Genomic DNA, 288,358 nt, shown 5'->3' on the forward strand with positions numbered 1-288,358 from the left:
GGCTGTGATAATCCTTGTGTGGGTGCAGGGAACCAAGCTGAGATCCTTGGCCAGAACAGAAAGCACTCTTTTTTATTGGTTTTATTGAGCTCTACATTTTTCTCTGCTCCCCTCCCATTCTCTCCCCTCCCCTTCAGTCCTCCCCCATGGTCCCCATGCTCCCAATTTACTCAGGAGATCTTGTCTTTTTCTACTTCCCATGTAGATTAGATCTATGTATGTTTCTCTTAAGGTCCTCATTGTTGTCTAGGTTCTCTGGGATTGTGGTTGGTAGGCTGGTTTTCTTTGCTTTATGTTTAAAGACTACTTATGAGTGAGTACATGTGATAATTGTCTTTCTGGGTCTGGGTTACCTCACTCAATATGATGTTTTCTAGCTCCACCCATTAGCCTGCAAATTTCAAGATGCCATTTTTTTTCTGCTGTGTGGTACTCCACTGTGTAAATGTACCACATTTTTCTTATCCATTTTTTAGTCAAGGGGCATTTAGGTTGTTTCCAGGTTCTGGCTATGATAAACAAAGCTGCTATGAACATAGTTGAACACATGTCCTTGTGGCATGATTGAGCATCCTTTGGGTATATACCCAAAAGTAGTATTGCTGGATCTTGAGGAAGTCTGTTTCCTAATTTTCTGAGAAATCGCCATACTGATATCCAAAGGGGCTGTACCAGCTTGCGCTCCCACCAGCAATGCAGGAGTGTTCCCTTTACCCCACAACCTCTCCAGTGTAAGTTGTCATTTTTTTTTATCTTGGCCATTCTTACAGGTGTAAGATGGAATCTCAGAGTTGTTTTGATTTGCATTTCTCTGATGGCTAAGGATTTTGAGCATTTCCTTAAGTGTCTTTCAGCCATTTTAGATTCCTCTGTTGAAAGTTCTCTGTTTAGGTCTGTACTCAATTTTTTTATTGGATTATTTGTTCTTTTGATGACCAATTTCTTGAGTTCTATGTATATTTTGGAGATTAGACCTCTGTCCAATGTGGGATTGGCGAAGATCTTTTCCCATTCTGTAGGCTGTCATTTTGTGTTGTTGATCATGTCCTTTGCTTTACAGAAGCTCTTCAGTTTCAGGAAGTCCCATTTGTTAATTGTTTCTCCCAGTGTCTGTGCTGCTGGGGTTATATTTAGGAAGTGGTCTCCTGTGCCAATGCATTCAAGTGTACTTTTTCTTCTAAGAGGTACAGTGTGACTAGCTTTATGTTGAGGTCTTTGACCCATTTGGACTTGAGTTTTGTGCATGGCAATAGATATGGATCTATTTTCATTCTTCTACATGTTGATATCCAGTTATGCCAACACCACTCGTTAAATATGCTTTCTTTTTTCCATTTGATATTTTTTGCTTCTTTTTCAAAAATCAGGTGTTCTTAGGTGTATGGATTAATATCTGGGTCTTCAATTCAGTTCCACTGGTCCTCCTGTCTGTTTTATGCCAATACCAGGCTGTTCTCAGTACTGTAGCTCTGTAGTAGAGTTTGAAGTCAGGGATTGTGATGCCTCCAGATGTTCTTTTATTGTACAGGATATAATCTTAATATATCAATTGTATATATATCATACATATGTATTTGAAAGACAGGGTCTCATGCCATGTAGCTTAGGTTGGTCTGAACTAAGAATCTCCTGCCTCAACTTCTTCAGCGCTGGGATGGTAGGAGTGGGCCATCACATCTGGCTGCTATGCATATTTAATAGACAATTTCCAAGTAGCTTTATGTTTGTAGAAATATTGAGTGCACAACGCAGCGACGAATCTCATCCCTCCTACACAGTTCCCTTGTCATTACCCTCACATTAATGCCATGCATCCACACAACTGAATATTACCAAGCATTAAAAAGACATGAGCTGTTACGAGATGAGTCAACACTGGCACGTCGTTATGAACCGTATTGCTTACAAGTGGGTTCATTCTGTGTGTTGTGAGTTCTATGTGTTTTTCACACATGTAGTGATGGTTTCACTTAGCAGGGTTCCACTGCCCGGAAGATCTGGACTGTGTGCAGGTGCATGTGTACATGTATGTTGTATACATGTGTGGGTGAAGGGCTGAAGCTGATGTTAGGAATCTTCCTTATTCATTAAGGCAAGGTTTCTCAAATGAGCGTGAAGCTTGCCCATACGGCTAGTCTAGCCAGCTTGCTCTAGACAGCCCTGTCTCTTTCTCAGTTCACACGGCAGGCCATCCACATCATGTATCTGGATGCTGAGAATCCAAGCCTGGTCCTCAAGTTTGAGTGGCATGTGTTTTATTCAGGGAGCCATCTCCCAGCCTCTACTTTAAGCACTAAATAAAATTCCACTGTGTGGCTGTATGACAGTTTATTTAGCTATCTACTTATTAAAGGACATTCCCATTGCTTCTAATTTGGGGCGATTATGAAGACAGCTGTATTAAGCATTCATGTGCAGATTTCACCCCCAGCTCATGTGGGCAAATGTTATGATATGACAAGGAACAGTGGCCAGACCCTATGGTAAGCATAGGTTTAAATTTTTATCTTTATTCTTAAAATTAGATTTTACTTTATTTCACATGTGAACGTTTTGCTGGCATGTCTGTGTACCACATGAGAGGTCAGAAGTTCCAGAGAGTCGGAGCCACTGTGACTGGACTGAGGGATGGATGTTAACCACCGTGTGAGTGCTGGTAATTGGACCCAGGTCTTTTGAAAGAGCAATTGGTGCTCTTATGCCTGGACCCATCTTTTTTTTTCTCAAAGGAACCAATCAAACCTGCGTCCAGAGTTGGTGTACCACCTTGCATTTCCACCAGCAACGGATAAGATGTCCAGCTGCCTTCTCACCTCCCTTTGACGCTGTTGGGGCGTTAGCCATCTTGTAGGTATAACTGTGGGACCTCAGTATTCTGGGATTTGCAGTCCACTAATATCATGCCTGCTCTCTACATGTTTTCCATCTGTATGTCTTCCTTGGTGAGACGTCTCTTCAGACATTTTTAACCATTTTAAAATCTGAATTGTGTCCTGCTCTTGTTCTTCAGGAGTCTGAACTCTCTAGGATCTCTTTATACATTTGGAGAGTTGGTTTCTCGTCTGCAGTTTGTTTTTCGCATTGTCTTGTCTTTCACAACATTCCAGCTTATTAATTTCTTTCATGGATCATGCGATGTATATTTGAATATGGGATGTCAATGCCAAATCCAAGGTCATCAAGATATTTCTCCCATTGACCCAAACACCTCCCACTAGGCTCTACCTGCCAATGTTGAACAATCATAAGCTTCAATGTGACTTTCCATGAGGACAAACCGCATTCATGCTATAGCAGACATTAGCCCCTATCGGTGAGGTAATCTCCATTCAAAGGGCCCACCTCCCAACATCGCCATAGTGGTGGTCAAAGATCAATGTGAACTTTGGTGGGGCAGACCATATCCAAATGGCTACAGGAACCAGCCCCGTGACAGCACCTACAACAGCTGGAAGGATGCACAGCTTCCTGAGAAAGCTGTGGGCTTTCACAGACAGCAAGTCCAGTGATTGAGACAGTAAGGACTTAGCCAATGAGCCTCTCAGTCCTTCAGGATCCTGTTCTGGTGAGGTCCGAGGTTAGAGCCCTTCCCCCACCACTGTCCATTTCCTCTTCCCTTGTTTACAGTCCTTTGTTAGGTTTCCTAGGGCATGTGCTCTCTCTCTCTCTCTCTCTCTCTCTCTCTCTCTTCCTTCTTCTCCCTCCCCACTTCCCCCCTGTCTTGTTCCAGCTCTATCTTAGACTAGAATGTTAAGATTACAGCCTCAAAATTCAAAATTGTTCTTGGAATTCCCTGCCATATTGTAGGAACTAAGCACATCTCTTTATAAGATTTACTTCTAGGAACTAAACACATCTCTTTATAAGATTTACTTCTAAGAACAGAGAATAGTTCTCTGGATGTGTGACTATAGACCATGCTGAGATTCTCTCTCTCTCTCTCTCTCTCTCTCTCTCTATATATATATATATATATATATATGTGTGTGTGTGTGTGTGTGTGTGTGTGTGTGTGTGTATTTGCTGTTTATTATATCCATCTATATTATTTCTTATCTATCATTTATATCCATCTATCTCTGCTTACCAACTATCTATCTATCTATCTATCTATCTATCTATCTATCATCTATCATCTATCTGTCTATCTATCTATCTCTATCTATCTATCTATCATCTATCTATCTATCTATCTATCTATCTATCTATCTATCTATCTATCTATCTATCTATCATCTATCTACTATCTTCTATGCCTGTCTATCTATCATCTATCTATCTATTCATCAATCTGTTATCTATATCCATCTGTCTCTATTAATCACTTGTCACCTGTGTGTCATCTATGTAATTAGGAGTATTACTCTTTTCTATGTATCTTCAGATTCTAGAACCATCCCTCATCATGGTATCTGTGTCGTCTGTCTGAGAAGCAGGTGGACAATGGTGCCAGGAGAAGGTTTAGCCCCTATCGATGAGGTAATCCCCATTCAAAGGGCCCACCTTCCAGCATCACCATAGTGGTGGTCAAAGGATCCTTCCTGTCTCCCTCTTACGTTGGAGTATAACTTACAAACATCTCTATAGTCCTACCACTTTTAATATTAACTTTTGAGGTTTCTAAATCCATATTTCATTAGGATGAAGGTTTTCTACGATAAGCTTCTCACAAGTGAGATGACATGTTTTATAATTCTCCATCAATCAGTCAGCAGACATGCTGGGGTTTCATTCTCTGTTCCTAAGCACTCTTGGTCATGGGTTTCACACCGACACCACTTTAGCTGAATTAGTCACGTGACCGGCACTTGACGCTTTGGTTTTAATTGCTACTTAGAATGTTCTCAAAAAATTATGTTATGATATGATTTCCCATTCTCTGCATGAACCAGGCAGTGGTGGTGTGTGCCTTTAATCCCAGCTCTCGGGAGGCAGAGGCAGGCAGATCTCTGTGAGTTCGAGGCCAGCCTGGTCTACAACAGCGAGTTCCGGGACAGGCACTAAAGCTACAGAGAAACTCAGTCTCAAGAAAACCAACCAACCAAACAAACAAAAACAAAGCAAAAAGGCAAGTCTCTGTGTATCCACAGAGGCTCCCAAACGGAGCAAGGACAGATATGTGGCATCAGGGAAGCAAAATGTTATTTTGGGAGAATGACTCTGGTTTCCTTTTTTTCTTTCTTACAGAGCAACGAACAAATCTTTGCTGAACCCCCAAAATGGAAGCAACCACAAGCAGATGAAGCTGTGCTATATTTTGTCATAGTGATATGTGTAAAAGAATTTCGTCTGCATTTGTGTATGAGGATATGTGCGCATGCGCGCTGCGCACATGGCAATCAGAGGTCGACTTTGGAACCCTCAGAAACTGCCAACTATCTCAAGTCATGGAGCTTGTCAGAGAGGCTAGACTGGGGCCAGTGAGCCCAGGGGTTGCCTCTCTGCCTCCATGGTGTTAGGATTACAGGCATGGATGACCACAGTTGGCCTTTTCTGTGGGTGCTGGGGGTCAGCGTGGGTCCTCATGTTTGCACGGTAAGCCCTGTACCAATGGACTCAACTCCTTCTCCGTTAAAACAATTTCTTGTTCTACTGTAGACCAGGCTTTGGGCAGAGGAGATGAGAGGAACTGCCAGATTCTCTAGAACATATAGAAGACTCTCACTCACATGGGGTTTGCTGAGGCTCTCGCAGGAAGGATGCTGAGTCTGACTGGGGTACTGCACAGGGCTGCTGAGGCAGTGTGACATCAGAAGAGGTTTTGCTTTTTCCCCTTCTTAATTTCACCTCAAACAATGGTGCACCTTAAAATCCATTGTTTTACATTAGATAAAATACCATTGAATTCAAGCTAATGAAATAGGCTCTACAATTCCAATTTAATGATCAATTAGCTCTCCTGGTATAATGATAATGAGTTCTATTTATTTAAATTTCTGTGTTTTATCTATCTCCCTAAAGATGTTTTCTGGACAGAGAAAAGGGAAGAGAGAAAAAAACCCTCCATTTTGAGAGTAAGGTATATGACTAAGCCGTAATACCAACAAAACTGTGTGCATGCATTAACTCAAAAATGCTACTTCTAGGAAAGAAAGTATGAACGAGTGTAGATGCTTAGCTCCCAGGACACTTATTTATGTCAGCTTCGTCCATGAGACCAAAGCGAGGAGCAGCCGAAGCATGTAACAATGTAACAGCGGGACAGCTCCTAAATCGATGGAGTGTCCATTTGACCTGATCGAACAGTAGGCAGACATTTCAAAAGGAACCCTGTGTTTGGGGAGTGGAAAGATGCTCATTGTACACTGTGCACAAAGGGGAGGATGCAAACTGGGCCCCTATCATTTTGGTAAGCCGATAATCACAATCATCATCACAAGATGCTGGTAGGGGACCAACAACGAGATTCACAGTTGGCTCTCTCCTCTGAACGGGGGAGGGGTGTTGGCGTTTATTTTTCTTCTAAATTTTCTCATTTTGCTGCATAAAATGTTTTATGAAGTTAAAAGATAATGCGATTTAAGGGCGGGAGAGTAAATTAATGTAGTCCCCGCCGCCAGAGAAGCGAGAGGAAGCCGTCGGCTTAAGCTACTCTGAGGTATTTCTTTGGATGGCCACAGGCTCGTGCTCCAGTAATGACTTTGCTGCAAGAAAAGCATCTAATCATTCTACTAATAAAAGAATTCCAGTGGCAAATAGTTTTAGTTCAATAATCTGAGAAGACAGTAGTGGAAGCTCCAGTCTGTTTGCATTTGCGGAGGACGTCAGGGAGGAATCTACCGAGTCGGTAAATATTTGCTGCTTGGTTGAATATTTTCGCCTTTTTGTTTTTCTGTCCCTTCGCTTTCGCCATGAGCAGCGTCTCCGCCAGTAGGGTGTGCGGAGTGGAATCCAGATGAGGGAAGTAGAAAAACTGGGAGAGGATCTGCCGGAGACTGAATGTTTCTGTTCTCGAGGTCCACACACAGCTCGGGACCGGAGAGGTGGCGAGGTGGTGAGGAGCACTTGCTGCTTTTGGACATTCTGAGCTCAGTTCCTAGGGCTCGCATCCAGCTCCAGGGGCCCGATGCTGTCTTCTGGCCTTCACTGGAAACCACGTACACACATTTAAAAATCTGTGCCTTGAGGCCCTCAGCCCCAGTGTGGCTTTGTTTGAAGATTATTACAGTTTGAACTGGCCTGTGCCCATACAGACTCAGGTGTTGGACAGTGTTTTTTGATCTCTGGAAATATGGGGTGGTAGGGGCCTGGCTTGCAGAAGCAGGTCACTGCAGCCTCTGAAGGCTGGCATCTCCTCTGGCCCAGGTTCTTGGCTAAGATCAGAGGCAGCCCAGCAGCCTGCTGTCCCTGCCTTAACCAACCCTATGAAACCACAAGACAACATAATCCGATTTTCTCCTGTTTCTCTCGGGTCACAGCAATGTGAACATAACTAACAGCAATGGAGACGCTATGGAAGTAACCATACTTAAGTGAGTCATAAAGGCGGGGCCCCGATTCCATGGTCAGTGACCTCACAAAGAGACACAGGAGGAATCTCTCCCTTGTGTCTCCTCATTGTCTCTGGATGGCATGGAGGTGGCCATGTTCAACTGCAGAGAACAGTCCTTATGAAAACCCAGATTGGCCTGTACCTGGATCTTGAACTTCCAACTGGAGAACTGAGAGGCAATAAATACCTGTGTGTAAGCCATGTGGCCAGACGTCTCTGTGGCGACAGGCTCTCGGCTCCATGCCTGCACTACAACAATGAGAAGCTTTGTGCATGTGTTGTCTGGAAGGGAAAGAAACCATGTGGACCTGAATTCAAATTCCATTTCTCCACTGCTTGACTGTGTGACCTTGGGCCATCTTCTCCGCCTCTGTGTGTTTCTATGCGCTCATCTGCCCAGTGGAAATAATGGATGCCTACTTGCCGGCCTGGTTGCGGTGAGCACTGGAGGCGCTAACATCTGTCATACCCTACTCACGTCATCTCCCACTGAAAATCCATAGCGGATAAGTGGATGAAGAAAAAATGGTCTGTACGCTTATGGCTTGGAAGAATTAATACTGTGGAAATGGCTATTTAACAAAAGTGACATGCAGTCAATACAAGTCCCATCAAAATTATAACATCATTCTTTATAGAAACAGAAAAACATCTCAAAATTCATTTGGAAACACAAGACCTTGGATGATAGTTCAGTCTTAATGGGGAAAAATACTATTAGAGATACCACCATTATATTACACGTTATTATATTACAAGTTATATTACACGGCCACAGGGGAAAAAAAAAAAAACCAACAGCAACAAAACAGCATTGTGCTGGCACAAAGGCAGAAGCAGAGATCAGTTAAGAAGACAGATCATCCAGATAAAACCTGCACAGCCTCAGCCTCCTGGTCTTTGATAAAGACACACAAAAAAAATGCATACTGGAGAAAGGGGAATGTTGTGTGCAAAATGTTCAATGTGCCCATTGCAGGTTTATTCCTCTCAGTTTTACAACAGACATTTAAAGGGCAGTTGCTGTATCAGGCTCTTTCTATGGTGCTGGGATGTAGTGGGCTGGAGGGGGCACTGATGAAGCCCGCCCGCTCCGCTGGGTTTGGAGCATACCCTAGCATCAAGGGGGAAGGTGAATGGAGAATCAGGGTAAGGGCATAAACACAAGGCAGGTGAGGGTGCAGAAGTCTCAAACACTGGCTAGGGGCTGACGACCTCTGAGCCCCCGGGCCAGAGGAGAAACTGCCCTGTCTGCACACACTGAGCACTATATATAAACCTTAAGTTTTCCATGCCCGTCTCACCTCCCAGAGCTGCTCTATATGAGCTGCCGTTTTTTTTTTAAATGTTGAAACAGTCAAGTATACAATCTAGGAAACACAAGGGAAGACATATGTTATATTGATTTACTTACTATGATTATCGTCACAAGCATTTTCCTGCAGATGAACAAATGAACCAAGAGATTATCCTCAAAAGATAAAGCACAAATGTGCAGTAAACATTTGATAAATCTTCAGCTTCATTAACCATAGGGGCGTGAAGATCAAAGCTACAGTGAGCCCATCTTACCCCAGCCAGGATGTCAGTCACTAAGAAAAGAAGAAGCAACAAATCCTGGAGAGGTTATGATGTGGACGAAATGGGAGGTTAGCCAGTCCGGACCTTACAGAAAATGCATTGAAGTTCCTCAGAAAATGAACAGACCTACCATGTGACCCATATATATCACTCCTGGGTGTTTACACAAAGACTCCACCCAACACGACACATTAACCCACCAATGCGTACTACAGCGCTATGCACAACAGCTAAGTTATGGAACCAGTCTGGGCTTCCAAGAGTAGAGGAAAGGATAAAGGAAATGTGACATAGATGCATGTATGTGTGTGTGAGAGAGAGAGAAAGAGAGAGAGAGAGAGAGACAGAGACAGAGACACAGAGAGAGAGCACATGTTATCATTTTATCAGTCATAAGAACGAAGTGAGGTACGGCGGCACACACCTTTAATCCCAGCACTCAGGAGGCAGACCCAGGGTAGATCCAGGGACAAATGGATTTCTGTGAGTTCAAGGCCAACCTGGTATATGTAGGGAATTTTAGGGCAGCTAAGACATCATAGTGAGGTCCTGTCAACAAAACAAAGACCACGTTAGATTAGTCCCTGTAAAATATTCTAATTTGATCAGCCATTTTCAAATTTCCTGATCTCTAGATACCTTTCCCTCTTAGACATTCCTGGCTACTGCAAAGACAGTGTTGTGCAGGCAAAGCCATGTTCTCAGGGACTACACCAGAAATTTGAAGGACACAGTTTAAAATACTCATATAAATTTATTAAAAACAGTAGGAGACCCATGCAACACAAACAAAAGTCTTATTTTTATGAAAATATTTCCTCAAATCAAAATATAAGTGAAGGAGACCATTGCTTTGTATCTTTACAAGTCATTTAACTGAAAAAAGATAGAAAGAAAGAAGGAGAGAGAGAGAGAGAGAGAGAGAGAGAGAGAGAGAGAGAGAGAGAGAGAGAAAACCTGGCAGTGGTGGCTCATGCCTTTAATCTTAGCACTTGGGAGGCAGGGGCAGGCAGATCTCTGTGAGTTCGAGGCCAGCCTGGCATACAGAGGAGGTTCCAGGACAGACTCCAAAGCTACACAGAAAAACCATCTCAAAAACCAAAACCAAAACAACAAACAAACAAGCAGCAGCAATAACAAAAACCCACGCCATTGGAGTGTCAGCAGAAGGAATGCCAGGGCTGTCCTGACTGTGTCACCTCCCTCTGCTGTGGGTCACATGGGTCAGACGCTCTCTGGAAACTTCCTCTGTAAGACAATGACAAGAGCAAGAAGAGGGGAACAGTACCTTAGCCATGTTATGAAAGTTTGATCTTGTAGTAGGCACCCTTGGGGATCCCTGCAGATCTCTCTGAGAGCATGGAAGGATCTAAAAAGACGACATCCATTTAGCATTTTATGGCCATGAGATGAAGAGCTGGAGACGTGAAGGGTCTTTCCTACAACCAGAGGAGAATTCCTCAGACAATAATAGCCGAATGGTGACACAGAGTACCAGGCACAGAGTTCTTCCTGTGTCCTAGCACTTCATGGAGCCTTTGACACAGAAGGCCTCATTTGAACTCTCTCTCTCTTTTAAAGCTCAGAGAGGTGGTGCCAGTGTTCCTGATCACACCGCTGATCGAAGCTGTTAATTAGGATGCAAACTCAGAGCTGTATGCTTGAGTTCTGGCTTCATATATCGTGTGTACATCTGTGTCAGAAAATCGTGTTGCATGTGTTGAAAAACCTGAAGAGTGAGATCCCTTTAAAATGTGAGTGATTGTCCTCGGGCACTGAAGAAGGTGGGGTGTTTCGAAGGGCTGCAACAGCACTGACAGGTCCAGCTCTCACCAAAGTCTGCAATGAGTGGAAGACACACCTGGGTGAACTTCCTCTAGTTTCCACAGGGGGCGCTGTATCCCTCGTGAGAGGATTCGCCCACTCCATCAAAATTTCTTCCAAGCTCAAAGATTTAAAATTCAAAATCCCACTGATCAATCAATCAAGTTGGCTACATTTGCCTATTTTTCAGAGCCTGATTTGAAGGCTGATTCTTATCTAATGCTGATGACTATGAATATACTCCTTTTGGAAAAGTCCATGACAACAATCCGGCAAAACCCTATTTTAATGTGCTCAGTGATAATGCTCAGTGAATTTATATTTCCCGAACACTCTTATCACAGAATTATTCAAGGTATTTTAATTATATTCAAGATTCTGTTTAAGATATTCTTCAAGAGCAAGCAGTCCTAAGAAGGCTAAACAGCCCCCTTGATATTTAGCTTCAGACAAATGGGACTTAAAATGCTGCCAAGGAGAATGTGTTCATTGAATACATTTAAGACGAATTTATTAAAACCCTTTTCATATTCATTGAATATGAGAGTGTCCATCTCCAAGAACACTTTTAGCAAGTTCAGCAAATTTGTGTATTTCTGGTCTGGTTTTGAGCCAGGTGGATAAGTACCCTACAGTTTCTGTGGGAATTCAGGGTGTGGCAGGTCCCAGTTCAAGACTCTAAGTTACAGTTAGAACCTAGGAGAATAGGACAATGTGGTTATGACCCCAAACACCACTGTGACCCTTTGGCCAGTTTCATAAGAGAAAAATGCAGTGGAGAAAGAGGAGGAAGGAGCTCCCACTGGCTCCAGTGTGCTGCCCAGGACCCTACAGAGGAGAGAGGAGCCCACGCTGGCTCCAGTGTGCTGCCCAGGACCCTGCATCTCACTCTCTAGGTCATCCTAGGCTTTGGCTATGGGTCTATCCTTTTAGGGCTGAGAGATGGTGCAGTGGTGAAGAGCATATCTCAGGTTCCGTTCCCAGCACCCACGTGATGGCTCACTACCATCTGTCACCCTACTTCTAGGGGATCTGATGCCTTCTTCTGGCCTTCATGGGCTCTTGCACATACACACACTCAGGCATACACTCATACACACAAAATAATTTTTTTTAAAAGAAAAAGTATCCCTTCAATGATGACGACGAGGAAAAGACAGGTGAGGTGGCTTCCCTAAGGTCCTCTCATCACCAAGGACAGAACATGGTTCAGCCTAAGGCAGGGTTTGATTTGAACTTCGGAGTTTTCCTTGGCTGGGAATTCGAATTCAGCAGAGAAGGCTGTAATCTAAGGCGAAATGGGGATTTGAACTCAAACCCCAGTAGCCTTGGTTACTGATTTGTACTTTCTCTCCTCTCCCAACCCCCTGCAAAGCTGGCCTTCCTAGGCCTTCGTTAGAAGTGATTGTCTGGCACATTTGCGCAGCTGAGTCCTATCCCCAGAACCATGTTTTAAAGAAACAAAGCTGGGTGTGGCGGCTCAGGCTCATAAGCCCAAGAGCTAGGGAGGTGGAGACGGGTGGATCCCTGAGGTTTGCCGGTCAGGCTGCCTAGCCAACAGAGTGAATTTTAGGTCACTAAGAGACCTCAAAACAAACAAACAAACAAACAAACAGTGGGAAAAAGGTAGATAGCACTTGAGAAATGGTCATTGAAGCTGTCCGAGGGCCTCCACAAGCACATGCATTCTCTCACATACATGCACGTACAAATAAAAAAGTTTTAAAAAATGAAAACTGAACTGGAGTCCTGCTCGTGAGGGCTGAGTGGGCAGGGACTTTGCAAGAAGGGCCTCTGGGAGTTGGAGGGCAGGACTGAATGTGAAGGATTCTGGGAGGTAGAGGGCGGGGACTTGACGTGAGGGATTTGGGGATCTGGAGAGTAGAGGTTTGGTGGGAGGGATTCTGGGACCTGGAGGGCAGTGATATGGTGAGAAGGATTCTGGGAGCTAGAGGGCAATGATTTGGTGTGAAGGATTCTGGGAGCTAGAGGGCAGTGATTTGGTGTGAAGGATTCTGGGAGCTAGAGGGCAGTGGTTTGGTGTGAAGGATTCTGGGAGCTGGAGAGTGATGACTTGAGGTGAGGAATTCTGGGAGCTGGAGTGTAGCTCTCAGGATTCTGCTTGGATACCCGAGAACCCCGGGAAAGGAAGGCAAGCCATTGGGAATCAGATGGACAGGCTTCATCTGCTTTCTCTGTGGCACGTGAAAACCATGGAAAAGGTCATGGAAAACCTGGCTGACTTCCCTGTGTGCACGTTTGTCCAGTGGCCATGGGGAGCTCACGTGATGTTCTCTAAGATGTTAAAGACAACATGGAAGATCACCAGGGCAGATGTAGCAGCAGCAAACACACACCACAAATGCATTGCTGATGAATTAGAAAACATACATTAAAACCTTCCAATGGGCCCATTCTTCCCTACATGGAGTGTCATGGGTGCTGCCAGGCATATATCTCTTCAGGGCTTTGGTTTTTAAACAGTTTTTAAATAGAAACATAGCATCCATACCATTTGTGAAAAGATGGGAGTCACTTACTGTGATCATGAAGGCAGTTCCCCAACATGATTTGTGCCTGTGTATGTATGTGTGCATATAAATGCGTCTGTGAATGTGTTTCTGTGGTTGCATGTGTGGGTACCTGTATTCATTCATGTGCGTATGCATGTATGTGGAGGCCATGAGTCAAACTTGTGTGCTGTTTCCCAGGATCCATCCACTTTGTTGATTGAGACAAGGTCACTCACAGGCCTAGGAGTGTCACTTACTGGCCATCAGTGAGCCCTAGGCATCCACCGGTCCCCAGCTCTTCTGCACTTGGTTATACGCAGATGCCACTACACGTTTTCTGTCGGTGCCTGTGAGCTGTCTTCCCAGGCCCTTCCACAATTTTTGTAACTGTAAATTTCTTTTTGTTGGTTGTTTCCTATTCTCAAAGAGTTGAGAGAAGGCTACCTGCCTGTAGGGCGAAGAACATCCAAGAGGACTGTGGGGTTTGGAGTATCTCGGAAGATTCTGCCATGAAGCATTTAGGGAAAACTTGGGGTAATATTCTGCTAGTATCGTGAGGCTGAGGCCCTCAGCCAGGACCCCTCGGTCAAATGGTTGTTTGGGAAGCTGAGTAAAATGTTCCTGTCAAACATCCATCTAGGGTCATTCTGCCCACCCACCCCACACCTCTGTTGACCCTGGGAGGGTTCCGCAGTCCCCTCCCCCGCCCACAGCGTTAGTTCCAGCAATCTTTTATTTTTGGCAGCACACAATGGACCTTGGCAGGGCAGTGTGACAAGGCTCCTCTGAATGAAAGCACTTCAGCTCCAAGGGCTCTGTGCCCTTACCTCCCAAAGGGCTGGAATTTCCCAGTTCTTTCTCCTCAGCCTCCCAGTCTGCCTCCTTCACTCACCTTCCATTGCCTTTTTCCAGAGCTCACTGCAGAGATGGGAGTCTTGGAGGGTGATTGCTCCTGCTGCTAGTGTTGGTGAGAAACTGGGGACATCCTTAGGAGGTGACTCTGACCTGGGGCTCGGCCACCTCTTTTAATGTTTGTTATTGACATTAGAGGAAAGCATAGATGACCTCAAACTCAGAATTTTTCTATGGAATGGAGACTTCCCCACAATAATTTATGTGTAGCCGGTTAGTGAGATGATGTGTATTTAAGCCCTCCCAAAGCACAGTAAGCACACTACGTGATAAGACTGTGGTTATTTCAAAGCCACAGAGATTACCAGGACCTTGCATCAAAGCAGCCTGGGAAGTCAAAGACATATAGTTTTGGCAATGAGAACTTCCCATTGGTCCTCACTAGCCCCTTGGAGCTAGCCCTGGGCAAAGTGCATGCTGGGAATATTTTCATACCCTTTCACAGCCCCAAAGACTTCCAAGCATGTCACCAGGCAGATAAATGAGCTCATCTCCTCCCACTGAAATTGGCACGTCTAGCGTGGTGCTTCATTGATGTATTTGCCAATGCCAGGATCTCCTGCTCTGGGGTGGAGGTGCCCTCCCTGACTTTTTCTTCATCTGTCCTTGCTGGGCACGGAAGATCCCAGTGCCAGCCCCCACTAGTGCCTGGTTCCCCTCTATCCTGCTGCTCACACGGAGAGGACGGGTGTGAGCGCTGGTGCAATCTGCCTCTGTAAGCGCCCTTGTGGATCCTCTTTCATAGGAAGGCCACTGGGGAAACTACTCTGTGGGTGGCGTTAGAGATGCCACAGCTTTCCGACCATGGGTCTTTGCAAGGCACTATGAGAGTCAGACTTATATACCACCTCTGCTCATTATGAACTGGGGAGCCCGGTATCTTCCATTCCTCACCCACTACAAGGATAATTCTCCCTCCTGCCTTCCTGGGAAGAACACATCTAGAAAACACCTGGCACACAGTGAAGCAAACTCAACACACGCAGGAAGCTCTTAATAAAAAGGAAGCATTTTTCTTCCTTTTTATGATGACTCCCCTGGGCTCAGAGCTGGTCTCTGGGGAAGGAGTTTTCTCCTAAGCGTCTGAAATCTCACAGCTGGAAGCAGTTTACCAGAAAAAGCCTGGCAGCAGGGCTGAGGCTCTGACTTCCCTTGCTTGTACATTGCTTGGCGTTCAGACAAGCCATTTCCTGCTCTAGAGCCTCAGTTTCTCAATCTGTAAAGTGGGATTAATGAAATGAACGCCATTGCAGGAAAGTGGCCTTGGACATTTAACTCACCTTCCCTTAGTTACAGAGGTAGAGAGAGTCGGGAGCGGTGAGGTTGGGATCCACAAAGTTAAGAGAGTGTGTGGCACAAGGCAGAGCTTGAGCCATAGTAAGAACTGTAGATTTTTCTTTGAATGAACTGAGATGTGCAATATTTGAACAGTTACATCATCATCTGAGTCCTGATTTCCCTGGAGCACTGTATAAAATGTCTGTCAGAAGACAAACACGGAAATGAGGCATGGGACACTCATCCAATGTGAAATAAATGCAGCCGTAGGGGGAGAGGAGGACTGACACAGTGCAATGTGAACAGCCATTGAAAACACGCGCTAAGTGAGAAAAGCCAGGTATAGTCACACGCACGCGCACGCACACACACACACAATTCTACTTGTATGAACTCTTGAGTAGCGTGGGCACACTCAGGGACAGAACACATCAGAGGCTGACACCTCTGATGAGACAGGAATGAGTTGTATCTTGACAGCAATGGTAATGATTTCCTGTGATTTGACTATGATTCGTGTCCCTGAGTTGCTCACCAGCAAAAGTGGTGTAAGGGTTAATTTTCTCTTTTATTGACAACATTGCTTTAAGTGCTTGACCATCTTGAGTTGACAAGATGGCTCAATGGGAGAATGAGCTTGTAGCCAACTCTGGCTTGAGTTTGATTCCCCAGGACCTGCATGGTGGAAGAGGACAGTGATTCCTATAAATTGTCCCCTAACCTGCACATGACATATGAACACTCCTCCCTCACAAATGTGATTAAACTTTTGGCTGTTGAGACACACACAGGAATAGTCTTTGTTATAATGCACCCTTGATCTAAGCAGAGAATGGTTGAAGATTCAAAATATTTGTGAGGTAAATGTTTCCTGGTGGGCTCTGGCTAGTGTCAGTAACTCCCAAATCCTTCCAACCCCGCAGGACCATGCACAGGGACTGTTGTGTAATCAGGGTGAGTCACCAGCTCCTGGTGGCCCTGCCAGGACAAGGTGTTGAATGGGGCTGGCTCCTAAGAGCCATGTGAACCAATTCCACAGCAGAGACTTCTAGGCTAGGAGCCTGTGAGGATGTCAGCCATCTGTCCAAAGCTTGTAGCACCAGTCTGATCTGGGCAACTCAGCTCTGTTCTGGCAGCTCTGCCTCTGTTTGTTACATCACTCTCGTTGCCTGGGAGATGAGTTCCGAGGTCAGGTCCTGATTAGGAATGGGGTGGAGCGGATGAGCTCATAGGCAACACTTGGGTGTTTGCATGGAGACCTTAGTAACAAATCAGAGGGAGATGGGCTCAGATTCACCCTCCAGAGTCTGGGCACCATGAACGGGGTAGATCATAGGGGAACCAGCACTGGGGCTCAGACAGTCCTGGTTCAAATCCCACCAGAGCTTCCTATTTCCTGTGTGGCTTTGGGGAGATACTTTGCCCGAGCCAGTCCCACTTTCTCCAACTGAGATAAAACCACCCACCTCCTGACGGATGCGAAAAAAAGTAAATGATGCATGACTGTATGGATGTTATAAAATGTCAGTTGCTGGACAGATGAGCGGGCATCTGTGACAGAGGATATCAGAAAGTAAAATGTGGCGTACCTATAGGGAAGGGAAAGTCTAGCTGGGGTGTTGATATTGATGTTAAAGCTGGAGAGCCGGCAAAGTCAGACGTCTGCAGGGCCGGTGCTGGCGGGGCCGTTGCTGAATTTCATTACTGACACATGGGAGTTTGCGAGGCTTGTGGGTGGAGATGTCTAAGAGCTGTCTGAAGGCGGGGAGAACTCGGTTGGGTTTTCGTTAACTTGAAACAACGGAGATAATCTGGGAAGAGGGAACCTTGATTGAGGAAAACGCCTCCATCAGACTGGCATTGGGGCAGGCCCATGGGACATTTTCTTGACCAGTGCTTGATGTGAGAAGGCCCACAGCCCCCTGAGGGTGGTGCCACCGCTGGGTGGGTGGTCCTTAATAGTGTAAGAGAACGGACTGAGCAAGCCAGTAAGCAGCACCCCTCCGTGGCTTCCGTTTTAGTTCCTGTCCCCAGGTTCCTGGGTGACGGACTGTGACCAGGATGTATAAGACAGGCCAGATAAAACCTTTCTTTTCTTCCCCAAGTTGCTTTTGGTCGTGACCTTTGACACAGCAATAGAAAACAAACTAGGGCCACTTTGAGTGGGGCTGAGGGCTATTAAATGGGACCGATTACTACAGCTACCACAGGCAGTGCGTCCTGAGAGAAGCCTAGGGGCCTGGCCAGGACTCAAACACCATTCCCTCAGCATGTGGAGGGTGGTTTCAGAAAGAAAACCCCAAAGCAGAGCCTTCTATTCCTGTGTAAGTCATCTCTAGAAGCTAATTTCTCCTCACTGCTTCACACCTCCTCTCTAGCTGACTCCCTGGAGGTTTAGACACTGGGCCCAAGGGCATTCCCTTAGGAGGTAAGTCAGGTGTGCAGCTAGTGTGGTTGGTCGACCTAAGGAACTCATCAGTGCTCCATTAGGTTTGGCGGGATCCCTGAGGAATGCGACACAAAGTGGGACGATGTAGCTTTAATGAGAGGAGGAAGATGTTTTATAAAATGACCTCAGTCATTTGGACTAATTAGGATGGATTGGGCACAAGGTATCTAGGCTGCCAGAGGGCTTTTGCATTGGCTGAAAATTGCCCTAAGTATTTTACATACCTGGGTTCATTTATTCCTCCCCTCAGCCCGGCAGGGCACTCAGTCACCAGCCCTGTACTTCCGCCAGGGAGAGCCCGAGGCACCTCGATGTTAAGACACTTGCTCTCTGTCACCCAGCTAATAAACGAGAGAACAGAATTCAAACTGGGGCGGCCCTGCTCAGTAGCATGTATCTAGACAAGCCCAGAAGGCGACACGAAGCCAGAACCCTGCCCAGGGAGGAATCCATCAGGTGTTGTTACTGCTGTGTGAGAATCCTCCGCATAACAGCTGGGGCCTTTCCCTGTTGGAAGCGCTGCCACTCCTGGCTGACTGCGATGGTGTATGCTTGTAGTTCCAGCACCTGAGAAGCTCAGACAGGCAGACCTGGAGTGTAAGGCCAGCCTGGGTCTCACAAAAAGGCAAGGAGTAGGTGAGTGTTCTGTAGTCAAGTAAGTTTGGAAAGTGCAAGGTTAGACCAAAAGAGCCTTCTTTAGCCTGGTGTGTATATGGTAAACTTTCAAGAGTAACATACAGCTGGGAACAGGGATTGAATTTAAAAATTTTTTTTAAATAACCTTTAATCCCAGCATTCAGGGAGGCAGAAGCAGGCATATCTCTGTGAGTTCGAGGCCAGCCTGATCTACAGAGTGAGTTCCAGGACAGCTAGAGCTACATAGAGAAACCCTGTCTTGAAAAACAAAAGACTAAACACAAATAAAAAACAAACAAACAGAGCAACAACAAAAGATGACCTTCCTCTTTAGAAGGTCAAAACCATCCAGTCTTTGCTGCAGCTTCTAAAACCCAAGCATTGGGTTGAGACTTCCCTGGAGACTTTTGGTTCTGGGTCTCAAAAGAGGTTGCAGTCAATACATCAACCCAGGCCACAGGCTGAACCAATCTGATCCCAAGCTCATTCTTGTGACTGTCTATAGGAAGCCTCAGGTTTCTGCCACGTGAACCTCTCCAGGGGACTGGCTTCTGACACACTCTCCTGAAGGGGCATCTGGCTTTCCCCAGAGCAATTAACCTAAGACAGAGAACCTGAGGCAGCAATTAGCCTTTAGTGAGCAAGCCTGGAGCATGTCAAAGAGCCCAGAGCTGCGTCTGGGTTTGTCCCCACCTAGGAACAGGAAGCTGGGCTTTAATTTAACCACAGTCTATGCTTTCTGGATCCTCTCTGCCGTGGGGATAGGAGGGCATGCCAGCTCCACTATGAAGACAGAAATGTCACACTTTGACCCTGTGTGCAAAGCGGTTATAGTCACCCCAGGATTCTATGGGAGTCACAGTTAAAACATATAGTAACACCGTGTGGCCATGGCACACACCTTGAAGCACACTGATCTCTGTGAAATCGAGGCCAGCCTGGTCTACAGAGTGACTTCCAGGACAGCCAGGGCTACACAGAGAAATCCTGTCTCAAAACAAACAGACAAAAAAAAGTATAATAACAAAAGCAGCACTCAGAAACCAGGAGCGGGGCCCACAAAATCAGCACACTGGGTCCAGGGGAGACCTGAGCAAACTCCCAGAACTCCCAGATTTATGAGTCTCACAAATAACCAGAAAGGATTAACCTGCCCAATAGCAAAGGTTCAGCTGGACAAAGTGACTCCTTGGACAGTCCCAAAGTCATTCAATAGCACATCTCTGAAGATGACAGTCAACCCTAGTCATGGGGAGATCAGACTTCAAATAATCACCATGTATGGGGCCCCATTTTGAAGTGAGTGTAAAATAAATTTGCATTTATACTTATTGTTTAGAATGATTGGTTTTGGAAAAAAGAAAGGAGGGCATCCAATGTTGATGGATTTGGGGGTGGCTGCACCTGATGGAAGTTTGTTGCGTATGTTTATTGCATCGGTATTCACTATAGCTGCCATGCAGCTAGCCTACAATGTCCACCAATAGAAAAATGGATAAAAGAAAATGACACACATATGCACGTATGCACGCATGCACACACATGCACACACACACACCCATGGGAGTTGTATTTAGCCATGAAGAGGGAAATTTTGCCATCTGTAAGAAATGAATGAAACTGAAGGTAACCATGTTCAATGAAATAAACCATACTCAGACAAGTGAGTATCAGGTGCCAGAAGCATTCAACTCCTCGTCCTACCTTTCCTGGCCCCGCCCTAGGTCATATTGGTCTGGGACCACAGCGTCCTAGTTTGAAACTGGCTCAGCTATTCTGCCATCTCACATTTCTGCGGCACTGGGGTGCCACGGTGCTGGGAAGGCTGCCCACTAAATGGAAGGGTGGGTGTGAGGAACACAGTGATTGCAGCTGACCAACATCCAGTAACGTCACCAATATCCATCCTCCACGTTTCAACTCCTTAGAAGCCCCTATTGCCCAGCTCGGGCTGGAACCAAACCAACTTTGGGTATAGCTCTTCTTTGTAGCCCTCATCACTGCACCCATCCCAAATGATTCTTTCAATCCTGACTAAACGTAGACTCCCTCAGGAGGCTTGTAAAAGGGTTCATGATCAAGCCTCTCTCTGGCCTAATGATACCAAAATCTCTCAAGTATTTCTAGACTGGGAGCTTCCTGGATGTGGGGATTTCATTTGACTCGTTCATACTCACCCTGGATTGTTCAGGTTCTGGAATCCTGAGTGTCTGGATTGCATCCTGGAACACCACCGGGACCCTTGCATTCAAGACCGGCCACTGAACAACGAGGCTAGGCGAGGCCAGCCGAGTAGCGTGGCCCAGCCATTCCCCTTGGGTTTTTAATCCTCGTGGAAGAAGTTACTTCATGCTGCCAGCTGCTGCCCTGGTCTTCTCCTTCCACTGTGAGCTATTTTTAAAGGAACCGTTGCCACCTTCTGAGTTTGTGTCCTCTACCGCCAAACTCATAGATTAGCACTTAATCCCTACAGTGATGGCCGTAGAGGTGGGGCCTTTGGAGTGGACTAAGCTGTGAGGGTGGGCCTCTCAGGAATGGAAATAAAGCCCTGGAGAGTTCCTCTCCCTCTACAACCAAGGGAGGACACTGAGAAGCTGCCCTTTGTGGCGCAGGGAGCGACTCCTTGCTAGATACCTAATCTGCCACCCATTTGACCTTGGGCTTGGGTCTCAGGAACAATAAGAAATACAAATTCTGTAATTTATAGGTTGCTGTGTGTGCTGTTCCATTGCAGGAGCCCGGATGATGAAGACAGCCTTCTTTACTGTTTCGTGAGAGACTGAATCCGGTAGTATCTTGCACTGTGCCCCTGCTAAGTTTTACTTATCAATGGCACCGTCTTTATCTTTCCAGAAATGTACACCCTTCAGATCTCCAAGCAGTATGGTGGTGCAGATTTGTCCTAATCTATCAATCACAGGTCTGTTCCTGGGTAGGGATCCAGGATAAGCTAAGACAATGGGGATGTGGTGGTGTCAAGGTCAATGCTAAGCCTCCAGCAGTGAAGACTTAGAAAGACCATTCAGTGTTTCTTAATCCTTATCTTCTCTCAAACAGAGGCAAAGACTGTGGGGACACAGACATTCGGAGTGTCAATTCCAGGTACAGACTCATAACATTATCACTGGTCCCTGGAAGTTCCTGGGTTTTGCCTTTCTAGGAGACAGTCTGGTTCCAGCACATTCAACCCAAAAAGATGCTCTGCACCAATGTAGAATGTCTTTATTATTGGCCTTCTCTGCTTTGGCACCTGAACGCTGAGTACTTTGTACACACATGACTTACATCTGGTCTGCTTTAACTGTCAGCTTGACAGAGCCTACACTTACCTAGAAAGAGATCCTCAATGAGGAATTATTAAATTATTTACACTGAATCAGCTTGGGGCATATCTGAAAGGGATTGTCTTAAGTTCATTGATGTGGGAAGACCAAATTCACTGTGGGCAGCATCATTTCCTACACAGAGGATCCTGAACTTCATAAGAGTAGAGAAACCAAGCTGCTCATAAACAAACGAGAAAGCAAGCGACATGCATGCATTCATTTCTCTCTCCTCTCGGCTGTGGATGTGGTGTGATCGGCTTCCTCAAGCTCCCACCACGGTGGCTTCCCCACAGCGATGGACTATAGCCTGGGACTGTGAGCTAAAAGAAACCCAGAGGTATCACAGTAACAGAAGTAAAACTGAGACGATGAAGAAATAAACAAGGACAGGGTCAGACCTAGCAGCCAGCAGCAGAATCAGGGCCCAAGGAGCTTTGCAGCCTCAAATCCTGCTCTGCATCTTGGTTTGCTCATTTCATGAAACCTCACAGGATTCAAGAGGGAAAAACAAACAAAGCAAAGGCCCCTGTCTGTTCTGCCTGGATTTCAGGGCTATGCCTGATGCACTGTAGTAGGAGTGATTGTGATAGTGCTGGTGGCGGTGGTGATGGCAATGGTGGTGGTGATGATGGTGGTGATGGTGGTGGTGGTGGTGGTGGTGGTGGTGGTGGTGGTGATGGTGGTGATGGTGACGGCAATGGTGGTGGTGGTGGTGGTGGTGGTGATGGTGGTGATGGTGGTGATGGTGACGGCAATGGTGGTGGTGGTGGTGGTGGTGGCGGTGGTGGTGGTGGTGGTGGTGGTGGTGATGGTGGCAGTGATGGTGGTGGTGATGGTGGTGGTGATGATGTCAGTAATGGTGATGGTGGTGGTGGTGGTGATAGTGGTGGAGATGATGGTGATGATGGTGGTGATGGAGATGGTGGTGATGGCGGTGGTGATGATGGTGGTGATGATGTCAGTAATGGTGATGGTGGTGATGGTGGTGGTGATGGTGGTGGTGATGGTGATGATGGTGGAGATGGTGGTGATGATGGTAATGGTGCTGGTGATGATGGTGGTGGTGGTGGTGATGGTGGTGGTGATGATGGTGGTGGTGGTAGAGATAATGGTGATGGTGGTGGCAGTGGTAGTGTTGGTGGTGATGGTGGCAGTGTGTGTCTTTCAGAGCCTTTAATATAGAGGATCTGAACACCAACCATTCAGAATGGCCATTGCTCCAAAGGCCTCCTGCTTAGGAGACAGGATCCCTTCATATGTTCTGCTGAGGATTTGGATTTGGGTGGAAGCTGCTTACATATGTAGATTTTATTAATTAGGCATTGGACAATTAGTATTGAAAAATAGCTTATTATACTCACAGATTCAATGAAGGAGGACATAGCAAGCCACAGGGTTGGTCAGGAGACAGAAGCAGCCTGGGAGCAAAAAGATTAAGTGTGGCTTTCACAGGAAGGAGCAGGCCCGAAAGGGAATGGACTCGGGGTTGACTAGCATAACTATTGTGGCAGGTGTGGAAGGACAGTGATGGTCTCAGGGTGTCTGGTACCTCACTCTGGGATGATCAGGACTGGTAGGTGGTGAACCTAGCATGTCAGAATACAAAAAAGGAGGCCACAGGGACTGGGCTCTGGACTGTCCAGTGTGCACTTAAAAGGCCATTCACCATTGGTTGCCTGCATAGACCATCTCAAAGGGCTAGCCAGGCTCTAAACTGACAAACCTTCAAAACAGAAGGACATACTTACCTCAAACAGAAACCTTAGAGGGCCAGGTAGTGAACCAAACCCAGGGTAAGCGGTGAAGAGACTCAGTTTCCCTAACCTCTGGAGAAGCTGCCCATTCGGCTGCCCTTCCCTTTTCCTTCTGGAGTCACCAGGTACCCAACCACACCTTGCCCTTGGGAAGCTGTTGGACTGAGGTGGGGGTGGGGAGTGAGTGAGTAGACAAAGGGCCTGGCCAACCCTCAGCAGCCAGAGAGCAAAGCCAACACCAGGCCTTGAAGTTCTCTCTGCTTCTAACAACTCCTAGGCCTGGAACACTGGGAGGAAGGGGACCTCCAGGCAGCTCCAGGTGTTTGCTCATTTAGGAGACAGTATTGATTTTCAAATTATGATGCATAGCTCACAAGACACTGCAGGGAGGGAGTGAAGGAGAAGTCAGCCGCTGATTCTGGGAATTTATTTTGAGACACATTAATTTGTTTCTTCCCTTCAAGGTCAAATCAAGCCATCTCCATATTATCACCAGCGGCACAACCGGCTGGCTAGAAGGCAGCTGGGTGGGTGGGGGAGCGGGGTGGAGGTGCTCTGTGGTTCAGACTTCCTGGAAGCTGGGACAGGGAAGAGGCAAAGAATGGGCTCCAGGCATCCCTCATCCCAACATCATCCCAGTGAAGGGTCAGCGTGATGACTCATACTGATGGTTAACTTGATGGGGTCTGGGATCCCCAGCAAGCAAACGCCTGAGCGTGCCTGTAGGGGATTACCTAACTAGATGAAAGGAGGAAAGACCCACCCTAAAAATGAGTGCCTCCGATCCATGGCCTAGAGCCCCATCTAGAAGAGGCAGAAAGCAACTGCTTCCTGACTGTGAGCGGACTGTGTGTGACCCAGCTGCCTCATGCCCTCGTCCTGCCTGACTCCCACAGTGAACTGGACCCTCAAACTGTGAGCCAAGATGAACCAGACCCTAAAACTGTGAGCCAACAAACCCTTCCTCCCTCAAAATTTGTTTTTATTTGCATGAGTTTTGTGACAGCATCAAGAAAAGTAACTAGTCTGTCTAGTCAGGAGCCATGATCCCTGTCATTGTCAGGAGCCGTGCTCCCCGTTCCTGTCAGGATCCATTCTCCCTGTCCCTGTCAGGAGCCGTGCTCCCTGTCATTGTCAGGAGCCTTGCTCCCGGTCACTGGACTCAGCTCATCTGACTTCATACCTTGTCTCGTGCCTTTGTGGCTCTCAAGTGAAAAGGGACCATTTCTGAGACTTGGGACTGTGACTTTTGCTTAGTTTGTGAGGATGATCTCTCTCACCTCTTTCCTCCTTTTCTGCTCCCCTCCCTGCCTCCATCTCTCCCTCCTCCCATCCCTTCATCCGTTTCTCCTTCAGCCCTCCACTCCTTTCCCGTCCACCCATTTCTTCATCCACCTATTCGTTTATCACAGACCAATCCTTATCCCTCTCTATACCCATCCTCCTGTGCACCCACCACTTCCATCCATCCACCCCTTCCTCCCTCCATCTGTCCGTCCATTCTTCCATCTATCCGGTAAGTATTTACTGTCTCTGATGTACCAAACATTCTACTGAATGTATTTTTGCAACACTGAAGATGACCAAATGTATCGTTTGGGGCTGCATGTTATTTTACAGCTATGGAGGGCATGCTGGGGGAGCTGATGGTGCAACACACGCGTATGTTTGCTACCAGGGCAGCACGCATGTGGAGAGTGCTCCGAAGGAAGTCACGTAGCGATGGGTTTAATTGTGGTCACGCGGACCTGTTGTGAAGCCTCGAGTCGCTGTGGGACTTGAGCAAGCAGAAGTACAGATCCACAGCTAGGTGCGGGGGAGGCCTGAGGACAGAGAGGCGAAGAGCTGGGAGCAGAGTTCACAGCCGCAGGAACGGCGAGTGCCAAGGTCTTGGGGTGAGAGTGAGCACATGCGTCTGAGGGGGAGAGGAAGTAACCACAGAGGGGCATGGGACAAGGGACAGAGCGCAAGGACTTTGGAGGCAGCAGAATGGAGTACGGATTTGTTTGTTCAGTCTGTGGGTCTGTGTGCTTAGCAAGCGTCAGCTGCTTCTACCCTGCAGGCATTGTTGGAAGAGACAGATTTGGTGGAGACACACCAAGACATGGTGCATCCACCTGTCCATCATGAGACCTCCGTCTGCTTTGTGGGTTGGCAGTTCAGAAATCTGGGGAATCCAAACTCTCCTGAAATGTTTGGACAAGAGTGACTTGATTTCCTGCAAAGTGCCCTCCATGGGGTGGTCTTCTCTCAGGAAGCCCTGTCCCGTGGCCCCTTCTCACTCCAAGTCCCTCTCTGAAAGGAATTCTCCTGTTTTCTTTGTTCTGTGTTGTCTCAAACCCTGCACCACTCCTGCCCCCAAGCTGACGCATGTGAAGCACCTGTGCATGCATGAGACATTGCTGCAGGTGAGGTGGACATGCGAGTTTCATATCACAGTGCAGGAATTCTAAACGCAATATTGGGCACCGTATTTTTAGTTTGCAGGCGTGGTCTGTGCCTAGCATGCTCCACTGACCATCCCACACTGACGTCCAGCTACTCGTCATCTTTGCTCTGGCTCCCTCCAGTCCCTCCAGAAGGTCTCTGTGGCCCTCACGGGGACCAACCTTCTATTCTACCCACTTAGCATTGGTTAGGAGATGAGACAGATGCACTAATGGACCTGGGAACAAAGCCCTTGCTCTACTCTTCCCCTCCCCTTGAAGAAGAAACCATAGTCAATCGAAACACCTAATGAATAAGTATTACTAATAGTTAATAGTGTGGTTTGTGCACATCAGATGTTTAAAAATATTTGCTGAACAAATATCAAAGGAGTAGGAATTCCTCTCTAATTGGGAATATTTCCCACTCTCTTCCTTGAAAGTGGGCCAGCTAGGAACATTTGGGTTTTGGTTGATGCCATTATTTGTTTTGCCATGGGAGCACCCAGCCTAGTATAACAGTCTATGCTGTGTTAGGATGGGGTAAGGGACAGGGGCTCTGGCCAGCAGGTGAGTGGCTCAGCTGAGATCCTATCGAGTTAACCGAAGAACAAGGTAGGAGTGTCGCTCTTGGAGGAGACAGAGCTCCCTGTAATTAAAGTCCTGGTGGCTTTAAAGGGAAAGTCTGTTCTGAGGAATGGAGAGGAGCTAGGCGGGGGCCCAAGAGTGGGGAATCAGGCTATGAGGGAGAAAGGTGTGTGTGTGTGTGTGTGTGTGTGTGTGTGTGTGTGTGTGTGTGTGTGTGAGAGAGAGAGAGAGAGAGAGAGAGAGAGAGGTCTAGATAGATGATAGCTAGCTAGCTAGCGATAGCGAGAGGCGTCTGGCAGTCTTGTGAAAAACACCGGAGTTGGTACTATAAACAATGAACTTTCAGAACAGAAACAACGTGCCTTTCTCCTTGGCTCATGTGTTTTCTTCTGCTCCAGGCACCCCACACCACTCCCTGTTTGTTCAAGTCTTAGAATTTTGCCTGATCACCAACCCTGACGCCACTGACTCTCCTCCCATCAGCCACACAAAGCCCTGCCTCTCCTTTCCTAGCAACTGGGACGACTCGCTACAACTTCGCTTTTGCTTTGCAAGAAGAATGGAGAGCGCAATGTCTGAGAGTGAAGGTCCCAGGCCACCTGGGGCTATTGCTCACCGGGTGTGTGGTTTGGGTGGTACATTTCATCCTTCTAGGCCTCAGTTTCCCCATCTGTAATGGGGGAGATAAGATTTGGACCTAACTCATAGGACCCTAGCGTAATTAAATACATGAAATCAGTTAGCCCCAGCTAGGGTGTCCGATGTCCATTAAGGATTCAGAGTCACTGTCCTAGCTTGATCTCTATTGGAGAAGGGGGAGACGCTTGGACCACACCCTTCAACTGTGAGCCAAAGCAAATCTTCCCTTCCTTAAGATGCCTTTTGTTAGAAAAATTCATCACAGCAACTAGAAAAGTGACTCTGACATCATACCTTTCTCTTGGGTCAGGAATTGGTATCTGGGCAGACATATAAACAAGTTTAGGATAAGGACATAGAAGAAGACGTTTACGGGCTTCTGGAAAATGAGAGACCACACAGGGAAACCTTTCACCCTGGCCTTCTCTGCCCCTACAGTGTCATGGGAGGATGAGATACTTGTAATAATTGCAGCCCTATTGCAACCAGAGGACAGACTGCAACCACGTAGCATCATCACAGTGAGCGGAGTCATCACAATGGGCGGGGTCATCTCAGTGGGCGGAGTCATCGCAATGGGCGGGGTCATCACAATGGGCAGAGACAGAATGTGGGAACCGGAGCTGAAGACGGAGCTCTGCAAGCCATCCAAACTCCTCGTGGAGCTGACTGACAGCATTTACGCCTTCCGCCACACCGTTCATTCGGGGGTCATGTAACACTCCTGGTAGTGTACGTCTCCGTGATAGCGCATTTAGTTTTTCACAAAATAAAACACAATATGCTAAGAACATCAGCTCCTTTATTGGTATCATCATCATTGTTATTATTTACTGTTATTTTCTCCCTAAACAACAGCACAATTCACACAACAAAGACACACACATCCCCTCACATACACAACACCACTAGCCTGCGTGCCAGGCTGTCTGGCCTTTGCTTGGTTCCTGGTAGAGCTGCTTAGAGACAGCTTTCTGTAAAAATCTGACTTGGACACAGGGGACACAATGAAGGGAAACCTGAGTTGGAGAATCAACTGAGGGGTTTCCGGAGTCCACGGTGATGATAATTTGAGAGCCGTGGGGTCATGCGGTATATATTTGTGTAAGGTGTAAAAGGCACTGTTTTGTGTGGCTGATCAATCCCATATGGGGATGTAAGACCTGCCTATAACTTCTCCTAGACAAAGAGTTTAGAAACACACTGGGGTGAGCCAGCAGGGCCTCATCAACCAAGCCACACATTAGGAGAGCCCAGAGCAGGGATCTGGGTGATGGGAAGGTCCCCAGAGAAAAGCAACCCTTGCATTAGCTGCAAGGTAAAGATGTAATATGAAATGTTCAGTCCCCATTTGCTTGCTTTGCAACTATAAACGGTGCAGTGTCTTCAACCAGACAAGATGAAGGGAAATCCTCCCTAATGCTTTTACCTAACGCAACCAAGCAAGGCTCACCCATTGCGTCTTCCTGTGGAGAAACCTATTACTACGCTATCCAGGGACTCTGTGGCCGTTCTCTTCTCCCTCCCATCCCCCAACATCCGAGTTGCTTTAAATCTGAGTTCTGCTAAAGTAGTGTATGTACCCTCAAACCAGAGATTCCCTGGGACTGGGGACAGGAACAAAGAAGGACCAAAGCTTAAGTCTTAGGAACAGGTGACTTCCGGATTGTCTTGGGGAAGCTCATGGTTGAAGCTACTCTCTCCAAAGGGTGAGTAAGGAGGGACTTGGGGAGCTTCAATGATGAGCAGACCCTCTGGGGAAAGTGAGGCAAATACGGTCACTGGATCCACTTCTGCGGGAAGCCTAGGAGAGCAAAACACAAGATCTTACTCATCTGTTGTTTTCCACATAGCTAAACAATTGTATTCATTGGAAAGAAAACATTCTTTTGCACGAGAGCGGGTGTATGTGTGTGTTTGGTATATGTTTGTGTTTGCATAGGTGTGTTCACTGGAGCGCACATGCAAGTGTATGTGTGTGTTTAGTATATGTTTGTGTTTGCATAGGTGTGTTCACTGGAGCGCACATGCAAGTGTATGTGTGTGTTTGGTACACGCACGTGTTTGCATTGGTGTGTGCATTGGCGCTCACACGCATGTGTGTGGAGGCCGGAGCTTAGTGCCAGGCTTCTTCCCTATTGCTTGCTATCTTACTGTTTGTGGCAGGGTCTCTCACCGAACCTGGAGTTCATTGATTTGATAGGCTGACTAGCTTATGAGCTTTAGGGACCCGCTTGTCCCCATCTTTCTACCTCTGGTTACAGATGTGCGCTATCACACCTGGCTCTTACAAGGGTGTCCGGATCTGAACTCAAGCCCTATGCTGCCACCTTTAAGATGCTGTGAACGGCATCATTTAAGCTTCCACCTCTCAGATCACGAGACTCGGGGGAAGTCAGGCAGGCTAGACGGCGCAGAAAGCGTCAATGGTGGGACTTCTGTTCTCAAATCTACTTTTCACAAAGATTTGGGAGGTGGACGGGGACAGGGTCTCACGTAGTCCAGGCTGACCTTATGACCTTGAACTCCTGGACCTCCTGAGGACTGTGACTGGAGGCACGAGTCACCACGCCCAGCTCTAAGGTTTAAAAATATTTTTCTTTGTTATTCAGAGTGAAGGAAGCTACCCAGTATATGATTTCCTAAATGAACCTAAAACCAAACCACGAAGGCATGTTAATGGTCTCAGTGGGATGCTGTTACTGGTAATTAATAATAATAATAATAATAATAATAATAATAATAATAATAATAAACATGGCCTGCCGAGCACAGTCAGGTGTTATACCTGACTTGTCTATTCACATTCTGTTGCTGGGAATCCTGCCAAGAAGGTTCTGTTACTGGCTCCTACCCCCAGACAAGGATATGTTGAGACTCTAGAGTCGTGAGCTGATTTGCCCGAGGCTGCACAGTTCCCAACAGTGCATGGACTCAGAACTGAAATCTTGGGCTTCAAACAGCATGTTCTCCTGCCTCCCTGGCACTAGCCATGTGAGGGCAGGGCAGAGGAGCCAGGAGCTTCAATCACCAGAGACCTACCTCCTCACAGGCCAGTCTACCTCTGCCGCTTGTACATGCAGGGAGTGGATTGCCTACCTCTGAATGTGATCATGACTCTCCCTGGGGGGCCTGGGAGTCATTTCCTGTCTTCAGAAGCCTGAAGCCATACCCATGAGCCATACCCAACCAAAGCCACCATGCCAAATCGGAACTATGAAGATCAACAAAGGTGCTTCTAAAGGGCCAAGCCAAGCTTTGGGAAGCAAGAAGACAAAGCCTTGCTATGGGCCTCCCTCTCTCTCACTGCCAGGGAGGAGTCAATTATCTTTAACCATTTGCTGTCTGCCAGCCAGTGAGCACCTGGTACAATCACAGTGTGGGCTTTGCAGGCAAGGAGAGACCTGTGTTCAAGTTCTGAAGCGTCTCAGCAGTCAGAATGTGAGCGGATGATCTGACTTCTCAGATGCTATTTCCATGTAGGGAAAAGTGTCAGAATAGTATCCTATGGCCAGGCCATGGTGTGAGGATATGCCCTGCGGTCACCGGCCCTGCACGGTGGCATCCTGACAGTGGTAGAGACTTGAAGGCAAGTTGCACAGACACCAGAGCCCAAAGACCTTTCTGCTGGCGCAGGAGGATGACCATGTTCATGCAGAAGCTGAGGCCTAGAGGTGGGAGTAGACTTGATGATTTGGGTTTCTCACCAGAGTCTGAATTCCCAGGTGGGAAAAGGGAAAGACGATCCCTCAGGCCCTCATTTGCATCTGAATGACACCCCGCTGAGTGTTAAACATCCCAGACACCTCCAGGAACTAACTGCTTCCCTTTCCCAGTAAGAGCTGGCTTAAAATTTGGGCCCCAGGACAAGTGACCTTATCTGGACAGAGGGCCCAGGGTCGGACTTCTGGAGTTTATTTCTCTCACGGGATCTGGTAGGGGAGAGAATTCCACTTTATTAAAAGCGAGCTGATCTTAGAGGGAGAAAAGCCCTGAGCTAGTGATGGGACAGAAACGGAAATTTATGAAGCAGAGAGCAGCCAGGACAGCGAGGACAGCGTGTGAAAGCTGTGGTCTGAGCACCCTTAACCCAGCAGGAAGGTCATGGGCTTTAAAGGTGGAGAGACCCGTGTTCAAATTCCACGGTACCTCTTCTCTTTCAGAGACAGTTTTACTGGCTTACTGAATTGTATGGTATGTTTTGTGTGTGTGTGTGTGTGTGTGTGTGTGTGTGGTCTGTCTTCCTATGTGTGCGTAAGCATGGGCATATCAGGAGTCAGCGGTGGGTATTGTTCCTGAGGAATTTCCCAGTTTGTGTATTATTATTATTACTACAGTGATGATGAATATTTGTTATTATTGTTATTATTATTTGGAACCGAATCTATTAAAGGGATTTGGGACTCCCTGATTAGGCTAGACTGGCCAGCGAATCCCAGGGATCCTCTTGTCTCTGCCTCCCCAACCCTGAGAATACCAGCTCAGGCCCCCACACTGGGATTTCTTCCATGGGGGCCAGGGCTGGTGCTCAGGTCTCCTGTGTGGCAAGCACGGTACAGACCGAACTATCTCCCCAACCCCCAACTCCCTGTTCCCTTTCCTCTCCAGCCCGACAGCCACACCCTACTCCCCTCCCTTGAAGAGTCTGGTTATTTTAAAGTCCACACAAAGCAACATTCTTTCTGTGTCTTGTCTACGTCATGAGCCTTACGGTCCTCAGCTCCCGGTGTGGTCAGATTTCTCTTTTCTTCTGAAAGGCTTTCTAATAATCCAGGTCTGTTCTTTCCCGGCACCCCAATTCTATCGTCCACCCCTCGGAACTTCGGTATCTTCACCGACAGGAGAGTTTAATTATCTTAATGGGATTCCTGTAATGGTTAAATAGGATTGGGTCTGCAGACCTCATGGCCACTGGCTTATCACAGATGTCAATAAGGGACTGAGCAGATCCCTGGGAAGATGTGGGCCTCGGAGAACAGGGAGTGCTCGGCTGAGCATCCTCCCTACTGCTTCCCGCATCCTGTTTCCTGTTTTCTCTTCCAAGCTGGGGGTAGAAAAGGGCTTGCTTCCAACCTGTTAAGCACCTCCAAATCTTCTCTCTCGATCAACCCAAACAGGCTTCTGGGATGTCTTTCCAAGCGCAAGGCATTTACTGGAGCACTCTGTAGAGGTGGAATCCTCCAAGGACCCCAGGCTTGGCTAAAGAAATATTTCTGTCCTCTAAAGATGGACTTCTCCTGGGAAAGGCCACCAGGTTCCCCGATGCTGGTCCAAGGCTTTCCCAGTTCCAGCCTGACTCCTTGATATCTCCCATCTGCCACAGCCACTCTTGCATGACTCTCGGGGAGCCTTACTAATCCCCACCACTCAACATTTCATCCTGGTCCTCCCAACTCTCTAACAGCTCCATGTGGGAGGGAATGCAGAGAAGGCAACCTAGGAAGAATTGGTTACCCAGGTTGCTCGAAGCGACCCATTAATTATATCTTAGTACGGAGGGAGTCTCTATATCAGGGCTAAGAGTGAAAACTCAAAAGTAACTGGCATAGCCTGACACTGACTATTCACAATGGAGGAAGACACGGAGACTAGGAGACCCTCAGTTGTTTGGGGGGTCCCAGGGATACAGAGTGTAGCTCAGTCTTGAATCAACTTTGCTTGGACCTCAGAGAGGGGGGTACAGAGTGGATTAAGCTGGAGGAGACTGGATATAGGCAGCACTATCCCATAAACGGGGGGGGGGGAATGTCCAGAAAAAGGAGGGGAAAGCAGAGTGTGTGTCCCCCCCCCCCCCGCCGAGTGCAGGTGCTTTCTCTCTTCTTTCTCACTATGGTGCTGTGTGAGCTGCTGGCCTTCCCCATGCCACCGTCCCCACCCGGATGGCCTGGAACAGTGAGTCTGATACAATCTTCCTCCTCCGTTTTCCTCAGACATCTGTCATCATGGAAAAGCTAACTGTCGCAGCAGGTCGGTGTGTAAACAACTCACCCTTCAGCAGCTGAGTATCTGCGCTAGCTTCAACAGCTTGAGCCTTTTCTATCTAGTTGCTGACTTCCCAGAGCTCCTTCCTGCCTGGCCTCAGAGGTGTGGGAATCCACAGAAACCTGGCATGTTTTGTATTGTTTGAGACAGGGTCTCCCTATGTAGCCCTGAATAGCCTATAAAGCCTGGGCTGGCCTCTAACTTGTGATAATAGTCCTGTCTCAGCCTTCATGGTTCTGGGATTATAAATGTGAACCGCCATGCCCAACTTTGAACAGTGTGTGTGTGTGTGTGTATGTGTGTGTGCGTGTGTGCGTGCATGTGTGGTGTGAAATCTGCTGATATGAGTGTGTGGGGAGTGTGCACCTGGCATGTGGAGGCCAGAGCAGGACATGGGCTGTCTTCCTGTCACCCTCTGTCTTGTCTTTTGAGGCAGGGTCTCTCACAGGAAGCCATTTCAGCTAGGCTGGCAGGCCACTCAGGATCTGTCCTCCTCTGCCCCCACAATGCCAGGGTTACAGGCATGTACAGCCATGACCAGCTTTGAACATGGGTGCTGGAGATTCAAACTCAGCTCCTCGTGCTTACAGAGCAAAATCTCTTACCCCGTGCGCCACTCCCACCCCCTGGACGTTGATAAAGAGGACTGATTCACCGTGTTCCCTGCTGGAGCTTCTCCTCAGCTCCTCCCTGTTTGTGATTGTGCCCTGAGCTGGGGTGTGAGACTCTGAAAAGAGAGACATCGGTGCCCTCCCTCCCTCCTTTCTCTCTCAGTTCTGTTTGATCTAGAGGCTGAGCTGAGGAGAGAGGTGAAGGTCACAGATTCTGGCAAGCCAGCAAATGTAAGAAGAAGCTGGTTGGTATTTGCCTTATCGGGAAGTTTCCAAGGGCTTCCGAGAACCGTGGGGGTGCTGGGGCTGGGGTCAGGAAGGGGCACAAGCATTCGGAGACTGGGTTGTAGACTCCCACTACTGAAAGAAATCTCAGAATTCAGTTGGTGCAGTCTCTCTGCCACAGGATGTCTTGGCCAGGGTTAGTGTGGAGCTCAGACACAATCATGAGAATCGTGACAAACGGCCTGTATGAGGCCCCCTAAGGCCATCTGCCCACTGCCTGTGAGGATCCTGAAGCAGTGTCCCTTTACCAGAGGAGGATATAGTGGCAGAGAGACCTGTTTGTGGCATGCGCCTAGCCCTTTCATCTATTGGAGAATGACTTCCCTAAGAATCGATGGAGGGTTTGCCATGCATCTTCTTCCTGATGCATACCCTCACTGCAGAGGTCAGGACAGTGATGGCTGTGAACGACCTCAGGGTCAGGAATACACCTGGTGAGTGATGCTGATTGGAGAGCAGCTGAGCCTCTAATGCAGCCAGCATCCTCCACTGGGCCTTCTCTCCCTACGGGGACTGCCAGTTAGGGGATGTGGCCTTGCTTCGCCGGTTCAGCTTGGCTGCCTGCTTGCTGCTCTCTCAAGACCAAAGCTAACGAGAATCCCTCCCTTAGGTCAAATTTATCCTTCCTCTAGAGCAGTGTCTCGGCCTCCAGACCTCCATGGAAGACGAGAGGGATCCCAGGAAACCAGACGACAGTTCAAATCAATATTTTGAAGCACACAGATTTAGCTTAGCTGTAGTGGAAGATAGCTTATTGGGGGAGTCATGGAGATGATGGCTCAGTGTGCAAGAGCGCTCGCTGTGTGCATGAGGATCTGAGTTCAAACTGCCAGCACCCATGATAAAACCAGGCGTGGCAACATATGCTTGTGACCCCAGTGCTGTGGGAGAGAGAGGCAGGAGGATTGATGTGGTGCACACACACAAGCACACACACACAATAGCACATAAACGTGTTCGCACGCACACAATCCTACTAGAGCAACTAGGAGGCAGGGGTGAGTGGTCTTACTTTGACAGTGATTGGTACCCTCCCATCTATGTCTCCTGTGTGGGTGAGCATTCCAGTGCCCAGTATAAGATGGACGAATCGTTTCGGCTCTCACTGAGCCAATGAGATGATAATCTAACCCCCCCACACACACACACACTTGGGGACCCCAATTGCAGGTTTATTATGACAGCTTCTCCCCTTGAGGTATGAGAGTTTGATTCTTTCCTCAGGTGTATCTCCCAAGAAATCAGGACCCCAGAGTTGAGTTCTACCCTCAGTGCCTGCCTGAGGGCCACCCTGCAAAGTACTTACTGAATTTTCTTGGTGAAGTTCTTGGAGACAATACCACCTTCCTGCTGCTTCTCTTCATGTTTGCCTGGAAGACAAAAGCATCGTCATGTGTCAGAATCTATATCCCTTGAGTCTCACTCGGGATTTGGGCTTGAATTCAAATCCTGCTCTGCTGTTGCCTTCTTTGGTAGCTTAGGAGTGGGGTGGCGTTCAGGCTTTGTTTGGAGTAGACACTCAAGCCCACCTCCCAAGCTGGCAGAAGCTGGGCTAATAAGATGGGCAGCAAAGAGGACATTGGTGGTGTTTTGTTGACAACTGCTAAATGGAGACACCTGTTCCTTAGCTTCCAGCCTCCCACCTAACTTCCAGCCCCGAGCCGGCCAGCAGGTCCCAGGAGCTGGCATTGCAGATCTATCAGCGAGGTAGAAGGGAGAAACAAAGCTAGGGCTTCTTGGCCGCCCAGCACCCTTCCCTGGCTCTTGGATCAACTTCTTTCTCCTGTTGTTACTGAAGTGTAAACTATGGTCCCAGAGTGGGTTCAAGGTCACCCAGAAGGTGCATGGCTGCTCTGGCCTTTGACCAGTACTCAGTGGGTCAGTGCCAAATGCTGTGACCTCCTGCCCCTCCGCCCTTGGATTTGCAGCAAGCCTCCTACGACACTTTATCCAGCCTGGAAATAATGCTTGCATATGCTGGACACCCACCCTCTCCTAAGGGAACTCTCCTCAGAGAGGGAGCCACAGAACCAGAGAGGCGAATTCCAGCGCCACGCCTCTTAGGGGCTCCTTCTCCCAATTATGGAGATAAAGATGAAATTACAAGAAGGTTCATACCAAGCTGGCTTTTAAACTGCACTACACAAAGCAAATCGTGATCCTCTCAACTCTCCTCATTCTTTATCTTCTTTTTTTAAAATAGGGTGTCTTAAATTTCTCTTCAAGCAAACAGGGTTAGAGCTCGGCTCTGCCACCTGTCAGCACCTGTCTTTTGCACGCTCGCTCCTTTCTGAGGCCACATTCCAGAGCCCAGGCCCCACATTCACGCTCAGGAGGCCTTCCCGAGAAGCTTCAGAACCCAGACTATAAATACCCAGAGGGAATGCAGCATCTTATGGAGGTCCAAATTGTCTTAAACTCATCATTTACAGGTGATTGCATTAGTAATACTTTGTGCCGTTAATCATTCCTTTAATAACCTTTTCTGATTACGAGATAATGCATATGTATGTTAGAAAGTGTAGGAAATAAATTTACAAAAAACCCACAATCACCCATAGTCCCCTCCCCCTCCCCAGGGCTATCACAAATAAAGTGTTTACATCTCCAGGCATAGAAAATGCTTCTTAAAAATGTATGGAGTTTTCTAGAAAACAGTCATACATCACACATGCTACCAAAGTTATCATTCTGTGCACCAATTGGAAGTCTGTTTTCACCTGGCTGAGAAGTTATGATCACTTGTCCATTCTCCCCAAATACTCTTGGACAGCATGAGTGTATGTGAGTGTGTGTGTGTGTGTGTGTGTGTGTGTGTGTGTGTGTGTTTTGGAGAGGCCACAAAGTAATAGTGAATGTCTTTCTCAATTGCTTATCTGTCTTACTATTTTATTGCCTGTTAAATTAGCTTATTAATTTTGTGTGTTTGGTATGGGTCATGTGCCATAGAAATCAGAGGACAGCTTGCTGGAATCGAATGTGGATGGCCAGGCTTGGGAGCAGGTGCCTTTCACCGGCTGAGCCATCTTGTGGGGCCTCCACCTTCGATTTTGAGACAAGGTCTCTCACGGCACCTGGAGCTCACCGAATGGTTTTTGCTGGCTGGTCAGAAAGTACCTGGGATCCTCCTGCCTCCACCTTCCCAGTGCTCAGCTACTGTGCCCAGCTTCTATGCAGATGCTGAGGACCAGAACTCAGGACTTCCTGGTTTTCAATGGCTGTATCATATTCCCCTACAGACTCCACAATGGCTTCCTTAGCCAGTCTCTTACTTTCCAGCACTGATGAGCTGGAAGCCTCCCTTCTCTCTGCACTAAAAATCCTTGCAACTTGATCTTCTCACCAAGCCCAGTGACTTCTGGGATCTGAGTCATGCTTGAGACCTTCTAAGGCCTGACCTATATTGCTGTGCGGTCCTTAGGAAAACCATCTGATTTATTCTCCCAAGACATGGGGGAAAGGTATACTGACTGAATCCACTTTGAAATCACAGTGTCTGGAGGCCAGAACTCTCTAGTCTGTGAATGTGCTGTCAACCCAAGGTTACTCTGTCCAACTCTGTGACAGTCATCCCTCTGCACCGGCGTGGGCCTGTGGCCACAAGAGCACTGTCTGTCCTCTGGTCCCCTCCCTGAGTCCTGGGCCTCGGAGAAGCCTGCTTCCACTGGGGACAGGCCAGAGCCTCTGACTCAGCTCTTCTGCACCCAGTCCTCCTCCTGCTGGCCTGGTGACCACTGGAAGCAGCGATAAAGATGATGGAGCATGAACGGCCAGCTCACACAGACATTGCAGGCTCTGAGTTTGCTCCGCCACTCCATATACCTCACTGCTGTTTTGCATCTGTTCAATAAATGACATGAAATGGTCGATGCTTTGTAATAAAGTCAGCATTGTGTGAGATAATTTTGCCTAACAGTGGGCCAGGTTCAGGGAGGCAGGGCTCGGCTGTGGTGTCAGGCATACTGACTGCATTTTCGGCTTGGGATCCTTTGGATTTATGATGGGGTCTCTGGGGTCCTTGTCCCACAGTAAGCTAAGAAACACCTGTGTAGTCTGGGCTCGGTGTCAACCACTGTTCTCAGCAACTTACTTATGCCAACGCCTTTAACCCGGGACTTTATCACCACCGCCGTGTGGCCAGAGAAGCTGAAATTCAGAGAGGTTCTGTAAGTCGTGGCCACACCACCCTGAACACGCCAGATCAAGTGACATGCCCGAGGCCAAACACCCTGAGCGAAGGAGCAAAGGGGAGCCTGATGCCAATCCCTGCCCAAACATTCCTGACACGGCTCCACCCTTCTCTGCGCCTCAGTTTATTCCTCTCTAAGATGTTCTGTAACCTACGTCACTGGATCCCGGGGAGAAGCCATGAAGTGAGTCACAGAGCCCCTGCGAGCTGCACAGGTGTGAGCCTTGTGGGAAATGGGGCCTCTCAGAAGCCTATGGATGCTGCCCATGTTCTGAAAAGGGGTGCAGGCTAGGGGGAGGGAGGGTCTCTGAGCAGGAAAGGCTCCAAGATTTCCACAATGAGGGCCTGTGGTGGGGAACAAGTCGAAAGAGGGCGGTTCATCTTGACATTTTGTTTGCATATCATTAGTAAATTACCTATTGGACATCTGATTACGGATACCAGCAAGTCTTCATTTATTAGCTTGCATTCCGATTTACATTTTATGCCATCGAAATGTTGTATTTTTGTACACAGAGGAAGAAATGACGACTGTTTGTACAGGTAGATCTCTCTTGCAGCTGGAATGTCTCTCAGGTACCCTAAAGTCCTGTGTCTGCCCTGGGGCAAGGCGTACGGCCTGACCCATCAAGGACAGGTGCTGTTTCCAGGGAGAGTAGAGGCCTTGGGACCAAGACCAAAAAAAAACCTTCCCAGTCTCTCCTTAACCAAAGCATGCATGGCCCAGTAGTCCTTGAAGGGATCATTCTTGGCTGGTGTCCACAGGGTAGGGGTGGGGGAACGTGATGCGTGATGGAAATCGTGAACCCACATTTTCCAAACACCACCCCGGAGCAGGGTATTCCTACGTGGTCAGATAAGATGGGACTGGCTCTCAGATGGTAGACTGCATGGGCAAGGGAAAGCTCTGAGAAGTCCTGGGTGAGGAGAAGGAGGAGGAGGAGGAGGAGGAGGCTTACTTACTCATGATTCTGGCTCATCCGGCCTCTCAGCAGGATAACTCAGAATAGCCTCTCATCCATTCCCCAGACACTGGGGGGGGGGGGGGGAGGGGGACAGATGACGAGGCAAATCTGACCCTAGCCTCCTTCTTTGTGAGACAGCTTTGAAGCTGAGCCCAGGGTTTGGGGGGGCGGGGTCTAAGCAGGTTCAAAGTCAGAACTAGGGTCAGCCAGTGAACCTCTAGGCAGGCATGGCTTTAAATATTACATACTGCCAGAGAGTACACAGATTGTGCTGGATGATTTAGCCTCCCTGGGCCTCAGTTTCACCATCTGCAAAATGGACAGGGGTGGTATTACAAACCTACCCACACTCCTGAAAAACCATCGTGAGTAACCAAGCCTTAAGCCAGCCTAGATGAGCGAAGGCCCAGCCTGAGCTGCTCGAGGGAGAACAGGGTCTTACTGTGTAGCTGGGATACTGGCTCTGTTCCCTGGTTTCCCCTTTGGAAGCTGCTTTTGCAGGGAGCTCCAGGTCTTGGTTCTTAAACCCCTTCCGGGGAAGAAAGTTTTGGCACGCGCCCAAGATGGGTTTGGAGTCTGTGGATCTGGGGTCACATTAGCTGCACAAGTTTCTCTTTTGGTTTTGGTCCCCGTGTTCCCATTTCACAGACAGAGGCGTGGAGGCTCCGTGAGGCACCCCAAGCCTCTGGATTACTAAGGGTCCTGCCCAAGATCTCAGCCTGTGGCTGCCACACTCCACCTGCTAAGCAGCACCTTAGACGACAGGGTGTGGGCGTTCTGGAAGCCTCTGTGTTAAACAACCGTAATTAAAGCCGAACAAGGGTGGGGTGATGATGACCTCAGTCTGCAGGATGCGCTATTAACTCCATTTTACAGATGTCCCGGGTGCATCATCTGCATTTACTACACTAGCCTCGTGGGACGGAACCGGCAGGGAAACCGAGGCTCCTAGTCAGTACCCATTCAACCACCTCACAGCTGGGCAGGAACTCGAACCCAGATCCCATAGAGCATTATTCTCTATCATTCACCGGAACCTCCACGCCACGGCCACCACTGTGTTTCTGTTTACAAAAACAGACTGCTAAGGAACCATCCATGTGTCTGCCACATAAATGCTGCCCCATTGGAGGCTGCCACCACCCTTCCTGAAGACCCGCGGGGACCTTGATGCCCAGAAAAGGAAAGCAAGCATCAGAGCTAGTGTGGGTTCACCAGCCAGCGCAGTGCCCACACCCTCGTCAGCACGTGTTCCGGGGTTCCTGCCCCACCACACCCACAGACAGGGCCTTTGATGTTTACAGTTCTACCCAAAGTGACTTTAAGCCACCCATCCCCCCCCCCCCCCCCCCCGCTGAAACCCCGCTGAGGCATGTCCCGCCCAGCTAGCGCCTGCAGCGGGCTTGCTATTGATTTTCTGGCTCACAGGCCCGGCCAGGAACAAGCTCTTTTTAATGGCCTGTTAATTGGGAGGGAGGCAGAAGAAGGCTGTGCTGAGAGGCCCAGCTTACCAGGGACCAAGCTTCCTGTCTCCTCTGTCCCCCCTCCCCCCCCCCCAGTGTATTCTTGCTCCCAGAGTGCAATGGGGCAGGGAAAGCCCTGGGCCTAGTGCTGTGGCCAGGCCTAAGCGCCTCTCTGGACCTTTTGCTGACTCATCGTATGACCTGGGACAAGGCCTCCTCCGCTGCAAGATGGGAGGAGATAGTCCTGGGATGAAGGGTCAGAGGAAACTTGATTTTTTTAGGTGGTTTTTGTTGGTGGTGGTGGTGGGAGGGGGGTTATTTTGTTTGTGTGTTTTTAAATGGAAAGATTTTATTTCAGGAAACTTAAATAAATAAATAGATAGGTAGATAATTCTCTTCCATTCCTCAATTCCCAATGCAGCCTGGGTTGGAACCCTTTGCTGCCTTGAGCAAATTATGCTAATCTCTCTGGTCCTCCATTTCCGAAGCCCAAAAGGGAAAGGTGCATCCTCCACCACCAGCTGCCTCCTCCGGCTGTCCTAACGCAGGTGCTACCCGAGGCCCGGGCCCGGGTGACAGTGCCAGGCACTAGCAGCTGTGTAGCTGTCGTTACCATCCAGCCTCAGTTTCCCCTTCTGCCGATAACAGGGCGACTTAGCACTCGCCCTGCCTCACTCCCCTGTGTTGTGACTTTGGGGATGTGGTAACCCCTCTTCCTGTGTCTTCAGAAGTTCTCCGTGCATCAATCTGTTCTTTATATTAATTTGTCCAATTCAAATATACAATCTGGTCTCTGTCAGTTCTCAGGTGGGCAGCGCGCCCTGAGGGACCCTCCCCCCCCTTACTGGGTCCTATTCAGACTCTGGCACCCATTGAGAAGCAATGTTGTCTCTAAAGATAACATTGTTGGGCTGCATTCCTCAGATCTGAGGTCACCTGTGCCCTGTTGTCTGTCACAGGTCCCTTCTGCTGATGTTCTGTCTGGGAAAAGCCTGCGAGCATGTACACACACACACACACATACACACACACACACACACTCCTCACTCACCTGACACCTCTACGTATCCATCCTTGGTCTTTACCATCAGTTCTTCGGGCTTGAAGCTGTGCACGTTGACACACACTTTCCAGGGCTCCCCAGGGAAGGGTGGGGGGCTCCTGCCTTCAGCAGGCACTCCAAACCTGGCTGTGGTTGTCGGCCCCCGGGGCACCATCCCGGATCTTAGGGTTCCGGGCCAGGCAGAGGAGAGCCGAGGCAAAGCCCAGTCAGGCCAAGGGGCCGTCAAGTCGTCTGGGAAGGGGTCCATGCCAAAGCCATCGTCCAGCAGGCGGGAAGAGAGCGGTGAGTCTCGGAAGGGGTCTCTGCGCAAGCGGCTTGGGTAGGAGCACGGGAAAGGCAACTGCCCATCAGCCATGGTGTCTGTTGATCTCAGAGGGAGACAGAGGCTCAGAGAGACGCAGCCACCTACCCAAGGTCACAGAGCTAGGTGATGTGGCTTGTGATGGTTTTCAGAGTTTAGTCCTCCACTTCGGAAAACGCTGATCTTCCGTTTGCCACAAGCCCAACCATCCGATGCCCAGAATGGAGCTGGGGTCCTGACTCACAAACGTGACCCACCAAGCAGGCCCAGCAGAATCCCAGAGGGCCTCTGTCTGTCCCACCGCACCAGGCTATCCGCAAGTCACCGGCCTCCCAGGCTGCCCAGGCTCCCAGCCAAAGCCCACAGAGGTCTTGAGCACAGCCAGGAGTTTAATAAACCTCAGGGACGCGCGCCTAGAAACTTCTCCTGGCTTCTGGGCTGGGAGCCTTCTATTTATTTGTTGCTGGGGGCTGGGGGCGGGTTTTGCAGGCACCTCCTGTCACAGGAGTATTCAAAGGTGATGAACCAGCCCCTGAGAATCCGCTGAGAGAACACTGGGCTCCGGGAGGGGGTGGGGAGCTGGGAGTGGCCTTGGCGTCCGAATCCAGCCATCCTCTCCCGCACCGGCACTCTCTCCTCCGCTTACTCGACTCTGCCCCGCCCTCCCCCTGCCTCCAACAGTGTCCACTCCAGGCAGTAGTGTCCCTGCCGGGCGCTAAAGCTAGACTATTAATAACCCTCGGCCTGGCTCAGGGCTCAGGTCACACTCTGGAAATACCAGCCCCAGAACATGTTCCATCTTGCCTCCCACCCTGGGGACCCACAGAAGAAGAGAGACAATGGCCCATTGGATTGAAAAGTAAAAGGAATACAGTACGACCAGACTTCTGAGAATGACTAACAGCAACACATGTCATAATTTTATAAAGTGACACTTGTTAAGTTAGGGGGGGAAACCGGATATTGTTAGGCAGCATGTCTGTTGGAATAGGAAAGTCTTGGGGCAAGAGAACAAACTGGGCTCAACTCCCAACACTGCCCTGAGGCAGAATGGGAGTCAAAGGGTGGGAAATGAATCCAGGGATTGGAGGGAATTCTGCATAAACGGACCTAACTGGTTCCTCTAAGGCTAGACTGGGGTGACCAGACCTCACTTGAAAACTAGGGGAGAACAAGCAATTGCTGTGGCGTGGAGGTGGCGGGTTGGTCGTGGTCGTGGGAACCGTGGGGGCTGCGGCTAAACTTGTTAAAACATCTGGCTGAAGTTTGGTCACTGGAAGAGTGTCACTAAGGCCACGTCTCTCCCACGCATGCCTGAGCTTGTTTTCCACCTGTGAAATGGGAGGAGAGAAGCCTGCTTGGGGATGTGTCCTCGGGAATGCATGAGGTCACGTGCTGCTCAAAAGGCTCTCAGCTTTCATCTTACCAGATGCGTACCCTTTGCTCTTAAGTGCACTCCCCCACTACTGATAGCTAAGGGCCCCACTACTCACTGTTCCATTAGGCAGCAGAGTAAACACTCATAAGTCATCAGATAACCTCTTTAAATTTTTATCAGTTGATTGTGGTACTGGAGGCAGAACACAGCCTGATGCATGCTGGGAAGTATGTATTTCACCGCTGAGCTGCACCCCTAACTATAAGAGCTGCACATCCTCTAAAATCACGTCATTGTGATGGGTTCACAAACGAAATTATCACACAGCTGGTTTAAACTAGCCACCCAGACCCCTGCTCAGTCCCAAACGCAACCCCAGAATGTCACTCTGTGCTGTAGGCTTTCCCTGTCACATGTCCACCACACAGGACAAGACAACAACAACAAAAAACAGTGACAAGCTGGGACTGAAACTAGAAAAAAATTGTTTTCTAACCTCTTTCCTGACTCATGTGTCCTTGTCCTGTGTTCCATCCTTCCTCCTCATTGCCTAATGTGACCGTCTCTTGGCGTCCTTTCTAAGGTCACTATGCCGCCCTACTATGTCCTACTGCCCCTCGTGTGGGGATCCTAATCTGTAATACATATTCACATATATGTATGTGTGTATGCCAATATGCATACGTATGTATATGTAAGCAAATAAGGAAACCCCTTTACTTCCTTACTTTTGATTTTCAAATAGTGTCTCATTAACCTACATAGGTTGGCCTTGAACTCACGCTCAGCCTAGGTTGGTCTTGAACCTGTGACCTTCGTGCTTCAGCCTTCTGAGCAGTTTGGACTACAAGCCAAGCACCACCAGGCTGGGTTTATATATATATATTTTTCTGAGTAATAGTAATTACCGTAGAGATGTACTATTCTCCAGATAGGCTATTAGCTCTGAACCCCAAATTCAGGAAGAACTGTTTCTAGAACCCTTTGTTGCTCCATACTGCTGGGAGAATGGATTTACAAATCTTTTAGCCTATGGGGGCCTCGGGTTTGGAGTTCCGGTCTTTGCACCATCCTCAACAGATGTCCAGCTTGGGCCTTGTCCCTCTGCAGCTCTAAGTTCTGCTTTCTTTATGGGGTGGGGGGGGGTGGAGAAGTCATTTGTTAGGGAGCTCTTCTCATATGAGACTGTTTATCCAGAATAAGAAGGCAGGAAAGAATGGCAAGCAGGTGAGGAGGCAGGAGTCCTGGCGAGAAAGCTAATTGCTCTGAACTTTGGATCTGGACTGAGTGGGTGGCTCAGTGGAGAGAGGGTCCCCCATCCCCGTGTGACTGGGTGGCCTTGATGCCATGTGGGATGAGCTCATGGTGCCAGAAAACTTAAGCTGACGTCATGGCTGGGCACAGACTGCAACTGGGAGGGGCCGGGTGAACCTGCCGCTGATTATGAGGATAGTCACCCTGTATGATGAACACGGAGAAATCTGGCCCTGCCTGGGACCAGGTGGGGGCTGGGGTGGGGCTCCTGAGTTGGTGGGATGTTGTGGGGGAGGGGCAGTGCTGTCTCTGAGTGTGTGTGGATTTGGGCGGGTGTTGTGCGTGTTTACGTGATGCTGGGCTGTATTGATTTATGGAGGGGCAGTGCTGTCTCTGAGTATGTGTGGATTTGGGCGGGTGTTGTGTGTGTTTACGTGCTGCCGGGCTGTATTGATTTATGGGTGTGTTTGGAGGACGTGTTCTAAACGGTTTTCTTCTTCCCCCTCCCAGGCCTCTTTACACAAGTTCGCTGAAAACTTCTAGAAGACCCAGGAGAAGGGGAAGGCTTGACAGCTGCAGGGACTGAGCCTCCATCATGGCCTGAGGCGCTCTCCTCTCTCTCTCGCCCTCTCTCTCTCTCTCTCTCTCTCTCTCTCTCTCTCTCTCTCTCTCTCTCTCTCTCTCTCTCCCTCTCCCTTTCTCTCCTCTCATTGTAGTTCAGGCGAACCTTGAACTCTTTATATAGCAGATGGTGAGCTTAAACTCCTGACCCTTTTGTTATTGTTGTTTGTTTTTGTTTTTGTTTTTTGAGACAGTGTTTCTCTGTGTAGCCCTGGCTGTCCTGGAACTCTCGTTGTAGACCAGGCTGGCCTTGAACTCACAGAGGCTTGCCTGCTTCTGCCTCCCGAGACCCTTCTTACCCCAACTTGATTAAAATGCTGGGATTACAGGAGTCTGGAAAAGGAACCAAGGCTTGGTATGAGCTAGGCCAGCATTTTGTCACCCGAATCACAGTCTCAGTCCCTCTATTTCTTTGTGGTTAGAAGATAGAAATAGTCACTTTAGCATTCACGGGGCTCCTGCCAGGTGCCACCTTCCGCCCTTGGCACTTTGAACTTACCTTTCAACTCATGCAATCCACCCCACAAAGTGGTGAGGAAGGGGCCTTTAGCGTCTTCATTTTATGGATGGAGAACTGAGCCACAGGCTGCTGACTTGTCTAACTCTGTGTGCCTCCTTAAGGGACAGAGCTGGAATTCCAACCGAGGCCCTTGGCTTTGACTGGCATAGTCTCTGGAATCAGATTTGTGGCTCATGTTTGTGCAGCACTGCCCATATACCAGCGCCTCCCCCCTCCCCCCCCCCCCCCCCCCCCCCGCAGTTCAGCAGGTTTTTGTTTGTCTGTACGGATCCAAGCCTTTCTACGTGGTTCCGATTGACCTGCAATTGCTATCTTCCTGCCTTAGCCTTCTGAGGGCTGGGGTTAGAGATCTACGTCACCACACCCAGCTCTGTCATTTTTATCTATCACCTCATGGTCTTCACAGTCCCGAGAGAGGAAACCACTCCCCAGGGCGCACAGTCAGTGGGCTGCTGAGCTCCTATAACAGCTACATCGGGATGATGTCACCCGGGCCTTGCCCTATGGTCTTCTGTACCACCTGGCATCCTTTTCTGGGCTCTTGCCTCATTCCTGGGTCAGGCCAGCTTTCTGTTTGGGGAAATGGAGAAGTGAGCAGCTGCGAATCCTGCTGACTGAGACGCCTGTTGAGAACTAAGATGACACGTAGGGACGGTGATCAGTAGATGCCGCTGGCCATTGTCAACCGGCTGAAAGCAAGGGGTCAGACTCCCCCAAGTCTGGAGAGAGGCTGCAGAGAGGGAGGAAGCCCAGGCTGGTTCTGCTGGAGAAGGAGAGACCGTGTGTGTGTGTGTGTGTGTGTGTGTGTGTGTGTATGTCTGAAAGTGTGTGTGTGTATGTCTATGTGTGTGTGTGTATGAGAGTGTATGAGAGTGTGTGTATGTCTATGTGAGTGTGTGTGTAAGTGTGCACGTGTGCGTATGTGTGTGTGTTAGGATGTTAGATTCAGAGCAAAGACTGTGTCACTTGCCTGACATCTTCTTAAAACTTTCACATGGGAAACACCACAATTAATCTTCAAAAGAGACAATCGAGAGAGAAGGTGACATCATCCTGAATTCCAGAAGCGGGGATCTCCTGGAGGAAGAAGCAATGTTTGGAGTTGCACAGGCATGGCAAGACAAAGACCCGCTGTCAAATGTGTTTTCATTGTATTGCAATGAGACCTGGAAGCTTCCTCTCCTGGGATACCTAAGCGCCTCCTCTTCCAACCTCAGCTGTCATCAACAAAGATGAGTGAGGGTCTCTTGAGGGCACAGGTTTCTGGTAAGAGTTTTGCCTCCTGCTCCGTCACAACCCCAGGGGCAAAGAACTTTCTTTGAGAAAGCTGCCTGGGTCCTGGGGTTCTCCCACCTTCACTGAGACTCTAGGTCCAGGGAGACCCGAATCCCTGTCTTCTGTCCCTTCAGACCCTCTACAGATGATCCTGATAGAGTCTACAGCTCATCTCTCGCTAGTAGCAGGCTTGGGTGTCCTGTTCCTATGGGGGGTCCTCAGAGATGCCATGCCGGGGGCACATGTCTGTGTGAGCATTTGATGATCTCTGGGTCTGGTTTGCCCTGCCCTGATTAGTGTGTGCAAGTCATGGGAAGTGTACTGAAATATCCACAATGGGTAGAAAGATTGGAAGATTTCCAAGAAATCTCCATTTTACAGAGGAGAAAACTGAGACCAGTGTCACCACCAGTTTGTGAACTCTCAACCCAAGTCTACGTGAATGTCAAGCACAGATCTCTTTGCTCTGTGCCGTGAGGCCATGCCGTCTGCTCCCCATGTGTGCCCAGCTGGATCCCAGCCCTCCAATCCCAGCCAAGCCCAACAACCACAGTTGACCTTTAGATTATCAGCCCATTTCTTCCTCCTTCTCCAGGACCCGATTTTCTGAAACCGTCTCCCAGCAGGACAAATGACACTGGGTACACATTGAGATTGAGGAACCGGGCAGTGCCAGCTACAGGCACGTGCCCCTCGTGTGAGCAGCGGCTCGCAGCTGAATAGGCAGAGTGCTCTGCCCTGTCTCTACCAGCAGAGAAGGAAGTACTGGATGGTCAGCTACTCCGCTCTTGTTCTTAGGCACCTCTTCCGCATAGCTAGTGTTAGTGACTCTCTGTCTTAGTCTGGGTCAGCTACTGTGATTAAAAACACTGACCTAAACTAACTGTGGAGGAAAAGAGCTTGTTTGGCTTATAGGTTACATTCCACCACCAGCAAAATCCAAGGTAGGAACAACCTGGAAGCAGGAGCAGATGCAGAGACAATGGAGGAACCCTGCTTACTGGCTGGCTCAACCTGCTCTCTAATACAACCAAGGACCACCCACTGGCCTAGGGGTTAGCACTGCCTAGGGGCTAGGCCCTGTCATAGAAACCATTCATCAAAAACTGCTCACACACCAGTCAGCTGGAGGCAAATCCTCAGCTGAGGTTCTCTCTTGCCAGGTGACTCTAAGTTGCATCAAGTTGATGAGGATCAACCAGTGTGGTCTGCATCCAGGACGCTGATGTCTCAGCTAATCGAGTTTTTAGGGTGGTGATATTTGGCTTCCCGTGTAGGAACCTAATGTGTTTGAATTCTGCCTGTTCTGCCGTTCTAGGGGACCAACTTAGCCTCTCTGAACACTGTCTAATGTTCAGAGAGGGATAAAAACATCACCTGCTTTTTTATGATTCTCTAAAACAATAGTCACTGCTGTGGTTTAGAGAGGACCTCGTGTTATAGCATCGGTTGCCAGGTCACCATGCTATGGCAAATGGTGGGATCTCGAAAAGTGGAGCCTAGAGGAAGGACATGGCCTTGGAGGGGGTGTTGAGACCCTAGCCCCTTCTGGCCTATCTCTCCTTCTTCTCAGAAACCATGAGGTGAGCAGCTTCCCCTACCACAAGTTTGCTGCAATGCCACAGGCCCAAAGGCAACTAGTGGCTGAGTAACCATGGGCTGAAGCCTCTGAAACCTTTCCTCTATATTTTTTTTTTCGGAGACAGGATTTTTCTGTGTAGCTCTGACTGTCCCAGAACTCGTTCTGTAGACCAGGCTAGACTCAGACTCACAGAGATCTGCCTGCCTCTGCCTCTGAGTGCTGGGATTAAAGGCGTGCGCCACCACCGCCTGGCTGAAACCTTTCTTTTTAGCAGGTTGCTTGCTCAGGCCTTTTGCCATGGTGATGAAAATCTGGCTAATGTGGCACCTGATACTGTCAGCATGCAGTCCCAGCATGACATGGGGAAGGTGGCATGCCTCGCAATGAACACACGAGGAGGAACCGAGGGAGGGTGTGGCCTGCTCGTGTTCCCTTCATTCCTTTCTCTATTGCATGCTTATGTGTACAAACCACTAACCCGAAGACTAGAGATGGGATGGAGGAGGGGAAGCCCTGGCTTTCGTGAGTCTCAAGGGACAACCAAACAGATAGTTAGAATGGTTGCAAATACGGAAAATCTCTGTGAAGGAAGCAAGCTTTTGGTTAGCGTCCTCATTGGATTTTCTGTTGCCGAGTTTCCCATGCTCTTGGTACTCCAGCCACAGAGGCCTCCTGTCTCGCAAACAGAGGAGTCAGGCACATTCTTACCTCTGTTCCCACTGCCTGGAACAGTGTTTTCTAGGTCCCCCAACTCATCCGGGTCTCTACTTACAGTTTGTCTACTTGGAGGAAGCTCCTCTAACCCTCGAGTGCCACACTGTCTCACATCTGCTTGCTTAGCTTTCTTCTTTGCACTTGCCACTAACTGGAATTACATTTTCACCTCTAATTCTCTGTTTGTATGTCCCTCTCCATCAGCACAGAAGAGGGAGGAGGGAAGGGACTTTAATCTGATTGTTCATGGCTGTGTCACCAATACCTGGCACATAGTGGCACATAGTGTTGTGGTTGTCATTGGGCTTGTTTGTCAAGCATTTCCAGTTTATCCTTCTGAGGAACCTGGTTTTCTCATTGCTGTGGCCAATTCCCTGGCAGAAGGAGTACGAGGGAATGGAGCTCATGGTTCAGGGATACAGTCCATCACGGTGGTTGGAGTCACGTGGCTGGAACCGTGGATACACATGGTAGCTGCTTGCTACAGGACACACGTCAGCCAACTCAGAGGGCTCAGCAGGAAGTGGGTCCACCCAGAAAACTCATGTCCAGTCTCCTTGGGAACCTCCTTCCTCCAGCTAAGCCCTTGAAGGTTCCCTTACTGCCCTAAAGTGTACTACCACCTGGGGACTGTGTTTAAGACAAGAGCCTGTGGGGATGCTTCCTTGTGCCTCTGTGGTTGGGAGGAGCCTTGCAAATGCTTATGGCCAGTGAGTTGTGAGGAGAAAGGCCTACAACTCATGAAATATCAATGTCTTTCAGAGCATCTAATAGTCCAGTCATTACTCTCACGAGGCATGTGAACGGGACGCAAACCTTTGTCCTTTAAGACTCATTACAGCAGCCTCGCCCAGCTGATTCTGACGGACAGACTTCTCAGTTGTGAACCTCTGCATGTGCCAGTACAGCTCTGTTCAAAAGACTGTCCTCAGCACAAACACCCCTCGGACAGCAGAAGCTTCCAGACTCCTCATTTGACGAGATTTTTTTGCCAGGCAAAGCGGTGCCCATTCCTCTCAGTTTGGGACATTTCTGGTGTATACATCTCTGATGCAGAAGGTGGCTCTGAGCTCCTTGGGCTCCTATCCCAGAAGCCTCTGAGGGTAGAACAAGAGCTGGTTTGACCAGTTGGTGACCATGACACCGGGCAACTGCTTTGGAATTTTTTTTTTTTTCTGGGACTGGGAGTGGACAGCCTGAGAAGATTCTCAGAGTCTGTGCTTGGGTTGGAGCTGGGAGAGCCTGGATAACATCTAGAGATGGAGAAGATGGCTCTTCAGGCACCTGCTTTACTGATTTGAGGAGGCTTCCTTTGCCAGCTTTATTCTGGGTGACTATAAACCTGGTTAAAAGTTGAGGGACTTTATTAACACGGAAGGAACAGTAAAGGCCCTGGAGAAATGCTCTCTAGCCTGAGAGAGGGGAGTTGGTTTTGTCCAAACACCCTAAGATTTCCTATCCGTTTTGATGGGTGAAAAAGGTGTAACCCTGTGCTGAATGCCTTCACACACTAAATTGTGCTGGGAACTTCAGACTCCATACATTTCAAGTACAGATGTGTGTGTATGTGTGTGTGTGTGTGTGTGTGCGCGCGCGCACGCACAAGCACATGTGTGTGCCATTTCAATCCCATTGTCCTTTTCATGTCTGTTTATTTGCAAGTATGTATATGTGAGTGTGTTCATGTGTGTTCTGGTACACATCTACACACACACACACACACACACACACACACTGGAGCCCAGAGGACAACCTTGAGGGTGTCATTCTTCTGTCTGTCCACCTTCCTTTTTGAGAAGGTCCCTCTCATGGGCATCTGGGCCTCACCAGCTAAGACAGGTTGTCTGACCAGAGTCACATGTCCTTCTGCTGTCTGCATCTCTCCAGTGCTGGAGTTGGGAGCACACACGCCATACCTGGCTTGTTATATGGATGCTGTGGGTTGAATTTAGGCTCTCAGGCTTCCATGGCAAGCACCTACTGACTGAGCTATTGCCCCAGCCCGCTTTAACCCCCCCGTTTCTAATAGGCAATGTGACTCTATTTGATGCGGTTGGTATTACCCATTTCAGGTTTAGATGTGAGAGAGACCCAGGGTTTGCTGCAGTTTGAGAGAGCATGGGGGCAAGTTTCTATGGCAAAGCAAAAGAAAGCAAGATGAAAAGAAAAGGCATCCGTGGGTTAGCCGTTGGGTGGCCCTGGCTAGCCCATCACATGGAGATGCAGTCCCAGGGTGTGGCAAAGTAGGACTGTTGTTCCACTTGATGGACAGGCATGAACAGCTCAGAGTCTTTCCATGAAAGCCCTGAATGACCCAGGTGGAAAGCATCAGTGGAATGCCTGGGGGGTGGGGGCGGCAGAGAATGCCAGGCTCTTCAGAGTGGAGGAGACAGTACGGAGGGCAGCAGGTAGGAGTGCCTGCTCTTCCACCTTCAGCCTAGGTGGCATGGAATTTAAAAAAAATACAGTTTTTAAAAAAATACAGTTTCCGTGTAATTATTTCAGGTATAAAGCTGACCAAGAGGGAGCCGGGCAGGATGAAAAGCAGGCCTGCCCGCCGAGCTCCACACTACAGAATGGCGCCCACGTGGATAGCCGAATCCGCAGAAAGCTTGAGAAAGCTTGGGAAAGAATAGAGTAAAGCTCCATTTTTCGGGTCTGGCAAGCAAGCACTCTCATCTAAGAGAGGCTTCCTGACTCAGCTTCAGCTGCAAAACATTGCAGCTCTTTTAAGAGGTTCGGCTACAAAACACTTAAACGCTGTTGATGAAAATTAACTGCATGCTTTTCAGTTTTCAGCCGTAGCAGGAAAAAAGCTGTGTCGTTTTAAAATGCCAGCTTTCTGGGCCGTTCTGCTAGGGCAAACTCTGACTCTTTTAAGCAGGTGGTCCTGACTATGGAGCTTTTGAGTGTTGAGCTTTTGAGTGTTGAGCCAGAAGCCTCGTGTGAGCTTACCTAGGTGTTCGATTTTCCTGCTGCCGCCCTTTCCAATCATGGGGGTCCATGCTCGTGTTGCTGAGGGCCTTGTGCACACCTGTCCCTCTAGTTTCCTCTGTCATTTCGTGAGGTTGGTCAGAGAGGCCAAGTAGCTCACACCCAGACCCCAGTTACGAGGTAACAGAGCCACACTCATATCCAGGTCATCCCGAGGCCCGGGTCTTTGGTTCAGCTGCTCCTTGTAAGATGTGTGTCAATCTGAAGCCCCAGGAGAGGTGTCCTTGTGCCTTGAGCAATGCCAGGTGGATGGTAGGTGCTCACGTCTGCCCTGCCATCTGTGTTCCCTTTAATCTCTCTCTCAGGGCATGCCATGGGAGATCATTGACATTGCTCTGGGGGAAATGTCACTACCTTGCTGCACCTTTTACACACACACACACACACACACACACCCACACACACACCACACACACACACACCAATAAATGCACATTAACCAGCTTCAAAGTGAACAGGCTTTGGGAGGGAGTAGAGCTGGCATCCCTGGGCAAATCCAATCACGTGGCAGTCATTTACATACCAGGTATAGTGTCCCTGCAGGGACAGGGAATGAATGAGGCAGAGAAGGCTCCTGCCCTCCGAAAGGGGCATTAAACAAGCAAGGGAAGTAATTACAGGTAGTAGGGTAGCAGCTAGTACTCAGGAAAGAGCAGGAAGGAAGGGATGGCAGTGGGAGGACAGGGTGGGGAGCTGACTTCAGGCAGCTGCAATCACTGCCTTGCCCCCATTCCATGCACACAATTGTCCTGAATCCTCCCTTAGCTTCAGTTCTGTTCCTGACTAATTCCTACTCCTTGTCCAGCATCTTGCTAGAGGGTACTTTCTTCACCCCTATGATGTCTTGCTTGGCCTTCTAAGGTGTAGTTACTCTCTGCCTTCCCCCATCCTCAAAGCTAGCCACATAGTTTACTGCCAGTGAGACCTGGAGCAACCATTTGTGCCCCAGTTTCTGCAGCCATGACACTGATGCTAACACAGCATCTCCTGCAGATGCTATGGAGGTGAATATGTCGGTAACTTACATTGACTTCAGTGGAGCTCCCAGAAACCTGCCTGGCCCTTGATTGTCACCATGAAGGTACTGGGTGATCTTATGGCTTTATGGTCACCATGATTTAAGTGTGTCTTCCACCCTGGTCTCTGGATAGCATTGTGGGTAGCATCTTCAGTGTTTCCCACCCTGGCTTAACCCTGGAAGAGCATAGGGAGGCTTGCAGGGGCACGGATGCCTGGCATTCTCCTCAAACCTACCTATTGTTTGGGGGTGGGTCAAACATGGGTGTTTTATAAAGGTCAGGGCAATCTTAATACTCAGTCATGATTGAGACTCTGGTCTAATCCGCCCACCCCTTTTAATAGGTTGAGTAGAGGGTTCTAGAAAAGGGCTTGACTTGCTTAAATGGTCATGCTGCAAGCTAGGGACAGGAGTCTGGATTCCATCTCTTAAGAAGTTTTGTTTTCCTACATTCCTCCCACGCCTTGAATTGTTTCATCGGTTCTGCTTAGCAGAGAGGCTGCAGGCAGCCACGGGTCACCAGAAGCAGGAGTGCTGGATGCATGCTGCCTCTGCTCCATTCTTGAGCAGCTGCCAATCTGGTAAGGACAGAGCATCCGCAGAAGCAGGGTTGCTTTCCTCTGCAGCCAGGACAGTTGGGACGAGGGTGATGGGGGTGGGGCCCCTGCCCAGACCAATGGCTGGATAAACAAACACGTGGTTTCCCCATAACTGGGTATCTGTGCCGGAGATTAAAAGGTGAAGGCCTCTCCGTGAGTCATGGAGAGGTGACGAAATTAGTCACAGGGACAGCCTCCTAAAAAGCCACACTTTCTGGGAAGTCATCTTATTGGAACCCTTTGCAGGTGGGGGGGGGGGGCTAGCTCTACATTGACAGGGCTTATACACTCAGGACGAAAAGTGAAAGGAAATCCCTCAGACCTGGACCCATTAGCTATGCCAACTTGCCCCTGGAGCCTTAACTGGAGCACCCCGAAAGTGAGGCTCCGGTGTGGGTAAAGGGCACGTGACTGTTAACTCATCGATGGGTCTTAATGTCCTGGTCACCAGAGAGCCTCAAAAAAGGACGCCGGGTATGGCTTCACAACCAGCCTATTTAGAAAGAACGAAATCAGTGTGTGGGTGGGGGTGGTGACTAGCCACAGATTTACCTAAGAGAGGTCACCCCAGTCTTATGGTTCCCAAGGCAGGTTTTCATTGGGCAAGACACAGAATGAGTGGTGCACATAGCTGGTTGTATGTGTGTGTGTGTGTGTCTGTGTGAATGAGCGTGTGTGAGTGTGTATGAGTGTGTGTGTGTGAATGAGTGTGTGTGAATGAGTGTGTGTGGGTGTCTGTGTGTGTCATTGTATAATAGTGACTCACATAATTGGAAAATAATAATGCTATGAACACTTTAAAATATAAGGTTTTTAACCTAAAAAATAGACACCCTTGAAACCTGGAGGATGTGGCAACGCTGAGCCGAGATTCTCGCCTGGAATTTGTACATTGTGCTCCCCACATCCCCACAGCCAGTCCCGCCCACTCCCACTTATCCCCTAAGCACTTTCTACCTGCCTTGACCGGGGAGAGATGTTGAAGTTTGCCCTGGGAACCTTTCCAGAAAACCCCTGTCTTCCAAGTCAGCTCCGTTGGGCTGACCCCAGGACTCCCACTACCACACCTCAGACTCTGTGCTGAAAATCTAACTTTGCTCATTAGCCTCAGTTGAATGCTCTCCCCTTTTCATGTATTTAAGGAACGGAAAGTTTCATTTTGTTCCCGTAGCAGCTAAGGGAGGTGGCTGCTGCTAACTCATCCTACAGATCAGCAAATTAGTCAGTCACAGGCTGTGGCCCTTGTCCAGTGTTGTATAGGTAGTAGTAGAAAGACCCTAGGTATTTAGGATCTAAAATCTTTGTCACAACATGAAAGTGTCAAGACAAAAGCAACTCAATGTAAGAGGTTCGATATTTACAAATTCTGGATCTGTAGAGGAGAACTGGCAACCTGTGGTTCTGAGTCAGCTTATCTGAATTCTGTCCTTGATTCTGGGGACTGTGTCTTTTGGGCAAGTGGCTTCATTTTTCTAGGCTTTGGTTTCCATCTCGTGAGGAAGGAAGTCTAATGTTGGGGTTTCAGGGATGGCTTACAACGAGATGACCTGGAATAGGTTTCCTGAGGGAACCCATAATGCGACTGAAACTCGGGGTGGGTAGGAGGCTCAGTTGATAAAGCATTTGGCTCACAAATGTGAGGAAGTGAATTTGATCCCAAGGCTTGGCGTGATGTCCCACAGGTGTCACCCTAGCCCTGGGGGAGGTGGAGACCGGCTAATAATCCCGGAGGCTCGCTAGGCCAGCAGGGCAGCGAGAGACTGTCTCATTTGAACAGCACCCAAAAAATGACATATCCTCTGCATATGTGTGAACACACATACCACACACTCACTCACGAACTTACACAAGGGTAGAGCTCAAGTGTTTACAGGTCTGTTTGAGAAACTGAATAAATGCTCTGAGCCGTGTGTGTGTGTGTGTGTCACACAGGTGCGCCATGAGAGCTTCTTAACACTCCATCTTCCTTCTCACAGAAGACACGAGGTCACATATGAGATCACGATACCATGAGCCTTTAACTACGCACTGAAACCCTGAAAACCCTGGGTAGGCTGTGGTCCCTTGTAACCCTGGGCAAAGGACAGACCGACTCTCAGGATGCTGGAGAACACAGCAGCTTCTCTCTCTAATGCAGACATTCTGGGCAGATGTCAGATGGTCAGGCTGAGCTGGGTTACTTGGTGATCCTCTGCTTTGGGATTTTTCAGATGGGAATCCCAACCCCCAGTGTACAGATGACTTGAGATGTGCCAAATCCTTTGAGCCAGTGTGGCAGAATCAGCTAGGCCCTTGGCCAATGACCCCTTGAAGAAATAACTTAACCTGGGGAGAAAGACACAGCGTAGAGTTCTCATAATTTAGGACCCTTGGAAAGGATCCACTGGGGGCCAAGGGACATAGAGTCAGGCAAACACCAGTTCTAGGAGCTGGGAGTAACAGTTCCCTTCCATGGGCCTCAGCTTTATCTGAAAAGTAACAATAGGACCTTTGTCACCAGCTTAGCAGAATAATCATACAAGACATGACTTGCCAATGGACAACAGTTAGATTCAGGACGTGGCGAAGACAGTTTGTTTTCCCTATCAGGACTCCAGGGACACTGGACTTGGAGAGTTTTGAGTTGGACCCAGGACCCCTTGATGTGTCCCACATCTCAGCCATCCCAACCCTTGCATCAAGCCCACCATCACTCTTCCTTCCTTGGTTGATATCCTTCCAGCAAAAGATACAGCCCCAGTATCCACCAGGATGGAGTCCAGAGCATCAGAGCAGCGCTCTCCCACTTGCCCTCCCCAGAACATCCTGGCTAAATCCTGTTGCACAGCCAACTGCGGCCCAAGACCCACTGCTTTTACCCCCAAAGGCAAGACAACCACAAAGGTATAGCATTGCTTTCTCTCTGGCTCAGCCCGTTAATAAATGAGACATAATATTACGTGGCTGGAAAAAAAAAAAGATTCTCTCTGTATTTTTTTCAGTTGTGACTTTTTAATAGAAGTTGGTTCGTGTACAGGCATTTGAGTTCTTCAATTAATTTCCATCTAAATGAGGTTTTCGGGAGATAACCAGCATTTTAGCTCCATTTGGGCTTAATTTGTATGATGGGAGCTTCTGTTTCTGGCGGTTCCAAATCTCTGGTGACTCCAGCATTCATTGCCTGGGTGATAATTCCCCCACTACAGACAGCAGCACCCAGAGCTGAGAGATGAATGGTTTCCAGTGGCAATCCAAGGGGAGGGGCTGGCTCCCCTCCCTTCCCAATACCACTCAATAAATAGGAAATAATAATAAATTATTAAATAAGCCATGTTCCAAGGACAGCCTCACATCATGGTATTTACAATGCAAAATGACAACCACCAAAAAAAAAAAAAAGAAAGGAATAAAACCAAAAATCAACTCACAAAATGAAAACAGGGATGGACAACAAAACCCAAATACACAAACAGAAAAAGAAGTTGCAGAGGGTTGGTGATCATGGTGTTAATGCCATTGGCTCATCAGTGCAGAACGGACAAGGGATAGAGTTCTTTAAAGTGTTGTGCAGTGGCGTTGTGTCTGGCCCAAGTCTCTGGTGGGCTGGCTAGCGGGGGGGGGGGGCATGTGCCATTTTAATATCAAATCAAATTTTCTCCCCATCAGAAGGGAAACCAAAGTGAGAGACACATGGCCACGAGACCATTCAGGATACACACAGAACAGATGGGGCAAAGGGAACCTAGCACAGGGCTGAGGGTGTGACCCATTTGCATGAGCACTTGATGAGCATGCCCGAGCACTTGGGTTCCACCCCCAGCACCAGAGAAAAAGAAATGCGGCAGAAAAGTTGGAAGTTGACCTTGAGAAAGACATAAGTCATTGCTTTCTTCCACCTTTGGTCGCACCCCAAACTTGTACTTCTTTAAGCAAAACCTTTCTGGGAAAGAAAACAAGGCCGAGAAATATAAGAATAGGGGCTCTCTGAGGCTGAGACCCAAACTCCTCCCCAACATCTCCATTTTATTTTGCTCCTGAGAAGCTGAGTCGCCTTCCAACGAGGTCTCAAAGAGAGCCTGGAATGAAGTCCAACTTTGGTGGACATGAATGGGGTTAGTCCACTTTCTAGCCACCCAGTAGGGATTCAGGTGCTATTTTTAGCTATTCCTAGGAATCTCCTTATAGCACTTCAAACCCCTTTCCTTCCCCCAAGTCTCAGCAGAACTCATTGTGTTTGTTGGCTCTCTCGGGCCTCAGGCCAACATCCGAATTATTTGCCAACTACCCCACCTCACTAAGTGGCAACCCTGGTCTGCATTAAGGTGATAATTAGCCCTATTGCGCTCACGTGGAGCAAGTCCACAGTGGGGAGGCCAAGCCAAGGAGCTTTGGCAGCATGTTGCTTAACCTCAGCCTAAGTTGGATGTTGGTGGGTGAATTACACCCTCACTGTGAACAGCCTCCGCAACACAGTGCAGTAACCCACTGTACAAGCATGGCTATGGATTGCTTCCAAGTGGAGTTATTCCTCAGAAGCGGAAAGTAATGAGGGTAAAGTGGATAGACAGACCAGGGTTCCATGGTTCTAGTTAGCCAAGGTTATCAGCGTCTTGGAAGGAGATCCGTGTTTGCTTGGAAAGCAAAGCAGTGTAGAGGAGAAAATGAATAAGGAAGAGAGATGGAGGAGGAGGAAGAGGAGGAAGAAGAAGAGGAGGAGGGTAGTACACCTTAGCCTTACAGGTATCTAAACAAGCTTCTGACAACTATTTCCAAGGAAAGAATGACGCCTTGCTTGGGTTAGAGTAGGACAGCCATGTTAAAGAGAAGAGTCAGGGATATAGTGAAAGTTTTACTAAATCCACAGCTGGACCAGGCAAGCTGGCCTTGGAAGTCCATGGAGAATGACCACAGAAAGGGCAAGAGCTCGCTGTAGCCAGCAGCCAGAGTCACTGCCAGTTGGTTAGGAAGGCAGAACTGATAAAGGTCTCCAGGACCTAGCTCCCAGAATGAGCTTAGAAATGACCTTTCTGGGGACGTCTGGCTGTCCCCTCCTTCTGTACTTTATTGTCTAATTTTGGAAGTTGTTTTGTGCTACCCCAAATGGAACACAGGAAAAGGGCATTTGCTTTGGGCGTTTGGGTGCCCCCAGGATGGCCCCTGCCCTCTTCACAAAGCAGTGTTTGTCTACTGCAGACGACACAGGCGAGTTTTCCAACCTCAAAAGCTGGGGGAGGGGAGTTAGATAGCAGGAGGAGAAGCAGGTGTAACTTACACGAATCGGGTGCCTTCCGCTGATATCAGGAAGAGCACCATGTCTTCCCTGGGTTTGTCCTGCCTTTCTCTCCCACTGTGAGCATCAATCAAACCCTCATCAAATTGACACCTTGTCTCCAAGAGCCATGCTAGTTAGTATTGAACCCTTCTTACCACAGGATTTCCCAATCACAGGTAAGGGCTCTTTCATGCGTGCCACTGATGTCTCTGAAGACTAGCCCAGACACGGCATTCTGACTCTGAGCAGTTAGCCAAAGATTTCCTGACTCTTTTACGTCTGCGTAGCTACATTCTAATGTCAGGCCCCGGCCGTGGATTTAGGCTCATGGAGTCTGTGGCTGACTCCATCTTTCTGATATGGTAGTGGCGCAGCATGTGTCTGAAGAACTGAGGCACAGACCTGCACCTCACTGGCAGCAATTTAAATAATGAACCTTGGGACTCAGATATTTCCTGGTCAGTTCCAGGATGTTCAGGGCTTAAAACATTCATGGGAAAGACCAAGATGCCTCTGACCTCTCCAACTGCAGCCGTAGCAACAGCAATTTTTTTTAAAGCACAAATAATTTAGAAGACCATCCCACCAAATACATACACATGATCACATATCTTGATACACAATCTCTCCGAATAAATAAATAAATAAATAAATACTGCTAATGGTGAGAAAGAAGAGCTCAACACATAAATAATAAAAATAAATAGATAGATAGATAGATAAATAGATAAATAAATAAATAAAAAGTTTGCTAGGAGCCCTGGGCAAAATGGTCCCCTAGAGTGGTTTGAATGAAAATAGTCTGTGTCTTCGAGAGAGGCTCTCATGCCTTCACAAGCTGTCCTGCTGAGGAGGTTTGGTGGCTCCTGGAAGCCTCTGTCTCCATGAGGGAGGTGAGGCGAGGTTGGCAACCTGGCAGGGATGAGGGTTATTTACAGTTGCTGTACATGCCCTCCTGGGCACCTACTCCTGTGCCAGGCACCTGCTATCTGGTCTTTCGTGGTGGTGTCAGCATAGGCATCCTTGCGTCTTGGTGGGCGGAGTTTTGGCCTGGGCTGGAAGCCATGGTGGGAAGCCCAGTATGGCCACTGGTGCTCCTCCTTGCCTACCAGATAACGAACTTCCCTGGACCCCTAGGCTGATAGGTTGGGAAAGATTGGCAAGGATAGATCATTGCTTTTAAGATGGGAACCCCCCCACCCCAGATGTTTTCCTTGAAGCAAGACGGATGAATAACGCTGGGTCGTGGCGGTCATCGTGTTCCAGTGTCTGAAGTTGAGGAGAGAACCCCTTTCTCCATGTGCCCTGGCCCTCAGCTGTTGCCACCACAAACTCAACACCTCCTAGACTCTGGAAAGCCAGGCAGCTGGTGAGGGGGATGCCCGTGGGTTTATTTTAAGGACCATCTCCCTCGCCTGCCTGTTCCCAATGTCTTCTGCAGACAAAGCAGCTGATGGTGTTTGTGTGTCAGAGGGCAGCTTGCCCTTGCTGCCCAGCCCTAGGGAGGAGGAAGGTAGAGAGAGGGCAGCAGCAACCGCTGGACTTTCCTAAGCTGACAGCAAACTCAGAAGCCAGCAGGAGCCCTGAGCCAGGGATCCCTCAAGCCCCTCTATCGATAGGCTCCCTCAAGGCTCTCTGAATTTCGGTCTTTCCTCACAACATTGAGCTATATGCAGTGCCCCGTCTTGGCAAAATTCCTGAGAGGCAAGGAGAGTGGTCTCCATGTGAGATGGTAGGTGTCAGCCTGCCCTGGGTAGAATCCAGGGTGTGGCAGTCTGGGCAATGTGGAGGGGGCTGGCAGGCGCCAACTGGAGGGCAAGGGCAGACTGGCTGGCGCTGGGGGTTGGCTGTTAGCCACAGCAGCGGGAAGGCTCAGCAGATGGTCCCGTGGAACCACGTTGGTGCCAGCTACTGGGGATGAGGCGAATTTGGGGAATAGGGCTGTGGCCCAAGGTATGCTGGCTGTTCCATCATCTCCTTATCGTTACGGGGTCACAGGGCCCTATGTAAGGGTCTCCACAAAGCTGGAACCCACTGCAGTCTCTTCCCTGACCAGGCTGACATACTAGGGGGCACATTACCTGACTCTTTGCTGCTTATGATAACTACAGTTCCCATTTCCAATCTTCCCTGACATCTACCTCCCCTGCTGATGTCTGCTTTCTCCCTGCAAGACTCAGGAGCTCCCAGCCTTTGCCCATGTTGGGAGGTAAAAAGCCCTGAGCTCTTTTCTTGAACTTCACCCTTGGTCTCCTCTCTTTCCAACATTGGGGTCCAAAACGTGCAGCCGTGAGTCTGGAGGAGGGGAGAAGGAGGTCGGGGTGAGGGATGGATCGATCCTGGCCTCCAGTATACAGCCTGTGAGCCGTGGATGGGTGGAACATGTCACCACATGTCTTGGTCAAACTTAAACGTTTTGAGTCATGGATGAGATCTTTCCACAGGTGGCCTTCTCCGTCGGCCCAGGTGACTCTCAGGATGATGCTGGTAGAGCCTCCTAGCACCTTGGCAAAGGAACAGGAGTCCCTGTATCCCGTCCTACCTTCCCAGGAACGCATAGAGGACATGAGCCAGGAAGCCTTCGTATCTGTCACCAGGGAGCTGGCATAAAGAGCAGGTAGTGAAGGACACAGGCAGAGTACAGTGGGGTCGTCCCGGTGGGCAGCTGGCTCAAATGAGGGCCCTTGCTTAGCGCCTCGTGCTGGCATAGCTTTCCGCTGAGCTGTAGCTCAGGCTCCGACTCCGACTGCGGCTCCGGGAGCCAAGGCTGAGGCTGCGGGAGCTGGAGCTGCGGCTGGTCCGCGTCCTGCTCCTGGTCTGGCTCCTGCTGCGGCTCCGGCTCGGACTCCTGCTCCGGGAGTAACTGCGGCTGGCTGAGCGGCTGCTGCTGCTGCTGTACCAGGAGGAGGCGCTGCTGAGGCTGCTGGACGAGGAGGGGCTGGGTCGGTAGTAAGGGATGGGGCGTTTGCGGGCACTGTAGAGACCAGAGATAGGATGCGGTGAGGGCTCAGCTCTCAGGGAGCGCCAGTGCTGTTCCCAGGAAAAGCAACGTCCTCCCATCCCCCCAGGCTCTTAGGGAGAAAAAAAATAGAAAAACTCCAAACCCCAACAAAACCACAACAAAGTCCTCCATTTCTTCTCCTTTCATAATTCCGAGACCAAAGAAAAAGCCTGGCTTAGTACTGTTCTATCCTGAAAAAGCGATAATGTCACTTAAAAAAAAAAAAATCAACCAATCAGTCCTGAGCTCAGAGTTCTCAGCTGGCAGCACAGTATTTGCACCAACACTTTAATTGGAGTTTTATTTTTCTATTTTTACTTTTACTAGAAACTTCTATTTCCAGTAGGTTCTATTTCTAGGAGGGAAAGGCTGGCTTTTCCATTTACTGTAGTACATCGTTTCTTTCTTTTCTTTCTTTTTTTTTTTTTTTTTTTTTTTTTGAAATAAGTGTATGGAGTGTGCCTGTGTCGAGGAGGGCATACTTAATTTAAGGAAATGAAATACATTCATGATTATGGATGCTCAGATGCTGGGAAGAGAGCACTGTGTACCACGTGAGCAGGCAACTCCATCCATGGGGGGGGGGGGCTGTTCTTGTCTTGCCTCCTGATCCTCTCCAGGAGGGATACAATTGACTTCCAGGATTCCTTCCTGTGTGGGTCTCTTGGATGAGTGGGATGTCTGGAAGGATAACCTAGTTTTTTTTCTGGGGGGTCACATTCAGCCATTTTCCCCATTTCCCCAGCTTTCGGGGCCTGAGAAATTTAATTTCTCCCACAGCCTTTGCCCTCATTCCCATTAGCTTTTCTCCTCAGATACCTTAGCTGCCACAGGTCACACCCTCCACCAATTCTGACCATTCAGTCGATAATGATAGAACACAGTGTGTCCCACCTTTAAATTTACAAGGTGAGGTCACATCTTTTTGTCCCCTTTCATCTACTCCACATGACACTCCCAGAAGTTATGCCATGTCTTGTGGGTGAGAAAACAATCCAGAGGAGGTGGAAATGAGTCTAGGTTCCCTAGGGAAACAGGTCCGGAGAAGGGGAAAAGGCTCCAGGTTCCCTAGGGAAACAGGTCCGGAGAAGGAGAAAAGGCTCCAGGTTCCCTAGGGAAACAGGTCCGGAGAAGCGGAAAAGGCTCCAGGTTTCCTAAGGAAACAGGTCCGGAGGAGGGGAAAAGGCTCCAGGTTCCCTAGGGAAACAGGTCTTCATTCAAATCTGATGGTGCCCTTCACTCACCATGGCTCCTTGGAAATCCCAGTAAGATCGTTTGTGCTATCTGAAGTTGGTTTAGATAACCACGAACAGTTTAATTGTAAGCTGGCATCTAAGTAGGCTAGGGTGCAGGAATACTTCCATTGAAGAGGGATTTCACTACCAAACCAACACCCTGCCCTGTGATGGTCTGGGTCCTCCCCCCCTTTATAACTCTCTTTTCTTAGCTTACCAGCACTAGCTGGTTTCCTAGCCTCCAGGACACCCCTAAGGCTGCACACTACTTGGATCCCTCCATTGTTTTTCCCGGAGTCCCCATGCAGTCTGAGTCCCTTCCTGACCGCAACTTAGAAAATTGGGAACTTGGTACAATTCCATACTAGGGTAGTCTTTGAGCCAACCCCCCATCATTTTAGGGGTTAGAAAGGGTATCCCGGAGCCCCCACAATCCTGTAGTCCCAGTCTCAGCTCCGAGGTCCGCATGGGAAGATGTGGCGGTGTGGAGAAGGTCAGAAGCAGGCAATCCTTGCTTTCGGGTCTCACCTGGTTATCCTTCGCGCCTCCAGGTGGCTTGGGGAGTCTCTCCGGCGCTTCCTCATGGGTGAGTAGGACCGTCGCCTCCTGCGTGCACGCTCTCGGGGCTGCAATTCCTTCTCACCGTACTTGGGATCCCTGCAGCAGCAGGGGTGGGGGGTTGCTTGGTAACTAGGGTTGGGCTAGTTTTTCTGCAGGTGCGATGCTCTTAACTGTCCCCGCCACCCCATTGAGACTGGCCTTTGCCAGGGCTCCCAAATAAGACAGGTAATCTGACCCACTTTGGGAAGTATCTAATTAGGTGAACATCGTGGGGCAAGCTGGGCATGAGCAAGAATGGTAACCTCTGCGCGCGTGTGTTTGTCCCTTGGCAGAGGCATAAAGGTTGGTGAGTGAGAAGGAAAATAGCAGAAGGTTCTGGGGTGAGTGGGCAAGAATTGGAGTTGTGAATGCAGGGGCAAGAGGAAGAACAAGTGTGCAAGAAAATGGAGCGCCTGGGCGTGAAAGAGCAGTAGTCAAAGGGTGTATGGGGGCCTTGTGCCACTCTTGAGTGGACAGAAAGGACTGCAAGAATTCCTGTCCCTACCTCTCCAGGGCTAGGGATTGGGCAGGGCTTCGAAGATTGGTACAGAGAAGCAAGGGGTGTGGCCCAGGAGGCGGGACCCATCCTGGGGGTTCGGGAAAGGACGGTACCTGCTGGGGCTGTAGCGGGAATAGCTGGGACTGCGACGAGACCTAGAGCTTCTGCTAGGCGGGCTCCTCTTGCCAGACTTGGAAGAATAGCTGGGAGAGCGAGAGTAGGACCTGGGGAAGAGGGAAGAGCGCCTGAAGACCTGTGTCACGGTTGTGTGGACGGTTAGGACTATGTACCTGGCCCCTAGGTGGCGCTCTTTTTCTTTGCGCAAGACTGGTTAAGGACCCAGAGAATGAAATCCTCTCCTTTATGAGTAATTAATAATAATATGGACTTCCTGTTATTTCTGAACGCTTATCATTCTGGCTACTTTTTATCTGTGTGGTCTTGGGCACGGTCTGTTTTCTCGTCTGCAAAATGAGGTAGTAGTACCAATCCTACAAAGTTGGCTGTGAATCCAAATTAGAGTAAATGACTTTGAATATCGGTATATATTCCAAGTGCCAATTAGGCAGTACAATGGAAACAGTAACCATGACTATTATACATTTTATTAAGTGACATGCATTGAACTGAAAAATGCATTTGTTTCACTTATCCTAGGGTTAGGAACTGCTATTAATTTCATATTACGGATGGAAAAAGAAAGACACAGAAAGGTGATGTAACTTGATCAGGGTCTACTGGACATTTGAACCCAGGAGTGTCTGGCTACAAAGTGCTTTTTACTTCTGCAGATTATAGTCCCCCCCCCCCCTTACCCATGGTTCTGCTTTTCTATGACTTCATAAATAGATTGAAAAAAATCAGCAAGTGGAAAAGTCTATAAACAAATAATTCACAAGTTTTATATTTCAAACTATTCTGAGTAGCACGGTAAGCATTGCTGTCCTGTGCCAATCCTACCTAGGAAGCAGATGGCTTCTTTGTGCAAGGTTTCCTTGCTGTATATGCTACTTGCCTATTACCGAGTAGCCTTCTTGTGATCAGATCTACCACCACAGAATTGTAGTCCATGTGTGTAAGCAATTCCTATTTACTCGAAAATGGTCCACAAGTATGAGAGTGGTGAAGTTAGTAACTCATACCTGTTATAAACCAGTGGTGTGTTTCCGCTGAGTGGGGGTGCAAGCCTTCTCCATGCAATAAGAAAGGAACAAAAACCAAAACAAAGCAACAAAAAAGCCAGGGGCCAGAGTGTCTGTCCTAAGCTATGTGGCAGGAACGGAGCGTTCCAGGAGAGCAGAGCTCATGCTGATTTTGCTACAACACCTCACATTGAAAATAGTCTATCATAGTGCGCAATGGATGCTTAGTTACCAAAGGAAGATGGGCAATGCCATTATAGGGTTTGGTGCTCATCCAAGGGCTTGACTACAGGCAGCCATTGGGGATCATGGACCATGTCTCCTGTTGTCAAGAGAGCAAGGACCACTCTTGCTGATGCATCTGGATTACTAGCCCTGTTGTTCATGCTTACTCTCCCTCTCTCACGACAGATGACCCTGCTCTTAGAGAACCTCATGGGAAAAGGAATAACTCATTCCTATTGAGTGCAGTTGTGCCCCCCCCCCAGAAAGGTGTCTTGCCAGTTTGCTTTTTGCATTTGCATTCAGAAATCTTATAGGGAAAAAAAAATAAGGCAAATGCTGGTTTTGAGATTACCAGCCAAAGAAGCAACTGAATTTTGATTATATGGTTGTGGAAGAGGAACAACCGACTTGCTGTTGGAAATTTTTGTTTGAGGAGGGAAGCTGGGCTCAAGGATTACATGGGCTATCCCAGTTCCTGAGATCTCATGTCTGTATGTTCGAAGACGGAGCTATTCCATCCAAGGTAACCAAACAAAACCAATGGCTATTGAAGTTGGGGGGCAGAATACAAACAGCTGCAATTCTTCTCTTGCATAACCCCTGAAATGCAAACTCTGTAACTCCTCCCACTAAGGGATAATCTTCTGACTAGGTCTCGTGACTTACTAGGGCTAATAGAATAGCAGAGGAGATGGAATGTAATTCAAGCCGAGAACATTACTGTTCTCTCTCTCTCTCTCTCTCTCTCTCTCTCTCTCTCTCTCTCTCTCCCTCCCTCCCTCCCTCCCTCCTTGTTATTACTATGTGTATAAGCAGATAGGCTTGCTAATCACTGGATGAATTTCCATCCTCAGCCCTCAGCCAACTCACTATTTGGTCAAAAACACATGAAGGGGCTAAGGAGAACCAACCTGCGGAACCCAGCATACATTGCTAATACACAGAGCTATAGGAACTAAGTAAATACACTTTATGTGAAGGATGATGTTGGTTACTTTTTTATGTAGAAGTTAATTGATACTCATCTCATCCCCATGCCAACAAAAACAATAACAATGAATGTTCATCGTGTTCTAAGTGCCTTCACCCCAGGAATGAGCCACTGGGCCACTGAGTCATGCATTCTTATTATTTTTCACACAAGTAAACAAAAGCTCAGAGATGTTGACTGTCCTCCCAAGGCTGTCAGGAGTAATGCTGGAGCAGGTTATTCAAAGTCAAGTCTTACTCCTCTTCCCCACGGGGAATGGGCATCTCTAGTTACCAAAATTCCCTGCCAAAGAGGGACATACAGTAGATCAAACATCAAAGACATGCTCACCTTTTTTCAGAAGAGGTGGACCGGCTCCGGGTGTACCTGGGGGAGGCTCTGTGGTTTGGGGACCGGGAAGAGGGGCTGGAGGATCGAGTGCTGGTGTAGGAGGAGCTTCGGGAACACTCTTTGATGGGGGAGCTCCGGGCTGTGGATGGGACCAAACTAGACTTCTTCACCTCAGCACACTGTAGACATGGAGACTGAAATCCTCTGCAGGATGGAGAACATCTGTCAGTACCCAGCTGCCCTTGCTCTGGGGGCACCTGGACCTGAGGCTCCCTCTACCACCTTTGACTCAGAGAGAATATCCTCAATTTCTATTTCCACCTCCCCCCTCTCTGGGAAGAACTGCCAGGTGACAGAATTTAGAAGGGCTGAGATAGAAAAGACCTCACAAGTAGAACGATATTTAATCCAATTCAGCATCCCCTAAGGAGGGGACACATACAGGGGCCATTACAAAGCATCCCAGGAGGCTCTTGTGTGCACAAGGCTAAATAAATAATATCATGTGGTGAGAGAGTCCTCCTTCTCCCTTTCTTGTCCTTGACCAGTCCTTCTGATGCATGAATGAGAAAGCCCTGGCTGGGTGCTAGTGGGCTATTAACACATCTATAACACTTTGAAATCTCCCCAAGATAAAGGGATAGACCCAAGGGTCAGAGCCTTGAGCAGGGAACTCTAACTGACCAGCGTTAGATACACTGTCTTAATCATATTGTCACGGGTGTTTTCTATTTAAGACCTATTATGTTTCAGCAAAGGATATACATTTCCACACAGAAATAGTGATGTGATCACAATAAGCAAACCAACGAGAACATAGCTTAAAAGAATCAAGAAGGTGACTCGTGGTTAGCTTAAGTTTGGGCAACTTTGATGTAGCCCACTTTGCAGATGGAGAGACTAAGAGACTCCAAAGCAGTTGGGTGGAGGCTTGTTCATAATCAGACAAAGAGTAGAGGGTCTTGGTTTTACATCCTCTTTTGTCTAGGGCCATTCTGAACTCCTTTGGAGGTCCTCATGAAGACATGCTCATTCATTAGGCCAAGAGTCAACTTCAAGTCACATTGATATATAGCCTCTTTAGTCTTGGCTCTTGGCCCTAACAGGCTGTCTCCTCTGAAACAAAAATGTCCTGTTCTGTCCATTGTCTTCTGACCTTAGAGCATGTTGTCATCTGAACTTGCCTTCTCTCGTCTTGTCATGTAGCCATTGCTCTACACATGGTTCTGGCTCGGCTCGACCCCATCTTTGAAAAGCCTTTAGAGCAGTCTCTCGACCGCCATTCTGGGTTGAGGGTTTCCTGTGTGTTACCATGGCCCCTCTGCCTAGCTCTCCCCCATCCCTACATGACTCATTTGGTCTTAGGACTATGTTCTTCCTCCCTGGATACTGAGCTCACTGGGGAAAGGACATCTGCCCCCTGGACTCTATCATCCTCCACACAAGGCTTGTCTGGTCACGTGGCATTTTTAAGTCATCCCGTCTGTGTCTTGGGCTCATCATTTCATTTACTCTTCTCATTGTGTGTCTGGCTCTGCTGTTACAACCAAATTATGGAGGAGGCTCAGAAGAATTAGTGACTTGTGCAAGGTCACTTGGGTCTGTTTAGACACGCGCACACACGCACGCACGCACACGCGCACACACGCACGCACGCACACACACATGCATGCACGCGCACACACACACACGCATGCGCGCACACATGCATGCACGCACACACACACGCATGCGCGCACACATGCATGCACGCACACACACACGCATGCGCGCACACACACGCACACACACGCACACACACGCACACACACATGCATGCACGCACACACACACACACGCACGCGTGTGTGCGCACACACACATACACGCACATCCTTGTCACCTCTCCAGTTCCTTACCCTCTGTGTCTATGGTGCCCTTGACTTCCAGCTCATATCTCTTCTCTTAGCCCATATTTATTGAGCCCTTTGTCCACAGCTGATAGGACATAAATACCCATGATTTCACCATCATTTACATTCCAAAGTGAAAGACTGGCTCTAAATTATTTAATTTGGCTGTCTATGTATATCAAACGAAGCAAGTAGCAGCTATATATCTCTTGGAGCTGGGGTCTTGTTTTAGAGAGAGGTTTGAACTGGAATGCTGCTATTGCTGCATATTAACTGCATTTGTCTGAGTCTGTGCCTCTGTTTCCTATCATCTTACAGAAAGGTTAGAACAGTGCCTATTGCAAAAAGGCTCTAAGAGGAGCGGAGGAAAGCTGGTCGTGGGAAGCATTTTTTCCAGAGTCTAGTGTACTATCTGGCTCAGTAGAGACTAATGGCTTTTTAATTTATTAATACTAATACTTTATTATTATTATTATTGCTGCCTTTTCTCTTGATCATCCCTAATCACAGTACTTTAGCGTGTCGGTAGATATGTGGCAGCCTTCTTCTCCCATGTGGGGACTTCACTGTCTGCTCTTGGAGAGGCTGACATTTGCACTGACCCAGTTCTGGCTCCCAGCAAGCGTGGGCATGAGCTGAGGGCAGGGATGTCCCAGAACAGGCCACCCAGAGACTGGGCTACATGTAGACCCAGGCTGTTTGTCCAGCCTGACTAGGTCTTGTGCTAGAGATAAGGGGCGCTCTGTCCTTGAAGAAGCTGTGTGTGGCCATTATGGGCAATCTTAGCCACGCAGAACAGAGGTTTGCTTGAATCCCCAGCAGAAGGAAAACTCCCATGTTTTTCTGGATAGAGTGTGCTAGCCAACTTCCCCCAACCTGTGCCCAGTGAATTATAAACTCAGGAAAAGAGGGCCTAGCATCAAACTGAGTGCTGCCATAGGGTGTGTCTGGCAAGAAGGTGAGGGAGAGGTAACGGAATGGGTGGTGCAGACTAGGTGGACAGGAAATTTAAAACGCTACTCTTATGAAAGTGTGTCTAGTGGTTAGCATTAGGATGCGATTTATTTTTTTTTCAGATTCTTTTTTATGTTTGTGCATGCATTATGTGTGCATGTGTGTCTGGAGGTGGGTGCATGTTTGTGGGAAGGTGCAAGCTGATGCCCAAAGTCTTCTTCCCCCACTCTCCCTGCTCTTCTTTGCGGCAGGGTCTCTCAGTTAAATCCAGAGCTTCCCGATAAACCTCTTGGGATCCCTTGTCTCTGCTTCCAGAGGGCAGAATTACAGGCAGGCCCTCATGCCCACCTGACATTCACACTGCTTGCTTGGCAAACATTTTAAGCACTGAACTGTCTCCTCAGCTGCTGTTTGCTGTGATCACTTGAGTGACAGAGTAGTTGGTGATAAAATGGTGGCATTGTCATCGGCCTGTAAACAGACGTGTAGACGTATGTTCAGAAGGAAAAAATGCGGGTAACAAGAACAGCGCCAAACGAAAAGACCCATCCCTCAGCTCTACCGTGATAGCTTTGTGTTCCCATGGATACATCTTATTTTAAAGCCCTTTTAATTTCTGGGCACAACTGAGCACAAAGCATGGGTCTCCTGGCCTCCAGGGCCTCATCTCCCACAACCAGCATCCCTCACCAAAGTGGTCCATGTCTTAGGACCGAGGAGACAGCACCTCATGCCATCACCCAAAGCCCACAGATCTGTCAGGCTTACTCTTGGTGTTACATGTCTGATGGCTTTGGATGAGTCACTGGGCATTTATCAATCATGAATGTATCATGTGTTATAATTTCATGTAGCTGAAACTACTTTGCATAAAGTGATAGGACATTATTATTATTATTATTATTATTATTATTGTTTTAGACAAAAAATAATCTAGAGTCTGGATATACCACAGTTTATTCATCTAAAAGACTTGGTTGCCTCCAAATTCTAGAAAGCATGAACTCCTATAATCATATATAAGCAGATTTTTTTGTGTGTGTGTGAATATGTTTTCAATTTATTTTGGTTAGTACTGTGCCATGTAACCTAGAGGGACTTAAATGAAATTCATGTTAGGCTTTCCCTGAGACTCTTGGTAAGTTGGCATCTATTCTTAGCTCCTGCCATCCCTCCTCATATCAACACTCTGGCCTTTCCTGCAGAGACATCTGGCTCCAACCTGTAACTCAGCACCTGCTGGGCCAGAGAGAATGTTCTGAGGGAACAAATGACCCAAGCTGGGCCAAGCACAGCCAATAAGTACTTGTTTTGATAATTTTGCTAAGATTTCTGTGGGGGCGGGGCAGAGGCATTTTTCTGCTGGGGGAGGGGCAGAGGGGTTAGTCCTCTGACTGACTGGAGACACGTGCTGACCATTGCTGCAAAGCTCTGGGTCTGCTTGAGAATGAAGCCAACAGAGCGTGGGAACAGAGCTGAGGTCCAAGTCAAAATATAAAGATGCAGGAGCACACTTTGGACCTCTGGGTTCTGCTGTACCTGAAGCGTGTGTGTGTGTGTGTGTGTGTGTGTGTGTGTGTGTGTGTGTGTGTGAGTTCAAGCAAATTTGAATGGGATGTCCTTTCTTTTGCGAATGAAGACGCCTAGGAAGGGTAGGGCCCTGTGATGAGACAGTAAGAAAGTGACTCTGAAGCGGGGACCCTCCCACCCCCAAAGACGCTAACCTTGACTCATTGCTCCTGCAAGTGGGAGAGACGTTCTCCAGAACAGCCCCCTTGTTCTGGGGGGAGGAGGTGGTGAAGGAGTTCCCTGAATCGGAACTGTTGCCGCAGTTGAGGTCCCTACTCTTGCTCAGACCCCCATCGGGGCTCCCCTTCTCCTGGCCCCGCGACCGGGCGGAACTGGTTTGCGTGGAGGGCGGCGAGGACGTGTCATTGCCTGAGTCGTACTCCTGCGAGCGTCCTCGGGAGGCGGTGAGCGGGCTGGTTGATTTGCTAAAGAGGTCAGCAGCAGACCCCGACCCAGAGATCTGAAAGCAAAAAGACCCGTCGGACACTGCTGAGCTCCGGGCTGTGCGTAAGTAACCAAGAATGTTAACCATCATGAGTCACTGTAACGAAAGCAAAGAGAGAGGGGAGAGAAGAGACGCCAAAAAACAAAAGCACAAATTCCTGATAGAATTCCACAGAAATAGGAGACCTCTAGGTATTTTGTTTACCCCCTGCTAGAATAACTGGAAGATTTAGGAATCATGCAGGGAAAAAGGCATGCGATTCAGATTAAACAAAAGTAAAAGGAAATTATACAAAACGTAATCTCTAATGAACTCAAACAAAAGAGACAAATCAATAGAAAGGGGAGGGCTGTAGACACCCTTAACTTCAAACAATAATAAAAATAAAGGAATGGGGGAGGGGAATAAAAAGAAAAGGGGCTTCAGGCCTCAAAAATTATATCTTGGAAATTAAAAACACAAAAGGAGATAAAGGTAAATTTTAAATTTCAACCCAAATCCTCAACTAACTTTTTTTATTTTTTAAAGAAAAAGTTGCCTGAATAAAACCCTAAACAAATGTCATGTGGGCCAAAGAAACAAAGATGAGAATTGGTTTCTTTCTTTTCTTTTTTCCCTTTCTTTAAAAAAAAAAGTCAAGGTTGCAAACTGACGTTTGAGCAATTTCCAAGTAAAGAAGTCAAGAGAGGGAGGGGACAAAAATAAATGTAAAGTCAAATAGTCTGGCTGAAAACAAATCAAAAACAAAACAAAGTAACAAAAGAGTCTCTACAGGCATTTGTGCGCGTCCTTCTCCCTCGAAGGAGGTAGCTAAGCATCCTGAGTGGCTTCTAATAAATTCTCTCATGTCTTTGCGGATTACGTCACTTACCAAGCAAGGACTCCTCCTTTAGTAGGAAAGGTGTAAGAGAAAGGGAAGAGCGGGCAACGTGAGTCCATCATCAGAGGCGTAAATGACAAGAAAAAACACACACCTTCCTACACAACCTTAACCTTTGGCTTTGGGGCGCTCAGAGCAGATCTCTCTCAGGGAGACCTAACTTCATCCACTTCGCCAGTCCCTTCCTGCCCAGGTTGGATGGTGGAGACCTTCACTGAGTCGGTACCTGGAGCTATGGATGGTACCGTAGAGACCTAGCCCTGTACTCCAGGGGACACCGGGGAGGGAGCATGTGATTTAGACTGGAAGGACCTTGGACATCAGGGAATGAAGATGCCTCAGAGTCTTCTTTTGGGACTGGCCTAGGAAGACTGAGAGGTTTAGGGGGTTGTGGGGAGTTAGCCCTTGGGAAGGGAATTCTAGGCTGAAAATCTGTTTTTCTTCAACGTTTAGGTCAGGCTGTGGCTGAAAAGTCACAGTGAATTTGCCTCTGGCTCCTAGCCGTTGTACCACGTTTAACTGTGGGCAAGAGGGATGCTTGCCCTGGGTGTTTCCTAGCAATACATCTCTATGGGGAGGAAAAATCTGGGTGATCAAGAAGTCACTCCCTGGAAACCACACTTCCAGAGTATTCACTCTGGGGTACTTGGGTTCCCCAAATTCTCTATTTAAATGGTTCCTGAGCCTCCCTTTGGGGTATAAGCCTTCTCCGCAGATCTGTTTTTCCACAAGCAACCTATGTTTCAAGTGGGCCATCTGGACAGAACCTACGTGATCATGTTGAGGTGTCCAAGTGCCTGTGTGTGGGGCCCATCACACAGTTATTGGTAACACATGGGTGACAGAGGTAGGAAGCCTGAGACCCTGCGGCAGCTTCTTCCTCACTGCCATGTTGTATACTAGAGCAGGGAAGGACCTGAGCTTTTGAATTTAAAGGTAACTTTCCTATCACTGTGCAGACGTGCTGGCCTCAGCCGCTCAAGAGGGGACATACTTGATGACTTTTTGAGTTTATTTATGAGCACTTAGGCACCTTGGCTAGTCCTGTAGTCTAGCCCTAGGCCTTACACATACTAGAAAAAGCTTTCCCATTAAAAAAAAAAAAACTATTTCCCCCCAGCCTTATCCCCTGCTTTGCAGACTTGCTAGAGAGGGGACACCTGAGCTTTCTTAAGAAACCACTTCTGCTTTAAGGGGGGAAATGTGGACACCTGGAACTGAGAGTCACAGAGAGAACCCTGACAGTTTGGAGTACCAAATCCTGGGGGTAGGAAGCAGGACTTTTTTCTGGTTTCTCCCAGGAGGCTTTGCACATGGGTAAGGTAATGGTCTAGCCTTAGCAAATCCTGCCAGTGGATCGTGATTATCTGGCTACCTTGCCTTGAAGGTGGCACCTCAAAATAAGGTGGCCCAGATGGAATTTTCTAGAAACTCCTTTTCATATAATACACAGACTTCGTCCCCATTCAGCTCCTACTAAACTGGATGACATTTCTTTCCCACCTCTGACGTCCAATGGTCTCATAACCATTTCCTTTATCACCTCTATTAGGAATAAGAAACCACCATGGCGGTGATGATCTGAGGTTTGGACAGGCAAAGGATCAAGGGATTTTTGACCTGGAAGTGAATGGTGGGGTGGCCAGTACATTTGAAAGCAAGCCAGTCTTAGAGGGCACAGGCTGGCAGAGAGTTCAAAGGCAGGGTGCCTGGCAGTTCAGTATCGTATCTTGTAACTTGCTCCCTAGGGCATCTAGAGTGGGTTTTTCTTCTTCAAGTACTTTCTCCTGGTATTGACTATAAGTTTAAAATCATCTGTTTTACTGATGTGTCATGATTCCCTGTGAGCAAAGATTTTGAGTATGAAGTCTCTCCAGGATGATATATATCACCCTCCAGGATGATATATATATATATATATATATATATGGAGGACCTTGCTTTCTGCACACAGTGCCCCTCAACCCGAGGCCACAGGGATGTTTGCAGTGTCTCCACCTGGCTATAAGTTATGCACAGGTGGCTTCTGTGTTTGACCTGATAGCTCTGCATAGGATGATGCTTTTCATCACCAGGAAATAGAGATAAAGTCCTGCTGGGGTGCTCACACTGGGTGAGAGCGCCGGGGTACACAAACCTCCTGCACGCTCCCACTTCTTTTAAAGTCCCATTCCTTTGGTTGAATCTAAGCTCACTGACATGAGTTACAGTGTTCTTTACAAACCTGCCTCACCTGCTTCATAAAACAACCCCGAGAGCCTCACAAACCACCCTTCCGTGCCTTCCACAGTCCATGCTGACCAGCATGTGTTCTTGGGTTTGCTAGCACAAACCACAGTCCCATCTCCAGATCATTTACATATCCCATTTTCTCTGGAGGGAAAAAACACTCTTCCTGTCTCCCCCACTTATCACCTTCTCTGATCACGCAGACAACGCCCTATAATTAATTAAATCCATCTTTCAACCAACCACTCCCCCCCATATTAAATGCCTTGCTACTCAGTAGGGGTGGTGACTTATTTGACTGTCCGTCTCTTCACCCATCTGTTGAGAGCAGGGTCCCTGGCTGGTGCATTGTTGTACACCAGGACTCTCTAGTGCCTGCCTCAGGGTCGCTGCTTAGCAAACCTTGCTTAATAAGCCAAACTCCTCCGTGGTCCCTTGGAGGCTGCAGGGACTCGGTCTTCTGTAGAGGTGCCTGTGTGACCAGGCAAGAGTGGAGTCTGCTCAGATGGATCCCCTTTTTTTTGAGAGAGAACTCATTTAAATCATAACAAAAGCAGCTCCATAAAAGTCCTGGAGTCTTGATGCCAACTTAAGGGCAAGGATTAAATCTGGACCATGGTGAGAAGAGAGGTTCCCCCTTAGTTTTTCTCTTCTTCTGAGTTCTCCCTGACCCTGGCAGCAAGAGAAGAACTCGGAGGCTCTGCCTGCACAGTCCCACCAGCATGTGCTCTAGAACTCAGACAAGGATTTTGAGACCCATAGAGTCTTCTGAAGGAGACAAGCTTCAATGGCCCACCTGGCTTTCTTTTGTTTGCTCTGATACTTTGGAAGGTCAAGTTGAAAGAGGTACCAAAGAGCCTGGAAATTGGTACACAAAGGGCTGTTAGCTTTAATTCTGGCTAAGCCCCTCAGGCTAAGGAATTTTTTTTTTAAAGTCATCCCTACAGGATGTCACACCAGTTTCTGGAGCAGCCCAGCTCACATCAGTATTGAGGGTCTGGGCAGTGGAGGCTCGGTGGGGTTTAGCATCTGGCTGGCTTCCCACCACATGGCCAGCATCACCTGATGCCCCATTAAGCAATGCCCCACTTTATTTGTCCCACTTAAAGGATATTGTGGCAGGGATAAAAGAGTCATCTGGAGCCATTTCAGTTCTTTGTTCAGATGAACACTGTTCTGTTTACAGGTTTTGGTGGACTCTGTTTAGGCTTTCGGTTGGGAGGAATATTTTTAATAAACCTGTCATTGGAGGTACATGTCCTTTAATAGCCCCTAGCCCCAGACTCCACCTTCTTCAGAGGGCTTAGTTCACTCCAGAGGAAGAGGAGTAAAGTCACAGTGGAATAGCCCAAAGCAGAATGGGTACCCCTGGGGAGAGGGGCGATGGAATCAGGAGACTGAATGTTGTGACAGGTGACAGTGGGGGCATCTGTCATCTTGCCTGTGTCCTCTCATCTTGGAACATCTTCATAACAGATGTTCCCCATGGCACACAAGACACTCAGTTCCCCATGGCACAGTGTCCACTCAGCATCGTGATGGTTTGCTCTGATTTGCTCCTGGTGACACACGCTAGCACTAATAGCCCTCTCTAAAGCCGGCTTTGACGAGCTCTCCATCTGGTAGGGCTGTCTGTGTGTGCAGTGACTCTCCGATCATGTATACATGGCTGCCCAGTGGCCCCCAAGTCCCTCACAAACAGAAGCTACCAAAGAGCCCTCACCATCCAATAATAATGGCCCCACAATTCTGAGATCCTCAGAATCCTCACACTAGAGTTCTCTTCTCTGGTTTGTTATCATCTCTTCATCCGTCTCAACCTTAATTCTTCTTGTTCTGTCCTCTCCAGAGCTAATCTTGGGTGAATGGCAAGAAAGCTGAGCCTATGAGTGGGTCAGTTACCGAGGAAGCCATTCATATCTAACCTGGACCCCCAGAAATTAAGGCAAGAATTTGAGAGCCGACTGCTAATTTTGAGAGATGAAGGAATTCCTTGTAGAGAAGAGAGGATAAGAGTCAACTGAGAGGGAGCCTGCAGAATGTCTAAAAGGGCAGTAGGGCTTAACCCAAGGAAGACTCTGGGAGTGTGTGGAGTACCCCAGAGGCTGGGTACTTAGGCACCAGCCATTCACTGCACATGAGGAATCCTGTCCCTAAAGGATGCGGATTCCTTTTTGTGTTCAGACTGCTACATAGGCAGGCGAAGTTGACATGGAAACTTGTGACCAGAGGACACCATCTGGAACCTGGGGGCCAGCTGTGTGCCCTGAGTTGGGGAGGATAAGGGATGCATGGAAAATGTTTGTTTCGATCCATCAGGTTGATCACGGAGAAGTGTTCGGCCAACTTGCACTGTGCACAGATAGACTTTCTTTAGCCCATTTAGTGAGTTTGAACATAAATGTGAATGGACTTCCAATGTGTGCTGAGCAGGGAGGGTTCACACAACAACCCCAATTCTGAATTTTATCCGACAATTATTAGGTCTAGGCCCGCATTCCCTGGAAATGCTCATTGCTGGGCTCATAGACTCGGGTTCCTAGTTTTCACACTGCTAACTACGGGGCCCTTGAGATAGTCGAGACCTCTGCCCTGAAAGTCTAGTGCTACCCCGACCCTTCAGAAGCAGCATGAACACAGTACCCCTGCTCTGTTTCCTGTCTCCCTTTTAGAGCTATGAAATACATCACACTTCTTTCCCATGTCGACCCTTAATATCCGCATTGGACTGTTATCCACGGACGGAGCCAGGAGACCAGAGCCCTTAAACCACAGTGATGACAAATGTTTCACTCCTGGGTCATGCAAGGTAACCCCAGCTATTTGTTTATTTCTACTATTAGCATACATGTACATGCTTGTAGAACTCAGTGCTCAACAATGGGGGTCTTCCTCAATCACTTTTCTACCTTAATTTGTGAGGCGGGGTCTCTCCCTGAACCTGGAGCTCAGCGGTTCAGTTACACTGACTGACCAGCAAGCCTCAGGGATCCACTGTCTCTGCCTTCCCAGTGCTGGGGTTACAGGTAGATGTCATTATAAATGTTACAACTCCGAGGCAGAAAGGCGTCTTGGCTGCTGAGAGCCACAGAATACCGCAAAGCAACACTGGTAGCTCAGACACAAAAGCTTTGTCGGGAGGGGAGAACCCAGGAGGGTGGCTGCCTCTGCTTGGGCAAGAAGCAGCAGAATACTGAGCAAGAGGACAGGGTTTAGATAGCATTTCTTGGGGGCAGGGCTGAGCAGAGCTTCCCAGGGTGGGGATTGGTAAGATTTTTAGCCTAGAGCTTGGGGCGAGCCCAGGGATTGGTGGAATTTCAAGTCCTGAGCTTTTTACTCTGTAGGGTGTGTGTGGGAGGGGGGAGGGCTGGACACCCTGCCCTAAAGAGCAGGCCCATTCGAGTGTTCTGTTGGGAATCTTGTGGTTGGAAGTCCTCTGGAGTGGGGCCTGGCTATGCCATGCCTAGAGAGGCTCATAACCAGAGCACCCAGCTCTGTCTGTTGTGCCTATTGGCTACCCTGTGCAGTAGGCACCTTACCAACCGAGTCATCTCCAAGCCCATATTTGCTGTCATTATCAGGACAAATTTCTTTTCCTGCATTGGTGGCCACTGCAGGGGAGGCTAGCAAGTATTTTCCCTTTATTCTTCCGTCACTCCCCACAACATAAACCTCCAAATTCTTTTCTTTCTTTCAGTTTTAAAGTCACGAGCTCACCTCATCTCCTCGTTCCCTAATACACTCACTGTTAACACTTGGGCTCTTCTAATAATTAATTAAATCCCTTCACCAGGCGCTCTGGTTCCCCCGCATTTCTCTGGGAGTCTCTCAGCCCTCCAGGGGAGCCGGCGCAGTTATTTATTGTTTTTGTTTCAAATCATTATTTAATCAAAAACGGAGAAGGGGAAAGGCAACCTCTCACTTACACTTCAAAATTTAATTTCGGCTGGATTCTGAGATCAAGAGGCAGCTTGGCCTAATAGGTTACAAAAATACAATCAGGACGAGAATTTCAATTAAACTGAACAAGTCCATTTGTGGGGCTTCAAACGGCCCCGTGGAGAGCGGCAGCTATAAATTTCTTCTTGCTTCTCTGCCGTGTGGGGAGCTGGGACATCTCACACGCTACACGGCAGAGCATGCAGCTGGAGGGCCCTGCTCGTTCCTTAGGAAAACAACCCCTTTGCTCCTCTAAGACAGGGCCATTTTCCTTGCTAGCAATCTCTCTTTCTTTGACACTAATTAGGAAGACAGCAAAAGAATGGATTCTATGACCTGTTGAGGCTCATCTGGGAAGCGGGGGAGGTGGAGAGGAGGAGGGTGACCGTGGAGAGATCGATTTTCCGGGGATAAAGAGACTGGGGCATCCCCTGGCTGTGCGCTGCAGCTGACATTGGGGACTCTGAAAGGAATGACAGCCTCTAGCTCCTCCTTTCTTGGAAGCCTGGCTGGAGGTGCCCCATACAACAGCCTCCACATAAACATTGTCAGACATTCCCCCAAGCCCAGGCTGAAAGGAAGAAAGTAAGCTCCGTAGATGAGTCTTGCATCCAAGTAAATTTCATTCAGCTTAAAGATGCCATCTCTCTCTCACACACACATAAGGTGATGTCCTTCCTACCTCTCCTGGTGGTGAAATGTCTCTTAGCTGATAAAAATGAAATAAAATTTAAAAATTGATGGTTTCTTTTTTCCTTACCCAGAAAAGGTTAATGTTGACTATGCTATGCCCGTGTCCCCAAGTGCCAACACTCTCTGTTCTGGATTGTGTCCCCTCTCCCAGTGAAGAGTTTGGGTGCTAAGGCTCCCAGGGGAGAGAGCAAGGCAAGCCTGGGTGAAGGTCAGGGCCTGCCATGGCCAGTCCTCAGCTTCACCTTTCCTATCTAGAAACAAGAGGCACGTGTCCATCCTGTCTTTCCCCAAAGATGGCTGTCAGCTTCACTGGAGGATTCTGAGCTCAGAGGTCATTGCTGGCTTTCTTTGGGATAAGTCTTTAAAAAGCTTCTGTGGTAACGAATCATGTGTGGCGCTAGACCCCAAGCCTTGAAGTGAGTTTTCAGCAGCAGATGACTGGCTCATGGCAGAAGTACAAAGTTATTCTTATCAGTTAATATCACTACTGCTATGGTTACGACTGTTGTGTGTATATGTGTGTATCTGTTTGTGCTCATGTGTGTGGGTGTGATGGTGGAGACCGGAAGTTTGGTATCATATTTCAGGTATCTTCCTCAATCGTCAATCCCTGCCTTATTTTTATTTATTTACTGACAAAGGGTCTCTCAGTGAACCTGGAGGCCACCCGTTTAGGTAGACTGTCTGGCAAGCAAGCCTCAGGGATCCTCTTGTCTCTCTACCCCCCCCCCCCCCGTTCTGGGGTCACAGGTACACACCATCGTGCTTGGTTTTTATGTGGGTGCTAGGGATCCAAACTTAGGTTTGGCGTAGGTCGCTGACTGAGCTGCCTCTCTGGCTCTTAGTGTATATTTTAAAAAGTGGATAGATGCCTAGTCTCACGCCACCATCATAGTGACCATGGAAATAGGTTAAGATAATTACCCCAAGGTACAGAAGATGATATTTACACGTAATTAAACACGTGGGTCTCCTGATTGGACTCTCTGGCTTCAAATCTGAGCTTCTGTAAGTAGCTACCTTCTGTCAGACCTTTCCAGGCCACAGTGTGCTCATTCCCGAGTGGATGTGTTGAGTCTCTTGAAGTGATATAGTAAGAACCCGAGGCAGTGACCTGGCACATAGTAGGTGTTTAGAGCACATTAGTGACCGATGCCATCCAAATGCCACAGGAAGGTGAGATCTTCTGCCAAGCCCACGTCTCGATCACAGATACTCTTTTGCCTTCTCTGGTTTACAAACTCTGTGGAACCATCTTTGACGGACTGCACGTCCTCCTCTTGTCTGCTGGCATCTGCATAGCGCTTGGCACAAGCGATCTATGACTGACTGCCCTTGGCTCTGGTTACAGCATGAGGAGGCGGGAGGAGGTGGCCTACCCTGTTCCTTGGTTCTGATTCATTCCTTTTTCCAGACCCCCTCTGTAGTTAGATGTGAGAGGACCAATGCCGAATACCCACAGAACAGAACGAGAAAGCCGCCACCAAACACTTGGAGTCCCTGTACACCTGTCTAACCTCTGCTGACATCAGAGCAAGCTTCTGAGGCATAATCTGTGGTCCCTGCCAGCTCTCTTCTCTTCAAATTGTGTTACCTTCCTAGGTCCTCGTGCCTCCGAAAGCCTCACTTTCTCCATCTGCAAAATGGGGATGATACTGATGAAAACCTCTAAGAAACAAGGGTAAAATAACTATGCAATGTACATGGTGGTGTCTCCCACAGAATGATATCACATTTCCTTCTATACATGAGTCATTTCAAATTGATAGACTCCTACCCAACCTTCAGTGCCCATCCCAAATATCCTCTTATCATAAAGCCTGCTCAGACATCAAGAGAGAAGTGACTGATGTCTTCAGGACACATCATGCTTGCTCCCACCATTACTGTGAGGAGTATTCTGGAAAGTCACCAACTGCTTGAGTGTCAAGTATATCCTATTAAAAGGCAGCTTGGCACTAAAAGCAACTAGATATTATGTTATAGTGGTCCTGAAGGTGCCAGGGGAGGGAAGGTATAATTGGCAGATTATGGATAGAATGAAGTGGTAAAATAACCTTTTTACCAATTTGTGTGTAACCATTTGACTGTTTCAACAAGCCTAGGAAGGACTGATGCCCACACTCAGGATCCTGCTCTAATCACACTGACTGCTGGTTCCTTTAGACTTTCAGTGACCAAGCAAGAGAGGCTCTGTCACATTTAACCAACCAGGATCCTGTTCAGAGGCAACGCCTTCATTTGCATAGTTATATATGCAAAGCACCTCTTGTGATGTCATGCACATGCTCTTGATCATTTTCAAAAGAGCTGCGTGGATGGAGCATTGGTACCTGAGGCACAGGAGGTCCCTGATGCTTAGGTCTCCAATTTGCCTCTAACACCTGTGTCTTGTCCTAGAATTCCATCTCAAACCCAACTCCTATCTTCAGTTTTCCTCTTCATTGCCTAAATCCTGCTCAAATTTAGTTTTCTGGGTCTTCATTTCATTCTCTCCCTATCCTAATCCTAATGCCCTTTTCTATCAGCCAAACTTCTGTCTGCCTCATCTTGGCATCCATTGTCATATTTGACCTTTTCCTGTTGCCACCTTATCTCTCTTCCACCTTAGCAGGCACAGACTTTCTTTTCTGTTTATCAGGTCTCTAGAGCCAAATTCAAGCCTAACCCTCTAATAGATGCTCAGAAATGTGGATAGGCTTGAGGGAATGAATGACTGATGTGTGATTCAGTGCAAATACCTCTGCTGTTCTATCTAATGGAGAGAAATTTGGGATCTGGAACTCTTCAGAAACATGTGGTGCACCTGGAATCTCCCCCCTTGTAATAGAGAAGAAGAAGGATCAAGAATGGAGGAAACATGGAATCAGATTTCAGAGTGTATGGATACTCCCAGGAGCCATAAAAATCTCAACCAGGCGAGAGTAGCCATATTGCATACAGCCACCATTTATGATGGAAAGAAAATTCTCCAGAAAGCAGGACTCTGACTCTTGTCCCTGTTTATCCATTGGCTTACCCAAGCACTCTAGTGATTACTGTGACCTCTGCTATGGCCTCTACCTCCTCTGCTGTTGTACCTCTGTTGCTAGCACCAGCAAGAGGCATCAGATAGTGTTTTCCACTCACCAGTTGCATTATAAAATGTTTACTCACAGCTAGTCATGGTGACCCCATGACAGTCTTATGAACTAGGTCTCACAAGTTGCTTTGCTTTTCAAAATTTGAAAAAATAGAGACTCAGAGAGGTGATGTGATGAGCCCAAAGTTCCAAAGAAGGAATCTAGAATATTATCAGAGTTTTGTCCCAGGATCAAGTATTGGGCTCTATTATTATCTTTTGAAGAAGAGACTATATGTATGCAAGCATGCATGTATTATATGTATGCATATATATGTATTATGTATTCTCTGTTTATATATCTATCATTCTTTTTACAGCTGAAGAACTTTAAGCTTATAAAGAATTTGGTTGTACAATCATAATTCCATGTTTTTTTATAACCCCACCTTGCCAAAGTCATCATTACTCTCTTGTGCATCTCCACTTTAGTTCTTAATAACCAAGGTAATGGGAGAGAGGTGAGCTCTTAAGGCCTCTTCCTTGAATATAAGGAAGGATAAAGGCCTAGCTTTTGTTTCTTCTAACAGGTATTGGGCTCCTGAGGAATATGGAGGCTCCTGAGAAAGAGGCCCCTGGGGGAGATGAAGCATTATACCTCATTGTTACCAGGAGCCTGTGTTCTGGGAAAGACACTGTCAAGAGTCAGTCTGGTGACATTACTGGTAAGTGAGGGAAGACAGGTGTAGTTCTCAGCAGCATCTTCACACATGTGAACTTTGGAAACCATTCCAGACAGGTGAGAGAGTATAAGCAGGCATTGCCATTGGTGCATTTTGGCTAAGGTCAGTTGGAGGTTTCTAGGTAGGTTAAGATAGGCACTAGCACATGGGAGATGGGGCAGTCATAACACAGGAATATTTCTTTTGCCTTTTACTGCTCATCATTCAAATTTACTTATACTTTTTCTACAAATGAAGTAATCAGAAGTGGGTGGGTGAGTCAAGACTCAAACCCTGGCCTCTGTAGTCTTTTAGTACAAGAAATTTAGGAAATTTAGGAACACCTGCATGTTCTCACAGACATATTGAGAAGGAGGTACTTAGGAAGAGCACGGTCAGACATGCATGATATTGAATAAAACTAGACCCTGGTGACACAAGATACTTTGATGTGGAGAACAGCTTTCCAGAATGTACTGGAAATACAGATCATGCCAACCAGGCCACAGTGATGCTCCCACTGATCTTCCCACAGGACCCCTGAACTCTTCCTTGTTTCCACTTCATCCTTCTGAAGGGGAATACCTCCTTGCATGTTCAAGTTTTCCTGTATCTGGAAGACAGACTCCTCCCTTCAGAGTTGCTGGCTACAATCTGTGACATGTCAAAGCTGACTCTCATCCTGTTTATCTCTGTGTCTCCTCAGAGTCCACAAAAGGCCTTCACATACTTCCTCTTATTGAATAGTCCCAATCGCCTCAAATGGAATCAGTACCTCGAGTTTGCCCAGTGAGAACACTGAGGTGGTACAATCATCTAGGAAGACGTGAGGCTAGGTCTGAAATTCAGCTCCATCCTACACCAAAGTGTTCAAAGTCACACACCAAGTACTTCTTGTTGACCCGAGGGAGGGTTTTTCTGCTTTCATTCATTGCTGGGTCACTAAATTGGATTCACCATTATCTCACCCTGTGACTTTGCCCCGGATCCTAACCTCTCTGAGTTTTGATGTTTCTGCCCCATTTGTGGGAGGGATGAGAGACGACAGCAACTCAGCCCTTAACACCTGAGACTTTGTGTGTAAACACATAAGAAGACACAGGTCAAGCACAAATCAGTGGGAGGAATCAGATCCCAGCTGTCAATCAGTGTTGTCAAGCAGCTGACATAAGAGATGCAGACTTACTAGGAAAGCCAAAGTGCCTTTCCCATGTCAAAGACCCCTTTCTTCTGTCCTCCCCCAAGAAACATCTCACGCATGTCATCCAGAGGCCGGTTACCAGTGTTTCAACAGCCCGCATCCCCTAACATACGAGCTTAGGTGTTTTAGTTTTTCCTCCTCCATTTCCCAGGTTCCCAAGCAGAGAGATGTCAAAAGCTGGTGAATGACCATTTTGTTAATCAATAATGAGATCTGGAGCCAGTGGGAAATTTTACCCAACATTGAATTAAAAGGTAGCGTACACTGCCCTGAACTTGGACCTCCACCTCCCCCAAGAGTCATGGCAAGGCTGACAGAGGGGATGAGCGGAATACTTACTACACCCCTGGCTGACAGGAAGCCGAGCCTCTGGAGGGGCTGGCTGGGCAGGTGGCTGGATCGGGCCTCTGGGCTGACCTTGTAGTGGTTCTTGGAGCAGCGGCGGGAGTGTGTTCGGCGGGATTTCCGCCCTTCCTCGGGAGAACGACCTCGGTGCCTGGGGATCAAGAAAGAGATACCTTAGGAAGAGAGCATGGTGGAAAGACGGCTGGGCAACCAGCATGCCATCTGAGAATGACAGAGTACGATTGTGTGATTTTGTACCTGGGTATGTCTTGTGTGTACGTACATTCATCCACCCCCATTACTCATTCACTCACCCACTCATTCACCCACATGCCCACCCACACACCCGTGAACCCACCACTCATCCATTCATCTGCCAAGCCATTGACCCATCGTCTGTCCGTCAGTTCCTCCATACCCATCACCCATTCACCCTCCATTCCTCTCTCTTCTCAATGAGTCATCTGTCCACTCCTCCACCCACTTACCCACCATTCACCCTGGCTCATCCATCATCCATCTCTCCACCCACCCATCCGATGACTTGTCCATATACCCACCATCTGCCTATCCATTATCTATCATTTATCTATTTATCCATCTGGCCACCCATTTGCCAACCATCCTTCCATCCATCTTTGCCCCTTCTGTCTATTTAGTCATTCTCCCATTTACTTGTCTAGCAAGTATTTATGGGTGTAGCCATGAAGACAAAAGAGGTCTCTCTTATTTGATCTGGCTTAATGTCCTTCGTGTGCTTGTGATTCTGTATGTTTGAGCATGCCTGTGTTCCATGAATACCCGTGTGTCTTTGTGTATGTCACTTTACCACGTGTGATATGGGGCCATGCTATTGAGCATCACCCAAAATATTGAGGGAAACAATGTCTGATAAAAATGACAGAGACACCTTGTGTAAGCAAGATTTGTCCGGTCTGCCGTAGAAACCAGAGGCACGTCTGACCCCTTTGAATATCCACTGTGTACTGAGTTACAGCTGGAAACACAATCAACACCATATGAATTTCAGTCACCTGGAAAGCCCTCACACTCCTCCCTGAACCCTGAAGACATTGGCCTGTCAGACAGCATCGGGAGCAAGTTTGGGGGTTGTATCTCATAGTGACGGGGGCATTGCTCTGGGCTGGATATTGTCAGATAGCAGGGTGAGGTACTGAGATAATCTACAGTGAGAACAACCAGATTGAGGCTAAGTCTGTGGTCATGGAAGAAGCAGGCTCCACGCAGGCTAGCTGGGGTGGATGCGCCTGGATGCTTGTGTGTTGAGGACAAGTTCTTATTCCATGTGGGCTCTGCCCTGCACAAGGATGGGTCTTGTTTGTGTCTTGGTCAATCAGAGTGCGGTGTGGCTTTATCTGGGAGGTCCTACTTGTGGCTGGAGTCCAGCAGAAACACAGAGGTTGGCTTGGGAGGGGACACATCAGGGCCTCAGTTGCAGGGTTTCTCACACCTGCTCTGTGTTTATATTTCCTGGGAAGTTTTGTAGTTTCTCTGCCTCGCTGGGGTGACTAGAGGGTGCAACGCAGACACTCAGAATAATTTTTAAAAAACAGTTCTGAGGTGACCATCAAGTGCAGACAACATAGAAAATCATATCAATGCTCATAGTCTCATGGGGTCACAGAGAGAAAGGACTCAAAATCAGCCCAGAGCCTGGCACGAAGATAAACATTTCTCCTCTTCCCTTCCTCTTCTTCTTCCATCTCATTTCCTCCTCTTCTTTATCCTCTTTCCCTTCTACTTCCTTCTTTTTCTTCCCCAGCCATCTCATTTCCACTGAAAGAAGGGAAAGGTAAAGTCCTGCCATGTTCCCATCCCCCAGTTTCGTGACTGAGTACTTGAAACAAAGAGAAGCCCCTAACACGAGGAGCCAGCGTTGGTCTTCTTGCCCGTATGAACAATTCCAAATGTTCTCGCTCACAAAGCCTTCTTTATCTCCACAAGAGCACTCAACTCCTCTTGTTCTCAGACCAGGACAGGGGACACGGCAGCAAAGAGACATCAGAGTTAGGAGAAAACCAACTCGGAAGGGCCTCAGAACCTGGTACTCTGTGTTGTGTGTCTTCACAGGAGGCTCAGCTTCTCTGTTCTGAGAATGAAAAGTCTAGAGCCAAACTCCCTGGTTGCTAAGTGTCGTCTTCCTTAAAGCCCTAGTGTCTCAGTTTCCTCATCTGCACAATGGGACTACAGGATTGACCTCAAGGGACTGTAGAGAGGGTCATGTGAACCAGCATCACCAAAGACACTTAGCAAGCTGTGTTCTACGGGGACTACTATTGTGTCCTTCTGCCTGCAGCTGGTGGCAGCAAGCAGAGGTAGCTCTGACCTGGAGAGCGAGAGAGTCACCTAGTGTGGAACAGAACCTGGGTCAAGCATCTTCAGGGCTGGGCGGACCAGGAACAGGGGCGAAGGTGTTACCTGCTCTCGCAGCTGGAAGAGCGCAGTTCCGAGCTCTGAGACCTCGAGGGGCAATGGTGGTGTCTATGGTGGTGAGACTTCCGGCTTCGAGATCTTTGGGTGGGGAGAGACGGGGTGGAGGAGGGAGAGCGGAAGAGAGGGGGGGGGGAGGGGGAGAGAGGAGAAAAGAGTGCTGTGTTGATTTTGATTTTGTGATACACAAATCCCGGAATTCATACCCAAGAGTAGTCTAGGTCACCCCCAAAGGAACTCATCTCCCAACCTCACAGCCCAGCTTCCTCCTGGCATTTTCGGGACTCTCCGCCTAACTAGGCTGAGCTCATGGAAGCAGAAGGGGTCTTTGTGTGGAATGTGGCTGACAATTGACTTGAGACTTAGCCTCATGCTAGAAGCAGTCCTGACAAAAGCCACACACCAGGCAGGAAAATCGTCCCCCAGCCTCCCCTGTCTCTCTCAAAGTCAGGAATCTGCATTTTGTTTTGTTACTAAGGCCAGTCGGGATCTTGCAAAATATTGATCTACGGCCTGGGTGGAAGTGAGAGGGTGAGCTGTGCCTCCAGCCTCCCTTCCCCCACTGGACCCTCCGATAGGTCAAGCACATGGAGAAACAAATACAGACTGTTTAATGTAAGCTAATATCCCTGCCTTAAAGAGACAGTCCTTTAAACAAAAAAGGTAACCTTCGGTGTGCACGACACTCTTTTCAGAGTCTACGGGGTCTTTCCAGTGCCAGTTTGTGACCTGGGACCTGGGACACGAAGTCCAGATCCTTAGCATGGAGCCCAAAGCCTGAGAACCATGAACAACATCACCCTGTCAGCAGCATCACCCTGGCTCGCTCTAGCCATTCCCGAGGATGGGTCCCAACATCCCACTGAGGATGATCAGAGAAAGCCAAGTGTGGGGTAGCTCACGCTTGAATCCCGGTGCTTGGGAAACTGAGGCAGGAGGATCACCATGAGTTTGAGGCTGCCTTGAATGCCTGGGTGACATAGTATGACTGTCTCTAAAAACAACCAAAACACAAAACGAAGGGAGTGCGGAATGTGGTGGCCCACAAATCTGTGCACCTCAGCGAAGGAATCAGATTCTTCTGGTACAACTGTCAGGCCATCTCCGTTCCCTGACTGACACCTGCTCACTGCCTTTGTGCTCTCTCCAGACTCTGGTCTCGAACTCCGAGCTCCTTCAGGGGCTGGCCCTGCCTGGTTCTTCATGTGGCCTAGCTGTCCAATGTCTCCTGCACTGACCCGTCCGACTCAAGCTGCGACAGATGTGTAACTGGGCTTGCGTTCTGGCTCAGATGGCAATGACCACGGTGTCACTGCGGCCTTCTAGGCATTGTCCCCCAGGTGTTCTACGTTCTTTGCCACAACTGGAGGTGAGTCCTCTCTCTACTCCCACGGCACGGTGAGGAAACCAACACCAGCAGCCTAAGGTGCCCTCCTGCAGAAAGCCACCCTCACCATCGAACCCTATCCCCTGCCCCCCGCTGGTATCCTCTCGGTGTCCCAAGCTTTAGTCTCCCCTTCTCACCCGTGACATCCCCTGTGCTCACTGCCACGTGCCAGGGCCTCGTGAAGGTGCGTTGAACGAGAGGAAGCCAACTCCTGGTCAGCTTGGTTAGAACAACCCTGGAAGCCCCTGGGATTCTCGCTCTCTCTCCTGCCTTGTGTGGTTTGTCTAGCTTTCTGATGATGAGCCGCTAGCAACTGCTGGGGCTTGTCTGTTTTTTCACACTGGAGAGGGTGACTGCCTCAGCGCTCTTGAGGCGGACAGGCCCAAGGCTGCTGCTCCTGAGAACACACGGTGTGTGCTGAGAGCGAAGACACCAGAGCCAAGCTCCCCGCTTCCAGTGCTCTCACACCACTAGTCCAGAGTCCAGCGCCTCTGTTTCTTCACCCTCACCCTGGGATGGCAATAGGACCAGCTTCAGGGGATCATGGAGTCATGCCATTCATAATTTCCTTTTGATGGCTTCATTTAAACAAAGTGGCCAATAAGGAAGTCCCTCCCTGATCTTACTTTAGTCTCTCCTGCTTCCTTCTGGAGCGTGGTCCATGCCTTTATCGCACTGACTGGAATGTCCTCCTCTGTGCTGACCTTGAGTAAGAAACGCTTTGAGGCAGACACGCTGAGTGCCCTCCCCCTGTGCCCCGCCTCCTCTTTCCCCTCCTCAGAAGCCGCTCCCTTTTTTTCCTATTGTCTTTGATCCTCTCCTTAGATGCTTCTTGGCGGGAGATAAAATATTAGTTGATTGGAAAACACATCGCACTAACGTTTACAGAGTACAAAGTAGGTGGGTTGTAACCAAATTTACTTTTAATTTGATGGGGAACTGAACTCCGCAGGCAGTACTGACTGATTTGAATTTCTAGTACCAGCTATAAACTGTGAAACAGCTGGGCCCGAGACTCGGGACTCACCGGGAGCGCTGCAAACCAGTAGCCAGAGTGTACGTGTAGATGCTTGTTCACCCACGCACACATGTGATCACACACCACAGTCCATGCACACCCTACACAGATATGTGCACGGGTAAAGACTGCCATGCCCCCTACACAGAATGCAGACATACAGTGTTCATGTAGAGTGTGCACACAGTCGGAACAGAATGAGCTGACACATACACACACACACACACACACACACACGAGTCCACGGTGCACCTGTGTGAGTACTGTGTGCCACCATGCTCATACACAAGGGCATTCATGTGAACACAGCTAGATCCCATGCACACATGCATTGTGCCCATGTTACATGCACTGTACAGACCATGTGCATGGGTGTTTGCATGGCATAAGAATATGTAGACATTCCTAAGTGATGTTCACACTACACTTGCACAAGCGACCTACAAATATATGTATGGTATATACATTACATGTTACACATATAACGAGCACTTCAGGCACAAACATATACAGTGTACAACACAAGCACACATGCACACACCCACATACCACATATACAATCTGTCCATGCATACCCCACCCCTCACCTTCAAGTGAACATAAAGCCCTCCCCTTCTTCTTTTTCTTCCTTCCTCCCTCTCAGCCACTGCCCCCTCCTCCCCTGTCCCTGGTCATTTGGTAGCTAACACTCCAGCTGAAGAGAGGCCAGGCCTCCGCTTCCTCAGACTGCACAGTGTGCTCCAGGGGCATCTGACTCCCTCAGACTACACAGTGTGCTCCAGGGGCATCGGTCTCCCTCAGACTGCACAGTGTGCTCCAGGGGTATCTGACTCCCTCAGACTACACAGTGTGCTCCAGGGGCATTGGTCTCCCTCAGACTACACAGTGTGCTCCAGGGGCATCTGTCTCTACTCACTGTTTTTTGTGCTTCTTCTCTTCCCGTCTTTTGCTTTTAGGACTACAGGAGCTGAAGGAGAAACGGCCAGTTAATTGAAAGATGCAAACAAGGCAAAGAGAACACCAGTGCAGTTCAAGATTAAACACAAGCAGATGGCTCGAATGCCAGCGTCTACATGCAGCGAGTTAGGCCAGGGATCCTGGCTCATGGCCCTGTGCTGAGAACAGGGTGCCGAGGAGGCCAAGTTCGCTCTGAAGGCTAATAACAGCAATGGTAACAAAGGTCACAGCGACCACACCTGCACGCTCAGGACTCAGTGCACACCAGGCACTGTGCTAAACACCCCTGCTCCGTGTGAACTGTTAGTGTACCTCGGACACTGTGCTAAACACCCCTGCTCCGTGTGAACTGTTAGTGTACCTCGGACACTGTGCTAAACACCCCTGCTCTGTGTGAACCATCTCACTGAGCCACACTTGTCACAGACCATTTTCGAGATGTGGAAATGAAGCCTCTGATGGGCTAAGACACTGAGGCAAGATCACACAGTCGAGCTGGGGTCCGGCGCAGACCATGGTCTCTTGGTCAATCACTTAATCAGGAGATAGATGAAGGCAGATCGGGTTTGGTAGATTATGAAATGTTCTGCCCATGAATATCCAAGTACCCAAAACCCTGGGGTGTGGACAGAAGGAGCAGCATTGAGCCAGGGTCCCCGTGAAGACAACCAGAAGACTGAAAAAATGAGCCTCTGTCTCAGGCCAGCTAGCTTCACAGGTTCCCCCGAACCCATGGCTGTCTGCTGAGGTCCAGGAAGGGGCTGGGGTAATAATTCCATCTAATGCCACCACGCCGAGTCTGAGTGCCACCTCTGCTGCTCAGGTGTGTGACATCAGACAAGTGGCCTACTCTCTCCGAGGTCGCTTGCCTCAATTATGCAAGGAGGAAGCCACAGCCAGCTGTGTGACAGACTGGATGGTACTCACTGGACTGGCAGCCGGGGACACTGGCGATGGCAGTCTGCTCGTCAGTGAACTGCTCTGGATGTGGCTATTGTTACTGAAGAAGCCACTGTCATCTGCATACATCCCCTGGCTGACAGACTGGGTTGCAATTTTAGCTGTGGTCCTGGTCTCTCTTGGCTTAGTCTCTCAGGTGGGAACCATAAACACAACACCCACTGCTGAAGGCTGGGGTGGGTGGGGAAAAGAGTTAAGTGTAGGCCCACTGTGCATGAGTCCCTGTAGGTGGTAGCTTCATGTTGCTCCTGCCGTGTTCTCTATTCCTTGCCCAGATGTAAGAAACTTATGTTGGAGTAATAGGACCCATGTCTCCTAAAAGACTTGACTTCCAGTTTCTGGGCAGAGTTCGGTCCAGGAGCAATGCATAGCCCCAAAGCCGGCTCTGACTGCTCTGGGACATCAACACAGGTTTTCATTGTTGAGGGAACTGGGACTCAGGGAGGTAGAGGGAACACAGTAATGGATGCCCACCCAGGAAGCTACCCAGAATAAGTCTGTTGAAGCAGAAGGTTAAAGAAGCAGCCAGAAACAGAGAGTCTTACCTGTGTCTCCTCTTCTTGGAAAAAGACCTGATTCAAAGGAAAGAGGGAGGGAAGACAGAAGGAAGGAGCGAGGGCGGAGGGTAGGGAGAGGAGAGAATAAACACAGGTGAGTCTGAGAATTCTTTCCTGGGCAATACCTTAGTGTGATGGGCTCCTGCCCGGTACAACTCAGGACTCCTAACCAAACCTTCTCCCCCATCAGATTCTGAAGAACAGGAAGTCCATGTGGGAAATGCAGCCTGCTTGTGTACTGAGTCTCAGGTCAAAGCCACCAATGCCAATGGAAAATTGTCATCCAGCTTCTCCCGAATGAGGCTGGGCCGGGAGGCATGGGAAAGTGAGCTGTAATCCCCAAGTCCTAGCTTTAGTGGTAGATTTCTCCTCCTCCTGCTCTGCCCCTCCTCCTTCTGCTCCTCCCTCCCCCCTTCTCCTCCTGTCCGTCTCTCTCCTCCTCCTGCTGCACCACAGGCAGAACCTCTCCTGTGCTAAGCTCCGGGCATAAACAACCTCATTCTGTCCATCCCTATGCCACACTATGGAGGGCAGCGAGGTTCAATAAACTTATTATCTGGTCGCCTCTTTCTTCTCCCCTCCTCCACACTCCCTTCCTACTCTTCTTCCCACAGCAGTTTACAGTGGTCTCTGGGTTCAGCAGGCTCTTCTCTCTCCTGGGTGAGCCACCGAGCTCCTTGGAGGAGGAGCCCAGAACTTTCCACCTGTAATCACCCAGCAGACGGAGAAAGCTGTAGCGGGGTTTTGTTCATCGTTTTATTTCTGGGGCTCAGAATCTTAAGTGTGAATAGATGTGAAAATAGAGTTTTTGAAAGGTCTCAAACCTTGATATTAAGACAAGGAAAGGCCCAATGCTTCTCCTGTCCCTAGATGCCACCTCTAAGACCCTCAGCTGTCCTTAGCCAAACATGTCGTGAACACAGACCTGGAGAAGCTGGGCTGGGGAAGGGGGAGCCCAGGAGGAGGCTCGAGGAAGGGCCAGAGTATTCGCCCTCATTTTCCCCTACCTTCCTTACTCCAGGATCTCACTAAATTGCCTAGGCTGGCTTTGAACTTGTGACCTTCTTGCCTCAGACTCATAGGTAGCTGGAATTACAGGCCTTGAGTGAGAAGCTGCCTGGCTTTCTAGATCGAGGTGTGAAAAAGTCCTCCACACTGGGACCTCCTGCTCAGCACAGACAGGTGACGAATGTTTGTTTTACACTCATAGGCTTGCGCTTGCCTTAGCATCAGGCTCCATGGTAGGAAGGACTGACGACTCCAAATTAACCACAGCTCGCTAATCACCTACCATGTCAGCTTAACCGGAGACTCTAGACCAGTGGTGGATGTAACCCATTAGACCAAACTGAGTTTGAGAACATTCTAGCAATACAGAGTGAGACGTAGCCAAACCCCTGGACTGTGAAAACTCTTATTTGGTGCCACTTTGAAGACGAGAAAAACTCAAATGACCTCTGACGTTTGATGACTACACACAATCCATATAGGGGCACTGGAAGATACAGATAAACAAGAATAAATCATAAGGCATTCTTTCCCTAAGATCCACAGCCAACTGCAAAGCTTAGATGGTGTATAGAATTGAGTGGGCTGACTGTCCCAAGAGTACAAAGCTCCTCTGAGCTGGCTGACAGTGGCCCATGGGAAGTAGTTCAATGAAGATGGAAATTTCTTTGCAGAAGAATGGCACCATGGAAATTTTGTATTGCAAAATTTCTCCAAACATGTAGGCTTGGCCCATTGGCCACACTGTTTACCAGTCTTTTGCCCTCTGTAAATATACATGAACATTTGACTCTAAGGTATGTGTACATGGATGTGTGTATGTATGGATGTGTGCATGCATGCATGTGTGTATATGTGCATGTTTGTGTGTGTATGTGTGTATGTTTGTGTGTACGTGGATGTGTGTATATATATGTATGTGTGTACATGGATGTGTGTATATATGTATGTGTGTGCACAGCTTTGTGTATATATGTATGTGTGTACATGGATGTGTGTATATATGTATGTGTGTGCACAGTTTTGTGTATATATATATGTATGTATGTACATGGATGTGTGTATATATGTATGTGTGTGCACAGCTTTGTGTATATATGTATGTGTGTATATGTGTGTGTGTGCATATGTACATGCATGTGTGTGCATAGTAAACACCTGGGCTGAGAGTCCAAACCATGAGAGGCCTTTCCATGACTCTCCCTGTTCCCCGCCTTGTATGAGGATCCCTGGATGTCATGTTCTTCAACTTGATTCTGCCCTCTAGGACACAGCTGAAGCCACATGGAGGTTTCTCCTGGTACTTTGGGATCATGATGAAAATATCATTGCCTGCTTCTGTCTTGGCCTGCGATGTGGCAGAAATGAGGAAGTACGCAGCCCCTCCCCACAAGGACCAGGAAGCAGGGGGGACTGCCTGGGATCTCTCTGCTTCCCATTCCTTGTTCCCAGCCCCTCTTCTCGGCCTGGCAGGTCTCCCAAACCCATCTGCTTTCTTCTGATCAGCTCCCCTTTCCAGTCTGAGTCAACGGATCTCTTTTCTGCCTCCAAGAGTCCCAACTCACATTGGCGCAAACACACCCTAAAATGGAGCTAGAGTGAGTGTCTTCCCAGGCCCTGCCCCTGCCGCACCCTGGGCATCCCTGTTTGTGGAGGAGGAAGGACAGGAGGGCAGTACCTATGCCCTGCTGCACCCGGGGCATCCCTGTTTGTGGAGGAGGAAGGACAGGAGGGCAGTACCTATGCCCTGCTGCACCCGGGGCATCCCTGTTTGTGGAGGAGGAAGGACGGGAGGGCAGTACCTGTTTCGCTTATGCTTCTTGGAGCTTTTCTTCTTCTTCTTCTTGACTGGTGATGGGCTGTAGGATGGGGACCTGTGGGGAGGGAGACACGTTCCGTCTTTACGCAGGGTCTTGGCTCTTTGGGGGACTGTATTCAGAGACAGTCCCTATATCTTTCGTAGGCTGATACAGTTGCTTTTCTTACGTTTTTGGGGGGCCGGGTGTAAAAGTGAGATTCACAGTGGTGTAGTGACCTGCTCAAAGACACACAGCCAAGACATGGGTAGTCTCAAATCTGAACTGAGTTCTCTCCGTTCCCAGGTTTGTTTCTTATAACAACATAACTCTACTCTTTTTTTTTTTCTTTTTTTTTTTTTTTTTTTTTTTTTTTTTTTTTTTTTTTGGTTTTTCGAGACAGGGTTTCCCTGTAGTTTCTAGAGCCTGTCCTGGAACTAGCTCTTGTAGACCAGGCTGGCCTCGAACTCAGAGATCCTAACTCTACTCTTAATTAAATCTGAAATGCTTTCTTGGTCTCATCTGTGGCTTCCCCTGCAAGCTTTGCCCCTCCCATGTTCCCTGGTCTCTGCTATCTCCTTGGTAAGCCTCTCTCCCTGAAGCCACAGCCACCAAAGGGGCACCTGGGAAACGGTCAGGTGATGACTCAGCCTGACATCAGAATGACCTGATTTCCCGTCTTGACTCCACCACCAACTCACAGGCCTCTGGGGAAAATCACAGCTCATCTCCTGGTTTAATTCCTCAGTGAGACAGCGGGCTCTGGCTGGGAACAGAGGCTGCGCGCTCAGGACCGGCAGGAGCCTAGGGCTGACTGAGAGGCAGCAGGGAGCACTGAGGAGTGAGCCCCCCCCATCCCCGCCGAAAGCACGCAGCGGCCTCTCAGATGGGAGTTGGGGTTCAGTGTGAAAATGCAGCCCCAGCCTTCCACAGCAGCTGCTTTCCATAGAAGGTTCGAGAAACCCCTATTTTCATATGAACTATCCCAATTTTTAATGAGTATACACTAATTTTATTTTCTTAAAAAAAAAAAAAAACAGCCGGGGCGGTGGTGGCGCACGCCTTTAATCCCAGCACTCGGGAGGCAGAGGCAGGCGGATCTCTGTGAGTTCGAGACCAGCCTGGTCTACAAGAGCTAGTTCCAGGACAGGCTCCAAAGCCACAGAGAAACCCTGTCTCGAAAAACCAAAAAAAAAAAAAAAAAAACAAAACCCAAAACTTGGCAGGCTCAACAAAATATATCAGCAAAGAGAATTAAATGAGGAACAACGCAACACTTTAGGAACTGCAGTTGTCCCCAGACTCACGCTCAGGGGACCCTTGCTGGAGGAATAATTAGGGAACCCCAGAGCGTGCTGTTGCCTCCTCTAAGTTCTGCACACTTCTAAAATCGGGAACTCAATTCACCCCGAGTCCACCCCCTACCTTACAATGGCGGAAAGGCGGGGATCTCTCCCGCACTACCCCGAGTCCTATGTGGGTCCATCCTTAAGTGGTAGGCTAAGTAGTTGTGGCGGAGAAAGCTCTGTGCACCGGAACCCCAGGCCCCAGTGGTCCAGTCATTGCTCTCTGCCGCCCCCTGCAGGCTTCTGTAAACACTGCCTGGGAGGTTTGGTGAGATTCCCTGGCTCCCATGGAGTCTTGTCTCCCTGGGAGACAAGGTTTTATGAGGGAATCTGGAAATAAAAGTATATTTTTTTTAAGTATAAAAACGTCTTGAAAGAATTGTGTGTAGAAAGAAATTCAAGAAGCTCAAAGAAGTCACGATCTGATGTTAATATATAATGTTAACTCTGGGTCTAGAGCAGAATCCTGCAAATCAAGTCCAAGGCAGATTCTGACGTCCCAGCCGATGAGCCTTTATCTTCCCATCTCTGAAACGGGCATAATGCTTGCCTGGAAGAGTGTGTCCGGGAGTGAGAAGAAGGCGGGTAGCAAGCCTCTGCACACTGTAAGCTTCAGTCTCTCGTGTTCAACAACCAAGCAGTAATAATAGCTCTTTATTAATTGGCCATACACTATTGCTAAACACTGTGACAGCTGTCTCCATATTTTCCTCTTCCTCTTTTTTTTGTGATACAGGGTCTCACTTTGTAGCTCAGGCTGACCCAGGATGCACTATGTAACCCAGGTTGGCATCAAACTCACAGCAATCCTCCTGCCTCAGACTGCAATCCTCCTGCCTCAGACTCCCAAGTGCTGTTATTACAGGCATGAACTCCCGTACCCAGAATCATTTCTCTTCCTATGCTCACAAAATTCCAAAAGGTTTGTATTATTTTATTATCATTTGCAGAAGAGGGGAACCCAAAGCATAGAAGGGTGAAGCCCGAAGTCACATGGTAGTTAAGAGGCAAAAAAGAAATTTGAACCAAGCTGGAGTCACTGCCAGACTCTTGAAAACCTTTATACCCCCTGTCTGCCCCTTCCCCTGTCTCTGAGTCTTTGAAGTTTCATCTCTGTTCAGGACCCTCACCTCCTTCTCTTCTTCCTGGTCGATTTCTTCTTTTTCTTTTTCCCCCTGGAGGAAGGTGGTGGTGTCAGGTCTCTTTCTTGAGAGGCACTGTGGGGAAAAAAGAATCATACATGAGAGGATCCCTTGGTTCCTTGCTCAGGGCTGTCACAATCAGAGAAAGGGAGAGGACCAGCTCCTTGGTGAATCAAGGACCCATGGTGAATATCTAATTGCTACCTCATGGCTGATTCGGTCACACTTCAGATTAAACGTCTCAAATAAGGACTTAATGCCCACCTAATGAGACAGACACTGCAGTTACGCAAATGCCAATTGATTATTTAAAACAAGGTTTATAGAGGTTAACTGCCCCTTAATAGATTTATTATTGAATTTGAAAATGGCTCACCTCGGTAAATAAATCACTTTAAAAATAATGAGTTGGCAGTCCAGCCCACTCCCACCCCAGTCCGACCCGTCTACACTTCCTGCTGTAGATTTCACAGGAGACAGAAGGTGTGTTGAGCAGAAGTTGGTTATTAAAAGTGTATTTGCGTGGGTCTAATGTAACAAGATCCACATCTTCCATCGCTTCACAGAGCCTCCAAAACCTCCGCTCCTCAGGAATAATTATTTCCCATTCAATTAAATTCAAACGCTCGGGCTGCAGTTAAAGGAAGTCAAGTTATCTTCTTTTATAATTGGGGCAGGCTCCAGGGATGGAAAAAAAGAGAGAGAAGAGAGAACACTATCCTCTAGCAAAAGGGAGACAGGGATGGATTGAAATCTATTTGAGAATGGAAACATGCAAGCTCAGTAGGCCTTTGCTGGAACAACTAGTATTGTTTTTATTAATTTAGCAGTAAGAAAATAAGCACTGGTATATATATATATATGTATATATATTACACACATGTATATACATGTACGTATACATATATATTGTTATGTATAAAGAGGTTTATATATTTTGACATAAAATTTAGAAGGCAGTGTGTTTGGAAGCCAGAGGACAACTTCAGGTTCCATTCACTATGTGCCATCCACCTTTTTGGGGGGCAGGGGAAGATCTCTCACTGGCTTGGAGCTGACCAAGTGGATGAGACTGGCTGACCAGTGACAATCAGGAACCTCCTGACTCCACTTCCCAAGCGCTGGGATCACAGTGTGAGCCACCATCCCTTGATTTGTTCATAAACCTGGCCCCTGGGAGTGAACTCAAGTCTTTGTAGTTACAAGGCAAATCAGTCAGTTGAGAAAAGCCCTCTCTAGATCACCAATATGATTCCTGTCATTTTGTTTCACAGGTGAAGGAAACGAGGTCCAGAGAGTTGAGCTGACTTACTGGTGGCCATAGTGAGGAGTCATCGGAGCTGGGACTTGAAACCCTGTGATGCTTGCTCTGAGAGCCGCCTCAAAACCCCAGCTGCCTTCTAGAGCCATCTGTATAGCCAACCAGACGGAGATGGCCAAACTCATTGGAATATCATAAAACTTCATCTTATTACATTCTGTTTGAAGAGTCTGGATCATCAGAGTTATCAGGAGGGGTGATGAGGGATTAGAATGTATGTTAAGTCCTCTGCACCGCCAACAAATGGATACACACACACACACACACACACACACACACACACACACTGTGTGTGTGTTTTTTTAAGAGAGGTACTTTTAGTTAAAAGCTAAAAATTATCTTCATAAGAATGTTTAAGAATTAGACCCTGGCTGCTGAAGCACACCTACATGCTATAAAGCACAAAGCACAATAGACCGTAGGGAAAATGAGCTCTTAAAGGCACAGTGGGCCACTTCCAACTTTCTTTCTCCAAAGAGTCCTTGACTCCCAGCAAGAAACCAGTGAGCATTTGTCAAATGACCAGGTGACGGATGAAGGAGCTTGGCTGCGTGCTGAGCCTTCTGGTTTCGCGGGGGCACATCTGCTGGGAAACACGGGGTGCGGTGGAAAAGTGTGAACAAAATGTGGAAAGAGTCCATTGTTAGGACAAGAGCTATTGTGGACTATTAGCTTAAGATGCATTACGTTCGTTTATACCATGGAGCATTTGTCTAATGATGCAGGGATGCGGTGCATCCTTGTATGTTGCATTTGTTTAACTCTGTGAAGCTGTATTACTTTGCCTGCCTAAAACGTCTGACTTGTCTAATAAAGAGCTGAACAGCCAATAGCTAGGCAGGAGAGAGAAATAGGCAGGGCTGGCAGGCAGAGAGAATAAATAGGAGGAAAAATCTAGGGAGAGGAGGGAGGAGCCAGAAAAGGAGAAGGAGAGGAGGCCACTAGTGGCCAGACACACAACCACACAGCCACACAGCCACACAGCCACACAGCCACACAGCCACACAGCCACACAGCCACACAGCCACACAGCCAGCCATGGAGTAGCAAGGAAGAAAGATATCTAGAATAAAGAAAGGTAAAAAACCCAGAAGCAAAATGTAGTGAAAGAAAAACAGGATAATTTAAGTCAGAAGAACTAGATAGAAAGAAGCCAAGCTAAGGCAGGACATTCATAAACAAGAATCCATCTCTGTGTATTTTATTTGGGAGCTGGATGGCAGGCCCCCAAGAGTTAAAAAAAAAAAAACTGCAAAGAACTCTGACATAAATCAAAAATCTTTTAAATTCAATAGCTCTGAAGTCCTATATGTTCATTCACGTTTCCCAATCCCTTGCCCCTACCCTGGTTCTGTGAAGTGCATCCCAGACAGTAGTGAGGAACACAGTGGTTAGTGCTATGTCCAGGGTGCTTGTGTACACTGGAGTTCCACATATGATGGTCAGTCCAGTGGTCAATAATGCAGCTGCTACAGGGAAGACTGTAAGCTCAAGTGGCTGGGTGTGCAGGTGTTAAGTCCACACGGTGCAAGAGGTGGAGAATAAGTGTTCACAGACTGAGCACACACGGATGAAGATAAGTACTCAGTTACATGTGTGGTTGGTGAGGACGTGGTGGTCATGGCTCCATATCTATTCCTACCTAGCGCAGAGATTTTTCTTACTTGTATTATCAGCTAAGAGGTGAGAATTAAACCAGGTACCTGCCACGTGCCTTGGCCTGGCACTGGGTACATTCACAGCTAACCCACCATGTTACAGTCCCACGTCATGCAACATCATCCCGACTGATGCCATGGCTGTCCCATTTGTTCGAAAATGGAGCTGAACACCTCATATTGACTGCAACACAGGGTGTTGCTCACGCATGTGTGGTGACGCTGGAGGGAGCAATCTACTGTGTTTCTGCCAGGTAAGACACACTGTAAACAACTGTGTGCAGATCTTAATGCTTGGCCGTGCTCACAAAGTGCTGGGCTACGCAGCCACGCCATTTCTGTCCTCGGAGTGTAGAGAAACGCTTGCTTCAGGCCGAAGCTTCCCACCTCGGCGTTTGCCTCATAGCTCGATTTGATAGATGGCTCTTGCACTTGGTCAGACCTGTACTGTTTTATCCCCGTTGCCCTCAGACCTGTAGGATACACTGAGTGTGTAGATGTGACACACAGCTCAGGTGTAGACAGTGCCATGCTGGGTGTGTGTAAGTCCCCTCTCAGGTGTTTGGACAACGATGTCTTCTGAGGACAGACTCTTCAGAGCATGGCCCTGTCATTAAGCATAATCAGCACGAATTCTTATCACTAATATGATAGTTATTAATTACCATCATCACAGTGGCTCTTAACTCCTCAGAGAATCAGTCACAGACAGAAGAGGACAACAAACCCAGACACACTATATGGCTCAGTTGATAACATGGTGCCATTGTTTTTTTTTTCTTTAGATTTTCATTCCCAGAATTTTCTCCCCTGGTACGCTGATGCCCTTAACCAGAATTTTTCTTTTTTGAGGACCTCCTATGTTCCAGACCTACTGCCAGGACCCACGGGTACCCACTGAAGTTTGACTCTGAAATGTTCCCTACAGCTCATGTTTGAACCCTGCTTCCTAGGTGCTGCCATTTTGGGGAGGCCGTTTGAGGTTCCGGGGTCAGAGCCTGGATTACAGAACTAGGTTATCTCATTGGAGACGGACCTTTGAAAGTTACATCTAGTTATGATCTGATTCTCTCTGCCCTCTGTCCTGGCCATTTGCAGTCACCCCAAACCCTAGACCTTGCTGACCACAATCACGAGAAATACTCCCGAAACGAGGAGCCAAAATAAGCCTACCCTCCCATTCTCTGTTTCTATCAGGCACTCTGGTGAGTAGAGCAAAGAAACCCCCACAGTGCCTGACCTATACCAATGCTCCCCCGACCTTCAGAAGGAGAGCTCCATATTCCCATTCACAGTTGCTTAACTGAGGCTTGGAGAGATTAAAACATGCCGCCTACATTAAACAAACGAGCAAATGAAAACAAGCTTTCTAGTGTGTGCTTCTGATCAAAGCAAAAGACAAGAGAGACAGATGGCTATGCGGGATGGCTAGCCAGCCAGTTTAGCCTAATCGGGGAGCCCTGGGTCCTTCTGGGAGATCCTGACATGGAAACAAGGTGAGCTGTGCCTGAGGAATAACACCCGAGGCTGACATTTGATTTCCACACACCCATGCACTACCCAAACGTGCACCCACTTCCCCCCCATACATACACTCACACGTACATGCATGCACATACAGACATGCACACATATTCTCATATATACACTCACAGTCACACAACATACGTATACACACATGCATACACACATAAACACACATTCATACACACATATACACAATGCATACACACTCACATATATGTACATGCATATACACTTGAACATACACATACTCACACATGTATGCACACATATGATAGTGTTACGAGTATGTTCAGATGAGATAATAATGGACTGGACTCTATTTATGTAAAAGATAGAAAATTAAAAGCCAAGAGGTAGAGAGTGCATTGGTCTCTCCATTATCAATGTAGGCTTAGTTTAGTTAAGTTAAAAAAAAAAACTGGAGAGTATTCATTTAGTCAATGTTTTCTTATTAGCATGTCTGTGTATGGGAATACATGCACATGTATTATGGTGCACATGCTGAGATCAGAACACAACTTGCAGCAGCTGGTTCTTTCCTTCTACAATGTAGGACCTGGGGATCTATTCCCAGTCATCAGATTTGTTCCATCTACCATGTAGGACCTGGGGTTGTACTCCCAGGCCCTTGTCAGCAAGCATCTTTATCTCTTGGCCCCAGCTAGAGTTTAAGACTTCACTCTTTTAACTTACTGGTTATCATATTTTGGTCATCACGTCACCTCTATGAGTCTCAGTAAAATGCTACTTATCAGTGTCTAGCATCGTACTGGTCATCTATGGGGACAAAATGGCAGTGGCTGAGTAGCTGAGTTAAGGATAGAGGGCAAAGGTCTAAAACACAGGACACAAAATTGAAATTATTATTTGAGGGTCTGGGGCTCATATAATCACTATGCCAAGAAGTAACTCTTTCATTAAATGTGAGGGTCTTGCCACGGCCAGGTGGTGGTGGTGAAGCTACAAAATATCAACGTGGCAGGATCGAGTGATGCCCAGGAGACAGGTAAACGAGAGTGGGTGTCTGTGAGGGTGTTCCAGAGATGAGTGACATATGGAACAGCAAACAAGGCGGGAAGACATGCCCTGAATGCAATATTTGGTGGGCTTGGAAGGATCAAAAGTCAAAAGAGGAAGAGGCCCAAAGAGAGAAGGAATGAAGTTGCGTACCTGTCCCCTTCTACCTCCCTTCCTCCCTCTCTCCTCCCTTCCCCTCCCTTCCTCTCTCTCCATCCTGCCTCACCACACACAGTCATAGAAACAGCAGAACCAAGTGACCATGGAGCAAAATCTCTGAAGCCAGAAGCCAAAAATAACTTTCTTCATCTTGTTGTACTAAGCATTTGTCACACCGATAGAGGTCGAACCCACACAAGCCGAGTCTAGCTTGTCCCCTGTTCTTAGAAATACATTGTCTTTAGAACGCCTGTGCTTTATTAGATTTAGTGTCCGGGTCTAAAGTGTTGTGACAACCACCATTGGGTCCCTAAACCTAAAACACTGGCCCGCTACAGAAAGCATTTGCTAGCACATGGCAAGCTCTCAGAGAGGAACTTGAAAACAAGAAGGGGTCAGAAAAGCTGCCTGGGTTTTCACACTCAGCTTGCACTAGCTGAGGGCTCTAAAGGCAGTACTGTATCTCACCTGTGTGCTCGGGCAGGACCCAGCTCCCTGCAGGTCTTTTCTCTTTCCCAGCTGTTGGCACCAAAGGTCTCAGTGGCCAGACGTTGGCCCAACTTTTCTGAAGGTCCATCCTGGGCTGGGACCAAGAGACTGCTTTGGGGCTCTGTCCTGCAGGGGAAGAAATAAGGAGGTAAAATTGTTAGGATATTTGGAGTCATTTCATTATATATTCAGACCGGAGATTTTTCTAGTCTCCTGCTTGGACGGAGATGATGAGACTATCACTGGTCTTTTTCCCTGAGTGGAGTGGAGAGCCATTTTCCAGTTCAAGGCAGTCAAGAGCCGCATGCCTTCTCCATCTTTCTCCCTTTCTCCCTCGGTGACGCTGAAGCCTACATACTCTGAAAGCTGAAGCCACTTGGAGGAGGACATCTGAACTTCAATAATTTTGTAAGAGAGAAGTGGGCTGGATTAAGTTGTTCATTACTGTAGCATCCTGAACATGGAAGGGTCTTAGAAACCAACCCTCATGGCCCCTCTCATGATGATAGACAGAAGGAAGAGTTTAGCCCCTCTGCCTCTCCTTTCTCTTTAGACTCTATTTCTCTGCATTCTCGGTCCCCTTTCATGTTCAGTTTGTTTTTTTTTTTCAGTCAGCCAAGCTCCAAAAGTATCAAATGGAAAAATTCCACAAACGGATCATACGTATAAATTCTACTTGTCTGAGCAGTATGAAAAAAACTTGCACTCCATCACTGTCTCCTGTCTGGGACACGAGCCATCCTTTTACCCAGTGTATCCATGCTATATAGGCTACTCAACTGTGTCACCTTTAGGTTAACAGACATATCACTAGAGCACCATGTCCCAGTCACCCCTTTATTTAGTGATGGCCCTAAGGTACAGAAGACTGAGGCTGGACATTTGAACATACCAAAGGGAAGGCCTAGGCATTCTCGTTTTAGGAGATGGTAAAAGCACGTGTGATATTTTAAGAGTAAGATCGCATTTACAGTATATTATTTCTCTGCCATTATTCTTAATCTCACACTATACCTAATTTATAAACAAAACCTTTTCATAGGCGCCCATGTAAAGGAAGAAGCATGGTGTGTACAGTGCTGGATACTCTCCTAGGTTCCAGGAACCCACTGTGGTCTTTGATACTGTTCTTATTGGATATGCGGTAGGTGAGAGACTGAAGGTTTGAATTTGGATACTGCCTTCCCTTCTCCCTTTGGCAGCCAGTCACTCAACTCCCTAGTCCCCGGTCCCTCAGCAATAAAACAGAAACCACCACCAGTCCTAGACCATCGACTTGACATGAGGACAGAGATGAGTTATGCCAACCAAAAGATCTAGGAAAAAAACCTTTTTATCTTAATTTTTACTTTCTTGCAAATCAGTCAATCTGGTGTCTCTTGCAGGGGTGAGGTCACCTGCTTGGAACAGCAATTCCCATGAGGGCTTACTGTTCCCTCCTCCTGCCAAACAATATGTGGGAGTCACTGATGTACCTCACCTATTTGAGTCTCAGGAAGGGACAAGAAATAGACTCATCACTCAATCTTTGAGGATCCTGTTAAAGTCCTAGATACAAACCAAGTGGATGGAGCCAGAAGCTTGAGGGTCAAGGGTTTGTCTTAGCTCATTCTACCTTCAAACTTTGAGTCAAGCATTGACCAAAGACTTGAGCACTTCTGCACCACGCTCCTACTGGCTTTATGACTCACAATAAACGCATCTGATAAGTTCCCTGATCCTTAGAGTTTCCAGGGAGTGAGCCAAGCCCAGTCAATAGGGAAGCAAGGGCAGAACAACACATTCATCTCTGCCAGCCGCTTCTCGGTGCATCTTCAGAAGCAGAGCTCGGAGTCGCTGCCAGCCAAGGAGGAATGGAGATTCTAATCAAGGCTGCCTTCTGCCTGGTCCAGGCCAAACTGAATTCATTAATCTCCAAACCTCAGAGCCGGTTCTCAGGTCACTGATGCAGTGACCCAATCAGGGGAGCTACTGTGACCATGAAGTTTAGATCCAGATGTCAGAGGAGATCATTATCACTTAAGTATGAAAAATGTGACTTATTGACTGTTACCAGTTATGACGAGGATAGACTAGCAGAGGGTTAGGAAAGTGTCTGTGACTCCACAGGGTCAGAGAAGACCCCTTTGATGAACAACAGGGACAGGGACCTTTCAGAATAATGTGGCCTAAAATGGATTCCCAGAGTGATTAATACTATTGCCAGACATATCCTCTTTCCTAGAATATGGGATGGGCTTAATGACTCACTTGCCATGAGTCCAACGGAGAAGTGATCATGTATGACCCCCTCCCCTTTGTTTTTAGACATGGTTTCTCCATGTAGCCCTGACACTTCCCCATAAATCAGGTCGGCCTCGAACTCACAGAGATCTGCCTGTCTCTGCCTCCTGAATGCAGGGATTAAAGGTGTGCGCCACCACTGCCCAGCAATGCATGACCTTCAAACTATGTCACCAGCCAATGTTTGCCTTGCTGTCCTTGATTGGTCACTCTGAGGTAAGGGTCATCATCTGCCATGTTGTAAGAACACTCAGCCCCACGCGAGCAGGGGCATGGATATGAGCCTGCTAGACCAGAACAACCTCATGGGATGTGCTGAGCCAGAGCCACACAGCCACACTCTCGGCTCACAGAAACCGTGGAACGCAGCTGCTTGCTGGGTTGGTTTTTAGCTACAAGGACTGGGAAGGATTTTTCTGTTTGTTAGCATAATCATGCATCCTATCTGCACAGGTATCTGCAGAAAGGGGGAGGCACAGGCCAGGCAGAGGACTCGAATTCAAAGACCTCAGCACACGCAGGAATGGCAAGAGACGAGATCAGAGATGAGGTCTCCTCAGTGAGATTTCTGCAGCTGTGCACTAGAGGCTGTGCTAGCTCGCTCTTTTCTCCAACAGCACAAATTTCAGCTTTCTGGACTGGGACACCCCACTGGGAAATCTGTAGTAAAGCAAACAGAGCTCTAAGAAATTCTACAGGAAGTGCTGAAGAGAAGGACAGGGTCCTCCATGATAGAACATTCAAGACCTTACTTCAGACATCCTAGCGCTCGTGCACGTGTGTGTGTGTGTGTGTGTGTGAGAGAGAGAGAGAGAGTCTTAGCTTCCCCCTGCCTCCCTCTCTCCACCTGTCTATGTGTACACATACACACATACACACATGCACACACATGAATGCACGGGAAAGCCAGAGGTCAACCTCAGGTCCCATGCTGAGATGGGGCCTCTTTGAGGGATTTGGGGCTTGCTGAGGTCTAGGCTCAATGTCCGGAGTTCTGGGCATCTTCCTGTCCCCAACCTTCCAGAACTGGGGTTTCAAGTGTGTGTGTCAACACACCCAGCTCCTTACATGAGTGCTGGGGATCAAACCTCAAGTCCTGATGCTTATACAGCAAGCACTTGAGTAACTGAGTCAGCTCTGCTCAGCTTTCTTAGAACTGGAAGAGAGAGCACAAGTGTAAAACCCTGTGTTACCCAATCTTGGCACAATATCGAAGGTTCTGAATGAACCTCACAATATGAGGTTTCTGAATGAGATCCTAGGACTCATCATAGATGCAATGACTGAGTCTCAACAGTTAGAGCCTGGAAACTACAAGCTACAGAAACAGTCCAGATAGCCATTTGTCAGATCAAGGACAAACTCCAGAGATTCCGCATGGTCTGGCCTCAGCCGCACCTCCTGTGTCTCTCCCAGTCTTCCCATTGTTCTAGCCATATGGTCTGTTTACTGTTTCTCAAATGGGTCACCGCTTTCCTGCCTCAGGGCCTTTGCACTTGCTGTCTCCGCACCTGGCATGCGGTTGCTGCAGCAGCTTGCAGGCCTTCTCCTATCCTCTCTCAAGGGTGACCTTTGCAGGGAGCTGTCCCTGCCTTCTGCATCAGACTCTGTCCCCTCTTCTGACTCTGTTCCTGGTGGGAACCACGGGGGCTCGCTGAGTTTGTTTTTCTTCACTGATAATTCTTTTATTTCCTTTAACTGATAATCTTCTGAGCCAGGATATGAGTTCTTTACCATCGAGTAATCAAAGAGTGTCTGCCGGTGCCTCCTTTTGCTGATGAAGGGGCATGGATGAGCAGATGGATTCTGGCGACACCAATCAAGTTGCCGCGGTGACAGGAAGAAGAGTCTGTGAGGCACCACAGACCTTCAGTGGAACCAGACCTCGGCCTCAGCCCCACCCATGCGCCTGCCCTGTTTCCAGTCCTGCATCTTTTCAGGGTCCATTTCTGCTGAAACATGTCCACAGCTGCCTCATCTTTACCCAAAGAGATAGTCAATGTTGAGTGTAAAAAAGACTTAAAAGGAGACAAGATCTTCAGGGGACATCTGAGACAGGGACTCGAGGGCCGGCACACCCCACTTCACACGAGGAAAGGGGAAGTCATGGGTGCCGGGTTCCTTGAGGCCTTCCTCCTCCCTGCATTTCTGCTACTCAGAGACCTGGCACTGATGAGCTGCTGCCCGTAGTCATGGCAACGAACAGACGATTCCTAGCCTCTGATAAGAGTCAGGGGTGAACTTTCTACAAAACTCTCTAAGATGCTTCGGTCCCTAGCTGCTTGCTTGCATCTCCATCAAAGTTTCCGCGGGGGGGGGGCAGGGGAGCAGAGTTTCTTGGCTGCTCCTGAGAAACTACTCATCCCCCCAGGGCTGGACGCTGATCCGCATGACCCTAGCCCTAGGCAGAGCTAACATGGCTTTAGAGATAGACAGACAAGTCTGGACCATGGATGCTTCGGAGTCAGGCAACCGCTGTAGAGAGTGGGAAAACTGGGGTCTCAAGACACAAGGGGGTTACCTGAACCCACATTGTCACTCGGGTCACGATGCGGCCTTTTGTCTGCATTCTGCATTCCTTGGTCATAGCAGCAGTTTGAGTCTATTTAAGTATCTACCAAATCCCGGACACCCTTCCCTTCACTGTCGTGCTAAAGAAACCGAACGGTAGGTACGGCCAGTTCCACTGTGTGTGTGTGAAGAAACCGAGGCCTGGAGATTGGAATGCCCACTAGAATTTCAGTAGCACAGGGTACTTAGAATAAAAATCAACTTGGGGGTCAAGAGAGAGAGAAGTACTCTGAGAAATACTTCACTGAGCAGGAGCGTACAGCATGCTGGGTAATTCCTCTAGTGTCTGCAAGATATGGACAGCTCAGGGCTTGGCCTGCATCTTACTTCTCACAAGAAGTGGTCCTTAGCCACTGGCTTTGAAACATCCCTAGCTCTGACCTTCTCCATCCCGCCCATAGCTGATCCTGTGTGTACAGTATTTCCAACCTGGTGTCTCAGTGGATGCTGAAACCTCTGTGCAGTGTGCAGCATGGTGAACCTCCCTCGCTCCCACGGCTGGGGACAAAGGCCTAGTGAGGAAAAGGACTTGCTTCTCAGGCAGTGCTCAGGTCCCACATGCTTGTTCTGCCTCAAGTTTATGAATGGCCCATCCTTATCCCTGTACTTGCCACAGGCCTGAAATCTTCTGTTTTCTATACTCAACAGAAGTCCAGGCCTCCAGGCTCCCTAGCCTCCTAGAAATCCCAGAATTCATCACGGAACTGACCCGGTCCAGCAATAAGATGGATGTGGCTAATTTGTGCCTGGGCTCCTGAGACTCTGGCCTGGGGTCTTGGAACTCTAAGTCTTTTTCAAGGTTAATCTAGTTAATTAAGCCCGCTTGGAGGTAATCTACAAGAGCCTTGACCCTTCCGAGCTTTCTTATCATGGCTGGAAAAAAGCAACAAAGCTTGGGAGACAACTGGGGATCCTGCAGTGTTGCTGTGGGAGTGTCGTTGGGATGCAGGGACGGTGTTGACATGGGAGTGTCGTTGGGATGCAGGGACGGTGTTGCCATGGGAGTGTTGTTGGGATGCAGGGACGGTGTTGACATGGGAGTGTCGTTGGGATGCAGGGATGGTGTTGACATGGGAGTGTCGTTGGGATGCAGGGACGGTGTTGACATGGGAGTGTTGTTGGAATGCAGGGATGGTGTTGCCGTGGGAGTGTTGTTGGAATGCAGAGACAGTCATGCTCATTTTAGTAAAAAACTGAATGAAAAACAAGAAAAGTTTCTCAAGATGACGTTTCCCCCTGCTTTTCATTCATGGCCCGACAGCTGTTCACTGAACAATGACTTCATGACAGATTACAAGAACACACAAGTCCACAACAACACGGTTTCTGCCCCCATGGAGTTCTCATCATGGAAGAGGAGGGGGATTCCCAAAACTAGAGGCTAAAATGCAGAAGACTAATCTCTCTGGAAGAGGGAAGTCTAAGGGGCTGTGAAGCCACAAATAACCAATCTGGAGACTATGGCAGGAGACCAAGGGGAGTTCCCTGAAGAATGAACGGAAACTGGTCAGGGTAGCAAAGGGGAATGCTACCCATTGTTACAGAGAATAGGGCAAGGCAGGAATTCCAAGCAGATAGAGGAGAGAGTAGGCAGAGTCAGGGAGAAGCCATGTAGCCACTGCAGGAGACAGATGCCAGACACCAGATGGAACTTTACTGGTAAGCCACAACCAAGTGGCAATACACAGATTAATAGAAATGGGTTAATTTAATATACAAGAGCTAGCCAATAAGAAGCATAAGCTAATAGGCCAAGCATAATATAGTTTATGTGTGATTATTTCTGGTCTGGATGGCTGGGAAATGAATGAGCAGCCCCCAACTACACCCATCAAGATGAGTGACTGCTTCGGTGCCTGTGGATAGCATGTCCCCATTCCCCACTGTCTCCTGGGCTCTTCCTTGGTCATCCAAGGGTGTAACTGTCCCTCTCTCTCCATTCAGGGATGCATACACACTGGACTCTTCTAGGAGCTCCTGTAGGCAGAGGAATCTTGAGATGCACACACAAATGCACCCATGTACACATACATCACACACCTTCCTCCCTGCTTGTGTGCATGCGCACGCGCGCGCGCACACACACACAAACACACACACAGAACTGCTGCCCAAGGCTGCATGCAGTTCGGAACAACATTCTTAACAAGCAGAGGGGGTTAGCAGCTGCAAAAATCTGCAGAGGATGGAGCAGACAAGCCACAAATCTTGATGGCAGGCAGTGAGCCGGCGATGAGCTCCTGAGGATTGGGCTCGTTGGTTTTGAAATAACACAGCAGAGAACTGAGATAAAGGGTTTCCATGGGGGAAGCTGTCAGATCCCTCGTCTCACACTGCTGGAGTCACCGGAGGGGCTGTGGGTCCATCTCTCTGGGTTAGCTGTAATACTGGATCCCAGTGTCAGCATTTGTCAGAGCTGGGCTAGCCCCGGAGGACACTAAGACCAAGCATGGGTAAGTTGTGGTTTGGGGAAGCAAGTGTTGAGGACGGGGCACTCAAAGGGTCAGGGGCAGACACCTTCATCTCTGTAGCTGGAGTAGATGCTGTTGCTTGGTCGGACTCCTGTTTCTTACTGCTGTGGAAGAGAACCAGCATGCTGACTGCAGGTCCCCCATGGAACTATGGCGACCTACAGCCTATGACTTACTCATGCCATTGTCCTGAAGACTGCTCCCTGGCTTCAAGGCAGGACCAATGCTGTGTATGGGCTCACTGGACACGCTTAGCACACTTGAACACACTGGTACAAGTCACACTTGAGGTTCCCCTGAGCTGATGCTGAAGTTGGCCCCAGATGAAGTCACATCTTTCCTGAGCTTTCTTCTCCCACTTTGTCCTCCCTCCATGGTACTTTTGTCCTGCGATCACCCCCCCACCATAGGTTAGCCATGCACGCTCTCGTCCTTAGTTCAACCCAAGTTCTTCTCTGTAGAGCTCCCGGATGCAAGGCAACGATGAAGCCTGTTACTGTCTAGGTTGTCATCTTGGCTTTGCTACTTCATGTGTGTGACCCATAGAAAGCTATTAAACACCACCAAGCTTGGGTTTTCTTCTCTGGGAATGAGAGTTCTTGTATGAATATTAAAATGAACCTGCCTTCTAAGGTGATGGTGAGATGTTTAGCACTCTTCTTGGATATTCAGTAAACTAGTAATGTTTGTTAACAAATGTTTGTGTGGTGGTGGTAGTGGTGGTGATGATGGTGGTGGAGATAATGGTGAAGATGGTGATGGTGGTGGAGATTATGGTAAGAATGGTGGAGATTATGGTAAGGATGGTGATGGTGGTGGTGATGATGGTGACGGTGGTGGAGATTATGGTAAGAATGGTGGAGATTATGGTAAGGATGGTGATGGTGGTTGTGGTGATGATGACGATGATGATGGTGAGGATCGTGATGGTGGTAGTGATGGTGGTGAGGGTTACAATACTGATGCTGATTCTGACCGTGATAACAATGGCTCCATGCCAACCCCACAAATCAGGAGAAAGCTTTCAAAAGCTCTGGCCCCAATCACCAGCATCAAATTACACTTTGTCCTCTCCCCTGTGGGGCTCACCCAAGAGACCCCACCCTTTGTCTACGCAGCCCTCTTCTTCCTGCAGGAGACAGGGAACCCTGGAGAATGGTAATGCCTAGCTTTACACTACGGTAGCCATTTCCCAGCTCCAGCTCAGGCGTCCAGTCCTCCCCCCTCATGGAAATGGCTCCTCCACAGGGACTCTGAAGAGGCAGCTGTTGGCAGAGGACTGCTCCTCTGTGGAGACGTTTATCAACCTTTTAAAAGTCAAACCCATTACCTGAGGACTGTGGGTTTATTAGGGACGTTTCTCTTTATTAGGTAGCCAGACTCATGATTGCCTCTTTCTGATTTTGATGGGCTCTTCTTGGCCCCAAAGGGGTTTCGTGTGTGTGTGTGTGTGTGTGTGTGTGTGTGTGTGTGTGTGTGTTGGGATATCTTAGGAGAGTTCCCTATCACGTAGGCATGAACAACCATCTCTTAAGCTCCATGGTTTCTCAACTGATAACAGGTAGGCTTTTAACAGTCAGGAGCCACTGGGGCTTTAGATCAAGCTGATTGGAGCTTAAAGCTGGCACTGTGGTTTTCGAGCTGTGGTCTTAGATGAGCCCTTTCACGTCTCTGGCAACATGGTGATAATTACAGTATCTGGCTCTCGGAGACAACACAGGCGGGCTGTGTCAGACCTTCCCTGGTGCAAAGAAGGCCCTCTATCCTGTTGGCTGTCACTGCGACTGCAATTATCATGGTAAATAGCTCCGGGGCAGGGGCTCTCAGAGTCCTCCTGTCTTTGCTCAAGCCCATTCCTTTGCCTGGATCGCCTTCTCTCCTGGTCACTCCGTCCTTCTAGGCTCACTCAGGTCAGCTGCCCACCTGACTTCTCTCGTGCTCCTCTCTGACTCTCTTTCACGATGCTCTGGAACCGCAAAGGCCATGGCAGCATACACTGTGTGATGCTGGACAAGGCCACTTGAGTATTCAACTCTCAGTTTCTTTGTTTCAGAGAGACAGGGATGACAATGTGTTATGTGTTTAGATGGTTATAGCAAACACACACTTATTAGGCTGAGTACAATGTCTTATCGTAATTATAATTGCAATTATGATCTAAAGAAGCTTGTTAAATCCAATAAGAGAAAGAATTTCCATGTGGTAAAGAGCCCCTTCTCTGGCTCTCCTTTCTCGTCCATCAGGTTTTGAGACAGTGTGACTTTCGGTTGGCCTGAAGTAGTATGGGGAACCTGAAACATCCCACCATGTCCTCTGAAGAGCCTTTCCAGTGCTGAGACATTTAGGAATCTGATTCTTCTAAGGTTCTCAGTTACCCACATCTATTTGCCTCTTTCTCGGTGCTTTTTGGGGTAAAACAGTGGATTCTTCAAGTCATCACCCCCAACTGTCACATCAGAGTGAAAGATCTCTGTATTGAACAAGACCCTACTAAATACCAAACACTTCATTGGATATATAAAACCCACCAGGTCATTCAAATCCCTACAGGTCTTAAGGCAGGTACAACAAGAGGCTCAGAAAAGTATAAGGACTTGCCTAAGGAACCACAGTGAATTTGTAAGGAAGCCTAGCATCCTCAAAGAACTATAGCTTGGAACATTTGACTTCCAGACGGGACGTGGCTTCACGACCCAGATGGACCGCCTCCGGTTTCTGAAGGAATCACATCCCTTTCTCCATCTGGCCCTGTGGCCACATCCTCCCTTTCTCCTGCTGGTTCCTGTTGTCTTCATCCCATTTTCTTGCCCGTGCCCAGCTCCCTGGCTGCTGTCTGTTCGGTCTATTGACCAAGTCTTTCAATCAATCAGCTAGCTTGCCCTGACAGCTAAAAAACACTCCGTCCACCAATTTTCCCTCCAGCATCTTTCAGAGGTCCATGAAACCTCCCTAATTTGGAATTTTCGATGATTCTGACATAGAACCTACATTTCTCATTTTGATTAAAAAAAAAAGGATGAAATGTCATCACACAAACCCCTGGGGGCTCCCAGGAAAGGACCCGGCGACCGTAGGGCTGTGCTTTAACTTCTTTCCCCCTTGCTTCTCCCCACGGCTCACACTCACACCCACTTCTATGCTGGCTTATGATGGACAGCCCCGTTATCCACGCTACTATTACCAGCAACAACAGCGGACACTCATGGGGCTTGTGTTGCCCGCTGTGCCAAGGTCTTGGCCTGTTTATTCTTATCCGTTCTCATCACTACGGTGGAGGGTAGCACAACTGTCGTCCTCATCTCACGGATGAAGAAACTGAGACAGGGAGGGATGCTGCTGATGGGTGGCAGAGATGGGGTCCTAACCCCAACAATCTGGCTCCAGGACTTCAACCGGCCCTTCCACCACCATGCCTCTCAGAATGGGCATCCTAGGATAGGGCACATTTGTGGATCCTTCATACCCATTATCACACGACTAACTTTGGGCTTTGTAGGGCATCACATAATATGGCCAGGTGTTTTTGTGACTTTCTATTACTGGTTGTAGAAGCAGAGGCTAGGGTTAGCAGCAAAGCTACTTCCAGCCCTCTGTCTTGAAGATTACCGTGAACTGAGAGGTATAGAGTCTTCCAAGGGAGTGTTGAGGAGTTTGAAAACATCCCCTCTAGGTTTGGATCCTGCCTGAGGACAGTGACATTTTGCACTTGGGGACTGGCCATCGATGGAGCAATTCTGCTCTGTGCTGCTGATTATGTTGACAAAGACACAGCCAGGACAGTGTGTGGAGCCCCACCAGCCTCTACCCCGTGAAAAGGCCCTGTGGGATCTTTTTTGCTTATTTCTAGAGTAGGGCTACTTCTGTGGCTGTGCAGTGAGGCCTCCTTTTTTGCAGGGACAGGGAAATATGGCCAAACTACAAAGGCTGTGGAAGGTGTGCTTTGAGTAGCAGGAAGGCTGGCCCTCTTAGAAGAACCTGTGGTATGGCTCCCCAGCCCCTACCAATCACCTACTTGACTGGTAAGACACAGACAGGGCTGTGGTTTCCTCTACAGATATGTTACAGTCTTTGGCGAGACTGACTATGACCCGTGGACAGAGACAAGAGTCAGGGCACGGCAAGAGGTAACCTAACACCTTGAGACCAGCTACCTAGCTCTCAGTCTGAATGCCACTTCCTCCTTAAGAGCTGAATATTATAGCCAACTTTGCGTGTAGCTAAGAATGCTCACAGGTACATGCGTGTGCACAAGGGAAGTGCAGCCAGCCCTAAATAGTAGCAATATCTAGATATATCATAGAACCAGGGCAGCTAAATCCAGGGTGATGATATAACCCATTGTCCAAAGCAAATCGAGTGTTGGCAGTAAATACTTAGGGGTGATGTCATCGCTTTACTTGCCTTGAAACCTGAAGCAGAAACCTGGCTTGCAACGCTTTGTTCCGTGTATCTAAGGAAGCTCCCATATCGCCTCCTGAGTCTCACCCATCAGTGAATGCAGAACTCTTTAATTCCAAAACTCTCAGCTCCCACTTCCTCTCCTTCATTTCTGCTGTTGCTTCCTGCTACCCACCCGCTCGCTCCCTTGCTCAAATGAACAGTACAGTGGGTTTCACCTGTGACCCATCCAGCCCCAGCTCTGTGCAGACAGCAGGGCTGGCTGTCCTCACATCTGTGTCATTTTCTTTGGCAGAGCCCCAAGAAGCAACCTTAAAACTCTCAGTGGGGGCTCCTTAAGTCTTCTAGGATGAACACCTTACTATGAAGGCTCACCTGCCTCTTACTCACTGTGCTCAGTCCATCTCAAAGGCTCACAGAGGCCTGAGCAGACCCCGCACTGGACGGCTTTCCCTTCCCGCATGCAGTAGGTACACTGTGGAGTTTAAGGGCCTAGTCTAGAGCTGGACTGCTGGGTTCAAACCCGAGTGCCAGCACTCTTGAGTAGTTGATTGACTTCAGCTCTCTGGGATTGGTAAGACTGCCCACCTTCTAGGACTAGGGGCAAGAGTCGGTGAACATCCTAAAGCCCCACTGGACTGCCTGGCACAAAGCAAGCACTCCGTGTGCACTCGTTCTAAATGAGCCTTTCGGTTGGATCTCTTTCAGCTCTTTTGCCTCTTCTTGCTGTGGACACCTCCTCCAGGAAACCCTCCCTGATTCTCTTGGGTCACTCACTTCTCCCTGCTTATGATCCCTGCCATTTTGTCTGTTTGGTTCTTGTTTCCCACAGTGGACTGGAGTACAGGGAAGCGGAGCCTGAGAGTTCCTCTCCACCGTGCCGCCCCCCCCCCCAATACACGAAAGCACTGCCCTCCCCCCGAATGTCTTCAGTGATCACTGCTGAACAAGAGGACTCAGCAGAATGACATCTCCATCAAAGCAACAAGGCAGAGGATGGCTTGGGGTCATCCCGGACACAGAGTCAGCTTGAGACAATCTCCCAGGTCCTAGGACACTGTCATCTGGAATAGAAGTTTCTACATGATGATACCTACACCCCGAGGGGCTGAGAAGCTTGCACATGCGGGTGGAATGTGACTCTCCCTCGCCTCTCTTGCTGCAGTGTGCAGACACTCCCCTGCCTCCCGCTTTTGAGAAAGCATAGCTCCTCACTTCGAGGCGTAGAGGACCCGAAGTGTCCCAGTTTGGTGTTCACTGGTCTTGCTCACAGTGTCTTCTCTCTCCCGAGTCCTCCACTGCAGAGTCTGAACTCGGGCTCACATCCCCGCTTTGCTATACACTAGGGCAATTTCACATCTTCCTACCTCAAGGTTTGCCCCGTAAAACAGAAGGTCTGATGATGCCAGTGTCACCCTGGCTGCGGTGACAATTCAGTGAACTAATGAATGTCCCATGTCACATCACGGGGTGTGGCAGGACTCAACACCTTTGTCAGGTAACCACTGCCAGCCCCACACTTCTGTGATGCTCTTCTTCTGCCTGCTGGTCCTGCACGGTCCACGCCATACTGCCTGGCCTCTCTGTGTCTCTAGATACTTCTACTGCTCTCACCTCACCTAGCTCTGGCCCAAACCAGGGTGGATGTCTTGGAGCACGCCAGGCGGCGGCACCTTTATCTCAGCTCCAGGTACGGTGGGTCAGGATCGCAGAATCCGGGGGGGGGGGTGGGGGGAGGAGAGGATGCTCAGGGAAATCTCCAGTCTCCTCGATCGGAAACCAGGCTGACATGTTCAGAAACGTGTGTGGAGGAGATATGACTAATGACGGGGACAGCCTTGGACGCTTCAGATGTGTCTGAGAATAGAAGACGGTGGGGGGAAGGGCTGCAGTGTGCGCCTGTGTCTCCAGAAGAAGCATAACCATAGGCAAACATCCGGTTCACCTGGAGCTTTCACCAAGGGATCCTAAAGTTTGGATGCAACTTCTCATACCCCATCAGACCCTCTCGTACTTCCTCATCTTTGTTCCAGCCTCCTCCTGGTGTTGGAGTCTGTCCTGACAAGCACTCTTAGGCTAGAAAGCTCAGCAAGAGGCCATGACCCTTCAGGTCCATGTTAGTCAGATTTCCCAAATGCAAAATGTCTGAGCCAATCAGCTTACGAAGGGGAGGGGAGTCTTTGGGGCATAGCTTCCATCTATAATCCACCGACTCCCTTGCTCTGGGAGGAGAGCGTGGCAGAGCAAAGTGGCTCAAAGCACAGCCAGGATGCCAAAGCAAGAGGCAAAGGAAGAGACTGATACCCCTTTAGCCTCCTCAAGAGTGTGTGCCCGATGATCCAAAGGCCTCCTATTAGGCTCCATCTTTTAAATGCTCTGCCATTTCCCAGAGCGCCAACCTTGAAGATCAGTTCTGTCCAGCAGGAGCCCCCAGGGGTGTGGGGGCAGATATAAACTTAAGTAAGACCTTTCTTACTTTAAGGCTCAGAGAAGGGGTGTCACTGGCTCCTGATCACAGAGACAGTAAACAGCAGAGTGTCACACAGAGCATGGTCCCTGTCACCTTGTGGTCCAGCCCACTTAGCTCAGGGCTCCTCTGGAAATCCCACCTCTTCTCATTCCTCCAGTTCCTCCCTCTGGCTGGGATGAAGAAGTCCAGTTGGATGCTGGCTGCAAGACTGGCAGTTAGTAAAGCCTGCAACCCAGCGTGGTCCCAGGCTGAATCAGCACGCCAAGCAGGCTTGGCTTACTGTTTAAAAATGCATCCTTCTGTGTTGGAATGGTTTCCAGAAAAAAATAAAACAAACAAACAAACAAACAAACCAAAAAAACCCTCAGGATTTTGCCTTTTGTTGCCACTTAAAAAAGGGAGAAAAATCACAAACACATTCTCTCTCTCACCAGCAAGTAGCCCATTTAAGAAAATCATTCAAACGTGTTCAGTCAAAGCCCCTACAGGAGGAGCACATTTTTCCAAATTACAGAGCTGGAAGGACAATGAAGATGACTGAGAATGGAGAAGCCAGGAGACAGGGATGGCACTGAAATTATCCACGATGCAGGGCTCACATCCAGTGGACGAGGGGAGGGACAGAGGTCACCTGAGACAGGTTGTTCTTTCTCCTGGTAGAGGGCTCAGCTCATGTCCCATGGAGCTGCAGATCCTCCTTGCCTATGAAATCATAAGGCTGATCGTGAGACTCACAGGCCGGATCCAGGAATGCCACAGCCCCGTGAGGAAGGAGTCCCACCAACAGAATAATTCAGCCGTCACCAGCCACAGCCGAGACACGGTATTCCTCCGTGATCACCTCTAAGCTGCACCATGGGGTTGCTATTAGTGATTATCAAGGGCTGAACGTTAGGAAGGTTTCTGATAAAAATAAACAGAAACACACAAGTCACCATCTCAGTTGACAGTGGCTCCCTTTAGTAACCTGAGATACAGTCACCCTCAACTTCTCTGTTGAACCTCAGCCCCGGCCACTTGGCCAGACTCAACGCTTTCTCCAGAATATGTTCTGAATCCAGTTACTCTCCAGATTCCGCAGATTCCAGGCTGGTCCTGGCACGCACCACCTCTCACTCGCATTATTGCCAGAGCCTCCTACCAGGTCTCTCCTTGTCGAGCTTCACCCTCTTGCAATCCACTTGAGGAGCAGCAAAGGGAGCCTGGCACTTGCCCCTGCACAGCCGGCTGTGAAAATTTCCTGAAGCATATCGAATCAGAGTGCACATATTCTGGTCATTACCACTCAGAATGGACTTCCCATTCCTGGTCCCTCCTTTGTGGCCTCTTCACGGATGTCCAGCTGTGACCATTATGTTCTTGCCTCAGAACATTTGTGCACGCTACTCCTGCTGCCAGAGCTGTCCTAGCAACCATATGACCTCACCCCTCAAAGTGTCAAGACCTCTGCACTGAGCAAGAGTGTCATCCCAATGATGCTATGTAAACTGTTACAATCACATCCCCATGGTGCATCTTCCTCCTGCTTATTTCCCTTGGCTGTGTTTCTTAACCAGTCAGCCAGACATCGGCGTGTAAGGGCACGGGTGTTGCTTATTTGGTTCCCAACTGTTTCCCGGCTCCTGGCCTGTAATAAGGGCTCAGTTAATACTTGATAAATGAACAAGCAATGGACTCGAGATGCATTCGTAGCAGCTCCCTGGTTTCTTCCGCTGGAAAGAGAGGTGTGAAGTGAGGTTGTGTGTGGGAGTATGCACACCGTGTGACCGTGTTGAGCATGGCCATCAACCTGTTACATGTTCAGGCTCTGGAGGAAAGGTCAACTACAATGGCACCAATGAGCGGACCCAGATATTAATAAGCTGCTCCCACCCAGAGAATTAAATGAACTACTATGTAGACAGGGGTGGGGGTGAGAGCGATCCAGATTCTAGGATCGCTCGTATGGCTCTCAGCATGCACGTGCCCTGTTTAACTCTGACTAGGAGGGCCATTTCACTTGTTATTTCAAAGACAAGAAAACTGAAGCACAGAGCAGTTATGTAATTTACCCAAGGTAATGCAGCAGAGCTAGTTCAAAGACCTAAAGTTAGTCTTTCATTCTTCCTCACTTCCAACCTCCTTGCTTGCTGATACCCAACACTCTGTTCCGGATGGGAGAGGTCAGGCTTAGGACTGCACACTTGTGGTTCACAGGGAAAGTCCTGTATCTCTGAGTATTAGAGTTCTCACACCAGAGTTGGGAGAAGGGCTCCAGGTAGCTGAATTTGGCTTGATTAAATCAAGGAGAAAAATCAATTATATTTAAACAAAGAAAGGAGATTGGAAATCAGGTACAATGCCTTCTTAATTACGGCACCTAATCACTGGCTGAAAAAAAATAACCGGAGTATTTCATTTCATATACAGCCTCACGCCTCTGTGAGGACGGGTTCTTAATGAGATCACATTACCCCACTTGACTAGTAATTGACTAGGCGATCCTGACCACTTCCTTAGCAGACATGATCAGGCATAATATCAGGGCTTTCTCCGAACGTGACAACATGGGACGCTTTGGTGGGGGGCGAGGGGAGTGCTGCAGAAAAGCAGCCAGTCCCCAAGGTCCTGCTTCTGCTGTAGGAGTCACAATTCTCCCGCTGGCAGGGCTGGATCTGATGGGCCAGGCCTGTGCAATTAAATGCCTTTTTCTCCCTCCAATTCAGAGTCCCTACAAACACGGGAGGCTGGGGAAGATCACCAGCAATCAGTGACCAAAAGCCGCAAAGACATTGTTCCGAGGCTTGCTATTTAGCTGCCGGAGTAGAACCTTCTAATTGGTCCCTCTGTCTCTCCAAACCTCTCCCCTCCAATCTTTCGCCTTCTCAGCAACTAGGTTCATTGTTATAAACCACTTCTCGGTGAGTCACTTCCTTGATTAAAACCCTTTGGCTGCCTCTTGAGACTTCAGACGTCCAGGCACCCTGCCACGGCTTGGGAGGCCAGACATGATCTTGTCTCGGCCATCCATCTCTCCAGAGCCCTTCATGTCCCACCCCAAGTCCTTTGTTCTGAGAGTTCAACCTGGAAGAGCCCATCACATCTCTCTTGCTCTCCCAGCTTTGTACATGTGGTTCTCTTTACCTGGGACATCCTTCCCATTCCCAGGTCACCAGCTCCTGATTCGTATCCCCCTGAACCACTCCTCACCCGGCTGGTCCTGCAGGCCCTTCTCTGTGCTTTCAGAGTGGCTGTTTTCTCCTGCGCTGCTGAGCGTCATCTGTCTATGAGCTCTGTCTAGCAAGACCAGGAGCCAACTCTGTTGATTTGTTTCGTGCCTGGAACCCGGCACGCTGTCGGTCTCAGAGTGTAAAATCCTTTGAATAAGTGAGTGTAGACTTGACCATGATGCTTGTTTGTGACCATCTGGGTGAGAGGCAGCCTCCTCCTTGTGAGACGGGGGCAGTGCCACCTTCCTCTGGCACTTTGATTAGGCACTGCCTCTGGCACTTCCTGGCCTCTTTGATTAGGAGCACCTTTGCTAAGATTTGGCCTTCTTGTTCTTATTTCCCTTGAAGGGTATGTGCAGTCGTGAACAGAGCTCTTGGAAAACAGACTTCATGGATCTAGTTGTCAGTCATTCATGCAATGCCAGGCATTAACCAAGTGTTTGAGCCCTGGGCGCCTGGCCGAGCCGAGGCCTCTGCCCAACACGTGATCCTCAGCAGGTGTGCAATTGGACACGCCTAACTCAAGAGCACAGGGGTTTTCAAAAGTTCTGTTTGCAAAGGAGACTGAGGCATGGACACATGGTACGGCCTTCCAGTGTCATGAAGATGGTAGCCAGCAGATACGTGAACAGGACGCATCTCACCTGGCTCCCTTCGAGATGCCCATGCCATCTTTGGGAATAGGAGGAGCTTCAGAGGCACCAAATAATCTGGATCCAATAGAATATCCCTTAGTGTATAAGCTTGAGTGCCTTTGGGCCTAAGTGATGTGTGGGATATTATAGAACAAATCCATGAGAGGAGGAGAAGGTCTAGAGACCATGGGTCTTACACATGGGGGCTATGCTAAAACTGCCACCACCTTCAGAGTGCTTGGAAGAGAGAATTTTTCCTCCAAATCACTTTTACCATCTATAACTTGTGGAAGTTGAGTATTGGACGAATCATGGAGTTTATCAATTCATTGATCAGACTGGTTATTTATGGACAAATGTTGATGGAATGGCCAGACAATGGACTGAGGGCTCTACAGGCATGTCATTATTTAATACTTGGCCCTTGGCCCTTCAAGTTAAGTTGATTCAGAAATATTAAAAATAATTATTCCCATGGTATAGATGCAGAACCAGGAGTTAGAAAAATAACCTGCCTGAGTAGCTATAATTAACCAATAATGAGAATACTTGACATTTGTGGGTCATTTATTATAGACTTGGCACTATGCTAACATAATATGTCAAATTTAATCTTCACAGTGAAGCTGTAGTGTAGGTGTCATTAATATCCAATTTTACATGTGAAGGGACTGGCGTTTGGAAAGGTGAAGTAAGTTGACTGGGTCAGCAGCTAATATCATGACGGATTCTGATTCTTAACCCAAGTCTACTTAATCCTAAATGGAGTATCTCTCTCCTCACCGTCCACACCCCACCTGCATCAAATTCCATGGGACACTTGTGGGACATGCAGTTGGTGGGTCCACATCACAGCCCTGGAATCTAACGGTGTGTCTGAGGAATGCATATTTTATAGGGAGTTATTGCGGTCATTAAAGCTTGAGACTGTTACTGCCACTTTTGGAAGTGGGAGCCTGCAGCTTTCAACTGGAGAGGAAAACATCCCATTTGGCTATCTCACTCTGCTGATTTGGAAGAACAGAGGAAGGAGAATGGGTGAGACGCTCCCTTGGTCCCCAGAGGGCTTCGGGAGTTGTAAAACGAAGACAGCAAAGACATTTTGATGCCCGTACTCAAGCAGATGTATTTGCGCAAGTCAGTTTGATTACGGGTACTAAAAATACCCCCTTCAAATTTAGGAGTCCGCAACATTTCCTCGTGCCTTACCAAAAGGCAGTTAAAAAAAATCCTTAATTCAGTCCTATCCCCCACCTCTTCCAATGAGTTACTAGTATTGATGCTGGAGTCCTGGAGTTTGCTGTCAAGAATGATAAAGACGAATCACAGAAGAATTTTCTCTGATTACGGATTCTCTGTGTGTTTGCCTCTCCGTTTCCTGCCAGCCGTTTCTATGAATCAGCAAAGCGCCAGCTGTAACCTTCCGTTTCCTTGGGGGGCTGAACACCAGACCTCAACAACTCCCCCAATAACCCTCCCCCCAGGGTAGCCAGGGCCTCTCCCTCAACCTGGTGTGTATTGTGTATTTTACGCCTGGGGTATAAGTTTCAGAACTCAAAGGCCCAACGACTTGATTGGAAGATGATGAAAGCAAGAGAGTCGCTCGGCTGAAGTGACAAGCGTGTGACCAGCAGGACAGGCCCAGACGTCCCGCCCCTCGGAGACAGGGCTTCCCAGGACACCCCCGATTCTGGCCTCTGCCCTCACTCTCTTGCGAAGCTCACTTTCTCATCTGCCACCCATGCAAAGGGCTGCTGGAGGATGCAATGACGTGATTCATATAAAGTGCTAAACGCAGCAAACGGAAGCCATTTCTGCACTGCCACTACCAGCACCATTGTCACCGCCGTTACCATCCTAACCAGTGCCACATCACCGTTGCCGTCACCATCATCATCACCACCGTCGTCACCATCACCGTCTGCGGCACCGCCACCACTACCACCAGCACCATCATCTGATGGTTCATATGACAAGCTGGTGCAAAAGAGTTGTCTGGAAAAAAAAAATCTCTTTTTTTTTTTAAAAAAAAAAACAGGTGCTTAACTTTTTCTAGTAAGAGAAAAGAAGCTACCTGCCATATAGTAAGTGCCCAGTAAATATTCGTTAGATGTTCTGTGAATGAATAATAAATACTCAAAGCGATTAGCCTTGTTTGAGATTTTGACCTGTTTGCTATTTGCTTCTGTTGGTGCCCAGAGGCAGTGTCCGTGTCTAACTTTCCCACTGCCTACCGACCCATCCCAAGGGACTGATTTCCATCTCTCTCTATTCTCCCATCAGGATTTACTCCAGCTCCCCTTCCCCAAGTCCTCTGCCCCATCTCCTCAGAGAACATCCTCTCCTCCACCTCTTATGGGTGCTCAGTATCCTAATGTGTCATGTCTGGCATCACAAGACAAGGACCCAAGCCTTCCTTGCAGTAGGTGTTGTACATAATTGAAGGAGTGGATTTGTTTGACTATTTGGAGCATTGTTTGGGCTTTTTCAAAAGTCAACAGCTAAGTCTCTAGAGCCCTGGGACTGTGTAAAAGCCAGAGGAATTGAAAGAAAATAATGTCATTGTCTAGGACCCAAATTGCATGAATAGAAAAAACTTCTAGGTTGAGGTTTCAGTCACTCCCTTTCTCCCAGAAGTTTATTCTAATATAGGGCCAGGGTGATAACCACTGCTTTAGGCAATATACATATATAATATGTATATGCACATATAATATATATACATATTATATCTATATCACATGCATACAATCCTCTAGCCATCTGACTGGGAGTTCATGGGATGAGGTCACAGCTTTATCTTGGCATCTGCAGTGCCATCATAAGATGAATAAGCCCCCAATACATATTTATGGAATTAGATTAACATGACCTTTTAGAGAAAACACCATGACCCTCCTTGACCTTCAAAGACGAAGCCTCTGATCTTTTTAAGCCCCCATCCCATCTCTGTTGCGCCACACCCACATCACAGGTGAGAGTGACACTTATTTCTTGGAGCCATTTGTGCTAAGCATTGGGTGAGATTATGGAAGGGAAGACTTGTGTGATCACGCTACGCTGGCTTCTCTCTTCACCAAGTCTTATGACTGGTGGCTGAAGACGCCACAGAGAAGTGCCACTAATCAAGGTGAGACTTTAAATGGCACCCACATGATCATCCCATCACTATTACCACCAGCACCCGTGCTGATGGCAACCCCAAATTCTGCGCTGGGCTCTTGTGAAGACAATTTGCATGCATTACTTCCATCAAGCCAATGGTAAGTAACCTTAGCTGGTGTGAATTATGAATATGGGCTGCAGAGGAGAAAATGACTTTGCATGAGCAAGATCACACAGCCACAAAGGGTAATACCAAGGTCAGATTCAACGGTATCAACAAAATGTCTCACAGATATCACTCTTCCCCCTTATTTCTCAAATACAGAAAGTTCATTGTGAAAACTGAACTCTTCCTTCCTTCTTTCCTTCCTTCCTTCCTTCCTTCCTTCCTTCCTTCCTTCCTTTCCGGAATATACATTCTCTCCTTGCCTGTGTGTCCGTCTGAGATATGGCATCTGATTCTTCACCATCTGCTCACTTGGGCCAGCACAAGTGGCCAAGCTGGTGATTCGTTCTTACCCCTCTCTGTCCTTTGTTCTTTTCAGATGTAATAAGCGTCGACTGCTAGGCTTTTGCCTAAGTTAGACTCATATCTCAACTTTGAAGGGTGGCTTTGGATGGAAGTCTTAAAATAACCAAGTCTCAATTGTAACAGGGCAAGAAGTAACAGTCACTTCATGGAGCAACAGGAGACCAGTGCAAGTCAAACACCTGGAACTTAAGGGACCCCAGAACACATGAGCACAGGACACTAGCAGTCCTTGTTCTTGCTTGGAGATGTCCTGGCTGCCCATAGGTCAGCCATCTGCCTGCAACTGGGGCAGACTGGATGGTTGGCAAGATCCTGGAGGTGCCCAATGTCTCTGTTCAATTACCTCCATCTGTGGGTAAATCAGCCCCTGTGTAATGGACTGATTAATCTCCTTATCTCACGGAGCACACAGTGTAATTACATCAGAGAATTCAGATCCCCAAGCGCGACATCAATCAAATCAGAGAGAACACCTCCCCTACTCCTTCCCTGGCAGCTTGGGGAAAAAAATACATCTTTCTTCCCTGCCCCCTTTGATCCTCCGTCCCTCAAAGGAAGACCTGGACCAATGCTGCTATGCAAATCACTGGCTGCCAGGGAAGCAGGTAAGGAGGGAAGGCAGGCCGGGTCTATTTATAGCCAAGGCTGACAGTTGGTGACAGTTGTCACTCCCTTATTACAGCCCGGGTGTTGCTTGAGTTCGGAGTGAGTGAGTGCGTGGAAAAGGCAGCACCCTGGTTTCATTTAGCGGTGGTCAGGCAGAACAATACAGATCAAGGTGTGAAGTTACCTCTCCCAGAATCCTTGTGACTGTTCCTACGAAGGTGTCTCCTCTATTCTCTTCACAACACTGCGAGGAAGGCACTGTTGTTGGCACCCATTCTAAAGATGAAAACTCTGAAGCATGCAGTCAGCAGAGGCCTCCCAACCAGTGAGTAGGACAGACACAGATCAAACGCTGGTTGAGTCTAACCCTGCACCCCAGAATGCCAGATTCTTGTAGACCCCAAGAGCTAGGTTTACACAAAGGTACAAACAACTCCTCGCACTTCTCACTGGGAGTGAGTGTCAGCCACACCCACCCCCTAATTTCTTACCAAGACTCATGATCCACTCATTCAGTGATTCATGAGTGTCTGCTGTGGGCAGCTTGCTGGTAAGATGCCAGGAGAGCAAGGTTTTGAGCCTCCGTTCTGAGAGTGAGGGAGGATGCAGAAAAGGCCGTCACTGGAAAGTAATAACCATGGCAACCACATAGAAAAAACTCACACATACCATATGCCAAGAGGCCAGACATTAAAAGATGTGATTCTGTTCTCATCAAGTTTTGAAACAGGAGACTCTAGCTTACCATGGAAAATTCTCTAGACAGCCATTACCCCTAAGGGCTGACACCAAATTGGGGAAAGACCTGAGGGAATTTTCTGGAATGATGAACACATTTTCCATGTGGGGTGTGGGTTTGAGGAGTATGTGGGAGCCAATTAGATATGTGCATCTCATCGAATGAAAGTCTTCTCTGGAAGACTTTGGGCAACTGTGAAAAAGTAAACAGAAATGACATTGGTAACAGCTACTTATCGTGTGTGCACTGTGTGCATTGATAAATTTAATTTTTGTAACATCATTAGTGAGGCTCAAAGGAGGTGAAGCCACGATTACAAAACCAGGAGGAGCCACGGCTGGGAGGCCAACCCAGGTCTGTATCCAACAATGGGGCACATTTATGCCGCAACCGTCCCTCTAGCTGGTCTCATCTGCTCTTGCTCTCCAGTGGGGAACCATTTCTTTGTAACTATCCATCTCTCTGCTAATGTTTAGAATTCTGTGTAGTAATTTTCTCCAAGATAAAACATTTCATCTTGGAGGGAAGCTCAATGAGACACAGGATATTCTAAGAAGAGGCAAATGCATCCTATTCTCCAGGAAGATTGACGATGCAGGTGAAACCTGCCATCCAAGAAGAAAGACTATTAAGCTTAGGGAGTAAACAACTTGAAGGCTTCAGGAAGTCCCTGAAACTGACCAGATTCTCGAGGACTCTCCCTTCCTAAGAAAATACAAGCAATAATGACTCTTAGACCAGCTGAGCTCCATGGAAGAGGCAGAGACCAACCAAGCTGCCTAAAGGATGCTAAGACCAACTGATTTACCTGAAAAAGACATCTCCCAACCTGTTGATCTGCCTGCAGGCTGTGCAGGGTGCTCCAAGTTTCTGGTTTTGTGAGCTCACACCCATGCTGGTCTGAGTTTTTTTGCAATGCAGCCATCTTTGAGTCATTTCTGCTCCTATTAATAACTTCTCACCCATATTCCTAGTTGGACCTTGCTCATGTTCTTACTTTGGTCTGCTGTCAATCTCTTATCTGGGGGTGAGTAGACATTTGTTAATGTCTTCTCAGGAATAGTGTCACACAGTAGGCACTGGGCAAGTTTCAGGATCTTATGATTAAGACACACTGCAGACCATAAGGTGAGGGATCCATGCTTGGGGAAGAAGAAATGTGCGTATGCTTGCGCAGTCACACTACAGCACGGTATGATCTGTCCTGGAAGTTCCCAGTCCCGGGGAGGCCTCACTTAAGCCTCTGAGAGAAGTGGTACCCAAGCACTCTGCACCATAGGCCCACAGCTCACTCCATGCTCATCCATGATCTCATTCCTCTGTTTCACCTGGGACCCCTGACACAAAAGTATTGTGGGCTTTGACATATATGAACTTGGGCGATGAACAGAAGATGCTCCATTCAATTCCCTGTCACTTGTCCGCCTTCCAGGCGTGACAGAGATACATCATAGTTCTAGCCTGACTTCGCTGGGGTAGTGAAAGGGCCCAAAAGTGTAAATGAAAGCAACAACTTTCTGTTCATCCTGGCTTTTAGGAATCTGGAAAATGGGAATCTTTATGATTTGGGAACCAATACATACGTGTGACCCAGTGTGTATCATACTATCTTCCTGATACTTGGATTTTTTTTTCCCATCTGTAGATGTGATGGCGACCCACTCCTCTCGACCCAAAACAACTTGAAAGAGTTTTCTGTTTGAAGCAAGGGATGGCAGTTTGGGATGCTGACCACTCAAGCTTCTTATTCCCCCAAGAGGAGCCCTGAGATGAGGCCCCAGAACTGCTAGAAGATTGTGGACATAGATGGCCCCAAAGGTTCCCCAGGTCTGGAATCCAAGGGAGATTCCAGAGCCCTAAGACATTGTCACAGTGCTCTCAGGTACCGAGTGCTCTGAGCCATCTAAACCCACAGTTTCCTGACATGTATCTGCAACTCCAGTTGGCTGGACTTCCTCAGAACCAGAGAAGAGAGGCCTTCCTGTCAACACAGATTCCTTAGCCCCACCTTTGCAGATTCTGACCTAAGATAGCATCCCGGTAGAGGTGTGTGTGTGTGTGTGTGTGTGTGTGTGTGTGTGTGTGTGTGGTGCAGGTGCCACGGTGCAGGTGTTGAGGTCAGAGGACCACCTATGGGAGTCAGTTCTCTCCTTCTCTACCACGTGAGTCCCTGCAATTGAACTCAGGTCATTAAGCCATCCTGATGGACACAGCGTCCATGTGTCTGGAAAGCTCTGCAGGGGATTCCCATGCCCAGTCATGGGTAGGAACCAGCAGCAACAAGCTAAGCAGCTCACTTCACACCACCTTCTCTGCCTTGTGTTCCCCTGGAAGTCGGCTCTGTTATTTGGGGCTCCCTTTTTTTTCTATAGTTATTTCACCTTGACCTCCCCTCAAGGATATTTCCGGAGTCCCATGACTCTTCTCCCAGTTTTGCTTCTCATTTCTTAAGTTAGTACCTTTGCTTTTGTTTTTAGAACAGACCCTCCAATTCCAAGTTACCTAGTGCCATATAGAAAGGTATGACCAACCCAGGACAGTACCCATAGAGAAAGGGCTTTACATATGCACCAAAGATGCCCAGATCACCGCTCATCACCCTCTCCACCCCAGGGACTAATTCTGGTAGCTCCCACCACACTGCGGATCTTGTTTGCATCTTCCATCAAGTCCCCTCTCTGTTTCTTCACCTGCATCTTCAGATCAGTTAACAGGAACAAATGCAGCTTTACCTTGGAGCTTTGGAAATCCACCAGCAAGGCCCAGCACCTCTGTGGCAGGTGACTGGGAAGTGTCATTTCTGAGCAAGTGCTTCAAGAGTGCAGTGTGTGTCATATAGAATGCGGAGTCCAGGGCCCCTCTAGTGAGGAATTAATACCCCAAGGCTCCCAAAGCCATGGGAAAAGAGGCACCTGAAGGTGCTTTTGTACAGGCACAAAAGGAGGAGGGTTCGGAGTCCTCATCCTGGGAGCAGCTGGCCAGTCTCCCCCTGTGCTTGCAGAAGTAGCCAACTTGGAAAGGAGAGGAAGTGGGAAGGGAGGGCTAGCAGGGAGGCTCCATCTGAGGCAGAGGCGCATGCACAAAGCCTGAGGTATCCCCGTGTTTATTTTTCAGCTCTCACAGGGTCACCACGGTGGTGACGGTTGTGGCAAAGATGACAACAGGTTTGTAGCAAATGTCACACACCTACTCAAACCAGACGTGGCTTCCGTGCTTCATCTACATCTGGTCTTCATCACAGCTGTGACACGGGCCCTATGTTACTATAGCTGGATTTCAGATGACAGAATGGAGGCATGGGGGAGGTCAGAAAAGTGAGGGAGCCTCCCGCCCCTAGCGGGAGGGTGGAGGAGCGAGGCCTTCCAACGCTGAACCTGGACCCTGATGCTCCAACACTAGTTGCTCTACCATGAGTCTAAGCTGTGCCCTCACTTGAGCACCCACAATGCACACCTGCTGTACATAGTGTGAGCCACCAGGAGCTGGCGGTGAGCTGGGAAGACAGGAGTTGATAAGAATGCATGGTGTCACGGTGTCACACCAGGCAGAACACTAACAGATATATGCAGGGTCTCACTTAAGCCTCCCAGCTACTCCATCACCCCCGTGTTACAGGGAGGTGAGATATGGAGAGATTAAACCACGTGCCCGAGGCTACATACGTGTGTGGGTGGAGGGCGTCTTCAAGAGCCCACGTTCTGACCTGGTAGACTCACAGAAGGTTAAAAACCACACAGGGGCTATTCCAATAAGGTATATGGTAAAAGCACTGGGTTTCCAGACATTATTTTTTATGACTGCTTATTTGAACCGTGGGCCCTGGTAAGGAGATCATGGTTTGCATAAAAATGGAGAAAGGGGGGGGTGATAAAGTGGCTTTCATTCCTTTTTTGCTTCCTGAGTGTGGACACCCTGTGACCAGACCACTCAGGGCACCTGCTGTCTTGACATCTCTGCCCCAGTGGACTGTGCCCTTAAGCTGTGTGGGGGAAAGAAATCCTTTCCCCTTTAAACTACTTTTGTTGGAGGATTTTTATCAAAGAAACAGGAAAATAAACTAAGATACCTACTATGTGTCAAGCACGCGCCACATTAAGAAGTAGGTTTAAACACTGAAGAAAATGTCTGGTTCTGCATTCCTGAGAGCTACCATCCATGGAAGACACAAAAAGGTGGGCATTTCCTTATGCAACAGAGCTATCATGGCGTTCAGACAGGATGGGTGGAGGTGAGAGAATTGCGGTAGCAGATTACAAGGCTTTGCAGAGCCTGGTATATGGGCATCGTGCTGAGAGAGGCAGGAAGCCATTTATGGTTGTTGAACAGGAGGGAGGCATGATCACTTTCTTGTGTGTGGTGTGTGTGTTCATACTGTAGAGTGCAGGGCAAATCCAACAGGATGGAGGTTAAGACAGAGACTCTCACACCGATTCTGCGGAAGAAGGACAGAGAGGTCTACCCAGCCCCACTGGTCCAAAGCATACACAACGAAAGGGGTGGATGGCTTAGCATGAGCTTCTCTCCAAGATCTGAGGAGGCCGCATTTCTAGACAAGCACAGTGGCTCTCAAGCTGGAGTGTGCATACATGCACCTGCCAGGCCCATAGGACAGATTGCGGGCTGATTTGGTATGTCTGGGCTGAGACCCAACAATTTGCATCTCTAACAAGCCTCCAGATGATGCTGATTCTGCAGACGTGAAGAGCACATTTCTGAACCAATAGTAGAGAGTAAAAGCCATCCGATTTGCAGCCATACTCCCTTGAGCTGAACCCAGTTTCTAGCCCTATTTAACCTAGTTAGGATGGAATGACCTCTCCAACCTCCCTTTATCTGCAAAATGGGATGGCCACATCAACACTGTGTGTTTATTTATAAGTCGGGTAGCCGGCTTATTCCTGTCCTTGGCACGCACTAAAAAAAAAAAAGAGACGCAGTAAATAACAGTTGCTGTTATTATGATCCAGACAAAAAGCTTGAACTCGCACTTGGCCAATAACACATTCAAGTGAGACTGAAAGTGGTGTCTTAATGAGCATGCACAGCCTGGAGCCTTGAAAGTGACATGTAGATAAAGCTGGGGAATAACAACAAAGTTTGGTGGTGCATACGGACGGGTTAGTTTTGTCAAGCAAGACATCAAAGGCAGACAAGGAATTGGAGGCTATTACTTTACAGTTGCTAAACCAGCTTGTCCCTTTGATCCATCCATTAAGTAGGAAATATCTCCTATTACTCATCCACCTAGTTTTTCAACCTATTTCCCCATCTCCCCATTTGCTCTCCCACCTGCCCATAAATCCATCAGTCCATCCATATGCCCATACATCCTTTTCCCTACCCATCCAACCATTTATACATTTATCTGTCTACTCTCTCACCTACCCATATGTCTACCCATTCAAACATCTATCCTTACACCTATCCATAAGTCTATTCATTCATCCACCCACCATCTACCTACTTGTAAATTCATACATGCATGCATCTATTTGTACATACACATATCCACCATTTCACATACCCATTCATTTATCCATCCATCCTCACAACTGCTCATCCCTCTATTCATCCACCCACCCTTACTCTCATCCATGACATCCATTCATTCACCCATCCACCTGCCCATCCACACACCTACCCACCCATCCATCCATCCATCCATCCATCCATCCATCCACCCACCTATCCATCCATCCATCCATCCATCCATCCATCCACCTATCCATCCATCCATCCATCCATCCACCTATCCATCCATCCATCCATCCATCCATCCATCCATCCACCTATCTATCCATCCATCCATCCATCCATCCATCCATCCATCCATCCATCTATCCACCCATCCACACACCCACCTATCCATCCACTTATCCATCCATCCATCCATCCATCCACCTATCTATCCATCCATCCATCCATCCATCCATCCATCCATCCATCCATCCACCTATCCATCCACTTATCCATCCATCCATCCATCCATCCATCCATCCATCCATCCACACACCCACCTATCCATCCACCCATCCACACACCCACCTATCCATCCATCCACTTATCCATCCATCCATCCATCCATCCACCTATCTATCCATCCATCCATCCATCCATCCATCCATCCATCCATCCATCATTTTACCTATTCATCCACCCTCTCACCCACACATCTGTCAATCCACCCACATAACCCAGGATTTTTCTAAGCTTTACTCTTGATTCTAAACTATCTTAGGTACAAGGATGTTGGTTGGCAAAAATCCTCAGTCAAGTAGTCCTAGCACTTGAATCCTCTGACCTGTAAGTTGGCTGATGCTTCCATTTTCCAGCCAGGAGATTGAATTATCTCAGAACCATTCACACCTATCACAGAAGTGGGCAGAAGGCAAATCAGAACCGCGCATCCTGAACCAAAACAATAACCAAGGAAGAGAGCTGGTTAAGAGTTGAGGCTCTGGCACCAGCCAGATCTGACACAGCATCTTGACTGCTGGCTAAACCAGTCTTTAGTGGGTGATATTGGAGGAGTGGCCTACTTCTATGAGCCTCAGTTTCCCTTTTCAAAAGATGAGAATGTTAATAACAGACACATCACTATGTAGCTGTGAGATAATACATAATATACATATATATTTATACACAGTGTGTGTGTGTGTGTGTGTGTGTGTGTGTGTGTGTGTAAGCACATATATAAAGGAGTTGCAATGATTCTTGGTATATCAGATATGTTCTGAATAACTGTCACTTGTTACTGGGGTGGAGAACTGAATTGGAGATTTGCCAGTGGGACAGTTTGTTCACATCCTGTTTGGCTGAAACCAAACTTTGCTGGTATTTTCCTTGAGAATGCATACCTTTCTGCCACATAGATCAGTGCTGAATGTGAGGGTTGAGGAAGAGAAGTATTTACCATCATAATATGTATAAGCTACCTTCTGGTTATCAAAGCACATTTCTATCTTGCCTCTTGTTATATCCTGACAAAATACCATGCTTTAAATAAACAAGTTTTTATTAGCTTCATTTTAAAAGAAAGAAGCCCAAGAATGTGTAGGGTTTCTCTGAGGTCACACAAGTCAAGGCCAGTGTGCAATGACAGCTCCCACACATACACACTACACTACATGACAACGTAAACTCAATTTCTTGGTTTCCTCACTTTTAATAAGTAGGAAATCAGAAAACTTTGGCTGACTTCTCTGGCTGTTCATACTCTTCAACGCCACCACTGACAAAAATATGTATACGCTGAGGTTTGGGGCTATTGTAAATTATGAATGACAATCTCTTTAGTGTGTCAGATCCATCCCCCTTGTTTGAAACATTCCTTTTGGCATTGGCAACAGCACTGAAGTAAATAGTTTATTTGCCAATAACATAGCTTGTTAAATTTTAATCAAATAGAGTATTGTAAGCACGTAGTTACTAAGATACACCCCTTGGGAATGAGAGAGATCGCTTTAGAAATGAATTAATAATGGGGCCTTTGGAAGCCAAAATGAAATGGCCAATGGAGCCTTGATGTGAATTAGTACCATTTTAGTTGCAAATTAGTGGAGTTGGTCTCACCCTGATCCTATTAAAATTTCCTTGCTAATTATTTTTGTAAGATAATAAGACCGACCAGATGTGTGGCATTTCTCTGCTGCCTTTTCCCTGAAAAGCTTGAGCCTTCCTTTCTTGTGGTGTTTTAAGCATGCAAGCCAACATCCCCGCAGCATAGAGGTGCTGGGGTGGCCGTGAGGAAGATATTAGCGTGGTTCATTCATATAATGCTTCTCCTACTAGGCACACAGTAGGATTGCCTCAACCCACCCAGAGACTGTGACATTCTTTAATGAAGTGGAAATGTGACCAGTAGGTGTACATTCTAGGTGAAAGATTTCAAGGCAAGCGTGTGATCAGCCATTTTCTCTCCTCCACTGTCTAGTAACCGCAGAGGATAGACAGTAGAGGTTCAGTCGATAACTCTGATGTTTGGAGCTGGCTGTTACTGTAGCAAGCCATGCCTGTCTGTATGGCAACACAAAGCAAAGTTTTACGCACATGTGACCAGGGTGTCACTTTTAAAACAATCACCAGCCTAAGCTGGAACTTCTGGCATTGGGACCTGGGCTGGTGACTTGCTCCCCTTTGAACCCCTCTTGCCTGTCAGATTGATGAGTGTTTGTGAGAAACTAGTAATGTCTTCTTGTCTTGTATTCCTCCCCCACCCCCCTCCCGTGTGTGGGTGTGTGTGTGTGTTTGTGTGTGTGTGTGTGTAAGCTAGAGGTCAACCTCACATTTCACTCTTTAGGAGTTTTCCATCTTATTTTTTGAGACAGGGTCTTTTCCTAAACAAAGAGCTCACTAATGAGGTTAAACACCTCCCATCTTTGCCCCCCCAGTGCTGGGATTATGAGTGTGCACCATTGCACCTGACTTTCTATAAGGACGACAGGGGTGGAACTTGAGTGCTTGTGGTTTCTCAGCAAGCAAGCAGTTTTCCAACTGAGCCATCTCCACAGAATTTTATATTTTTTATATTTTAAAATATAATTATATTTATTATTATAGAAAATATTATTATATTTTCTAAATGAGTTGTTTAAACATTTGGAACCTTATCCTTTGGAGTTAAGTGGCTGACCTGGCCGAGATGATAATGAGGGCAGTCACCTCACTGGTGACACTGACATCTACAGAAGGTGCATAGTGAGCATAGCACTGTGTTAAATAGTTCAACAAAACTATTGCGTTCAGTTCTGATGCTAAGGCAATACTAGAGTTGTCTCAGTGTTGAGAACCATAAAGAAATCCGAGCCATGGATGAGCTAAGACAATCTGCAGAGCTGTTAATATGTGACTCAATAGGGATCCACCTCCAACACAAACATCCTATATGCTGTCAACAGAGTCAGAGATTCTGCCTCCAAGGAAGTGAGCAATGTTTTCGGGACATCCTGTGTGGTATGACAGACCCATAGTGGCTACACACACCAGATGCTCTAGATTGCCTTACACACACACACACACACACACACACACACACACACACAGTGCCCCCCCCCCCCCCCAGTAAGGAATTATCCAGCCCCTAAATCCAGAAGTGCCATTAAACCTTGTGTGTGACTGTGAGTCTCTTAGCCACCTTATAATCCAAAGCTTGCCACTTTGCCTGGGAGACTGTCAGAAATAAATTAACGTGTTTCCAGTTAATCAAGTTCTACAATGGAGATTTGCACTCAGCTTTCCAGCAGCACATACATCTCACGACATGAGAGATAGTTGGAAGGTGAAGTGGCCCTGGAAGTGCGACAGTTAGCACGGCTACAGTTGCAGCCAGCTTACTCTAGCCATAGCTACTGTCCACGGTGCTGAACCAGTTCTCAGGGGCAGGAATCAGCACAGCTCAGCTGGCTCCCATGCGAGTCTTGTTCACACACCAAGTGCACACATAGTGAGAGACACCTTTCCCCGTCTCTAAGCTCCACATCTCAAGGACACCCTGCCCCCACCCTTTGAACATGCTAATTAACATCAGGAAGCGTTGCTATTTTTGTGACCGTCTTGAAAGGATTTGTGGCCTGAGGCTTTACAGGGTGGCCGTTGTTTCCTTACATTATTCATTCCCCCAACCTTCAAGGTCTTTTCTGTCACTGAGTGCACAGTATGTCATGTGCCTGCATTGCTTAAATACACACACACACATGCACACATGCACACACTCACACATACACAAACATATGCACGTTTACACATACAAATATATACATATATACACACACACATATACACACAAACACACATATAAACACACACACTCACACACACACACTAAGCAGTTCAAGGAGACAATAGCCAAACTCAGAAGAGATTGAGACAAAATATATCTTAAAGAATGATGGGGGAAGTGGTGGAGCATGGGACTCCACTCTTCTTTTAATTAAATTAATTAATTGACTGACTTAATGTGTATGGATGGTGTTGTATGTGCTGTGGCATTTGTGTGGTGCATGAACCCATGTGGATATAAAAAGGCCAGAAGAGGACACCGGATATCTTTCTCTATCACATGGCACCTTGTTTCCTTGAGACAGGGTCTCTCACTGACCCACCATGTTTCCTTAAGACAGGGTCTCTCACTGACCCACTGTGTTTTCTTGAGACAGGGTCTCTCACTGAGACCAGTGTTTCCTATCTCAGCCAGGCTGGCTATTCAGCAAGCTTCTAAGATCGGTCTCTGCTCCCCAATGTAGGCATTACAGGCATGGGACACTATGCTTGGCTTTAATGTGGGCGTTGGGGATTTGAACTTAGGCCCTCATTCTTGTATGGCAAGCACTCTTACCCACTGATCCATCTTCCTACCTTTAGAGCCCCATCTTTAAAGCAAAATCATCGATAACCAAATGATTGGCAGGTGAGGATCTTGTTCCTCCCTCCCACTTTACAGAATGAGTTAAGCTGATAAGATGTGTGATAAGAGAAGGAGCAAACTGATCTCACACTGAAACCCATTTTTAGAGGTTATTGTGTCCTTCAGGAACTCACAGTGTAAACCGTGGTGGATGTGGCATACTGGGAGAATCTCCAAGGCTGAAGGCAGAATGAGTCCCTGATTGCTACAAACCAAAGTGCCTGCTATTATTCTCACACTTCTTTGAGTCCTGCTTGGGAGTCAATCTGGTGGAAGAAGTTATTGATAGTGAAGGGTGTCTCCCAATTCCTGCAGGGACACTTGATTCATTGTAGCCTTAGGGGATAGAAAACAAAGAAGTGTGCATGCGTGTGTGTGATGTATGGTGTATGGTGTGTGTGTGTGTGTGTGTGTGTGTGTGTGTATTGCATATGCGTGATGACCTATACAAACTGTTATGCCACATAAACATTTAATAGTGCTTATACAGATATACTGAATATACAGTGTGGGATTGGGGTGATATAACGTCCACTTCTCCTTTGCATCTGACCCACTTGGCAAACTTCCTTTATTTCATTTTTGTGTATCTATCTACCAAAGTGGACAACTGTAAGAAAAGGAAACCTCTTTGTGTCCTGTCTCGATACACAAGTTGTTTTCAGGCCCTCTTCTTCCTGAACGGTACTTTGATCTTAGCTACACATTATACTCACAGGACACCAACTGCTTCATGCCATAAATGGAGAAACTAAGGGCTTCAAAAAAGTTAAATCCTTACAAAGTCACGTGGCATTCAAGATGGTGTCTTGAGCAGACTTCATGACTCCTACCCTAGAGGTCATTCTCTATTCAGCTAACCATGATTGATTCATTACTCAGCACCCAGGGGGTTGAATTGGCTCGAGGTATGTGCCAATCCGTCAGATATCCTGACGCTTGACATGAAGAAGCCTGAACCTTTTCGCCTTTTTCAGAGATTCTGAACACTTCAGTCATAGCATGTGGACTCTTCTGGTGATAGGCTAACAGAATCTGATCTGGATAGCAGATATGCCCAGTAGAATAATATAAGAAAGAGATCAAGAGCCGGCAACACAAGACGCGAAGATGGTGTGACTGCCTGATCTCTTTTGTGACCCCATCACCTCTAAGAAATATATAACCTCCTTATGCTGCACACAAGGACAAATGCCTTCTTGTCTGCCATGTTCCCTTTCAATCCCTATCTTTTTCCACATTCAGTATGTTCAGGGTGTCATTTCCCAATACAGGACAATTCTTCTCTCATATCAGTCTTTACATGTCCTGGGGACACTCTCCATTTCTCTTACTCGTTCATTTCATGGCTTATCATACCCAGCATTGCCTCTGTAAGATGTTTCTTATGTCTTAGATATAAGCTTCTGTTGCCTCACCGCCCAGGGAGAGACAGACACAAAGGTATCTAGTAGGTATGTCTAGCTAGCTCAGTGCCTGCCACAGAGGAATAGTGGAATGAATGAATCAAGAATGAATGAACAAAGAGAATCACACTGCTCTGAGCCTCTTCAACAGCTGGCAAGGGGATGAGTGTGAAGTTGGAGATGAGAGAATGAACAAATTAAGGGGACATTTAAATGACGGGATAAAGCCAAGACCAGAACAGAAGCAGCTTCAAGGCAGAAGACTCCATGTTAAACCCAGATGTCTGCTCTGTTGTTCTGTGGCCTTGAGTTGGACAGAGAACTAGGCAGAAGAATAGCTTTAGTCTAGGGGTAGACCGCTACAGGAGCCGCAGGCAATATTCTTCCCTGACTCTGCTAAGGTGGGAGGAATCCTCAGAGCCCCCTCCACTGGAGAGATCACAGGACCTGGAAACAGCTCCAGGGTGGGGTAGATCGCTCCCAGTGTGGCTGCTACAGGTAGGGACACCCTTAGGGAAGGTGAAGGGTGAAGGGAGTGTGGGTTCTGGGATGAAGAGGGTGGATGATGTGGAGTCAGGTGGGTGAGTGTGCCCCTGGGTGTCTCAAACTCCAGGAGAAGAAAGAGGGAAATACTCTGACCATAGTTTATATGTTTCTAAAGGACGCTGTTTCCTCCAGAGAAGAGCTGATAGCCAGTGTGTTGTGAACTTGAAGTTGCCTGGCTTTTAATTCTAGCTTTATCACCCACCAACTGAGTGACCTGGGAATGTTATTTAGTTTCTGAAGCCCCCACCTAACCTTCTGTAAGGGTTATAAATCCTCTGCCAGGCTTAGGGAGTGTCCATCTTCCTGACATAATGGTTGAAGATTAGATGGGTATTCTCATCTCATTTTTACAGAACATGGTGCCTGGGACTTGATACAAGTTCAGCAGGGACTGACTCGTGTTAATACATATTATTTGTTCTTAACTAATTTGTCATTAATATTTGTTGAGAGCTGGGGAAGGCAGCTCAGTTGCAAGAGTGCTTACCTAACTTGTCCCCCTTCCCCAGTATCATCCCCACACTGCCCTAGACTGCAGTGGTAGCATATGCCTGTCACCCTCACGTCTGGGAGTTGGAGGCAGGAGGCTCAGAAGCTCAAGGTCATCCTCTGCTACATAGCAAACTCGAGGCTAGCCTGGCTTACATGAGACTGGTGGAGGAGGTCCTTTTGTTTATGTGTTGCTTTTATTGATTAACCAATTTGGTGGCTTTATCATGGTTACCTCTTGGCTTCTGGTGGCCCTTCAAGTGTCATATGTACTAAAGAATTGTGGTTCATGGAAACAGAACTAGGAAACTGAGATGTTTGCTCTATGCCCTGAGCTTACTAAGCAGCGGCCTACTTTGGAGCGTCTCTTCCCCTTATTTGGAACACCATTTCCCGTGCTATTCCCCCGTGACTGCCCACACTTGTCAAGAGTCAGCCTAAAGGCCTGATTATGTAGGAAAACAAAACAACATGAGCATCACCAAGGTTTCGTGTCTTTCTTTAAAAGCAGCTAGGAAAGACAAGGAACACACACACTAAAGAGTCGAGACCTGGATTTTCAGCTCCGTTATATTGCAAGCCTTAGTGTGACCTTGGGGAACCTCTAGGTATTTTGTGCCTAAGCGTGTGGCAAATGGGAGGGATGCCATTCCCGAGCGTGAGCAGGCTGTCTCCCACTCACCGCTGTGGATCCATCTTTCCCGCAGAAGTGTGGTTTGAGTGCCTCTTACGGAGCAGGGACTGTAGTGGGTTGTAGATAAATCTTAGTAAACACGACCAACAATAGATGTCACAATTCAGAGTGGGAGGCAGACATTAAAGAAATAAGTGTTGCAAAGGAGATATGGAATTACAATTTGTGATATGTGCAGCAAAGAAGGAGTGGAAACGCAGCCAGGAGGGGCTTTCAGGGAATCATAGTGGTGGGAAAGAACAGCCATTCAGAAGTGGGGTAGAGAAAGCACCAGGGTACAGCAAAGCCTGGGCAAAGGCTTGAAGGCAGGGCAGAGAGCTTAGCTGGTTGCGAGAATTAAAGGACCCAAGGACAAGCAAAGAGGGGAAGGGGATGAGAGGACAATGAGGTCAGTGGAGTGGGCAGGGGCCAGCCCTGCAAGCCTAGCAGACCACAGCAAGTAGAGAACCCCAGGTGAGAGCAGAAAGGGCTCCTTTAACAAACTGTAAAGCACAGGGGCACACCAATGCTTCTTACTCTGTCACTAGCCTCTTGGTCTCCTCCATCCACGACATAAGACAGCATCATTTATCCACCCACCCCAAGCCAGCTCTAAAGATGGTGGCATCCCCTTGCAAGCAACATCTGTGCATGACCGTGTAGCACACCTGGGCTTCACTGTGGCTGCACCAGGCACCGTGGGCCATGGCTGTGCCAGCGCTCAGACAAGGCTGAGCTATTATCAAAGGGGAGGGAGCTTCCTGCAGGCTGTATGGAGTCATGATGCATGAGGCTATTCTGGGCCTGGTGGGAGGGAGGTTGGGAGGGAATTGGCCGGAAGAAAAGTTATTTCAGGACGTATGGGCCAGCAATTTGTAGCCTGGGTGAACAGAGCAGGTCTGAATAGACAAGAGACTCAGAGACTCTAAAATTTCTGGAAGCTAAGGCATGTCCTTGGATGGCCCCAGATGAGAAGGTGGCTCTGCTGTCAGTGTGACCATATGAGTCCTGGAAGCAGAAGGTACAGCAGCTGCACCTGCTGTGTGACCCCGGGTCCCAGATACATGGCCAAACACCGCACACACGTTCCCACCAATAGTTTCAACGTGGCTGCAGTGAGGCCAGTGCAGAAACTGGTGCTCAGAGGTTAAGTGGATTACCAGCGCCCTGTAGGTGTGAGAGCCGCAAACTCGGCTCTCTGCAGACGCCAGGCCATTCGCCTGCTGTTTTACTCAACTCTTTATGTCATGCATGGCAGAGCAGGGTCACTATGATTCCCTGAAATCCCCTCCTCCAATGAGACAGTGTGTTTAATACACAGCCTGGCAACTCTGAGGCTGCTCCTTAGCCCGCAGCGTAGTCAGACTTTACTCTTAGCGTGAGGACGTGCGTGATAAAGTCAGGCCTCACATTTAACTGGGAGGGAGTGGCTGAATTTCAATCTTAAGAGCATCTCTAGTCACTTGGATAGGAATCCTGGATTGGAATGTAGGTGTCTGTAGATGTCTAGAAAGTGACAAGGAGCCACAATATTAACTCCACTTATAAATAATACTCTTGACTGTGATCTCTGTGATGGTCCCATCAGGTGTCTGGGGAAGGAGCTAATGGTTTATGCTACACCCAAGACACTGATACTCTAGTTCCCAGGGCTTCCGTTGTCACCAAAGAGTGGTGAGGAGTGGCAAAGACCTGCTCTCTCCTGACACCTGCCCCTGACTCTGGGCCTTCTCCGTGAAGTTTATAAAGATGTCTTCACGGGGGGGCAGAGTCCCCACTGCTGGGCATCCCTTCTCTCCTGTAGGGGTGAACACTAGACTCTTCTACTCTCTGGGCGTCTGGCTCAGACAAGAGGAACTGCCCTCCAGCTCCTATGAGCACAGTCTGTTCCTGGCCACAGAGACAGGTCCATGGGCAAGGACTTAATCAAATGAGGTCGGCAGAGGGAAGGGAGGAGAGTTCTTTGCCTGGAGGTGAGTACAAAGGATGGGAATATGGAGCTCTGGAAATCTTGTCACCTGAGTTGCCAGGGGGTAATGGTGGGGACATTCCCTGATGATTATAGAGAGTAGAGTTGAGAAGTGGAAATTGCTAAGTTCTCAGGTTCAGTTGACAGAAGCCATGTGAGACTCAAGATAGTCTCTTTATTATTGAAGCCACTTTGTGTAGTTGTGTGTAGTGGATATGTGTATGTGTGTGTGGTGTGTGTGTAGTATGTGTATGTGTGTAGTGTATATATTCGTGTGTAGAGTATGTGTGCAGTGGATGAGAATGTGTGTGTAGTATGTGCATAGAGTATGTGCAGTGTGTGTGCATGTGTGTGTCGTGCACCTGTGTATGTATGTGTGGGTGTATGCATGAGCATGTAGAAGCCAAAGGCTGAACTCAGATGCCTTCCTTGGTCACTTTGCTACCTTATTCTCTGGCACATGGTCTTCCACTAAATTGGCTGGACTGACTGACCAAGAAGCCTTGGAGACCATGGTGTCTTTGTATCTTCATGTTGGGATGTCAGGCATGAGCTGCCATGCCCTGCTCTTTGCCGACATCTCCCCAGCAGGCATAGTGTGTGTATGTGTGTGCAATGTGTGTGTGTGCACACATGTGCGAATGTGTGTATGTGTGTAATGCATGTGAGTGCAAGCCTAACCAGCGGGTTCTTACTGAGCAAATCCCCATCGTCATCAACAACAAGACTTTATTGTAGGTCGAGGGAGCCTGCTGTACACAAGAGCAGCTGGGAGATGGGTGTGGGAGTTTGGTGGCCTGGGTTTGTGACTTGCATGCTGCTTTCCCAGGTCTGAGATTCTTGGTAAGTTACTCTACTTCCGTGTCTCTGTGGGTACTGTAACAACAACCCTTATGCCACTGGACCGAGGGGGACTTTAAATGAGATGGCACATGCCCAAGGCTCTAACTGCTGACAGTAGGAACTAGGGGATATGCCTGCTCACCGACAAGGAGTTTTCCTCCATCTTGGGGCTCTCGGGGCCACCATGTGTACAGATGGCTATGCTGGCTATGAAACATACAGGACAACTGTCATTTATTTAGTCTGCGCTGTGGGTCCTGTGTGGTCATCTCACACCCATTGTCCCCACCACTGACTACAAACCTGAGACTGGCCGAGGCTAGGAGGAGTGCTCAAGACAGTACGACCCAGACTTCTCCACAGCATCTGTCTCTCCTTCCCTGGCCTCAGCCACTGATGGGCCCAGCTCAGTTCCTGTCTGTGTAGCATGTTTCCCACACCACGGCTTCTGACCGTTAGTCTTGAGATGGACTTGCCTTTTAGCCTAAGAGATCTACTTAAAGAGGAAGCCTCTTATCACAATTGTAAATGGAATTGTAAATTGTAAATGAGTGCCCAATTCACACAGGGGAAGGTAACCTTAAACACAGGTAGGACAAAAACAAAGGACATTAGATTAGCTCCGGCCACTACCTGGCCCAGGTTGGGCCTGACACCTGCTCTCTCTTTTGTTAATAGCAGACTAGCAGCCACTGCGAGGCATTAACAGCCAAATGGAGCAGACTCCAGTAACCAGGAAAGTGAAACGAAACGGGACTCTCCTCCTCGTTCATGGTCTCTTGGTGTTCTTATTTGTATGCATGGAACCGCCTAAAATCTCTCAGTGTGCAGGGTGAGTCCCAAATATGGAAAACACTGAGTCCCAAATTTATTTATTATCTTGGGATTTTTCTATTTTCTCTCTCTCTCTCTCTCTCTCTCTCTCTCTCTCTCTCTCTCTCTCTCTCTCTCTCTCTCTTCTCCCCTTTGATATCCTAGATAATCCCTATGTTGGATTTAGTTGGGATTAAGCTAAACACACACGCGCACATGCACACGCATACGCACACGCACATGCACACACACACGCACACGGGGCAGAGAGGACAGAGGGAAGGAGCGAAAGATCATATGGGTTTTCCCCTGGGTGGGTTTAGTGAACTACACTCTCACATAGAAGCTTAATTGTCACCAGGTAGACGCGTTGAAAAGCGAGACCCTCATTGCCCTGTCTCTCTCTTCTGGGTGAGCGAGCTCCCATTCCCTGCTGTACAGGAACCATCTGTATCCACACAACAAGAGCAGCCACGGTTGTCATGGTGATTCCTCTAAACAAGGTAGGTGTTGCAATTCTCCTTGGGAGTGTGGTATCAAGCAGGAGAATCGAGCACACACTGCGCGTGATATGAACTCCTGAAGAGAAAGATGTGTAACAAACCTCTCAGTTCCCGGAGGGGGCGGGGGGGGGGGGGGGCAGGAAAAGGAAAGCATGCACTGTCGCTGTCCAAGTTCTGAAATGGGTGTGCTAAAGTATGGTTATGGCTAAATCACATGGTCCAAAGCCAGGCTCCCTATCTGTCCCTGCCCAACACCATACCTTGATCTTGGTCACTTAGATGTCCTAAAAGTACAAAGAGACATGCAGGGACAGAGGGACCATTAGACACACAGGTTATACAGGTTATGCCCCATGTCTGAATTTCCCAAAATATATTCCACTAAGCACAGACCCTGCCTTATTTTAGTAGCTGCTCTCATTCCTCTGTTGAGCAGTGAGGGTGAGGTTATGTACCTGGAGGAGACCAAGAAATAACATATTAAACAATAAAACTAGACATTTTTATTGCTGCACTTGTCGGAGTTTTTCATAGTTTCGTGCAGTTTGGAAGCCCAGGATGAAAATGCATTTCACAGGCTTTTCTAAAAAAAAAAAAAAACAAAACAAAAATTGACCATAGAACTTTCGTCTCATGGTCTTGTTGGATAACACTCCATGGGCGCCTGGGGAGCCCAGCTCTGTGAAGCAATCTCACTTGGAAGCATCCACGGGAAGGAGGCCACTCCCTCCACTTTCAGAAAACTGTAGCCTATTTCCCCTGACTGAGGTGAAGCATCTTCCCCCACAGCTTCCATATCCGGCCCTCCCAACATGTATCTTCCCCTTCTCCCGTGAGGTGGGCAGTCTCTGGCCCTTGTGGGGTCATCTAGACGAGCGAGAGTTGTATGAGATGAAACACCCAGGGCGGTAGACATGTGAGCTCTCACCCACCACTGAGCATCCTACCCTCCTCTGTTTGTAAATTGTTCCCATTAAAAATCCCGACGAACCACCTTTCTGACGACAGATAATTTAAGTCATCAGTCCTCAGCCTCGTCCCCCTCGCTTTCGTTTTGGGGATCTGCCTTGTGAGAGAATCACATTTAGTGGTCCTTCAAAGCCTTTATCCAGCAGAAGCCTGTAGCAAACCTCCAGCCCTGAGAGCCCAAATCATCCACTAACACTGTCAACTGGCTGAGAACAACGTTGTTTCCAGCCAAGAACCATTGTTCTAGATGAGTCTTTCTATGGCGATGGTGCCATTTGCGTCTATCTGTGGTCCACAATACGGGAGCCACAACTAGCCAGTGAGCACCTGCAATGGGGCCACAGTGGTGGAGATCACCCCTTTCTTTCTTTTATTAATAATAATGTGGCATTAAACAATACACATTGGGAATATCTACCTCTATCTCTCTATTTCTATCTATCTATCTATCTATCTGTCTGTCTGTCTGTCTGTCTGTCTGTCTGTCTATCTCTCTGTCTATCTATCTGTCATCTATCACCTATCTAATTATCTGTCTGTCTATATGTCTATCCATCTATCTATTATCTATCTATCGTCTATCTATCTATCTGTCTGTCTATTTGTCTATCTATCTATATCTATCTACAGGCAATTAGTATCTACTGCATTAGACAAGACACTTCTAAACAATATAAAGACCATGTACACAACCCAAAATATTCTAACTCAGCATTGATTATATACCAATCAAAATGCCACTCACAAGATACATGGCGAGTATCACGGAGGTGGCTCTTGTGTTCTTTGTGCTAGCAGACATTATGGAATAAGCTAGAATACAAAGCAATACACTCTTTGTCCCTGGCCCTGAAGATTCTGGCTTCTTGGGCCAGGTCCTTCCTTCTGGTTTTTCAGTGTGCAGATGGCTTCCATGTAACTTCTCAAAACTTGTGATTGTGTGAGCTGATTTCCTAACAAATTCACACACATGTATGTATATGTGCATAAAAACATACACATATAGTACATGTGCAAATAAAACCCAGTCTGACTATCTCAACATAATACAAATATAGAAAATTTATCCAATTAGGTATATATTTAACTTATATGCGACACTACCATAGAGAACATTTGAGTCATATCCGTCTCCTTAGCAAGCACTTACATACAGAATCTTATTTTTGGCCCCACCCCCTTTTCTCTGTCCCACTGCCAGAGAGCACCTTTATAATGGAGGCCTTTTCACATCTTTCCTTTTCCAAAACCTGGGCTCCCCAGGTCAGAGTAGAAATTAAAACCCCATGCATTTCTCCAAATAAGAATTTTAAAATCCCTGCCCAAGTCAGCTTTTCACTCAGGTGTTGCCTGCTGCCATTTCTTTTCCAGACGTTCTAATGGAATGACCCTTCTCCAGCAAGATTCTCTTCGAGCACCGCGTATGAAGGGTGACTGAGAATCCCCTCCATGCCAGCCTTTCCTCACCCTTTACCAGGGTCAAACCTTCTCTGGAGCTGGGCTTTGTCAACCCCATGTTGCCTTCACCCATACATCTGTTGATAGCCTTCATCCCCCCACTGAAATGTAAGCCCCATGAGGGAAAAGACTGTCTCAGAGTTGTTGCTGTCCATCATTTCCTGGACAGTGCCTGGCACACGGTAGTAATCTCCTGATAGCTGTAGAATGGTGGCTTCAGCCCTGGGACCTCTTTATGCAACTGCTGTTATTATTTCTACCCTCGTCTCACAGGAAAGAGAGCTGGAGAGTGGGGAAGTTAATTCACAGACACACGAGAGAAGGTGGGATTAGAGACCGGCTCTCTGCCCCCAGCTCTCATGTTCTTAGATACCAGGAGAGACTCAGACACTAAGTCAAAATCAACATGAAACATTATATCATTGGAACTCCAGGTATCTCAAGGAACTGAGTAACAGAAAGCTCAGTTACCATGGTGAGGTTAAAGACAAATATACAAACAACAGCGGCACCAATATCAGCACTATCCAAGGCACCCGGTGAGACCTGCGTCATCCCCTGCTTTTGTGTAAACTGACTGTGTGTCGTTGGTCAGGCTCCCTTCCCTCTCTGGTACTAATCTGCTTAGGAATGATGCTGAAATCAAACCTTACGAAACCCATTCTTGAGATGTCCCCCCAAACCCAAATCATCTCACTGAACACACAGAGTGTCCTTCCAGGATCTGCGACAACCCAGGGCTTAAAGAAGTCAAGCAATTTGAGCCCTGGCAGTTGGAATTTGCATGCAGATGTCCAGTCTCCATGCTTAGCTCCAGCGTTCCTACCAGCGCTAAGATTCCCTGGATGGCTTTCAATGAACAGCAGCCACGAGTTGCCTGTCGTTGGCTGACAGGGCACACTGACTCTGCCCACCTGCAACTCTAGGAGCTGAAACCCATTGAGCACGGTGAAGCCAGCCCCAACTCCACCCTTCTCACTCCCCAGAACCAGTCCCAGGATAGTTAATGGCGTCCAGTGCAGACCTCATTTCCCTATCGGTGAGTTCTGGAACTGTTCACTATTTTCTTAGAAAAAAAAAATAATGAATCCTAATCGAGGCAGGAATGTTTCGCAGTTCCAGTGCAGAAGCTACATGTGCTTGTCTTCCAGTTCCATGGAGTCACGTGGTGTTGAGGAATCAGCATAGCAGCACATCCAGCCGGTTCCCACCTCCACGTGGGAGCGGCGGGAAAAAATGAGGTGGAGGCTGTGTCTGTGAGGAGCTGTGACAATGGTCCACAGGTTCCAAAGTCTGGCTTGTCACTCCCTGCCCTGTCACTGCAAAGGCGGCATCTCCAGCAAGGCCATGGCTAAAGGGTAAGTCGGGAGGAACAAGCAGTCCTGGCAGTGGGGAAGAGCTTGGAAGGTCCTCACTCTTGGAAAGTCTGAAAACACAGGAGATTCGTGAGCATGTCTTATGGACTCTGGGGAAGCCCTGAGTTTGCGCACACCTAGGTTCACAGCCCAGCTTGCCTTATACTGAATGTGTGTTTTCCGGGCGTGTTCTCTGTCTGTACCCCCATGTAGGTAAAGTCAGATATGACTTTAATAATAGGAATGACTGTTTATCCAACTTGGATGTGGACCAGATCGCATTTTAAACATTTCTGTTGACTGTCACATGTAAGCAAAGCTAGTTCCAGCCCCACTGCACAGATGAAGAAACTGAGGCACAGTAAGAGAAGTAACAACTGGCTCAAGACCCTTGCGCAGGCCTAGTCTGAACGTAGGTGTTCTGGTTTATGCTATTCACATTCAGTCATAACCACAGGGCTGCACTCACTTCTCAGACCCTAGCAAAAGATCAGACAACCCCACTGGAAGTCTTGACTTCTCCGTACATATATGTTGTGTGCTTGTGTCTGCAAGCACACTCGTGGATGCTTGTAGGATTAGAGGTCAGTGGTTGGTGTGGGAGCTCTGCCTTATTTAATTTTTTTTTTTTTTTTTTTTTTTAGAGAAGGTCTCTCCCTGAACCGAGAACTCAACATTTAGGTTAGACTGGTTGGCCAGTGAGCCCCCAGGAAATGCCCATCTCTCCTTCTCTCAGAGATGGGGCTTACAGACACACACATCTCTCTGTGGTGCTGGAGACCTGAATTCAGATCTTCATGCTTGCTTTGCACACACTCTTCCCCTGAGCCACTTCCCCAGCCCTCAGCCTCCTCTTTCTGTGTGTGAATCCAGCATCCCACAAACACCAGGAAAACACTTTCCCCTGAGCCACACCCACAACCTCCATCTTTCCTTAACACAGACTGCTGTATGTGAACATTTCTTTAGATATTTCCTGTTTGTTTTGCTAGGTTCCTCACAGCAGCCCTGATATAAGGATGCTTTCTATTAGTGTTTTTTTCTAGAAAAGACTTGGCCCAGGCTGTGTATCTGCGTGTAAATCACGTGCCTACACACTGTATCATGATATCCATGGGATCCCACAGTGGGACCTCTGGGGATGTGGCCTCTGGCTGCCCACATGGCTTTACCTTTGATTACATTCCCATCCATCTGTGCAAGGAGGATGATTTGGTTTCAAGTAAAATCTTTAAACCTTTGGAGTTTGGGAATGCCTCCTCAGCCCTCCCCCTCTGAGTCTCCCATGGTGCCCAGTGGGGGGAGCTGCTCCACCAAGCACCCCTGGCATCATTAAGGCTAGCATCCCTGACATAGAAAGGACTGAAGGATAACCCAGAAGGTGGTGGACTCCTAATGCCACCCTCGTGTCGGGAATCTAGGTTATGTCTAGACAATGAGTTCACTGCATTGTTGGAAGATGCCCAGGATCTGGCCTGGTTGGTGTTCTCAACCTCTCTCTGTCTCTCTCTTCCCCACTCCAATGTCTGCTGTTTGCGTCTCTTCCTTCTTCCTCCACCTCCACGTCTCTCAGTATCTATTGCTCTGTGTCCTTCTGACTTCACTGGCCTCCCAGCTCCCCCTTCCTTATGGCTTTATTTTCCTTCCCCACCCCAGTTTCTGTCCACCCTGACTCCCCCCATCACGGCTCCACCAGCTCGTTCTTGCTTTTATCTAGATATTTATTTCCTAGCCCTTATCTCCTGTCTACCCTGTCTTCCCTCCTCTTTTCTTTTTCCCTGGCGCCCTTTCCTTCTCCTCCTCCCATCTCCTCTTGTTCTCCCCCACTCCGCTTTCTCCTTCAACCCCACCCCTCCAGATTTGCCATTTGCTGTTTGCACAGGGCCCTTGGTGGGCGGTAGATCACACACATCGGAGGTTTGAATCAAATCAAACTGCAACCGAATTACACTAATAAACCAATTAAACGCCATTCGAAAAGTAATTTCCGTAGCATCCCTCATATTTACTGCAAACCTTGTTTGGCTCTCTCTGCCTCCTCTGCCCCCTCCCCACCTCTCCCCTTCCCCCTTCTTTTGCCATTACCTTTGCTTCCTTCCCCACTCTCTGACCTTGATCCTCAGGCCCCATCAGACTTGCTGACATCTTTCTGAAGACCAGTCACCCATTGTACCGCCGTCTTCCTCAACCTGGGATTCAACTCATATTATGGCCAATCAGTTAAAGAAGACCACGCCCTGGGGGGGCGAGTCACAAAAACTAAGATCTTGTTTCTGCCCCTGTCACTTTCTCCCGGGGGAAGCCCCAGGCAGAGTCTTCCTAAGACTCTTGTCATATGACAAATGAAGGCATCGAACTGAGTGATTTCCAAGGTAATTTTTGGATCCAGCACCAGTGTCACATGGCATTAACAATGCCTAGAGTTTGAAAGTGCCAGACAGACACACATACTTTCTCGTGTCTTTAGCAAGGAGACTAACATTGCCCAGCCACGTCCTTCCCCTTGCAGAACGGCTCACCTGCTTTGTCCCATTGCTACGTTTCTGCAGATGGACAGCTCAGCACTGGGTAACTGTCTACTGAGGACACACAAAGCCATCACACAAAGGCCTTATAAAGGAGTCAGAGATTCCCCCACCTCATCTCTTGATTCTGTTTGTCAACAGACGGTGTGACTTAGAAGCATCCGTAGTCACCACGGTACAAGTCATCCTTTGAACCTACATGATCTATTTAAAAAATTTTGAAACCTGAAATGCCACCAATGTTTTGGGTTACATAGAAATCATTCAAATGACTTCACAAACAAAATTCTGTTCCTTCTAAAATGTCTCCACTCAGTTAGACAAACTAAGGGACTCAACCCAAGTCAGACCAGTCTTGTCAGTCTTTGGTTACTAGGATAAACCACCCAAGTGTGCCTGAGCCCTACACACCATAAGACACAGTCGAAGGAGAGTAAAGGTTTTGGATCATGGTTTCGGAGGTTATAGGGGCTGGAAACGTGTCTCTGGGTTATAGTGAGGCGGGGCATCATGGCGGAAGGTTAGAGTCGGGTGGAACTGCTCACTTCATGATGGCAAGGGAAGAGTAGGGACAGGCAAAGACAAGACCTATCTTTGCAGGGCAAGCCACCGGGGACAACTCTGTAATTGCTACCACCACCAAATTCTAAATCCATGGATTAATCGCAGATAAAATCAGAATCCTTATGAGTCAGTCACTCAGTGCCGAACACGGCTGCAGTGAGTACCCAGCCGTCAACATGTGAGCTTCTGGGGTGGAAGTCGGGGGACATTCCACACCCAGACAATAACACCAGCTTGGATCTGAGCTGTATCCATAATTAAACCCACATGGGAGTGACTCTGAATCCTGCACTTGATAGTTAGTCCTCGGTAACTTGACTCCTCAGCACCAAGTTTCCTAATTGGAACAACGATGTCTTAAATGTTCCTCTTTATAAGACCACAGAGATGGAAAACACAGTGGTGTGTGTGTGAGGACATGCGACACTGTGTGACTGACATCTGGGTCACCCAGTCTGCAAAGCTGTGTAGGCTGCTGGCACTGAGAAGTGTCTCTCTTGTCTAGTTCTTAGGCTGAACTAGAGAGCTGCTGGTTGCGGATCAGGTCTGTGTGCCTGCCACTCCCGCACCCTAGCATTCGCTTGCCAAGCTACTCGCCGTGGCTCACGGTTGTCACAGCTGGAATGAGCTGCTGTGGCCACCGTCCTTTGGATGCTTGCATGGTGCCTTCTGGTTTCCCCTCAGAGGCCTCTGAGAGCAGGAGAAATAGTCTTCTCCAGGAGGGAGCAAGCCAATTGGTTATCCAAATATCAAATTGTCAGCCCTGAAAACATATATACACATACATTATACAGACTGATCAGGTTGTATTTATCTAGAAATAGATGGAATATATATAAATTATACCAACACACACACACACACACATACACACATACATCAATGCACACATCAACATTTAAAGAGAAAAAAGATGCCATGAATTAGAAAGAGAAAAGGGGGAGTCTAGGAGAGTTCAGAGGGCAGAATCTTAAAAAAAAAAATTAAAAAACTACCTTGGTTTATCTCCCCTTCCCTGCATTTATGTCTTGTCCCAGGGAGGGGATGACCTCCATCCACCCCCTGTCTACCCCAAGAAGGTGAGGTCACACCCCTGCCTTCTCTCTTCCCCATATCCACGGCTGGCTCTCTCTGCGGAGGGTCTAACAAGCCAGCGAATGGGAAGAAGTGGCATGGAAGTTGGGTGAGTGTGGAGTCGTTACACACAAGAGGAAAGGTGCCCTGTGCCTGTTTTCTCCCCCAGTGCCTTGTGGGTAAGGAAAGTTCTCAATTCTCCAGGGACATCTGAAAACGTGTCTCTGCCATCTGGGTATCAAGGGTGAGTTTCCTTCAGCTCCAGAGCTGGCCTGCATCTCTGTGGCAGCTCCCTGGAGGTTGTCTCTGGGTATTCATGCTGGCACCTGGATTCTCACTGAAGGCAAGTCACCATGGGGTTCTCCAATAGCCAGGTTCGTCCATGACTAAGGAGACTCGGGTTATAGAACTGACCACTACAAAACCCAAGATTTATATAAACTAAGAGCAGTTGATCACCGATCACATGGATTCAAACTTTGAAGTAATTAATGAGATAATAATAATAATAGAAATCCTCGTGGAACTCTCCAACAACCACAGAAAATGCAGAGAAGAAGCAGATCTCACCCTTCAGTCCCATCACTCAGGGAAACCCCAGCCAGGCGCAGAGACTCTGCCATGTGTGCTTGAGACCGTACTGCTTGCCTGCACTACCGCGTGAATGCAGCTGCTTAGTGTCACACAGCACACCCACCCTGACTGCTGCGTGGCTTGTCTCATTTAGTGGGCTTGTCTCTTGTGCTCCAAGAAGAGAAGGCGGAACTCGGTGACAGCCACAAGGGTCCTGTTACTGGTGTTCGGGAGAACTGGCATGACTCAGCAGTGAGTGTGCTCCAACAAACGAGGCCCAAGATGATGCTTGGGGGTGTGAGCCCCAGTCCTGCGCCCCCGTTTGTTTCATCTCTTGAGCTCCCCGTTCTGTGCCGTTGGATTTCGAGTGTTGAAATGTAGAACCGAAACAGGCAAGAGCTCCTGGGGGGGGGGGGGGGGGCAGCCTGCAACACATCAAGAGAACAGCTGGGTGTCTAATGGCCGGCTCGGCTCCTCATTTGCAGCCTCTTGACTCCCCTCTTAACACTGTATCTTTGGAAGATAGAGGCAGCGAGGAAGGATTGTCACAGCTTTCTATAAAGAGCCGATAATAAATTGGGTCCAACTGGGCAGCAAGAATACCATTAGCAAACGCCTGGGGATACTGTCCCCTTGTAATGTCCCACAGAGACGGGAAAACGAAGAGAAAAAATAAAGACACACAGAGCATGGACTCGGTATGCTCAGCCCCTGCCTGGTAAGACGGAGATGAAAGGATACAGAGAAATAATAGAGGAAACTTTGCTGAGCTGAAAAGTAACTTTTTTTTCAGCAAGCTAAATAGTCTTAGAAAGTTCCTGGGATGAATCATCAAGAGTGACAAGTGGCTAGAATTCTCGGGGAGAGTTTTGAATGTTAAGACTGAAGAAACGAGTCTATTAGCAAGGCGGGGAGATGACCGACTTTTCTGCCGTGGTTCGAGAAAACGGGAGGACCAACGGGCGCACTGACTGTTTCTAAGGCCCGCACCGACAATGGCATGTAAGAGCTGTCCAGCGAGTATCTTTTGAATGGATAATAGAGAGATATAATGGTATTATTAATTCCAACTCATGTCAATCATCCCTACCTTACTTTAGCTACAATCACAGCTCATTGTCCCAGCAGGGAACACAGCTACCTTCACCTACACTCAAGGAATGTGACAGTCGGCGCGGGGCTACTGCCAACCCAAGTTCATGGATCCGAAAATTGAGAGGAGCAATAGATTCTAGGCACCTCCGGCCCTATGTTCTGGGCTCCAGCATGCCCTAGTGCGTCAACATGGGGCATTTTTGTGCCTTCGTTCTGCTCCTCTGCAGCCAATGTGTTAGAAAGGTCCCCACTCCATCCCCATTCTCAGGAAACACATTTATTAGTCAGCTGTCCCCATGGCTACCAAAGTCTGTGAAGCCTAACAGACGCCCACAGAGTACACACACCGATAAATCTTCCAGACTGACCCATAAAGAAATTCCCTGTGATAAGGTAGCCCTCGGCGGTGCGATCTTGATTTGCAAAGATCTGTCTTCCTTAGCGGGATGAGGATGATCTTTCATCTGGACTGTAATGAGATGAGGAGGCATACAGACACCCATAAAAAATTCAGCAGAAATCCAACCTTCATTACCAAGGCAGGGAAGCCTGGTCTCACTTCTGCCTCCCAGCCTCCCCTCCAGCCCCACATACAAGCCCCTTCCCGTTATCCATCTTGCATTGTGGACAGGAAAAATCTATTTTTTGATAATGGGCCCTAATTCCTGTGACATTTCCCCCTCATGTGTTGAGCATCTTGTGTTCTGGGTACTAATTCATCCTTCTATTCTGGTCTATTCCCCCTTTCTTCTCCCTTATCCCTCCTCCTTTCCTTCTCCCACCATCGCCCTATGCTTGACCTGCTCCATCCTCCATTCCCCAGCTTCCTCCTTCTGAGCTAAGCAAAGGATGACAAGCCACTTGCTCAAGAACACTGTGTTGGGGGCTTTACTGGTTTTGACCGGCAGGGGGCGCGAATCTCCACCTTGCCTTTTGATACATAGCCACTGTGAGCCCAGTCCCAAGCCATTTCTTGATCTTTAAGATGAGACGAAAATCCTTCTCCCCCTCCTTTTACAGAAGCCCAGAGGAGTAGAAATGGAGAACACTGGTGAGGAATTCATCCAGAACAGCTCCCTGGGGGACGTGTGGCTTCCTCTGGAACCCTAGGCAGAGTTGGCACAGACCCCATGGGCACCACAGACAATTTGGTGGAAGCCTTCTCCTCTGGATCCTTTCTTCTTTCCTCTTTCCCTTCTTTCATCTGCACCCAGCTGCTTCCTTCTCTCTTAAGCCCAGTTCCCCGCCCCGGCACCCCTCAAAATGAACTTGGTCACCCACGGGAGCCACACATTATCTTCTTTTTCTGGTTCCCCAAACTCCTGCCAAAATGACCAATGACAGAGAGGAAATTGTTTTTGCTTCTTCGCTCAACCTCTGACACTGTTTCTGCTGGGGTCCAGGACAAGGTTAACGTTCAGAGAAATACTGACGAGCGTTATCAAGGTTGAGAGCTGCCAGGCTGAGCATGGATGGAGGCTCGGGCTTAGCTGCGAGCTGCCATATGCTCAGAGCAACGGTCCTGGGTGCTATTGGAGAAGACCCCGTCAGATTCTGGAAGCACCCGGCAGAGAAGCACATTGCAAAGTCGCCGAGTGGCAATTTTTGAACACTCCCCGTATCTTGGAAAGTGAAATGGGAGCGAATAGTTGCCCCAGGAGGAGCCTGCGGCAATGATCCACAGAGTCTATGGGCGCGAAATAGCGGAGACAGTGATGGGCTCTTACTGACCGAACACGGAGGCCACATCTGGCTTCCCACAAATAATAAATGGAACCTCTCGCGCAGGCACCACTTCGTGCCAAAAAAAAAAAAAAAAAAAAAAAAAAAAAAAAAGCTTTGGTTCTGGATACCTTTCTTATCTCTCTAAGCAGCTGAGTCCCTGAAAGGGGGAAGGAAAGTTACAACACAATCAGGTTTCCCTTTCCCTAGTCTGGAATAGTCCATCAAAGATCCACTAAATTCTGAGAAGCTGCATGGGCCGCCAATGTATGAGAAGCACAGGACAAGCTATGTAAGCATGAGCAAGCAGATAAAACTGCCCCAAATGCTGGGGGGGCTAAAAGAGGCTCAACATAGAGTTATTATGAGAAGAAACGTTTAGAAGGTTTTGTGATTGGGTGGAAGAGGGGTCTGGAGAGATGGCTCAGTGGATAAAGCACTTGCTGCCCAGCCCTGGGGAGCAGAGTTCAGAAACCCAGATGTCACATAAGAGCCAGACAGGCACAGTGGCCTGCCTATAGTCCTGGTGCTCAGAAGCTGTGAGCAGATGCGCAGGGCTCACCAAATTGATGCGCTCTTGGCTCAGCAAGAAGCCTTGCTTCAGTAAACAAGTGGAGTGCAATCAAATAGCACAATTGATGATATCAACCTCTGACCTCCACACACACATGCATGCATACATTCACACACACACACACACACACACACACACACAGTTGAAAACAAACACTGCATCTGTAAACCTAGATGTTATCATCATACTGGGTATAAATAAAACCTGAAAACTGTCCTGGAAATGAAGACACTGTTGTCCCAACTACAGCTAGAATTGCAGAGCCGGGCATGGAACTCTGGGAAAGCAACTGCTCGCCCTGGAATGCATAATGCCTTGGGTTTGAGCCCCAGCAATAGAGGAATTCTTGGCCCAATAAAGCAAGTGAAAGAAATCCCAACTAGACAATGGAGACTCTGAACAAAAGGTTATATACTAATGCTTATAAAAAAGATATCCATACATTCAGGACACAGACATGACACGGGGAAAAGAGGAGACTCTGGGGGCTGTGTGCAGTGGGGAAGGCACACACCAAGAGGTGGTGATGAAAGAGACTCTGGTGCGTGTGTGCACACCAGGAGCTGGCAATGAAAGTTTCGCTGCTTTAGATGAATCTACCTACAAACAGACGCAGCCAGTCTCAGGGAAAGTGGCTGTGGGCGAGGTCTTTCAGTCTCAATGACAAGAGACTTTATAAGCTGAGTGGTCGTGGAAGCTACTACCAGGAACCCAACAAGCCCCACATCTTCCCTTTATAGCAGAAACAGTTCAGCTTTGGTGGGGGGGGGGGGGGATGTGATCTGAGATTTATGTGAAAGCTAACAATCCAGCAGAAGAGGAAGAAATCCACACTTTTAAAATAGAGTAGCTGGAGAAAAGGCTCATCAATTAAGATCTCTTGTTCTTACAGAGGACCAGGGTTTGATTCCCAGCACCCACGTCAGTCAGCTCACAACCACCTGCAGCTCCAGCTCTGGCGTGTGTGTGTGCATGTGTGTGCGTGTGTGTACGTGTGTGTCTGTGTGTGTGCATGTGTGTGTGTCTGTGTGTGCGTGTGTATGTACGTGTGTGTGTCTGTATGTGTCTGTGTCTGTGTGTGTCTCTTTGTGTGGTGCATGTGTGTGTCTGTGTGTGCATGTGTGTGCGCATGGGTGTGTACATGTTTGTGTCTGTGTCTGTGAGTGTCTGTGTGTGTCTGTGTGTGTCTCTGTGTGTCTGTGTATATCTGTGTGTGTTTGTGAGTGTCTGTGTGTGTCTGTGTGTGTCTGTGTGTATCTGTGTGTGTTTATGAGTGTCTGTGTGTGTCTGTGTGTGTGTGTCTCTGTGTGTTTGTGTATGTCTGTGTGTATCTGTGTGTGTCTGTGAGTGTCTGTGTGTGTCTGTGTGTGTCTGTGTGAGTCTGTGAGTGTCTGTGTGTGTCTGTGTGTGTCTGTGTGTGTCTGTGAGTGTCTGTGTGTGTCTGTGTGTGTCTGTGTGTGTCTGTGTGTGTCTGTGTGTGTCTGTGAGTGTCTGTGTGTGTCTGTGAGTGTCTGTGTGTGTCTGTGTGTGTCTGTGAGTGTCTATGTGTGTCTGTGTGTGTCTGTGAGTGTCTGTGTGTGTCTATGTGTGTCTGTGTGTGTCTGTGTGTGTCTGTGTGTCTCTGTGAGTGTCTGTGTGTGTCTGTGTGTGTCTGTGTGTGTCTGGTGCTCTCTTCTTGCCTCCATGCTCTTACATGCATACACCCTCATAACAGCTACATATTCGCATCAATAAAAATGAAATAAGTGTAAAGGCTAACTTCTTAAATTTACATATTCTGAAAAAATTCAACAACATACAGCATCCAAGTATGAGATTAATCAAAATATCTCTATAGATCATATAACCATAAATAGGAGGGGTGGAGTAAATAGTTTAGCAATATGAAAATCGATGTTCACAAAAATAAGAAGCTCAGTTGGCTAAAGGTGTCATTGTGAATGGGTTCAACTCCATTACTAGGACACCAGCCAGTGTTCTCAGCTGTAGGTCAAACCCAAAATTAGAAATCTGTTATACACTTTTAAATAACAGATTTGGCTTGACATGATAGGAAATGGTAGAAAATAGGGCACAGCTAAAGACAGATAAGACAAAAACAAAAAAAAATCAGCGAGTAAAGAATTCAAAGCAAGTGTGAAATGCTCAAAACGAGCATCATGTAGAAGCAGGAAATTCAAACCATAATGAATATAAAATACCGTATTTGGGTCTTGAATGTCACAGCTACAAGAAGCATTTTATAAATGGGAAGATGCCAGGAGAAATAGCCAAATCTTAATTTTATTATAATAAATGTTAACATCTTCTAACAAACCAAGTGAGTAAAAAAAAATAGAAATGTTGGATAATATTACTGGATTTTCATTTTTCTGAAGGATAAATGTGATTTCTGAACATTGACAACTCATTTATTGGAGAAAAACAAACAGCAGAGACCCAAAACTTTGAAATTCTCTAACCGAGGTTTTGGATTCTGCTTCAGCTGCTTTTTATAAAATAATAAATAAATAAATAAATAAATAAATAAATAAATAAATAAATAAATAAATAAATTGCAGAGACCAGCCAGCCAATAGAAAACTATTCAAAGGGAAAAGCGCTTTCTTTGGCTTTACAGTCAGAGGGATCACACTTCAATGGAAGATAAGGTTTGGAAGCAGCAATTCGAGGTGAAGGGTCACCTGGCACAGGATCTTTGCAAAACAGCACCCCCTGCTGGAGACCAACTCAAACATATACACGCACCTGTGGACAACCCTTCACATTCAACCACAACAGGCGGCCTACCAAGACCCACCCTCAGACTCTAGGTTGTTGTGCCAGGCGGTACTCAGACACCAGCTGAGTCAGGGACTCAAGCAAAGCCTGACCTGACCCCGAGGCTCCTCCCTGAAGCTACTTGCATTCAGTGACTGATGGGGAATAAAGGCCTTCTCCTTGTCCCCGCTCCCCCCCCCCCAAACAGCTCATTCTGAAACATTTTCCAGAGTTATCTGTGAGGTGTGCTGAAGCATCTACCAAAGTTCTACTGAAGCTGTACTCCCCCATCCAGCCCTGCTTTTCTCTTCTTTTTGTACAAATGCCGTTTGACCTCAAGGTCCCTGAAAGCCAGCTCCCATCTTAGATCCCCAGGGGTTTGCACAAATGCCATTTGACCCCAAGGTCCCTGCAAGCCAACTCCCATCTTAGATGTCCAAGGTTTCTAGGCAACCCACACCACCACAAAAGACACCCAACTTCAAGAACTTAGAAAATAGAAAGACTTGTTTGGCCTCATAGTTTTGGAGATTATGACCCCAAACTAGGTTCGATTCCTTTGCCTCCTGTGGTGAGGCAGCATGTCCTTGCATGGAGAACATAGCAGAATACAGCTGTTCACTCATGGCCAGGATTCAAAACAATAACAGAGAAAGGGGCTGGATGATGTCCCCCACCAAAGGCATGTCCCGATGCCCTAAAGACCTCCCGCCAGGCCCCTGCTCTTAAAGTTCCACCACTTCTTGACAGTGCCAATCTGGAGACCAAATCAAACACATGGGCCTCTGGGAGACACTCCCGATCCAGATGACAGCACTGGGCTCCCCAGTTTAGGAAACAAGATTGTGTTGAGGGTGGGGTGGACACATGATTGCATGTGTTCGTTCATGACAGTGATCGGACCCAAGCTGAGCTCAACTTGAACATAGAGTGTAAACAACAGGGCTATCACACAGCAAACTTATTATATGACCCGATAAATCTATACTCAGAAGCCAAGTCACTAAACACCTTCTTATTGCACGAGAACAAAACAAAAAGGCAGCCAAATTAAATGGAGAAAGGGACCACAAAACACAGCGAAAGAGACAATGGTAATGTTTCTAAAAGATATATTCACAAGTATGTGAAGTGACAGAGTTTCTTGGAATTTCTTTAAAATATTTCTCAGGAGAGATGGCCCCACCCCTCACCACAGGCATGGAAGAGCTAGCCCAGATGGCATGGGCCTAGGAGAGCTGGCTTTGCCCCTCACCCAAGGCCTGGGTCAACCAGCTCAGTGACCACAAGATCCACCCCCTGGACCTTGGGCTAACATCCCACCCTAACATCTATCCCATCTGTGACCTGCTGGAGTGTGTGAAGGGACTGGTCCTGTGGACTGATAACCACAGGATCTCCGTGACTCAGGGCAACAACATACAGGAGGAGTTTCAGTGAGGGCCGGTGGGGATGCTGTACCAGAGGCCTTGAATCAAACCAGTGACTCATTGCAGTGAACATTTTGCAGGTGGGGCAAACTGGACAAAAGGAGTATACTGCAAAACACACTGCAGCTCCCGACGCCACTAGGATGAAGAGGTGTTGGAAAGATGGAGGAGTGAGGTGGGGTTTTTGTTTGTTTGTTTTCTTTAGTTCTTAGTTAATTTGGGGGGCATACTGCAGAGATGAGGGACTTGGAGGTGAGCAGGATTGGGTTGCATGATGTGAGATTTCTGAAGAATCAGTAAAGAATTGTGTTTTAAAAAGAAAAAATGGAAAATAGAAGATATGAAATGTATTAATAATTGACAAGTAAAAGTAATATTGGATATATGAGCACATATATGGAAATTATGCTATACCTCCAATTTTGAATGCTTTATATTAGACTAAAAAGAGAGAACAATAAATAAAAAATTAGTTCATTAGAAAAATATATGAATATTTTGTAGGAATATAAATTTTATCTTTAAAAAGTCAACAATAAAACAGACAATTCATCACATCTAACCAAGGCTCAAGAATAAACGAATGCCTGTAATCAGGAATATCATTATAGAACCATAGTTAGATTCAGATATTATAGGGACATCTTCATAACTTTAATCAATTTTGGGTTCTCAGCAAAACCCAAATTCTGTCAATTGGGAGGTGGAGATGGGAAGATCATCAGCTTAATGTCAGCCTCCACCAACACAGTGAGTTCAACGCCACCCTGGCTCACATGAGACCCCATCTCAAAAATTATTCATAATAGCTCTGTGAGGGCTGCTATCCTCAGCCCTACAGTTTCCAATAGTAGGATGATTCTGTTGGAATCCGCTCCACCGAGACACTGTTTCTCTCAAGTGCAAGCCAGACCTGGACTTACTCTGAACCTGCCACCACCATGGAAGCCAGAATGCACTGTCACATCTCTGGCATAGTTACCTGCGATTTTAACTTTCCTTCTCAAGCAGGTGACTCTTCCCCACGCTGGCTTTAACAAAGACAGCAGCCCTCCATAAGCTGTGCAGAAACACACATGCCAAGGAGCTTCAGGAGGTCTTAGATCAACGGCCACGGATCAGCTGAGACCCCAGTCCTACAGTCTGCCAATAGTCATCTACAGGGACTGAAGAGCAATTTTTCCCCGACTCGAGTCTCAGGTTGGAACCTGCATCTCCATGTTGGCCTCGAGCAGAGAACTCAGCCACCTAAGCTGCACAGACTGTAAGATAAAGACATAAAGATAAAAGCTGTTCATGGTATTGACTCTTTGCTTATGAATGGGTATTCTGTCTGTGTGTGTGTGTGTGCGCGCGCGCGCAAACATTCCAGCATGCATGTGTGTATGTGATGAGTATGCACACAGTCATTCCATGATGCTTGTATGAAGGTCATAGGACAACTTGCAGGAGTCTGTTCTCTCTTTCTGCTGTGTAGAAACCAGTATGAAACTCCCATCCTCAGCCTTGGTGGGAAGCACCTTTAGCTGCTGAACCACCTCACTGACCCCTGTGTTCTCAGTCATTGCACAGCCACGCCTAACTATAGTATAAGGACTTACAGACAGATGTGTGCAAAGATCCGGATACTGAGATGCTCACTACAATTTTTTTTTCTAATTTTGAACATTTGAAATCAGTTTAAATGTCAATGGGTAGAAGCTAAAGAAATCAATTATAACACAGGTGAACCATGGAACCATTTTTGTAGGCTAAAAAGGTCACTGTAGCTTCATGGTTCGTCTTAATCATTCTCACAGGGAGTTGGAAGTCTGTGCTCCTGGAATTCACCCTAGGGCCGGGAAAGAAAATGCCATGAAAGCCTCTGTGTGAGAAAAGTTGCAAAATCTTGAAAGTGTACGATTTAAAATATTTCAAGAGAGGGATAAATATATGGAGGGGGGAATACAGAGTTGCAAAAAATAAGCGTGGAGCCAGCGAGTGTGGTGGCTCACATTTCAATCCCAGCACTCGGGAGGCAGAGGCAGGCGGATCTCTGTCAGTTCAAAGACAGACTTACTGATCTACATAGGGAGTTCTGGGTCAAGCAGAGCAACATAGAAAGACCTTGTCTAAAAAAGTATTGTTGATGATTATGTTAAAATTACGAGACTGGGATGACTTTTCTATCCTGTATTTTTCCACATCAGATTATATTGTTGTTACTATTGGTGGAGGGGGCAGTAGCAGAAACCAGGAAGCGAGGTTACCTGGCACAAGCCGGCAACGGGATGCACCGCCCACGCTAAACTTGCTTAGACGGTCCAGACTTGTTTCTCACAAACTTGTCTTCCCGAGTCGTCAGCTTTCAGAACCACGGACAGTGCACTCAGCACCTTCCCTGGCTTAGCTAGGATTAGCTCTCTGCCACCTGGAAATCTATTGCCCTCCTGTGTGGAGGCTCTTCTCATCCTGTGGCAAAAGACCTGCTTCTTTGAGCTGCTCTCTTCAAATCCCTTGGTTTCTGATATTTCACGATGCTGGGCATGTCAAGGGGATTCCGAGGAAGGCGTGTGTGCTGAGAGCGTGCAGAGAATCACTGTTTTTCTCACCTGTCTTACTTACCTCTGGCCTTCTGCCACTGCTGTTCATCTGCCTTGGTTAAATGATCCTATTAGAAAGCTGAAATGCTCCCCAGCTTGAGAATGGATGATGAATATTTTTTCCCTCAGACCTCAAAATTATCTTGGGAAAGCTGTGTGGGTCCCCGAGGGATAGACTGTTAGCTGGGAGGTTGGCCTCGTGGCGAAGTGCATTCCCCTGCATCAGGATGAGTGCCTATCATGTGTGCCTCCTGCAGTCTGCTCACCATGACCCTGCCATGTCATGCTTGTGTTTAATCCAAGACTCCCACACCCCGGAGGAACAAGGATGCTGAGTGACAGGCTGTTGGCTTACTCAGCCCGTGTCATTACCATCAAGGCATATGCTGTGACTGCAGGAGGAAGGGAAGGTGTAGATATGCTGGCTAGCAATGCTCCGTGTTTCCTTGCACCCAGCAAGCCCTTTAATACGTTCAGCCTCACAGGCAAGCCCGAGCAGCTGAAAAAACACGAGGTTAGCCTAGGCGTTTGGTTGATTCACTGAACACCTGTGAACAGTTTTGTCATTGAATAGGCTCCTGTGAGGTGATTGTTGAGGTGGTTGAGTGGTTAACAGGAAATATGAGGAATGGTTGGCGGGATTTTAGCACTTTTAACTGTTGAGCGAACTTGTAACCTTTAAAAACTTTATTTTTACTATTTGTGTGTGTGTGTGTGTGTGTGTGTGTGTGTGTGTGTGTGTGTGTTTCTGGGCATATGGGCCAATGCCTGCAGATGCAGGAGAGGCTATAAAATCCCACAGACAGAGAGCTGCAGACAGTTGTGAGACACCCTACACTGGGTGCTAGGAACTGAACTTGGGCCCTTTGCAGTGCAGCAAGCACTCTTGGCTGCTGAGCCATCTCTCGAGGACCCGTAACTTTTAATCTTGCCAGGCACCCAGGGCAATCCTTGTCTCGTCTGCACAAGGCTTTCCGAATGCCTGCCCAGCACGTTTATGTTTTCATGTCTTCATTGCCTGTTTCCCCGAGGCTTAACCTTGTCAAGGCTTTCTGTCACTCTTAGAATAATGCCGTTTTTCACTAAGTGACAAAGGAGAAATCAGTGTCCTTGTCCTTTGCTTTGATTAAGGAAATTAGAAAGGGAATAAGGGAGTGTACTCCAGTGGGAGCGTCTCCAAGCCGTGAGTGCAAGCATACTGATGTCTCTCCTCCTGTAAGTGGACGCAACCTGTCCGTCCCTCATCTCTGCATTTGGAGACGGTGCTCCCATCCCATGGCAAGGACATCTGCGGGTGTAGCCTAGCGTGCTGGTTAGTTTAGGTGACTTGACACACACTTGAGTCACCAGGAAGAGGAAACCCCAATTGAAGAATTGCTTCTGTCAGATTGGCCTCTGGGCTCGTCTTTGGGGCCTTTTCTTAATTAGTGATTGATGTGGAAGGACACAGACCACTGTGAGCAGTGCCACCTGGAATGGCAGTCGTGGTGCTACAACAAAGTGGGCTGAGCCGTGCTCCTCCATGGCCCGTGCTTCAGTTCCCGTTGCTAGGTTTCTGCCCCAGTTTCCCTTTACCGTGGACTTTGAGCTGTAAGGTGAAGGATGCTCTTCCTGCTCCAGGTGTCCTTCATCATGGTATTTATCATAGTAACAAAGCCCCGACTAAAACACCTGCGAGGGCCAGCTCAGATGTGTTTCCTTACCGGCTCCTATTTCTCCTAAAGGGCTTCCCGAAGCAAGTGTCATCCCTGAGAACATGGTTTGTTCTCCCAGACTCGCTATTTTCTCTAACCACATTTCTGCTTCTATCAAAAGGGCACCCGGGGCCCCTCCCCTTTACAGTTATTCCAAAGCAATGCTCTTAAAGCAGGAACTCCAAACATCCAGTACTGCCTTGTGGCCTGGTAAAAATATAAACCCTGCTCTCCACTGAAGGTCCCTGGAAATGCTGGGGGAGGGGCACAGAAAGACGTGTCTTGGAAAGCCCTTTGGGTGCTTCCAACTCATACCCAAGGCTGCAAACTACTAAATACCAGGATCAACTCCAGCAAAGAGCCTGGCCGTACAATTTCAAAGCCTGATTCATTAGCACTGGGGAGATGACTCAGTCAGGTAAGCTCTCTCCATGAAATCAGAAGGATCTGAGTTCAGACCCCAGCACTCACATATAAATGCAAGGCACACCGTGCTCACCGGCAATCCTATCTCCATAGAGGTGGAAATGGTAGATTCCTGAAGCTCAGTGGCCCCTCAGTTTAGCTAAATCCATGACTTACAGGTTCAAAGAGAGATTCTGCCTCAAAAGTATAAGGTGGAGAGCAATCAAGGAAGATGCCAGATATTGGCCTCTCCTGTACACACACACACACACACACACACACACACGCATGTGCAAATTCACCAAATAGGTATATACAACACACATGCCTACATGGAGGATGACAGGACAGAGTCTGTTATTTTATCCTTGTAACTATATACAACACCAATTATGGTGCTGTTCTGCATCCATTAATCTCTTAGGGAATGCAGCCTAGTTCAGGGGTTATAAGGGCTACATACAGGTTAAGGATTCAGGCTAACGTTGACTCAAATTTGTGCATACCATAAAATCCTCTGTGTGTCTCCTCGTCTGCAAGATGTTGATGGTGGTAGGAGCAGCTCCACTGTGTGTGGAGAGAGGATAAGGTGTGAGGGATATTTAACCCACTGTCTGATGAGCAGAAAGTGCCCCCTCCCAAATTATTTATCATTAGAGTCTCCATGTGTGTTCACTTCACCTCTGTAACGTCATAAACTCTAGAAAAGTAGGGCTGACAGACCACGTTCTATCATCTGTCTATCTGCGGGCGTGTGAGCATGAAGAATGCAATGTCCATGGTTGCCAGAAGAGGGTGTCAGATCCCCTAGATGTGGAGCTGCATGTGTCTTGAGCTGCTGGTCTTGGGTGCTGGGAATTGAACCCAAGTTTCTGTCTAAGCCCTAACCACAGCAAGTGTTCTTGCTGAGCCATTTCTCCAACACCATGATAGATCAGTTTTGGTCATTTGAATTGTTCCATATATATATATATATATATATATATATATATATATATATATGCTGAGACACAATTAATACTTGTAGAATTGTTTCTCAGCACCCCGCATACATTAAGATTTCTGACTTTATCACCATCAAGTAACTCGTGAAAGAATCAAGAAGTAAGTTGCCACAGGTTGAAGGTAGTGGCCTTACAGAATGACCTGGGATTGATCTTACTCTGCCACCCACAAGTTCTATGACTTTAAGATTCCGATGCTTTCTCAGTGAAACGGGGATGGTACTTTGTATAAGTCTATAAATGGGAAACCACAACTCAAGCTGGTGTAAACCATGAAGCCATCTGTTGGGGTAGTGTTGCTTCACGGGTGTGAGGACCTGGGTTTGCCCCTCCTGAACTCACGTTAAAAAACAAGATGCAATGGTACATTATTGTAATCTCAGAGCTGAAGAGGTGGAGACAGGAGGATTTCTGGGGCTTGATGGCCAGCTAGTCTATCTGTATCAGTGAACTTCAAATGCAGTGAAAGACTCTGTTTTAAATTACATGGACAAGGCCAGTTCAGGCACCCTCTCCTCCACTGCCCAGGGTCCTAGCTGGGGACATCCCTGTGGACTCCTGGGAACCCCTCCAGGGCCAAGTCTCTTGCCCACCCCAAAATGGCTCCCTCAATTAAGATATCTTCTTCCCTGCTCCCATATCTGCCCTTCCTCCATCTCAACCATCCCACTCCCCAAGCTCTCCCTAACCATCCCTTTCTCCCTTCTCTCTCCCCCTCTCCCCTTCCCCCACCCCATTCCCACTCCCATGCTTCCAACTTTTGCCTGGCAATCTTGTCTGCTTCCAATTTCCAGGAGGATCTATATATGTTTTTCTTTGGGTTCACCTTATTACTTAGCTTTTCTAGGATCGCGAACTATAGGCTCAATGTCCTTTGTTTACGGCTAAGAATCCACTAATGAGTGAGTACATACCACATTTGTATTTCTGGGCCTGTGTTATCTCACTCAGGATAGTGTTTTCTATTTCCATCCATTTGCATGCAAAATTCAAGATGTCATTGTTTTTTCCCCCACTGAGTAGTACTCTAATGTGTAGATGTGCCACACTTTCTTTATCCATTCTTCCATTGAGGGGCATCTAGGTTGTTTCCAGGTTCTGGCTATTACAAATAATGCTGCTATGAACATAGTTGAACAAATGCTTTTGTAGTATGATTGGGCATCTCTTGGGTATATTCCCAAGAGTGGTATTGCTGGATCCTGAGGTAGGTTGATTCCCAGTTTTCTGAGAAACCGCCATACTGATTTCCAAAGTGGTTGCACAAGTTTGCATTCCCACCAGCAATGGATGAGTGTCCCCCTTACTCCACATCCTCTCCTGGCTGGCCCTCTCATAATTACAGGTTGGCAGATGTATCTAAGAATCAAATAGAGATGTCAGAATTCCCGGGGGGGGGGGAACAGATACTCTAATATCTCCTTGGGGAAAATCTGTTCAGCCCCAAGACCACTACAGATACGCGCCCAGGATTTCCAAGGTTAATTTAGTCAAATCATTCTCTTTGGTGTGAACTCAACATACAGTGCCATGGTTCAGAACCAAATAGACAGAATCACTGCTGCAATTAAACAAGATAATTTTCTAAACACACCCACCATCCTTCTTTCTTTCCTTCCATTCTTCCTTCCTCCCTCCCTCTCTCCCTCCCTCCCTCCCTCTCTCCCTCCCTCCCTCCTTCCCTCCCTCCCTCCCTTCTCCCTCCCTCCCTCCTTTCCTCTCTCCCTCCCTCCTTCCCTCCCTCCCTCCCTTCTTCCCTCCCTCCCTCTCTCTCCCTCCCTCCTTCCCTCCCTCCCTCCTTCCCTCCCTCCCTCACACCTTCCCTCCCTCCCTCCCTCCCTCCTTCCCTCCCTCCCTCCCTCACTCCTTCCCTCACTCCCTCCCTCACTCCCTCTATCTTTTTGAGCCATCTCTCTCAATTCTCATGTTCTGCCCCCAACTTCCTTCATATAACTGCAATGTATCCATCCCTCCATACGACCCTCTCACCTTCCAAGTCTAGTCCAGCATCTTCTTTCCTGAATCCCCACAAAGGTTCCTGCCCACAATGTTGTTTTAACTTTTATTATTGATTCATTCCTACCCATCTCCTCCACAGCCGCCATTTTATAACATAAATTGTTTTAAAAAACCTTCTGTGGCTTCTCATTCTCCATAGAATTAAATTAGACCTAGTAGTGGTGGGTATGAGAGTGCATCTCCCAGAACTTCAACCACAAGGAACAATTAATGGACCAGACATTCTCAACACTGAGCCCTGATCTTGCAGAAGGTCAAACTTTCCACAGGCTGCTTCCAGCCAGTGACGGGGCAACTGGATGCTAAGACAAGATCTCATGCTGCTCTCAGACAGTGGTTCTTGGATTGTGGGCTCCCCAAGAGCCCTCCCCAGCTGAACCTCTGACACACTGCACAGTGGGCTGGAATCTTTACACCTAACCTTCTGTCTTTCTTATTTTTATAAGTATGTGTGCTGTATGGTTGTGGGTGTGCATGCATGGCCAGAAGCCAATGTTGGGTTTCTTCTTTAATTGTTCTCCAGTCTATTTACTTATTTGCTTTCTTATTTATTTGCTCACTTTTAGACAGGATCACTCAGTGCACCTGGAATTCATGGTTTGGCGAGAGCTCCTGGCCAACACGCTCTAGGCATGCTCCTCCAGGAATGTAGGTGTGCATGTCTTCTATGTGAGCGCTGGGAACACCAGAGTCTGCTCATGTATGTGATCTGAACTCTGCCTACCTGTGCAGTCTCATGCCCCACCTTCTCACATTCAAAGCTCCAATGACCCTGACAACAGACAGTGTCCCCTCACTTGATTATATTTGCACATTGCCTCGTTGGTGCCTGAGCACCGCTCTCCACTCCACGAAGTCTCAGTGTAACCTCCATCTCCATGAATTCTTTATTTTTCATCTCCCATGTGCATGCATGCACACACACGCATACACGCACACATGCACGCACACACATGCACACACGCATGCACGCACACACACATGCACACACACACTCACTCACTCTCACATACCCCAGGGTAACATATATCTACACTGGAGCCCAGAATACTCTTCCGGGCACACAACAAAGCACTCAGTCGTCTGTTGCACGTTTTGGCTCTAGTGCCTTAGCACAGAACATGAGCTCTTTGTCATGCAGATCATATCCTCACATAGCCCCGCTTGCCTACTACCCGGAATAGGCCCCAGCATACATTAAATGAATATGGATGGATGGTCCCTTCTCCTTCTGTGTCATCAGCACATGGCTGCGGGGATACAGAAAATCCCCAACATACCCCAGAAAGGCTTGCTTGGTACCCACCCCCAACATCGACCTAGTTTGTATGTGAAGGGATTGAAAAAGCTCCCAAGGCACCACAATTGAGCATAGAGACCTTTTCCAGCATGTCTGTCCCTGGGTTTAGAGAAGATCTGGTCTCAGCCCAGGGGATGTTCAGTTTAAAAGCATGTCAATCATGCTTTGGTGAATCTGGGATTAAAAGATCAAAGCTGACAAGCCGTCTGTTAAGAGAGGGGGTAGCCAGGGCATAGAAGAGATGTTTGGAGTCGAGTGCACACGGAGGACTTAGGAGGAGCAGTGAGTGAAGCTGACGGTTACATAAACCCAGCACATATATCGTTCAGAGTTTGCCACCATGAGACTGTATCAGCTACCTGGAGAGGACATTGTCGGTAACTGTGTAGAGTTTCATGATGCTCCAGCAATGATACTGAAGGACCCTGGAGAAAGGCTTGGGGCTGGAGACCGCAGAGCTGAGACGTGGTCTTTGTGTGCTTTCAACAGGCTGAGGGATGCTGGGAAAAACCACCTCCTCCTGAGGGCTTCAGATACTACTGGGATCCACAATGGACAGGACACTCTGTTTAGACACAGGCAATAGTGCATACAGTGGATGAGAGAGGAAGAGGAATGAATGGTCCCTTTGAAATGCACTAACGGGTGGGGGAAATAGGCACGAAACAGAGAATCACATAAATACATCAGGACAACAGTGAGAAGAGCCATGCAGAAAAGTCAAGAGATCTGTGAGAGAGGATTATATAGAGGGGCTCCATTTGCAAGATGAGAAGGGATTAAACGGAAGAAACATGAGAAGAGTTAATTAGAATGTGGTGAGGGTAAGACATTGACTTTGGAACAATATTTATCCATTCAGCAAATATTTATGAGCGTATGTTATCTGCTGGGATCTGGGACAGGAGCCGAAACAAGAGAAACAAAGAAAAATGGGATCAGTTGAAGTGGAAGGGAGGGGGGGATCTTTCAGGACCATGGAGAGCAAGAGGCCTTGGCCTGGTTTCCTCCTGGGAACTATGAGAAGATGTTGGAAGAGTCGAGCATATCTGTGACAGGATGTGACTTACATGCTGAGCAGATTACACCAGCCTCTTCAGGAGACCAGAGCTTGTTGGCTGCCATGGGGAGAAATGCCCTATCATGTCACAGCCTTTAGTCAGGTGACCCGAGCTAAGGGACATCTCTCTTTATCATCAGAGAAGCCAGTGTGCCTGTTGGGTTCTTGACTTCCATTGCTCTCCCTTCAGTGGAGGCTAGTCTGAGGGAATGGTGGATAGAGACGCCCACACCCCAGTGCTAAGTGGTTCCCGCAGCTTGATCCTCTACAAGACCAAGCAGACTTGGCCCGTGAGCTCTATTCTACTCCCTCATGGAGATGGACACATCAGGATCCACCCAGCAGACATTGCCCTTTGCAAGAGAAGCAGAGTCAGACTTTCACTAGTCTTCAGGGATTTATGTTGGGGACAGTATGCTTCATCAGAAATTGGGCCTTCCCCCATCCTAGGTTATGAATCTTGATCATGCAAAGCTCACTCTCAATATCAGTTGATTGGCTCAACTGCAAACATATTAAATAATTCTTGGAAGCTTCCAAGGAGGGTTGTATCTCAAAACTGAGCACAAAGAAGGGTGTGGACACTCATTGCCTCTTCAGGCAAAGGCAAGAGACATCACACCCTTCTGAATCGCTGAGGAGAAACAGCGCCAGTATCTTGGGAATCAGAGCTCTACTTTAGTTGCTGGATTAGCTCACCACCCCTCAAGACCCCTCATCAGTGGGAGACATCACATCACTTATTCGTAAGCCGTTTTCCATTGTGTTTTCTGGAAATTGCAGCGAAAAAGTTTTAACTGGCCTGGGTTCTCTGGACCTGAGTTTGAGATGTTTGCACAAACACTTCATAAAGTTTGCGGTCACCCTACTAGAATTATGCAGTCCACACCTAACAACAGCTCCATTCCGAGGGACATCTGTGTCCAGCAAAGCTATCTTCCTGGCCATCAGGTCAATCTTTTGACTAATGCAGTCAGAAGGTTGACATCCTGTCTACTCACGTGTCTGCTGCTACTTTGGGGACCATGTCTCTACAAAGGGAGGCCTGTGAAGACTTTCTGTCGGATTTCACCCACTACTTGGAATCTTGGGCATTGAATCTAGATCATTGCTTGGAGCAGAATGACTGAGTAAAGAGTCCCTAAGTGAATAAGTAAGCATGAAATCTCCAGCAGAGGATTGAATGGAGGAAGAAAACAGTCAGCATCCGCACTCCTGACCTTTGACAAAGCCACAGACGCATCCTTTTCTCCCAGCTCTGATTCAGAGATCACCCGGCTTCCTTGGCGGAATGGGGCATGGATTGGAATTCTTACAGTTCTGGAGGTGGAATTTTCTCATACTCTGTCATAGTGCTCTGGTCATAGGGACCACTGGGGAATAATTTGGCACGTGGCCAGGTACAGGTGCACACATATTCAGCCTTTTTTCTTGGAACACTTTAGTCTATCCAGGTGACTCCAGCTGTCCCACAAGGCCTAGTTCTCTGAATCCAGCCTTGAAGCAGGCACATACTCCTCTAGATGATGTCTCCTTATAGCTTCTCTCCTTCCCCCTCCTTTTTTCTACTTTCTTCCTTGGGTGTAGGCAGTTATTTGTCTACAGATTTCACTTCCTCTGAGCTGAAAGCTACCAGCAATGTAACGCACAGGAGTGAGTGCTTTTACTTTCTAAAGTAAACATTTGGAGTTTCCAGACTGTCAAATAACCTAATACATTTCCACTTGATTGAGAAATAGAGGGAGCTACGGAGATGGCTCAGGTGGCAAACAAGTACGAGGATCTGAATTTGATCCCTGGAACCAATGTAAAAAAAAAAAAAAAGTCCGGTGACCTGTTCTTGTAAACCCAGCAGTAGGGAGTGGAAACTGGAGGAGCCCTGGGACTCACTGTCCAGCTGCCCAGCCTACTTGCTGATTTCTAGATTCGGTGAGAGATTCTGTGTCAATAAAACAAGGCAGACAGTACCCAAATAAAGAAACCCAAGATTGACGACTGGCCTTCCCATGTACACAAATATGAACACGGGCACACAGAAGCATTCATACATACATGTACGCATAGTTTAACACAGAGAAAGTGTCAGAGCAGGGAGACAAAAGAGAAAGAAACAGAATATTCTCAACTCCTAGAAATGACATGAAGCCTTTGCATGTTTCTCCTCTTCATTTTTCCTGATTTCTAGATGAATTTTGCCCTTTTGGGGGATGGATATAAGGGGGCCTATGTGGCAGGTGCTTTTGTCGGATTTTTGATGTTTTGACTCAACACTTTTTGCAGCCTCCACTGCTGTTACATGCAAAGGTACTCCATTTATTTTCATGTTACAGATGAAGAAGCCAAGGCTTAGAACAAGGACTCAATCATAAGCCAAGGCCCCTAGATGACATCAGAGCCCACTAGCCCTACCCTCCTGTTGCTAGGCATGACTTTCCCACTGCCCCTGGAGTGCCCACTGCAGGCGAATAGCATCCCTTTCTCGCACGGCCAATGGAGCCAAGTCTGTTTGGAGAACAGTGATTCCACCCTCTTTAACTCTCGTCCCACACAAAACCTCCTTTATTTCCCCAGCTCTTTCCATCCTCTACCTTGATACAAAACCTTTCCCAGCTCCACTTGCAATTACCACCTAGAGAAATCGCATCTATTCTGGGAGATTCATTTACGCTTTCACACCAGGGCAGTCTTTTAACACAACTGAAAGATCCTCCTCAGGACAGCTGGCCCCCTCCAGTCACACCTTTTCAATGCCACAAGGTGCCTGACTCACACCCCTCCAGCAACCGTCACATGATTTCACTCTTTGGACTGTTGGCAATAGATCATTCAGGGCAGACAGTACTGATAAGAGGGACGGCTCTTGCTTGCCAGGGGCCACTGGGTTTACCAACACTTCAGTGTAAGCTTTTTCAATGGGGATTTAATTTAGATAATTTGGACACCAGATTTTTTTTTTAAAAAAAATCTATCATCCTGGTCACATTACCTCTGTGTAGAGTGAACATAATCCCCGGGCTATTTAATCAGGAGTTAAGTGAGGGTGTCTGTGTCTACAGGGTGTGGTGGTAGAATCCGGTTGGAGAGGCAAGATTCTCAGTCCAGGTGAGTGACTTACGGGGCAACCTTTGAGACTGTTACTTCCTCGCTCTGGGCTCTGGAGTCCCATCAGGGAAATGAAGGGAATGTGAACCAAATTAGAGAAAGGAAACTTTGTGGGAGCTCACGCAGAGACAGCACCCTCAACTGTGCAAGGCCTGGTCTGTACTGGGGGGGGGCAACTGTGGTATTGGATCTGGAGGTTTTGTTTATGGAAGCCTTGGTCCTCAGATTGAGGAGGTATTGGAATTTTAAGGAGATGGGATCCAGTGGGAGGAAGTTAGGCCATTGGGGCGTGTCCTTTGAGGGCAGGACCTCTCTCTCTCTCTCTCTCTCTCTCTCTCTCTCTCTCTCTCTCTCTCTCTCACACACACACACACACACACACACACACACTCGCTCTGCTTTTTCACTGGTATGGTGAATAGGCCTCCTCACCACATGCTCCCACCGTGATTCTGGGGCCTCCGCTTCCCAAACTGTGTCCCCAGAGCAGGATGTTCTCCCTAACTCACACCACAGCACTGTGAAGTTTACACATGATCCCCCCCACCCCCTACCCCAGGGAATACAGTCAGGTTTTCTAGCTTCCCCAAGAATCTCCATTTTCTGTAAGGATTGAAGACCATTAATTGATGTAGCCTCTTGGGCCCCAGACTTCCCTGACATTGGCTGTCTGTTTCCTTTGAAACAGTCCTTTCTGAAGGGTGGACCACTAAGACTCAGTAAGGAAACCCAAATGACAAGGTTTAGGAAGTAAAGAAAAGCTACAAGTTTCAGGAAACTCTTTGAGAACCTTGAGACTCACAGTGCCCTAGTCTCAGAGTTAAGATAAGTAGAAACACTTGTTTGGGGAGAGGAGACTTTCTGGCCAGTCCAGCGCAGCCTCCTGACGGCCAGGGAATTTCAGGGATGGTGCTTTTGTGAGTTGCCCCACTGCTGGGCTGTGGGATGTTTCAGAGATTCAGCTGTGTTTCGGTTACCCATGCTCCTGTAAGTAACCCCTTGGCCACACTTCTCCTGCCGTACTCCCAATCAACCACTCCAATATCTCACTGGCTTCCTCAGCTCAACTTGGGTGGAATAATTTCTTTCCTTTGTCACCCGTACCCTAGCTCAGGGAACACTTTTGTTCTCAGCACCCGAGGAGAAATCACACAGCACCTGACACTCTGTATCAGCTGGTATGGTCCCTTTGCCTTTACTTCCCACCCCCGCATTCTAATGCTGAAATGACCAATGACCACCAAGCCGTACTCCTCAAATAAAATAACCCGAAAAGGGATGTCTGGCAGAGCAAAGGTTTCTCCACTTGGGGAAACAGTCTCACTCCAGGGAGAAAGAGGCCAAATGTTCACCAGCAGAGAAAACGGTCTTAGGAAGGGTGGGATAAAGAGGAAAATGTGTTATTTGGAGGAGGTAGGGGGTGGAAGGGAGATGCTGACGGGGAAGGCAAGAAGCCACTGTTATTTGAGGTTTCCGGCTGAGTGCCAAGAATGACAACAGATGCAGCTGAGGCGGGTGGGTGGAGGGGGGAAGCTGGAGGGAGAGCAATTCAAATCGTGGGACTTAAGGATCTTACTTGGGTTTCTGGCTTTGCTCATTCTGAGTCCTGGAAAGGAGTGGAGCCGCTGGGGTGAGCAGGTGGCCTTTCCTGCTCCTAGTCCGCCCCCACCAACCTTCAGAACCTTCTTTATCGCAGCTCAGGGATGGTCAGCGTGTCTTTGATTGGGGCTTAATCACTCACGACGCACACAGGATTTTGCACTCTGCTTTTTTATTTAAGCCTCCATTAAATATTTAAGTTGCTGGTCCCTAGAGCATTTAAATTAGGATTTGATTTATGTCAAATTGATTTACACACTACCTTTGCCAATCATATCATGTCTGTAGTAAATGTCAATTTGGGGCCAAGAGATTCAGTCTCCCTGTTGTGGGGAAAACCTCAGGAAGGCAGTGGAAGGGTGAGAACTTAAATGGAAACAGGTGGGTTCTAGAATGTTCCCGATTCCAACTTTTTACTTCAATGTCATTGATGAAGTTGGAGATTCTCACAAATCAGCTGCTATGGCTTGAATGTTCTGAAATGTCCTCCCACAGGCTTGTGTTTTAGATGCCTGGTCCCCAGATGGTGGAGCTATTTGGGAAAGTTCTGGAAAGTTTGGGAGGTGAAGCCTAGCTGGAGGAAGCAAGTCGCTGTGGGATATGTTATCTCTGCCCCCTTCCTGTCTTATTTCCTGCTTCCTGTACGATGGGAACTGTGGGGTGTTCTGCTCAATCCCATGGGCCAAGCAATCACGAACTGCCCAGACTCCTGAAATCTGGAGCCGAAATCGCTCCACTTTAAATTGTGTCCGCTGGGTCATGTGGTCACAGACACACCAGCCATAGAAGGCACCCAGTGGGATCTTCATAACCCCTAAGGCAGGAATATCCAACTTCAAATGGATCCTGGATATGAAATTTCCCACTTACAGCATTGCAAAGTGGGTAGGGAAATTCTTCCTGTTGCTTAGAGTATCATGGGACTCTTTGCTCAAGCGAACGGTCCCAGCATGTGCCATTAAGCCCATTCATCCCGGCTCACGCTCTTGATGTGTCTTAGACAATCTTTCTCTCTGCTCTTCTCCTCCTCATAACTGTACTGGCTGTGGGTCCTCACGCTGTATTGCGTCTCTGTGCTAGACCTTTTGAGGCTGGGGGAGGGGAGCTGAGGGACTAAAATCTGGTGGTACACGAGGAAAGGGAGTGGTGAGGACTTCAAACACAGGATCGGGAGATCCTTGGACGTGAAGACATGTTAGAGGAACTCCAGCCAGCGTGAAGCTGGGACAGCAAGGTCCGGTGAGGAAAATGGCTTTCCTACCGCAGTAACGATGCCAGCTGGAAGAACTCATTTTCATTCATTCATTTACTCAACGTTGACACCATTTGTCAATCACAGGAGGTGAATGTATCATTTTGGAGGTTATTTAATGACATAGCTTGCATCTTCAGACTTTATTTTAGTCCTTGAGGATATTAAGTTTGGCTCTTAATTTAACAAGGATCCCATTGGTCCACAGCATCACACAGTATTTACAGTTATTGTCTCTCGACTGTGTTGTTGCTCTATGGGATAGGCTCCATTTCATGGATGGGAAGACTGAGATACAAAAGTATGGAATTACTTGGTCAAGGTCATATAGCTAATAATTAGCCAGCCGGGACTCAGTCTCAGTAAACCTATTTGTGTCGTATCACCTGGCATTTCCTCAAACACTTCCCATGATGATTTGGGGTGGAGGGGGTCTACAAATATGCTCTCCAATTTTCAGGAATTAAGTAGATGGTAAAAATATACATTAAAAGCTAAAAGAAAAAAGAATTACAGAAAAAAAATGCCAGTAGCTAAAATGACGGAGGGAAAACAGGATAGAAATCCACAGGCATATGTTTTTCTATCTTTGCTAGCATTGAACCATAAATTTAGGCATGAGTCTCCTGAGAAAAATAAAACAACTCAAGTTGTGTTATTGTCATAATTCTTGGTTAGAGAACTTCGCTACTGCTGGGAAATGTGACCAATGATTCGGTTTTTGCTTAAAGAGAGAAGGTCCAGCCAGGTGTGGTGACCTATGCCTGCACTTCCAGCACTCTGGAGGAAGGCAGAGCCAGGAGGATCAGGAGTTCAAAGCCAGCCTGGGCTAAGTAGTGAGTTTGAGGCTACATGAGTCCCTGCTTAGATCTATCTAAACAAAACAAAAACCTCCACTGCCCCCTGGAGTGTTACAGGCCAAGGACACACCTTGCTATCTGTAGTGTGTCACACAGGAAGTATGGTCAATAGATACATTAAGATGGGGTGGGAGGGAGGTGGGATCAGTTTCCTTGCTGCCCTAAAAGAAGTTCCACGTGTGAATGACTGAACAAAGCCAACACGATTCCCTCAGTGCTGGAGGCCAGAAATCTAAAATCGTGGTGTTCGCACTAAAATGGAGACAGGGAATGGGGTTTCTCTGTCTTCGCAAACTATTTCAAGGTGAGTTTTCAGTATGCATGCAGCTGCAGAAGCCTGGGACCTGCCCTGTAAAGCCCCTGTGTGCTTGTCAAACCCAAAAGTCCCTGGGATCCAAAGGGCATGGATGGAATCTCCTCACAGATGGACCTAGACTGGAGTAATGGCATCAACGACAGTTGCAGGACTCGCTGAAAACTCCCAGCGTCTAAGTGTCCACGAGTTCCGCCTGGGCTGCTGCGAGGGGCTGGGTGATGGGGTGGGGTGGGGTGGACTCTCATGACTTCCACCTAGAGCCAATCAACAATCAGCCTTTACTGCAGGGCACTCGAGACCTGTGTGAAACTTCTTAATGTCCTTGCTAGTTGATTTACAACCAGGTATTTCTTTTGCAAACCCAGGCACCATATTAGCCCCTGTGTTTGCCCAGCAGTGAGCCCCAAGCGGAGCACCCTTCTCTGCCTTTTTCCAGATTCTACTGGCTGTGCCACTCCTTGGCTTGTGGATGAGCCCTCCAGCTTTCTCCAGCTTTCTCCAGCTTTCTCCCCACGTTCCCGTGGCCAGCTTCCCTCTGCGGTTGTGCCTCTACTCTTCCCATGATGCTCCCAATCATGTCAGATTATGGTCCCATTTCCTCCAAGATGACCACATTTTTAACTTAAATGATATCTGCAGCCACCCTAGGCACAAATGACTCCCTATCCGGAGCTTCTGGGCGGAGCTAAATTACTCAGTTAAGGGGATGTCAACAGAGAAGGCCTCTCTGAGGAGGTGACACTTCTCTTGATCCAAAAGCATAGTTGATCCAGCCTTCTACAAACACCAAGGAGGGACAGTGAACGGTGAAGACTAAGTCTGGGATGAGATGGCGTGGAACAAGTTTGGGGCAAAGGAAGAGAAGGTGGCAGCAATGCTGGGATCATAGCATTTCATTCAGCTGGGCTACGCAGGTGTCGGACAGCGCAATGTCGCGGCCTAATTTGGTCACCATGTGCAGCTCACCCCATAGGGAAGAACACTGCAAACAGGAGTGGGGAATGTGGGGATGTCCTTTAAACCCAGATGAGAAATGGTGTCAGGTCTGTCCAGTTCCAAAGCAGTGGAGCTGGAGAAGATGGGATTTAAGCTGTGTTTGTGGTTGGGAGACTTGCAGATGACTGAATTATATGCTGGGGAGATAATTGATGACCTTGTGTCCCAGGCATTAAGTCTGACCTGTATCTATTGACCTGGAGCTGCCAATTTTCATTCAACAGAACCTGGTCCTCTTGTCTGTGTCCACACGTAGAGTTTAGCCTCATTCACTTTAGCTGACCAACGCAGCCCACATTTTACAACAACCACCATGCACTGTGGGTGAATCCCCCACTGCTGGGCGCTTAGGTTGCTTCTGATTCCTCAAATTTGCGTCGTTGTTTCAACAAAAACCGACTCAGACATTAATTCAGTTGCTCATTTATTTAAACAGTTTCTTAAACAGAAGTTAGCCAGGTGTCTGAGGCTCGCTTCAGGAGAGAAGGGGTGTAATTGGGGTGCAGAGTGTTTCTACTCACAAGCACTGTGTGTGTGTGTGTGTGTGTGTGTGTGTACATTGCACATCCCCATGGTTTCAGCAGCCCTGGGAATGGTCTGTTGCCAAGCAGAAAAGGCCTATCCTTTCTTTCTGCATCAGGACAGTCCCAAGAACTCCCCTCCTGTCTCCTTCCCCCTTCCTTCTTTCCTTCCTTCCTTCCTTCCTTCCTTCCTTCCTTCCTTCCTTCCTTCCTTCCTCTGCCTTCCTAAATTTAAATTTTTAGCAAGGCTGAAAGCCATATGCCACCTTGTGTCATGTCTCTAAAAACACCGAGTGACATTTTGGGAAGGGGACCAGATTGCCAAGTGTAGCTTAGATCTGGAAATAACCCAGTCCTCCTGGAAGACCATTGTCTGTCCTATAATATCTGTCCTTTGATTGTGGGCCCAGCAGGAGGAGTGATTATAGCCTCATACCTGCCCTGACTCATCCCTGCCCATCTGTTCCAACTAGTCACTCCTGGTGCAGAGACAGAGAGGGAGAGGGGATTAGGGAGGGAGATAGGATCTCACATCCCACTCCAAAAGCACCTACAAGGACAAGTCTGTCCATTCTCACTCACAAATGGTGGCAGAAGTGAGAAGTCTGAATACTCAACAAAAGGAATGCGTTCCTTAATATACAAAGAGCTTTTGTAAATCAAACAACTAATCCTCTTCTACTAAACTAACGAAAGACATGAGAAATCCACAAAAGAGAAACACAAAAGAAATGGCCAAAAGAAACAAAGGTGTGTGCGTGTCTCATTCATCACTAAAGAAAGAAGGATTAGACAGGGGAAAGATGGCTCTGAACGTTAAGAGCACTGGCTGCTCCTACAGAGGGCGCAGGTTCAATTCCTAGCACACACACTGGATGATATTTACGGGAGGGCAAAATACTACAGCAAAGCAAGCGAGTTAACTCACCCTAGAATGTAACTTCCCCTTGAAATCAAGTCTAATACTTAAAGTAAGCAATGTGGCGTTCATACCGTCATGGTGTGTCTAAAGCTGCTGGGCCAGTTTCCAAGGTTCTCTCTGTTTATTCCACCTGTGTGACCTGGTGTGCACTGGAAGCAGACAGTGTCACCTCCCATTTGGATGTGAAGGATGCTGGCCTTTTCTCTGGAGACTTCCTTAAAAGCTAAAGGGAAGTAAATTTTTCTAGGTCTCCAGTAAGATTCAAAAGCAACTTAAGCAATATTTCAGCCTTTTGTCTTTATTTCAGGCCCTTCTTCTAGTCTGTGAATTTATTGGCCTGCTCTTCTGAATGCGTCCCAGACTCCTTGGAGTTTTTACTTATGCTCATTGATTTTTTTTTCCTTTGATATCTGTGTACATTAGTGTCTGTGTCTGTCTTCCATCTCCTCTGCTCAGCCTCGTCTGTTGATAATGCTTTCTGCTGTGTTGTTCATTGATTAATTCATTCTTTCACAGACACAGGAAAGATCTTGAAGCAGGGGAGGTCTCATCAACAGGGATTAAAATCTTAGAGGAAAAGCAATGCACAAGAAGCGGAGGGCTGGGGAGATAGCTCAGTGTGGAAGAGCATTTACTGTGCAAGCGTGAGGACCTGAGTTCGAATCCCCGACATCCCACTGAAAATCTGGCTGTGACTGCAGGCATACCTGTGACCCCAGCACTGTCAGGGGTGGAGACAGGAGGATCGCTGGGACTTGCTGGCTACAGGTCTGGCTCCAGGCTCAGTGAAAGACCCCGTCTCAAGGGAATAATGTGGAGAGAGACAGAGAAGTGGACCCATGGTCTTCCTCTGGCCTCCACACATGCGTGTTCAATGCTAATACACCACACACACTCAAACACACATGCACACGGAGAAGTGACAGGCGGGCTTTGCAAAGAGCTGACAAAGAACCATGGGCTACCAAAGAAAGGTAGGGGGTCACCGCGGGGCTGAAGGAAGTCAGCCCACTGCAAACAGGGATACCACGGAAGGAAGAACAGGAGCCCAGGGAACAAAGATGGTCTTGGCAGTTTGAGACAGATTAGTCCAAGAGTAAGAAAAACAAACGTGTGATCGTTATAGTCATTACGAAGTGGAGAAAGATGGGGCAGGTGTCAGGAGAGAAGCATCTGAAGAACGCTCTGTCTCCCTGGGATGTTGTTATGACAGGGACATCCTCCTGGGAGTGACGTCATGGGAACCTTGATGAGAAAATGGATGGGCAAGTACCAGCTCCTATGCCAGGTTACAGCAGGGGAGTGTGGGCAGCTCCTGGTGCCAAGCTCTGACTCACCTCTCTGGTAAAGAAGTGACCACGGAGAGCAAGTGGAAAAATACTTGCTATGGATGAATGAATGGCCCCTGTTTTCCCAAAGGGCGGATGAATGACTCTCCCTTGTCCCCATGTATATCCCATTGGCTATACCAGAACACAGTTAAAGTGCATCTCATGAACACGGCCGCTGACGGCGTCTTGGCTGCCACTTCGCCCACGCTCAGAGCAGCGGCAAACACCTGCAGGTACTAATGTCTCATTCATAATTAATTTAATTTCATCTTAATTCCAACTAAAAAGTGGGACCCATGGGCTTAGAAGGATGGAATGGGTGATGGAGGGGCCTGGAGAGAGAGCGGTTAAGAGCACTGGCTGCTCCTCCAGAGGACCTGGGTTCAGTTCCCAGCGTGCAAGTTGGGTAGATCACAACCAAATGTAACTCCAGCTCCAGAGGACTCAAGGGCCTCTTCTGGACACCTGTGTACACACACGCGCACGCACACACACACACACACACACACACACATGAGTGCGCACGCACACACACGCACGCACACACCATGCACACACACACACATGCACGCATGCGCACACTAAAGTTAATCTCTTTTATTATTTCTAAGAAAGGGATAAAAGGATAAGGCTGTCCATCAGGGACCAGAATCCGTGTGTGCATCCCTGGGAAAGTCCCAGCTCTGGTCACTAAGATGACCACAGCTGACAATGTCCTTGGATGAGGGGTACTTATCTCCAGATTTGATAAGAAGTGTGGGTTAGGAGCACCCAAGCTCCAGGCAAGCACTGTCAGACACCAGCCCTATGCCCCTTCTTCTCTGACAATCCGGCCCTCTCCAACCCCAGGGGAGGCCAAGATACAAGACTTCCTGTGACTTGACCATCTTCTGATTTGCACACAATGTCACTTAAAATATCAGTGTTTTTGGTTTTCCTGGTCAATGCATTTAACATAGTTGGGAACACAAGCCCAGCTCAGTGATCACCAATGCTGGAGAGTTATCAACCCCAGGGAGTCCTGGCAAAGTCCGGAGAGAATTTTGATCCCTAAAACCAAGAGGAGGGTGGTGCTAATGGCACCCCTTGGGCAGAGACAAGATACAGCTAAGAACCCTGCAGGACTGGGGCAGCCTGAGACTGGAGTCTCACCTGAGTGAGATGGGTGATGGAGGAGCCTGGAGAGAGAGCGGTTAAGAGCACTGGCTGCTCCTCCAGAGGACCTGGGTTCAGTTCCCAGCGTGCAAGTTGGGTAGATCACAACCAAATGTAACTCCAGCTCCAGAGGACTCAAGGGCCTCTTCTGGACACCTGTGTACACACACGCGCATGCACACACACACACACACACACACACACACACACACACATGAGACTGACCTGAGCACCCAGTGTCCAGGCTTCTGAGGGCTCTGACTTTTAGCTACTTATATGTCTTTTTTTAAAAGCATATATGTTTATATACACACTGAGAAAAAGTTGGAAAATGGTGAAAACTCATTAATACGTAACTTACAGAGACAATTCATTCAGTACCGCCGTCAGCAGCCTGCTACACATTTTGTGGGACGGTGTCTTTTCTTCAAAGGTTTATCTTATTTGTGTGTGTGTGTGTGTGTGTGTGTGTGCACGCACACACGCATGAGCTGTGTGCTGGTACCCATGGAAGCCAGAAGAGGACATTGGATCCTCTGCAACTGGAGTTATGGCAGTCAAGAATCACCCTTGTACATGCTGGGAACTGAACTCCCGACCCACCCAGACCCTGCCAGAGCAGCAAGTGCTCTTAACCACTGAGCCATCTCTCCAGAGGATTTCTGCACGTGTGCACAGCAAATACAACGCCTTTTCATGAGTCATACTGCCAGATAGCCAGGCTGCTTTTGGTCTCCAGAATTCTAACCTTTGTCCTGATGCTTTCCTTTTGGCTGTTACACGCCCTTCTGCTTATTTAGCTCTTCTCTTCAGGAACTGTTTGCAGCTTTGGCTTAACAACAAACACAGGAACATATGGCCGTCACTTCTTTCCCACTGGAATTGACACCCAGGTCTGGTCATCAAGAAGGTGGGCTTTGGTTTTTAATCCTAATAAATGCTCCAACACCATCTTCCGAAACTTTTGACCTATACTCTTCCCCAAAATGTGTATGCATGATGCTACATCTTCATTAAAGTGGGATATGTTCACATTTTCTAGTTTCCATCGGTCTGGAGGGTTAAATATGGGAGGTCCTGGAAGGACAAAGATGCCCTTTGCTTTCGAAGGGCTTTCCAGGGACAGCCAGTCCTTCTCATCCTTGACCACTTGGTAAGCCTAAGGGGTACGAGCAACGCAACTCAGAAAGCATTTACTGAGCACCTACTGTGTGCCGGGCACAGGGCTTGGGACTTTTTATACACACAGTTTGTCTCCCACCAGCCCAGACTCCTGGAATGATGACAGACAGAGTGAGTGGCTTCCGTGGCCAGAAGACGCCAGCTACGGAGTTAAGGAGGAAAGATGCTTGTGAAAACTGGTACCTGGGCCCTGCAGGTACCTGTAGACCTTAGTCTCAGGTCTACCTCCCGCTTACCTATCTTATCCTGTCTTCCCTCTACCACAGGGCCTGGTATACAGCAGGCACTGAGGGTGGGGTGCCTTTGCAACGGAACAGCCTGTCTAGTTCAACACCCCAGACACGGGATCCCCGATCCCCCTCATGCCTCACTTTCCCAACAGTCCCTGAGCTTGGCAAGGTGAGGCAGGTGGCACAGCAAGCAAGGGACACGGCCCAATCAGAGTCCAGGACCGCCTGAGCCTGTAGCTGGGGTAGGCACTGGGACCCGGAGGCAGAACAAACCCACTCTTCAAATTCCAGACCTTTCTTCTGCCCTGGATTGGAGGGGCCTGGCTCTTTGAGGCTGGAACCTGCAAGTCCCTGTCCCACCCCAAGTCAGTCTGCACATGGATCCCTTCCAAGCCTGTAGACCCTCCTGTCTGTCTTTTTATGCCCCGCCCACTACCTGACACCTCCCCTCCCCCTCCCCCACCTCGTCCGGTCTCCTGGCTGCCCAGGGTACGGAGGCTGAGTGGGGTGATTGGAAGTTTTTCTCTGGTTGGAGTCTCACTCCTGTGTCTTCGCAGCAGCTGCTAGGCCTGGAGGGAGGTACAAAAGCTTTGCTAATGATTGTGCCTACAACCTGGGAGTGTGCGACTGTGTGTGTGTGTGTGTGTGTGTGTGTGTGCGCGCGCGCGCGACCCCGTTGGAACACTGGGCCACCAGGCTTTCAGCCTCACCCCGCCCCGCGGGTTCATTACAGATTTCTCTCGTTGGTGCTGAGGGCTAGGAGGGGACAGGGCCAGATGGCAGACAGGAGGGTGGCTGTCGGCCCTGCCTCCTCCTCCCCTCACCGAGCAGATGCCCTCGGAACGAGGCCCGGAGGCAGAGACAGGATTAGAGGGGGAACTCCGTATCAATTAGTGTCAAAGGCCGGGTGCTGGTGGGGGGAAGGGCGGCTAGTCAGCTCTGGTGGTGGGGGAGGGGCCAGAGAGCTGGGTGGAGGCCGGGTGCTGGTGTGCTCCATTGCACAACCCACAGGGGCTAAGACAGATTCACCCTCAGATAACCAGGGCAGCACCTGCCTCTCCTCCAAGCCGAGGAAGAGAAGGGCCAACTCCCATCTTGTCGCCGCTGGCCTGGGCTAATCTTCTTTTCGGGCTGGACTAATATTAGGTGCTGTGTGTCATTAAGTAACATTAGATTTACACAATACTAATAGGCATTGGGTTTTATTAATCTTTTTCATATTCTTGCAACTGAGAATATAAAAAAAGTTGTTTTTTTTTTTTTTTTTTTTCCGTGAATGACTAGTGTTAATCTCGCGGCTGAACACTGGGTATGGACAGACACTGGGGTGATCTCCATCTAATCTTCCCAATGGCCAGAACAGACCTTGGTTTTACAAAGAGCCTGGAGCCCAGAGAGAGAGGTCAGACAGCCTAAAACCACACAGCCAATAAGGATGGGCTGCTCTTCCCACTCAGCACTGAGCTAAGCAAATCAAAAAAGCAGGGCTTTCAGGGTGGTATTGGGGCCATATTGGTTTAAAAAAATAGTGCTTCTAAATCCTCCCTTTTTACTCTAAGACAAATAGAGAAATTTGAATTTCAAATCCTAAGACCAAAATTTAAGCTCAGGCTGATTATCCCTCAGCTGTGTGACCTTGGGCAAGTGTCCCAAACTCTCTGAATTTTTTTCCTCTATGTCTTGATGACATTCTATAGCAATGGTGGCTGGGTAAATTTCTTCTGCTACATTCTTATCATGAAGTACTATGTGGGTGCTAAACATGTGGGGGAGATGAACAGAGTATTGTAGTTCACATCCGTGACCTCAGATCGCCGTGGATTCTAGACCAGCCAAAGCTACCTGGCAACTACTGGCTGGCCAGGGCTACAGAACAATACCTCAGCCTGTATTACAAATTTATTCTAAGTGCTCATCCCTCCTCCACATTGGTTAAGGAACAGAACTGGGGAGGGGGGGTGAATGGGAAGAGATAAACAAGGAGCTTAGTGAGACAGGAATCATAAATCCTGAAATATTCCTCCGTCACAGGGTGCCACGGCTTTTTCTTTCTACTCCAGTGTTTACAAAGCTAAGAGCTCACAAAAGCAGAGTATATTAACAGGTTTGCCTTTCCCTTGTCCTGCTCAGCGGTGTGTTGTGACGATTCAGGGCCTGGCTGTGCACACGGGGGTGTCCCACCCAAGCAGGGACTGGCCTGCACATCCGAGGGGAGCAGTAGGAACCAGGGTTCGCATCCCGTTGAGACACTGGGCCACTCCTGTTTGCTGGTTCCCGCTGAAATCAAAAACTCCTAGCGGTTCAGGGGCTTCTGGGAAAGGAAGGGTTAAACCCCAGAGCCATAAAGCTGACCCCGGGGTGGCCCACTTAGGCGACCATCTGCCAGCAGGCCTGCTGCCAATCACAGGCAGACCCTGCCTTCTGCGGGTGCCTCCCCCATCCCACACTGCTCACTGGCTCCCGAGCCTAGGCCTCTGGGTCAGCAGCCACGGCCTCTGGCAACCTCCGTCCGTCCCTCCCCCATCCCAGCAGTCGAGCTGGCATCTGCAGGGGTCACCGAAGCTTCCTCGCTTTGGGGTCCCATTTGACCCTAGACAAGGTGATGGTCGCTCCGTCTCAGAGAAGCTCGGGCGTCGGGCCAAGGACCACACTAGTGAGAAAGAGTTCAGACTCCGGAGGGGAAAGGGCACCCAGATCCACCCAAACACACACAGCCTGTTTCATGCCCCCCCTGAAGGCAGAAACTCCCTCGGGATAACTTGTGGAGCCAGAGGAGGCTCGGAGCTCCACATCCCATCCCCAAGAGCTAGGACGGTAGCAGCTGGAAGTTAAGGAGTCTTACAAGGACCCCCTGGATCCGGGTTCAAATCTACCCGTCTCCACTCCGACTTCTGCTCCGTTCACCGCAGATGACCCCATGACTCCCAGCTCTGACCCCCGAGGTGTGGGGGTGAGGGTGAAGGGGTCGTCCTTTCTTCAGCATTTCCTCCTCTGCCCCTGCCACCGGTACCGCATGAGATCCCCACAGACCAGAAGACAGGCGGGCGAGGAAAGAGTTAAGCTGAGGGGCAGATGGAAGAGGATAGACTCCTCCTTGGAAGCTGCCCAAATGTCAGGCCCAGCAGCAGCCCAGGACTGTCAGCCAAAAGGAGGGAGCAAGAGCAGAGAGAGCTCCAGAGCAGATGGGCTAGCCAGGGCACCCAGGGACCGAAATGGCCGCCATAACTGTAATATCCCGAATTCCTCCGGTGCACTCCTGTTAGCAGAGCTCATTCAAATCCATTATCATATTGGAATCTCATGGCTTCCCTGGACATTCAATAGCTGGCGGCGGTGAGACCCATCTGGTGGGACGAAGCAACCGAGCTCAGAGAGGTTAAGCATTTTACACAAGGCCACACAGCTTACTGGTTGTCAGAATTGCTGAACAAAAGAGTCAGGCCAAACCCCAAGTCAGCCATCCATGCATTTGGAATCCCATCCTCTTGTGTTGCAATCTGGTACCCTTAACGGATGACATCGTGATAAAAAAAAAAAAAAAAAAAAAAGGTCACAGCAACACCCATAAAGCCAGAGCCTATTGCTCACTTCGTGGTAAACATCCCCGTTTGGGCCTTGTGTGAGGTTGACGCAACCATCAATTCCATGTTCCAGATGAAGCCGCCACGGCTCCTATGACGGCCACTGCTCGCCGAAGGACACAACTTTAGAAGTGTTCCATCAACGCTCCCATATGTAAAATGGGACCCTGGCTCCTGCAGGCCACAATCCATCTGTCCCAAGCTCTCTCCATAGGAAAGGATTCTTCCCAGAACCCCTGGCATCCCCACCCCTGAAGACATCAAGGTTTGGGGAGCCCCACAGTCAGCCCCTTGGAGAACTTTTATTGTTTATTTTTACATTGTTTACTCCAAACTACGCTTTAATGCAACTGGCAAGGCCACAATCTGAAGCCCCCAGAGCCACAGATGAAATTTTCTCTTCTCTAGGGGTCTGTCAGGTGCTCAGGCAACACGGCAGCATGATGGTGGAGAGGGTGCTTCTCATATTACTGAGGAATAGGGGAATGAACTACCAGGGTAGAGTGTGGTTTGAGAAGAACAGGGCGGGGGCTTCTCTTATCCAGACATGGCAAGCCATCTCCCTTTCTGCCTCTCCAGCTCCCAGGTTTCCCCCCCTGCAGGAAGCTGAGTGATCCTGGGAGAACCTTGTAGCATGGACACGATTTCACTTGCGGGTCCTGACTCCCATGGGGGCTGACTTGTGAACCTGACCAGGCTACCGACAGTCTCCAGACAGCTGGAGCCTCTTTGGTTCTGATCTACCTCTTGCCAGAGGGGTGTGCTGGCAGCATCTGTGAGCCACCGGACGGAAAGCAGGAGGACTCTGATTGGCACAGAGAAATGCAAAGGAAGTTGGGCCTCTCCAGAAGGCACCTCAGTCAGGAGCCCAGGCGCAGCTGCCTCACGCCCACCGCATCTTAAGGACAAGCGTGGGGAAAGTTTGCCTCTGTGGGGCCCCCGACCCTCACATCTGCTCCACAAATGTGTCAGACACAAAGGGGGCATGCTTAGGAACACATGTCAGATAAAGCAAAGCTCCGTAGGAAGCAGATGACAGCCAGGATCTGGTGGCACGGGCCTTTAATCCCAGTTACACAGGAGGTGGAGGCACTTTGGAAAGGGAGGGGAAGCAGTGGTCCCAGGACTCTACTGAGAAAGAAATGCAGAAGGGACAGGTTTAAGACAGGTTCAAGCCCCACTGGGGAGTTTGGGGGATGAGCCTTCCAGGTTGTTTTTACTCGCTTTCTGCTTCTGCCCACAAAGACACCCCTTTGGTCTTAGCTACGGGGCACCTCATTTTTAGTGGGTGACCTCCCTTCAAAACCTCCACGAGCCTCCAAAAACTCTCCATAAGGGGAGGTAAGTAGGGGAACAGGAGCTGGGAGATATATGTAGAGCTGCCCCCGATTTAACTGGTGAGCCACACAACGGGGGAGGGGGGGGAGGCTTCAACCCTTCTCACAGTGCATGTGTCTGCACAAATCAAGGGTTAAGGATGCCACAGAGCACAGGAGGAGGAAGAGCTGGGACTCAAGATGTGGTGGAATCAGGAAGTTCAGAGCTAAGTGTCTGGGAGCTGTGATTGGATGGCATCAGTCGTGGGGGCGTGGAGGAGAGGAAAACGGCTCAAGTGGATTGGTTTCATTTATTTGTTTGATTCTTGACCACAGTTTTACCTGGAGCCTGTCTGTCTGTCTTCCCTCATGTCCTTCCTCCTCGACCTGAGACATGCAACTCAGTGTCACATGGTGCCTATGCAGCCGGGACTGGGACTCAGCCCTCTGCTTGAGTGCCTGTAGCTATGCGATCTTCAGTGGCTAGCTAGCATCGGCTCTCTGGGCCCCAGTTCTCTGGGCAGTAAGATGAAGGCAATGGAAACACGGCTTCCATAAAGGGCAGCTGTGAGGATGAAGCTGTATCACTGAATAAACACTCAATAAATTCCGGGTATATTACCATTAATATCCCCGTCAGCTTGGCCTCTCACAATAGGAGCAGCTGCTATGGAAGCTGCCCTCCATGGCGAGGGCTAAGATCAACCCAGAACCGAGAGCTGCTCGCTCGCACACGGCCAAAGCATCTGGGTGACTCAGCGTCCCGATTGTGGCTGCTGTAATTCAGAATGGGACGGAGACCGAGGCTGTGTTGTGATGAGGTTTGTCAGCCACCTTTTTATCCCCATGGGACAGGTAACTGTGATAAACAGTTCCAGAGGAAGGCAGGTGTATTTGGGTTCCCTGTCTACAAGGGGTTGGTTTTTCAGAAAGATTCATCTTGTTTGACGCCGTCGCTGTGGGCCTGGGGTGAAGTAGAACCCTAACGAAGAGAAGATCTCATGGAACATGGCAACTCACCTCATGCTAGCCAGAAAGTCTGGCCTCTTGTGGCCTGTTGTCTTTACCCAGGCTCCATGTGCTAACGGCCTACAATTTTATCACTGTGTTAACTGAAGGAGGTAGAGCCCTCACCATCCAATCCAGCTTTTTTAAATGTGTTAACTGAAGGAGGTAGCGCCCTCACCAGCAGCCAAACCCAAGTGATGATGTCATGTGAGCCTTAGGAGGGACATTTTTAAACCCGAAATATGACATGGGAAAGGAAGATCTTACTAGAATAGAGAAATAAATGCTAACATTACCATCCTTACGTCATTGACTCGCTCAACAAATGTAACATGAACCCTGTCGGTTAGGCTTCCATAGTAGTAGCTGCTCAGTCACTGGCAATTCTGATGCCCAGGCTCAGAATCTCCAAGAATCCAGGGATTAAAATCTTTCTTATAACCCAAGTACTTTTACTTTCGGACAGTCTCTAATTGTGTAGTACATAGCCTGGAACTCTCTCTGTAGACCAGGCTGGTCTCAAGCCCACAGAGACCCACCTGCCTCTACTTTCCAAGTTCTGGAGTTAATGGTGTGTATCACCATGTATGGATTCCAGATGCTTCTTAGGGAAAAAGAGAGCTTCTACTCATAGTAAGCACCGAGCACTGTGACCAACTCCTAACACATTTGTATAGTGCTCCCTGAGGGAGGAAGTGATTATGTGGGGCACCAAGGTTCAAATGCCAGATGTAAGACAAGAGAGATATCACCCGAGGATCAAAAGCAGCCGGGACATAAAAAACAAACAAACAAAAACAAACAAACAAACAAAACAACTTGGAAAAGTGTTTGCTCATAAACCTGAGCTCCATCTCCAAAACCCACATAAAATCAGCCCTGCACTTTAATTCCAGCATGAGAGAGACAGGGAGAGAGAGAGAGAGAGAGAGAGAGAGAGAGAGAGAGAGAGAGAGAGAGAGAGAGAGAGAGAGAGAGAGGAAGAGAGGAAGAAAGAGGGGAAGAGAGAAAGAGAGGAATGGGGAAGAGGAAGAGAGGAAGACAGAGAGGAAGAGAGAAAGGAAAGGGGAAGAGAGAGGAAGAGAATAAGGGGGATTATTTTTTGTAGTCATTTAATGAACTCTTAACACTATGTTGAACTTGGGGCTTTGTCTATTATCACTCCTGAAATGCTGGCTGGATTCTAGAAACACCTTAAGTTTTAAATAGAAAGTCATGTGATGGAATATGATTCTACCTCACCTAATTCTGTCTGGGACCTGAACCATTCCTCAGTCCAGTCTGTCCAGGCAGCATATGCTACCCCTTCCCCACCAGTCACTTAGACGCCGCCATCACAACAAACGCTACATGTCAAGTAACCTTTAGGTCCAAATGTGTGTGCGCAGCCAGGAGGTACCTCATGCAGACCCAGAATGTTCCTTGGTAGAAAAGGGGTGCTGGGAGATGAGGTTGGGGCTCCATGGCTGGATCACATTCAGCCCTGACTTAGGTTATATTCAGGCCAGTCGTCCCCATTTCCAGCTGCTTCTTGAGAAAACTCACAACAAATGTAATTACAGCCCAAGGGCAGGGCTACACATGACTAGATGGTTTATAGGCACGAAATCTATGTTTCAATGGCAAACACATTGCCCCTCTTCTTCCTTTTCCTGGAGACACCTGCTGTGCTTAGAACAGTGGCACCCAAGCCAGGCCGTGGTGGCGCACGCCTTTAATCCCAGCACTCGGGAGGCAGAGGCAGGCGGATCTCTGAGTTCGAGGCCAGCCTGGTCTACAAGAGCTAGTTCCAGGACAGGCTCTAGAAACTACAGGGAAACCCTGTCTTGAAAAACCAAAAAAAAAAAAAAAAAAAAAAAAGAACAGTGGCACCCAGCGATAGCCTCGTGCTGCTCTAGCAAAGTCAAGTCAACAGCTCTGGGATCATTCCTACAAGGCGGTTGCTGAAAACGTGGGATCCACTGCTGGCAGTTACTAATTCATTGAAGATATGTGATTTCTCGGGTCTAGTATTTGATTTTCACAGGGGGTCATTATGCTGGGAGTCAGGAGTGTGGCGCTAAACGTAAGCAATGGTACTCTGGTTATAGACACAAGGCCAGCTCCAGCCAGTCCCCTGGCTATTGCTCACACCTATCCTTAGGAGAGCCAGCTTGAGAAGAGTTGCTTTCTCCAGTAAGATGGTCCACAGTGTGAGACTGGCTAGGTCTCGGTGTTGCAGTGCAGGTCTCTGGTGTGTGCATGTGCCAGGCTCCTTCCCAGTCTCCAGTCTGCACGGTACCCTGGGAGAGATGGATGTGTCTTATTCTGTGGCTGATAAAATGAGGCTTGAGGGAGTGAAGTCCCACCGCAGAGGAGCCCTCGCTGCACTGAGCATGCCACACAAAGCTCTGCCCAGAGCACAGCAGAGAGGTTCTTCCCAAATCCAAATGTTTATAAAGGCAGCACTTCATCATACAGCCCCGGCTGTCCTGGAATTCCCTATGTACAATAGAGGCTGGTCTTGAACTCACAGAAATCCACCTTTCTCTGCCTCTCCACTGCAGATAAGATGAATTTCCCTTAAGTTTCACACAGGTAGGACACGGTTGGGGAAAGACACAGCCAGAGAGAAGCAGGCCCTAGAAGTCCGCAAGCCCCCCCTCCCCCGCCACACCTTCTGCATGGTTCTCAGGTGATCCAGGTGAGACAAAGCTGGCCCTGTCCAGACTCTAAGTTCCAGGGTCCAGCAGTGGATCTGGCTTCTGCAGCCTCCCAGCACCCTGCTCGCAGAGTACACCAAGCCAGAAATAGCGCCCGGACGCAGGACGCGTCCTCGTCGCTTGCCTGAGGCGACTGTGAAATGTGAGCTCTCAGCTTAGCATCCTCTACTCAGCAGTGAGCACCCTGTTCTCCAGGCTCTTACATCCCACCAGAGAATCCAAACAATCGCGCCCTGCCTTCCAAGATGGTTTCTCAAGTCTTCTGAATGCCGCCCTGTTTTCAGCTTCTCCAGCACTCCATGATTCAATAAACACTGTCCGCCCAGCATGTGCCAAACGTTAAGCTAGATGCTTTCCCAGTACGTGCATAGCCAAGGCCTTTGATTTTCTGACCCCACCCCCCCCAGCCCAGAATGTTGAACACCACACCGTATGTATTCACAGTTCTCGGGAAATATGATTTGGGGAGCACTCATGTCCTGAGCCCTGTGCTGTGACGGGAGGAAGGAGACAAATAAGACAAAGACCTTCGGCCAACTACATACGTACACACACTAATTAACATGTTCCACGATGGTTCATCTATTGACACTTCTATTTCTCAGCCTAATGGTTTATGTATTTAACAGTAATTATCAGAGTTGGTTGGCCACTGACTAGCTTCCTTAGCCTCGGGCCAATGGCATCACCTTCTGAGAGGCTGTTTGCTCCTCTGCGAAGGGTGATGTGGTAGAGAAAGGGATCCGTCTATGTGCATAAGATGCTCCATGGTGCCGATGGCACACATTGTAGGTCTTCAATAGTTAGCAGCTGATAGAGGCCTCCAGGAAGCACTCCCTTCTCCAAAAGAAGGAAATGTATACCATGTGCTCTACAGCCTCCTTATCCCACACCAGTGACAGACATCACCAATGGATCTTAGATACAGCCCAGAAGCTACCTACCGCAGCACAGTGCTTCTGGCAGACATTATTAGTTGATCATAGCTGCTAACCATCTGCAGAGTTCTGCCGCTTTGTTGTTAGCCACAGTAACATGGTTTGGCAGCCTGGCTTTCACCCTAAGGGACATCTCATTCCTCTCAGAGCGCTCATCTTGGGGGTTGGGATAACTGTTCCAGCTGCTGAGTTATGTGAGCCATAGGCTCAGGTGCATGCATTAAACAGCATTCAATGTAGGTACCAAGCAATGCGCTCCAACAGCACCATTGCATCCTTTCTCCTGACCCGCTGATTAACTTGGAGAAGCCACCCTTTATCTTCAGATAACTGTCCTCTCTCGAGAGACACGGTGAGTCTGAGGGCCTGCTCAGGGGCCTCTGCATATGCAGTGGGGTAATACTCTGAGCTATTAACCTTGGTGGACTCCCTTGTCTCTCTCTCCCCTATTGTCAGGCCAGGGCTCTACCGTCTCTGCCCAAGGAGGCTGTGCCAGGGCCGTAGACAGGAAGGATGTGAGCATGTCTCAGATTTTGCTTTTCTGCAGCCCTTCCTTGGGGATAAGGCAACTTAAAGAGAGGCTCAAAGAAACCCCAAAGAAGAAAGATTCCCCTGAACAAAGAGATTGCTTCTGGGGGAGGGGGTGGTGGGAACCAGTCAGGTGCCAGATGGGCAGGGATGATGGACATCACCATGGTAACATGTTTCAACTGTTAACCAAAGGCTAGAGCTCTACCTTGAGCAGCTAGCACACCCTCTCTGAACTTGTCTTCACTCGCGATATGAAGACTGTGTTCAGTGATGTCGAGTGTGTGAGTGTGAGTGTGAGCAAGGGGAAGTGAGTGTGAGGGTGAGCAAGGGGAAGTGAGTGTGAGGGTGAGCAAGGGGAAGTGAGTGTGAGGGTGAGCAAGGGGAAGTGAGTGTGAGCAAGGGGAACTGAGTGTGAGTGTGAGCAAGGGGAAGTGAGTGTGAGTGTGAGCAAGGGGAAGTAAGTGTGAGTGTGATCAAGGGGAAGTGAGTGTGAGCAAGGGGAAGTAAGTGTGAGTGTGAGCAAGGGGAAGTGAGTGTGAGCAAGGGGAAGTGAGTGTGAGGGTGATCAAGGGGAAGTGAGTGTGAGTGTGATCAAGGGGAAGTGAGTGTGAGTGTGAGCAAGGGGAAGTGAGTGTGAGTGTGATCAAGGGGAAGTGAGTGTGAGTGTGATCAAGGGGAAGTCAGTGTGAGTGTGAGCAAGGGGAAGTGAGTGTGAGTGTGAGCAAGGGGAAGTGAGTGTGAGTGTGAGCAAGGGGAAGTGAGTGTGAGTGTGATCAAGGGGAAGTCAGTGTGAGTGTGAGCAAGGGGAAGTGAGTGTGAGTGTGAGCAAGGGGAAGTGAGTGTGAGTGTGAGCAAGGGGAAGTGAGTGTGAGGGTGAGCAAGGGGAAGTGAGTGTGAGTGTGAGCAAGGGGAACTGAGTGTGAGTGTGAGCGAGGGGAAGTCAGTGTGAGTGTGAGCAAGGGGAACTGAGTGTGAGTGTGAGCAAGAGGAAATGAGTGGTAAACCCTGGTGCCTATGAAACAGTGGCTGCTCCACTGTTTGCGCCGTATGTGTCTCCCTAGGGTGCCATTTTGAAGTTTAGCTCTGGTCAAGAACACTTGTGAGGGTCTAGAGACAATGGAGCCATGATGAGAATTTGCTGCTCTTGCAAGAAACCCAGTCAGCTTCCAGCGCCTACATGGCGCCTCACAATGGTTATAGCTCCAGGTGCAGGGAATCTGATGGCCTCTTCTGACCTCCATGAGCACCAGGCATTCACACAGCATACACAGATATGCAGGTGAAACACTCGTACATATAAAATAAAAACAAATAAGTCTTTATATGAATAATAGCTAACACCTGCTGTCTCCTTTCCCTGAGACTTCTCCCATTTTATAGTGTGAGCATGGAGCTTGGAGGATTTAAGCAACTTGGTGAAGGCTACACCTTGCAGGGAGCAGCATAACGGCTGGGTGAGAATGTGACCCCCGAGTATCATCTTCAATGTCCCCAAGGTTCTGTGGGCCTCTTTCTAGAACAGGGCTGTCTGGTCCTCCTTATGGGTGACTGCCCAGTGCAGGAGGGACTATCAAGATCCTGCCACTTACCCATCCCCACGAGGTGATCCTCAACTCAAGACAGGCCCTTCCTCTTTCCCCTGAGCCCTGGGGAGTCACACAGAAGCATGGTGGCAGGACAGGGGAACCTTGACGGTGACACTTGGGGCTCCAAACCTTCACCTTAACTGCAGTCCTCATGTTGACCCCTGCAAAGCCATGGCCTTTACCGAGTCGCTTAAATCCTCCCCAGTCTATAAAATTGGGATGGTGGTGCAGAGCACTGGGGCCGAGATGCGGTGAAATTATCGCGGTAAGTTACCTAATGCAGAGCCTGCTTTATGCGTGGGAGAGGCCCACAGTTGCATTGTGTAACTGCTGATTTGTGTGACCTTGCCCAAGTCACCTTGCTGCAGGTCGTGGCCTTGGCTCTGTTTGTGACAGTGGTAACTTCCATTCTGTTTTCTGACGGCTAATTAATTTATAAATATATCTCCCAAACCCAAGTGTAAGCAGCTTCAGAATGGAGGCATCTTATTAATTGTTAGGCTTTGTGCGTGATCGAAGATCAATGCCGGCTGAAGGCACGGGCAAGCAACTGAAAGGCAGGTGTGAAATCCCTTGACTCGGGGTTAAGGAAAGGCCCATGGGAAGTGTGATTTTTTTTTTCTGACAGGAATGAAATACATATGAAGGTCTCCAGAGCAAAAATAAATCCGAGCAGAAAGAAAACCTGAGGCCTCTGTGTTTTGTCTGATGTTTAGGTTTTGAGATCGGGTCAACTATCCCTATCTCAGTGTGCCCAGGCTGTACTTGAACTCCCAAATCTCCTCCTTTAGGCTCCCAAGTGCTAAGATTACAGGTGCTCTCCACTATGCTTGGATGTTAAGTTTTCAGGAAGGAATCAGGATTAGAAGATCAAAGCAAATATTCTGAACTGTCCATCAGTTTTTTTTTTATCATTTATTAAATAGATAAGCAGATCTCAATAAATATTGGTTGGATAGGAAGAAGGATAGATGGGTAGGTGGGTGAAGGACTGAGTATTTAGATGTGTGCATGGGTGTGTGTATGAGTGAATGGATGGGTAGATGAATAGTTGGGTGGATGAATGGATGGATAAGTTGATGAATGGATTAGTGGGTGGGTGGGTGGATGGATGGGTGGGTGGATGGATGGGTGTGTGGGTGGGTGGATGGATGAGTGGGTGGGTGGGTGGGTGAGTGGATGAGTGGGTGGGTGAGTGGATGAGTGGGTGGGTGGGTGGATGAGTGGATGAGTGGGTGGGTGGGTGGATGAGTGGATGGATAGATGGATGTATGGCTGGTACATGGAGGAGTAGATGAATGGGTGGATAGAATGGTGTATGAACAGATGGTTGGGTGAATGGATAGAAAGCAGATGGTCTGAAAACAGATGAATACCTGGAGAATGAATATGTCTATATATTGGATGAATGAATGAATGAATAAATGGATAAAGGGTAGATGGGTGGGAGGACAGAATGATGGGTAAATAACTAGACAGTGGATAAATAATCCATGGATATAAGATGTATCATGAAAGAACGTACAAGAAACTAAAGAAGGGCTGGGTTCAGTTCTCAGCATCCATGAGGAATCATGCAGGTAAAACATGACCATAACTGCCCAATGTCTGTGCCTAGGTGAACTGACCTGGGATAGATGGTGCCTAAGTGAGTTAGCTTGGGGTAGGTGGTCGTAATCAAAACTGACTTTCCTTGTCTCTATTTCTTGAGGAAACTGTGACATTAACATAAGCATCAAACTGACAAGTCCCCAAACAGAAGCACCAGGTGATGCCAATGAATGGATACCCTGAGCCATGTTCTTTCCCGTGCTCCACTGTGGCACCAAGATGGAGCAGGATGGAGCCATTATATTTGGTAAGAAAGCAGCTTGTCAAAAGCTTCCATGTTTCCATATGGTGCTCCAATATCGTTTCCAGGTCTGATAAGCAGAATAGGTATTCCAGAGTGTATAAGATTCAAACCCCAGTTCTCACAGTACCTAGTGTAGACTCAGGTCACCTGCCTTCCTCCCTGATTTTCTCATCTACAAAATGTCACCGTATCTAGCTACTTCAAAGGGTGACTGTCTTCAGATAAAGTATTTTTCTCAGGGTTGGGCAAACACCAATCACTCAAAAACTATTATCAGTAGTTATAATTATGTCACTTGATGAATTCCCTTATACTGTGTGACTTGGGCAATGCCCATGACTATCTTTCTCCACCTGCATAGTCAAGCATAGACCTCTCCAGTTCTCAGGCTAAAGTTTTACCCCGGTCAGGGGTAAAAACCTCATTGTGTCATATATGTTGCTCTACTCTGTGCCAAAATTCTCTTTGGACATGAACCTGAGTGGCTGGGGACAACCATGTTTGAAACTCAAGTCCCATCAAGAATCAATAACCATCCCATTCCTGTATTACAGGCCAGACTGCTTGGCTTAGGGGTAGCTAAGGACATGCTTGTGGCCACACAGGTTTAACCAGAGCCCTCCCAGCTGCACAGGCCCCTTCCCAGGCATTTAATGGGCATTGGCTTGGTGAATGAGAGCTCATGCTTTCCTGTGGTGGGGTGGGCAGAGGGCTGGGGACACAGAGCGCAAAATATGGAGAGAGCTACAGCAGGTGGCTCTTTGGACCTAAGTGTGGATGGCAAACATCAGCTATCTTTAGTAGTAAGTCACCTGAGCCATAGCTGGGATCTCCATGACACCTGGTTCATCCTGAGACCCCAAGAAAACATCAAACACCTCCATCGTCCCTGGGACCCTAGTCTCAGCTCCTGAACTAAAACTACGGCGGGAGGATTGGTGAGTTGATTTATTACATGCCAGCCCTCTCTGGAGGATGAGCAGATGCCCTAATGTTTACAGGGACAGCTCTGGTATACATCCTATTCGGTAGCTAAAGGTGCTTGGGTCATTTCTGCCCTGGCTCTTGGGTCTACACTACAGGTATACCCCTTGGGTCCAGGGACTTTGTAACTCAGAGGGATGGAAAAAAAAATTGGAACAAAAGATCTTGTGTCTATGTCTATGCCAGATCGTTTTAAGACCTCAGTTTCTCTCCCGGGAAATGGGCATGAGATTGCTATTTACTGCTGCAATGGCTGAGTGACACCCACAGCGGCAGCCTGCATGACAGCAGGACAAGGATGTGCCTTGCTTCAAGGTCTAACTTCAGGCAAATCGGCCCACAGCTCCGAGCTTCACTTGTCTATATTTGTAAAAGGGGAATCAATCAACATGTTTCCCTCTATCCCCGGGGACCGCCAAGTTCTGTGGTGTCTTGGGACCAGTGTCAAGTGGCATGTCTGTCAGCGGTGGCTCTTCGGTCTCCTTTCTGATGTGTTCCGAAATGCCATGCTTGTTCTGTCTGTGTCTCAGTCTTCCTGTCCCCAAATGACCGAGGCTGTGTTCCTGCAGTGTGCCCTCTGGGCTGCCCTCTCAGCTGACTGTGGATGGATCCAGGTGACACTGGTGCAGGAAGGGTGGCAGAAAGTGCCAGGATGGTAATGGCCTCTCGTTTCTGCTCCAGTAGCCCTGTTACATGGTCTCCAGTCCACACAGTGCCAGCGCCCAGACACGGGCCGCATCTCTGGACCTGCCACCTGGCTGTAGGAGGGAGGCCAGGGCAAGGGGAGTGGACGAACAAAAGCCCATTGTCTTCTGCTTCTGGAAGCTCTGAAACTTGATGCCCCGAACAACAGCTCACCTGCTCTGCCAGGCACAGTCTGGGGGCAGATGGGCATCTTTCCAGGATCCCCAGGCAAGTCAGTGGGCAGCATATGCCACAGGAGACCCTGAAGGGGCAGGAAGGGGGCTAAGATGATAATAGAGAGCTGGTGTTTGGTCAACTGACTGCAACAGAGATGCTTGTTCAAACCAGAGACCCTGGCCCCGGAGCCAGAACTCACAGAACCTGTTTGTTTGAGACAGAATCTCACTACGTAGCCTCGACTTACCTAGAGCTCACTATGTACATGACGGTCATCTCAGACTCACAGAAACACACCTACCTCTGTCTTCCCAGTGTTGGGATTAAAGGCACGGGGCACTACACCCCCACTTTCTTCTTTGAAAGGTTTTGATCTTTAATTATGTGCAGGTTTGTGTGGTGGGGCTACACACTTGGTGTGCAATGCCTGTGGAGGCCAGAAGAGGGCGTCATGGCCCCTGAAGCAGGAGCTACGTGAGGTTGTGAGACGCCCAAAGTAGATGCTGGGAACCAAACGTGGGTCTTTTGCAAGAGCAATACATACTCTTAGCTGCTAAGCCGTCTCCCTAGCTTGGGGTTTTGCTTTTTCCTCCCCCTTTCTCATGCCATATCTCTCTCAGCAGGAAAATAATGAAGTGTCACTATGCACTGTATTTATAAATTACATATGCATTCTGCTACTACACACACTCTAAATCGTCCTCAGCCTGTAAGGGAGGACGAGGATCGCCCCCTAGCTCTTTAGCGCCACCGTTGTGGTACTGCCGTTCTGTGTACTTCTGTTTCCTCGTCTGCACTTCTGGTGGTGTTTGTCCTTGCTCGTTCCTCATGCGTTTAATTCCTGTAATAAATTCTAGGATCCCACAGAAACTGGGAAAGATGTCGTACCTGGCCTCTGTGGTTCAAATTGTTCTCCTCTGAATCCCATAGAGGAACCTTGCCCCTTCTGAATATTAGTGATTGTGTGGATCAGCTTGGTGTCTTTGTAACAAACACCTGAGATAATTAAACTCACAGAATGGCTCACAGTTTTCTCTTTTTACCACGCGGGTCCCAGGGATTGAACTCAGGCCGTCGGCCTCGGCTGAAAGTGTCTCTACCCGCTACGCTCTCTCGCTGGCTGTGCCTCTCTTCCCACAGGCCTGCAGCTGTCATTCAGACTTCAGCTGTCTAGCTAAGTTTAAGTTTTAATGAAGTCAGTGAACAGGGACCCACTGGTGGGTGTTGCTGCTCTGTGGAGCTGCCGGCAGGATCTGAGCTCCGAGAACCCACCAACAAAGGGATTCCCTGCCTACAACACATTTGTGTCCAGAGGATCTTACTACTTGCTGTGAGCAGACACCTGTGGGCACGAATTACTTAATAACTGTTTTAGGCTTCAGCACGTTCCAGTAGCTGCTTTGGCTTTGTTTCTATGACATCCCAATTTGAAATTTTTGTTTCATGGAATTCCATATAGAGGCTGTAGCGTGTGAAAACTCCCCCTGCAATATTTCAAGAAGAAGAAGAAAAAGAGGAGGAGGAGGAGGAGGAGATGGAGGAGAAGGAGGGGGAGAGAGAGAGAGAGAGAGAGAGAGAGAGAGAGAGAGGGAGAGGGAGAGGGAGAGGGAGAGAGAGGAGAGGGAGGAGGGAGAGGGAGAGGGAGAGGGCATGGGGAGGGGAGGGAGGGAACGGTTTGTGGAGAAGACTGAGAGAGAGAGAGAGAGAGAGAGAGAGAGAGAGAGAGAGAGAGAGAGAGAGAGAGAGAGAGAGCCTGGAGACTGCTTCTAACTGCAAAGAACCCGGGTGTTCTGCAAACACACCAGGCTATGAGAGACAGACGGGACTCATCTCCTGATACCATGGGAACAAAATTTACCACTACGAGACTATGAGAGTCAGGTCAAAAAAGCTTCTCAGTGTCCTGACATAGTCAGAGAGCCTGGAAACATCTCTGCTTCACTTTAAGACAGGAAGGAGCCGCACTGTTCAGAGTCACCCCTGGCTGCATTGGAGTTGGGACAAGAGTGGTTTGGGATGGAGACCTGGGCTGTCAGTACTGACATCCCCCTGGGTGTGTGAGATTAGGAACTGACAGCCTAGGGACTGTTTAGCAGGCTCACAATACTCACTTGATCTAACTCCTGTTGGGAGTCTTGGGAGGCATCTTCTATAGCTGGGATTTTCTTTTCTCCATCTATTGCTCTTCAAATGTCTTAGGTGGAAATGGCTTCCACCCTAGGGCCTGTCCATCGCTGTTCCCTCTGACTCAAACACTTTGTCCCCAGCTATCTTCACAGCCTGCTCCTTCTCAACAGATTCTTAACAAAGAGGCTCCTCCCCTCACCCTACGCCCTTTCTTCTCTTTCTTACAGGGCTGACGGTCACCCGACCATATATTTGTTTATTGGTTGGGTGTTCATTCCCTGTCTTTTTTTTCTTCCATAAGAGCAGGGACTTCTGTTGCTCAATTGCTACCGTACTTACTGTGCAGTATCTCAATAAAACTGTCACAGGCGTGAGTGAGTGAGACTACAACCGAATGCCACAGCCAAATGCTACTGTTTTTTCTTCCCCTGTTGGCAGTGCCACCTTCGATGTCTGTAGACTCTCTGCCATCCCCCCTCCATCATTACTGGTTGTCTGAAGAACACAGAATGCATTTATATTAGCTATCTAGACCATGAAAGACAAGAAACCTAATGGCCCATACCAGAGACAGTGCCCTTGAGCCAGCAGCGGGTGTGTGTGGGGGGGGGGGGAGGAATTTTGTATTACAGGGACTGTTTCTTTCCAGTGCCCCCAACAGGTGATGCTGTGCCCCCCACAGGAGACACACACTCTAGATGGTTTTGCCAGATTTTACTCTTACAAGAAAAAAAAATAGCCTCTGAGACCCTCCTGAGCACAAAGACCCCATTCCTTCCCCCCTCATCTTGTCTCACTGGTAGATTAAATTAATGAGAAAATAAAGTCATATCGGTTTCTAAGGAGAGCTGTGGACATGAGCAGGTGTCCTGTGCTGTGCTGGGGTCTCCCCCTTCTCTGTTGGAACCATATTCCTGTACTTCATGTCGTCCCCCCATCGGAGCACATAAGCCCAACCACCTGGAGTCCTGCATTTGCAGGTTTGTGTCTCCCTTTCCGAAAATGTGATACCCTTAAAGAGAGAAGCCACATTATATTCAGTTTTTCCTCCATGACGGGCCCAGCTTGAAGGAATAAAAGCTGTGATTTATTATTGATAACAAGAACTAACACAGAGTAAGTCCTTACCTCTTGCCAGGCAGTGCAATCCATAAATGAGCTCATCCAGTCCCCTCAATGGTTCTTTGACGTGGTTGCTATAATTAGCCCATTTTATGGATGAGGAAATCAAGATTGAGGTCGAGCCATTTGCCAGAATTCTCCTAGCCAGCAAGTGCATGTAGGCAGAAAGGGGAACCACTGGTTTGGCTTCTTTGCCTGGCAGATTCTTCACATGACTCCGCAGAGCTCATCCCCTCTAGAGAACTGCAAAGCTATGTGCAGAACTGAACAGAGGGGCTCGATGGAACCGTGTCAGGTCCAATTCACACACTTGCCATCCCGGTGCTGTGGAAGCAGGGACAGGCAACTCTGCAGGCGCACTGGCTAGCTCCCACCGGACAGGACAAGGTCCAGATGGGGAGAGACTTGGTTTCAAAAAAAGAAAAAGGAAGGAAGGAAGGAGAGAGGGAGGGAGGGAGGGAGGAAGAAGGAAGGAAGAAAAGAAGGGAGGGAAGGAGGGAGGGAGGAAGGAAGGAAGGAAGGAGGGAGGAGGGAGGAGGGAGGGAGGAAGGAAGGAAGGAAGGAGGGAGGAGGGAGGAGGGAGGGAGGAAGGGAGGAAGGAAGAAAGGAAGGAAGGGAGGGTGAAAGGCAAGGCAAACGGTAGACAGTGCCTGAATAATAATACCCAGCATTGTCCTCTCTCTTCCATGTGCACATACATATACACGTGTGTTCACACACCTGAACACACACATGCATACACATACACACATAAACACACACACAGACACAACCACAGTCACAGCCACACACACAAACACACACATACACAAGGTGGGGACAGGCACAGGCAGGCAGGCGCTTGCTCGCACACACGTGCACACACGGACTTGTGCGCATGCACACAGCCCCCCAGAGTACTGACATAAAGGAGAGCAATGTCAGGGACTCTGGGCACCCCGTTAACATCCTCTCGTGCCTCAGCAGAGTCTTCGGAACAAGTCACTGAAGAACTCTTCCTAAATCCCAGCCAATTCTGCCTTGCAGGAAGATGGATCCAGCTTTCCAGAAAGTAGGGACAAGCTTTTAATTTATTGTGATCTTGTACCGTGCCTGATGTATTTGTGGAGCCTAAGGTCCATGATCGGGGCCTCTTTTCTTCTTACAGAAATCAGGGTCTGGGGAATGCTGGAGACCCGCAAGGCTGATGGCATCTGATCTAAACTGCTGACCTCTACTGGATAGCATGCCTACTCCTTGCGCCGGACAGACATCTTTACCTGGGGAGCCTCACCCCAACACCAGGGAGAGTTTGTTTGCAGCATGTGTCCTTCAACGGCATCGATTAGAACCCTCAGAGTGTCAATAGAGGTGGGGCTGGGAGAGAGTGCAGCTTCCCCCAGGTTGGAGCTATGTCTATCAACCCACCAAACACCCCTTGCCCATCTCCACCCCATGCTTCTTTAAAGCTAGCACATTTACCAAGCAAACACAGAAGAAATGTCACAAGGGGTCTCTCCACCACTAACCCCTGTGTGTTGTGCAACACACTTCAATCTTTCAGATGGGGAAATGTTTGACCCCAGCGATATCACACTCCCTTCCCCAAGAGGAGCGTATGTCCATTGCCAGGGCAAGCATTTTCTGTGACCCTCAGAACATTGGCTCTTAACCACGGTTGTCAGAAAAGCATCATCCAAATGCCCCTCACGCCAATCGCACATGGAGTCAGCACAAATGTGTTAACCGATTGTTTGGCACCAAGAGGAGTCTCAAATTAAATGGTTCAAAGGCATTTTTTCCTGCTTTACAGTTTGGCCATCTTTCCCCTCGTGCAGTAAAACCTCCAACAGTTTGGAATTTATGAGCCTTTGGACAAGGACTGGGCTCCAGTCTGGAGTATTCTGCATGAAAAGGATTTTTTGAAGAAAATTAATAGCTTGCCAAACAAATAGCAAAGGGAATGCACGCTCTATTTAAGGGGGGTCTGCTGCTCTAGCCCTTAACAAACACTCACGCATCCACAAACAATTCATATGCTAATTCCTAATGATTTTTACATGTTCATTAAGTCCCCAGCTACGGCTATTTATCGATATGATTATTATGGTTTGAGCTGCTTTAAAAGCTAGGTTTTCGCTGATCAGGAACTTTTTAGGTACAAACTTTCTGAGGCTAAGCTAGATGAACAGAGGTTAACAGAGGTCCGGGTAAGAGAGGGGTCTCGTGTATGTCCTTGATCTCACCGATTCCTGAGGAGGGGTGTTCCTACCAGGCACTGTCAGGCGAGCTATGACTGTGCTGAGCCTTGTCCTGGATTTCTTAGGGTCATCCCTGTGAGAATTTCCATTCTAAACAGCTGTTCTCATTCCTGCCTCTCCCCCCTTTCTCCCGCTCTCCTCTTCCCTTCCCCCCTCTTCCTTTCCCTCTCTTCTACTCAGCTTCAGATGTCAACTTGACACATCCCAGAGCCACCTAGAAAGAGGTGGTCTCGCCGGGCGGTGGTGGCGCACGCCTTTAATCCCAGCACTCGGGAGGCAGAGGCAGGCGGATCTCTGTGAGTTCGAGACCAGCCTGGTCTACAAGAGCTAGTTCCAGGACAGGCTCTAAAGCTGCAGAGAAACCCTGTCTCGAAAAACAAAAAAAAAAAAAAAAAAAAAAAAAAAAAAAAAAAAAAGAGGTGGTCTCAGTTCAGGAACTATGGTCATCAGACTGGCCTGTAGGCAAGACCTCTGGGGGCATTTTCTTGATGAATGATTGCTAAGGAAGGGCCCAACTACTATGGGTGGTGCCATCTCTGGGCAGATGATCTTGGGCTTTATAAAAAAAAAAAAAAAAAGCAAGCTGAGCAAGCCAGGAGGAGCAAGTCAGTGAGGAGCACTCCTCCGTGGCCTCTGCATCAGCTCCTGCCTCCAGGATCCTGCACTGAGTTCCTGTCCTGGGAGTGTGACTCCGGAGTGTAAGTAAAAACACACTCTTTCCTCCAGTGTCGGATATGGTCGGTGGTTTATAACAGCAACAGAGGAGCAAGCTAGAGCCTCCCTTTCCTCTTTTCCCCTCTTGGTTTCTTTTGCTTTTCTTTCCTTCCTGCCCATCCCCTCTTTCAGGGTCTTCCCATGCCAGCCAGGCTGATGGTGAACTCACAATCAGCCTGCTTCAGTGGCCTGAGTGTGGCATTCCAAGTGTCCAAAGGCTATTCTATAAGGTGTTTATGGATCAGTTCAGAATCCAGATTTCACTGTGCCCCACTCCCAACTCAACAACCAGAGAAGAAAAGAGTTACCTTCCATGCTGGTTAGTCTCAGTGGTCAATTATATGAGAGCTAGAATCACCGGGAGGGAGATGGGCCCCGGACATGCCCATGGGAAACAATCTTGATTAGGATAGTGGAAGTGGGAAAACCACCACTATGGGTGACAGCATTCCCTAGGGTGGGGAGGTAGAAGGGAATGGCTGAGCCTGAGTGTTATCGCTCTGTTCCTGGCTAGGATTCCATGTGGTCAGTGGCCTAAAGCTCCCACCGGCTGAGTTCCTCATCATGTTGTTCTATACCCCTGAACTATGAGCTGAAATCAACTCTTTGCCCCATGAGCTGTTTGGGGGGGGGTATTTAATCACAGCTACGGGAGAAAAATCAAGCCACTCACATGGCGGGGGAACTATGGGTCAGCCCTGCTTAACCTCTGTGTATTAATTTCATCTCAATTTTGTAGCCCATCCAGAGCAGAACTTTCTTTTTTTAAAAAAAAAAATTTATTTATTTATTTATATGTATACAATATTCTGTTTGTGTATATGCCTGCAGGCCAGAAAAGGGCACCAGATCTCATTACAGATGGTTGTGAGCCACCATGTGATTGCTGGGAATTGAACTCAGGACCTTTGGAAGAGCAGGCAATGTTCTTAACCACTGAGCCATCTTTCCAGCCCCAGAGCAGAACTTTCAAATGTCCATTTTTAGCATTAGTTGAGGGAGAGATGAAACAGATCTGGAGACTTTGTGTTTCCTTTTAGCCACTCTGAGCTCCCTTACAGGACAAAGGTCTATTGAGCAAACACTCTATGCCACACACATGGCAGAGTTTCACCTGGCTCAGTCCTCATGGAGGCTGAGGTAGTGATAGGTACAGATTCTGTTTTCAAACTGACAGACGTGTTCGGTGAGGTGAAGGTTCTGATTCAGGAAACAAACAATCCAGGACAGGACCCCAGGTTCTCTGACGCTCACATCAGCACGAAAGTGACCACTATGGTATCTGGCATCTCTCTGGGCTCTGCCATCCTGACATCTGAGTCAGACATCTGCCTGAAACTTGATGCAAGAGAAAACTCTTGCCTCATTAAGAATGCCTCACACAGCAATGGGGTGGGGGAGAAGGGAGGGGCCAAGGAGCGGGTCTGCTTAGAAGGCAATTGTCCATCATAAGCATGTTGCTGTGGAATCAACAACTTAAAATGCATACCCTAGGACTGATATTAAATTATCATCAGCTATAGACTTACGATATCCTGGAGAGGCTCATCCAGGGGAAGGACCCTCATCTATAATCAAATATTAAGTGTGTAACCTACAGGATTGGCTGATTGGCTGGTGGTTCACCCACACCTCCCCCATCTTCCCACAGGCATGGATTGTGCCAATCCTCTGACTGAGCTGGGCTTGGCTCAAGCAACTAAACATTTCTGATGAGAACAAGTCCGCAGCTTGTCTCAGAGTCGCCAGGGCTCCGCGGAAGCTATGCAGCATCTCTCTCCCTTTTCTTTCCAGGAAGCATGACATTTCTACCCTCCGGTGACACAGAACATGGGAAGGGAACGGGAACTGGCCATCGCTGCTGTATGCAGCTGATATGGTAAGCATGGGAATGATTCGGTCTTACAGTTAGTCTGTCGGAACAAGACCAAGCCGGGCCTTTCTGGGGACTCGGATGGATATAAACGTTCCTTGCAATCTCTACCCGGGATTAGATATCACATCTACAGACCAGAATATGTTCTACAGAGAGGAGCCGTCAATCATAGAAGCATTCTTGTATAATATCAATCAAGAGCTTATAGAACTCTGACATAAACTTCAAGGATGTTGACCAGGGAGGTAGAAACCCAGGACATTAAAACACATCAAGGGTGAGAAAATACTGAGGGTGTACGGAACTCTTGCAAAAGTCACACACCAGTGAAATTAAAATGAATAAAAGCTGTAGGGCTAGGGTGTCTCTCAGTCAATTCATAGGATCAAAGCTTTTGGCAAGAAAATGGTATGTAGGTAGAATCAGACAGACAGTCAGACGATAGACAGAAAGGCAGAACCATGAAGATCCCAAGTGTGGTAATAGTCGGGTCACTTTCCTAAATTAAAACAGCATTGAGAACCTGCTTCCCCCTTTCCCCCAGGGCAGCACTAAAATAGACAGAAGACCGTGGACCAAATACTTCTGTCACCAGACAAATTCTCCCCGGTTCCTCCAGCAAGGCCATTTTCTCTGACCAGTGCGGCACTGATGTGCCGGAGTGGAAGCAAGAAGGTGAAGCCGGTGGCAGAAGGACCAGGAAAATAAAAGCGCTGACGTCAAACTCTCTACAAAGAACCCCTGGACAAGCAGACACGCACACCAGCTTTAATGACATTTGATGTCACCCCCACCTCTCCAGCTCCACCAGTGGGCTTCCTCCCTCTCCTGAGCATAAGCTGGCCCTTCCTGCTTCCTATCCACACATTCTCCACATAGGGATACTCCGTTGGTCTAAGACCTGTCTGAGCTTCAGTCGGAACAAAGAAAAGTTCCTGGGTGTGGGTTTGCTCTTTTCAGATATTTTTCTCCAATCAACCTTCATCGATCCCACACTTGCTGGAAAGTTCAGACTTAGTTGCCGCTAGGCCAGGCATTCTGTCAGGGTCTCTTTCCCAGACGTGTTTTCAATCTATTCCCTAATGCAGCCTGCCAGTATTAATCAATCCTGCGAGTGGTCCACTAGATCCGCTTCTTCCCTTTAACTCTCAGAACCACTCAGCCAGTAGCACCAAGAGATGCGTTTTCATACAGGCTTGATTTTCCCTGACAGAGGGCACAGCCTTCGCCTCAAGCTCCTCTAAATCTAACGATCTAAGAAAACATCGGTTTTTTTCTCTGCCATGGAAGGCTTCTGTGTCATCCCCCCCCCTTGCACCTCCTCTTTTCCCTGCATCCTGTTCTCTTTTTTCTTCTGCCTTTTATTTCTTCCCTTATTCTCCACTCCAGTCATTTCCTCCACCCCAGAACCACAACTCATTCCAAAGTTCGAAGCCACCAAATTCTTTAAAAATAAAACAAAATAAAACTTTCACGGTTACCTTCATGCTGACTTTGAGCTCAGAGACTTGAGCAGCCTCAGCTAAGCGCAGAGGAGGGTGCTGTCTGGAGTGTATTTGAAGGAACAGCATATGGACTTTTGTCAAAACCTCAGAGCCCACTAGTTTCTGAGCTTGGGTTAGAATACCCTCTCTGAACACTGTCTGAGCTGAGTTCATGCTTTGTACAGTATCCCTCCAACACCTCAGATCCACCACTGTCTTGCCCCCCTGACCTATGAGCTTGGCAATAGCTGAAAAAGTTTTCAGGCAAGTGCATACCCAAGTCACACCGCCCACCCTAAGAAAGCAAAGGGGTTTTGCATGGGAGGTGTGGAGTCTGTGGGAGTGTTGTTCCCCGCCAAAGAATTCTTGTCCCTTTTCAACAGCCTCCTCCTTACCCAGGCGAATATTTCCCATGTTCCAGAGTGAGATACCGGGTATGACGGACATAGTCATAGTCCAGGCACCCTGACCCAGCTGCCTAAGTCCACCTGTCAAGAGTCTGGGGCGCAGGCAAGAAAAGGGGGAACTTTCCAGTGTCCTCAACTCACGAACGAGGTCATTACCTTGGCAGTGGCTTGCGGGCTGTGATACTGGCAACGATGATGCTCTCGGGACGCGGAGTGGCCACTGCTTTGAAGGTCCCTTTCCAGAACTTCTCAAACAGCTGTTTCTCGCCCTGCTGCAGGCTCGCCATCCTGAAACCCAAGGAGTCCCGACGACCGGGGCGCTGTCCGAAGTGCTGAAACGTGGATTCCAAACCCGATGACACGCCCTTGGTTCCGGGGCGCTGTCCGCGTGAAACCCCCAAGGGGTGGGGTGGGGAGAGATCAGAGTTCTGGGCGGGGGATGGGATTGAATGGGACGACTCAGCCTGGCAGGCAGCGGAGATAGAAGGTGGTCCCCCGGCTGGGTTCACCTCCCGCTTTGGCTCTGAACTGAGCTGGGAGCCGGCTGAGCTCCGCGTCCTCAGCAAAGCAAAGCTGGGCCGGCTTTCTCTACCGCGCAAGGAACAGAGAGGAGGCGACCGGGGCGTCTGCCGTGCGTGCGCGTGTGAGCTCCAGCGCGCCCGGGTTTTGTCTCTTGCACAATGTGACGTTGGAAGAGGAGGCTGGTCGCGCGAGCTGTACTTTCCTCCCTCCCCTTCTCGGTCTCCTCCTTCCCCAGCAACCCCTCCTTCGGTGGCTCAGCCTCCCGCCGCCATCTGCATAACAAAGGCCCGCAGGTCTAGGGAGGAGAAAGGGCGGGGCGTGCGCTTGTCTCCAAGGCCCGGTCGCCTGAGTTGCTGTTCCGACCCTTCTGAGAAGAAACCCCAGCACTCGGAATAGAACCGAGCTGGAGATCCTCCTTCCCAGACCTCACCCCTCCTCCTTCGTCGCAGGCCTTCCCCTCAACCCTTGCAATGCGTACTCACAGCGCTGAGCCACCTCCCTATCCCTTTGCAAGACTTGGAGCACATCTTCTGTAGAGTGAGCTAGTAAAAACAGCCCCACCTACCCGCCCACGCCAACCTGCCTGCACCATCCCCACCTCTGGGAAGGACTGCTGAGCTCTGCAAAATGGAGGTGCCCCTACTTTTTCCTTTTTAATGCCTGGGGGCCGTGGGCTCCCCCGTTCCCCATCCAGAAAATGCCATTTGATGGACAATCCGTCGCCAGCATGGTTTCTCGCCATCTGCCGAGCCGGCCCCCACCCGCAGAGGGGCGCAGCGTCACATCTGTGCCTGCGGCGCTGTAAAGGATATCTCTTTTGTGCCTTGCAGCCGGCCTGCCTCGCGTCCCCGCTGCCAAAGCCCGCACCCCTCCCCCACCCTTTCTCCCCACCCCTGAGAAACCAGAGCTTGTGAGTGAAGCGCGGTCCGATCTGGCAAAGAAAGCACTCGGGTGGAGGTGGGGAGGGGGGTGTTTGAGGATTACAAGGAGTTAGTAACTTTTTGGTTTTTCCTCCTTCTGCCTCCCTACTCCCTCCAATCCCAATCAATTCTGAACAGAGGCTCAGAATCTCAGACTCCAGAAACGCAGGATATAGACAACAATGTCTCCTTTAACCGGAGGGTTCTCCTTAAGGAACATAGCCCAGTGGGAGCCTCCAGCTCATTTCTCCTTTAGAGCCTTGCAATACTTGGTACAGCAACACTTTCGCCTTCCTCCAGAGTTTGAAACTTCCAGAAGGAGCCTTCACTAAGTCTTAAGGACTTTCAAACACTGACCCCAGGTCCCACCCTGAAAAGGGGAAAAATCTTTTAATTCTTGTAGATCTAGTAGAAGTGTGGTCCGAAGACCCCCAATATCCGTGTTAGCGTTGAAAATTCTTTGCAAGAGAATAGAGGGTACATTGAGTGGTAAAAGGGGAAGAGGAGAGAGAACAAGATAGGGCGAGAAAAGCCAGAACACAGGAATAAAGGAGCGACTGTTGGTCTAGAAAGGGCTACAAGATGGGGTTGTTTGCAGCAGATTGCTGTGTACTGGTTTAGGAGTGCCCAGGGCTCTGCTCGCTCCGCAGTGACCCCTTCTGGTCAATAGCTAGAAGTGCATTTGTTGGCTTTTAAAAGGGGTAGAGCAACCTGGAGTTGAGCTGCTTTGGGGATTGGGAGATTAGAGGATACAAAAAGGTAAACTGGGGAGTGGAATTTCCACTTCCCTCCTCCTGATCCACTGCATTCAAATTCTCCATTCTGAGATTGCTTTTAGGACCTATCACCCTCCATTCGGTTGTTGTCACCTTAAATGCCGTACGCTCCCTTCTCAGCCTTGGAGATTTAAAGAGATCCTTAGTTATGACATGTCACTTTCAGGGAAACAGAGGTAGGTGGGACCTTACCTCCAGCAACCAGCCTTTCAGAGGTGTGCCTACCCTTTAATAAAAAGAATTTATTTTAAGTTTAGTGTGGAAGTGTGTGGTGTATGCCACACGTGTGGGTGTTCCAATGACGTCAGGAAAAGGTGCCAGATTTATCAAGGGCTAGAGTTAAGGGTAGTTCCAATGTGGGTTCTGGGATTCGAACTCTGGTCCTCAGGAAATGCAGCAAGCACTCTTAACCATGGAGCCACCTCTCAGCTCAACTATGCCTCCTCTTCATACCTGGTATTATGGGAAAAGCTCCAAGTTGGGCATCCTTGCTTCTTTGGAAACCCAGAACAGCCAGGTGAGGTGGAAAAGGAAGTTTCTCATACTTGTGTAAGGATGAGGAAGTGGAGGTTTAAGATTGCCAAGGGCTGTACCCAAATGCCTCTAGTAGAATAATGGGACTCTGGGGGAAATACAGTGACTGGGTATGGGAGAGGATTCTGGGGATCATTGGCATGCCAGACTGGAACGATACGTCTACTGGACACCAGCAAGCCAGGGCTTGGACGCACACAGGCATTTCCAAGTGTTATGGTTTCCAGGTTGAGCACCTCTTCTCATGATACAGGGCTTGGAACCCAGACGTCCAGTCTCAGCCCTGCTATTTCTAGCTGGATAGGATCAAAAGAGTGATCTCAACTGTTGTATTCGTTGACTTGTTACTGTGACCAAATCCCCGGCAAGAAGCGAGCGAAGGAAGGAAGGAAGGCTTTATCAGGCTTACAGTTTGGGCCTGCCCTGGTGCCCTGGCAGGGAGAAGCCTGGCGAAGTGAGGCAGCTGGTCCTGCTCCGGCACAGCCAGAGGCAGAGGGAGAGGAATGGTGCAGCTGCTCATCTTTCTGTTTGGTTTTGTTTTAATCTTTTCTCCAAAGTCTGGGACTGTAGGTCCATGGGACGACTCCATTCATACTCAAGACAGGCCCTCCTTCTTCCAGCAAGAAAACACCTTTATGGACGGAGAGGTGTGTGTTTCCACAGGGCTTCAAGTCCAGTCAAGAACATGGTGTAGAGCCCTCACCCTTGCCAAAGCTTCCATTTCAATATCTCGCATGAAGTCTCTTGGATGACAAGCCACTGCTACCACCAGACCATCCGCACATGAAATTCTACAAAGACTGGATATTTGGGACTTAAATAAACTGTCTGGGAGAATTAGCAGAATCAGCATGGTATATGGGCTTCAAAGCAGTCTGGAAAAATAGTTTAGTAAAGAAAATCAATTATTATTAAAGGCTGAAAGCATAGCCTCTGGAGTCAGAGGAAGCAGGGCACAGAGCTCAGCTCACTTTTTAACTGGATGACCTCAGGGAAGAACTAAGTCCTGCTTTGGTTTCTCTACTTGAGAGATGGAGACATCAATGTGTATTTCACATGACCATTGTGAGGGTTTAACCCTTCATGACTCGTAAGGGACTTAGCTCCAGGTCTAGTTCATTATAAATGCCCATCGATGGCTAGTGCATCCACTAGCAACCACTGTAGGTCGCTCCAGTCCCATCACCGCGAACTGATGTCTGCTCTTGGACCTTGGTTGGACATAGTCCTGGATATAGAGGGTTCAGAGATAAGACATATGCCGTCTTCTGAAGGAGTTCGCAGCCTAATTTATCTTCTGTGCTCTTTGCCTAACATGCGTCTCTTTTCTACTTTATCACTCGTACTTAAACATTAAGGCTGGCATCTCTAATACAACTCAAACTCTCATTCCTCCATCACCTTATACAGTGGAGCCATTCCTGCCCGTCTCTGTCTCCTTCACAGGGTGCCGCTCTCTGTTTCCCCAGAAGCCGGTGAACCACCCCGGGAGCCAAGACACACGGACGACTTGGTGAGGGAATAAACAGGTGTAACACAGCTGGAGTTTATCCTCTCTGTTGTCATTGGAAGACATTGGGACCAGACTTCAGCATCCTCCCCAATGCCAACATCTAGGTACACTTTGCTGCTCACTTAGAGATGGCGCTATTTGTAAAAATCAATTTCCATCTGTTCCTACAGGGTGCTTCTGTACCTAAGGATGTTCCATTGGTGAAAGGAGAGACGGGGCCGAAAAAGCATCCTAGAATCTGTAAACCTAGGCATCCCCACAGCCACAGCTGAAGAGATTTCTATGCTACCTTGTCCCTTAGGCAGCATCCCTGACTCTGAGAGATAGCGGCTCACATTCTGAGTTCTAATTCAGCCTTGCTAACAATGCTGTGTTACCTTGGGGAGACCTCTTAACCTCTCTGTACCCAGCACTTCTCTGAACACCCTGCACAGAGAGACTTCAGAGACCTTGACAGTCTAAACCCACTTCCAAAAGTCCAGTGAACAGTGAAAGACTCAAATAATTACAGAGATAATGGGAAATATGATAATGAGACCAACTGTCTTTGTGTCCTTACACGGGACTGCGCTAAAACCATCCAGATTATGAGATCCTTTATTTCCTCATACAAGGGTTTAGGGCGATTGAAAAGTCAAGCTGATCACCTCATCTCGAAAGTTCTGCTGTGTGTCTAATCTGAATCCCACCTCTACTATCCGTCCTCTTCTAGACCCTAAACGACCCTGAACGAATGTGGATGACCCAGCAGCCTCCAGGCCATGATGGCGCAGCCTCCTGTTTGTCTCTTCTCTGTGTCAGCAATGCCCAGTTCAGAGCTGGACACAGTGGGAATTCCGGTTTAATGAGCATATCCCACGCCAGAGAGCTAGCGGCACAAGCATTCATGTCACCCTAGCTTAGAACAGTGGGGTGTGTGTCACACCTCCATATGACAGCAGTAGGACACTCACAGTGTTACGGGTGCTGCACACTGTTGGGAGCAGTGAGACCCCAGATCCTGAATTTCTTGTAATCCCCTGATCTGAGTGCCTACAGCTGTTGTGAGCCTGAGACTTTCAGGAGTTCCTGATGGCAGGAGAGTGGTTTCTGGTGGGTTTGGCTGGGGTGTGGCTATCTCTATATATTCTGCCCCTGAACACAATAAAGGGGGCATTCTTGGGGAATTCAAGGATGACCCGTGTTGCTGTCTCTCTGTCTGTGTGAGTCTGTGTATTTTAACCTCCAGCCCCCTTGCCCGAATCTCGCAAACTGGGTGCCAGCATACCGATGCAGACACGGGGGGCGCGGTGCGCGGCAGCACACATCTCTGTAATTAAAACTCGACAGAAGAGCTAAACTTATATCTCCCTGACTGCATGCAGCTGAACAGTACAGGAATGCGTAGATTCGGCATCAAGTACCTTTATAGTGGTCTGCAAATATTAATTCATTTTGTGATGGAAAAGCCCCTGCGAAGTAGAGTCTGCTATTCACCAGGAAATGGACACACAGAGAGTCGGAGAAAGCTGCCTACGTATACATATCAGCACAAGGACAACTGGCACATGAACTCCGCCAGTTTGACTTGCAGAGTAGGTATGATTCAGCGCCCCCGCTTAATGTCTGTAATAATGTCTGTAATATGATTTTTATGTTCCCAAATGGTATCAAATCTTGTCCAAGTGTGTTCTGACCCTAGTACACTGTCCCTCAGGTGGGGACAATAAACAGGTGCCTGTTGTACACTGTGAGGATGTTTTCATTGGTTTAATAACCAGCCAATAGCTAGGCAAAAAGAGGTTAGGTGGGAGAAGCAGGCTGAGAGAACACTGGGAAGAAGGGAAGAGGAGTTGCCAGCCGGATGTAGAAGCAGCAGGAGAGGCATGTGCCATGCTGGAAAAATGTACCGTCATGTGGTAGAACATAAGTAGAACCATGGATGAAGTTGTAAGAGCTAGTTAGTAATAAATCTAAGCTACCAGCCGAGCATTTATAATTAATATTGTCTCTGTGTGGTTATTTGGGAGCAGGCTGGCAAGACAGAGAAAGTCCACCTATAGTGCTATTACAGTATGCTTTAATAGTCAATGATATAGTGGTTCCTGAAGCCAGGTGCTTTAGGGCCCTAATGGCACCTCCAGGAAGCAGCTGGAGGTAGTTAGCCTATTAGAGAGGGCGTCCATGGTGTTTCTAGCCCCAGAACTCGACCTCCAGGCCTTGCTATTCCTAAAATGCCTTGCTTGAATAAATATCTCACCACTTTCTCTTCAATTGTGAGAAGTTCCATCGGCAACTAGAATTTAGTAACGTTGTTTGTTTGCATTGAGTTAACTTTTATAGTGACCTTCCATTACCAATTCGGGGAAGAAATTGGATATTCCTCATCAGAAATACCTGGGACCAGATATGTTTCAGAGTTCAGTTTTTCCAGATTCTTAAATATTTACATAAATGTTACAGGCTGAGCATCCCTCATTCCAAATTCTGAAGTCTATAAAAAACTAAAACTGAACTCCCAGATTTGGGGATTTTATATTAGGGCTGCCCAACTTATCCTAAGTTTTCTTTCTAAAATGTCTTCTTTATGTAAATATGCTTTAGCAACACATTAGACAAACTTGACACACATTTATTAATACCGAGTATAACATCATATCTCGACACTCATTTATCAATACCATCAGATATTCTGTCAATGCCCACTTCTCCCAGTGTTCTCTTGGCGTTTGGTTTGTTTGTTTGAACTGGTAACTTGAAGGAGCATCTCCCCAGCCTCACATGGTGAAGACCTGGTCCCCACCGGAACAACGCTAGGACACTGTGAACATCCTAACTCTGCTCTTCAGGGAGTTCCTGGGATCTGGACAATGTCTTGCTTACTTCTTTTGTTGTTTTGTATGTGCTGTGAGCAAACAGTTTCCTCTGCCCCCAGCACCTGACGCCTTTCTCGTCGGGGGTTTCAAAGCAATAGAACCAATCAAGTACGGACTGAAAGGTTCCAAACTGTGAGCCCAAATCCACCCTTCTTCTCTCACATTTGGCTGTCTTCTGCCTTTCGTCACAGCGATGGAACGCTACCAACAAGGTCAGATCAGGCTCTGTGGATGTGGGAGGATGACAAGCTCTACAGACATCCTTCGCTCTGTAGTTTCCCTTCATACCTCCGTTCTGGTTTCATTTCTGTCGCCATGACAAGCACTCTCAAATTGGGGGGAAAAGGGTTTATTTGGCTTGCCATTCCATGTCACAACCATCCTCAAGGGAAGTCAGGGCAGGAACTCAAGAAGAAACTGAAGCAGAAACCACAGTGGAAAGTTGCTTATTGGCTCATGCTCATTTAGACCCACCCGCGTGGGGAATGGCACCACCCACAGAGAGCTGGGCCTTCCCACATCAATTAGCAATCAAGACACAGCCCACAGATCGACCAATCAGATCTGGGCAATTTCTCCACTGAGGTTCCTTCTTCTCAGGTGCCCGTAGGTTGTGTCACATTGACCGTTAGGGCTCACCAGGACACCTCTCCTCTGTGGATAGCCACCTCTCTGTCTACCTTATTGTCTACAAGAAATTTCGTTGTTCCCATCAGCTGTGTTTTGCTGTGGCACAACAGGCATGTTTCTCTGAATGAAGTGTGGTAACAGCGTAATCAAATTTAAATTCAAAATAAATCCCAGCACAAGGGGAGTAATGTGTGGGTTTTGCCTTTTCTCCTGATGCTACCTGACAATGGATACCAGGTTCTTTGTTCATCTTCATAAGGAACTCATGGATATGAGCATATCTGATGGGTTCCTACTATTACCTCATTGACAATCTTCTCTCTCTCTTCATCTACGAGACTCTACCTTGAATCCCTGGGCCCGTGAAGTGACCTTAGAAGCTTCTTTCAGGAAACTCCAAGTTCTACATGTCAACCTCCCCACTTGCATCTGGAATCCACCATCTCTCCAAACAGCTCAGGGTCTTCTTGGTGGACATCAGAGACTCACTCCCTGGGTTAGCTGGTCAGTGCTTCCAGAGGATCAGGATATACAGACCTGAGAAATCTTATTTTAATACCCCAAATATACCAGAGTTTCTTCTTGACCATCTAGATCAAATAAAGGCTGTTGGGATTCCCTTAACCGAATAAATCTAAAAGTTGCCTTCCTTTGTGTCAAGTCAGAGAGCCACAGTTAGTGATAGCAACATGATTGCTAGTTTCCTCTGTCCCGCGCATGCGTGCGTGCCACACATACATACATACACATACCACACACACATACACACTCACCATGCATATGCCACACATACCATATATACATACATACCACACACACATGTATGTCACACATACACACACACACATACACACCACACACATACCCCTAATAAAAATAATATTTATAATGGATGTCTACATGTAATTACTGTAATTAAGTGAAGGATTTTTTTTGGTTTTTTGTTGTTGCTGTTGTTGTTGTTGTTGTTGTTTCTCCCCTTACTTGGTTGTACACTCAAACGATCACCAAAGTTTATTTTATTTATTTATTTATTTTTATTTTTTGGTTTTAGAGACAAGGTTTCTCTGTGTAGCTCTGACTGTCCTGGAACTCTCTCTGTAGACCAAGCTGGCCTTGAACTTGGAGATCCACCTGCCTCTGCCTCCTGAGTGCTGGGATTAAAGGTGTGCGCCATCACTACCCAGCCAAAGTTTATTTATTTACTTTTGAGGTAGGGGAGATTGTTTTTGTAACTTGACTTTACTTCTTTGTTTATATAAATATCTACAGAGTGATGGAGTGAAAACCACAAAAAAAGCTAAATTCAGACAAACACAGATGTCTTGTCCTGAACACGCTGCCTCTTCCTTCTCCATGGGTGATTTATGCCATGTGGTTCATCTTACCACTGAAATGCATCCTTTTCAAAATGATCCCATGTTTTGAAGTGCTGGTGGTAAGTGACACTTGATGCCAGTGACACCCTCAGTTCAACTGGAAGTGTTGGAAACTCTGAGGTAGGAATGGGGGAAATGGTTCGGTAGATGGTGTGCCTATAGGTCAAGTATGAGGTTCAATCCCCAGCACCCATGCAAAACCTGGCCCAGCAGGCTCACCTATAGCCCCAGCTCTGGGGTCAGGGTTAACAGTGGGAGAGGGGCAAGGAGCAGATTCATGGTGCTCATTGGCCAGCCTCGCTGAATTGACAATCATTATGTTCTGTGTATCAAAAAATGAGAGTTATGAACAAAACATACCCAACAGTGTTCTCTACCCTTATACACACACACACACACACACACACACACACACACACACACACACACACACACACGGAAATCCTAAAGTAGCATTCCAACCACTAACAAATGGTGTCTTAGTTTCATTTCTTATTGATGTAATTTTAAAAAAAAGCAACTTAAGGAATAAAAGGTGTTATCTGGCTTAAAACTACGGATTATATTCTGTCATGTCAGAAAAGCCAGCAGCCGTAGGGATTTGAAGTTGCTGATCACATTCATCGTCCAGACACATAGAGCAAGGAATGCCTGACTCTACTCAGCTCACCAGGACCTCAGCCATGGAATGGTGACACCCACAGTGGGCAGATCTTCCCACCTCAAATAGGATAACCAAGATAACCCTCAACAGACATGCAAAGAGGCACCTGATCAAGACAGTCCTTCACTGAGGTGGCTTTTGGGGTGATTCTAGCATGTTGGCAGTTAAAGTTAATCAGCACAGTGGATCTACTGTCACATCTGTGTGAGGAACAGCCCTATCCTGCCTTTCTCAGGCCAGAGGGACTTCTCCCGGTAGGTGACTCATCAGACTCTTGGCACACAGGTGGGTAGCCCAGTTCCTTTTGCATTCAGACAGCACAAACAGGTGGGTATATTCACACTGTGGGCATCTATCTGCTGATGTAATGTCTAAATGTGGAAGGACGGATCTGTATATTTATAGAGAGAAGATGAAATTAGGATTCAGCTTTTGCATTTAAAGGCATCCCCTTTTGTCATTGGCTCCCTCTGTGTGCATGTGTGTAAGTGTGTGCGCGTGTGTGTGCATATGTACATGTGTATGATCAATTGTGTAGATATTCTATATGGCCTCAAGAACCTTCTGCTTCTACAGACAGGCCGCATTTTCTGAGTGCAGCTAGCTTTGTCCTGTGTGTGCTATTTCCTTTTCACTGAAAAGAATATAGAATTCTCTCCCAGAATGCTTTGAGGAAGAATGTAGAATTCTCTCCCAGGATGCTTTGAGGCAGAATTTAAAATTCTTTTCCAGGATGCTTTGAGGCAGAAGACAAAAAACAACTGACCTTTGGTTTAGGGGAAAGAATGAGAAATTCTCAAACCGTGGCTGTTTCTATACCCTGGCACACAGCAGAAGGATCTTGGGGACAGAACTGAAACTCCTGTCCTGTGTGGCAGGAGGAAGTTTTGTGGCCCATTCTCTGTGGTAGAACCTGTCCTCCCTCCTTGTGCCTGCCTGAGTTGGATACTGCAGATGTAATTACCAAACAAATCGGATAGTCTGTGTGGTGGTATGAGCATGCTTGCTAAAGCAGCGGTTCACTCCTGGGAACTTGGTTGGTGACATATCCAGGCTGGATGTGTTGCAAGTCCCAGCCCACCAGGCAGCTCAAAATAAGGTCCAGAGTGTTTAATCTTCCCTGTGAACATCTCTTTGTGAGCAGACTCCTGTTCGTTCTTGCTGCTGCCCTTTGAAGCAGGCTCAGCGAGAAGTCAGGGGACTGGTGTGAGGTCAGCGAGCCAGCGTGTCGAGGGGACCTTCTCTCTGGCTTTTCTTTGGCAAGGGAGAGGATTCCAATAAATGTGTCCCAGGGTTTTGTTTCTGGAGAAGTGGTAAATGCTATTTTTTTTTAAAAAACCCTCTCAACTACATTGCATGGAAATTTGAGAAATAAGCTTACATCCTCCAGCCTTGTTGCCTTCAAAGGGGACTTTGGATGAGGCAATGAGGCCAGGTTTTCTATTCTTGTCGAACTGGAGTCACCTGGAGTCTAGACTCGGGGTGAGGTTAGGCTCACAGAAGCTTCAGACTGGTGGCCCACAGGGTGAAGTTGGCCTACAGCTTACTTTAGTTTATTAGTGCAAATCAGAAAATCTGAATAACTACATTAAGCAAGTACTTTTATTTACCAAAGACCCCTCTCCTCCTAATTATACTTCATGCATACTTCCTCATGTATGTGCATACCTCCCACCCAGCCCTGCTGTGGCTTCAGAACTTGAGAATCTCCTAGGTCGCTCTTAGGAATGATAGCTTGTGCTTCTTTATGCTTTCCGTTCCTTAGGTTATTTATAATGACTCCTGTAAGAGTGGAGAATAAATAACCACCATTGGAAAGCAGATGTGAACATCTGTCAAGCAATTGCTGTGTACCTACGGGGAGCCAAACACTCTGCAGCTCCTAACTCCCCTAAATCTAACCAAAGCTAGCAAGGGTGCAGTTGCCCTGAATCACTTTGGAGTCTTGGGTAGAGGAGGTGTGTCGTTCAAGGCCACACAGTGGTCATAAGGTTGAGAGCTGCGGCTTGAATCTAGGTCTTGCTGAACCCAGCATCCAAGAATGATATTCAAAGTCTTCAACAACCAGCAGGTCGGGGGAATGATTAGTCAGATGTGGATGCTGGGTACAGAGCAGTCAGGGTTCCGGGAGAGAACAGGGGCCAGCTCTGGGGAGCAGGCGCATCTTATAAAAAGCTGTTTGCTGATATGTAGAGGGTAGCTATACACTGAGCATCTACTATTCCCACGGTGTTGGTCTCTGCAGCCACCCTCCACCCCTATTGTCAGGTTGAACCAGAGGCTTATCAACCATTCTCAGAGCCCGTCTTTTGAGAAAAAACAAAAATGCAGTACAGACCAGACACCAGCAGTAGCTGGCAATGTGTGGCACGGGCGGAATCTCCTGAGAGATGAGGTAGAAAATTCAGAAACCATAGCTGGCTTTGCTTTCAGAAAACTTACCTTTTGGCAGTGGTTAGAAAACCAGTGACATTGGTTTGCACGTGTTCAGTGAGGCTGACGTTAATGTTAAGAGAAATGCTCCATGCAAGAGCCCCTGGTCCCAGAGCTACAGAAAGTGCGGCTCATGGCTAGAAAAGTGATTCAAGTCATGGGCTGTTCTAATTACCACACCACATTTACAAAATTTACTTGGCATAGACAATATGCCAGGGACTGTTTCAAAACCTGATATTTCAACATGAAAGAAAATCTCTCTTCCTTCAATAAACTCACATTCTACAGATTAGCTGCCTACGTGATCTGTAGTATAATGAGGGCAAGGATGCTCTTAAAGGAGTGCTCTTCTCTGTCTGCACAACAGGGAGACAGGAGGTGTGAAGTATGAGTCACCCAGGCCCAGAGCTGGAGAGCGGCGCCCAGGCTACAGCAGGGTTTGTCTGTAAGGCATCCAGACCACCACTGGCAGCAGCTGCTCTGGAAACTTCCTAGACGTACCATCTCCAGACCTCTGGGATGCGGGTGGGACCCAGCAGTCTACTTGGTAAGCTCTCACGTGAGTGTGATTTAAGTTTAAAATTGAGAAATTTAGAGTTGAGAATTTCAGGGTTGTATGGTTAGACAATTGGGAGAAGGAGAGGAAAGAATAGGCCACTGTTGGTATTTGGGCATCTGTACTGGCCTGACTTTGGGGTGTACGTCCTCAGCTGTAACCAACGAGAGCACTACCTGTGCACATTCACTACGTTCCCTTTTAAAAGGGCCCTGCCCACTTCCCACTTCTCCCTCTGTTCCTGCCTGTCTGTCAGTCTGTCTTCTCTTCTGCCACTCCTGTCCCCAGAGGCCAGTCTCCCCTCTCCCCTCCCCCTTTTGAACTTCCCCCAGGAAAAAGCCCCTCCACCTGAGCTCTGCCACATGGCATCTTTCTCCCTCATGCTGCTTTTTCTAAATTACAGCAACCACACCATCATGACTTTCTTTATCTTGGGGATCATGAGCTTATGAGAAATGTCTAATGAAGGGCATGACATGCCAGTTGGATAGGCCCTTGCGAGGTGTGCCTTTGAACTTCTTGCTGACCTGATTCTACTTCTAAGAATTTGGATTGTTTTTTGGAACATCCTAGTTCTTGATTCTAAAATATGAACACTTGCTTCCTTAGATCTCTGCTCAAAGGCTGCCTCCTCAGGTCGTCTTTGAGTGGTCCCTCTGCTCTTGTCTCCAGCATCAGCTTTTTGTATTTCTACACCTGCCTCTGCCCACCGCATCTTGTTAATTGTCTTTGTGGTTGTTTCCCTCTCCTGAAGTGTAACTTTGTGAAGGGGGAGAAGTTGAAACAGCTGCTTCTCTCCTGCACCTGCTGCACCCCCACCCACCTCATAGCCCTGCACATAGTCAGCACCCACAATAACCAAAGCCAGGGAGTGAAGAACGGACAATGCCCACCATGGAACTCCCACAGAGGAGAGGATTGCCCCATCAGCAAGGTCACCTGGGAGACCTTCCAGAAAGCTCTCTTTAGATGCATTTATAAGACAGCATGAATTTCCCTCAGGACAGCAAGGAAAGCTGGCAAAAGAGAGAGGAGGAAGAGCTTCCTCAAGAAGACCCAGTAGTGGAGTGCAATTAGCTTGGCTTGGCCCATTTCTTGTTTCTATATCAGGATACCTAAGACTGGGTGATTTACAAAGATAAGACGTTTATCTTGGCTCGTGGCTCTAAAGGCAGAGAAATCCAACACTGGGCAGATCTGCGCTTGCTGAAGGCCTTATGCTGCTTCCGTATCAGGGCAGAAGGAGGCAGAAAGAAAAACAGGTATCGTGTCTGATGAGGAGAGAATGGGGGTGGGGGCTAACTCATGTGGTAGATAATCTACAGACCATTCATGACTCAAACACCTGCCACAAAGACCTAGCATCTGCATGCAGGATCTACGGCAGACTCAGGAGCTCTTGAGGGCATACACACGGGCTACAGCAAGCAGACGCGTTGTGTTAGGGCAATGCTAGAGAAGGGGGCTTGGTGAAGGTGGGTGGGGAAGTGAGGCGGGTATAAGGAAGGGAACTCATGACCACAGAAGAACTCTACTTCTCATCCATAGCTCAAGGTGATCTGCTGCGGATATTGAACTATCCCAGTTAGGGTTGAATAACCCAGATGTTGGGATTCCACAGGGTGTAACTTCATAGACCCTGCACATTCTCACTCTTACAGGGGAGCTAAGGCAGTTATTCTCGTAAGAGTGAAAGGCAATTGATCTGGAGGGATGGCTCCGTGGCTAAGAGCACTCGCTCTGCAGGCACAAGGACATGAGTTCAAATCCCCAGTACAGAGAAATCTAAGCATGGTTGTGTGTAACTGTGACCCCAGTACTGGCGGCAATAGAGAGCTAGCTGGCCTGCCTGCTAGCCCAAATCATGAGCACGTGTACATATGTGTACATATGAGGATGTGCTCACAACACTCGTGTACATGCACCAAACACACACAGTGTACCACATGCTCACACACATATATGTCAAAGTACACACATGTCATACCACACATATACACTATTTCATATATACTATACCATACACACATATACACACAGGGGAGAAGGAGAGAGAGAGAGAGAGAGAGAGAGAGAGAGAGAGAGAGAGAGAGAGAGAGAGAGAGAGAGAGAGAGAGAGAAAAGAATTATGGCTTTGCAAGCTGGGTTTGAAGAAGTTAAGAGATTGTACAAGCTGTAGCCAGCGAGCAGTAAGGCTGTCCTTAACAATGACTTACCATGTATTTCAGAATAGACAAAAGAGGGAATTTGAGGTGATCCCCACAGAAAGAAATAATAATCTCGGGGGTGATGGATAAGTCAGTTACCCTGATATTACTGTCCCATTTTGGAACATGAACGGAGTGCTGCATTGAACCTCAGCACGATACACAAACACCACACATCAATTAGAATAACGAAGCAAAGAATTAAGATGTAAAAAAATGAAACAGAGGATAGAGGTACTTTTTTTTAAAGATTCAGCTGTGTGGCTCATGATCATTTCACAAAAGAAAGTGCATTTTTAATGTAAAGCACAGGACAGAGAGAGAGAGAGAGACTTTATCTCTGAATAAAGAATTTACTCCCAAATTGGCTAAATCTTCCTTACTGAAAAATTCATAGCATTTTCTATGTTGCTTTCCCCCTCATTTTGCCAAAGAAAACGGTGAGAAAGATCTTAGACCATAGACTACACTCTGGAACACTGCCTTGCGTGGGGTGCAACTGGCCCACTCAGGACTCTGGATGAGCATCAAATGAGCCCACTCAAAAACAGCAAAGCTTGTGGCTTCTTTGAACCAGACCAGCAAGTCAACATTAGCCTGACACTTCTGTTAACCTCACAAATCTACCCAATCTAGTCTTTCCGCCACCATTTTGAATGTAGCAAAATAACAGGTGACCGTTTGAGTAATTTTTAGGTGACTCAGGCATTCAGTATGTTCGTCATACATAAATACATAATTAAAATCTATTCACAGAATATTTTCATCACCCAAAACTGTACTCCTTGAATAGGAACTCCCCTCTCTGCAACCTGCTAGCCCTTCGTGACCTTTATCCTATTTCCTGTGTGTGCATCCCCCATTTTGTTTGCTCATGGAAGTGGATCATACATTTGTCACTTTGTGTCTGTTTTTACTGCTCCAACAGGTGAGCTCCTAAGGCCTGAGGGATGGGCACCGGCCTGCCCAGGACTGATGGCCATGGAAGGGAGTCACACATGGTGGTTTGGGCTGCATGAGATTCAGAGCTCTAGGGCTTGGAAACCAATGTTCAGGGCAAGGTTAGGGAGGTCCTTTTGTTTATCCAAGAAATATTTACTAAGGATCTGATAGAGAACATTCTTTTAATCAAGCTGAGACTCCAGGCCCTGCCTTCAGGAGTTCACCAAGCCGCTGGATCAGACATTAGACAGAAATTCAGATTTCAAAGTCATCAGCACTCTTAGGGAGAAAGATTTTTGAAAGGAATTTGACTCAGCCCCAGGCCAGTGTGAAAAGATTCTTCAGGGACGTAATAGCTGAGACTCGACAGATAGGCAAGAATTACGTAGCAGAGGAGACTGAGAAGAGAGCAGCCAGGCAGAGCTGGGAGCCAGGGCTAAATAAGGCAAGGGACAGGAGAGAAAGGAGCCGCTTTCTGGAGGTGGTTCAGTTCAGACACCTGAGCTGAGGATGCAGGCAGAGATCTAGAGACATGTCAAATCTCCCACTAAGCGGTTTGCGTCTTCCTTTGACGCCAGAGGCTGGTGGAGTCGATGACTTCCTGAGGCTCTCTGAAAAGGTTGTCACTGTGAGTCCAAGTGCATTCATTCTGGGATTTAGTGATTGGTTTCCATCATTTTCTCTAAGGGATTCTAGATTTCCCAGGAAGTAAGAAGCCCCCCTGGGAGCTGTTGATTGGGCCTGGGTCTCCCGTTGCTTAGTGCTACGTGAGTGAACCTCCTTATTGCAATAAAGTATCTGACCCAAGCAACTTAATGGGAGTAAGGGCTTATCCGGACTCACAGTGGACGGCACAGTACACTGTGGAGGGGGCGGTCACAGTGGCCGGAAGGTGAGGCAGCTGGTCACAGTGCCCCTGCAGTCAGGAAGCGAGAGAGAAAGCTACCGCTCAGCCTTTTTCTCTTTCTATTCATACTGTAACTCCAGTCCATGGTGTGGTGTCACTCATAAGCAGGGGAGATCTCAACTAGCCCCTCTGAAGGTTTGTCTTCTAGATGTCTCGAAATCCAGCCAAGCTGGGAGTCAGTTTCAATACGGGGCTCACTCTACAGTCCAGGCGATGCTACAAACACTAGGGTGGCATGGGTCTCGGCAAGGCTGGGTACTCTGCTTTTTATTTCCTTCCTTTCAAAATCCTTCACATCAGTTGTTTCTTTCTCACCCCTGCTACCACCCACACACCACCCAGTTCATTCTTATTCATTGTTCAAATCTTCATCCCAGACCTACCCATCTGGGGAGACTAATCTGGCTTACCCATGACATCAGCCCCACTCATCCCACACCTGATGGCTCCTTCCAAGCCATCTCCACACACTGTAATTACACAGGGATGTAATAATGATGTCATCTGTCACTCAAAGCTATCTGCTGTCCTCCCAGGCAATAAAATAAGTGTCCCTCCTTGGCATGTGTAGCTCGTTTGTTTATCACTATGATCTTTGATTTTACACTCATGCATGTGAGTCTCAATAACTACACTTTAAAACCCTTGGACATGTCTTCAATTCTGATGCCTGGATCTCACACACCTGGACCATAGTCCGGCACATAGTGGGGATTCAATAATACTATCATCCATCCATCACATGATTGAGTGAAGGAGTGAAGGAATGAATGAATGAATGAATGAATGAATAGATTCACATATCTGTTCATTATTCTTTCCACAACCATGATTCTGCCACCCAGGCAGCTCTCCATTTTGCATATGAAGGTAGGACACTAAAGGGTTAGTAGTGCCCACGACACAACAGGAAACAGTTGTGGTAGCTAATTGACCCTAACAGGCTGGATTCCAAAGACAGCCCTGTGGCTGCCTGGGGACTGTTGGCATTAACAGACTTCAGTCGACAGTGGATGGCACTGTTTTTGGAAGACTCTGGATCCTTCAGGTTCTCCTCACTGGAGGAAGTGGGCCATTGGGGGTGGGTCCTCTCTTTATCTCAACCCCAGTTTTCATCTGCCCCTGCTTCTTGATGGCATATACACTATGAACAGTCACCTTATGGCCTTGTGACTAGGCACTTCCATGGCATGACAGGCAGTATCTCCTCGAACCACACACCAAAATAAAATTTTTCCAAGAGCTGGAGAGATGGCTCAGTGGTTAAGAGAAATGACTGCTCTTCCAGAAGACCTGGGTTCAGTCCCCAGCACCCACATGGTAGCTCAAAGTCACCCTTAACTCCAGTCCCAGAGAATCCAATACCTGCTTTGGTCTTCATCAGGCACCAGGAATACACATGGTACACATATACATAAAGGGAAAACACTTATCCACATAAAATAAATCTAAAACAAAAATCCAAAGAAAGCCTTCCTCCAATTGATTATTATTGGGTGTTTGGCCACAGCAAAAAAAAATAATAATAATTAATATAGGAATGTTCTTAATCACCCGGTGAATGAATATGGAATGTGAATCTTAGGACCTTTGCAGAGGAGCCAACAAAACCCTATCACCGACTGGATATGCCGTTCTTTTCTTCTCCCTTCCTACCCCCTCACTCTCTCCCTCCCCATCTCTCCTTTTCTCTTTCTCATTGAGATTCTAGTATCTGTTTTCAAATGAGACCTCACCCAACACTTCAAGAAGATGAAATAATTTGCATTTTTTTCTACATAATGTTATGTGAGAAAAGAAAAAAAAAAACCTATCCTCTAGTAGCTTTGGCTGTAATATTATCCAAGCTGAGAATGAGTAATTCGGAAGACAAAGAAAGACAATGAGTTACACACCTCCCGTGGGTGTCAAATCAGCTGCCCCCACCTTGTTCTGACGTCCTCCCAAATCCTGTGACTCCACAAACTCTTGACCTTACCTCCTCAGCCCTCACCTCCACCAGCCCCAGGTCCCATCTCCATAGAGGGGAGAGAAAAGTAAGCATCGGGTAGAATTTTTAAAACAGCTTTTTGAGATGGGTCCCTTTCTATTCCCTTCTCCCCATCCATCAGCCTTCTCTGATAAGGGACCTTCAAACTAACAGGATTGTCGGGCTCCAAATTCTAGGAGCCTCACCAGGACACAGGGCAAAGCCACAAGCTCTGAGTCAGGACGCTTACAGCAGGAAAGATGAGATGTGTAATTGCGTTGAGATTCATTTAGCCCTGGAGGTTTGATTATGCGTCTTTCACCCAGGGAGACTAGCTGGGTCTTCTCCACGGTGTCAGCGGTCTCCCCTTCAAACTGTCGTGCTGTTTTTCATTAAAGCCACCAGAAAAAGAAAAAGAAGGGGAGAAGCCACCCTTTTTCATGGCTTCAAAGGCAGCCCAATTTGATCCCTTTAGTGGGTGGCACAGGATAAAAACCTCCACTTGGGTCTGCTTTCTGTGATTAAACAAGCCTCTTGTTTGTCAAGTAGTGCAAAGACGGGAAGAAAGGAGCGCTGTTCTCTGTGAAGTTCTCTGAAAGCACCCCTCCCGGCTCCCTGCCCACAAAGGGATTCTCCAGGCGGGAGGCAGAACTGGACTTAAACAGCCAGAACAGGAGAAAAACTGGAACTACGGATGGGGGACATGTAAAGGCTCCCAACAGATGACAGCGCCCTCCAGTTGAGACCCTCCAGGACTCTTGAGTGTCCTCACGTACCTTTCAGGGACATGGCAACATTGGAAACCAGTGTGACATTCTCTAAACAAAAGAACCACGCATCTTCAGAGGAAATGAACAGGAGGGTTGTGGAGGAGAGCAAACCTCAGTCCATCCTGCTTCCCTAGGACTCACCTTCAGCTTGTTAGGAGTCCATGGGAGGCAGAATCCTTTTACCTAAATTACTCTCACCTTTTGAGAATTCCCATTGGATGCCAAGGTTGTGCTGGCTTGCTGGTGAGTTGGGCTGTTGGCAGATGTTTCTGTCCCACCAGGTCCCACAGCCATTTGGTCCTAAATAAACATGCAAAGGTCTACATTAATCATAAACTGCTTGGCCTAGTAGCTCAGGCTTCTTATTAATTCTTACATCCTACATTAACCCATAATTCTTGTCTGTGTTAGCCGTGTGGCTTGGTACCTTTTTCAGCAAGGCGGTCACATCTTGTGTCCTCTGCATCTGGGTGATGACTACAGACTGAATCTTTTCTCTTCCCAGAATTCTCCTGTTCTCATTGCCCTGCCTCTACTTCCTGCCTGGTTGCCCCACCTATACTTCATGCCTGGCTACTGGCCAATCAGCATTTTATTAAACAAGTACAAGAAACAAATCTTTACAGGGTAAAACCATGCCCCACAGCATTGAGCAGATGTCAAAAATAAGAATCTAGGATGCCTAATTCAATCTGAGTTGTAGATGAACATATTTTCTTAACATGGCAGAAGTATTACACAGCACACACATTTTAAGAATGCTTTCCTTCTGTATCTGCAATTCAAATTTACCTGGGCATCTTCCATTTTATTTGGCCTAGTGACAATTGAAGACTAGATTGCATTTCCTGTCAAATTCCTTATGAGAAGCAGGGACAGACTTAGGATCAGGTGCCTCTGAGGGTCACCTGAGGAAGTCATGGAAGTGGTTTGGTTTGGCCCATGGGTTTTGATGTGAGGCAGGGCAAGATTTAATATTTACTTATATCCCCTGGAAGTGGCATTGCAAGAGGTTGTAAGCTGCCATGCACAATGAACCCTCTTAAAAACCACGTCCTCTCTCTGGTCCCCAGGGCCAGATTTAAACCTCAAACCTGTTTCTTTTATGTACTTTCCCACAAATAACCTCCTCCTGAGGTTCTTTTCTTTACGAGATAATAGGATTGTGTATATGTGTGTGTGCACGCGTATGTGTGTGTGTGTTGTGTATGTGTTCATGCGTTGTGTGTATGTGTGCAATGTGTATCTATATGTGTGTGATATGTGTGTGTTGTGTTTATGTATGCAAATGCACACCATAGGTTGATGTCAGCTGACTTCCCCAATTACTTTCTACTTATTTATTTATTTATTTATTTATTTATTTATTTATTTATTTATTTATTGCGACAAGGTCTCCCTGTGTAGCCCTACCTGGACTTCACTATGTAGACCAGGCCAGCCTAGACTGGACAGAGATCTGCTTGCATCTGCTTCCCAAATGCTAGGATTAAAGGCACATGCTACTCAACACAGATCCATCTTATCTTTTGAGACAGTGTCTCATGGGTTTGGAGCTCACAGATTCAGTGGGACTGGCTGGTCGGACAGTGCCAGAGACCCAGCTGTCTCTGCCTCTCCAGCTCTGGGATCTTAAGCGTATGCCATGCACTTGGCCTTCACATGGTTGCTGGGAATCAAGCTCGAGTCTCAAGCTCTACTGACTGAGCCACATCTCCCTAGCTTAAAATAGGAATCTTAATACCCACCTCTGTAAGGTGACACAGAACCAACCACGGTCAACAGCAGTACCTCATTCGGTCCCCTCTACAGGGGTCTTTTTTTCTGCCCGGTGACCTCTCCCTCCACACTCCTGACCTGTGACTCTTTCCCCACTGTTCTCTTATGCCTTCACAGAGACTTTCATCAAACTCTAGACCAGTCCCACTGCACTGAGGCTGCTGGTGCCAACAAAGTCTATAGCAGTTAGACTTTGAGTTGGTGATCATTATAGAGTGCACATAACTTAATGGTGGAGGCTCACTGTGTTAGAGGTTCAGGGTTGCTTAGCCCTACAGGCTTGGGCTGGACATCATGGGACTGGAAGTATGGGTCAGATAGACTTTGTCACTTCAGAGCAGACAGGAAGAAGAAGAAAGACAAGAGGAAGAGACCAGGACAAGGTAAAAACCCCACAGGACAGACCCTAGCAATCTACTTCCTCCATCCAGACAGGAAGCACCATGACCACCCAAAAATCCATTCAAATTTTGGATCCTATAGTTCATTAATCCACTGACTAAGTCAGAGCTCGTGTGACCCGATTGTCCAAAGAGAAATCCTCACAGACACAGGGGTGCACTGCAATTATCTCTTAGGTGTCTCTCCACCTGGTCAAGTTGGCAAACAAGATGAAGTATCCCCATCATGGTATACAAATATTTTCCCAAGCAGATTCCAATGCTCTGACATCTGCTAGAAGGCATCCTTCATCCCCACACGGTCAGCCCGGGGCTTGAGAAATAAGCGATCTTGATGCTTGCTAAATGAGAACGCTATCAAGCCATTAGCACTTTAGCATAAATTCTCTTCTACTGTGGTTTCAAATGGCAATTCATGGCACCAAACCATGAGGTCAGCGAGGGGAATTTCCCACAAAGCTAAAACTTTTCCACTCAAAGGATCGCCTTTTGTTGGAGATTCTCCTTTCTTCTCTATTTGGAGTTTAAATTGCCATTTAGAGAATAATTTTAAAGGCATTTTCTTCACCAAGCGGAGAGTTGGCAGTCTTCTGAGGGGGCGTCTCAGAGTCTCTGCCTCTGGGGCTGCATTTGTATTTCAACACGGAACTTCCTGCAGAAAAATGCACCAGTGGGGTAATCCTAAGGGTGAGGACTGTACCCCTTAGACCACAGAGTGCAAGTGAGAACCGGGGCAATACAATCTACAGTTGGTAGTTTTGTTGCTAAGAAATGGAAGAGAAAGAGACTCATCATGAGAAATGACTTAGAAAATACATTTCATTGAAGAAAAATAGTTGAAGGGTGGGTGCAATAAGAGATTTTTACCCCAAGCAAATGGATTGGGAAGATAGCTGTCAGCAAGGTGCTTGTTGCACAAGAATCAGGACCTGAGTTCTAGTCCCCCAGCACTCACATAAGAAGCTGGATTTAGTGACTCCCTCTTGTAATACTAACACTGAGGAGGCAGAGACAAGAGGATCCCTGGGAAGCACTGGTCAGCCAGTCTGGCCTAGCCAGTGGGCCTGGAACCAGCGGGCCTGGAACCAGCGGGCCTGGAGCCAGCGAGAGATCCTGTCTCAAAAGACAAGGTAGGTAGCTACTGAGAATTGAAGATTATCTCTGGCCTTCTTCATATGGACACACACACACACACACACACACACACACACACACACACAGGGTGGGAGTGGGCTCTCCTACTTCTGAATCTACCCAAGGCAGAACTGCCACCTCAGACCCCTCCCTGCTGCCCCTTGTGATCTTGCTTGGATCAGCAGCCTTGTTCAGAGAACAATACAGGGCAAGGGGTGGGGGGGGGTCTATCCTTTGACCTCTTCAGGGCCTTCTCTTTGGAGCCTAGTCTGGCTCCTCTCTCAGAATGAAAACCGCCAGATCTGGCCTCAAGCCAATCCTGGGACCTTGCTCTGACTCTGTCTCAGAAGAGAGGGGTCTTTAGCCAGATGCAGTACCCTTGGCCTGCATCGCCAATGCCCACGAGGTCATGCCCCAGCCCTGCCCTCTTCTGTTCCTCCCACTTTTGTCCCATTCTCTCTGTGGATGCATCTGTCACTTTAAAGTCCCCATTGCTTATCTGTCATGGTCCACAGCCATGAAGAGACAAAAGAAGGAGCCAAATGAATCTTTTGTTACTAAGGGGCAGAGTGACTTTGAAGGTTCTCCGTATGAGATTACGTATGTCTCCACTCTTACAGTGGAAATATCACTGTGCTAAACATTATTATTGAATACTGACCGTGTGGTAGGAACTGTGATAGATAATTTATGCACACTATTTTCTCAATCTTCCCAATAACAAAGAAACTGAGGCTCAGAGCAGTTCGACGATCACATGGTGGCAGGTGTGTGTGTGCGTGTGTGTGTATGTGTGTGTGTGTGTGTGTGTGTGTGTGTGCGTGCGTGCACTCACACATGAGCACGCAAGCATACATGCATGTTGGGAATTAGAAAGCCAGACTCCTGATTCAAACATCTGCGTTCATCCATCCCTCCTTCACACTACCTCTGCCAAACATCTCCGAGCTGCCCACCAGATTGTATTCAAATAGTCTGATAAGCACTTGGGAGCTCGACATCCCTTCAAAGATTGTCCCTTTCCTTTCATTTGTCCCCACTAATGCCCTTCTGGAATCTTCCATGGCAGGTGTTTTGAATCCTCTTTCCCTAAGTCCTTCTGTTCTGAGCCCTTCCTTCCTCTTGTTTGTTGTCTTGTGTCTGTGTACTGCCTGTGTGTGTGTGGAACCAGAGACTGGCACCTGAGCCCTTCCTTCCTCTTGTTTGTTGTCTTGTGTCTGTGTACTGCCTGTGTGTGTGGAACCAGAGACTGGCACCTGAGCCCTTCCTTCCTCTTGTTTGTTATCTTGTGTCTGTGTACTGCCTGTGTGTGTGGAACCAGAGACTGGCACCGGAGGTTTTGGGCATCACCCTCCATCTTATTTTTTAAGACAGGAATTCTCAACGAACCCAGAACTCACCAGTTCAGCTTGGCTGGCTAGCCAGTCAGCATCCGGGGTTCACATTCTAGCATGGGAAGGACAGCTGCCACCACCACACCCTTTCTTTGTCCTGGGGACTGAGCTCACGGTCCTTTGCTACCTCCTTGCCACCTCCCCAGCCCCCCTTGTTCTGTTTCCATCCCAGATACACCCATGTTGCAGGCCTGAGTTCAAGTTGTGCCTTCCCAGCCAGATCTGATGAGTTCAACTTCACCTCCAGTTCTGGACGCTGGGGGTTGAATGAACTGAGTGGCTCGTCTGCAGATGGGTCCAAGCTCACAGGCTCACATTCCCCAGATGCATTTCTTCCATGTTGACAATTTCCATGTGGAGGCACCATGACACTTGTTCTTTTACATCACTTTACTAGAGGCATAGGGAATGATCAATCAGTTTGACTTTTCCTCTTCCTCTCCCCCCTCTACTACTTCCTCCTCTTTCCCTCCTTTTCTTTCTTCTACTTCCTCCCCGCTTTCCTCCCCACTTCTTCTCTCTGTGGTTGTGGCTCAAATACAGGGTCTCATGCACATTAAGCAAGCACTCTACCACTGAGCTATATCCCCAAACCTTCTCCTTGGTTCTTCCCAGCCTCTCCCCATCCTTTCCCTTTGATTTTTTTCTCCCATTTTCTTCCTACCACATTTTATTCAATTATTTATTTGTATTTCTCATTATATGTATGTGCACATGTGTTTGGGTGTGGGCATGCTAGCCAATGTGGGTGTATGTATAGGTCAGAGATTGACATAGAGATGCCTTTCTCAATCTCATCTCTACTTCATCTCATGAATGTGGAATTTGCTGTTTCAACTAAGCAGGCTGGGCAGAAAGCCTCTGGATCCTACCTGTTCCCCTACCCATCCACCAACCCTGGGATTACAAGGGTGCCGTGTAATATCTGACTTTCCTGTGGGTACTGGGAATCTAAACTCAGGGGCTTCATGCTTTTATGGCCAGGACATTGCTCATTGAAACACCTCCCTGCTTCACCCTTTCTGTTTTTAAGTGGGCTAGGTAGTTGTCCATGTGGCCCCTTGTCACCCCCTCCTCATGACATTTGCAGCCCTTATCGGTCCTCCTCCTTGGACGCAAGTGGTACCCAGCGACTTGCATCCAAGAAGCAGATGCATCATTTGTTAAAGACACCCCAGGATCATGATGATGAGACTCTGCTTCCTTCTTCTTCTTCTTCTTCTTCTTCTTCTTCTTCTTCTTCTTTTCTTCCTTCGTAGTGCGGATGAGGATGAGGTATTCGTCGTGGAGGATGAGGAGGATGAAGACGCTCATGCCTCCTCCTCCTCCTCCTCCTCCTCCTCCTCTTCCTCCTTCTCCTCCTCCTCCTCCTTCTTCTCTCAGCATTGCTGACCTGGCTTTTCCCTCTTGCTCACTCTGCTGGAGGCAGACTCCTAAGTTCTGAGACTCTCTCTGGAGCAGCCCATATGGCAGTCAATCAAGAAAGGATCATGGCCAATGGCTCAGGAAGAACTGGGTCCAATTACCCACAAGGTATGGTATCCTGCCAACCACCCACCTGAGTGATCTTGGAAATGAACCCTTCTTGAAGGAGCCTTCGGAAAGACACCAAACCAGAGGCTATAGCTAAAATATGCCCAGACTCTTAACCCGCAGAAACTGTGACATAGCTAATGTGCTGTTTTCAGATGAATGGCACATCTAGTCTTCATTTACCCAAACATTTGTTGCCAAATTTTGTATCTATGAGATTGATTCCTGGGCTTCACACAGGTTAGGCAAGTACCCTACCAATAAGCCATAATCCACCCACCCCCACCACTGTTTTATTTTTAACTGTTCTTTTAAAAAAAATGGGGACAAAATCTCACTAAGTTGCACAGACTAACTTTGTACTCATGCTGAGGTCAAGGTGGGCCTTGACTTAGGGTCCTGAGTAGCTGGGATGTCACTCTCCTGAGTAGCTGGGATGTCAGGCCGGCACCAGCTGGTCTCATGAGAATGTAACCGTCGCCCAGATTGTGTAGGGAATCACAAACCTGACCCTGGTCCCTAATTTGTGTCTTTCGCGGTTCATTCTCCCACACTGGAAAAGCTTTGTTCTTCTCTTCATGCCTCCCGCTTCATGTCACCACTAAGCCTTCCTGTCATAATTCCAGATGCCTACCCTAAGTCAGTTTTCTGCAAAGGCAGCTCCTCCGTTGGCTTCTTCTCTCCCCTCGATGCTCCGGCTTTCCCAACCACTTGAGTCCCGACTCGCACAGGTATTTTGCAGATTCACATCATGCCCGTACCTTGCCCTCTGCCAACCCGCAGGCACTGCAGATGCCCAGGCTCATCCAGGTTTCTCTTTTCTTTTTGAATTGCCTCTTGGCTGGTAATCATGCTCAGAACTTCTCCAGTCTGGCAATTGGTCCACCCTCTGCATTTTGTCTTACTCATTGAATATTTTAAGAAATACTTGGTACTTTTTTTTAACTGTCTTTTATTCCAAGCCTATCTTTCCTAATTAGCAATTTTACGTGCCCAAGAACTCTTGATGCTGTGGAAACATGCCTCCCAATTGTCTTTCCTGTCACCAAGCTAGGATTAGCCTGAACTAACTCACTCCAGTAACATCCTTGAAGAGGCAGTAGCGGTCACAGCATCAGGATGAGGGTGTCAGACATTTGTAGACATTTGGAAGCATGGGTCCCCAAAACACTCTTCCAGGAGTGTGGCATTATTCTGTTCTCAAATACTTCCCAAAGGCTGTTTTTCTGAAGAATTCAAAGGTGGCAAAAGTCTCCAGGGGGCAGTGATCATGCTCACTGAGACAGCAAACCAGACTGCGACATCTAGCTTCCTCCTATTAGCTGGTAGGATCTTCTCTCTTCCTGCTCTTCAGATGAATTGTCTGGCCATTAACAGATTTTCTTAGTACAGCACACAGAAGAAGGTGTTTCATAGGGTGGACACAGGAAAAAGGCATATCCTCTATCTGACTCTCAAAGGAGTTCCCAGAAGGATGGTCTGCAATGATCAAAATGGATCATGTGTGTCCCATTTGGTGGGTAGCCACAAACCACATGAGACACAGCTGGTTTCACCCAGGGGCCGAGTTTTCCATTTTACTTAAGTTAATGTAACTATAAACAGCCTCATGCGACCAGCGGCTGCTCTACCTGACAATGCGATTCTCTAAGGCTCCAGGTGAAGGGGATCCAGGTCATCCTCCTTTATGATTGGCCAAGCTCTCTGTGACTCACAGGGTGGCATAGCTTAGATGTGATTGGTCCTCAAAGGGGGCATGATACCCAGCAAGGTGGTGCTGCACTGCATTAAGAGACAGGGTCACGGCGGGCAGTGCCGCCCTTGGAACACCAAGGTCCACCTCGGTGGATGAGGGTCACAGTGCTCTGTGTCTGGGGGAGCTGAACCTGGGCAGCCATCTGAAGCAGCGCTCACACCCTTGTGGTCCACAAATGGACTATGTCATCTGTAGACAGGTCTCACTTCACAATTTAGAGACTGTTTGCTAATTATAAAAAGCAAGTAAGATGATAATAAGATTTGGGATTTCAGCTTCTCCTGAAAATTCAGAAGGCTCCCAAACACACACACACACACACACACACACACACAAATAAATAAACCATATATATGTATGTATATATATATACATTTTCATGTGACATAAACTTTTTTAGATTTATAGAAATGTATACATTTTAAGCCCAACAGGATTGTAGGAGTCAGAGGGGTAGAGGACACCAGGAGAACACAGCCCAAAGAACCAGCAAAGCAGGGCTCATACAGGCTCACAGAGACTGAACTGACAATCACGGAGCCTGCATGGGTCTGTGATAGGGCCTCTGCATATATATTACCCTTGTGTATCTTGTTGTTCTTGTGGGACACCTAACAGTGGGAGTGGGGGCTGTCTCTGACTCTTTTGCCTGCTCCTGGGAACCCTTTCCTTCCGAATGAAATGCCTTATCCAGCCTTGATTTGAGGGTTTGTACCTTGTCTTATTGTAATTTGTTACGCTGTGTTCGGTTAATATCCTTAGGAAGCCTGCTCTTTTCTGAAGGGAAACAGAGGAGCACTGGGTCTGGGGAGGAGTAGAAGTGTGCGGGTGGAACTGGGAAGAGTGGAGGGAGGGGAAACTGTGGCCAGGATGTGTTGTAGGAGGGAAGAGTAAAAAAAACAAAAGCAAAAAACAGAAACAAAACCAAACCGATTAGGTGGACGTTGAATGAAGAATGTGTGACACCTGGAGATGACCCTACCCCTCCTCAGGCACATACGCATGTGCGCATACACACAAAGATGGCGATTGTTTAATGTGTCAAACTGACTGAACTAAGAGGCGCTCAGGTAGCTGGTAAATAATTCTTTTTGGTGATTCAGTCATCATCAAGCCTTTGCTGAAAGGCAGGCGTGAGTGTTTGGAATGGCTCAACTTCCTCCGATGTGTCTGTGAGGTCTGGAGAGAGGGTGGCCCTTGAGTTGGTTGACCAATGAGTGGGAAAGATCAGTTCTCTCCTAGGGGAACAGCCTATAATTATCCAGGAGCAGAATTAAGGCAAAAAGATGAAGGGAGGAAGGAGGAGGATGAGGAGGAGGAAGAGGAGGAGAGGAAGAGGAAGAGAAAGAAGAAGAAGAAGAAGAAGAAGAAGAAGAAGAAGAAGAAGAAGAAGAAGAAGAAGAAGAAGAAGAAGAACTATGATTAAAACCTGTCCTCTTTAGATTTTTTTCCCAGTTCATAGTACTCATTTTACAGCAATAGAAAATAAAGATACCCTGCAAATCCATAGATTGAAGCCCTGATACCTACTACTACAGTGCATGGCTATGTCTGAAGACAGGACCTTAAAGTGGCACTTAAATTAACATAGAGCCATTAGAGTATGCCCTAATCCAACACAATCAGTATCCTTATGGAAAAGGAGCCCATTAGGACAAAGATAGAGACAAGAGACACAGCCACACACAGAGATGATTTTGTATCATCAATTGCAAGCCCGGGAGAAAGCCCCGGGAGAAACCAACCATGCTAATAATGACCTTGGTCTTCCAGCATGTAGAACTCTGAGGAAACCTAACCTGCTATTTAATCTGTACGCTGAGTCTATAGTGCTTTACTGTGTGTGCTAAAAAGTTTGATGTCAGCTTGACACAAGCTAAAGTTGTCTAAGAGGAAGAAACCTCAGTTAGCAAAATGCCTCCACGAAACTGGGTTGTAGGCAAGCAGGTAGGGCATTTTTCTCGATTAATGATTTTTATGGCAGGGCCCAGTCCATTGTGGGTGGTGCCATCACTGGGCTGGTGGTCCTGAGTCCTATAAGAAAACAGGCTGAGCAAGCCATGAAGAGCAAGCCCGTAAGCAGCACCCTCCATGGCCTCTGAGGCTCCTGCCATGTCTGAGTTGCTGCTTGGAGTTCCTTCAGCAATGGACCATGAATATAGAACTGTAAGCAAATAAGCCCGTTCTTCCCCAACTTGTTTTTGGTTATGGTATTTCATTCCGTAATGTAACCCTAGCTATGATGTTGTAGCAGCCCGTGTTTGATCCAAGTTAGTAAAGATACCATCCTTGAGACAGCTCAGCTATTCACAAACCACAGGCAGAGGAAACCAATCGAACAGATGACCACAGAAAAAGCACATGTTTGCCTTATCAGAAAACCCATGAATAGAGATAGAAACCCATGTCGGCTATGCACTGGGTCACCATTAACCCAACAGTATTTACTGAGTGCTTATTGTATTTCTGATGCTACCCCAGGCCCAGAGAATGAAAGACAAGGGAGGTATACCAGTTGCCTTTTAAAATTAATTCACTTCGAACGTCTCCCTGTAAGCTTAATCCCTTGCTTCTACCGGAGGTCAAATGAGTGTGTATAGTGTGGTGTGCAAGAAGTCTCTCTAGGGTCTTCAAACCACTTTTTAGTGTTTAGTTAGCATATACATGTTATTAGGATACAGTGTGATTGCTTGGAGCAGGAATGGAGTATATATTGATCAAAGCAGGGTAGTGTTAGTTCAGGTTCTGCCCCAGACTGGCTTTGTGACACGAGGCAAGCCATTTAGCCAGCATAGCCTCCTCTAAAGTGGCAGTGGTCATTGCTGGGCCAGACGGTGTGAGAACCAGGTCTGATGACGAACATGGGTATGAACAACAGCAGCCATTCACTGCGGTTACCCCTGCACCCTCCACGGCAGAGCCAGCTAGAAAATAAGGATATTGATAAAAGGGTTATCACTAATGCAAATCATGCTTGAATACAAGAGACCTCTAGCTAATTTGCATATGTGATTTTCTCTTTTTCCTTCTGAGACAGCACCTGACACTGCAGTTCAGGTTGGCCTTGAACTTGCAGTTCTCCTGCCCCAGCCTCCTGAGCGCTGGGTTGTAGAAACAAGACACCGTGTGTATGATCTTTTGAACGTTTAAAAGTATTTTCTCTATTCCCTGCATTTTCCTAGTTTAATTTTTTCTATCTAGTTTTTTTTAAAGCCTGTATTGCATTTTGTTATTTTTATTTATTTGCTTGTTTGTATATTCGCTTGTTTATGGGAGTTTGTGGGTGTGCCACAGCGTACATTTGGAGGTCAGAGAACAACTTGGAGGAGTCCATTCTCTCCCCATATCATGTGGGACCTAGGGAGGGGTGCAGTCTCAGGCTATCAGGCTTGGCAGCAAACTCCCTTACCCACTGAGCCATCATGCTGGCTCCTCTCTGGAGGGAACAGAGCCGGGAGGCTGCTGCCTATCACAGCTGCAGTCTCTGTCGAGGCGTTGGATTTCAGGTGCTCATTGTGCTGGTGCAGTTGTCTCTGTTTATGTCGTTCCTGCTGGGGTTGCGGTTAAATGTCCTCTAGCACAACTGGGCAGCGAGATACTTGTCCCTTCTCAGAACCCGCATACGGGAGACGGCGAGGACTGGTTATCATGGAAACCACGTCTCCCCTGGGCCCCAAGGGGCTCTTCTGGAAATGGTTCAGAATCTGATCACTGTCTTCAAGTGCGAGAGCGGTGGTTAAAAGCTGTTATTTCCTTGCGTCTGATAAACGGTTGCCGAGAAGCTGCCCACTCTGGTTTTCTGGGAAAGATTGGATTGGGGAACGGCTTGAGTCAGGAGAATGGGAACGGATAGTAGGATTTGGGGGGTCCCAGAGCTCAGGTCCGCACGGTACCCAAAAGTAAACTGATGTCCCAGGAGTCAGCCCTGCCTGAGCTGTTGTGACGACTCAGAAGTCGACGGGACAGCGAGGTTGTGGAGGGAAGATGAACACGACCCATCCTCAGAGGCTGGAAACTTTCACCTAAGAGACTCACAAATGGGGATGTGGGGGTGTGGACCATCAGTCCTCAGGGCCTTTAAAAAGAATTCCAGCTGCCAGCGCTTCTACCTCATTCAGTCACCAGGTAGAACACATCCTTTAGCTGAATTGAACTTCGTGAAACTTCAGGGGGACAGGTGAGCACACATATCCTTGAAAGAGGGGTGCATTTCCAGTTCCAGCTAGCAGCTTGCCCCAGCTCCGGCTCATCACCGGGTTTTCCTAAGAAAAGTCCAGATGTGGAATTCTAAACAAAGGTTTCTGTTAAATGAATTCAAACTTATTTAAGTCACATCGAAGTCGAAAGAAAACACATGCCAATGCCGTCTTTCCTATTTGTGAGCTGTGCTGTATTACAAAGAACTTGAGATTCCAGAGGCGGAAGGGACTCTTATTCTGTCTTCCGTAACCATAACAGAAACACTGTGTCCTGAAGTCAGCATTTATGTGAGGCTAGCCATGCATTCATATTTCAACACAACCTTCAAAGCATTGGGGATTTTTACCACAACATACACTCGGGGAAACTGAGGCTGCTGGAGCCAAAACCACTTCTCCAGAGCCACAGGTTCCCTCTACAGAGTCTCTACAGGGGGAGTAATTATTTCTTCATGTGACTGAAGCACAGATTACCCCAGACATCTGCAAAACTCCCCCCTCTTCAAACATTCCCCCTTATTTATGTTAGGCTTGTTCTGATGTCGTGGTTTTTAACCTGGTGGGAGAGATCGCACACTCTGAGGGATGTTTGGCAATCCCTGGGGTCGTTCTGACATTGTTCTTTCTCCGGGTAGGCACAGGAGGCACTGGACAGCCTGGGTGCTCCTCAGCATCCTCGAGTTTGTGAGACAGCAGCAACAGGCAGCGTTCTGCTTTAAACATATCTCCCTGGTACCTTCTCTGTAGAGATGAGGGCAGAGAGAGCCCAGGACTGGGACTGGGGGCACAGAGATGGGATGCTGCAAGTTCTGGGTGTGATGGAGAGTGTTGTCAACCCGACTGGTCCGAAACCACCTTGGATACAGGCCTGGGGACATGCCTGTGGGGTTATCTTAACTGCATTAACTGAGGTAGGATGGTCCTCCCACTCTGGGTGTGGATGCTCTCTGATTGGGATCTTAACTGTGTAAATGGGGCACCTGAACTGGACGCTTACATGCATTCAATCCTCTGGCTCCTGGCTAATGGACTGTGGACATCGTGCCAGCAGCTGCTCCCAGTTCCTGCCACCCCAACTCCCATGATCTGAGAACTGTACCTTGAACTGTAAACCAAATGAAGTCCTTCTCCTCAGGCTTGTGTTTGTCAGCATGTTGTATCACAGCCTCAGACAGGAAAGGGACCCCTGAGACCCAGGCTCTGCCTGCCTGCCTGACTGTTCTTAGACAAAGGCCTCACTAGCATACCAACAGCCTGGAAACACAGCTGATTGGCATTGCGCACGAGGAAACCCTTTGGGCTCGGTTAACAGTACCCCACAGGTACTTTGGGGGCATCTGAAGTAGATGGATCTGCTTAAGCGTCAGTGTGTGTACCTGCCCAGCAGGGCACTAAAAACTCTTCACGTCGCTTACTCATCAGTAAATGACCCACATGGCCTGTGGACGGATCTGTGGACCAGTCTCGTTCAGTGGTTCTAATACCCTGTGCCCTGAATCATTTTCCTCTCAGAATGCTCTGACAAGTTCTTCTACTCAGGAGGGGTTCAATAAGTTCCCCAGAGGTGTTTCCAGGGGACCCTAGTTCAATTCCCAGAACCCGCAAGGAGGCTCACAACCATTCGTGATTCCAATTCTGTGGATCTGGTGCCCTCTTCTGGCTTCCTAAATCACCAGGAACACAGGCAGGACACATACATATATCCAGGAAAAACACCATACACTTGAAATAAAAATAAATAAAATTTTTAAAAGGTTAAAAAATGGGTTGGTAAGATGGCTTGGTAGATAAATGTCTTTGATGGTGAGCCTGAAGACCTGTTCAGTCCCTGGAATCCACACAGCAAAAGAGAGAACTGAACCATGTAAGTTGTCATCTGGCCTCTACACGGTGCTGTCTCATGTGCACAAGAAATAAATAATTACAATACAGGATAAAATTTTTGGATTTTATGAAAGGTAAAATGTTATCCAGAATTCAAGAAGAATTAGCTACATTGCTAAAAGGCAGGAGTCAACATTCTTTAACCACAAGGCCAAGCCAGGAGCCTGCCAATGTTTTGTAAATAGTTTTATTGATACAGTCATGTCTATTGCCTGATATATTTCTATGGCTGCTTGTGAGTTGAACTGTTATTACACAAACCATCTGGCCAAACCTCTGTAATTTTCTCAATAGATCCATGAGGCAGGTGCTATTAGTTCTTCTTAAGCATGGTGAATCTGCGGCTAAGAAAGTCAAGTGGCAAACTCAAGTTCAGTTAGGACAGAAGCAGGCCCCAGGGGAGGCCCCAGTAGCCCCACTGTGTTAGCCAGCAGACTGTGGAAACACCACACACAGATCCTACCCATAAATCCCCTGAAAATAAAAATTTCTTCTTGTTTTTTCGTGACTGTATGTCAACTCCTGTAAGATCCCCTTGTTCCAGAAAGTGCTGGAAGCTTCCAGAGTCATCCTAGCCTTCTTAAATGGCATCCAGCCAGTGTCTGATGTCCTGGTGGCCTCTGGGAGTCAGTGCTGCTTGCACATGGGTTCAAGTCCCTTCGCTCCCCGCTGGACCAGCCAGCAACTGATATTTATCCAGTACTTTACAATCTCCTTGGTTAATCCGCTGTGTTCCCTGGTCACTTCCCATTAAGTGTAAAGTGGCTTCCTATTCACAGGCTCGGAATTAAAGTGTCACTTCTCCCAGTGAGAAGCCGCAGGTGACATGCACCAGCAAAGAGCTCAGAAGGCAAGGGAGGACGAAGGGGACAGCCCCAGTGAGCCCCCAGCTCCTGTCCCTGATGGACAGCAATCCTGCTACACGCATCATCCCCTTACCCACAAATTAAAAAAAAAAAAAAACAGTATCTTCGGAAGTGTTTTTAAAGCTTAGGGTATCCAGCCGAGCTGGTGCAAAGAAATATCTGGCAGCGTCAGCTGAGCCCGTAAGCATCTTTCTCCATGTTGCCAGACTAGACAGTTATCCCGTTGTGCCTCGGAAGCCCACCTGAAATGCTGTCTCATTTGTCTGCTGGAGAGAGAGCTGCCTCACCAGCAGACCGCTGCTCTGGTTTCCAACGCCTCCAGTCAAGGCGTCTGCAGCCCCAGCCTTTCTTCCTTCCAGTTTGATCTCAGACCATAAAAGCCAACTGTCTCCCTGAGGCACGCAGTAACTGATGAGCTGCTGTACTGGCATGCAGAAAATGGTGCCTGGGCCTCCCCCGAGGCAGCAAATCCAGGAGTAAGAGCAAGGAAAGCGGTACTCTTTAGGAGGAAGGATTTGCCATGTGACGCCCCAGCTCTGCCTCTGCCCAGCTTCGTGGCCCCATGTAAGTAACACAGTGTCTTAGCCTCCCTCATTTTCCCCATAAACTGTCCTGTCAAGCCGGCTGTCTCCATCAGAAAATTAAAGGACACAGTGAGATCTTTTTCACTGTGGCAAAGTCCACATAACATGCGTTTGTTCATTTCATGTGAACTACACCCCAACTGCCGTCCAGCTACCAATATTGCCCATTTGTAGACTTCTTCATCTTGTAAAGCCGAAACTCAGTATTCATTGCGTGTAAACTCCTCCTTCCCCTCTCCCCAAGTCCCTTGCAATAAGCAGGATACCCGTCTGTGAATCTAGCGAACACCTCAGATAAGTGTGTGCTCCTAGGCTTATCCCATGGATCCCGGTAAGGCTTGTCTGTGTTACGGCAGGTGACAGAATCCCCTGGCTTCTTAAAGCTGACGTCCCATTGTATGCATGTGGCATGTTTTGTTCCCCATTCGTGCTTCAGCCAGCTTCCACACTCCAGCTATAAAGGAGAATGTTGAACATAGGTGTGAGGTGCCTCTTTGAGAGTCCCACTGGCACGTCCTTTATGCATGTATAAATATGTGAGCTTGCTGGGTCATCTATCTAGTAGTTCTGCTTTGAATTTTGTTTCAAAAACAGATTTTTATTTTTGCTATGATACATGTGTGTCTGTGGTTTGCATTTTCTTGGTTATTAAGTGATCTTGGCATCATTTCTCAGGCCTTCCAGATATTTTCTAAGTGCATGGAACATGCTTGGCTGATGGATGGGTATGTGCATGTGAGTGCAGTTGCCCGTGGTGGCCAGAAGAGGGCATCAGATCCCCTGGAGCTGGAGTTACAGGAGGTTATGAGTCACCCAACGTGGGTGCTGGGAACGAAACTCAGGTCCTCTGCAAGGGCTCTAAGCAACTCTCCATGGCTTGCACTCCTTACCACTGAGCTGTCCCTCCAGCCCCTGGTCATACCCTTTTCTGTAGGAATTTGTCCATTTTACATTTATGACCATAGTGCATGAATGTTCCAATTTCTCCACAATGTTGTAAACACTTTTCTGTTTGGTGTGTGTGTGCATGTGTGTGTGGGTGAATGTGCATATGTGTATACGTGCTTGAGGAGGGCAGAGACTGGTGTCTAGTGTCTTCCTAAGCCTTTATTTTATTTTATTTTATTTTGAGAAAAAGTCTCTCACTGAACCGAGTCATGTAAACCAGGCAGTCAATAGATTTTCCTGTCTCTGCTTCCCCGGTGCTGGGGTTACAGGCACATGACACCACACCCAACTTTTCTACATGGGTTCTGGGGGATCAAACTTGGTCTTTATATGTGTATGGTAGGAATCTTACCAACTGAGCCTTATGGGAACAATAGATCATATTAATCTCCAAAATTACCCTCGGGATCTGATGGAGTCATCGTGGCAATGACTAAGGCATAGATGCACAAACAGGAACGTGCTGTTGATATGATGGAGTGGGGCCTTCAGCTCCACAGAGGACGCTCTCTTGGGGCAGTCTACAGAAGCCCCACACAGAAGTCCACATGGCAAAACATGCAGCTTCCTGTCAGCAGCCAATACCACCTTGCCAAACACGTGTGTGAAATACCTTGAAAGTGGAAGTGGACTGTCCAGCCAAACCCTCGATGACCGCAGCCCAGTCAGACGGCCTGAGCTGGCCCCACTTGGCTAAGCCCCAATCCCGAGTTCTTAACCAGGCACCCAACATGAGGAGTAAATATTAATTGCCGTTTTGAAGAAGCTAGATTTGGGGTGATATGTTATTCAACAACAAACACCTTCTCATCTGTCACAGTGGCCATGAAGGTTGGATGTACATGACAGTCTATCCTGCATGGTACTGGGTACACCATAGCAACATGGCATGGCAGCTATCATATATGACTGTCACTTTGCAGTGTAGACAGACAGAGCACAAACAATGCAGGCCTGAGAACATCACTTAAACAGAGAGGAGGCAAGACAAAATTCTGATAGTCCATTTAGACAACCCAACAGCAGGAGCTATGGAGCCCGAGAAAATACAAAATCTGAGACCTGTACCAACAGACATGCTAAATAAAATACTTCCAGAATTTTTTTTTCTTTTCATCTACATCATGACCTCACTGGTAATTCTTGTACCCACTTTATAGAATTGGCCAACTGAGGCTCAGAGGGCTGAGTCAATTCTCTGAAGACAGTCATACAATGCTGACTATGGGTTTCAGATCCTGATTTCTGTTCCTCTCGACTTGAACTGAACTCTGAGAACATGGCAGGGTGCCAGGCTTTGGTCTTTTCCTTTCTTTGAACTTCAATGCCATAGAATTTCACCAGGAACCATGTTTCCAGAAGCTTAATACACAAGATAGATGATTTAAGTGAGAGATTCAGCAACCATTGATTGCCAACGGCACCTCAGTTAGGGGTGAGAACTTGGAGACCCCATTCTCGCCTGTCCTTGCTGGGGTTTTGACTGACTCCATGGTGTGCAGGTAACTGCGGCTATTGTGAATTGATAAGTACACAGCATTCCTGAATCCAAACACCCCACAGTTCTCCACCCTCCCGCTCTTACATGCTTTCTGCCTCCTCTTCCACCTTGGCCCCAAATCTGGGCAACACAAACTGTACCCAGGGAGTTATTAATAACAATAAAATAAGGGGGACATGAAGCTGGGGGTGAGGTGGGGTAAAGATAACCAGAGAGAGTAGGAGTGAGGTAGTCAAGAACAGATACGATAAAATACAGAGTATAAATATGTGAGATTTTTCAAAAAAATAGAGATATTTAAAAAGAAGTGGGTATGGGGTTACTTTCATGCTCTGAGAGGAGCAATACCATAGACACAGGCGCAGAGCAGATGATCCTGGGCTGGGAGTTGGGTAGCGTATGGTAAGGCATCGGACAGCGGAACAGGTGAACTAGGCTGAGCAGGCAACTTAGGTCTAGCCCGTCATGGTCAGGAAGGAAAATGAGCCTCCTGGACTGCCAGGTTGCCTATCTTTTCTCTGAGAAGCTTGTGTGTTATAGGAATTCTCCCCATTTAAAAGTTGGCCTACAGGGATGATGATGATGATGATGATGATGATGATGATGATGATGATGATATAGTCCAAAGACATTTCTCAGTGGTTAAGAGCACTTGGTCTTGCAAACAACCCAGGTTTGGGTCCCAGCACCCACAGGGAAGTTCATATTCATTTATTACTCTAGTGCCAATGGATCTGATGTCCTCTTCTGATCTCCATGGGCACTAGCCATGCATGGGAAGCGCAAACACGCATGCAGGCAAAACACCTAATATGTAAGATAACATAAATGTATATAATAATAATGATAATAATAATAATGACATTATATGCATCAAATACTATATCACCAGATCAAATGTAGCCCACGAGCCTTGCTTCAGTGACCCCAGGCAGCTACCATGCAGGTCCCTTCCTGCTGTGAGACAGAATGTCTCTATCAGTGCCTTATGCACTGTGTTTGTTTGCAAGAGACACAAAGCAGCTACATAAATATTCCAAAGCAGTTTCCACACACAGATGTGAGCTGCGTCCTCAAGCAGAATCCAGACTTGCTGAGGGCAGGGACCAGGTCCCTGGTTCGTATTGAGACTGTTTCTGATTCCCTGGTATGAGGTGCAGCCCTTCTGGGTGAAGGCTCCTTACAGCTGGGGCAGAAAGCCAGGCAGAATGATTGTCCCCAGGCAGTGTCTTGGGAGAGCTGGGAGCATCTTATCACTTGGAGGCCTGAGTTCTGCATCTTGGGAGGGCAGCTTCCGTCACTCTTGGTGTTCCAGGGAACTGAGGTGAGGGAATCAAGGTTAATGACTTTCACTTACAGATGCTGTGCCCGGCTTATAAATGAGGCCTCCTCTTCCCTCTGGGATCTCATTGCTGAGAAGATGTGGCTGCTCTTGCAAGAGGCTGCGTGCTTCCTTCAAATCGTCTCTGCTGAACAGGCTGGTTTCTGTGTGTGACTCAGTAGAGACTCCATCCAGTCACAGCTGTGTTCTGGAGCCGATGACCTTCTGGGGTTGAAGTCCCACTTCCAAGTTAGCAAAACTGAGATGGAAATCCAGACACTTCCACCTTAATACTCAATATACTTCTTGATCATTTCTGTGACCCAAATGATAAATAATCAGGGTTTTGTTTTGTTTTGCTAATTCATATTCTCTGCCCTCAAGGAATTTGTAATTCAAAAGCACAGAATTAGAGTTATTGAAGACAAGAACATATCACAAAGGCTTAGGATATGTGGTGTTTATAAATAGTAATGGGTCCCACAGGCTTACACGTTTGAATACTTACTTGATGCTCAGTTGGTGCAACTGTTTGGTAAGAATTAGGAGGTATGGCTTTGTTGAAGGACATGTGACTCTGGTGGCCAGTTTTGAGGTTTCAAGACTGCTGGCATTCCTTGCATTCCTGTTTGCTCTTTGGGTGTGAGCTCCAGCTGTCCCCGCCACCAGACCTTTGCTATTGTAGACTCTCACCCTCTGAAACTGTGAGCCCAGTTAAATGCTTTCTTTAATAAGTTGCCTCAGTCCTGGTATCTTAGCACAGTCATGGAAAAGTCGCCCATACATTGTAGATGGGGCGAGCCGTGATTCATGGCGGGTAAATGATCATCCGACAACAAAAAGGAGCAGTATAAACCCAGCAAGGGGAAAAGGAAATGCCGAGAGTGAGGGAAGAGAGGGTTTTAACAGCTGCTGGGGCTGATTCGGGATTGCGGCCTATCAGCAGGGAATGGCGGGGCCTTTGCTCCAACATAGAAGATGATTTTAGGGCAGTGGCTACAAGCACAAGCTTTGTAGCCGCACGGTTCTCCGTTATAAGCAATAGAGACCATCATGAGGTGGTTTAAACAAAAGGAGCTTGATGGTTCTCAGAAATCAGTGGAGGAACACAATGGACTAGCAATTTGGGAAGTTTTTGGGCATAAGAAACTGGAAATCACCATTTGGTGATTCAATGATCCAGCAATGGAATTGCAGAGGAACTAGGCGGCCTCATTTATAAGACTGACTCCTATAAACTGTCCTCTGACCTCCAAATACAAGCCATGCCAAGAATACACATCTGTGCATACATGTACACACGCCCCACACACAATCAAATAAATGGGCTGTTAACTCATCTCATTTTAGCCTCTCATCCGGGAACACAGATACTTACACTCTCCTGCTGCAAATAGGCTTTCTCCAGGGTCCACAGCACTTAAATGCTCTGGCCAGGGGCCTCCAAGTCCCACATTTCCAGAGACTTAGGTTATGTCTCCTCTGGCCACAGATACAATCAGAGGACTCGGATTGGCTTGGTTCCATCATGTAATTTCTCAGTGGCCAAAGGAGTGCTGCTGTGATTGGGTAGGATCAGACTCAGGGCAGGATTCTGAGATTGACAGCTCCCCTGCACTAGCAGGGAGAGTGTACACAGAGGATCCCGGGAGTGCAATAGGGTCGGGACACTAATCGGTGTTTTGCTGGGAGAAATGATGGCAGAGACAGTGTCACTCAGTGTCAGTGCGTGTGATGGACTCATAAAAGGTCCAGTTTCTAGGGTTGGCTCAGCAGGTAATGCACACGATCCAGAAACCTGACAATCTGAGTTTGCTCTCTGGACCTCATGGGATTTTTTTTTTTTTTTTTTTTTTTTTTTTTTTTTTTTTTTTTTTTTTTTTTTTTTTTTTTTTTGCTGCTTGGTGGGTTGCGCAGCTGTAACCTCGGTCCTCCTGCAGTGAGGTGAGGTGGAGACAGGAATATCCTGGGAGCTCTCTGGCCAGACTCAAGAGTGCCCGGTGTGGGAGACTCTACAAGGTGAAAGGGAAGAAATGACTCCTATAAACTGTCCTCGGCCCTCCAAGTACAAGCCATGCCAAGCACACACACCTGTGCATACATGCACACACCCCCCACACACACACACACAATCAAACGTCTCATTTAAATTCCAGGTCTACAAAAGTCTAAGCCCATCTTCAGAGGCCCCGAAAACTATATTTTTAGCTAACTTTCCCAGATGACTGCAGTGGACAACTGGACGCGAGGATGGCTGGCCTTTTCTAATCCAGACATTTTACAGAAGGAACTGAGCTGCGCAGAAGAAAACGATTCACTCAGGCTGCACAGCCAAGGGGTAGAAGAAAAGGAGACTGCAGCCCCCTGCTATGCCAGTTAGAGCTTATGGCTTCCCAAGTGGGCGCTAGTGTCTTTCTGGGCTAGAGAAAGGGGTGTGATACAGAGATGAGGGCCCCAGGAGCCCCTCTATTCCCGACGGTTCTTCAGCTAGGTTGGATTGACCAACAGTGACCATACCGACACATCCACACATGGCTGGACACCCTTTCTCTCTCTTCGACGCTGTGTTCACCACCCTCCGACTATAACCTGACGGATAGGACATGGGTGCAAGGGAGGGACCGAGTGGACTATGGCGGCTCATGGGCTGCAGAGAAAGGCTTTTCAGGGAAAGGCTGAGGCACTGAGGGAGCGAAGGATGGGGCTGGGACAGGTGCAGAGACTGAGATGTCAGTGGCCCAGGATGCAAAGCAAGAGAGGGGAAGTTGGGAATTTGATGATGCTGGGGAGCCAGAGCTAAGTCCTTGGGACCTGGTAGGATGTGCTACCTTCCGAGTTTATGCTGATGCCCCCAAAATCTCACTGAAAACTCTCTTCAGGGAAGAAAACTGTTGTAAAGCTGTGCCCACGCTCACCCCATATCTGCTAAACAAAAATAGGAATTAGTTTCTGTTTCTGACAGCTCGGACGACCATGTGACAATCAAACTCCAGAATTAGAATTATTAAATGTTCCGAATGCACTGGAGAGACAACCCCAAATATTTTTTACACACAATTGCCCTGTGAATTCATGCCCCCAAAAGGGTTTAATGTTAGAGATAACAGAAAAAAAATAAAAGACAGGAAATTCTATAATCCCTCCCTCTTCCTGGAAACCTCCGGATGATGAACGCATCATCTGAGAAGTCCCAGGGAAAATATCCACAGAACTTCACCAAGTCCAGGCTCCTAAACTTTGTCACACAACACCCCCACTCACCACTCCCCGCCCCACAACACCCCCACCGCCCACCCCCCACTGATACTATGCCTGCCTGCTGGGCAGTGCAGCATTCCACTGTCTCCTGCTTGGGGGAGGGAGGGGGTTTGCTGGGTCAGCAGACAGGAAACAATGGACAAAAGGAGCAGTTGCAGGAGGTCTCCCTGTGCAAAAGAATGCAATTCATTGTTGTGCAACATTCTCAACGTGCAAGTGTACATACACCCACAAACACACTCACACACATACACATACCACACACACACACAAACACACACAACACATACAAACCTATACACACACACCACATACAACAACACACATACACCTACGCACATACACCCACATGCACACACACATACGCACTCACACACACACAAAAATACACACCATATACAAAAACACACACAAATACACACACACTACATACAACAACACATACAAACCTATGCACACACACACACACACACATACACACATTCGTGCACACACACAAATAATGTTCTGGCTAGTTTTCAACTTGACTCAAGCTAGATAGAGTTGTTTGAGAAGAGGGAACCCCAACCGAGAAAATGCATGAGATTGGCCTGGTGGCAAGCCTGTGGTTCGTTTTCTTGTTTGACAATTGGTGTGGGAGGGCCCAGTTTACCGTGGGCCATGCTACCCTGTGACTGGTGGTCCTGGATGCTATAAGGCAGAGCAAACCTTTGGGAGAAAGCTGTAGAGCAGCAACCTTTATGGCCTCTGCATCAGCTTCCGCCTCGTTTCCTGCTTTGCTTAAGTTCCTGTCCCGAATCTTTCCATGGTGGCCAGTGATGTGTAAGTGTAAACAGAATAAACCTTTGCCCCACAGTTGCTTATGGTCATGGTGTCTCATCACAACAGTAGTAACCCCAAGACACATACGAGCATAGGCTCATCCAAACCCACAAATGCACAAATATACACACGTAGACCCTTGTTTGCATGTGCATACATACGCATATACACACATGCAGATACACACACGATTCTATGGACAGATAATTTGGGAGCAAATACTGAAATATATTCCTGTGGAGAAAACAAGGGGAGAAACTTCTTAATTTTGAAAACCAAGGGCCCATTCTCTCATCTGTTTGGCTCCCAAGATCATGAAGGTGCCCGCAGCACCTTCTTTGATGGTGATGTTCTCCTGTCTTTGGATGCGGTCCTAACACAGAGTCCTCGGATATTCGTTGCTTGGCCTGAACTTTATGAACTCTCTTAGTCAGAGTTCAAGTGATTTCCTTCTGTGTCCTATCCCTCCCTACCCTCTGTGAGCTTCTGGTGAGGTTGACACTTCCTTTCCTTCCAAGGAAGAGTGCCAACCTCAGTGTGTGCAGGCCATGTGCCTGTGAGGATCCTCTGGCTGCTACGATTGGCTCAGACGTGAGCACATGACCAACACTCCAGTAAGATTTGACTCTGGCGTTTCACTGGACTGTAAAAATGTTTCTTTCCTCTTTATCCTGGGTGTGCTTGGCTGGTAGGATGGACCCTCGAAACAGGCACCTTGGGAGCTCACCCAGTGATAACGACAACAGAAGATGAAGCTTGGCCACATGTTGGATGGAGACACCAAATGATGGCAGCCATTAGCATAAGGACCTCCAAATGCGGGTGCTATTCTCTTTGTATGAGCAATGGCATCTCAAGCTCAACTCCTGCTAACACATGTACACACATGAGAGTTCAGAATCCTCTGGCAAACTTTGCCTGTTCAGCGGTCCCGTGCCAGATCCTGAGCTGGTTCACAAGGGCTGAGCTCATGTACAAGTACAAGTAACAAGTGTCCATGTTTTAAGCTGTTCACAGTCTTTTTAAAGAGAGCAGAGGGCATAGTGCAATCGGGTACATGTCCTAATCAAGTTACACTCGGGTTTCACTTCATGCCCGGGGGATGAGATATAAAATATAGCAAGGCAAGGCTTTCAGCAGAGACTGGATTCTGGACTCTTAAGATTCTGATAACAGCTGATAGCAGGTCGGTTCTCTGGGAGTCCAGCTCTGAGCTGGATCTGGTGTGAAGGTAAGCAGTCAGAGGGTGTGGAGGGAGCATTTGCCTTTAGGAAGGAAGGGCCTGAGCCACTAAAGCAGCGGAAGTGGACCTGGACAAAGCAGCCCCCAAGCTGTCCACAGCTGCTTCCGTGGGACTCTTTGGAGCTTGAATGGCCTCGGAGTTCTCTGAACTTGGCCACCTCCTTCCCCTCCCACTCGGACTGGTAGCTCTTTGTGGGCCGCTGCTGAAGGGTCCATCTTGGGGTGAGGCACCACCCTGCAGTGTAGTGGTCCCCGGAGGGCTGCTGGGTGAAGGTTGCCTGCCAACAGCTCTTCAAGCAGCTAGAGTAGCCAGCGGGTCCCTCAATAGATGCAGAATCGGGTCAGGGCACCAACACGCCATGCCCACCACACGGGCAGCACGTGAAAGTAATAATATCTGTGATTACAATAATTGTAACCACCAGTCCTCAAGTACACTTTCACATAATCATAGTAATGATGACAAACTTTTAAATGCTCGCAGGGCAACAGGGACTGTGCCAAGAACGCTGCCCGGCTCCCGCGTTTGCCGTTTGTGACAGCCGCCCTGTGAAATGGCTGTTGCTATATTCTTATGTCATGAACGGCGATTATGAAGCTCAGAGGGGTTCAGGACTAGCACACAGTGGACTAACACTCAACACCCCACCCCATCCCTCCCACCCCAACCCCACTCCCAAACAGAGATTATGCATTATGCTCTCCCCCGGCCCCCTCATTGCAGCCACTCAAAGCAAGTGGAGGGAGAGGTTAGACGGAACCGGCAATGGGTAAACAGCTAAACACAGGAAGAGTGGACACAAAGGCGTGAGCCCAGAGCCCAGAGAGGTCCCTTCAGTGATCCACAGGCCTGTACTGACAGCTTAGGCATATGCTCAGAGTTGGACATTTTAGTTTTGGTTGCTGTGGAGGTGGCCTAGTGATAATGTAGCAATAACTAAGACCCCAGTTTGGGTCTCCAGCCCATACTTAAACATTGGGCATGACAGTCGGCAGCCGAGGCTCTGGGAGGCCGCGTGGTGATTCTCGTCAGTAACACACTTTGTATTACAAATTGGCAAAGGATAGATTTTTAAGGTTCAATGAAAATGCCGTGCATTACATTATCAGGAGACGAGTATGTTAATCAGCTCAGTGGGATCTTTTTACAGGGTGTGTATAGATCAAACATTGTATCTCATCAATGTACACACAATTAGCATTTCACAATGAAAAACCTGGAAAGCTGAAGGAGCGGACCACGGGAGAGCACGGGCTCCCCACTTCCGAACAGCAGAGCGGAGGGTCACTTTTGAAGGGCAATCCAAGCAACTTATTTCTTCATCCACCACAACTCCCAAATGAAAAGAGATTTTTTTTTCTTTTTCAAAAATACCATACCAACAATCTATGTCCATTATAAAAATTTGAATAGCATAAAAGAATAAATGGAAAAGGTTAAAAATCACCTATCACTGTTAGTATTTTGAAAAACATGCTTATTTTCTATGCAGAAACACATACTTGGGTATTTTATGTAAACAATATGTTTTAATGTTGGCTTTATAGATGACTTTAAAAACTCACCATGTTTTATTTGTTAAAAAAAAAATAAAATGAACTCCTTCCCAAACAACCAGTATCAATAATCGAACACGTGGCCACTCTGTGTGTTAACGCTCCATACGAGTTTGAGAAGTGCTTAATCGCATGGCTTTTAATCACTCTGGCAGCGTGTGCCTTGTCAGGCGGAAAATGCAAGCTTTGTCATTCTTAATGTCTAGGGGAGAAAACTAAATCCCAGAGAGACACAGTGCTCATTAAGAAAACCACTCAGCTCACTGATGACAGCCAAGATCGGAAGTCTTCTCATCCAGTTCCCTTCCCTCTAGATGCTACACCCTGTCCCCACATCAGGATGGAACCTTGAGGGAGGCACCAGTGACTCGATGATTGACACAGGGAATCCAGCTGGGTCCCTTCCTGTGTTCACACGCGGCCTCACCCTCCATAGACAGGCTCCCAACAGTGGCTGGTTTGCTTGTCTTGAAGTTTCCATTTTCCATTGCCCCTCTATAAGAAGTTCAAGGACTCAAAGGATGACACAGCGGTGACAGCCTGCACTGTAATCCCTGTAGACTTAGCAGAGGGAGAACAGAACACATGCTGAGGAACACGAGAGGCGGGTTTTAGACTGGATGCTCGGTGGGCATGAGGACTGGTCCAACGGTGGTCACCACGATGTCTGGCACTTCTTTTAGACTGTTTCCAGGCTCTCAGTGTGGGCCTGCAGCAGAAAGAACATGGCTCCAACATAACCCAGGCCTGAATCAGACACTGGTCCCATCTGTGGCTGGACAATGTGACCTTCAGCTTCTCTGATCTTAATATGCTTGAGAGGTAAGGATTAAATGAGGCAATGTACCACACACACACACACACACACACACACACACACTTATGCATAGGTGTGCATATATGCACACATGCAATGTTTACCCTTATCCAACCATATTATTTGAGATTAACTAATTTGATATTAATTGATGTTAATATTTTAATTGCTATCCACAGTAAATAACAGTAATAACTGGTAGAAGCAATTCCAGAACAGGGCAGTTTTGGGGTGACAGTGGTTCCTAGGACCAGAGGACTCCATAACTCAGGCTATTGGTCCTCCCAACTTAACTGAGGTCGTGGACCCAATCCCTGTGTATACCAGTTACTGTGTCTACTAGTGTATACTAGTTAGTTAGTGTGTATACTAGTTACTGTGTTGGTCCTCCCAACTTAACTGAGGTCGTGGACCCAATCCCTGTGTATACTAGTTACTGTTTCTACTAGTGTATACTAGTTAGTGTATATACTAGTTACTGTGTTGGTCCTCCCGCCTTAACTGAGGTCGTGGACCCAATCTCTGTGTCCGTTACTGTGTCTACTAGTGTATACTAGTTAGTTAGTGTGTATACTAGTTACTGTGTTGGTCCTCCCAACTTAACTGAGGTCGTGGACCCAATCCCTGTGTATAATAGTTCCTGTGTCTTCTCTTAACCAAGGGAGCACAGGTTTCCATGGACATCTTATAAAGTGTGAACTCTGTAGACCTTTGGGCATTAATACTCATCACTGTGAAAAAGGACTTGCTGTTTATGTTTGGGAGGTATTTGTTAAATTAAAAAAATAAAACCATTTCCATACTGCAAGACTTGTCTGAAACTTTTGTTTGAGCCCTCCAAGAGGCAATTATAATAGTTTACACATAATGACATCTCAGGTGCATAGGGAAGAATTTAGCTTTAAAAAGAAACGTACTGGTTCCTGTGACTTCAAGCCCTGGGATCGCATATACTCTTAGCTAACTGGGTCTGACAGTTTTCCTTATGCCATCTGATCTCTCTCCAGAGAACCCCTGCCCCCTCCCACCTCTACCTCATCCTTTATATCCCTCCTTCCTCTCCCCTCAGCTACCAGAACCTGGCTCCTGTTTGATGAAATCATTTAACCATGACAGTTTAAGCTTACAAACTATGATACAAAGACAACATTTTTTACTAATGAACAACCTTGGGTCATGGACACACATACGATTCAACCTGTGTGGCCCAAAATACGGAGTGGTCTGATTAGCAGGCTGAAAATGAACTAGACAAGAGAAGCATCAAGATTCTGACAACAGCCATGAATACCCTCCAATCACTTAGCATTTCTTACACTGGGGGGTGGGGAAGAGTTATTTAAGAAATGCTGATTTTGTACAAACGCAGTTTCAAAAGCTTGAAAACGCAATCACCATTTTTAGTGATCATTTTGAGCGTCTATTATGTGTCTATTACCGTCCATGCGAGTAGGAGACAAAGATGCACAAGACTAAGATCTTCTAGAAGTGTCCATTGATGTCAGAGAGCACACAGCTGAAGAAGTCATGATCCCTGTACTGCGGTAGAGGTGGGAAGAAGTGGCCCCAGGAAGCCAGGGGAGAAACTCCATTGGCCTCCTTGGGATGACCATTGCTGTATAGCAGCTAGAGACGTATTGTGTTTGGGACAAGATCAAGTCTGCATGGACTGAGATGCCCTGCCATGGAGGGTTACCTACGACAATCTCTTCAGTTTGAGGGTTTCTGCCCTCATTTAGAATTGGTTGGTAACTGTTACAACCCTAATGTAGCCTTAGTGTTCAGCCAAGAGGTACAGCTGAAGAATCCCAGAGATGGCCAGCTGCCATCTCTTTATCATTTCTGAGAAAGCTCCCCTCAAGCCTATAGCCATTGTTCCTTGTTCACTCAGCGAAACCCCTAACTTCCCTTTCTCTATGGAGACCCTTCCTCTGAGTCCTCAGGAATAACCCTATGACCAAGGTAAATATTTTACATTTTCCTTATTGCTATGATTGTTACAGGGATAATCACATGACTGAAACACAGCCAACAGCATTTTATATTACTTTTGCATTTATGCATGTGTGGGTGCATGCTTGTGCATGTTCACATGTGTGGGGGGCATTTGTGCGTGCATGTGCACACGTGTACAATGTAAAGTCTACAGGACACCTGGGATGTCATTCCTTAGATGGACACACCTTTTACATTTTATTTATTTATTGGGACAGGGCCTCTTACTGGCCTGGAACTGAGTAATCTGGATGACTGGTGCTTATCCACCTGTTTCTACCTCCCTGGAGCTGTGATTAAAGGTGCCTGTTTCACTGTATCCAGCTTTCCCATGGGTCCTGGGGGCTGGACTTGGGTCTGCACACTTCAACAAATGCTTCGCCAACTATGCTGTCTCCACAGCTGCCTTTACTTTACTTTGTACAGAGATTTACTTCAAGAAAGTTATTTGTTTCCTATAGTGGAGAAGCAGATAGAAGGGTAGTTCTGAAAACAGCTCTGCATCCTTCTTTGTACTTTGAATTAGATCCCTTGTTCTTCACCATGGTGGATTCCGATTGTCAAGTTGGCAGAATTTAGAATTGCCTAGAAGCTTGGTTAACACAGACCCATGGGTGTGTCTGTGACAGTGTTTCCAGAGAGAACTAGCAGGAAGGAGGAAAGTCAACGGTGAACGTGAGCAACATCATTTCATCAGGGTAGGGTCCAAACAGAGTAAAAGGCACAAAAGAACCAGCCATTCCAGCACCAGGGTTCCCATTTACCTCTGCCCCCTGTTCCTGTGAAGAGCAGCCCCACCATCCCTGCCACCATAATGTTCTGTTGAAGCACACAGGGCCAAACGACTGTGGGCTGATTCCCCTGAGACAATAAGTCGAAATAAACTCTTCCCTCTTCACACCATTTCTATCAAGAAGACGGTCACAATAGTTTTAAAGTGAGGGCTGTGTTATTAGTACAGTTCCCAGAATGTTTACATTCTTCAACATGCACTCTGGGAGAGGCGGGAAGTTCATATCACATGGAAGGAAGTGACGTGTCCAGTGGGTACCTTCTTGGGTGCCCTGCTTTCTGATCCATCTCCTACTTCTCAGGGCCATTGCCCATTTGATGTCAAATGTGTCCACACAACCCTACTCTCTTGAGTGAATCCGCATTCTCTTCTCCTCTCTCTAGACATTACTTAGCCCGAACCTGAGACCCCATGGTTGCATCTCTGTCCAGTCTACTCACACACTACAGAGCCCAAGTCCCTCTGGGAACCCGCGTCTGACCACTCATTGCCAACAGTCAGGGTGAACCGCCTGCAAAGAGGCATCCTGGTTCCCTCCCAGTTGTCAACAATTACTCACTGCTGGTGTGAGTGTAGACGGCTCACAGCAGCTGGACTTCTCACAACGTTGAAGTAGACCACCATGTGACCCAGCTACTCAACTCCCTGGCCTATACCCAGAGGACTCTGCTTCGCAGTGTAGAGACACATGCTTTTCCTAAGCATGGCCAGTTCATGGAAGCAGCCTAGGCATCCATCAGCTGATGAGTGGATGACGAAGACACAGCACAATATGCATAATGAAATTCCATTCAGCTGTAAAGAAAAATGAAATTAAGAATTTTGCAGGTAAATGGGTGGAGTTGGCGATAATTAAACTGAGTGAGGTAACAGGCTCAAACAGACAAATGGCATGCATTCTTTCTCATATGTGGATCTTAGACTTAAAACCTAAGTTTCATATGTTTAATTTTGAACCTCTGTGGAAGTCATGAAACTGGGGGCCATGTTGGGGGTGGTGAGTACCTGGGGTGAGAGGAGGCAGGAGAACAGAGGAAAGTACGAAGGGGAGCAATGGAGGTGGAAAGGTTCAAGCAAGGATGGGAGCCGGGGAAGACAAGGACAGAGGTTAACCGAAGTAAAGGAAATACACAAAAGCCATATGCGGACCTACTACTTCATAAGCCAATTAAAATATAAGTGGAAAAAGTAGAAGGAAGGTGCGCTGTATTGCTGGATAATGTCATTTCTAAAGTCATGTTGCTATTGAACAAAGTCACAGTGGTTGGTGTGGAATAATGCCTCATGAGTTGTTGATCAGAAGAGGCCCCAGAGGCCCTGAGACGATACAGACTATTGCCACCACTCTCGGCTGACCACCAGAACCATGTGATAAAACTTATTGCTGAGGGCTGGAGAGATGGCTCAGAGGTTAAGAGCATTGCCTGCTCTTCCAAAGGTCCTGAGTTCAATTCCCAGCAACCACATGGTGGCTCACAACCATCTGTAATGGGGTCTGGTGCCCTCTTCTGGCCTGCAGGCACACACACAGACAGAATATTGTATACATAATAAATTAAAAAAAAACTTATTGCTGAAAACAACACTTGCTTCAGTTGTAAGACAAAGAGAAGGTTGCCACTGAGTGGAAGCTTCCTCCCACTGCTAATTTTCATAGTACTGGAAGGTGCCGTGCAGGCTGCTTTGATGACCTTACTAAGTTGTAAATTATATGAACCACAACACCAGGTAAGAGGTGCTCACTGGTGCAATAGTGGCATGGCTGTTGCTGGGGTAACCAGCCACTCTCAGCATGGATTTGATGCCCATTCTGCAGGAGGGAGTTCATCCCTGATTCTGTAAACCCACTAAACAATCTCATAGCTGTGGATGTCACAGACTTGGGGGGGACCTTACTACTGTGACTCTGCTAAGTTGAATGTCACCAAACTGCTGCCTAAATGTTTATGTTTATGCCAATAGACAACGGCTATTCTCAGCTTTACTCTTGAGAAACTTATCTTTGCAGCAAACAGCAATGAATAAAGAGACTCATGGATGATCGCTGTACTCAACAGTTTAGTGCTCAGCCCTAAACAGGACATTTACACAACTGACTCTAACTCCCAGGAAAAGAGAGAGAGAGAGAGAGAGAGAGAGAGAGAGAGAGAGAGAGAGAGAGAGAGAGAGAGAGAGATGCTGGGGAAGGATATAAGAATCAGAAGATGTGGAAGAGTAACATGAAATGCTTCCTTCAGGGCACGACACAGACATCGTAAACATGAGCCCTCAGCAGCTGTGGTTGCTTGCACAAGACTGAGAAGGTTCACAGTCAATCATCAATCAGTAATGGGTTTGTGGGGCCTTCTACATCCACTGAACTGCTGGCAACAGATGGATCCTAGGGACAGGATAGTAATTTACTTCAGTAGTATAACAAATGCCGAGCCCACCAGGCCCCAGTGAGTAGTTTCAAATCTGCGGCCACACAGATGGTCCCAGACACAATCAGAGGGCTCCAAAGCAAACCAAAACTGCATGGAAGTGGGGAAGGGTTTTTGTAGGAAGGGTGGGGGTGACCGAGGTGGGGCAGAGAGCACAGAGGATTGACGGAGGAGGGTGGGCAGAACGCACTATAGATTGGCATGAAATTGCCACAAGAAAAAAGAAATCTAATCAATAAAATGTCTTTATTATCTCTCACTTGTGTCGATTATCAAACACTACCCTCAAATGACAGAGGACAGCGAAGGAAGAGATGATGGACTCCTGCAACCTTCTCTGTAAGAGCCCTCAATCCCTCACACGGAGGAAGAGTCCACAGGGCCTAGTTATCCCCTAAAGATTCCCCAAGCTCACTTACCCTCTCATGTGACCATTATATTTCAACAAGAGTTAGTATGGTATGGGAACTTGTTTAAGTTATCACGCCATTTTAGGATTTCTCGGGAAAACCCCACTCCGCTGCTTACGCTCAGCTGAGGAATGAAGCGCTTGCATGCGAGATGCCCTGGTGGATTTGTGTGTAGCTCTGTCATCTGTCTCACCCTGTCTACTTGACCATTACATGCTTGTGCATTGTGGACCCATGAGTGCAAACAGCCAGCCTCATTCTTTCTCCTACACCTCCAATCCAATTCCTATGAAAATATTGGCACCTTCACCTTGAAAGCAAGTTCCCCAGACCCCAGACCACATATGATCACTGCTGAACACCACTGGTGCCTCTCCTATTGCACCATACCCTCCGACAGGTCAGGTTCTGTCCTCAACACCTTTGAATCCATTGCCAAGATCACATGACCCTTAAAAATGCAACTTATTTTTGTTGTTGTTGTTGTTGATTTTTCTACTGAAAACCTTAAATCTAGCTCCCACTTACACAGAGAAATATTTTCATCCCTACAATAACCTATAGAGCCTTCTGTGATCTGATGGTTTGTTCTTGCTTGATGTCATCTTCTGTTCTTCCAGCTCCTGTTACTCCAGCCCCAGGGACCTTGCAGCTTCTCATGCTGCACAGCAGGGATGCACCTCCCCGTGGGACACTGGTTCCTCACTGTCTGTTTAAATTCTTCTTCCATGAGAATCTTCTTCACCCACACCTCCAGGTATTCAACATTTCACCTCTGCCATCCAACCTCTCTGATACTCTGAAGGGTTGATGTTTATCTTTGCCCATGACACCCCTCTTCCTTTCTTACTATCTTTTGTGGGATCGTAGCAATTTTTCCTTGAATATTTTATCAATTTTTTTTTCTTTTTCTTTTTTCTTCTCTCATACAATAAATCCCAACTGTAGTCTCCCCTCCATCTCTCCTCTCCCCTAGGTCCACTGCTCCTTTATTTCCCTTCAGGAAATAGCGGGCCTCCCAGGGATATCAATGGAACACAGCAATAACAAAGATGAGATAAGACTAGGCACAAACCCTCTTGTCAAGGCTGGACAAGGCAACCCAGTAGGAGGAAAAGGGTCCTAAGCACAGGCAACAGAGGCAGAGACACCCCTGCTCTCACTGTTAGGTGTCCCACAAAAACCCCAAGCTAAACAAACGCAGCATGTATACACAGGACCTAGAACAGACCCATGCAGGCTTACTTCTGTCTCTGTGAGCCCCTATGTGTTCTCCTGGTGTCCTTGACCCCTCTGGCTCCACGATTCTTCCTTCCCCTCTTTGGTGGGGTTTCCCGAGATCCACCTACTTTCTGTCTGTGGCTCTCTGCATCCTTTCCCATCAGGTGCTGGGGGGAGCCTCTCTGATGATGATTGGACTAGGTACCGTATTTTATCTATTTGTGTGTGTGTGTGTGTGTCTGTGTGTGTCTGTGTGTGTGTGTGTGTTTCATGATTTCTCCATTCCCTTCTCTCCCTAATGATGAGAATTTTGTATTTGGTACATTTCTATGCCTGAACAGTGCCTGACACATAGCTGATGCCCAGTAAATAACTTCCAGAGATACGAATGACATAAATGGATGGAGAAAATATTTGGATACCAACTTCCCACAGTACAACTACCATAGTAACTGCCCAGTATTCAGTAAACCGAGCAAGTAGTGAAGTCATTTTTGTGTTTTGTTTGTTTTTGAGACAGGGCTACATGTGGCTGATTGGCCATCTCTGACATGATTCTTCAAATGCCTTCCACAGGATGACAACCACAGCACTCATTAATTGAGGATTGCCTGCAAGGAGTCACATTTCTCCTGGCAAAACCCACTTCCTTTCTGGAGAGCCTGCCATTCTTAGAGATACAAAGTCAGTCAATATTTCTAAAATGAGAGTTTGGATATTCATCTGTATGCAAAACTAAGCTGTTTGGATTCTAGGATCCTATCATAAAAAACTGTGGACTGAAACCCATACTCAGTTCATTTTCTCAAAGTATATGTGGGAGTCTATTTGAAAAGAAATAGATTTCTTTACAAACAGGGAAATGCAAAAAAAACCCCACCCACCTCCATTCACTCTCCATGAGCCCTGTGGAGACCCTAGCACAAGAGAACCAGAGAGTAGCAGCATGAGGAAGTATTTTATAGTCTATAATAAACTTACTTGCACATGATTTCATTTGGGCTTCGTAAGTACCCTGTGAAGAAGGAAGTATTATTATCCCTGTGGTGGCACTCTATGATATTGTTTCAAATTATTTGCTGTTTCTCTGTAAGAGAGTTAGACACCCTGCTTACTCCATGTAGATTGCACTGTCTCTGTGGGGGAAATTTAATCTCCCTTTCTCTAGCACAATGGAATGTGAGCTTAAAAGACCATGCAAACTGTCATTGCCCTCGATGCCCTCTTCATAAAGCCATGATAGTAAAGCAAATACTTTTGGGCTCAAGACTGAGGGATCTACATGAAGCAGAACCACAGAACCACAGTTGAGAGCTGAAACACAGCCATTGTATGGGTTAGAAACAAACCTTTGATAGTGTAAGCCACCAAGACTTTGGGGTGAGTACTAAGGTTACTGCCACATGTTGGTGGATCCCACATCCTCCAAATTGGAACATTTCCATCCTGGTGAAGGCTTACTAAGACTCAGGAAGTAAACAACTCACAAGTCTTAGAAAGTCCCTGAAACCTACAAGATTCACCTACCACCCTAAGCTGATATAAAACAGTAAGGATTGGAGCCGATGAGGTGGCTTAGTGGGTAGAAGTACCTGCTGTCAAGGCTTATAACCTGAGTTCAATCCCTGGGAAAATACATGATGAAGGTAAGATAGCACCGACTCCTGCAAGCTGTCCTCTGAACTAACACACACACACACACACACACACACACACACACACACACACACACGTAATTAATAAAACCAACAGTGATGACTTCTAGGGAGAGCAGACTCCGGATCATGGTGCTACCATGAAAGTCATGAAGTTAGCTAGTTAACTCCAGGTTACAGTTTTTGAGTGTCACTCATGCCGAGATGGGCTCTCTCGTAACGCAACAGCCTTTTGAGTTGTCCATGTCCTTGTACGTAACTGTTTGCCCATACTCTTGTGAGCAACCGTAGCCAATGTGTTGGTTCACTGAGCTGACTTTGATAGAACTGTTTCTCGGGTCTATCATAAGTGCTCCAACAGGGATGAGTAGATTGTCCGTATCTCCCCAGGAAAAGTCACAAAACAGCTGTAGCCAACCAGCACATATTTTACATATAAGAAATCTAAGACTTAGCAAGATAAGCAAGTTTTCTTAGGTCTTGAACTCTGGGCGCTTCAAGCCCAAAGGACATCCTCTTCATTCTGGTGAAAGAGGTCTCTTGTGCATATCCTGGAGTGAGCTGGGAAACGAGGTGGTAGCAGACGGGGGTGCTTTCACTGTGACCCCTTCCCTCTCTGAGCCCCTGCTAAGTCAAAAGGGGCCTCTGGTTTCCATATTTATTTCGGAAGCCAGTCTTGGCTCAACAGAGCTGTTTTCAACAAATAGGTCCTTGGAAACCATCCCAGCCCAGGGCAAAATATGAAATTTAATCACAGTGGGAATTTAGCCAACACCACCAACCCTTATTGACAGCTCCTCTTGTTGCCTTTTAGGACTCAATTGTTTTAAGGAAGCCCTTGGAGGAGCTGGAACAGAATAGCCTCCATCCATACTTTTGTTCTTTCTGACCTGCCTTGGTGTTCTTTATAAAGACAGAAGGGACCAGGGACATCTGGGGCCCCCCTGAGGACATGCCACCAGGGGTTAATGTTCCTGAACGGGTACATCTACATACATATAGCTTCTTCATTTAGGATACAGTCCAGAGAATAAACATTTAATTCCCAAGAGTTAAAATATGGTCCATGGGTATCGAGCATATGAGGAAATAAATGGTCCATGTCTCCCAGGCAACCTGACCATCCAGCAATGTTTCCAAGAATTTCTGTAAAGCAAATGTCCTTGGGCACCTTCCGGGACTGAGTAAGGCTGGTTGTAGCCAGAGCTTCCTCACAAGGAGGCAGGAGAGAAAGCAGATGTTAGAAAGAGGTACCACCGCCTTCCTGTTAGACTCATCAGTGCTGTGTGGGAGAAAGCATGGGAATTCAGCTCAGTGAGCCCAGCTAGCAATCTAGAAGCAGTGCAGAGATACACAGAAGATGTTTTTTCTGTTTAAGAAACATTTGTCTAACATTTAGTATGTGCCAGACAGTTTCCAAAGAACTTTGTAAATATTGACTTACTTGATACTGACAGCCATGTGGTTAGAAACAATTACTACCCCTGCATGACAAGGAAACAGAAGCACAGAGAAGCGGAAGAACCCACCTCACGTTTAAGAGCAGGAGACGGAGCGAGCGGCACCTGACCCCAGCCGTTGTGTCCAGTGTGAGCTTTCTTTAGTACAGTGAATCATGGGAGAGTCAGACCTCATTCAAATCTCAGAGTTGATGGAGTCTCTTTGACAATGGCATACTCTTTCTCTTAGTTTTGGCTCCTCTGAGGGTGGATGGTGAAGATACCACACCCCAAGAAAAAGGTTGAATGTCTGGGTACCTATCTCCCTATATTTCATGTTCTTTGAAACTTCTAGGCCATGAACCCTCAGCATGGAGAAAGAGGGTGATTCTTCATGCCGGTATCTGAATCCAAGGAAGTGAGGAGTATTCATTAGATGGAGAGAGGAAGAAGAGGAAGGGAAAAAGGAGGAAGGAAGAGGAAGAAAGGAAAGGGGGAGGAGAGAACAAGGAAGGAAAGGGAGAAAGGGGGAGGATGAAGGGAAGGAGGGAGGGAAGTTCTCAACTATTCATTACCTAATCTCCAGTCAGGGGTGAGCTTTTAAAGACCTGACATGCTGCTCCTCCTAGCGATGTTTAGAGACACTCTAGAAAAAGTCACCTAGAGACCCTCTAAAAGAATAAAGATTTTGGAAGCCAATGAGAGCTGTGGTCTCTCTGGCTCTTTCCTTTGCAATATCTTGACCTTGGTTGACCAGAATGCACATTTACTGCTGAACAATAGTAGTTACGAGTTTAAACATACATTCTTTATCACACTCACACACACACACACACACACACACACACACACACACACACAGGAGAGGGAGAGAGACTACAGCTTTCTCGACTAGTCAGTTCACTAGACTTCGTCTTCTGCTATCATTTATTTATTGTAATACAAAGAATCTGAAAATTGTCTACAAGGGAGAATCACTCCGCATCTCTTCACTGCTGGCCGCAGTCACGCCCACAGCTCCCGGCTCCTCTGTAGTATAGACTTCACCTGTTCCTAGGACATAGCTACAGGACAGACAGCCCAGAGCTTGAGAATGCTACGGCATGCTTCTGGTTCCAAGATTGTGTCTAGGCATTGGTGTCCCAGTGAGGTCTGATGTACCAGGCCTTTTTTCGGGGGGCCACCAACCAGCTCCCAAATCATGATATGATTTGGGACTTCTTCTTAGTTTTGAACTCTCAGCCCACCGAAGGTTCCTTCTTGGTTAGCCCTTTTGCTTAAATTGACCTGTTTCTCTTTATCTGTCTTTGCCTCGGAGCTTTTTACTTTTCTTTCCTCCCATATCTCTTATTTTCACTGCTTCTCACGTCTGTCTGTCTGGTGACTGCCTGGATTCTGGCCCCAGGCATCTCCCTCCTTCTCTCCTCCTTCTCTCTTCTTCCTTTTTGAACCTGCCAGCCAGCCCCACCTATCTTTTTTTTTCTGCCTAGCAATTGGCCGTTCAGCTCTTTATTAGACCAATCAGGTGCCTTAGGCAGGCAAGGTGAAACAAATACAAGACATCTTTATGTAATTAAACAATCCTTACATCGTTAAGCAAATACAGCATTTACAAATGTAGCACACCTTTACACAGTTAAAGTAATATTTCATAGCAGAAACAAACACATTTTTGACTAACTAAAATAAAATCCCACGAGAGTCTAACCCTTGCCATTACACACTTCTCTCTTCTCACACAATATCTGGAAAACATCCAGATAATCCATGTGGCATTGTAACTCAAAAAAGTAAAAAGCCCTGAGACTAGAGTTAGGGAGACCTGGCCAGCTCCTGGCCTCTTTCCAGCCTTACACTTACTGTTGCCTTCCCTTGTCTCGATGCTATTCCTTCCCTATCTAATATGGTAATCAGAAGCCATGTTTTAGATTTTTTTTTTAAATCAGTGAGATGTTTTATTTAAATCACTTAGTTCGGTGTCTGGTGCTTAATGAAACCTGAAGGATATGGACTCCGCCTCTTCCCCCATGTCTTGTCTATACCCCAGCCTGGTCCCAGAAAATCACAGCACCCCATTTGTGATCTCACTCATTCCAGAGTCGGGAATAGTCAGTCCTCCCTTGTTACCTTCATTCCGTAAGCAATTTGAAACCCTAACATTTTAAAAATTAAAATATAAACATCCCAGTGCCTGATTTAGTGGACAATCAGAAATTAACTTAACAGTTAGTTAATGATAAGCTAACTTTGTTATTGTAACCACATTAGCTTTGTTCTTGAAAGAGTATGAAAAGGGAGAGAGAGAGAGAGACCTCCAAAAACCAAAAACTACAGGCAAGAAAATATTTAAGCTCCTGTATCACAGCCTTGACAGACTGCCTCTTTGAAGTCACTCACCCTGAAAGTCAGTTTCTGATATTCATGCAAAAATGTTTAGATGCCAAACTAATGAGAACTAATGATCCAGTAGAAAGAAAAGAAAAGCCAAACTAATATTTGACTGAAAAATAGTGGGGCCCACAGCTGAGCAAAGAAGTCTGGGTCATTGGACTGCAGGTTGGTTGGCAGCTGATGAGATAATGAAGGGTTTTCTTCCCTGTCTCAAATACTGCAGCTCCCCCCAAAGTGCTCACTGAGTCTGGAAGTCCTTGCTGGAATCCTCATACTCAGTTCAACAGGAGGGGGAGGTGCAAACAGATGAGGTGACTCAATACCCAGAAGAGCGCCCGGCAGAAAGTGGGTGTGCAAAGTCTCTGCAGAGTCAGTGAGCTCACCTAGCAGTTGTTTTTTCTGGTCGCTATGACAAAATCCCTGACAAGCCATTTAAGGTGTGGATTTTGGCTCAGCGTTGCAGAAGAGACAGTTCATTGTGGTGTGGAGGGCAGGGTGACTGGAGAGGTCCATCCCTGGCCTGTGGAAGTCATGGGGGTGGGAGAGGTCATCCCTGGCCTGAGGAGGGCATGAGGGCGGGAGAGGTCCATCCCTGGCCTGTGAAAATCATGGTGGTGGGACAGGTCCATCCCTGGCCTGGGGAGGGGCAGGGTGGTGGGAGAGGTCCATCTCTGGCCTGGAGAAGGTACGGTGGTGGGAGAGGTCCATCCCTAGCCTGGGGGGGGGAATGGGGGTGGGAGAGGTCCACCTCTGGCTTGGGAAGGGTTACAATGGGGTTGTTCGGTGTCTTACACGATGAGGAAGCAGTTGGAGTCCTACATGCCAGCTTGGACAAGGTGTTCAAACCTGAGCCCACCTCCCCATGAGCCCACCTCCCCATGCCAACAAGAACATCAGCTTCCTTTTTCCTATTCACTGCCTATGTCTGCCTCTTCCCTCGGAGTCCTAGCTGTCTCAGAAGCCTTGGCATTTTGTTCGTTCTGATACACCTGTTCTTTCGGCTAGCCTGCAAGGTCCATGGGTTCAGAAAATGTCTCTTTCTTGTTTATAGTTATGCACCAATAAATACAGTATCTATTATACACAGAGGAATGTGTGTTCCTTTGCTTTAATGCAAGTGAGTTAAATACTTGGTCAATCTCATACAAAAGGGGTGTAAGAAGCCATTCTTCTGACTTGTCTTTTGAATATGAAAATTGGCGATAACAACCCTGAATCCGAAGAGATAGCTCAGACCAGGGCCAGAGTGGTGGCAATAGGAGAGGGGACTTGCACGAACTCACCAAACCACAGCTTATAGATGCCTGTCTGCTCTGATTACATGCTGGTCTGGCTTCAGTGAACAGAAACTGTCTCAGAAGCGAAGAACATCCCACTCCGCTCTCAGTGTGCGAAGGATCAGTCAAAACACAGCATGAGTCTGACACAGGGAGATCTGGAAGGTGGAATCTCTGCCCACAGGGCCCCCATCAGCTCTGTGATTTGAGATCTCAATGGTCACAGCCTCTGTTTTAGACACAGTGGCTTTGTCTGGCCTTTGCCAGCCCAGCATCCATTCCCCTACAGCGTAGTAATAGCTACCTGTTTTTCTCTGGGGAAATTTTCTCTTGCAGTGCGTGTGGCCCCACATTCATCAAAAGTCAAGAAGGCAATTTACCTCCCGACCCGAAGACCCTGGAGACATTAGACCCAAGTGTGGCTAAGCAGCTCTTCCCCGCTGGGATGTTCATGGTTCTGCAGTGAGTGTCACAAGGTGGGGGAGCAATTGTCTCCTCACTTTCCAAGTGATTTTTTTTCTTCAAGAATTCATGGCACCAATACTAAAGCATTCTCTGAGCTTGACTCTCCAGCCTGCTAATTCAACCTATGATCCTATATATTCCTCTAATGTATGTGCTTTCTGCTTAAGTAAGGCCAAGTCTATTTCTGTCATCTAAAATCCAAGATGTCTAATTGACACTTTTGAGTTGGAAAGAGGGAAGGCAGAACCTGATCTTCTAACTCTTTTCTGTGTGTTCATGTGTGTATGTGTGTATACACATGTGTCTGCATAAGTTTATGTGTACTACATGTATGTGCCTGCCTACAGAAGTCAACCACATATGTGTACACGCCTACAGAAGCCAGAGGATTCTCTGAAACCGGAGTAACAGGTACTTGTGAGTCACCTGATATGGGTTTTGGGGACTGAACCCAGGTCCTTTGCAGGAGCAGTAAAGGCTCTACATGGCTGAGCCATCTCTCCAAACTCTTTCTTAATGACAGGGTCATTTATCACTTTATTAGTAAGCCTTTCCCAATGAACAGACCCAAGTAAAATTAGTACAAAGAAAAAGGAAGGGAGAAAAATTAGCGTGGAATTCTGAGGATGACAAGCCCCAGTCATGGTGGAAAGCAAACAGGAGGGTCTGCCAACAGAAGCCAGTTTTCGCTCTCTTTTGCTTGCCTTTACTCTTGAGTCAATTAGCTGGTCTCAATCAATTAGCCTCAGTTAGGGAGGTATGGATCCATCATAGCCAAGGGTTTGCCTGATAGCCAATTTCTCTGTCTCATTTCTCAGATAGTTCAGAGGCTCAGAGGCATCATTCCTGTTCTCCCCTCCGAACTCTCTCTCTCTCTCCCTCCCTTCCTCCTTCCCTTCCTCCCTTCCTCCCTCCCTCTCTCTCCCTCCCCCCACCTCTCTCTGTATGCACTGTTACAATATCACAGACTGTACTTCAAGAACACAGTGAAGGGCCACATACACCTGTAAATCCTGTGGTTTTCCTCATAGCTCACAAGTCAGGAATTGGGATGAAGGCTTGCGAAATTTACTCTCCATCTTTAATTGATATACGGGTTACTTTTGCCCCACATAGCACCTGACACACACAACCTAAGGGGCAAAGATTTATGGCATTTCATGGTTTCAGTGCATCTCAGCAGGGACAAAAAGGTGTAGCTATCTCAGCTCACAGCAGTGGGGAAGTGTGACATAGGGTGTTCCCATCACGGCTGACCAGGATGGGGAAAGAGAGGCAGGAAGCAGAAGCAGGCATCTCTTTCTAAGGATCTACTTTTCCCAGCTGGGGCCATCTTGCTAATGTAGTGGCCACATGGGAGCCGCATGCACGCAGGGCTGGGGGCAAGCTGCAGGACTGCGGGGGGGGCCACAGGAAGCCATGTGGGTGCCCCGTGGGGTGGCAGCAAGGATGGGCGTGAAAGACCCCCACTCAATAATAGCAGCTAGCAGCAGTAACGCCATTTCGCAAGGCATGAAATTTTACCAGCGCAGAGGACAGGGAAGCTCAGTTAAAGTTCAGCTCAGAAAAACAAGGGCGGTGGGGGGCCAAGCAGGATATCGGTGGTCAGACACCTAGCCATGAGCAAGGGAACAGAAACAGCTTGTACCCTAGATAAACGAAGTTAACTTGCATATCTGATTTCTTGGAAACCCCATGGAAGGTACCCAGCTGTCCCTAGTTTAAACCCGAGCCTTATTTAAATTGTCCAATCAGAACCCTGTAACTACGCTTCTCGCTTCTGTACCCGTGCTTTTGCTCCCCGACCCTATAAAAACCCACTGCTCCAGCCTAAAGGCGCGCTAGTCCTCCGAGAGACTAAGTCGCCCCAGGTACCTGTGTATCTGAATAAAGCCTCTTGCTTTTTGCATCCGAAGAGTGGTCTCGCTGTTCCTTGGGAGGGTCTTCCCAGACTGGAAGGCACCCCACTTCGGGGGTCTTTCAGGCGCAGCAGGAGAAGAACTGAAGCGCTAGTGCCCCTCCCAAATCCAGGCGGCCAAATCTGGGTTCCCATTCCTAGGTCTGAAATTCCAATCCCAGCACTGGCCTGGGCTATTGGTTAAAACGCGTCAGGCAAAAACTGGGCGGTGGTGGCCTACACCTTTAATCCCAGCACTGGGGGGGGGGGCGGATTTCTGTGAGTTTGAGGCCAGCCTGGTCTACGAGAGTTAGTTCCAGGATAGGCTCCAAAGCTACAGAGAAGTCTTGTCTTGAAAAAAAAAAAAAAGCCTTAGGCAAATAGTTTTTTTTTTTTTTTTTTTTTTGTAAATTCATATCCCCAAGGTTGGACGCCAAATGATACACGAATAATAAAAACTCAGAGAGAGAGAAATTGGAGTTCAACCTGAAGACCGGAAAAGCAAAGCAGCCAACCACTGGCTCTTATCTGACCTCAGTCCGAAATGGCGATTCTGCCTCTAGGAATCTCAGAATGAGACTGTGTTTGAGAGCTGTCTTCTTCCGATTTTCTAATCCTCTCTAGGGCTGGGATTAAAGGTGTGCACCACCCAGTTTCTATGGCAAACTAGAATTAAAGGTGTGTGTTGCCACTGCCTGTTTGTAAAGCTGACGGGCGTGGCTGTTTTTCTCTCCTGATCACCAGGCAAGCTCTATTTAGTAAAATACAATTGAAATACTACTTCACTCCAAGGTTCACAGTCTTCCAAACTAGTGACACCAGTCAGGAAATAAATGTTGGAAGCATGAGCTGGGAGGGAGCAATTCAGATTAAAATCCTAACAACTAGAAACACCCATAAACCACAAAGATATTGAATTATTTCCCCAAATCAGGCATTAGTCATGGTCTACAGAATTAACAGATGCCCGCCGCTTCAGCCTTGTTGACTCACCCAGCCAGGTAGCTGAGCTACGTGGGTCAAGAATGCTGGTTTCGACTGGTCTGAGGTGAAAAGACACATTCAGCCAATCTAATAGCTCTGTGGTGTTGAGCATTATCAAGGTGAGACTCTGAGCATGCCTGGGAGGGTGTGAGGGGGTGCGGCTTCTCGGGGCTAGGGCCAGGGTATGGATAAGTCAGATCTCACAGAGCAAAAAGGACACCAAGAACATGACCAGCGGAGAGGAAGGAGGGTTGAACAGATAATTGGAACAAGAGAAAGAATGAGAAAGAATAAAAGAGACACAGCTCTTTGAACAGCTCTCGGTACCAACTACATTCCATTCTAATTGCAGCCCACAGTTACCCTAATGATAAGCCATCACTGTGGAGCTAACTTGAAGGAGCCAGTGTTGTACACCTGCCAGTGGAGACAAAGAGAATCTACCGTGCAAAGGCTGAGGCAAAGATCACACGGACCAATTCCATTTTCTTCAGCGCTAGCTTTTAAGGCAAAGGTTGAGAAGGGAGGCCTCCCACTTCCATCTCAAACTGTGGTTACTAGTCTCTCCTTTGAGCTCAATGAAACTCTGTGAGATAATAGTATCGGGCCCATATTCATTCAACAAACATTTGTTCAACTCCCAGAACAACTCCCAGTGTTTCAATAACATTATCCTGGGAGCGAGCGGAAGAAAGACGTGACTGCAGAAAGATCGCCTTTATAAAATAAGATGTCAGTTTGCAGATAGAAATATGGGGGTTTGAAGGCTGGAGAGACGACTCAGCTGTAAGAAAACCGGCTCCTTCTGCAGAGGACCCGGGCTGGCTTGCCAGCATCCACATGGTGGATGAACCATCTGTAACTCTAGCTCAAGGGGATCCAATGCCATCTCCCGGCCTTCATGGGCACCAAGTGCGCTAACACATGCAGGCAAAATCACGGATGTACATAAAACAAAAGGAAACAAAACTTTAAAAATTGACACATTTTACAAGCCATAAACATTGACATGGTATGGGTGTGTTCGAGTCCCCTGGGCTAGTCAGCCAAGGTGTCGTGGTATTAACTGAGGACCCCTAGCCTCACTGAGTGGACTTCCGTTAGCTTCAGCCATGTCCCCATAAGGGACTGGAAAAATGTTTATTTCCCGAAGCAGAGAGTGAGTGTTTCTGGCTTTGCAGATATTCCCGTCTCTATCATGACTGTCAGCCCCACCACTATGTGCAAAAGCAATCTCGTGTAAAACACCAATGAATACACATGGATCATCCTAAAAAAAAAAAAAACTTTATTTACAAAAAAAAAAAAGTGGCTGTCTGAATGTGGCCAGAAGAAGGTCATAGTTGGCCAAAGACCTTACTACACCCCTGTGTACATAGGAGACACTTCCTGTCTCTCTGCCACAACCCATTAAAACTCCGAGCTCCTTAAAGGAGTCAAATAACATTTAGTTTAGAGATTTTATTAACCTTGTGATCCTCGACTGATTGGAACACGGGTGCAGGTCTGCTTGCCTTCCCCAACCTGACTGAGAAGCCAATCACTCCACATAGGCGATGTATTTTCTCCAAGAGCCTCTCAATATCCTGGCTGCCCATCACCATAACAACCCACACTATATAATGAAAATGTAGAAGCAATAACAAATAAGAGAGAGACTCAGGCGATGACTTCTGTGGATATACGTTTTGACATTCCAAGCTATGCTCCAAACAGACCAGCTGCGTGTGTCTTCAAACACTCGGAATTGATCAGATTCTCATAATGCCGGAACGGGTCTGTCTCTCCCTAAACGCCGGCAGATGCACATCAGACGTCTTAAAGTGTTTTGAGCGTCTGCACATAGCAAGGAGAAAAGCGAATTTTTCATCAGAAGAGGTTAAAACAAGTGGAACCAGACAGGACTGGGCAGACTTTAAAAATTAGCCAAGAAAAGCTAATAAAAGCCGTTATGTAGACACGGGTGCCTCTGCATCCTGCTGCTCAGGGACACAAATAGGGAAATGGAATATGTTTCATGGGTTGTCTGCTCCTAGGACAATGAATTCCAGTTCTGCTTGAATATAGGTATTTCTGATAATAATTGTATAATTCTGTTATTGTAGGAGTCCCTGATGACACGGGAGACAGAAACCAGGCCTCTGAGGGCAGCGCTAAGCCCTCCCTTTCCCTCTAGTTCTCTGTCAAAGTTTCTGTCAACTTGATAGAAACAGACATCTCTGGGAAGATGGTCTCTCAACTGAGGAACCGCCAGTTCCATCCGATTGGCCTGCAGGCATGTCTGTGGGGGTACTTTTCTGATTAATTGCCGTGGGAGGACCACAATCACTTCCTGATTAATTAATGTGGGAGGGCCCAGCGGGTGGACAGTGTCACCTCTGAGTAGCTGGCCCCGGGGCTGTCTAAGAAAGGTGGCTGTGAAGGTCACAAGAACAAGCCAGGAAGCAGGCTCCTGACTCCAGGTTCCTGCCCTGACTTCCCTGGATGATGGACTGCAAGCTGCAAAGGGGAAATAAACCCTTTCCTTTCCAGGTTGCTTTCGGCCTATCATAGCAGCAGAAATACAAGCTAAGACAGTTCCCAAGTCATGGATTGTCTGCACACAGTGTCTAAAAGATTCAGAATACAGCAAGTTGAACCTCCCAGTTTATTTCCGCTCTTCCTGAGGACAATAACAGCTGGGGAGTGTGGCTTGGAATTCTCAAACCAGCACTTGCCCTCCTGTAATGTCTGCTTAGTTTCAGACAATTCCTGCCCTCCCTGTCTCAGGGACTCCCTGAGAAATGTTGAGAGTGATGGGGAGACTAACCTGCAGCGGTGACCATCTGGGGGTGCCATTTCAGCCTTCCAGACAGTGGCTCACAAACATTTTATTAAACACCCTCCTTGGAATGGCTGTTAGAGAGGAGATGCAGTCATTCTCAAGGGCCACCATGAATGTCATCTCAGCCTGCCCACTTACAGGGCTCTCTCTTTTCCTTACCCATGTCTTGAGGGTACCAAAAAACCATCTGCTGTAATAACAGGAATAAACACTCAGCACGGTACACTGCTATGCGTTCTGTAGCCGTGGAGTCTTTAGGAGACCATTTGAACCATGTATCAGAAGTGTTATAGTTGGGGCTTGAGAGATGGCTCAGAGGTTAAGGGCCACTGCCTGCTCTTCCAAAGGTCCTGAGTTCAATTCCCAGCAACCACATGGCGGCTCACAACCATCTGTAATGAGGTCTGGTGCCCTCTTCTGGCCTGCAGGCATACACACAGACAGAATATTGTATATATAATAAATAAATAAAATATTTAAAAAAAGAAGTGCTATAGTTGTATAAAGCCGGAGACTATGTTCTCTGTGTAGTTGAGCTATTAAGCCTCTATCCAATGTGTAGCCAGCAAAGATGGCCTCCCGTTCTGTGGCCGACACTTTGCTTGTTTATTTTGTTGTGCAGATGCTTTGCTTTCATGAGGTCCCATTTGTCAACGGCCAGTCTTATCTCCGGAGCGTCTGGAGGCTTATTGAGAAAGTCCTTGCCTCTGCCTACATCTCGAAGTGTTTTTCCTACTTCCTACTCTAATGCTAAGTTTCAGGTCTTACAACAAGACCTTCAATAATAAAATCTTTCTCTCTCTCCCTCTATCCCTTCTCTCTCTTAAACACACACACACACTGTAGAATCAGAAATAAAATTATCATAGAAACAAAGGAGACTAGTGGGCAGGTGAGAATGAGCTAGGAAGGCATGGGGGTATGCTCAACACGCAAACACATGCATGTAAAAAGCTGGAAAACAAGAGGCCTAGAGATGTAGCTCCGTGGGTAGGGTGCCTGCCTAGTACATGCAGTGCCCTGGTTTGGTCCCCACCATCACATAGACCTGGGGTGATAGTTCACAGGTACAACCCCAGCACTAAAGGAATGGGGGAAGGAGGATCAGAAACTCAAGATCATCATCAGCTACAGGAGCCCTCATCTCAAAAAACAAAAATAAAAATAAATAGGTAAATAACAGAGTAAACAACATCAAGAAGTAGAATTGTGGTACATACTGAGCTGTTCTAGAATCTACTCCCTGCTATCAGGTCTAGGTTCTGGGCAAGTAAGTTAATCTTCCTTAATTGTATTGGTCATCTACGGCTGTGTAACAAATAACTCCAGAGCTTGGAGGCTGAAAACGATACACATTTACAATTCCACAGATGCTATGGGTAAGGAAAATGCTCACAGCCCAGTTACATCCTCTCGTTCGAGCCTATGTCATCATTGTAACGGCGACAGCTTCTGTCACACAGAAGGGTTGACAGGAAGTGGAGCAGCTTCCACATTCGTTCAAGCCTGGCAACAGTCGATCCTCAAGGATTCTTGGACTGAAGCAGTTATTAGCCATTGGCTGTCAGTCACCCCTTGGGGTTCATCACACAGGCTTTGCGTATGGTGGCCTGCTTCTGAACACCTTCGGACTGGGAAGGCACCCGCAAGAGTCCAGCAGCAGGACAAAAGCCACAGTCTGTAGTAACCAATACTCAAGTGGACAAAATCACACAAGAGCCTGGGTCCCAGGACCATCTCCAAAGTCTTTTATCCTCTAGTGGACCTCGTTATCCCCATCTGCAAAATGGGACCCTCACAAGCTGTGTATACACAACTCCTCTGAATGGTAAGATAATTTAAAACCCATGTAAGACAGAGGCAACACCCTGCACATCTGTGTCTAGCTGTGAGATTCTCCACAGGCCTCTTAACCTGTCCACAGGTTTCTTCCATGAAACGTGGTTGACACCACCTTCCTTCAAGGCCTTTTCTGACAATCAAGTAAGACGCCCTGGCCAACCATACCAATGAAATTCCTGGCGCTTCATCTCTGACAACTCAGGCTTGCAAGATATGGGCTTGTGGGGACACAGACGCACACCTATTTTAGCACCAGGTGTCATTACAATAATACTAATAGCAATACAAGACTTAAAGCAGAGTGTCCCCTCCCATTTTTTTCCCTATATTCTGGTGGTGGAGGGACCCTCTGGGGCTGAGCTGTGGGGGCGGGGTCTGGGGCTGAGCTGTGGGGGCGGGGTCTGGGGCTGAGCTGTTAACCATTTTTCTTGAGTGACAGAAGAAAGTCAGGCTCTGTACAGATGCACAAGCTCGAGCTCAGGCAGCCTCTCCCGTGGTGCACATGACAGATCTGAGCATGCGCAAAGCCACACAAGGGAAGATAACTCAATGTCATCCCTAGGTGAGTCTTCACCTTAGAACAGGGATATCAACAAACCGGAGGCTTCCAATGAAGCCAACTGAATGCTGGGAAAACCCCTGAAACAAACCTGGGATTCCCAGCAGATAAGGCACCATCTTACCACCCTCCCATCCTCAAAGCCTACTGCCATATAGACACTGTATATGCAATTTTCCAGTCTCAGAGATGTCTGGCCGCCATTCAGTCTTCAACTGCTCAACACACTGAATCCGCCATGGATCAACTGGGCCTTGATTCTCCCAAAGCAGATGGGTTTACTCAATGGTCTCTTCCTCAGAGTAAAATTTTTCTTTAAAAATATTAATGTATTTTCTAAAATATTTTTGATTGGTGCAAAGCATTGACTTACTTAGGAGAAGCCATGAATATGATGTATTGGCTGTGTATTTAGAGAGAGCTATGACCAAAGCAGATAAATTAGCATAGATATCATGTAAGCTTTTATTTTGTGTATTTTGAGTATACTCAAATTACAGTAGCAATAACTAGATCTGGGAAGTCCAAGAGCGGCAAGTGGCTCACTGGAAGCAACAGTTATAATCCCACGAGAGCAATACGCATTGGCGTTACATGGAACAGCAGGATGGCAATAATTAGCGTTAATATGTCAAAGCTTTCTGAATGAGGCAGAATGTTCCAAAGTCAGAGGCAAACATCTCAAAGTTAGTCAGAGCTGACCACCTCCAGCTGCATGGTCTCAGCACAGATACTTCCCATCTCACACAAATAGTGCAGCAAGGCCACCTACTGCAAGCAAGAATCGGAACATGCCAGGCAATTACCCTGAACCCAGGACTGACTGAGAGAGCCTGTCACGTGCATTTGTCACGAATGCATCTTACTTCACTTGTTGTCAAATGCATGATAAGTGTTCAACCAGAGACTGGAACACAGGAAGTACTCAATGAACAATACATGTTGTCAGAGACGTACTTAGGTTCTACTACGTGGTCTAGTACCAGCCTGATTTCCATGGTAACTTCATAAACCCTGCCTCCCCTGCAGATGGGAGACAGATCTGGTGTTTAAGCTCACCATTCAGCCACGAGTCACAAGGAAAGATGTCCTGAGTTTGTAGGGACACAGATACACACCTTTTTAGCCCCAGGTGTCATTACAATACTAACAGCATTACAAGATCCCCTGGACTTTCAACTCACCTGTCTTCCCCTTCAGTGTTGTCTGCTGCCCTGAGGGATTACCATCTGAAAACATTCACGTGTAAAAGGCTCCTGTTCCTCCCCAGGAGGGACTTTCACCTCACAACTGTTTTGAAAGCATGGTTGAATACAATTGCCCATAGTTTATAAAAAATGCCTGCTGCTTGCAAGGAGATAACTGGGGGTACCAACGCCACCCTCCACCTTGGAGTCCCATCCCATCATACGCCATTCCTCCCTGACAATGAGGTGCCACATTCTCTAAATCGCCCCTAACCCTTCTCATCTCCTATTACACATTACCACTTCAGCAACATTGCAGTATTAATTTGATTTACAGCCCAGCCGCCCCACCTGAGGCCTCCGGAAGATGGCTCCCCTCCGATTGCTTCCATCGGCAGCATAAGTGGAAGGTAATAAAAACCCGTACATGGCTCAGACTTTCAATTTCAATTGGAAATTGAAACTGTGCAATATGATTAAAGTTTAATCTGCATCATCAATAAACATGTGTGCTGAAGCAACAAGGGTTGTTTTCCTTCCTGTTTACAGGATTTGACGAGAGTATGTCGGCTCTCCGGTCTAAACGATGCGCTTACTAATGTTGGGATTAGACGTATTTATGCACATGGGGTTGTGGGGAGTTGATTGACTTACACAAAAATGATAAAAAAAAAAAACCCATCATGTGGATATGTTGGGGAGAGGAAGGTTGCTTGTGGTCCAATGAGGCTGTCTTGGATTTTCTAAGGCTATAATGGTTTCTGGAGGCACCTGAAGATCCAGCCAATCATCCACCCATTTATCAAGTTTTTATTAAGAGACTTCTATGTATGAGATCAAGTGTTGGGTCCCGGATTCTATGGTGTGTGTGAGAGAAATAAGACACCATTTCTCCTCTCATGGAGTGGAGAGGAATACCAGTCGAACAACTAGGCCAGGAAGTGTAAAGTTCCCCTTCTGAGCAGTTTCCACAGAAGAAAAACTTGAGATACTTAGCCCCGAGAACTGGGAGAGGTAAGGAATATCGTGAGTTAAAAGAAAGCTGCCTAGAGTTAGCGATGGCTGCGCTGAGATCCAAAGAGTGACTCTCATGCTGTCCACACGGCTGGAGATGGGGCAGGGAGACCACAGGAGGTGGTACAGACAGAAGAGTGATGGAGTTACAACAGGCTGTGTTAGTCAGGGCAAGGGGACTAGATGGAACCAAGACGGCAAGAGGTTGAGCCTAAGGACGAGATGGAAATTTTACGGGGATTTGTAAGTTGTGGCAAAGGTGTCGAGACTTTCCTTTAACTATAACGGAGAGGTTTTAGAGGGATATGCACAAGGCAGTCACATGACCTTCCTTAAAACCCGTGAATGAATGGATCTAACATGGATGATGGGATCAATAAGGAGGCAGAAATAGATGGGCACATAGCAGCAAAAGCTGTGTCAATCATTCCAGGAAAGAGAGTGAATCACTTGAACTAATGAACCCTGGAGCTGCAACATGGTCACTCTGTGTCCTTCAAGTACATACTTGGTCTCTCCTTTCTCCAGCTCCATGACCCTTCCTCAGTATGTCTCCGTCATGTCCACTAGCTCTCCAAGTACCAAATTCCTCAAGGAAACACAAGTCACTCAACATCCGCACTGGGAACGCTGCTCTTCACTCCCACGCACACCCACATCTCCCCACCCCTACGAAGTCTGCTTCCACTCGCTTTGGTGTGGACACCTTTACAAGTACTGTCTCCTCTGCTAGCAAGGCCCTTTGTGCTCTCTAGGCTTTCAAGACCTTGAGCTTTTTCTTTGGAGAACACGTGTGCTTGTCTACGAAGAACTAACTTAGACGGCATGTCTCCAGTTGCCTATGAAAGTAAGTTTGCCTCATGCCCCCTCAATACCCTACACAGTGGGCACTAGTGATCTTGCACTGTGTCAATAAGACCTCAATAGATGGGTATTTAAGACCTTCTCCCCACCCCCACTTTCTAGTGTTACCCCCTTAAGCTGTTGGAACTCACTCATTTCTTCGGAAAGACCCATTCCATTCACTGAACCTCCCCCATTACACACCCCAGCTCACTGCTTGGGTAGATACTTCACAAGGTGTTCATGGTTCCCTATCTTAAAGAGGTCAGTCACGCCTGGTTTCTTCCAAGTATAGAAGCTTCCTCCAACCTTTTCCCAGTCAGTGAACCTTCTAGAAAACAAAACCATGTTCTCTGTTTCTACTCTCTCCTGCTTTCCTTCCTCCAAGTGTGTAAATCACCCTGAGGTTCCATCAAAACAACCATCAAAGTCCTAGGAAGCTCCGAATACCAAATTCAGCAGCAAACTCCCTCTTTTTGTTCCACCTGCCATTAGCATCTAATGTAGCTGATCGCTGCGCTAGTTAATTTTCGGTCGATGCAATAAAACACCATGACCAAAAGCAATTTAAGGAAGAAGGGTTTAATCCAGCTTCAGATTCCAGAGGGAGATCCCATAATGATGGGGAAGGCAAGACAGCAGTGGTAGGTAGGTGGCTGGTTAAGGTCCTCTACTCACAGAAAGCAGAGAGGACAATTGGAAAGGAGGTAAGATTATAAGCCCTCTAAGGTCCATGTGTCATCTTACATGGCATACTTCCCCCAGAAAGGTCACACCTCCCAAAAGTTCCATTACCTCCCCAAACAGCGCCACCAACTGGAGACCCAGTATTCAAACCCATGTGTCTAAGGGAGACAATTCACTGCAGCTCCTTGAAGGATGCGCTCCAATCTCTTGATGTACGCAGCATCTCCTGGTTCTTACTTACATCTCTGACAGTGATTTCTCTTCCAGGACTCTTTTTGAGAACTTCCTCAGCAATACATAACATTTCACAAGTGAGTAGGATAAGAGTATAATATGCCGTGTGATTTTAAATGTTTCCTTTGGAAGTCTTCATCTTTGAGAGTCACTCCCTAAAGTATCCAGAAAGTGTTATGCTGTCTTGGAAAATGGCTTTTAAATGGTCCAGATGTAGTTGAAATTTTACCAAAGGTAAGTATAATTGAAAAATAAAGCAAAAAGTACATGACTTGACATTACCGTGATTTCATCATAGAAACAGATTCTTGAAGTCCTAAAAACCAATCGTATTTCCACCAGAAAGATCAATGATCCAGGTGAGGATTTACTCAGAGGCAGGGTCAGTAGGACTCTGCCTCATTCATGGGAGGTAAGGGACAGCAGGAGGAGGGGATATATGCTATAATCAGGAAAACCCTGGCATGTTGTCAAGAGTCCTGCCTTCTTGGACTAGGGATGTGGCTCAGTGACAGAGTGTTGTCTAATGTGTACCAAGGCCCTGTGTTTGATTCCCAGCATTTCCCAAACAAGAATCCCAACTTCTTGACTTGGCTCACCACCACCCATAACTAGCATATTTGTCTATGCTGAGCTGAGCCTCTCTGTATATGTAAACATGTTCTAGGAAAATAGATTCCTCTGTAAGAGGTAAAGCTTATCAAGAAATTCAGAATGTCTTGCGATTTGGTGGGGAAAGAGGGCATCATGGTGCCGTGATTAAGGACACGGGCTCAGGACACATGCAGACCTGTGTCAGCCCAACTCCATGGCTATTCCGACTGACCTTGGACCAACCATGGATGACTTCAAGTGTCCATCTCCCCATGGGCAAGAAGGGCTCTCATCTCTGACTACAAGAAAGGTTAAAGTGGATGAGACCTAGGGTGAAGTGGTTGTCCCCCAATTCTTGTTGAGGGGATGGTAGGCAAATGAAAGGCAGAGGGCCTCCTGAGTTCTCAGTGAGAACCCTGAGTTGGTCCTTCTTTCGGTTTCCCACGGAGCTCACTCAGTCAGGGTGATTTGCAGTTGGTAGCAAACCCAGCCCTGAGACGGAAGATCCAAAGCTGGCGATAAAAACGTCAGCCAAGATTTGCTACATCTTCTTTCCACCCCCTGATCTCCCATTAAAAATGATTTGTCGTGAGGCTGAAAACATGGGCAAACAAACGTGATTAAAATTTCCCCATATTAAATACCTGTGTGGTAATGGCAGAAGTGAACAGAGCCCTCTGGAAAAGCTCTGATTCATCAGGGAGGAGCTGGGGGCACGAGCAGCTGGCGGAGGCAGAGGCAGAGACAGGATGAGAATCTGGCTTTGAGTCTCTGCCACCTCGGGCATATCTTAGCATTTCCCTTCCATCTGTTTGAATTCATCTTTCTGACTCTGTTCAACACACACGGAAGGTGTCTGAAGCACCATGGGGCATCACCATAGCATTTCACGGGCAGCAGGATTCTGCCTTAGGGTTGGGGGGGCTGTTACATAGATTATAAAACTCTCTCTGCGGCCTTTGTATCTCACGAAACTCATTTGCTTTCTTTAGGTCTGTGGTGGATCAGTTGCAACAAGAGCTACCCCCCTTTGGCTCTGCCTGTGTTTCAAACTCTTGGGATACATCCTGTGGTACCTTTCGCCAAGCAGCATCTTTGACGTGGGTGGGCTTGTAGCTGGCTTTAGTTAAGAGAAGGCGGCAGAAATGAACGTGTGCAAGGTACCAGCCCAAGAGACTGAGGCCAGCATGTTGCCACTCTCTCTTACAAACAAGCTTAGGTGAGTCTGCTAGACCAATTACCCCCGCCACCCTGGAGTTAACTAACTTGAGCCAACTCCTCAACTAATGAGTGAGGAGATAAAGGACCCTTCTCTCCTTTCTCCAGTCTAACCCCAGATTACCAAAACACCCAGCTAACATCAGGCCATCTTGTTGTGGAATTCCCCATGACCTCTGGCTAAGTTAGTATGATTATTCGAAGCCACTTATTGGTGGGGGATTTGCTACGCAGTGACTATTACATCATCCATATGCAGTATGACTCACCTCTTGTATGTCTTCCTAGAATGTGCTCTGGGGCTTGCAAGCGACTTTGCCAATTCAACCTAAAGTAGGCGGCTGTTTCATTTTCTAAGTTATGGAGCCTGGTTAGATCTTTGGCTATTATGAGAAGGGTTTCCTGAGAATTCATACTAATTCAGCTTTACCTGGAAAAGACCAGGCTGCTCTGTCACTCAAGGACCAGGGGAGAACCTCCTAGTTTTCACAGAAACGGGACTGCATGAGGTACCTTCCAGGCACCAACTAATTGCCAAACTTGGTGTTTCCAAGGTGACTGTAATCTACTGGGCTGATTGGAGAAGTTGATTGATGGGGGGGGGGGGATCAGCAATAGAAGTAAGTTTGCTCAGCCGTACTCAGGAAATACCCCTTACCCCACTCAAAGGCAAGATAAAGAGATGGCTAATTTGGACAGATCATATTAGTGAGGCAAAGGTCCATCAGGACTAAGTTGACAAGCAATTTCTTGTACATTTTCTTCCTTTTCTTCCACTTCCTGTTTCTCTTCTTTCTCCTCCATGCTTTTTTTATTCCTTCTTCTCCTTCCCCTCCCCTCTGTTCTCCCTTTTCCCTGGTCCCCCATTTTCTTCTCTTAGTCCCCTTCCTCTTCTTCCTCTTCCTCCTCTTCTTCATGTTCTTGATCTTTCATAGGGAAGGGGCATTTCCACTACTCTTGGAGTGTGGAAACACCTGTATTTACCAGCCAAGCCAGACACTGGAAGTTTTTCAGCGGTCTTCAGAGCTTGCAGATTTCAGCCGTAACCTGATACCAGGATCCCTGCATCTCTAAAACGATATTCCCTCATTCCCCTCTACGCTCCCACTCCAACTCACAGACCTTCTCAGGAAATGCCATTCCTAGAGGGAAGCCTAGCTGGCACTCCGCTGCAGGATAGAGAAGGGAGAAGGGAGTGTGCAGGGGGGCTTTGGAGCCTGCAGGGGAGCGGATGTGTTGGGGCACTTTAAATGCAGACACTGGAGGGGAGTTAAGAGGAGACAGCATTACCAATACAGAAACCATGGACTTGCAGATGACAATGCATTTGTTAGCACGCCTGTGGAAACAGCGAGGTGACTGGAGTGTCTGAGATGGACTGTCCTGAACACGAAAACAGAGGTCACCAACCAACCACAGAACAGGAATGTGAACACATAAGAAGAGATAATGTGGGTGTTCTTAAGCAGAAATCTTTCTCAAAGGCAGAAATCTCCATTTCTGCAATCCTTAATGTTCCAGCTCTATCTCAAAGCTGTCTCACAGCCCCCACTGCATCCTTGAGGAACCCCATTACCTTACACCCCATTCCTTCATTCTAGTTTTCAGCAGTCACCCCAAACCATGAGTACTGAATGTACCCCTGCCCGGGATGGTTGCAGCAGAACCTCTCTGTGGAGAGTTTCAGCCCCCCTTTCTCTTCTCTGATGACCCTGTAGATCCCTGTAGACTCCCACAGTATCAGAGTCAGCGATCTCCTTCCCGCAGACACCCCACTCTTGGCCAGTTTTCTGCATGATAGTGCCTCCTACAGGCAGAGCTGGGTGTACTGTTTCCTTTTCTTCACTAGACATAACATAAGGGCGGAACTGCAAAGCATCACTTGGAGATCACAGGACAATAATGCATGGAACATTCCATACTCATGAGTCAATTTCTGAGACTTACAATGAGAGACGAATAAAATCATGAGTCTATTCCAGCATTTTTCAACCTGTGGGTCAAGACCTGTTAGTGGGTCAAACGACATGGGGTTGCATATCAGATCTCCTGCTTATCAGATACTTATATTATGATTCATAACAGTAGCAAAATTACAGTTTTGAAGTAGCAATGAAAATAATCGTATGGTTGGGGTCACCACAACACAAGGAACTGTATTAAAGGTCGCAGCATGAGGAAGGTTGAGAACCACTGGCCTGATTTTTGTGTCATCTACTTTTTTGAGAGACAGGGTCTTATTATGTAGGCCTTGTAGACCTGACGGGTGCCCTGTAACCCAGACTGGCTTTGAACTGGTGCCAATGCTCTTGCTGTGGTCTTCCACGTACTGGGATTACAGGTGTGCACCACCACACGCAGCTTCCCTGTTAAAATTCATGTGTGCATGCTTACCAGTTGTTTCTGTCATAGTGTGGAAAAAGCCTACACCTAAGGCTAAAACTGTGATGGATGCCACACTGCCAATAACCCGCACTGCAGGCAGCTCAGTCCTCCTTTGGAAGGACAGCCAAGGAGTGGCCACCTATGGCTCAGGAGCTTGTCTTGAATGGGTTTGTGTTCTATCTAATTTTTCTAAGACCTAAGCTGGAGAAGACAGATGGGTTCTTCCCTTCATCTCAGGAATCGCTAAAGGACAGAGCATCGTGGACAAGGTGCTGAGAAGCCAGTGGAGTGATGCTGACAGCTGGCTAATGGTGCTTAGAATGGTAGTGGGGGGGGGGTGCTGTGCTAATTAATTAGTCTGTTGGACCTCAACACATCCCTCTACCTGCTTTATATAGAGAATCAACGAGTTCACACCGGTTAGAAGACATGCTTCCTGCCCACTCTTTTGTGGAGGAGCACTTCCAACACACAACTTTCCTTATCTTAGCCCAGGTTTGGGGTGCTCACTCCTGGCCACGCTGCACTGGTGTCCCCTCATTCTGAGCATATTCCTGTGTCTTCATCCCACAGCCACAGCCTTGTGGAGCACGTTGGCTGTGCCTTCTTCACATCCAGGATGGCTGGCTCTCAGAACTCATGGGGATGTTAGCTTCTAACTCAAGTGCACGTGGGAGCAAATACGGCCACCGGTTTTATTCAAATGACCATTCCCAAGACGAACTAATGACCAGCTTGGGTCTTGTCAGTGCAGTCTGAATTTGCTGGTGACTCAGTAGTCACCTACCCTGAGTTTTCCGAGAATAGAAGGGCCATCACATCTCAGTCCTGAAACTTGCCTGAGGATGTCACCGAGCTTCCGTGTGTCTCAGTTCCTTCAGCCATGACACAAGGACAGTAACGATGTCTCTCCTGTAAAGTGATTGGAGAGAATAATATACCTAACCTCTGGTCACTTAGCCAAACTTATGTCTCTTGGGATGAGCATGGGTTGTGACATCATCCATGAGGCCAGCTATGTCCTTGGATCATGTCAGTTGACAAGGAAACATTCTGTCAGGGATAAGGAGCTCAGTACCTGGTACTGGATACAGACATAGTGTAAATTATCACATCTATGGCAGACTAGCTCAGGTTTCTGTTTCTAATTTTAGGTAGACTTTTCCTTTGTCTTTGAGCATATGTGCGGGCTGGTCTCTGGTGGGCACAGGTATTTCCCACTGATAGAAAAGTTGGAAACAAATACAATCTCACATCTCTGATATTCACTTGGCGGTGTGATTGACAGGAGTTTTGTCACAAATATGAAAATCTGCACCTCTTCCTTTCTCGGTGGGCACGTTAGGGTTCTAGTTTCATGCAGCATGACTTGCGTTGAAGATAAAGGGGATCTTGTGTCCTCACTGACTGTGCCTCGGAGCTGGCCACTGCATCATCAGCTCGGATGAAAGACGCAGCTGGGTCAGCGGCACCCACTCACACCCTGCCTATCAAGCCAGCAGAAATCCTCAGTGCCAGAGCTGATGTTCACCAGTGTGACAGCAATTCCACAGACATGTATTGAGCTCCTGCCGAGGGGAGAATTCAGTGAA

At 47.7% G+C, this 288,358-nt stretch overlaps 2 protein-coding genes across 2 annotated transcripts; both read right to left on the reverse strand.

The window, feature by feature from the left end:
- Window positions 1–28,200: 28,200 nt before the first annotated feature.
- Window positions 28,201–42,721, reverse strand: Hspb8 (heat shock protein family B (small) member 8). The gene is made up of 3 exons (XM_038345680.1): window positions 41,965–42,721; window positions 35,603–35,666; window positions 28,201–29,222 (listed from the first exon to the last, which is right to left on the reverse strand). Exons 1-3 carry the CDS (start codon window positions 42,329–42,331, stop codon window positions 29,063–29,065), a joined length of 591 nt encoding a protein of 196 aa, XP_038201608.1. The 5' UTR covers window positions 42,332–42,721; the 3' UTR covers window positions 28,201–29,062.
- Window positions 42,722–62,171: 19,450 nt separating this feature from the next.
- On the reverse strand, window positions 62,172–210,140 carry Srrm4 (serine/arginine repetitive matrix 4). Its single transcript, XM_038346876.1, has 13 exons — window positions 210,010–210,140; window positions 104,209–104,355; window positions 98,047–98,133; window positions 95,577–95,648; window positions 92,755–92,781; window positions 91,209–91,259; window positions 87,876–87,968; window positions 85,431–85,587; window positions 72,077–72,381; window positions 67,507–67,710; window positions 64,932–65,042; window positions 64,248–64,376; window positions 62,172–62,457 (listed from the first exon to the last, which is right to left on the reverse strand). Exons 1-13 carry the CDS (start codon window positions 210,138–210,140, stop codon window positions 62,172–62,174), a joined length of 1,800 nt encoding a protein of 599 aa, XP_038202804.1.
- Between the last annotated feature and the right edge of the window lie 78,218 nt (window positions 210,141–288,358).

The sequence above is a fragment of the Arvicola amphibius genome, chromosome 10, assembly GCF_903992535.2.
Source record: "Arvicola amphibius chromosome 10, mArvAmp1.2, whole genome shotgun sequence".
Lineage (NCBI taxonomy): Eukaryota > Metazoa > Chordata > Mammalia > Rodentia > Cricetidae > Arvicola > Arvicola amphibius.

Coding starts and splice junctions, on each gene's coding strand:
- Hspb8 (XM_038345680.1), bottom strand. CDS start 42,331: ATGGCTGATGGGCAGTTGCCTTTCCCGTGCTCCTACCCAAGCCGCTTG. Junction 35,667..41,964: donor TGGATACGTAGAGGTGTCAG/GTGAGTGAGGAG, acceptor TTTGTCTTCCAG/GCAAACATGAAGAGAAGCAG. Junction 29,223..35,602: donor AACTTCACCAAGAAAATTCA/GTAAGTACTTTG, acceptor TTGCTCTCCTAG/GCTTCCCGCAGAAGTGGATC.
- Srrm4 (XM_038346876.1), bottom strand. CDS start 210,140: ATGGCGAGCCTGCAGCAGGGCGAGAAACAGCTGTTTGAGAAGTTCTGG. Junction 85,588..87,875: donor TCTTCCAGCTGCGAGAGCAG/GTAACACCTTCG, acceptor CTTGATCCCCAG/GCACCGAGGTCGTTCTCCCG. Junction 72,382..85,430: donor TCCTGTCAGCCAGGGGTGTA/GTAAGTATTCCG, acceptor TTTTGCTTTCAG/ATCTCTGGGTCGGGGTCTGC.